The sequence below is a fragment of the Symphalangus syndactylus genome, chromosome 23 (genome assembly GCF_028878055.3).
Source record: "Symphalangus syndactylus isolate Jambi chromosome 23, NHGRI_mSymSyn1-v2.1_pri, whole genome shotgun sequence".
NCBI lineage: Eukaryota > Metazoa > Chordata > Mammalia > Primates > Hylobatidae > Symphalangus > Symphalangus syndactylus.
In genome coordinates, this window is record NC_072445.2 from 37515864 (window position 1) to 37798179 (window position 282316).

Genomic DNA, 282316 nt, shown 5'->3' on the forward strand with positions numbered 1-282316 from the left:
GCCTGGCTATCATGGTGAAACCCCATCTCTATTAAAAATACAAAAGTGTAATCCCAACACTTTGGGAGGCCAAGACAGGCGGATCACCTGAGGTCGGGAGTTCAAGACCAGCCTGGTCAACAGGGCAAAACCCCATCTCTACTAAAAATACAAAAATTAGCAAGGTGTGGCAGCATGAACCTGTAGTCCCAGCTACTTGGGAGGCTAAGGCAGGAGAATCACTTGAACCTAGGAGGTGGTGGTTGCAGGGGACCAAGATTACACCACTGCCCTGCAGCCTGGGCTACAGAGAGAGATTCTGTCTAAAATAAATAAATAAATAAATAAATAAATAAATAAATAAATAAAAATTTAGCTGGGCATGGTGGCATGCACTTGTAGTCCCAGCTACTCAGGAGACTGAGGCATGGGAATTGCTTGAACCTGGGAGGCAGAGGTTGCTGTGAGCCTAGATCACCCCACTGCACTCCATCTTGGGTGACAGAATGAGACTCTGTCTGAAAAAAAAAAAAAAAAAAGGCTGGGCGAGGTGGCTCATGCCTGTAATCCCAGCACTTTGGGAGGCCAAGACGAGTGGATCACTTGAAGTCAGGAGTTCGAGAGCAGTCTGGCCAACATGGTGAAAGCCCTTCTCTACTAAAAATATAAAAATTAACCAGGCGTGGTGGTGCACACCTGTAGTCCCAGCTACTCAGAAGGCTGAGCTGGGAGAATTGCTTCAACCTGGGAGGTGGAGGTTGCAGTGAGCTGAGATTGTGCCATTGCACTCCAGCCTGGGTGATAGAGTAAGACTCTGTCTCAAAAAAAAAAAAAAAAAAAAAAAAAAAAAGAGTAGACCAAATGTTAGGTGACAAAATACAACTTAAAACATTCAAAAAATTTTGAAATAATATCAAGCATCTTCTCTGACTACAAGGGAATAAAACTAGAAATCAATAAGAGGAATTTTGGCAACTATACAAATAAATGGAAATTAAACAATATGCTCCTGAATGACCAGTGGGTCAACGAAGAAATTAAGAAGAAAGTTGAAAAAGTTCTTGAAACAGATGATAATAGAAAACAACATACCAAAACCTATGGGATACAGCAAAAGCAGTACTAAGAAGGAAATTTATAGTTATAAGTGCCTACATCAAAAAATAAGAAAAACTTCAAATAAACAACATAATGATGCATCTTAAAGAACTACAAGATCAGGAACAAACCAAAACCAAAATTAGTAAAAGAAAATAAATAATAAAGAGCAGAGATAAATGAAATTGAAATAAAGAAAATAATACAAAATATCGGTGAAACAAAAAGTTGTTTTATTGAAAAGATAAATAAAATTGGCAAACCTTTAGCCAGACTAACTAGAAAAAAGAGAGAAGGCCCAAATAAATAAAATCAGAGATGGAAAAGGAGATATTATGACCAATATCGCAGAAACTCAAGGGATTGTTATGGCTATTATGGGCAACTATATGCCAATAAATTAGAAAATCTAGAAGAAATGGATAAATTCCTAGACACATACGACCTACCAAGATTGAACCATGAAGAAATCAAAAACCTGAATAAACCAATAACAAGTAATGATATCAAAGCTGTATTAGTCTGTGCTCACATTACAAGAAAGAAATACCTGAGACTGGGTAATCTCTAAAGAAAAGAGGTTAATTGGCTGATGGTTCCGCAAGCTGTACAGGAAGCATAATGCTGGCATCTGCTTGGCTTCTGGGGAGGCCTTTGGAAGCTTGCAGTCATGGCAGAAGGTGAAGGAGGAGCTTGCACATCACATGGCCAGAGCAGGGGCAAGAGAGAGGATGAGGAGGGAGGTGGTACACACTTTTAAACAATCAGATCTCACGAGAACTCATTCACTCTTTTTTTTTTGAGATGGAGTTTTGCTCTTGTTGCCTAGGCTGGAGTGCAATGGTGCGATCTCAGCTTGCCATAACCTCTGCCTCCCGGGTTCAAGCGATTCTCCTGCCTCAGCCTCCTGAGTAGCTGGGATTACAAGCATGCGCCACCACATCCGGCTAATTTTGTATTTTTAGTAGAGACGGAGTTTCTCCATGTTGGTCAGGCTGGTCTCGAACTCCCCACCTCAGGTGATCCACCTGCCTGGGCCTCCCAAAGTGCTGGGATTACAGGCTTGAGCCACCGTGCCCAGCCTAGACTCATTCACCCTCATAAGAACAGCACCAAAGGGATGGTGCTAAACCATTCATGAGAAACACCTCCATGATCCAATCACCTCCCACCAGGCCCCACCTCCAACATTGGGGATTACAATTCCACGTGAAATTTGGTGGAGAGAGAGATCCAAACCATATCAGAAGCCATAATAAAAAGTCTCCAGCAAAGAAAAGCCTGAGACCTGATGGCTTCACTGTTGAATTCTACCAAAGACTTAAAGAAGAACAAATACAAATCCTACTCAAACTAGGCCAAAAAATAGAGGAGGAGAGAATATTTCCAACTCATTCCATAAGGCCACTATTACCCTGATACCAAAACCAGACAAGGACACATTAAAAAAAAACTACAGGCTAATATTGCTGATGAATATTGATGCAAAAATCCTCAACAAAATACTAGCAAACTGAATTCAACAACATATTAAAAAGATCATTCATCATCACCAAGTGAGATTTATCCCAAGAATGATTAAACATACACAAATCAATCCATGTGACACATCATATCAACAGAATGAAAGACAAAAACCAACTGATGCTGAAAAAGCATTTGATAAAATGCAACATCCTTTCGTGATAAAACTGGGTAGAAGGAACATACCTTGGCATAATAAAAGCCATATATATATATATATATATTTTTTTTTTTTTTTTTTTTTTGAGGTGGAGTCTTGCTCTGTCGCCCAGGCTGGAGTGCAGTGGCACAATCTCGGCTCACTGCAAGCTCCGCCTCCCGGGTTCACGCCATTCTCCTGCCTCAGCCTCTCCGAGTAGCTGGGACTACAGGCGCCCGCCACCACGCCCGGCTAATTTTTTTTTGTATTTTTAGTAGAGACGGGGTTTCACCGTGGTCTCGATCTCCTGACCTCGTGATCCGCCCACCTCGGCCTCCCAAAGTGCTGGGATTACAAGTGTGAGCCACCGCGCCTGGCCAATAAAAGCCATATATGACAGATCCATGGCTAGTATCAAACTGAATGAGGATAAACTGAAAGTCTTTCCTCTAAGGTCTGGAACATGAAAAGGATGCCCACTTTTACCACTATTGTTCAACATAGCACTGGAAGGCATAGCTAGAACAATCAGACAAGAGAAAGAAATAAAGGGCATCCAACTTGGAAAGAAAGAAGTCAAATTATCCTTGTCTGCAGATGATAGGATCTTACATTTAGAAACACCTAAAGACTCCACCAAAAAACTGTTAGAACTGATAAACAAATTCAGTGGAGTTGCAGGATCCAAAATCAACACATAACGATCAGTAGCATTTATACATGCCAACAGTGAACAATCTGAAAAAGAAATCAAAGAAGTAATCTCATTTGTGATAGCTACAAATAAAATAGAATACCTAGGAATTGACTGAACCAAAGAAGTGAAAGATCGCTACAATCAAAACTATAAAACACACATGCAAGACATTGAAGTGGACACACAAAAAATGGAAAAATATTCCATGTTCATGGATCGGAAGAATCAATATTGTTAAAATGTCCATACTACCCAAAGCAGTGTACAGATTTAATGCAATCTCTATCAAAATACCAATGACATTCTTCACAGAAATAGAAAAAAAACCCTAAGATTTATATGTAATCACAAAAGACCCAGAATAGCCAAAGCTATCCTAAGCAAAATGAACAAAACTGGAGAGATCACATTACCTGACTTCAAATTATACCACAGAGCTATAGGAACCAAAATGGCATGGTACTGGCATAAAAACAGAGACATAGACCAGTGGAACAGAATAGAGAAGGCAGAAATAAATCCTTACATTTACAGTGAACCCGTCTTTGACAAAGGTGCCAAGAACATACACTGGGGAAAGGACAGTCTCTTCAATAAATGATGCTGGGAAAACTGGATATCCATATGCAGAAGAACGAAGCTAGTCCCTTATCTCTCACCATATAGAAACATCAAATCAAAATGGATTAAAGACTTAAATCTAAGACTTCAAGCTATGAAACTACTAAAAGAAAACACTAGGGAACCCCCCCAAGACATTGGAGTGGGCAGAAATTTCGTGACTAATACCCCACAAGCACAGGCAACCAAACAAAAATTGTCAAATGGGATCATATCATGTTAAAAAGCTTCGGCACAGCAGAGGAACCCATCAACAAAGTGAAGAAACAACCCACGAAATGGTAGGAAATATATCAAAACTACCCATCTGACAGGGGATTAATAACCAGAATATATAAGGAGTTCAAATAACTCTATAAGAAATAATCTAATAAAAATCTAATAAAAAGCGGGCAAAAGGTCTGAATAGACATTTCTTAAAAGAAGACATACAAATGGCAAACAGGCATATGAAAATGTGCTCAACGGGCGCAGTGGCTCACGCTTGTAATCCCAGCACTTTGGGAGGCCGAGGCGGGCGGATCATGAGGTCAGGAGATTGAGACCACGGTGAAACCCCGTCTCTACTAAAAATACAAAAAAAAATTAGCCGGGCGTGGTGGCGGGCGCCTGTAGTCACAGCTACTCGGAGAGGCTGAGGCAGGAGAAGGCGTGAACCCAGGAGGCGGAGCTTGCAGTGAGCCGAGATTGTGCCACTGCACTCCAGCCTGGGCGACAGAGCGAGACTCCATCTCAAAAAAAAAAGAAAAAAAAAAAAAAGAAAAGGTGCTCAACATCGTTGATCATCAGATAAATGCAAATCAAAACTACAATGAGACATCATCTCACCCCAGTTGAAATGGCTTTTATCCCAAGACAGGCGATAATGAATGCTGGCGGGGACGTGGAGAAAAGAAAACCCTCAGACACTGTTGGTGAGAATGTAAATTAGTACAGCCACTATGGAGAACAGTTTGGAGGTTCCTCAAAAAACTAAAAATAGAAGTACCATATGATCCCACAATCCCACTGCTAGGTATATACCCAAAGAAAGGAAATCAGTGTGTCGAAGAGATATCTGCACTCCCATGTTTACTGTAGCACTATTCACAGTAGCCAAGATTTGGAAGCAACCTAAGTGTTCATCAGCAGATGAATGGATAAAGAAAATGTGGTACTTATACACAATGGAGCACTATTCAGTGATAAAAAAATAAGATGCTGTCATTTACAGCAACATGGATGGAACTGGAGGTCATTATGTTACGTGAAATAAGCCAGACACAGAAAGACAAACTTTGCATGTTCTCACTTATTTGTGGGAACTAAAAATAAAAACAATTGAACGCATGGAGATAGAGAGTAGAAGGATGGTTACCAGAGGGTTGGGAAGGGTAGCCGGCGGGTGGCGGGGAAGTGGAGATGGTTAATGGATACAAAAAATAGAAAGAATGAATAGACCTAGTATTTGCCAGCACAACAGGGTGACTAGAGTAAAAAATATATTTATTTATTTTTTATTTTTTGAGACAGAGTCTCGCTCTGTTGCCCAGGCTGGAGTGCAGTGATCTCGACTCACTGCATCCTCTACCTCCCGGGTTCAAGTGATTCTCATGCCTTAGCCTCCTGAGTAGCTGGGATTACAGGCATGCACCACCACGCCTGGCTCATTTTGTATTTTTAGTAGAGATGGGGTTTTACCATGTTGGCCAGGCTAGTCTCAAACTCCTGACCTCAAGTGATCAGCCCGCCTTGGCCTCCCAAAGTGCTGGGATTACAGGAATGAGCCACTGCGCCAGGGCTATAGTAAAAAATAATTTAATTGTACATTTAAAAAAACAAATAATATAATTGGATTGTGTGTAACACAAAGGATAAATGCTTCAGGTGATGGATACATTTACCCTGATGTGATTATTACACATTGCATGCGTGCATCAGAATGTCTTATGTAACCCGTAAAACATATACACCTGCTATGTATCCACAAAAATTAAAAATTAATTTAAAAAAAGAAAAAATAGTCCTGGCATGGTGGCTCACGCCTGTAATCGCAGCGGTTTGGGAGGCCGAGGCGGGTGGATTACAAGCTCAGGAGTTCGAGACCAGCCTGGTCAACATGGTGAAACCCCGTCTCTACTAAAAACAGAAAAAATTAGCCAGGCATGGTGGCAGGTGCCTGTAATCCCAGTTACTCAGGAGGCTGAGGCAGGAGAATCATTTGAACCCAGAAGGTGGAGGTTGCGGTGAGCCGAGGTGAGCCGGGATCTGCCACTGCACTCCAGCCTGGGCAACAGAGCAAGACTCCGTCTGAAAAAAGAGAAAGGAAAAGGTCAAAAAGAGAAACGAGGTTGAAAGGATCAAAAGGGGTGTTGGAGTGCCCTCTGCTGGCCAGTGTTGACTCAGGGCAGAGTCAGAACCTGTCAAAGAACCAGGCCGGCTGAGAACGGAGCTGCCCTGTTCTCCTTCCTAAGATCCCTGTCTTCTCGAGAGGAGGAAGCAGCTTCTGTCCCTGTGGGGAGGGGTATCAGTAGCTGCCCAGGCACATCTGCAGGGACACACACTCCCCAAATCTGTTACTCTTGCACTGTGAGGGTCTCCTGGCTGGCAACACTTGCTGCAGATGTGGTTGGAGGGAGGAGGCGCGGAAGGCCCGGGCAGGCTCAGTGCAGGCCTGGAATGCGGTACCGAGTCATCTGCTCTCAAGCTTGTGATCGCCCCCATTGCCCCCACGTCGAGTAGCTGTCCTTCGGGGGAGAGTTCTTCATGGTTGCAAAGTGGGTCACCTTCAGCCTCTCACTGGTTCCTCACACAGTCCATGAGAGATTTTCATTCCTCTCTACAGCTACCTTTCAGAGAGGTTTAGGGACTTGGTCAAGGCCAAGCTTTGTGGTTGTCTCAGACCCGAGGCTCCAAGTCCCACGTTCTTCATGTTCTTCATGTTGCCTCTCAGAGAATCATAGAAATTTGATCTCCTGACCAGGCACGGTGGCTCATGCTTGTAATCCCAGCACTTTGGGAGGCCGAGGTGGGTGGATCACCTGAGGTCAGGAGTTTGAGACCAGCCTGGCCAACATGGTGAAACCCTGTCTGTACTGAAAATATACAAATTAGCTAGGCATGGGCTGGGCGTGGTGGCTCAAGCCTGTAATCCCAGCACTTTGGGAGGCTAAGGTGGGTGGATCACGAGGTCAGGAGTTCAAGACCAGCCTGGCCAAGATGGTGAAACCCTGTCTGTACTATAAATACAAAAAGTAGCCGGGTATGGTGGTTGGCGCCTGTAATCCCAGCTACTCGAGATACTGAGGCAGAGAATTGCTTGAACCCAAGAGGCGGAGGTTGCAGTGAGCTGAGATCGCGCCACTGCACTCCAGCCTGGGTGACAGAGTGAGACTCTGTTTCAAAAACAAAAAACAAATTAGCTGGCCTGGTGGTGTGCACCTGTAATCTCAGCTACTAGGGAGGCTGAGGCAGCAGAATCGCTTGAACCCGGGTGGAGGAAGTTGCGATGAGCTGAGATTGTGCCACTGAACTCCAGGATGGGCAACAGAGCAAGACTCTGTCTCAAAAAAAAAAAAAAAAAAGAAAAGAAAAAGAAAAGAAAAGAAATTTGATCTCCTTGTCTGATGCTTGAGTCACCTGCAGTATCTGTGACACGTGGCCATGCAGTGATGCTGGTCCTCCAGTGCACACCTTGCGGGGCAGGGACCTTCTATTCCCTGGGGCAGCCGTTCCCGCGGCAGCCGACTGCTTCAGCCTCCTGACTTGGATTCGCCATGTGGAAGACCCTTCTTCCTGTCTGGTTTCTCTCTCTGGAAAAGTTCTCCTCCTTGGGCCATGGAATGAGAATATTCAACCTCCTGCCTGGAAATATTTGAAGATATTATTGGGGGATCCCTGAATCTTTCCCTGGCAGACCCCAATTCTGCTTTGTCTGTGTTCCCAACATCAACCAACATTGGCATCATTGGCTCAGCTCTACGCCTCCTAGATGGGTGTCTTCTGAGCCCGCCCCCATGACCCGAGCCAGGCCGACTCTCCTCTCTCGTCTCGCATCTTTTCCTTCTCCACCCCCTGCCACCTGCCTGAGCTCTGTGTGACCCTTAGGATTACCCTAACAGCTTCCTAATGGGCCTCCCTGCCTCCAGCTTTGCCCCCTTGGGGCCATTCTCCAGTCTACATCAAGAGGATTTTCCTAAAAAGTTTCATCACCGGCGCCCATTGCCTTGCAGTAAGTCCCAACTCCTTCCCCTGTCAGAGGGGACCCTGTGCCCACACCCTCCCTGGACCTTGGGCTTGTTGAGTGATACCCCCCAGCTGCTTGGTTTTGGCTTCTGACCTCTTCGCTTTGTACTTGTGGGAGGACTGGGGCTGGGAGGAACAGAGGCCCCTTCCAGCTGCGCGAAGGGGAGCCATGGTCAGAGGTGGGCAGAGACACGGCCAGGTCTCAGGGGGCAAGCTCATTTTCCCTCTTCCTTCTCCATATGTGGGCAGATTTTCCTTCCCTCTCAGGCTGCAGGGTGGTGAGTGTCCCCATTCATGAATGACAGGTGCAGCACACAATTAGAGTCAGTCTGTCTCTCTCTCTCATCGAGGTTCCTGGGAGAAGACACCAGGCCGGTCTGAGCCCACTGCTGTGCAGGACAGGGGAAGGTGAGGCAACCCGGAGTGCCCATCACTCCAAGGGCCCAACCTTGGTGTTTTTCCAGCAGCCTCCCTGCCCTCACCCAGGTCTGAACCTGCTGCTTCTCCTCTGGGCTCTAAGGTTATCCAGGGTTCACCCTGCATAGTGGACAATGTCTGTTCAGAATCCCCCTTCTCCTAGAATCCCCCTTCTCCTAGAATCCCCCACTTCCCCCATAACATGTAAAGCAGCCGCTTTCTTTTCTTTTTTTTTTTTTGAGACGGACTCTTACTCTGTCGCCCAGACTGGAGTGCAGTGGCACAATCTCAGCTCACTGCAACTTCCACCTTCTGGGCTCAAGCAATTCTCCTGCCTCAGTCTCCCGAGTAGCTGAGATTACAGGCGCGCATCACCATACCCAGCTAATTTTTTTTTTTTTTGAGACAGAGTCTTGCTCTGTGGCTCAGGCTGGAGTGCAGTGGCTTGATCTTGGCTCACTGCAACCTCTGCTTCCGGGTTCAAGCCATTCTCCTGTCTCAGAACTCGAGTAGCTGGGATTACAGGTGCCCACCACCATGCCTGGCTAATTTTTGTAGCTTTAGTAGAGATGGGTTTCACCATGTTGGCCAGGCTGGTCTTGAACTCCTGACCTCAGGTGATCCACCCGCCTCGGCCTCCCAAAGTGCTGGGATTACAGGCATGCGACCGTGCCCAGCCCCTACTGTTTTTGTCTGATGCCAGGTGGTATGGTGTGTGTGTGTAATCCCAACTACTCGAGAGGCTGAGGCAGAAGGATTCCTTGCGACTGGGAGTTCAAGTCCAGCCTGGGCAACACAGCGAGATCCCCACTTCTAAATGTATATATGTGTGTGTTTGTGTGTGTGTGGGTGTATAGATATAAATAGATATGTGTATGTGTGTGTATATATGTATATAAATATATATATGTGATGGTTTCCTCATAATTAGATTCACGTTAAAACATTTTTAGCAAGAGGCCAGGCACGGTGGCTCACGCCTGTAATCCCAGCACTTTGGGAGGCCGAGGCGGCGGATCACAAGGTCAGGAGATCAAGACCATCCTGGCTAACACAGTGAAACCCTGTCTCCACTAAAAACACAAAAAATTAGCCAGGCGTGGTGGCAGGTGCCTGTAGTCCCAGCTACTTGGGAGGCTGAGGCAAGAGAATGGAGTGAACCTGGGAGGTGGAGATTGCAGTGAGCCGAGATCGTGCCACTGCACTCCAGCCTGGGTGACTGAGCGAGTCTCCACCTCAAACAAAACAAAACAAAACAAAACAAAACAAAAAACATTTTTAGCAAGAATGCTACCTGGGTGGTATCGTGTACTTTCTGCAGCACATCTGGGGACACACAATGTCAGTGGTGATGCTGAGCTGGATCACCTGCTTAAGGTGGAGTCCACCAGATTTTCCATGGTAAAGGTGCCTTTCTCCTTTCCAGGTTTTTACTAAGATAGAATTCAGAGTCCACTATTCCAGGTCAACTTCTCTAAGTACTTGATGGTACTCTAGAAAGTTTCCTCTTTTTGCCTGGGGAGGGGTTATGCTTTTGTTTGATATTTTTTCTGTTGTTTTGTTTTTCTTCAGGCACTCCAATTACCTGTATGTTGGATTATCTTTGCCTATCTTCTTTAGCCGTGTCTTTCTCTTTCTCTCTGACATTTAAAAAAATACCTTTTTTTTTTTTTTTTTTTTTTTTTTTTTTGCGACATGTCTCCCTCTGTCACCCAGGCTGGAGTGCAGTGGCACAATCCTAGCTCAGTGCAACCTCAACCTCCTGGGCTAAAGTGATCCTCCCACCTTAGCCTCCTGATTAGCTGGGACTACAGACGCGCACCATCATGCCTGGATACTTTTTAATTTTTTTGTAGAGATGAGGTTTCACTTTGTTGCCTAGGCTGGTCTTGAACTCCTGGATGCAAGAAACTCTCCTGTCTCAGCCTCCCAAAGTGCTGAGATTACAGGTATGCGCCACTGTGCCTGGCATAAAAAACTCTTTTTATTGATTTTATTTCTGTTCTCTTGGCTCTTTTCATTTCTTTCATGAATCTCTTATTATATTTTCCATTAAATTTAATTTCCCCTTAGAGTATCTTTCAATTTATTCATTTAAATATTTTATTTTATTTTATTTTTATTTTTTTATTTTTTTGAGATGGTGTCACCCAGGCTGGAGTGCTATGGCCCAATCTTGGCTCACTGCAAACTCCACCTCCTGTGCTCAAGTGATTCTCCTGCCTCAGCTTCATGAGTAGCTGGGATTACAGGCGTGCACCACCACATCAGGCTAATTTTTGTATTTTTAGTAGAGACAGGTTTCACCACATTGGCCAGGCTGGTCTCGAACTCCTGATATCAGGTGATCTGCCTACCTCGGCTTCCCAAAGTGCTGCAATTACAGGCATAAGCCACTGTGCCCGGCCATGTTTTTAATTTTTATTTTTATGGGTGGTACCTTGCAATTTAATCTTCATTTCTGAAATGATTTTAACTTTTCTTTAATTTCTTTTTTTTTTTTTGAGACAGGGTCTCACTACATTGCCCTGGCTGGAGTGCAGTGGCACAATCTCAGCTCACTGCAACCTCTGCCTCACGGGCTCAAGGGATCCTTCCATCTCAGCCTCCCATGTAGCTGGGACTGCAGGCGTGCGCCACCACACCTAGCTAATTTTGTATTTCTCACTGTGTTGCCCAGATCTGTCACTTCTTCTTTAATTTCTTTCCTGATTTTTGTTAACTCTCATTTCCTGCTTTGCCCCTTTTTTGGTCTATTTCTGTTTGGTGTTTTAAAAGTTTTTATTTAAAGGGTTTTTCAGGCTGCAAATGCTTATGTAAGAATACTTAGTTTGGGTTGGAGTATTGTGTTACAGTTTTCTACTTGGTATTTTTCTGGAGGAGAATTTTCATCAGCTAAAATGTTTTGATTCTCACTTTCTATTTTTTTCTTATAGTAGATTCGTATGAATGTTTGCTTTTTTCAGTTCATGTTGAAATATCTGCTATTTCCCTTGACCAGCAATATAGGCACTTGCAGACAGAAGCAGGGAGTTTGGGTGGCTTACTAGGTTTCTTAGCTCAAGGGCAGCCTCTTCTAAAGATGTTTTTTCCCCTAGGCTCTATTGCCCAGGCTGGTGTGCAGTGGCACCATCTCAGCTCACTGCAGCCTCAACCTCCTGGGCTCAAGCGATCCTCCTGCCTCAGGCCTCCCCGATCTTCCCCCAGTAGCTGGGACTACAGGTGCACACCACCACACCCAGCTAATTTTTGTATTTTTTGTAGCGATGAGGTTTTACCATGTTGTCTAGGCTGATCTCGAACTCCTGAACTCAAGTGATCCACCTGCCTCAGCCCCGCAAAGTGCTGGGATTACAGGCGTGAGCCATCACGCCCAGCCTCTAAAGAAGTTTTTTTAAAAATCAATGATACTTTTGTTGTGGGGAGGGGATGATATGTCTTTTGATTTTGTGATTGTTATTGCTTTTGTAAAACCTTTAACTTCCACAGCTTACTCCCTTCTCTGCGTTCACCACCAAGCTTCCAAGGGACACCTTCCCCTTTCAGGTTGCCGCCTCTCCCTTCCACTTCCTCAGCCCTTTCAAGACTGCCGCTCTGGCCCTGCACATTCTCAATTCCCCCAGAAGTCCGTGCTCCGATCCACCCGGCATCAGCCCTTTCTCAGCATTGCCCCACTCAGAGCAGGCCTTGCTCTCTCTGGGGTCATTGTTTGTGTCTACACTCAGGCCTTGGCTGCCCTCTCCTCTTTTGTATGGAGTCTCCACCTGACTGTGTACTCTCTGGGCTCCAGACCTTGTTCTGTCATTTTCAGATGTTTATTTCTGTACTTGGTTGTGGATGGAGTTTGCAGTGCTCCATCTACAGATGATGCTGAGGGCAGGGGGTAGGAATGACTTTCTTTGCTCTCCCTGTTGTTCTGCATGGCTTTGAGGGGCTATGCAGAGAGGCTGGGTTATGGTGGCTGCCATTATCCTAAGGGAGCCTGGAAGGCAGCTCACGTCCTCTCAGTGAACGGCAGTGACCATCAGCAAGTTACACGTGTGTTGTCAAGTCAGTTCCTGTTATTTTCTTTTACAATTTTTACATTTATTGCTTAAATTGGCCAGAGGCATCCTGCTGTTTGCAGCTGAAGAATCCTAGATGTAGCAGCGTGCTTCCTGCCACCTGGATGAGGCTGGATTGCAGGACGAGGCGGAGGTGAGCTGGAGGGAGAGGTGGAGATGCTTGGGGTTCCTGTTTCAAGCCATCCCGAGTGCAGGGGCATTTCTGGGAACTGGACAACTTTGGAATTCCTTTATTTATTTATTTACAGACATGGTCTCACTCTGTCGCCCAGGGTGGAGTGCAGTGGTGCAATCTCAGCTCACTGCAGCCTCAACGTCCTGTGTTCCAGTGATCCTCCCACCTCAGCCTCCTGAGTAGCTGTGACCACAAGCACATGCCACCATACCTGGCTAATTTTTTTTTATTGTTTATTTTTTGTAGAGACAGGGTCTTCTTATGTTTCTCAGGCTGGTCTCAAACTTATGGGCTCAAGTGATCCTTCTGCCTTGGCCTCCAGAAGTGTTGGGATTACAGGCATGAGCCACTGCACCCCACTCCATGTACTTATTGAAACAAAACACACTTTCAGAGTGAACACACCCAGGTCCTCAGCACCCAGGTGAAGGACAGAACATAAGAAGCCCCCAGGGGCCCCTGCATGTCCCTTTTGGTCTCTACCCACTTCAAAGGTAACCAATATTCTGACTTCTGTCACTATAGGCCAGTTTTTATACTTTGTAGAAATGGAATCACATGGCTTTTGTGCATGTCTGCTTGAATCTGGCTTCTTTTGTTCAACATTACCTCTGAGTTCCACCCATGTGGATGTGTAGATGCAGAATATGTTTTGGAGTTGGAAGTGATGGGACTTGGAGATTCATCCAGTGTCCTTGGACAAACCACTTCACCTCTCCCACTCAGTCTCTTTGTTTGTCAAATGGGGCAGGTGGTGACAGTACACAGCTGTTAGTGCTGCAGTTTTCACATCCCGGTTTGTTAAGGGGCCTGGAATAGGGCAGAGGCCCCAGGGCCCTCTCCCTTGCTTTGCCTGGGAGGGTGGGGCCTGGGAGCACTTGAGCTTGAGTTGGCTCCAGTGTGTGAAACTCACACACGTCTCCCTACCCACACACTCCTTGACATTTGCACTTTTACATTTTAAAATAGCTCTTTTCTTTTCTTCCTTTCTTTCCTTTCTCTCTTTCTTTCTCTCTTTCTTTCTTAGATGGAGTCTCGCTCTGTCGCCCAGGCTGGAGTGCAATGGCGCGATCTTGGCTCACTTCAACCACCGTCTCCTGGATTTAGTGATTCTCCTGCCTCAGCCTCCTGAGAAGCTGGGACTACACACCTGGTTAATTTTTGTATTTTTAGCAGAGACGGGGTTTCGCCAAGTTGGCCAGGCTGGTCTCAAACTCCTGACCTCAGATGATCCGCCTGCCTCGGCCTCCCAAAGTGTTGGGATTACAGGCATGAACCACCGCACCCAGCCTAAAATAGCTCTTTTCATGGAGTGCCTGCCTGCCCTGGCTCTCCACTCTGTCCCTCTGTCCTCAGGGCTTGGGCCCCTGGCAGGACATGGCTGTATCATTAGTAAAAATATTAAAATATTGCACAGGTAATGATACATGTTAGTGACAATCTTCTCTCAGCATATGGGGCTTTAGTTTGCCTGGACAGACATGGCACAGGGCTGGGCGTAGGGGGTCGAAGCCCAACTCCTGGCTAAGTTCTCTGAGCTTCTGAAGACAGAGACCGCCCTACGTACCTCTGGGGCTGTGGTGAGAATGAAAGGGGCTACCCCATGCCAGAGCCTGCCGATGCTGTGCCTATAATGCCTGGCAGCGCCTGTAATGCCTGGCATGGAGGTCTCAGGCATGGCTGCACCTGGCATCATCTGGGATAGCTGGAGCCTAGGTCCTCCCGCACACAATCTGGTTTAGGCCGGCGCCGCAGCTCCTGCCTGTAATCCCAGCGCTTTGCTGGAGGATCGCTTGAGCCCAGGAATTCAAGACCAGCCTGGGCAACATGGTGAGACCCTGTCTGTCCCAAAACAAAAAAACAGATTTTAATCGGTTTGGGATGCGGTCTGGACACAGGGAAATTTTAAAGCTCTCTAGGTAACTCCATTGTGCATCGAGGTTGCGAACCGCCGGCCTGTCACACAGAGGGAGCTCAGGAGATGCTGAGAGTGGGAGGATGCCGGCTTGGGAGCCTGGAGTTGCAGCTTCCTGCGACTGGCGCGCCCCTCCTTGCTCCCCTCTACGCCTCTGCATCGCACCCCACCCCTGTACCCCACCTTCCTCCCACCAAGGAAACCTCACCTGCCGCCTCCCGCCCAGGTCCTTTGGATTTTGCCGGTGTGTGTGGGTGCGCACAAGAGGCCCCTCCCTGCCAGGAGAGCAGGTGAGCCTGGCCGCGCACGAATCCGAGGGGGCGGCCGCCCAGCTGGGAAGCAGCCCTGAAATAGACCCCCGCCGCCCCCGCTGCCTCCTTCCGGAATCTGCTCAGGTGAAAGAAAAACAAGCCTCTTAATCCGGGCGTGTCCCCGGGCGTGGGACAAGGAGGCGCCCAGCACTGCGGGAGGCGTAGACTGGGCCTGGGTCCCGCTCGGACCTGCCCCAGGCCCCGCCCCTGGGTGCAGTGAGGGCACTCGGCCACCGGGCGGCGGTGCTGGCCCGCGATGGGGAGCCTGGATGGTGGGGCTCGAGGCCCGCGCTCGGGCGCGCCAGAATCGAGGCTCCTCACGTTCTTCTCAGCGATGTCGCCGCGTTTGTGGGATGGCTGAACTCGCCCTCCATCCTGAGGAGGCCGGCGCAGGGGGCCTGCCCGGGGCAGTGGCACCCCCTTCTGCAGGCACAGACAGAGAGTCGGGCCGGGGTGCCGACTCCCCCAACGTGTCTGTCTCCCTGCCCTCCTGCTGCTACTTTTTGTCCCACATTTCCCACGAGCTTCCTGAGGTCTAAGAGTGTGTGTGTGTGTAGTCAGGACCATCCGTCTATCTAACCTCCCATCTGTCTGTCCATCCGACCACCCACCCATGTCACATTTGTTGCCCAAGGACTGTAAACCAGCTGGACCAAAGAAATGGGGTGGGAAGGACACATTCCTCCCGGTCTGGGAAGGCCGGCCAGTGAGCGGGATGCCTTGGAATTCTGGACTAGGGGTGCTGCTTAAGCTGGGCCTTGAAAGTTGAGGAGAGGGCTTTTGGGTGCCGAAGAGAAGGTAATTTGGCCACAGAGGTGAGAAAGAGAGTTGAGGGCCCAGGGGCTGGGCTGGGCTGGGGTTGGGGAGCAGGACGGCGCTGAGGAGAGGTGTGTGCGGGGAGCCACGCTCACCATCTCACAGGGCCATCGCAGCAGCCTGAGCTGTGGGCTTTACCTTCCTCTCCTTATCAATGAGGAAACCTGGGCTGGAGAGGTCAAGTGAACACGCAGTGGTGAATGTCAAAGCCCAGGCTGAATGAGGCTGAATGTGGCTGTGGAAAGAGCCTAGCCTTTAACACAGAGTGTGACACTTGGGAGAGTGCTGTGCCAGGGTCAGCCTGCACCCACTGATAGTCCCAAACACCCCATGTGGTCCTGGACCTGGCGCTGGCCTCCCAGGAATACAGGGGGTCTTTCCTGGCTTTTACATTTTTTTCTTTTTTTTTTTTTTTTTTGAGACAGAATCTCACTCTGATGTCAGGCTGGAGTGCAGTGGAGTGATCTTGGTTCATTGCAACCTCTGCCTCCTAGGTTCAAGTGATTCTCATGCCTCAGCCTCCCCAGTAGCCGGGATTACAGGCATGTGCCACCACATCTGACTAACTTTTGTATTTTTAGTAGAAACGGGGTTTCACCACTTTGGCCATGCTGGTCTTGAACTCCTGACCTCAAGTGATCCACCCACCTCAGCCTCCCAAAGTGCTAGGATTACAGGTGTGAGCCACCACACCCGGTCCTGGCTTCTACTTTTGTGCCCCCAAGGTTCCTGTGGTTCTGTTCTCCCCGCTCACACCTGCTCACAGGAGAGCGTCAGCCATGACCTCTGCAGTGTCCGGCAAAAGCCTTTGCCCCTGGGAAGGCAATTCAGTTTTGTCAACAGGTGGGGAGCACTTGGTGGGGACAAGCCAAGGCAGTCTTAGGGTCCCCAGCAGTCCTGAGGATGGAGATGCCCGGAGCATTGGGGATGGAGGCTTGGAGCTGGGCTGGCCAGAATCTGGGGCAGGGACTGAGGCCAGAGACTGAGCCGGGCATGAAATCTGTGTGCAGCCCTGGCCTCTCTGGGCCCCGCGTGCGTGTCTGTACCCTGAAGGGGTGATGCAGATCCCGGAGGTAGGGAGGGCTGAGGAGAGGCCCAGGGGTGGGGATATAGGGATGAGCTGGGGGTGTGCGTCGGGGAGCCCTGGGTTTTCTGCCAAGTGCCTTCTTGTCCAGTGTGGAGTCCGTATGTCTCAGCAGATGAGGTCTCCAGGGTTGCAGCGCAGGGGCTCACACCTGGACCCTCCCTCCTCTGTGCCTCTCAGCTTCCCCATTTGTGGAGTGGAATCATTGCACTGGCCGGTCCATCACAGGGCTGTTGTGGAGACTCTGATGAGCACCTGGCATGCAGCAAGGGCTCCAGTGTGCCACCTACTCCACCCCCAGCCTGGGGCTCTGCAGGCCCTGGCCCTCCTGAGATGCCCCACCTTCCCATCCCCAGCCACCTTCCCACCTTGCTCCTGCCTGTCCCCCTTGTCTTCCATTGTGGGGGCCTCATACCCCACTCCAGCTGGTTAGAATTCTATTAATATTTCAGTTTGATGAATTAAAGATTCTTTTCTACCCTCATTCTGATGTCCCAGGAGGGAATTAAAAGCGCATCGGATCCAATCAAACGCCATTAAAATGCAGCCCACAAGGGTAGGAGCTGGCGTGTGGGCTTTTCTTCCCCAGCACTGCTTTGTCCTCTTTGGGGGGTCTGGGTGATGGGTCGGTCGCTGGGAGGTGGGTACAGGAAGAGAGAGAGAAAGCTGAAGAGGAGGAGGACAAGGAGTGTTTGCAGAAATGCTGCTGCCTCCTTCGAGGGGAGCAGAATCCTCCCCACCCCTGTAGCTCATGTTTCCCCGGGAATGAGGAGGACGGAGTTGGGGGCAGTGCAGCTGTGACCTCAGCCCCAGGGCCAGACCACAATACCCCTTCTCCTCTGCCTTGATGGGACTTTTTCCCGGGCAGCGCAGCCTGCCTGGCATCCGTGCTGGAGATACCTCAGCAGCCAGCCTTGGAGGCGGCCTGAGCAGGATGCGGGCTCCTCCAGGCTCCGCTGGTGGGAGGTCTGGGGGCCTGTGTCCAGCTCTCTGTCTTGTCAGCTGTCTGGGTCTTGCTTGGGGAGGAGCAAACATTGTCCATGGAGTTTCCTAAGTAGAACCAAGGCTAGAGTGTGGTAGGGGGACACTGACAGAGGGGCCCACCTGGGATTCCCAACTGCCGATCAGTTAACGAGCCTGTGTGGTCTTTGCCCTGTGCCAAGGGGCCTGGAGCTTGCTTGGAAGACAGGAGCATCAGACACAATCTAAGGCCCCAGTCATGGGGTCCCTGGCCCTTGAAAAGCATTTCTCACTCCATTCTTTCGTCCCCCAAACTGTCCCGAGTGGCCTGCCACACTGGGACTCACATTTGGCAGTGGATGACGCTAAGGCTCAAAGTAGTGGAGCGGCATGGAACACTCACTTGTGAGGACCCTGAGTGCCGTGGACAGTGTCCACACTGGTCTGTTCATGGAGTGTGTGCAACAAGATCCTGGAAGAGTGCGGTGGAGAGCTCGGAAAAAGGATCGGAGGGTCTGAGGAAGATGGGCGGGGTGCGGGGGTGGCGGGGCGGGCAGCGCTCCAGGCTGGGGGCAGTGAAGCAAGGACACTCTCCTCCCAGGGCACCGCCTCCTGCAGGTCTCCTCCCAGGGCCAGGTGGACTGCGCCCGTCCTGTGCCTGTCACCTGGCTGCTCCCCCTGGCGCCTGGAGCCCTGCCACTCTGCTGAAGGAGCAGGCGGCCACGAGGTCTTGGGCGGAAGGGGCTTTTAAATGTTAATTGTATTTTGACATCCCGGCTTGTGACATCCATCCTAATGACATTTGGCTCACGGCTGACAGCCCCCGGACATGTGGAGAGAGAGATGATAAGTCGTTTTAAATTGCAGCGAGGCAAAGAGGCTGGAAAATCGTGAGTCTTAAGAAAAAAGAGACAGGGAGAAGACCGAGAGAGAGAAGCAGGAGGAGAAAGAGTCTTTCTAAGTGGGTCATTCATTCATTCATTTAACAATTTGTTGGACAATAAATTCTTCCTGTAAACTAGGCACAGTGTCAGCCCAGTGGAGGGCCAGGTGCTCAGTCTGGACGTGTATCCCACTCCCCCTTAGCTAGGTCTCTCGGCTCTTCTAAATCCTACTTGTCTTTCAGGGTCTAATTCAAGGGGAGGCCTCCTTTGACCTCCCAGCCTCACCCATCCCTGCCTTTCTGGCCGCTCTTATGCTGGAGGCAGCACCAGGTGCTTAGCCCATGGCAGGGCGTGGGAGGGGCACAGTCAGGACCTGTGCCTGCGTCCTCTGCTTCATACCACCAGGACCTGTGCTTTAGAGGTGACCCACTGAGCACCCAGCCTGCCACTTGCCGCCCTGCTCTGAGAATAAGGCGGAGTCCTGAATCCCACCATCCCTCCCTTCTTTTTGAATAAAGTGCTTCCTTCTCTCTGCCCAGTGGCAGAAGGAATTTCACTCTGACTTCTCTCAACTTCTGCCCCGTGGCTGCTGGAAAGGAAGAAGCAGTTTTCCTGCTTCCTCTGCTTTTCCTTTCTCATATTCCTTCCCTCTTCAGCCCTATAGGTGGGGAAACTGAGGCTGGGGAAGGCAAGTGGAAGCATCGTCTCTCAGGTCAGGGAGCCCTATAGGCGGGGAAACTGAGGCTGGGGAAGGAAAGAGGAAGCATCATCTCTCAGGTCAGGGAACTCCAGAGCAGACAATTGGAAAGGCTCAAGTTGACCTTGGACCACTCGTCTCCTTCACCCACCCCACTCACAGCCCTTCTCCTGCCCACCCCCCAGCCACTTGGTGAGCATCCCTCCTTCCCAGCTGTCTTGACCTCCATGCAAGTGGGAAGAGACAGAGACCCCAGCCTAGCCTCTAACTCTCTGTCCTGCACCCTCACTCTTGTGGGGTGCCCCTGCAGCATGTGTGAAGGCCTCTCTAGCACGCTGGTGCCGAATGTACTCTATCACAAATCCTCACCTACCTACTCCCGCTTAGTCCTGGGTGAATGCATTTAGCAGAGCTGTGTTCAGATCCAGCTCTCTCTGCTCTTATCCTGCTTGGCCCCAGCCAGTCTCTCTCCTCCTTCAGCCTGCCAGGGCAGGTGGAGGTACAGGTACAAATGTGCTGTGTACCCTGGAAAGCCCTTAGTCCAAATGGGATGATTACAGGTGCAAGGCCCTTATCAGACAGCCTTGGGGCCAGGTCTTTTTTTGGAATTTAGAAAGATATTATGGTGCAAATGCCATACAGTATGCAATACCCCAGAAGGCCTGGGGCAGTATCCTGAGAGCAAATTCGGGCTGGCCTTCCTGCAGTGCAACAGACAGTGTTCCCCTACCAAGGCACTAGGCAGGGGCAGCGAATAGCTTTGATGCAAGTTTTGTTGCCAGTTGAGTTGCCGAAAACTTATGGACAAACTTGTGGCTTTCAGAGCATTTCGGATTTTGGAATTGCGGAAAGGGGACTTTAGCCTTAGTCAAGTTATTACTCCAAGCCAAAAGCTGGAGAAAGTCCCAGAGAGGTGGGAGGATTCTTGGAGGCTGGATTCATACTGGCCTGAGGGAACAGCAAATTCCCAGGGCTCTGTCCCCTAGCCATCAAAGGTGTCACTCATACCTGTCCCAGCCTGTTCCGAGCAGGCTGTGGGAATTTCTAAGTGCCCTTGAGGTGAAGGAGCGGGGCTGAGGTGACCTCTGGAGGCAAAACAGAGACAACTTACCCCAGGATTCTTAACCGGGGGCTCTAGCCCCTTTATCTCAGCCCATGGTTCCTCCTCAGTGCCTGCGGGGTGACTTACAGCTCCCTGGAGAGCCTGGGGCCATTGCATTCTCTTTGCAGTCAGCTCTTCATCCTGAAAATGTCCTGCCAGGGGACAGTTATTGTTTAAACAAACTCCCCCATCAGAGACATTTTCATGTGATGGCCTGGTTTAGGGGAAACCAAAATTGAAACCCATCAGACACGGAGGCTGAGGTGATGGCTGGGCCAGCTCAACACGGAAGCATTTATCAGGTGTCCTGGGTCTGCTCAGTTCTCTCAGGGAACCTGCGCCTCCAGGCTCACTTTAATTTATTTCAACAAATCCTAAAGGTCAGGATTTTCAAAGACAATTGCCTTCCTCTATTACGATTCTTTCAAAAGTTTGGGGGGAGTTGTTTTCCCTCACCAGGGAGGCCAGAAAAAGATCAGGAAGAAATCATCTGATGCAGCAGGAGGGAGTTAGGTCAGACCTCAGGAGGAACTTCCAGGTCACACAGGTATGAAACACAGGCTCAGGACTCTGTATTATTATTTTCTCTAGAACTCCCTACCTCTCTCTCTTCCCTTCAGCCTTCCCTCTCCCCTGAAGAGATGGTGTTGCCATTTCCCTGGATGAGGACTGGTGCAGGAACGAGTGGGTCAGCATCATCCCCTGCTTACTCCACCAGTAGCAGGCCAGCCTCCTTTAAAGGTTTAAGAGTGAGACCCAGTTATGAATCCCAGCATCCTTAGGGAGACCTTGGCCCAGCCCCTGGTCTCACTGATGGGAAAACCAATGCTCAGAGAGGCTGGGGGCTCCCCCACGTCACATGGTTCTTAGCGCAGAAGTCTCGGCTTCCTGGTTTCCCGCCTTGTGTCCTCTTCCCCTCATCCCAATTCTTCCCAGTCAGAGCACAACTCATAGCGGAGGCAGGCTTGTTGGAGACATGGTTAGGAATCAGGCCTTGGAGCAGCTGGGCCAGGCCAGGTCCCTTGAAGCATGACTCCTTGAGGTCACTTCTGAATGCTTTTCTCCCACAGCGTGGTCCCATAGCTCCCCCAGGGCAGGGGATGCCACTGGAAGTTCTTTGAGGTGTATGTGTGTGTGTCTCTGTGTGTGTATGTGTGTAAGTCTGTGTTTAGGTCTCTGAGTCTGTCTCCATGGCAAGTCAAGTCAGCCACGACCCAGCAGAGAGAACAAGAGTGAGAAGAGGGTGCCCCAGCTGGGCAAGGGGGGCCCACAGGTGAGGGCTGCTGATGGACCGATTGGCCACTGTGATGGTCTGGAGGCCTAGGGTGGTCAGGATGTTGCCCGGAAGAGCTAGGCCTCAGGCTGGGAACCTGCAAACTGGACGAGTCCACAAACTCAGCCATCTGCCAGCCAACAGTGTTTCTTTTTTTAACCCCTGAAAAATATAGCCTGCCCAGCCTTCTGCGACACAGCTGGTGGGGGGCGGGGGGGTGGGATAATTATGGCCAGAGTGAAAGCAACACTGAGGGGCAGGGGGTGGGGAGAGTGGCTGGGTTTGTTTTATCTCTCAATAAACCATGGCCCATGTTATCTTCACTTTAATTAGTTCATTCATTCATTCATTCAACAAAAGTATATCGAGGATTCTGTTCTGTGTTAAAAATTTCAGTGGCTCCCACTTACAGCCGCCTAAATACAGTACTAGGTGCTGCGCATACATTATTTCATTCCGTTTTTATGAACACCTTGTAAGTAGGGCCCCAGGCACTAGCCCATATGGTATCTCTGAGAGGATCAGAAAAAGGAACCCCATCTTTTGGGCAGACGCAGCCACAAGTCAGGATGTATCACTTGTCAAGACCAAGGCAGGCTGAATTTGAGCTGCCCTGATCCCCCTCAACTGGGTGGCCTCTTGGCAGTGAACGATGCACACCCCATACCTGCAGTTCTGCTTTGAGATTAGTGTCGTAATCCTTGTTCTACAGATAGGAAACTGAGGACCTTGAGCAATGTGACCCAGACATGCACATGTGACACAGTCGGGTTTGAACCCAGGGAGGCTGTTCCCAAGAACACGGCCTCTCCAGGAATAACTTGAGTTCCCTGCAAGCCCAGAGCAGTGCACACTTGGCTGGGCAGAGCTGCTGGGCAGCAGGAACTTTCAAGGCCTTTGCTTACATCTCTGCAAAATGTGTGTTGCTGAGGTCCGAATGGTCACGGGGTGCACTCCTCAAGGGCAGAATTGCGTTCAGTCGTGTGTACACCTAGAGCTGGGAATGGAGCAGGACCTCAGTCAGTGTTGTTTGCATTAAAAAAAAAAAAAGCATGAATGAATGAACAATCTGGGTGCTTCCCTCAGAGACTTCAGACTGATTGGGTAAATGAGACATGTATTTGGGTCATTACATGTGACAGCAAAGAGAGTGCAAGCTTTGCCAACATTTATTCACTCACCAAACATTCCTTGAGCTTACGCTACCATTCAGGCATGATGCCAGGCTCCATGGCCAAATGATGCTGAACGAGATGTGGTTTTGGCCTAGCATAGTCTGGAGATCTGGAGGAGGTGGAGCCTGAGCAGGTCTTCAGGAAAGGGCAGGAGCATTGAAAAGGGGCAAGGAGGGAGAAAGGGCAGTCCAGTTGCAAGGGATGGGGGTCTGTCCCCGTTATTCCCAGACCCTCCCAGACATTCCCCTCACCTAATTTCCCCTGTAGAAATTAGGGTTGGCCGAGTCCTGCCAGGCCTGGGTATCATCAAGCACAAGGTAGCACTTGGCAGGTCAGCAGGGGGTCGAGGTACTGATGGGCAGGGAGGCCTCTGGCCAGCCTCTCCAGCTCTGCTGCCTGCCACCTTCTTCCCCCAGCTTGCTGGCACAGTGTTGTGCGCCCTCCCCAGGACAAGGACAGTCACACATCACGGCTCTGATTGAAGCCACTTCTGCAGTCCGGGGTGAGATGCTCTTGCAATCCTAACAGGGCTGCGTGGCTCCCTCACTTCTGCCGCTGCCTGCCTCTAACCAACCCTCTCCTGAGAGTTTTCAAGCCCCCTCTGGGAAGGGGGCGAGCTGGCTCTATGGTTGACTAAGGGATTCTTCCCGAGTCTCACTGCAGCCTGCCGACCAGGAGGCCACCTGTTACACTTTTGCCATCCAGTGCTGGAGGGAGACCAGCGGGTGGGGTGTTTCCCTAGCCTGGTGGGGTTTTGAGGTGGTAAGGGGGCTTTGTGGAAAGTGTTCCCTGGACAGGCTGTGAGATCTGGGGCAAGTGTAGTCACCTCACTGGGCCTCAGTTTCTCCCCTTGTTATATACTTGAATCAGGAGCAGTGGGGTGAGCAAATGAACATGCCACATGGGGGCATACGCCACGTGCGCGCGGATGTGTGAGGTTCCAGTGACGAACCAGGGTGGGAGTAGCGCGCCCCTCTGCGTCCCTGCGCTTTGCTGTACTTTTCTGGGTGTGTGTTGGGGAGGCTATGTTCCTGACCCCCCCCCTCTGGGGTGAGAAGGGGTCCCCGCCATGTCCTCGGGGTAGGTGAGCTGGCACGCACACGGGGAGGAGGAAGGGGGGGCTTCCGGAAGAGGGCGCCGGTGGGGTGTGGTGGAAGGGGAGCTGCCAGAAGGGCGGGTGTGGAGGGGTGGCAGGGCGCCGCGAGAGCCCTGGCCTTCCGGAGGTGGAGGTGTGGGGTAGGGGGAGGGCTCCAGGTGCTCTCTCTTTAAAAGGCCGGCAGAAGCCCCGTGAGCTTGGCCCGCACTTTCAGCGCAAACTTGCTGGGCTGGTCTCGTGCCTCCTCGGGTGCAGCAGCGGCTGTGGGCGCCGGGGCCAGCGGCTGCGGCCCCCTCGCCCCCTTGCGCTTCGCGGCGCTCCCGCCCTCTCCCGCAGCCTCCCCTCTCAGCGCCTTCCTTGCTCTCTCGTCTCTCGCTCCCTCTCTCGCTGGCTCTCCAGCGCGCTCTCTAGCTCGCTCTCATTTTTTTTTTCTGCTGCTGTTGCCGCTGCCGCGGCGCCGCCAGGCGCCCGTACCTCGGCCGGCTGCGCTCGCTGGTCGCTCCCGCTCCGCTCCCTTCCTAGCCCGGAGCTCTCGGCCAGACCCAGCTCCCCTTGCCGCCTCTCCCGCTCCTTCCGGCTCGGATGCCGGGCTCCGCCGCAGCAGGAGCAGGGGTTGCCGCCGATCCCCCTCTCGCTTGCTCGCTTGCCAGAGCAGCAGCCGAACGCCGCGCGCTTGGCGGCGGCTCCGGCCGGGCGGCCGCCAGCTCATCCCTGCTGCGTCCGGGACTCCGGGCGGCTCCGCGGCGCGCTCGGTCCGCAGCGTCAGCGCCGCCCGCCGCGGCCCGGGCTGTGGGCACCGCGAGAATCGTGCCTCCGGCCGTCGCCTGCCTGCGCCCCCGGGGCAGGCGGGCACGCAGCGGACCCCTCGCCGCGGCTTAAACCTTGCTGGCGCGCGGTGAGTTGTGGCCCGAGGGGGACGGACAGAGGGGACCGTGCCCTCCGGCCTCCTGGGGCGAGGGCTGCGGCGGGGACATCGGGGCTCGGGGAGGTGGCCTCCGGCGAGCTCCCGCGCTTGGAGTGCTCCGAGGAGAGCCGGCGCCCCCGGAGACTTAGGGGCCGGAGGGCGCGGGACCTGAACTAGAAGGTCTCCCCTCGGGGCTAAGGCAGGCTTTCCGGGTGCCCCTGAGGGAGGGAATGGGGCAGAAGCTTTTTTGCGGGCCCGGTGGAAAGTACTGCCTCTGTATACAGGGGCTTCCACCGGATGGAGGGTCGTGCCAGCTTTCAGGTGGGGGCGGCGGCATTAGCGCATCCCCGTCTGCAGAGAAGCAGGACAGGCGGGGGCGCGGGGCATTATTTGCACTTCTTCCCGGCAGTCTCCCGGCGGGAGGGCACCCAGCCTCGCGCGCCTCGGCTCCTTTCCCAGGCACCGCGTCCGGCTCCCATGCCCGCCCCAGCGCCGCCTTCGCCACCGGCCGGAGCCCGGCAACCGCTTGCCCATGGCCTCGGCAGGTTGTGGTGGTCTCTAGGGTCTGGGGTCTCCCTGCAGCCCCAGGACTTCAGGATCAGGCTCTCTCCGGACACTCGGGACCGTCCCTCCCCGGGACCGTGATGAACCTGCGCGTCTACGCGGCCTCCGGGCGAGCGGACCCGCCGTGGTCTCTGTGTGTGCATGTGTGTACGCGCGTGTGTGCTGGGGGTCCCTGCTCAGGGGTCGGTCTTTCCCGGCGCTCGCAGGTGGGAGGCGTCTCCTCCCCGCGCGGGGGCGGGGCCGGGAGGTGGAGGCCTCGACTGCTAGAGGCGCCCCCGCACCAGGGCGGTCTGAGGCTGTTTGTGCTGAGATGGGGCAGCAGCATCGGCGGCCGCAGGGAGTCCTGAGGCCCGAACGTACGAGCGCCCCCTGCCCCTAGGCCCTGAGTGACATCCCGCCCTCAGACTTTCAGTCCCTTTCGGAGGAGGCGCCTTGCTTCTTTCTCCCCTCTCCGCACCATGCCGGCCCCTGGCGCGGGAGAACGCGGCCTTTCCGGACACCGACTGAGCTGGGCTTGCCTAGCTGGATGCCCGAAGCCACGTGTCTCTCAGAGCGGTGGCTGCCCCTGTGTCAATCTGGCAGAAAGCCCGAAGTGACAGGGAGGAAGGGGCATGTGTGTTCCCATTATAGTCCCTCGCCTTGTCCGTTCTGGGGTGAGTGGCGGCCTAGGGCAGGCGGGGAGGGCAGTGCTCCCAGGGTCTCCATACGGAGCACCCCATCCCACACCCTGCCATTTTGCAGCGCTCAGCCTCCTGCCCTGGGGCCAGCCAATGGTGGACGTGAAGAATGCCCTTATTCTCATCTCCCTACACTCCCGGAATGCGTCCTGGGCTAGCCCCACTTTACCCCGGATCCCAATGGGATGCTGGGCCTCAGGCTCTGGGTCTGCATGCTCAGCTCCTCGGAGCCCAGAAGGGCCTCAGGGCCTTCCGGCCTAAGGTAGGGGGAAGCTTTCATGAAGAGGGGAGGTCTAGCAGGAGCCTTTTCGGAGGTGGCAGAACTTCCGCAGAGGCGTCTGGGTACTCTGGGGTGTGATCACCCATAGCGCAGGGGCCTCATCACCTCTTCTTGGCAGGCCCTGGGGACTGGTGAACCGGCCCTCGAAATGGGCCTGGCTGCGGTGGAGAGTGGAGGTTGGAGCCTTGTCCGCTCTCTCACTTCCTGGAGGGCTTCACCAGCTCTTGGTCAGATCCTGTCCTTGGGGTGGGGTGGGTGGGGGGCTTTGAGGATGGTGCCTCCAAGCCTCTGCTCAGCACTGGGCTGGGCATGATGTCCCCTTGTGAATTGGGTGGCCACTGTCTTTATGTTCCTCCAACTTCTGTCCTTTTACACATAAGCTTTTGCCTACCTGCCAATACCTTCATACCTGTCAGAGACAAAAATACCCCAAAAGTTATCCCCCCCCGCATCCCTCACCTCAGCCACTTCAGGGACTACCCTTTCCAGGGGCATCTGCATTTAAGAGAGACGGGAGAGGAAGATGGCAAGGTGTAACCCAAAGGAGTGCTCTACTCCACTCATGGATTCTCAGGCATTTTCAGGAGCGAGATATATTGGTGGGGGGGGCGGCACGTAGCTCGTCACTAAGCACAGGTCCTGAGCAGGCGGAGGGGAGGCGGGAGCATGTCAGGAGTTGAGCTGCTTTCTGGGCCTCAGTGGCCTTGCGTAGGCCGCTCCTCCTCCCCCCCCCATCGTCCTCCCTCTTCCCCCACTCCTCCCTCCTCCCCCGACCTGCGTCTGGGCGGCTTCATTCCGTTGGAGGCGTGACGTCTCTGGGAGGGAGCGCCTTGCACAGCGGCAGGCAGCCCGAGGTAGGTGAGAGAGCAAGCGAGTGAGCGAGCGAGTGAGCCTGGAACTGAACAGTGTGCTAGCCAGAAGGGTCAGGGGGCCGGGCTCAGGCCCAGAAGGGCTCTGCAGCCCCCACCCACTTCCTGAGGGGTCCACAGTCCAGCACCAGGATGTGTGGCCACACCCATACCCGCCCTGCTGCAGGGGGACAGCTGGCAGCAAAAGATGGGAGCAGAACCCGCAGCCTCCTGAGCTGAATAATTACAGCTGATAGATGTGTCCTCTCTCTTAGACAAGTATGGAATCGGCAGCCTCTAATTACCACCCACCCCAAGATATCTGCCCACCCCACTGTCCTCCTCTGCTCGGCCTAGAACCCAACTTTCCAGTGGGCAGGCCACACCGGCAGCCTGGACAGCTGGGCCTACCGGCTGTTGGCTGGCAGGTTATCTCATTTCTGCAGAGTGGCGGCCGCCTTTGCCTCCTGAAGAAGGCATGCGGGGAGCTGGCATTGGAGCTCTGGCCCCACTCACTGGGGCTGCAGGAGAGCTGCTGGCTGTCTTGGCGGGCCTAACGGGGCTTGCACTGGTGGGCATGGGCCTGGAGCAGTGGACACCAGCTCTCTGTCACTCCCACTCAGACTGATGGCTCCTGGAAAGAACGGAGAGGACTCATTTTAAGTGTCACCTCTGCCCTAGTTAGCAGGGGACTATAAAAAATTAAGTTAGAGGGTTTTGCTGCGTTTGGTCCCTGTAGAGTGCAGGCTGCTTTTTCTTGGCCCTGCGAGCTGTCTATGTCTCTCCTCTCTTTGTGTACTGTCTCTGGCCTCCCTCTCCCTGCTGCCTCCCAGATGAATCTGAGGCTGCTAGTTCCTCCTTCACAACCAATTTCTTCTCCCTGCCTGCCCTGGGGGCTTCTGCCTTGGTTTCCCACTTCTCCCCTCCACCTGGCTTGCCTTGCCTGAGCCTGCTCCTGGAAGGGAGGCATGTCAATGGAACTTGCTTAGAAGAGATGAAACCTGCTAGCTAGCAACCAGCCCACCCCGCGGCCCTGCCCACCCCCCCTCCTCGCCTGCAGGCCCGAGAGACTGTTCAGTCTGTCCATGTTTCACTTGGCTCCTTGGAAAAACAAGCACCACAAGGATGGTAAAAATCACCCCTGAAATTAAAGCTGATGACTCCCGTCGAAATGTTTTATTATTAACCTCACCATTTAGCAATCTCGTGGCAGCAGTGAGGCATAAATATATGTGCACACATGTATATTAAATAAATTGGGGAACGCAGTGCATAATGACATTATCTGGACCCCATTCAATTAAGGTAGATATTATCTATGGTAATTGGGAAATGCCAGCCCATAATGCCAGCCCATGCCATTTGGGGCCGAGCCATGCTGACAGGCAGGCTGTGGTGTCTAGTTAAGGCTCTCAGTTCTCCCAAGAAGGCACTGGCCGCCCATTGGCGGTGATGATGGTGAGTCCTAGGAGAGCTTGGGCAGCTGCTCTCCCCGGGCTGGGCCACCAGCATGGGAACCAGGAGGTCTGGGTTCCACCCAGTCCTTCACACTCGGCTCTCCCAGCCACCCCTCTGTTCCTTAGGGTGACACAAGCTAGCCCCTGGATCTATTTCCTGGTTGGGGGCATGACTTCTAGTAAAAACTCTGTCATTGCTACAGGGTTATTTTTAGGTTTAAATATAGAAATAAAGATTGGAGACTCGACCTGATTCCTAAGCTTGTGGAGGGTGATTGCTTCTCAGGTGTCACTCACTGCCCCTTTTCAGTGCCTGACCTCGGTGCAGCCGAGGGATGGAAGTCTCCCCATCAACCACAGTTATATTCATGCGGTGCGGTTTGTATGTTGATTGGGCTAAGCCAGTGGCCCCTGCTTTCCAGGGCAGTGCTGGGTTGTTGAGGGGACAGGAAGAGGGAGGAGAGAGGAAGAAGCAGTATTAGCGGCGAAGCCCACAATAGTAACAGCTGCAAACAAAGACACTTGCCCACTTGGGTCTTGTGCTGGAAAACTAGAGATGGTGGCATGTAGGGATGGGGAGGAGAGGCCTGGGGGTCTGCATGGTTGGGGCCTGCTGGATGGAGGAGATCCAGGCAAGCATGAGCCTGGTGGCTGGTCCCCTGGCTCTGGGAGAGGACGAAGGTCAGGGTGGGGCATTTTCTAGGCTGAGCAGGGAGGCCCAAGGGCTGATGAGATGTGCTTGCCTTGTCGATGGGACTTGCTGCTGTGAGCTGCTGTGGCCTTGGCAGGTGGCTGTCCTTCTAGGTCTCAGGTTTCTCTGGTGATGAGTCCCTGCCTGTGCTGTGCTCAAACCCTTCCGTGGCCCCTCATTTCCCTGTCCACACTGTGGTCGATAAGGTCCTGTTGATCTTGTGCTCCAGGCCCTCTCTGACCTCATCGCATCAACCCTCTCCCCACTGCCCCCTGGTCACGTTGGCCTCCTTGCTCATCCTCGAACATCAAGTGCCAAGCCTGTGCCCACCTCAGGGCCTTTGCACTTGCTGTTCTTTCTCTTTGGAATCCTCTTCTCCCAGATGTTCACATGGCTCATGCCTTTACTGCTTTTACTCTAGGATCAAATGCCACCTCCTCGGAGAAGCCTTCCCTGATTATTCTTTTCTGAAAAAGCCCTTCTGGGTCATTCCCTGTCCCCTTACCTGCCTTATTTTTTTTCATATCGCCTGATCCCCTGAAGTCCCAGCCATCTATGTGTTCATGTATTTGTTGTCTGTCCTGTGCCTATCCCCTTTGGGATGTGGGCTCCACAGGGCAGGCGTTTGTGTCTGTTTCACTCCCACTGTTTCCCCAGTGCCCACCCAGAGCAGGGCCTGGTACACAGTGGGTGCTCAGAGCACCTTTGAATGTCACACTGAGGGACTGAATGGTTGTGACAGAGGGGACTGTCTTCTATGCTTGAGCACACAACAGAGTTGTGAGAATTCAGTGCAAGGTCCAAGTGCCACTCTGGACTGGGTGCACTGCTGCAGATCCCCTGTCCTGGGCTTTGCTCTGGGCAGGGCGCTGGCTTTGCCTGGTCAGTTACTGAGCCTTTCCTATGTTCTGAACCTTGGACTGGGCATGGGGAACATAGAGATGAGGGCAGTGCTGTCCATGCAGGCCTTTAATGTGCTCCCAGCCTTGTCATTGTTAACACGAGAGAGGTTCTGTGTCATTAACTGCGGAGGAAGGAGATAACAAGAACTGTAATAATCAGGGCAGGCTTCCTGGAGGAGGAAGGATCTCAGCTGCTTCTTGAAGGGAGAGCTTCACAGAGAGGAGGCTGGAGGGAATCATAGGTTGGGGGAAGGCAGGGGCAATGGATTTGAAGTTTTCTGCTCCAAGTTTACACTGGCATTAGGCAAAATAATTACTTCCTCTTTCCCTCCCTCCCTGCTCTCCTCTGGGGCATTCCACCCCATGCCCATGACAGAGCCAGTCGCCTCTGAATCAGGGCCCTGTTGTTTTGGCAGAACAGGGAGGGGACAGCTTGTGGATTGGGGTCTGGGATTTCTGACATCAGGAAGCTTCCTGGTCGAGGCTGGTGAGCTGGAGCAGCTCAGGGGGAAAGGAAAGGGAAGAGGGTTGGGGCCAGACCCCCACTGTGCCCTTCTTCTTGCTCTTAGCTCTTAGCCTGCGGCTGTGGCCATTCTGGCTGACTGCCTGGGAGCAGTGCTTCTCTTTAGGCAGAATAAAGCCCCAGCTGGCCTGGGGTGGGTTGAAGGTTCCAAGATGCCTCCTCATAGCTCAATCAATCCTTAGTTTCCCTGCCTGAAACTATGCCTCACATTCCACCATTAGAATCATTCCTGTGGGTTAAAGAATTGCTTATGGAAGGGGCCTTAAACACAGAGATAGATTACTTGAACGAGAGGCCCAGGAATCATTTGGCTCACATCACGTCATTCATTCACTTCCACGAAGCCTGCTGGGGATGCCAGGCTCTGTGCAGGGCTGGGCTGCAGAGGTCAGCACGAGGAGGGCTGTGCTGCTAGGATTTGAAGGGCTAACTGGTCATCCTCCTTCCCCATGGCCTGGGAGTCATACAGTGCAGCTGGCAGGGGTGGCACAGTTCTGACAACCCAATTCCTGTCCTGTCCTACAAACCACACCTCTGCCCAGCCAGTGGGGGCCCGGAGGGATAGCAGAGGGGTCACAGAGGTGAGGGGAGGGGAGAGGCCTTCGGTTCTCCCTCATTTCCCCTTTGGGGCAGTGGCGCTGCCATCCCCCTTCGGGGCAGTGGCGCTGCCATCCCCCTTCGGGGCAGTGGCGCTGCCATCCCCCTTCTGGGAGATGCGGGATGTGGGTGATGAGGCATCTAAACAGCTCAGGAATTGAAACCAGACTCCACACAGCCATACACAATTCTAGAGCACTCCTGAGCACCTGAGCTGGGTGGGCCCTGCAGAGGCAAAGGTGAATGGAGATGAAGGAAGTGCTGGTGGGAACACAGAGAAGGTTGGGAGCTGAGAGGAAGGTGGGAGGGAGCTCTTGGCCTGGCTCTTTTTGCTGAACCCCAAGGGGCTTGGGCCTGAGTCCCCAAGCCCCTTTCCTACGGGAGCTGACCCTCAGAGGGCCAAGAGCAGGAGCCAGGGGCTCTGGCAATGACCCTGACCCTGGGAAACAAAGGACAAGGTTGTTCCCTCTATTTACCCTTTATTCTGGTGTTTGGGTTTTGTTCTATTTTCTTAGTTTTGGAAGAATAAAAAGAAACTCAGTGAAAAGTAATTGGGAATTTGGTAAATCACAGCAGTTCTCTTCGGATCTGGTTGTTGTTTTGTGGTTTGTGGTTCTTTCTGGCTTGGGCCCTGGATGCAGAGGGAAGGACTGAAGTTGGAAAAGCACGAAGGTCCTGCTTGTTAATATTATACTAAGAAGTGGGCCGGGCAAAGTGGCTGACACCTGTATTCCCAGTACTTTGGGAGGCTGAGGCTGGAGGATCGCTTGAGTTCAGGAGTTTGAGATCAGCCTGGGCAAGCAACATAGTGAGATGTCATCTCTGCAAAAAAAAAAAAAAAAAAAAAAAATTACCTGGGCATGGTGGCACATTCCTGTAGTCCCAGCTATTCAGGAGGCTGAGGTAGGAGGATCACTTGAGCCTGAGAGGTTGAGGCTGCAGTGAGGCGTGATTGCACCACTGCACTCCAGCCTAGGCAACAGAGTGAGACCCTGTCTCAAAAAAAAAAAACAAAAAAAAACAAAGGGACTTAGATGTGGCCACAAGGCAGGTTCCTGGAGTCCCTGCACAAAAGCCCTAGATATGAGAGGTCCCAGCTGGGATGTGTGGGGACTCTCCCATCCCCCTTACCCTGACTGTTGGTTGGGGAAAGGAGTAGCCTGCAGCTGTCCCCCACCAGCTCCCCTTACATCCCCATTCACTGGAAAGAATGTTCTGGAAAACACTGTTGGCCTGAGAGCTATTGCTGTGTGGAGGTGACCCAGTGGCCCTCATTCCTGCCCCTCAGGGCTCTCATTCCTCCACGCCTGGCTCTGTCCTCCCCTGGAACCAAGGAACCTAGTGGAGCCAAAGAAGAGGAGAGAGACTGGGGGAGGGTGTTGGGGAAGGGAGAAGGAAAGGAAAGGGGGAAGAGGCCCGTCTGGGGGTGGGGCCCACACTGGCTTGGACTCACAGTCATCCCAGTGATTTTACCTGGGGAAGCATTCCCCTAACTGACCCAGGCTTGAGCTGTCCTGGCTATTTTGGAATTGGCGGGGGAGTGTCTGAAAACTGGGCAAAGGACTTTAAAGAAGGACCCCTTCTATGTGCCCCCAGCTCCTCCCTCTGCAGAAGGAAGCAGACCCTGCGGGGGAAGGGAGCATCCGCCTGGCCCCCACCCCAACCCACCCCACCACACCCGGCCTCTGCTTTCACTCATGGGGTATTTTTACTTTTCCCTTGTTCCTGTTACATGATCAAAGGAAGGAGGGGAAGCTAAAAGAGGCAGTGGCTTGCCCAGCTCTCTGGAGAAGCTCAGAAAAGGCAGGCCTGGTGGGACTGAGGGGTGGATAGGGACCTGTGGGCAGGGGCTGGGACCCAGTCCTGTGGGAGGGAAGTCTCGCAGGGGATCTGACTAGCTTGGGGCTCCAGGCTCTTGATTCTAATCTGCGGGTGTTTGCCTTTCTCCTCTTGGAGGCCTTCTTCCCCCATGGCGTCTGTCCTTCCCCGTGTGTGTGTGTGTGTGTGTGTGTGCACGCGCGCACGCACTGCTCAGCCCAGACGTGCTCCAGCCTCAAGGAGAAACCAGTGTGAGCCCTCACGAAGAATCTGGAAGCCTAAGCAGGGCCTGACTGTCAAAAGCTGCTGCGCATTGGTCTCCCAGCCTGAATCTGCCCTGCTGTAGCCCCGGCACACAGCCTGTCATGATGCCAAAAAGCCCTCTGTTTGAAATTCATGGAAACTGATCATAAACTCACAGGACCTTAGAACTGGCAAGTCCTGAGAGATCCTCTGGGCCAGCACAGAGGAGCAGCCAGGGGCACCGGCAGCCTGCACAAGCTCTGTGCCCCTGGCTAGATGTCACTTAAGCACTTGGTGCCTTGGCTTCCTCATCTGTGAGATAGGGATAAAAATACCATGAAGCTCATAGGGATGTGGGGATTACATGAGAAAATGTAGGTAAAGCACTTAGAACAGTGCTTGGCACATGACAGTGGTTGTCATTTGCTGTGATTTCTCAACAGGGCACTGTCGGCATTTGGACAGGATGGTGTTTAACTGTGCAGGCTCTCCCACCCACAGCTGGCCAGTTAGCATCTCTGCCCCCTGCCTGCACACGGGCTAGTAGCTGACTTTCCTCCATCATTGCAACAACTGAAAATATGTCAGCAGGGGCAGTATGGCCCCCAGATTGGATTTCACTCCAACCCACCCATTTTACAGATTTTCCTGAGAACTAGCAGGGATGCGCCTTATCTCTAGCTACTGCAGCAGGACCATGAAATTAGTCTATGGCTCTTGTGGTTTCTCTCTTCTGAATTACCTGGTACTTGCATTAGCAACTCATACCCCACCTCCTGTCACTATGCATAGCCATCTAGGACAGAGATCTGGTAAATTCATTCACAGGAAGGAATGAGTGATGATGACAGCTCCATACAGGTGCAGCTCCCCGCCTTGTATTTTAATGGCTCTTAAGCCTTCCCCAAAGCACTGGCCTTGGCCCCCAGTCCTAGGTCCCTGGCCCCTGGCTCCAGGGGAGAGGGTGGTATTGTGAAACTTTCTGTCAGCTTCACTGGGGCTTCCCAGTGTGGCTGATGTGGCTTCTAGTCCTGGATGCATCTTGATTTGCTGTGTGACTTTGGGAGAATTATGTGATAACTCTGGGCTACCGGTTCACCTGCAGCATGGGTCCAGGGAGAATTAGTAGCCATATTCTTGGTTTCTGAGGAGGTAATGTGAAGGGAGCATTTTGAGGAAGGGGTGAAATGTGAAATGAGGGTCTAGAAGGCTGGAGAAGCTCAGGAGCTGAGGCTGGACTCTGGGGCACTGCAGCTTCCTTCCCTCCCCTTGTCCCAGAACTGGAGCAGTCAGGGACTCTGTGGGGGGAATGACAGGTGGGGGTGGGATGGCCCTGAGACCACGGCTTGGTCTCGATGGAGGGACCACATCTCTGGGGAAGCCTCGCAATCCCAACACAAGCTCCTCTTCCAACTGCTTGGGGAAACTGAGGCACAGAATGGACAAGTGGCTTGCTGGTCTTCATTTGACAAACCCCTGGGGAAGGGGGCCTTGGGTTCGGCCCCCAGCCAAGCCCTGACTCAGCTTCCATCCCTTCTCCCTGTGGCCTCCTAAGTGGTGGGGAGGGTGGTTGCTGGCTTTGAGTGGGGAGGCTGGGGTGAGGGAAGTAACCCCCGGGGGAAATTAGCCCAAATTAGCAGTGAGAATGAGGAAGGGCTGGTGTTCTCTTCTCTACTCTTGCAGATAAATATTTAATCACAACAACAATAATAATGATGATGATCTTAATAATGTGCAATAGCTCAGGCCGTAACCCGAGCCCTGCTCTCAGGGGGAGAAAGTGGGGGTGGGGAGAAAGAGCAGTGGAGAAACGGAGAGATGAAGAAAGTCAGGAGAGGGAGGGAGGGAGGACATGCAAGCTGAATGGAAGCCTGCTCCTCATGCAGGGGCTGCTGGGTTTCCCCTACTCTGCCTGGGGTAGCTGTGTAGCTGGGGTGGAAGCAGGAGAGTGCAGGGTCCACCTTGAGCTCCCTGATTGAGGATGAAAATCCAGAACCCCCAGAGCCTCAGCTCCTCCCTGGCCTTCCCTTGGCCTTCAGAGTGAGCAGCTCCCAGCCTACACCACTGCATTCCAGGATGATTTCTTGAGGGGGCCTTATTTGCGTTCCTGGGTCTCTGAGCCCCGGAAAAGCCAAAGTATCTCGGGTTCCAGAGCTGACAGCAGGAAAGCTGGGCTGCAGTAGGCATTGTCCAAGCTTTATCTGAGCTTGTAATTAAACTGCACACTCCCTGTGTGACTCAGACAAAATGCTCTCCTGCTCTGGGCCTCAGTTTCCTCATCTCTATAATGGGATTGGGCCCATAGGACCTGTTTCTTGCTCTCCTTCATGTGGGTGTGTTGAGGAAGGCCCCCCTTCCTCCCAATCCAGTTTGAGGCTGTTCCTGGGGAGTGCGCTCTCTGATGCCCGGGCTACTGATAGCAGTGGGTACAGGCCTTAGGAAGCTTCAAACATGACCTAATTTCTGCCGTACACTCTCCCATTTAAGCCAGAGTCGAGCAACGGCGGAGAGGAAACCAAGTTCAGGAGATTTATGGAGTCTTCGGCGATAACCTCTAGCATCTCCTTCTCTCAGGCTTCTGATGAGAGATGAGACTAGCTAATGTCTTCTTTGGGCTTCTGTTTGATATGCTCTCTCTCTCTCTTCCCCTTCTAAGGTTGGTAGGAGAGAATTGGAGCTGTTTTCTCCTTGATGCCAAGATACGCCAAGCTAGGAGCACTCTGCCCTTTCCACAGTCATCCACTGAGAACAGGCCTGCAGGACGGGACAAGGATCAGAGCCTTCCTGCAACCCCGGCCACTGCCTGCTGTCTGTGGGCCTGGACTGTGCGGGCAACTGCGCTTGGCCCGAGTGACGAGGAGGTGGGAGAGGGTAGCAGCATGGGTTACACGGTTGGCTGCCCTCAGTCCCCCTGCTGCTGAAGCTGCCCTGCCCATGCCCACCCAGGCCGTGGGGCCAGGGGCCTGCCAGGGCTAGGAGTGGGCCTGCCGTTCATGGGTCTCTAGGGATTTCTGAGATGCCTGGGAAGAGAGGCTTGAGCTGGTGGTGGGCCCGGCTGCCCCTTTGCCTGCTCCTCAGCCTTTACGGCCCCTGGATGCCTTCCTCCCTGGGGAAGCCCAAAGGCCACCCTCACATGAATTCCATCCGCATAGATGGGGACATCACACTGGGAGGCCTGTTCCCGGTGCACGGCCGGGGCTCAGAGGGCAAGGCCTGTGGAGAACTTAAGAAAGAAAAGGGCATCCACCGACTGGAGGCCATGCTCTTCGCCCTGGATCGCATCAACAACGACCCGGACCTGCTGCCCAACATCACGCTGGGCGCCCGCATTCTGGACACCTGCTCCAGGGACACCCATGCCCTCGAGCAGTCGCTGACCTTTGTGCAGGCGCTCATCGAGAAGGATGGCACGGAGGTCCGTTGTGGCAGTGGCGGCCCACCCATCATCACCAAGCCTGAACGTGTGGTGGGTGTCATCGGTGCTTCAGGGAGCTCGGTCTCCATCATGGTGGCCAACATCCTTCGCCTCTTCAAGGTCAGTGCCTTGGTTGGTCCCCTGATGTGCTCTTCCCCCAGCAAACTCTGCCCGCCACACCCCAGGGTGCCAGGCCTGGCCGACCAGCCCCCTTTTCCTCCTCTTTTCCTCACTCCAAGGGACAGTTTTTTCCTCAGAGCAGTGTCTGGGAATTTGGGGCAGCTCTTCCTGGTTTCAGTATGTTGTCTTGTGGTCTTAGCATAGGCAAAGCAGAGTGAAAGGCATCGGGACCCAGCCTCGTGGCGCTGACCGAGGTGCTGAAACAGCACCTGCCGCTGGAGGCTCGGTGAGCAACTCCACTCCTCTCTGGGGAATTCTGTACCAGGAGGGAAAAGGATGTTCTGGAGAACGACAGAGGGAGGAGGAGATAGGCAGACAGACAGATAAAAAGATAGGCAGGTGGATAGACAGAAAGGCAGACAGACAGATAAGAAGAATGGAAATATGAATGCTGGAGATTGCCAGGGAGAAAAAGCAAGACTTTTGTTTCGACATTGTTTTCATATAATTGCAATTCCCAAGAAAGATGTTTTTCTTCTGGGTAGTTGAGGAAGCTCCCTGTGGCCCTCCTGCCCCACCCGAGATTATGGTTGGAGAATGTGTCTTCATTTTTTGAATGGGGTGTGGGGCTGCTGAGCCTGCAGAGAATGCAGATGAGGACGGGAAAACTGAGGCCTGAGAGAGTAGGCGGTCTCTGTTTCTGGTGCCCTGGGCCCTGAACCAAGCTTCCCTCTGTGATTTCCTTCCTTCTGCCCTTCTTCCCTGCACACCTTTCTCCCTTTCCTTCTGGAATCCCTCCCAGCCCCCTCCTTGCCGCCTCCTTTCCTCTCTTCCTGGGGCAAGAGCTGCTGATTTGCAATTCAATTGGAGCCAAGTGCTTCGCTAAGCTGCTAAAACAACTGAAAGCTACCGGGTAGAGAGAAAAACATTACAAGCATTTTACCAATAATTATGTGCCCGTTTCTCTCTTGGAGCCTGCCTTGTTTGCTCTGTGTGTGTGTGCGTGCGTGTGTGTGTTTGTGCGTGTTTGTGTGTGTAGGGAGGGGAGGAGAGAATGGGGAGAGGGAAGAGGAAGGGACACAGAGGAAGCTGCTTGGTCCCTCCCTCACCCTGGTGTCAGATTCTCGGCCTCTGGAGTTGACCTTTGTCTCCCCAAAGTCTCCAGGGCTAGGAAGTAGACTGAGAGAGGCTGTTTTGCACCAGGCACGGTGGGGAGAGCTGAGCCTGGACCACTCTCACCGGGACTCTTTCTGGAAGCCATTAGCCCACTTCCCATGATGCATCAGGACTTGGGGGCATGTCTGGGGGCCCGGGTAGAAGTGGAGATGAAGGGAGAGGATGGTCCCAGTGTTGGGGTGGGGGTGAGGAAGCTGGTGGGTGGGAGTGGCAAAGGGAGGAGGCCAGAGTTGTGCTGTCACATGTCTGGGTGGGGCAGGACTTTTGCCATTGGCTGCTCTGGGGCTGAAGAGCACATGTGCGCCCACCTGCGTATGCAGTCATGTCTCTGGTATGCTCTGTGGGCCTTTTCCTGGAGTGTTGGTTTTACTTGATGAGTTGGATGAAAACACAATTTTAATTTTGAAACAAATGGATGCATTATGAAGACTGCAAAATTTGTACATGGTTTTGTTTTCTATTTTTTTATGATCAGTGGTTGAACATGGATGTACGTAGTTTGAAGATGAAGCAGGAAACTTGAAAACATTTCTGCCCTCGCGGTAGGCAGCTGGAACAATCCCTGGAGGCTGTGTCACTCTGATCATCTTTCACAGTTCTTTGGCAGGATAGTTCGGGAATGGTAGCCTGGTTCAGTCCTCCCACCGCACCCAGTTTTACAGTGGGGACTGCGGACAAAAGGAGAGGAGGAGCTGGCTGGGCTGTCCCAGGCCAGGGCCTAGTGATGGCTCAGGCCAGATGAGTCATCACTTCAGGCCGCCTGGCCCTAGCCTGGGAGCTGAGGCAGCCTGGGCCATCCAGCAGAGGGGACAAGCCTTGGACTCCTCCTTGTCAGCCTGGCAGAGTGGGGCACAGATCCCCAGCCTCCAGGAAGGCCACCCCACAAGGGAGGCTGCTGTATTCTCTTTATCCAAACTTGTAATTAAACTCCTTTAGTGACTCTGGGTCTTTTAGAAAGATGGTAAAACAGCCTGGTCCAGCCCTTGAACCTGTGACATTGGTGAGGATCCCTTCCCCTGTTTTCCAGAGCGGAGTGAGTGCTTACTTTACAGGGAGGTGGAGAGGCCCAAAGGAGCTGAGAGCGCCCTGTCACTTGGTACATGGCAAAGGCTCAAGGAATGGTCACTCAGAGTTAGGTCTTAAAGTGTGTTCTTGGGAACATAGATATTTTGAGATGAGACTCTCAGTGCCCCAGACAGGGGAGTGGGTTGCAGCTGCTGTGCTAACCTCTCCCAGCAAGGGGAAGGGCCAGGGTGGGGTGAGGGGCCTGGGGTGAAGAGCCTTACCATCCCGGGGGTTCATGGTGTCCCCTGTTTGTCTGGCCACAGAGGAGCATGGTGTGGTCTCAGTTTGGTCTGTGCCTCCTCAGAACACAGGATGGAGTGGTTGGGGCAGGGGTCAGGAGCCCCCCAGGCTGCACAGAGAGCAAGGCAAGACCGGGAGGTAGAGACCTGGGGAGTGGAGAAGAAAGCAGGACAGGGGGGCAGAGCTGGGCAAGGAAAGGGAGGGGCGGTGGGGAGGAAACCAGCCGGCTGTGGCCTGCATTCCCTGGGTCCCTTTTAACGGCCTTAATGTTCCAGGCTGGTGACAAGAGGCCTCCTCAATAATTAAACTGATAGAAATGGGAGGCTGGGTGAGAAACTTAAAAGCCATTTACAGAAGCAAAAAGATTGAACTTTGGGGAGGGAGGTTGGGAGCAGGAGGAGCCTCGGGAAGGAGAGGATGAAGGAGGGATGCCTTGGGGGAGGGGACCTGCGCCCACCGCCGGGTGTCCATTTCAAAGGGCACCACTGCAGCCCCTGCCCTGCTTCCCTAATGATGGGTTAATGTGGCCTGCTGGGAACTTGGCACCAGAGGCTGTGATGATAGCTTTCCTTCCTGCAAGAGGTGGACTTCCGGTGCTTGGCTCAGAGGGGAGCCCTGGGTGTGGGGGCACTCAGGTGATTTCTTGCATGGAGAATGCTAATGGAGTGCAGTCAGGGTCAGGTTGTGAGCAAAACTCACAAGCCTCAGAGCTGGAAGGGGCCAACCTCTTGCTCTACAGATGTGGAGGCTGAACTCTGATAAAATGACAGGGCAGGGCTCAAAGCCAGGTCCCCTCTCCCAGGCCTGACTCCTGGGAGACTGCCTGCTCAAATCAGCTGAGTGGGAAGTGGGACTTGAACAGGTCTCTGTTGGGGACCAGAAGGCCTGACTCAGAATTCATAGGTCTGACAGCTTCTATCCCTAACTTCCCTGCTCCCACCCCTTCCTTCATTTGCAATTTGTCCCACTCTTTCAGGACAGAGGTGCTGATGGGTGTGAAGAATACCTTTTGGTGGGCACCCAAGCCCAGTGGTTGTAGCCTGTACAATGCACTGTTTTGGGCCCAGCCCAGGTTCTGGAGCAAGTCAGGCCTGGGTTTGAATCCCTGATTCCCTAGTTACCTCACCTCCACTTACCACGTCAGTTATTTACACCATACTGTGAATGAGCCCATAAGACCTTTCTGTGGCTGGCTCAGTGGCTCACACCTGTAATCCCAGCACATTGGGAGGCTGAGGCGGGTGGATCACCTGAGGTCAGGAGTTCGAGACCAGCCTGGACAACATGGTGAAACCCCGTCTCTACTAAAAATACAAAAATTAGCCAGGTGTGGTGGCATGTGCCTGTAATCCCAGCCACTCGGGAGGCTGAGGCAGGAGAATCACTTGAACCCGGGAGGCAGAGGTTGCAGTGAGCCGAGATCGCGCCACTGCACTCCAGCCTGGGTGACAGAGTGAGACTCCATCTCAAAAAAAAACTTTTTCCTGAGAAGTCATTGTTCAGGGGAGGAAGAGCAGACTGGAGACACTCCCAGAGGGAAGCAGTTTCCAAATTCTGTACCTGTAAGAGCTCAGGGGGATCCAGAAATAATTTTTTTGAGTCTTTTATTCATTTTGCAGTGGAAGAAGCTAAGGCTTGGAGAAGGGGGCGCTGCACAGCATGGGGGTAGGCATTTGGACTCTGGAGCCAGGCAGCCTGAGGTCTGACCACCCTGGCAAACTGCTTAACCCTTCTCTGCCTCAGTTTCTTCATTTGTAAAATAGGGATGATAATGGTGCAAGCCTCATAGGACAGCATGTGGATTAAGAATTAAGGTCCAGCTAGGTGTGGTGGCTCACGCCTGTAATCCCGGCACTTTGGGAGGCTGAGGTGGGCAGATCACTTGAGGTCAGGAGTTAGAAACCAGCCTGGCCAACATGGTGAAACCCTGTCTCTACTAAAAATACAATAATTACTTGGGCATGGTGGCGGTTACCTGTAATCCCAGCTACTCGGGAGGCTGAGGCAGATGAATTGCTTGAACCTGGGAGGCAGAGGTTGTACTCAGCAAGATCGCACCATTGCATCCCAGCCTGGGCAACAAGAGTGAAACTCAGTCTCAAAAAAAAAAAGAAAAAAAAAAAAAAGAGTTAAGGTCCAAGAAGGCCTAGCATGGTGCCTGGCACACAGTCAGCCCACAGGAAATGTCACAGCACAGCTTGTAGCTGGGCCTTAAGTCAGCATGAGGGACTCCGCCGATGCGGAAGAGGATGGAGCGGGCAGGCAGCGACAGACGGTGACCTTTAAGGCTGATCCCAGAGAGTTCCCCACCATCTGCTGGGCCTCTTGCGTCTTCCTGCCACGAGCGCAGCACTCAGTGTTGAGACCGAGCAGACAACTTAACTTTGGGTAATGAGAATTTCTTGCTATCACGAAGTGGGGCATGGGAAGGGGGAGCAGAGGTGGCCTCTGTATGCCACCCCTAGCCTGGCGGTGTGAGTTCCCTCCCCTCGTCCCATGTCGGGCTGCATGTGCCCCCTAGGCTCTTGGCTGCTTCTGGAGCCGGGGCTATGGGTGTGGCCCTGGGGGAACACTGGCTTAGATCCCACAAGATGTTCTGTGGAGGACGTGGCTTTGTGTCTGTATGTGTTTTCACTACACAGCCAGGAGGAACTCTAGAGAGAGCCCACCTGCCCTACTGCAGCCTGCCCATCTTGACCAGGCCAAGGAACCTGGAGGCATTTTTGACCACCGTCTTTCTGTTAATCAGCTCGCCCTGCAGGCTCCACTTTCAGAACCTGTCCTGGATATGACAACTCCTCATGGCCTCCACCCCCGTAGTCTCTTACCCAGCCCATTACAGAAGCCTGGTCTTTCCTCTCCCTGCCTCCAAATGGCCTCTCCACAGCCAAACCTTCACTCAGCAGCCGGAGAGATCTTTCTAAAACCCAGATGGAATCCACTCAACCCTCTGCTTAAACCTTTTATTGGCTTCCCGTTGCTCTTAGATTAAAATGTGAACTCCTTTCCTGTCTGAGAGGCCCTGTGCTACCTGGTGCCCCTGACGTCCCTTTGTCTCTCTGGGCACTGCCCACACCAGTCATACTGTTTTCTTTATGCTCCTTGAAGACACCATGCTATTTTCCAACTGCAGGGCCTTTGCACCTGCTTGCCTTGCTGTCTGGAGTCTTCTCTTCCCACTCTTTGAAGCTGGATCTTTCTCATTCAGCCTTGAGCTTAAATGGCCTCTCTTCAGAGAAGCTCCCTGGCCCCTGGCTATTCTGTCTGTTTCCCTGTTCTTTTCCTTGATGGTGCTCATCACAGTTGCAGCCATGTACACATTTGTTTTCCTTTTTGCTATTGACTTCCCCTCTAGCCCAGAGGTTAGCAAACAATAGACTAGGAGCCAAATACGGCCCGGTTTTGTACAGTTCATGAGCTAAAAAAGGCCTTTATGTTTTAAAGGGTTGAAAAACAAAAAGAAAAATAATGTCATGATACAGGAAAATTATATGAAACTCAAATTTCTGTGTCCATAAATAAAGCTTTATGGGAACACAGTCATGCCGATTCACTTATGTCTTGTCTAGGGCTGCTGTCAGGCTACAAGCACAGAACTGAGTAGAGGAGACAGAGACAGAGCTGGCCCCCGCTAGGCTCTACGCCCCACCCATAGAACTCCCAGCTGACGTGGGCCCACAGTGGCCCTCAGGAAGCCCTCACCAAATGGACTCATGGAGGGATGGGGAATGGGAGGGAGACCTCTGCAGCCCCCATGTCTGCAGCAACAGCTGGGCTGGTCTTGGGAGCTGAAGTCTTGGGAGCTCCCTGCGAGCTCCTGGCTGTGGGGATGGGTGTGGCTGGAACTACCTTACCATTGGGTCAGGCCAGTGCCCACTAGTGCCCACTACTGGTGGCATCCAGGGTCAGCTGGATATGTTTCTTACCCTCAAAACAACTTCTCCAGGTCCCCACTGACTCAGGGATTTCCTTTCACCTAAGGCTTTGCTCCTTGTTAAGGGGGATCGCCATGTACCATTTTAGGCTGTCGTTATAGATTTGTCCCAACAGGGCTTGCTCTGTAAATGTTGGGGGTGGGGGGTGAATGAGGGACCCTCTCTAAAAGGTGACTGAGGTGAAATAATTAGAACATTTACATAGCACTTACCCTGTGCCAGGCTGGTCCTAACCCTCACAGCAACCCCAGGGGCAGGTACACAGTTGTTATCCCTGTTTTGCAGAACTGAGAACTAAGGCACAGAGAAGCTAAGCAACTTGTTCAAGGTCACACAGCTAGTAAGTGGTGGAGCCTGGATTTGAGCCCAGGCCATCTGGCCCTAAATCTGCCTTTTTTCACCACTCTGCTCTCCTGCTTCTTGACCACCAACTAGGGGTGGGTTTGAGACCTGGCTTGATGCTTGCTTACTGCATGGCCTCTACAAGCCTCAGTTTACTCGCCTGTGAAATGGGTGTGATGATACCCAGCTGGCAGAAGCGATAATGTACCCAAAGCCCTCAGGAGGTGCTCAGGGGAGGCTAGGGATACAGAATAGGATTCGATAGATGCTGGAGTGCTCGTGAGGTGCTGGGGAAGGAGAGAAAGGGTTGTCCGAAGTAGGTCTTGCTGAGGGTGACTGTCAGGGGCAGTTCTCCTGAGGGGAGGGCAGAGAAGCCCCCTGCTGAGATAGTCTCTCTTTCCCCCAAACCCCCACTGTGGTGAGAGCCTGGGAAGGGGAACTTCCAGACCAGAGCCAGGCCTGAGCCTGAATAGAGAGGGGAAGGGACGTGGAAGGAGGGGAACCCTGGCATTGGGCAGCCCCAGGAGCCCTGAGGGGAGGCTCAGAGCCCCCCTAGCTACTGGCAGCCAATCCTCTGTGTGTCCTTGGGCAGACCCTTCCCTGTGGATTGGGGCCAGTAGGGTAGAAGTTGCTTTGCTCTAGTGGCTTTCAAGCCTAGCAGCTTGTCACAATCATGGTGGGGGGTTCAGGGAGCATTGGATTCCTGGATCCCCAGCGGGCCAATAAGACTCTGTGCCCAGGGTCTTTTTCTGGACACCTAGTAGCCTCAGCTGGCCACTGACCCAGAGCCTCGAGTCCTTGGTTTTCTTCTCCAGGGAGAGTCCCACTCACCCTGCAGTCCTCTCAAGCCTGCTTCCTCCGAGGGGAACCCTGAGGTATGGGGGGTTTGGAGTGGAGGCAGGCAGGGGTCACCTTTAGCATGCGGTGACTGGATGAGCAAACAGGCTCATTCCTGCAGAGGTAAAAGGTACGCGTGCTTTGGGAGGCTGAGGCGGGCAGATCACGAGGTCAGGAAATCGAGACCATCCTGGCGAACACGGTGAAACCCCATCTCTACTAAAAATACAAAAAAATTAGCCGGCTGTGGTGGTGGGCACCTGTAGTCCCAGCTACTCGGGAGGCTGAGGCAGGAGAATGGCGTGAACCCGGGAGGTGGTGCTTGCAGTGAGCAGAGATAGCGCCACCGCACTCCAACCTGGGCGACAGAGCGAGACTCTGTCTCAAAAAAAAAAAAAAAAGGGTAAGCGTGGAGGCCTTTGGGGGCCTCTGGGAAGACCTCCTAGAGAGGCTTTGGAGGAAGGCCCCACGGGCTCCTGGAGCCCAGGTAGGAGCTGATGGGGCCTCTGGATGTGATGCGTGGCATTATGGAAGGGCTGAGGTGGAGGCTGAGTCTAGGGGGGGTCCTCAAGTTCATGAATGCTGGCTTCTGGCTTCCTCTCTCCCATCTGGAACTCACTTTGTCCATCTGTAAAGAGTCATGCATTTATTTGTTCATTTACTGAACCTACTGGCCATCTCCTCCATGCCTGGCACTGCTAGAGCAGTGGTCTGTCTCAGCTGCACATTGGAATCACTTGGGGAGTTTAGAGAAGCCTCATACCCTGGCCCACCTCAGGAATTCAGATTTAATTGAGATTGGGCCTGGGCTGCCCGAGTGATGACAGGTGCATTCCAGGTGGAGAACCACCCCTCGAAGTGAACTTTATCATGCAGGAAGCACTCGGGTGAGCCCTGCCCTGGTGGGCTTCCCCACTGGAGGGAGAAGGCAGGCAGTGGGAAGACAAAGCATGTAGTGCGCATCGTCAGGGGAGCAGTGCCCCGCAGAGTCACAAAGCAAGGAGTGGCTGGAGAGCCTCACGGGAGGGAATGTCAGTCTAGGCAGGGTTGGTGGGGAGGCCTTGTTGCAGAGCGGACTTTTGTGCAGAACCTGGACGGAGTGGAGGGGCCGCCCTGTGGCTGTGAGGAAGAGTGTTCTAGGCAGAGGCAGTAACACGTGCAGAGACCCCGTGGGCAGGACTCTGCTTGGCAGTTGATCTGAGCAGGGAGCTTGAGATGTGGGTCCGAGACAGTCTGGGGATCAGGGAGAAGGCCTCCAAACCCCTCCTGATCCTTCTTGCTGCAGAGGGTGTCGTGGGAGGACAAGTCACCAGGTCTCTCGGGACCCCTGTTTCCTCACCTATAAGGTGGGTAGGTGGTCTCTGAGTAGCCCTTGTGAAGCCATGGAGGTGAGAGCTCCGTGTGAGAGGCTCATTCTTCCCCTGGGCTCCCACCCTGATGGCTTTTGCCCACTCGGGCCTTCCTGGGCCTCTTCAGACCCCACCCCATTACTCCCCCCACCCCCCAGCCTGAGGATGGACAGAGTTGGGTGCTGGAGACCAGAGAGAGGAAGGGCCAGCCAGATGGGGATCCCCGAGGGGCAGTAATGTGGTGGCTGCCGCATGGACCCTGGGGCCAGCTGGCCTGGGTTCATACTCCTGCTCTGCCATTTGTTGCCTGGGAAAGCCTCTCTGTGCCCCTGTTTCCTTGTGTGTAAAATGGGGATGCCTGCAGCACCCACTTCATAGGCGCTGTGAGGATGAAATGCGTGCACAGCAAGGGCCAGGGCAGTGCCTGGCGCGTAGACCGTGGAGTGTGGAACAGAGTACCAGCTCTGGAGGCGGCACTTGGTAGTTGGTGCAGATCCTGGCTCCAGAAGTCTGACCCTCCTGGACCTCGCTCATCTCAGCTGGGAAGTGGGCAGAATCACGTGCACCTTTCCGAGTGCAGGTGAAAATTGCAGTGGGAGCTGGTAGTGTGGCGGGCTCACACAGGGCCTGGTCATGTTTGTCCTCATCTCCTGCCGAAGGAGCATCCACGGGGCCTTTGAGGGGTGTGGCCTGAGTCACGAAGGGTGGGGAGCATGGTGATGGGGAGGGGCACATCACCGCATTGAGGCACAGGATGACTCTGGTAGGTGTGCCAGAGCATCCTTACATGGGGACTTATTGACCTGGGGTCCTCTGGCCCTTCACACTGTTGGGTGGCCCTGCTGCGGGCGCTGGGGTGATCTCTGGCTCTCTATGCAAGGTGCCAGTGAAGCAACCTGTGGCCCAGGTCCTGCTTTTGAGGCCTGCCTCTGCTGCCGACTCGCTGTGTGACCTTGGGTAGCGTGGCTGCCCTCTCTGTAAATGAGAGCACAGGATCAGGCAGGCTCTGAGGTGACCCCGCTCCTCCTCACCCAGTCATGCTCTGTGCTTTCCATGACCTGCCTCCTGGCCCTGCTCAGGCCGTGTCCTTCTGGAATGCCCTTCTTGCTGCCTTGTGGGCAGTCAGACTGACTCGAATCCAGCAGGACTTAACTGACCTTCCCAGGGCATGTGGGGGCTCTTGCGGGAATTGTGTCTCTCCCTACAGTTCCTGAGCTCCTTGAGGGCAGGATTGGGCTGAACCGCTCTTGGTCATCCCCCCAATTTCCAGTGCCTGGCCCAGAGACAGACAGACAGACAGACAGACAGACAGACAGACAGAAAAACCGGGGAAGCCGCCAGCCCGGGGCCTGGGTGTGGAACTGAGGGACAGGATGATGCCTGCAGCAGGGGTGGACCCCCCTTAGTCTGCAGGGTTAGCTGCCCCCCCATCCCCCGCCCACCGCTGAATGAACCATGTGCCTTCATTTTTCTCCCAACTTTCTCAACTAGCATTTTTATGACCCAGACATGTTGGAAATGAAAGGAAGGCAAATTCTGCTTTATATTCCAGTTGACCTTTATGCTTGCCACTCACTCGAGGCCTGGGCTGGGGGCAGTGAGGAGAGGCAGGGCCGGCCTATGTGCTTGGTTCCATGTGGAGAGTGGTGGCCCGCAGCTCTGTTGCGGGGAGGGGAGCCGGAACACAGTTTTGTCCCCTCTTTCCCTGTCTGTCTATCCCCAGCTTCCTGCCTCCTTCTGTCTGACTGTGGCTTTCTGTTCCCCTCTCATGTCCTCCACCCCATCTCTTTCTTCCCTCTGGTGCCTGTTGGACTCCTCGTTGTCCCACACCACCCAAGCACAGAGAGAGAGTGTTGGGGCTCCCTCTCTGTTTGGGTGGTGTGGGACAGCCTCAGCCTTGGTGGCCTGTGGTTAAGGGCTGGAGGCAGAATGGCTGTCAAGCCCACCTGTTCCCTGTGGGACACATCCCAGCCTCTCTCCTACTTGGCTGCCCGCCTGCTTGCCCGGCTGCCTCATACCTTGATACGGCCTCAGGCATCTCAGTACTGAGCACTTCCTGGTGGGCACCCACCCCACCAGACCCCTCCCTCCGACTCAGGGTGTCCCTCAATCCCACCACAAGTTTTGGCACTGCTTAGGGCCATGCTCTCCTTGCCTGTGGGTAGGGTGGCTGTGGGTAGGGTGGCTGTGGGTAGGGTGCCTGTGGGTAGGGTGGCTGTGGGTAGGGTGGCTGTGGGTAGGGTGCCTGTGGGTAGGGTGGCTGTGGGTAGGGTGGCTGTGGGTAGGGTGCCTGTGGGTAGGGTGGCTGTGGGTAGGGTGCCTGTGGGTAGGGTGGCTGTGGGTAGGGTGGCTGTGGGTAGGGTGCCTGTGGGTAGGGTGGCTGTGGGTAGGGTGGCTGCTGGAACAGCACAAAGTGATTAGCTCAGTGCCTGGCACATTGTAGGCACTCAGGAAACAGGAGCTGTTGTAAAGTGGGCCTATGTGTGAGGAGAAGGCTGGATTCTCCTTCCTGTCCCTCCTCTCATTCCATTATTCCTGGACCTCATTTGTCTCTAGGCTGCAGTTTCTCCCTGGGGTCTGCTAAGAGGTGGTGCCCCAGGAGGAGGGATGCTGTGCTCAGCCCTGCCCCTGGCCCAGCACAGGTGCCCTGAGCAGGGATCTGCCTCGAAGGCGCTGCCTGGTCCTGGTCTCCAGCCAGCTCCAGGGCGGAAGAGGGATTGAAAACTCATCAGAGTTGAAATCTCCTGGAGGGGGAGCTCTGGCTGGGTAGAGCGGGGCCCTAATGGGAGCGGACAGAGGTAGCACTTGCCTCGTTCTCTGTCCCTGGGGCTGTGGCTGAGGGGAGGATGGGCAGCATTAACCTCCGTCAGGGCCCTGGAGAGGGTGGTGTTTATGTTCAGTGCAGTCTCCTCCCTCCGTCCCAGCTCAGGCTCTGGAAGCTGTCAGGCAGCCCAGTGAGATCCCCACAGCAGAGCAGCTGAAAGAGAACAACCCTTAATCCCAGGGAATGAATTCCAGCTGGGAGACCCTAGCCAGGGAAGGAGTGTGAGGCTTAGGACTGGGGGGCGGTGTGTGAGGGTGCGCGGTTTCCGGGGTCGGGTCTGTTCTGAGAGGAGACTTCAGCAGGAAGTGGAGTGTGCTCAGCTCTCACCACGCCGCCTTTTACTTTACTGAAAATGAGTGGCATGTTCAGTGTGGGTCCGTCATGAAGGGCTTTCTCTCTTTCACCAAGGTGTGCATATATCTTAATAAATGATTTAAAACATATGGAAAATTATAGAGGATAATATAATGAATTACCCTGTACCCAAGACCTGGCCACATATTGATATCTTCCAGTAACAGTTTCAAAATTGTTTAAGAAAGAAAACTTTGCAGGCTGGGTGCAGTGGCTCATGCCTGTAATCCCAGCACTTTGGGAGGCAGAGGTGGGCAGATCATGAGGTCAGGAGATCGAGACCACCCTGGCTAACACAGTGAAACCCTGTCTCTATTAAAAATACAAAAAAATTTGGCCAGGTGTGGTGGCACGCCCTGAGAGAGGGCATGATGTGCTCGTGTGGGGAGGTTGGCTGTCCTGCTCCTGGGAGGCTGCTGGGGCTGAGGGGGTGATGTGGCAGGAGCTGGGGACATGACAAACGTGTCTTCCTGCCCGAATTGGTAGCTCCTGACAGCCGGGTCTCTGGTTGCAGCTGGAAGGAGGTTTTCGAGAAGCCTGAAGTGAGAGGAAATGTTAAGTGCCTTATAAGTACTTTGATTATTTTAAATTCCTTAAGTGGTTTTCTAAGATGGTCCTACGTATCCCAGGGACACAGACACAAAATCAATTAGGAAAGTACAACAAACCCAACAGGGGGAAAGAAGGGGAAGCCAGGAGCCCTCACCTGCCTTCCTTCCCTCCCTCACCCCCACAGGGCCTGGCTGATCAGCCTGGGCCAGGACTCCCTCCCTCACCTCCCAGCCCCGGGCCAGGGAGCCCCAGGCCCTGTGCTGAGGCCTCGTGGAGGGAAAGAGTAGAGGGAAAGAGTGTGCGTGCTGCGAAGGGGTGCCTGAGGGTCTCCTTCAAAGATGGATTTCTCTCTCTCCTGAATGAGCCTCTATTCAGTGGCCTTGGAGGAGTCTGGGTTCCCCAGGCCTGGCTTACCCCCCAACCCCACAGATGCAAAATCTTTGGTCATTCTTTCAAGTTCTGGTATTACTGTCTGAATGCATCATACATTCCAATGGTTCAGTCTTCAAGGTACCAAGAGACACACTCCAACCCCAGCCTGGCCCTGGAGGCAGCCATTATTCCCCGCGCACCCTTCCAGAGAACCTCAGGCCTGCGCACTGGCTGGGGTGCGTGTTGCCTCTAGAGGCTGGGTTCTCTGGACATCCTCACCGCAGGCCTTGGGTAGGAAGGGGATTAAATGCACATATATGGCCCCCGCATTCTGCCCCCTCTACGCCCCCGCAAAGCTGCAGCACCTGCCGGGTCATCTTGCAGCATTCCCAGGGACACGCTTTGTCAGTGCGTAAGGACCTTTTTTTTTTTTTTTTTTTTTTTTGAGACAGAGTCTCGCTGTCGCCCAGGCTGGAGTGCAGTGGCGCGATCTCGGCTCACTGCAGGCTCCGCCCCCCCGGGTTCACGCCATTCTCCTGCCTCAGCCTCCCGAGTAGCTGGGACTACAGGCGCCCGCCATCTTGCCCGGCTAATTTTTTGCATTTTTAGTAGAGACGGGGTTTCACTGTGTTAGCCAGGATGGTTTCGATCTCCTGACCTCGTGATCCCTTTTTCTTTGTGTGGCTGCATAGTGCCCCTGCTTCTGGTCTCCTGATGATGGACATTAGGTGGTTTCCAATCTAGGCTCCGGCAGAGCTGCGGTGGAAGTCTCTGCATGGGCCACTTTGCACATCTCTGCAGGACAGACTTCTTCCCACAGAGGGCTGGGTCAAAGGGCAGGTGTGTTTGCAATTTCCCTGTACGTGGCTGCATTGCCCTTCTGCCAGAGAGGGGCAGGGCTGGTGCCGTGGTGTCCTGTGGCACCTCCACCTCTGCAGGACATGCCCAGAAGGAGGCCCTGTGGCCGATCCCGACCTGGCCTCATGTAGCAGGTCAGGGACTTCATCACTCACTCCCTCCCGCCCTTTCTTTCTTTCTTTCTTTCTTTCTTTCTTTCTTTCTTTCTTTCTTTCTTTCTTTCTTCCCTTCTTCCTTTCTTCCTTTCCTTCTTTCTTTCTTGGAGTCTCTCTCTGTTGCCCAGGCTGGAGTGCAGTGGCATGATCTCAGCTCACTGCAACCTTCGCCTCCTGGTTTCAAACAATCCTCCTGCCTCAGCCTCCCGAGTAACTGGGATTACAGGCGACCGCCACCATGCCTGGCTAATTTTTGTATTTTTAGTAGAGATGGGGTTTTGCCATGTTGACCAGGCTAGTCTTGAACTCCTGACCTCAGGTGATCCACCCGCCTTGGCCTCCTGAAGTGCTGGGATTACAGGCGTGAGCCACTGTGCTCGGCCTCGTTACCTGTTTCTTTTGTGGATCTCCACAGAATCTAGAGGGATGAATCACATATTTTTATTTGTTTTAACAGAGAGGTGTCAATATAGGAAAACAAATCTCTGCTCCTAAAAGAAATGAGGCAGAGAACCCACTGGAAGTTAGCAGCGAGTACCTGATTCAACCATGAACATTTTAATCTTCATGAGAGATTAAGTTAGTGGGTTTGGTTCCAGTTTGTACAGTTGTATTCATTTGGTAAATGTTTACTGAAGATCTGCGACAGGCCCTCAATTTTGCTGTTGAACAAGGAGGTGGGTTTTTCCTTTGCTTTTGTTTGCTTTCCAGTTCAATTAAAAAATGCATATTTTATGTGCACCTTGGGAATTAGCATGTGAGGATGGCCCACAGTTTTCAGGACTCTCAGATGCCTGCTGTAGGCGGCTTCTGGGCATTTCTTAGAAACTCCAATGGGACACAGGGCCTGGTGGAGAACGGTAATAGGGAACTCAGGGATAAATCCCAATAGTTCACAATTTACAGGCTTTCGCAGTCACTTCTTGATCATTCCACACAAGAGTCCTACAACACGGTCAGGACGGCTTTTTTACAGATGAGGAAACTGAGGCCCAGAGAAGTTAATGTGTGGGGGGCCACCTCAGCCAGTTAGAATCAGAGCTGGGCTTCGAATCAGGGTCCCAGCCCCCCAGCACAGTGCCCTGCCCCTGCCCACACCTGGAAGTCATGAGTGTGTCCTCCTAGTCCAGCAGCTCTTAGCGCAGGAGCCTATGGGTGCTTTGCAGGCTGGAATCAGGTCAGCCCTTGCTCTATCCCATTAAGCACGGAACAGGCAGCCTTGGGTCCCAGTGTGAGTGTGGCTCGATGTCCCTTAGCCCCTTCCTGTTGTGGTGGTTATAAAAGCCAGCATGCTTGTCACAGATTTGGAAGAAAACAGAAAAGCAGGAAGAAGCAATTTGAAATTGCTCATTCATTCTGCTATCCAGGATGGCAACCTTGATACATGTGTATATTTCCTTCCAGCCCTTTTTCTGTGTAATTTACCAAATTGAGATCACAACATCTATATGGTTCTGTAGCCAGCTTTTGCCCACTAGACTACCGTGGTGAGCATGTTCCAATATCCTTGATTAGTCTTTGAAGCCTGGCATTCAATGGCTAGGTCATCACCCAAGGGGCCCTCGCATCTTTCGTGTACTGCGTCTCGCTAGTGGCTGGTTGGATGTGAGATCTTGGGGCTGCTTACCTGGCTGCATCTATGCATTTCCAGTGGCCTCTCTCTCCATGAGGAGATGCGACGGTGCAGCCTTGGGTGCTGGGTGGTGAGGAGCAGGAGGTGGGAGGCCCTACCTAATTGGAGCAGTTATCATGGGAAAGACAGGTGCTCAGGTGAGCTCCCCATGGGGGCAGGTGAGGAGGTGGATGTGGCAGGTGGAGTATAGGAGGCAGCCAGGTGTCCCAGGTGATACTCAGGGTCCTGGAGAGACATGCCGGATGAACTGCAGGCATGGGAGCCAAGGACTATGGCTTCACTTCATGCTTGCTCAGGATGAAAGCCCCCTAAACCCCGAAATTCAACTCAGGGATTTAAATCCAGTGTGGCAGCTGAGGTAGTGGGTGGGCAGGGAGCCAGGTTAGCAGGGAGGGATGACCTTCCTTCACCACGGGCAGGTGGGGTTCGTGGCAGGGGGGCCTGGGAGAAGGAGGCAGATACCCCTGAGGCTCCCAGGTTGGCATGGCCTTGGAAGCCCTTTTGGGCTGGCCCAGCCTGTCTCGCCCACCTCATCTTTGTTCCCTCCCTCCGGCCCTGCCATTTTCAGTTCCATTTCCCCCGAGGCCAGTCTCTAAATCTCCCCAGCTTCCCATCTGCTGGGCCTCTGCTTCTGATGGTCCACCTGCCCCGAAGAATGCTCTGTCTGCCTTTTCATTCCTTTACATTTTTCTTTAAATTGGAGGTACAACTTATACACTGTAAGATACACAAATTTCAGGTGTATGACTCTTTGAACTTTTATAAATGCATATGCCGGTATCAGATAGAGAACATTCTCAGTGCCCTGGAAAGCTCCCTTGAGCCCCTCCTAGTTAATATTCTCTCCTCCCCAAGGATAATCAATAGCCTGATTTCTAACTGTGTAGACTGGTGTTGCCTGGTTTTGAGCCTCACGTAACAGAATCGTGCAGCGAAGTTTTTACGTCCAGCTTCTTTTGCTCACATTGTCTGTGAGAACCCCCTGGGGTTGGGTCTGTTGGTGGTCTGCTCGCTTCTATTGCTGTGTACTCTTTCATTGTATCATTGTTTGGGTAATTCATAATTTATTTACCCTTTCTGCTGCCACTGGACATTTGGGCTGAATCCAGTGTTTGGCTATTATGAATAGAGCCGCTCTTAACATTTGTGTACATGTCTTTTAGTGGATGTAAACGCTCGTTTCTCATATACATATTTTAAGTGGAATTGTTGGCTCATAGGTTGCATGAATGATTAGCTTTAGGAGACACTGCCAATCATTTTCCCAAAGAGACTGTACCTTCTTGCCACCTTTCTTTGCTTTGGTAATTCCACATTTGTTTTGAGGCCCATCTCCAATGCCCCCTCTTCCGCTGTCCTGAAGAGAATAACCCTGGTCACTGGGGTGTCAGCTCTACCAGGCACGGTTGTGTTTCTCTTCTTCCCTGCTCTGATCTCCAGTGCCTGGAACATAGTAGGTGCTTAATAAAATGAATGGTTGGATTTATGTGCCTGGCATGTTCTAGGTGTTTTACACAGGTTATCTTGTACGAGTCACCGGCTAGGAAGTCAGTATCACTGGCCCCATTTTACAGGAGAGGAAACTGAGGCTTGCTCAGAAAGCAGTGGAGGGAGGCCTACAGCGCTGCCTGTCCCTGAAGCCGGTGCTCATTCTGCAGTTCTAGGCGGCATGTGTTTGGAATTTCTTGCTCTTTTTCAGCTCGCCCACTTTGATTTCACTCGGCCTCATATTCTAGTCCGGGGGTTGTTGAATTAAATCTTGTGGGTGACCCAGTTAGTTTGTGACCCAGCCAACTCCTGAAGGATCCGTCGGCTCTTTCTTCATTCTGAGTCTGTGCCCCAGAATCAGGGATTTCCAGGTTGGATAGGGGTGGTGAGGCTGCAGAAAACCCACTTGTATATAATTAAAGCCCTCTTCTGCTGCGGCCAACATCGGTACCTCATTTTTACCTTTTCAAAGTCCCTTTCTATTGATTGACCGTCCATGGAGGTCACAGTCTGGCCACTGTCATTTGCATTCTCTGAGTGATAACAAATGGAGCCCAGGGAGGTGTGATGTGTCCGCAGTTCCTCCTGGAGCCTGAAGAGCTGGGGTGAGAACCTTGAACTCCTCCTCCAGCCTCGCACTGTACAGTTATTTAGGGAGGGCTGGGAGCAGACAGAGGATTGGAGTTAGGCCCAAAACCCAGCAAGGCTTGTCCCAGGGCCCCTTTGGGAAGCTAGAAAGGCTCTTTCAGAGCATCGATTTACTAAATGGTCTTTTAGAGGCCTGAAAGGTTTGCCGAGTGTCTTGGGGCAGACTCCTGGAGGCTGCTGTCCAAGGTCCCGAACCAGGACCTCGTGGCTGGGAGCAGGGGAAGGGGCAGCAATTTGGGCTTGGGAGTGGTTATGCTTCCCAGGGGGTGCGCTCCTGCCAGTTTTGGTGGGAGTTGGGCATGTGGCCGGGCAGACGGTGCGGGTGCTGTGATATTTTAATTGAAGCCTGGAGACACGGGTTGCTCTCTCTACTGCGCTAACAATGTAGGGAATAAATAATTCAGCAGTGGCTGTGTTGTGCCTGCTGTCTTCACCCATGGGGGTGGCCACACGCATGCACACACACACACACGCACACAAGCACGCACGCACACATGCAAGCTGTGGAGTGGGCCAGGAGCTGCTGTTCTGGCTGGTGGCTGGCCCAGAGGCAGCGCATTGCCGTTTAGGCAGGGCCCTGACCACCTCTCAACCCTGGTGAATCTCTTTGCACCCAGGCAACCCCTGAGGAGAGGTTAGCAGAATCTGAGGACAACTGCTCCTGGGTGCAGTGATTAGTGGCACTTAAAGGTCCGTTTGTCCTCAGACCAGCCTGAGATGCTGGCGACCTGGAGGAAAGGCTCCTCATAATGGACATGCTTCCTGGGCTGTGTTTTGAATGGATTCCATTTGATTCAGCAAACATGTGTGGAGCTCCAAGTTTGTGCAAGATACTGGAGCAGGTGGTGGGGATGGGCAGGATTGCCAAGTGAATAAATCTGGGTCCTTCCTGGATGGGGAGGTGTGACGGGCATGTGATTTGCCACAGCTCAAATTGGGGTATGGGAGGGCTGTGAGGGGGTACAGGTGAGGGTCTAGGGGCTCAGAGGAGGGCGAGGGCAGTTCTGACAAGGCATGCATGGGGCAGCCCTTGTCAGAGGTGGAGCCGGGCAGTGTCCTCAGGGCAGAGGGTGGGCACAGGTGGGACCTTGGGCCTGTCTGTGACAGGGATGTGGCGTGCAGGAGGGTTGGGCAGGGGTGAGTGGAGAGGGGCTGGAGGAAATTGGGGGGCTTAGGTCAAGAAGGTGGACTTGATCCTGCAGGATGGTTTTGGGAGTTAGAAGTATTCCTTTGGGTGTGGACTGGAGGGTTGGTTGCAGGGCAAGGCCTGAAGCTGAGAGAGTGATGAGGAGACGGATGGAACAGTTCAGCCTGGAGGTGATGGTGGCCTGGATGATGGCCTTATGCATAGTGACATCCATTGGTTCATATATCCACCAAATAGCTGGTGAGCATCTTTTAGGAGCAGATGTTGGGTTGGGCTGAGAATGCAGCAGAGTGAGCCAAACGTATACCGTCCTTGCCCACATGGAGCTGACCTTCTGGAGTGGGGAGAAAAACAGGAGACATGGTGTAATCACTTACATGAGTGGGGACAGGTGCTGTGGAGGGGACCTGCCCAGGGCCAGGGGCTAGAGAGGTGAAGGAGGGCTCTTGTACACAAGGCAGTCAGGGAAGACCTGGGGAGGGGATTTTGGAACACAGACCCAGGTGAGTGAGGAAGGCAGCCAGGTGGCTGGGTGGTGTTTTGGGTGGCAGGCACAGCCAGTGCAAAGGCCCTGAAGCAGGAACGTTTTTGGCCCATCTGAGGAGCAAGGGGGTTGCTCAGAGGGGAGAGGAAGGTGTGGCAGGGTTGGGTCAGCAGGGTCTGTGGGCTCTGAGACAGAGGAGGACTTTTACTCCAGGTGCAGTAGATAGCCTTGGAGAGTTTTAAGCAAGTGACATAGTTAGACTTACGTTTTAAAAAGTGCTCCCTGGCTGCCATGTGAAGACCAGATTTGTAGCACTGTTAGAACCTTCAGCTGCACCCTGCTCCCCCACTCCTCCTTCCTCCCTTCTCCTCTCACTCCTCCCAGAGGGTCATCAGCCTCAGCCCTGCTCCACAGAAAGCCCCTGAGGAGGCTTCCAGAGGGCTGGGCAGTTCTGCAGAGCCCCATCCTCCCTCCGAATCCCACCCCAATCCTCAAACCTCAGCCTAACCAAGCTGGGACCTCCAGCTACTGCTAGATAAACCCTGCCCAAGGACCTGCGTCTGTTTTCCTTGTAAAGTGGGCATTTCGACAGATATCTCCCTACCTGGGTCGACGTTAGGTTTAAATGGGAGAATGTGGCCAGGTGCGGTGGCTGAGGCCTGTAATCCCGAGGCGGGAGACTCACTTGAGCCCAGGAGTTCAAGACAAGCCTGGGCAACATAGTGAGACCCCATCTCTGCCAAAAATTTAAAAATTAGCCAGGTGTGGTGGTGAGCACCTGTGGTCCCAGCTTATCAGGAGGCCGAGGTGGGAGCATCGCTTGAACTCAGGCGTTTGAGGCTGTGAGTGAGCTGTCATTGCACTGTTGCACTCCAGCCTGGGCAACATCTCTAAAATAGAAAGAAATGAAAAGAAAGGAAGGAAGGGAGGGAGGGAAGGGAAGAAAAGGAGGAAGGAAGGAAGGAAAGGAAGGAAGAAAGGGAAGGGAGGGAGGAAGGAAGGAAAACAGAGAATGTATGTAAAAGCTGTAAATGAAGGCCATTATTATTGCAATTTTCAAACCCAGAGGGAATGACCAAAGGGAATGGTTAAGGACAGACCCTGAGAGCAGTTATTTAGCAACCTGTGACTCCAAAAGATGGTCCTGGAGAAAATATAAGTGGATTCAAAGCTGCAGGGAAGAGAAGTTTGGGGAAGCAGATGCCTAGCAAACTGACGGAGGAAGTTAGGGGTATGGGAGCATCCCTGGCCGAGAGGTGCAGTGAGGGCATCTGTGCTGCTCACATTCTTGGTGTTTCATGCCCTGGGCCCCAGGCAAGGGAGGGAGCCAGGCAGGGGATAGGGCGGGGGGCTGAGTCCTGTTTTCACTAGAGGTTTTTCCTGAGCTTCCCCTGCCGCCTCCAACCCCTTCCCACCAAGAAGCTGGGGCGAGGATAGTGTTTCCAGCTGGAACCTGCCATGGGCACTAAAGTGTCCTCATTTGGGGGGAAGCTCACACTCCCCACCTTCCACACTCAGGCCCTTCTCTCCCCCACAGAGAAACTGGCGAGTTCCCCCAGCTGCATCAGATAAGACCCAAAACAGGGACCTCCCTCTCTTCCTCCTCAGGAGGGTGGTTGAGTTAACTGCCTTTCATATTTTTGGCAGAGATCTGGCAGTGAGACCCAAACAGGGAATGCACTAATTGAGGGGCTCCTTCTGGGAAACCCCTCTGATTGGCGTCCAGGAATCTTGGGTCTGCCATGGCCGCCAGCCTGGCATGGCTTATAGAGCTGTAAGCAGGGAGATGCTGCCTCCCTGGGGCGGGGGAAAGGAGGAAAAGAAAGGGCCTGTTTAATTTAATTCCGTGTTTTATCGCTCGTTGGATAAATAACCTTCATTAAGATGGAAGGTGGGGGGATGGACAGGGAGAAGTTTGATTAATTTCAAGCTGGTTTCTCATTTGTTAATTTTCTCCCAGTTCAGCAGGATTATTAAAACAAATTACAGGCACTGCTCTCTCCTCCCTGGGCTGAAGCAGGGCTCTCCAGGAGTGATCATGTCCCCCCTTCCACTACGTTTATTTAGGTGCAACTTGGGGTGAGTGAGGAGGCCTCCCCATTTCAGAATCTCCGGGCAAGTCTCCTTTTCTTATTGAGAAACCTCAGTAAGATCTGGACAATCAGGAAATGGAACAGGTGGGGGTGCGCCTGGTCTGGCCACCCTCCCCCAAGCAGTGCCAATTCCTGGGCAGGCTGGTGACTGAGGAGAGGGGCAGTGCTGCCAACTCCAGCCCATAGTGTCCCGGGGGGCAGCCTCTGGGCATCCCCAAGCTGGTGCCAGTGCACAGCTACCTTAATCCTCCTCCACCCCCACTGCCACCTGGCCGCTGCCCATTCTGACCCCCACCCAGCCCAGCAGCTCTTGCCCACCTTCAGCTCTGCCTCTGCTAGGCTGGTTCTCCCATGGGCAGGATCCAGCCCTGCAGAAAGCTGTACCCTGCCGGGATGTGGATGGGGGACAGCACTTTCCTGCCTACCGTGGGCAGTTAAGAGTTCCAGCTGCTTGATACGCAGCTGGATAGGATGGCAAGATTGGGGTGGGTTATGAACACTCTCTTGTGCTCCCCAAAATGCACTGTTAATGCTGCCTCCACCAGTGCTGACTCTATGTGTGTATGTTTGTGTGTGTGTGTGTGTGTGTGTGTGCATGGTTGATTGTACTTACCACCAAGAGGCCTGTGAGTGTGAGTCCAGGAAACTACAGGTGGGACTCAGGGAGTGGCTCTTCATACTCGTGTGGGCACACCTGTGTGAGCCGCGGCTCCTGAATGTGTGTGGGGTGGGGGTATCTAGGGATGCTCAGTGCACCCGTGTGCCTGAGTGTTCTTGCCTGTCTCACAGCATGGCTCCACTGGCTCCTGGAAGGGTTGGATCCTGGAGTGTGTGTGTGTGTGTGTGTGTGTGTGTGTGTGTGTGTATGTGGTCTGTGTGTGTCTCCTTCTCCCTGGCCCCTGCTGCTGTCAGCTGATACCCAGATGCATGAGACGGATTGTCTGGAGCTGTCCCCAGCCTTGGCAGCCTGAGGGTGCCCATGGGGAGCCCTGTCTCTGCTTGGCTCCTTGCAGTCTGTGGGGCACAGGGTTCCCCTGGAGAGAGGCTATTCCTTGTGGGCTGTTACTGTCCATACTCCCAGCCTGCCCTGGGGGGAACTTCCTGCTATCTCCTCACCTCCAGGCCTGAGCTGGAGGAAGGCTGGGCAGAGGAGAGCTGCCAGGCAAGACAGATGGCCTACAGCCTGGGCCAGGGAGGGACACCACTTTGATCTCTGATGCCCTGGGGACTCACGGGCTGCAGGTGCTACCAGCCCAGCACCCCGGCACAGCGGGGAGGCTGAGGCAGACACATGCTTCTGGAGAGACATGTCATGTAAGGTGGGGATGAGAAGGGGTGTGGTAAGGGGGTAGGGAGCGGGGCTGCTGTGGCTGAGATATTCAGCAACAACCTTTCTGAGAAGATGACATTCGATCAGAGATGTGGATGGTGTGAAGGAGGATATTCTGTGGAAAAGCCCAGTTGGCAGAGGGCACTGCACATGCAAAAGCTGTGAGGCTGGCCGTGCTTAGGGTGCTCCGTGGAGGCCAGTGTGGCCAGGTCGGGTGGGGGAGGGGGCTGGTAAGAGCAGAGGCAAGTGAGGCAGGGGAGCTGACTCAGAGTCAGGGCTTTCCTTCAACGTGGGGAGGGCCTGGGACACCATGTGGGTTTTTTTTTTTTTTTTTTTTTGGTGGTGGTGGTTGTTTTTGAGACAGGGTCTTGCTCTTTCACCCAGGCTGTAGTGCAATAGCGCAATCATGGCTCACTGCAGCCTCAACCTCCCGGGCTCAAGTGATCCTCCTACCTCAGCTTCCTGAGTAGCTGGAACTATAGTGCACCGCCATGCCTGGCCAATTTTAAATTTTTTGTAGAGACAGTCTTGCTGTATTGTCCAGGCCGGTCTTGAACTCCTGGGCTCAAGCAATCTGCCCGCTTCAGCCTCCCAAGGGATACCATGGTTTAAGTGGCGGTTGTGCCTGAACATGTGACCTGTGTCCCCCATGTGTCTGCGTGCACATGTGTGGACCTAGACCACCAAGGGAAGGGGAGCAGGCTGCTGGGGGTGGTGTACATGGAGCAGAGAGTCAAAGAGCCTTGGAGGTCCTTCCAGCCGAGGGCACAGGCAGGGTCTCCATGGCTCCAGAGAACTTGAAACCACATGATAGTGACAGGGAGGCAGACTTCAGCTCAGTATCCTGAAAGCCTGGCAGCCGCAGGTGCTGGAATTGACTGCTGTGTGAAGTGGTGAGCTGCCTGTTGCAGGAGGCAGGCAAGCAGAAGCCAGAGGCCCCTTTCAGGGACACCATAGGGGGTAATCCTGCCCTCCACAGCTGAGAGTCTATGATTAAAGGCCTCCTTCCAGGCGACATGGGTGGGTTTGAACAGAAATTGGCTTTTGAGACTGAGCAGCAGGCATTGTGGAGGTCTTGGAGGACTGGGCAGGGCTTTGGGCCCCCCTTTGAATGTACTCTGCAGATGTCCATTGTCTGCTGGTGCCCAGGAGGCCTGGCCATGCCTGCTGACTGGGGTGGCAGGTCCCTCTGCAGGCTCTGCTCCAGAGGCAGCCCCTGCAGGGACCCACTGAGGCCTGGGTTGGTGGCGGCAGAGCTTTGTCAACCTTCCGCCTTTTATGAAGATGCTGGGGCAGGGGCCTGGGTGGGTGGGACAGGATGGGAGGGGCTAAGATCAACGAGGGGCTTCCCTCTCAGAGCATTGTCAGCTCAGATCACCAGTTGCTGGCAATTGGACACATCGAGCCTGGACAGGGAGAGCCAGTGGGCATCTCCTGCCTGTCCCCTCATTGTCTGGACAGGACCCAGATGTGCTGGTGGCTCTTGCTGGGGGAGCGGAGGGAGGCCAGGCAGCAGCAAGGAGGGGTTTCGGTCTTTGGCATTGATGGGCCTGGGCTTCAGTCAGCCACTGGCAGCTGAGGACGGCAACTTCTCTCTAGTCCCCAGGTCCTCACCCCGAGTGGCGGGTAATAATTCCTACTGGGAAGGGCCGCTATAGGGGTGGCATGAAGGGAGATGACGGTGGAAAGCACTATCACGGGTGGGTCCCCTGGAGTAGACCTGAGTGAGGGTTGCAGGCACTCTACTTGGGAGGGGACCTCGAGGTGCACTGGTACAGGACGGGAGGTGAGAGGGAGGGATGGGGGGCTGTTGCCAGTGCCTTCATGAGCAGGGGACCTCAGTGGGCAGCCAGGAGATGGCGGAAGCAGATCCTCGATACAGGGTGGGGGCTGCCCTGTTCTCTGCCACATCCCAGCACCTGGCACACTGTGGGCACTGAACTGGACATTGGGCGGTCTCTGCAAGTGTGGAGGGAAGTAGAAGGGCTGCGGGAGAGGCCCACCCCAAATCAGGTCTGCCATCCTTTAGGAGAAACTGGGAGGCTGGATTTCTGGGCTGAGGATCATAGGAGGCAGCCATGACAGAGCCAGAGAGTCTCAGGTGATTCCGTCCAATCCTTACTTCTCTGTGGAGGCAGCATAGTGTGACGGCAGGCAGGGCCCAGCTGTGAGGGTTCAAGCCCCGGCTCAGCCACTTACCAGCTGAGTGTCTCTGGGCAAGTCCCCTCAGCAATGCACTGGCCTAGGCGCTAGCAGCTCTGTCTGCAACAGGTTTCTGGTGAGGCCTAAATAACTTAATGCATAGGCAGTGCTGAGAGCAGAGGCTGGCACATCATAAGTGCTTGAGAGCTGTTAACTCTCATTATAGCGGCTGTTAGGATTATTAGATGGGAAACCTGGGGCACAGGAAGGAGGACCGTCTGGTTTGAGGTCATGCGATGAGTTAGAATTCAGGTCTTCCCGTCGTGGCAAGCTCACGGAGCTGCAGAGTGTGGCAGTGGTGGAGGTGGGGCAGGGTGGCCTTCTCCTTCTGCTCTGGGCTGGGTCCCTGCCCGTCCTTGCCCTGCCTATGCTGCAGAGGTAGCTAGAGAACCCGCAGCAGCCTTGTTTTCTTGAAGGAATGGGCTTGGCCCAGAGGGGAACCACGCAGCTGGCCTTGGAGAACTTGTTAGCCTTGTCTCCTGGCTCCAGGCCCTTGTGTTTTTGGTGGGCTCAGTGTCCAGGCAAGGGCTTGTCAACTGTTTGTCACAAGGAGGAGACACCCAGGAGCCAGAGGGTTTGAGGGAGGGTCGTATTTCTCTCCATCTCCATAGGCACCCCGGTCCAGGCTGCTGTCTCCTCTCACCTGGACCATTGCAGTGGCCTCCCGAGGGTATCCAGGGCCCATCCTGCCTGTCATGCTGTGTCTCCCATCCTCTGTTTTGGCCTTTCAGTTTCTTGGACCTGCCATGGGCCCTTGGCCACAGGGCCTTTGTACCTGCTGCCCCTTCAGTCTGGGATGTGCTTCCCTCCCCTCTTCACCTGGGTCTTGCCTACCTATCTTCCAGGTGTCAGCTTAATGCTGCCTTCTAAGGGGAGCGCTCCATTGCTACCCTAGCCAGATCCAGGACCTTATTCTGGGCTCTCATCCCCACCGCCTGTCGGACATCATGATTTTGTGTGTGTTGGTGTGTGAGTCCGGTGAGAGGCCAGCTGTCCTGCTGGACTCAGCTCCAGGAGCACACGGCTTTGTCTGCTTTTGCATCATGTCCATCATGGGGTGGAGCCATATCGCCTTCCCCCTTGCCAGGGGCTAGAGGGAGTGGAAGGTTACCATGAGTACCTGTATGTGGGCCCCTTCCTGCAGACACCACCAGAGATCAGGTCAGAGCAAGGGGCCGCCAGTGTCCAAGGACAGCTGTGGGAGGCAGCCAGGAATCAGGCAAAGATCCCTTGGGGTCCTTCTCACCCCTGGCTTCAGAGATACCCTCTGCAGGCTGAGTGCTCAGCAGCCAGCTCTGCCCTAGGGCCATTGAGGCCGTGCTGGGCGGAGGGAGGGGCCAGCCTCCAGCTGTCTGTGGTCTTGGCTGAATTGCTGCCTCTTGGCCCATCCATTCCTCAGTCTCCTCATCCACATCAGGCCAGGAGTTTCCAAATTCTCTTTGGAAGCAGAAAATTTCCCCCAACAGAATCTTGAAGAAACCCGATGATGAGAAGCAGGTGAAAGCCGACTGTCGCTCAGGCTCACCTGTTTGTAGTTGTCATTAATATTTATTTGCAGAACCTGCAAGATGACAGTGTGGGTGACACTGTCCTAAGTCCTGGGGCTCTAGCAGTGAGCAAAGCAGACAAATCCCCTGCCCTCATGTGACTGACGTGCCAGCGGGAGGCAGACAGTCTTCACCAGACGCGTGAATGAAAGGTGTGGTGTTGCAGGAAGTGGTGTGTGGAAACAGCCAGTGCAAAGGCCCTGAGGTGGGCTCCTACCTGCTCTGTTGGGAGGAACAACATGGACGTTGGAGTGGCTGGACAGGGTGAGTGAGGGGGAGGGTGGTAGGAAGGGAGGCCAGGGGGCTAATGGTGCAGGTCACGTAGAGGCCTTGGGAGCCACTGAAAGACTGTGGGTTTTACTCTATGAGAAGGGAGCCTCTGTTTTTTCTTTCTTTCTTTCTTTTTTTGAGACTGAGCCTTGCTCTGTCTCCCAGGTCGGAGTGCAATGGTGCGATCTCGGCTCACTGCAACCTCCGCCTCCCAGATTCAAGCGATTCTCCTGCCCCAGCCTCCTGAGTAGCTGGGATTACAGGCGCTGGCCACCACCCCTGGCTAATTTTTGTATTTTTGGTAGAGACGGGGTTTCACCATGTTGGCAAGGTTGGTCTCGAACTCCTAACCTCAGGTGATCCACCTGCCTCGGCCTCCCAAAGTGCTGGGATTACAGGCATGAGCCACCATGCCTGGCCGTGATGGGATCCTCTTAAAGAGAGGAGCCCTGTGGTGTCACTCAGGTTTTAATTGGGTTCCTCTAGCTGCCAGGCGGAAGTGCACTGTGCATGTGTGTGGGAGTGGCAAGTGTGGGAGGCAGGAGCCTAGCAGGAGGCTAAGGGCCCTGTTGTGATAGCCCAGCCAGAGATGCTGGAGCTGTGGACCTGGGCGGTCCTGGTGGAGGAGGTGAGTTGTGGTTGGATTTTGGATCCTTTTCAAGTGGAGCCAACAATATTTGCTGATAAATCAGGTTTGGGATGTGTGAGAAAAGGACTCAAGGATTTGCTCAACACTCTGGCCTGCATAGCTGGAAGGCAGAGTAGCAGTTACCTGGCGGTGAAGGACTTTGAACCTGCTGAATTTGCGACACCCATTGGATAGCCCAGGGGAGCAGCAGCTGGATGGGAGCCTGGAGTTCAGGGGTGCATGCTGTGTCTCCTCGCCTGCCATGGTGAGATCTGGTGAACCCTTGAGAGGGCAATCCCAGGCCCCAGGGAGTGAGTGGAGAGGCGGACAGAGGGAAGGGAGCGCTGAGCCCTGGGGGCCGCCAGGGTCGGATCAGGGAGAGGGAGGCAAGACCAGCAAAGGAAGCTGAGAGGAAGGAGGGGACAAGGAGCGCCAGGAGCAGGGCCACCAAGCGAGGAAGGGACTACTGGGTCAAATACTGCAGTGGGGCCAAGTGCAATGAGGACTGGCATCGGGGAGAGGGGACTGAGCACCCCCAGCCGCAGCTCAGCACCCCCAGCCTGGCCGGTCACCTAGCCTTGCCTGCATCTTCCTTCCAACCTGGTTTTTGACTCCCCTCCCAGGGGTCAGGCCCCCTTTCCCCAGTGGAAGCCCCCAGAGCCCCAGGGGGGCCTCCTCTCTGCCAGCCTGGGGCTGCCAGCCTGGCCCTGGCCTGGCTGTGATATAAATTATGTGGAAAGATGGTGATGTGACTTTTATCGGCTCATGTGTTCAATAACAGTAATACATCCCATTATATCATATTATATTAATATAGCGCAATATATTACACACAGCGCTGCACATTAACTTGAAAGTGCACTGGGCAGACACCATGGTTAATTTTCTCGGCCTGGCCACGCCCCATTGCCGGCACTCAGTGCTCCTGGTGATGCGGTCATCAGGACATGGGGTGCAGTTACCGACACCCCAAGCGCCACACTGCCCAGCCCCGCCCCTGCCTCCCACAGCCTGTGTGAGGATTGTTAGCTTTTGCAGAACGGGCTTTTGGATGTTGTTACTCCCACCTTGTGGAGGCCTCCCTGTCCTTACCCGTGAGTGCAGCAGGGGTCATGTAATTAAGCCCCCATTGAACAGATGCAGAAACTGAGGCTCAGAGACGTGAAGTGGCACCCAAGGGATGTGGTGGGGAAAGACCTGGAACAGGGACTCTCGGCTCCCCATCCTGGCTGCTTCCTGGGTGCGGGGATGGTGTAGGCAAAGGGCAGGAGGCTGGGAATGGACACGCAGTGTGTGCCAGGTGGGGAGCAGGGGGTGAGAGCACTCAGGGGCTGGGGCCAGACAGACCTGGGTTCAAATCTCACTTTGCCACTTGCTGTGTCATCCTGTTTCCATATATTCTTGGGCCTCCGTTTCCTCATCTGAAAAATGAAGGTAATAAGTAGTGTTCACTTCATGGGATTATTGTGTGAAGGAGAAGTGAATAATCCACATGAAGTGCTTGGCACAGAGTAGGTGCTCGTTAGCCAACAGCCACCAGTCCTGTTATGATGACACGAACACTCCAGTAGCCTTGTGCTGCTGCCGCCTCCTGCCCACTGGCAAGGATGCCTGGCCCTGGCCTAGCCCGCTCCATGTCCCCAGGCCCGGGGAAGCCCACCCTGCTCCACCCTCAGCTTGGCCCCTTTGGGTCCCGCAGCCTCCTTGGGCTGCCCCCAGCTCTCCCTGCCCCTTGGCCATTTGGGTGTGACCTAGGGTCAGCACTGCCTGTGTCCTGGCCCACAGACAGCACTGTGGCACAGAGGAAGCCCGGCTTGCCATTGGGTGGGCCTGGGTGTGAGCCCGGGCATGTTCCTCAGCTTCAGAGGGGCAGCTTCTCTTCTGAGGATCAGGCTCCGGCTTCCTACCTCGGGGCTGTGGTGAGAGTTAACAAGGGAGGCTGTGCACGAGCCCCTGTCGCACCTCCTGTGTGTGAGAGAGGTGCATGGCTGGCTCCAAACATCTGGGCCAATTCCTCCCCTCTCCCCAGGCTTCTGTAACACTCATTCTCCCTCGGGACCCTCGCAGTGCCTGACACGTCCCAGTCTTTCACCATGGTGCCTGCGGACAGATGAGGAGACTGAGGCTCACAAAGGAGGTGACTTGCCCAAGACCACACAGCGAGGCAGCTTCTCACCTCTGGGAGTTGGACTTTGAGCCCTCCTTGGAAAAGGGGGCGTGGCTGTGCCCCTTGGGGCTCCTCGCTGGGCCTCTGCCCTGCCCGCCTGGGCTCCTCCCAGCCTCCCCCACGGATCACTGTTGACAAGGTTACCGAGTCAGCATGTAAAACCTGCAAAAGTGAGTGTAATTTATTGATCTACATTTCGCCTATGAAATAGGACAAGTGCTGATTCGAGGATCGCGTTTGCTCTCCCTCGCCCGCCGCCCCCACCTGCTCTCTGGGGCGCTCTTATCTGCGGCCCTGCCTCTGAGCCTGCATCGAGCCACCCCCTTTGCCAGCCCTGCCGAGGCTCTCCACTCCACGCCCGCTATTCTTCTCCAGCTTCTGTGCCTTATCGGGCCCCTCTTTTTTCCTGGGCTCCTAAGAAAACATATAATGTTTAAAAGGGTGAGACAAGGGACTGAATAAAGCGCTTTCTGGGGAAATATTTGTTCAAAGGCCTGTTGCCTGCGTCTGTCTGGTTCTCTCCTGGAAAACATAATTCAGAACGGGCCTGGAAATTAATCCAAGTGTCCGCTTGTTCTCCTGATAAGAGGCTGGGCAGGACCCGGGGATGGGGAGACAGAGGTGGCATGGAGCAGCTAGCTTCCCAGCATTTGCTTCCTGGGGTGTCAGTGGGGGACAGGGTGTGACAGGCCCCAGGAGGTGAGGGATGCCAGAGGGAGGGTCCTGCCTGAACCCAGGAGGGAGGAAGGAGACCTCAGAGCACCTTCTATGTGCTGGGCACTGCCGTGGGTGGCCCACTTACTGCAGAGTGACGCCACTGGCTTGCCCAGGTGCAGCGTCAGACCATGTGAGAATTGGAGCTGCTGACCAGCTCTGCAACCTTGGCAAGGCCCTGAGGCTTTGGGCCTCAGCTTCCTCACCGGCTGAAGGTGCTTCAGCACTGTGGTGCTTGTCTCATGGGCTGGCTGTGCAGAAGGAATGAGGTGTCCCCTTTGTTCAATGAATGCCTGTCCTGTGGCAGGTGTCTGAAGACACAGTGGGGGAATAACATGAAGCCCCAGGCTGATGTTTTAGAGGGAGATGGATACTAAATGAAATAAGTAAGGAAATATAGTGTGTTAGTAGGCAATCATTGTGCAGAAAATCAAAGCAGAGGAGGTGAAGGTGGGGTGCAGGGGAGGGAGGTGGGATTGGTCAGGGAAGGCCTGCCTGAGAAGAAGATATTTGAGCAAAGTCTTGAAGTGAGGGATGAGAGGGAGCAAGCCACATGCATATCTAGGGGCAGAGCATTCAGGCAGCGGAACAGCCAGTGCAAAGGCCCTGAGGAGGAGTGTGCCTGGAGAGTTCGAGGCACAGTAAGGAGGCTGGCGTGACTGGAGCCGAGTCAGTGAGGCCAAGCTGGGAGTGGTTGGAGATGAGATCAGAGGTGTTGAGCATGAAAATGCTTTGTTAAAATGCCAAGTGTTGCAGGTAATTCTGACAGACTCCTCTGAGCTGAGCCGTAAAGGGCATTTTATTAGCACCTGGCGGGGGCTCCCAAAGGAAGGCTGGTGTGTGAATTTTGCAGGAAGCGGGCAGACCTGTTATTGCTCCTGTCCCCTGCACACCTTAAATGCCCCAGTCCTTCCAGCTGGCTGCAAGATGGTGCAAACTCTTCCCAAGCTATTTCCCCATGATGGTGCCAAGAGAAAAAAGAGGACCCTTAGGACTTCAGGGCCATGCTGTGGGGGTGGAGGACAGGTAAGGATCCTGGTGAGAGGCCCTGACCTGGCCACTAGGGCACAGGTGGCAGTGGAGGTCCACACGTCTTGGCCATACCCCTGGCCTCCGGGAGAGAAGTCAGGGGCCATGAGATCACTCTCTGGCAGCCTCGTGTGGGGTTGGTGATCCTAATTGAAAGTTCAGATGCAAAAGGCTTGATGATGGAATTTCTAATTAAATCAATTTCATCTCGTCTGGGAGACAGGTTTACATATAATAAGCATGAAATTAATAATTATGTATAAAAACTAGCTATTTCTCAAAGCAGAGCCATTTTACACAAGCTTCCAGGGCTCCTGCCCGATCTTTTGTGTTGGAGACGAGTGGGCCACTTCAGCCCTTAGTTTGACAGCCAGGAGTGGAGGCAGGGGCTCAGCAAGGAGAGGAAGCAGGGCTGCCCTGAGGATCCTACCCCACAGGATGGGGGCGGCCTTCTCACTAGAGGCTGCGGCGTCACCCTCAGATTCTCAGTGTATGTGTGTAGATGTTGCACGTGTGTGTGTAAATGCATATGCATGTGTAGGCCCACCGTGTACAGAGGAGACAGGTTTTACCTGACAGCAGCATGGGCTCTGCAGCTAGTCCTAGTTCAAATCCTGGCTCAGCCACTCACTAGCTGTGTGAGCTTGGGCAAGTGACCTAACATCTCTGTACCTCAGTTTCAAAAAAATGGGGAGAATAAGAGGGCCCACCTCATAGGGCTATGGTAAGATTGAAGGTGTTAAGGTGCATGAAGCTACTTAGGACAGTTCTTGGCACATAGTAGGCACCCGATAAGTGTTAGCTCTCATGATGATGAAGATTGCATGTGTGTGTGAATTTAATTCAATACAATTCCGCCCAAACCAGCCTGTGATGAGTGTGAAATTGACACATCCATGCCCTTGAGGTGGAAATAAATGAGTCATTCCTGGCTCTCCCAGAGCTGGAGCCTAATGTTTACTGCTCCCTGTGTCTGTCAGCATAGGTGAGGTGATGCTGCCATAACAAACAACCCTCGGCCGGGCACGGTGGCTCAAGCCTGTAATCCCAGCACTTTGGGAGGCCGAGGCGGGCGGATCACGAGGTCAGGAGATCGAGACCATCCTGGCTAACATGGTGAAACCCCGTCTCTACTAAAAATACAAAAAATTAGCTGGGCGTGGTGGTGGGCGCCTGTAATCCCAGCTACTCGGGAGGCTGAGGCAGGAGAATGGTGTGAACCCGGGAGGCGGAGCTTGCAGTGAGCCGAGATCGTGCCAGTGCACTCCAGCCTGGGGGACAGAGAAAGACTCTGTCTCAAAAAAAAAAAAAAAAAAAAAACAACCCTCAAAGCTCTGTGGCTTACAATAGCATCAGCTTAACTCTTGCTGTGTGAGATGTCTATGGAGGTTGGCTAGGCACTCTACTCAGGGACCCAGGCTGGGCTGGAACATTGCTCAGGGACCCATTGCTTACAGTAGCAGAGGAAATGTGTACCTTGTAGGTCTCACCACTGCAATTCAGTGCTGTGGGACAGAAGCGATAGGCATGTTCTGCTCTCAGCTCATTGTCCAGAACTTTTCAAGTGGCCCCAAGGAGGCAGAGATCTTGAAATGTTTGGCTGATGGCCCTTGCCCAGCACCCAGCATTAGCTCTGTGTGTATTCATTCACTATTGATTGTCTCTCCCACTCGGATGTCAGCTCCAGGAAGGCAGGGATCATGCAGAGCACTCAGTGGGTGCTCAGTAAACCCTGGTCAAGTGAGTGAATTAATGAATGGCCTGACAGAGCTTTGGAGGAGCATGAGTGGATGCTGGGAGGGTGTATGGGGGGAGGCTGGTGGCCACAGGAGCAGCTGAGGCAAAGGGACCCCATGGGCCTCGTGGGCAGTTCTACTGTCTTTGATGATTGTGCCTGCAGCCTGGGACACTCTGACATGCACTCTCCATCACAGAGGGGAAACTGCAGATCACGGTGTGATAGGAAGGGGGCTGTGTCATGGGGGCCATAGGTTATAGGAGCAGAGGAGGGCCAGAGCAACCCTGGAACTGGGCAGAAGGGAGGTCCATCTCCAGACCGGGGGGAGGAGCAGAGCAAGGGAGGCCAAGGGCCCTGGGGTGGCAACTGCGCTTTCTCAGCCACCGGGAAGAAGGCTGACTCTGGGCTGGCTCAGGGTGGGCCCTCGCAGACTGATCAATTGCACTGGGGCACAGGCTGGCCGGCCAGGGCCAGACAGGGGCACATGGTCAGGCCCCAGAGTGACTGGATGCTTAGGGCAGGAGTTGGCAGCTGGTCTGCGTCCATGGACCAGAGGAATAGATCTGATTAATGAGGGCGCCAAGTCCTGAGGTGAGTGCCCAGGCAGGCCTGATTCAAATTCCCAGAGGGTCTGTGGTGAAGGGGCTCGTGTTCCCCAGATGGCTCTGGTGGGTGTGGGGGAAGGGGGCATTGAAGGGGAAGGGCCCCAGTGTGTGGCCCTGGAGGAGGCGCTGGGGCAAGGACAGACAGTCTCCCGATCTGGGGCCTATCCTGCTCCTCCCAAAGGCCACCCAGTTTTTCCCACTCAGTCCCCTGCCCAGGTGCCCCCCCGCCATTTCCCCTAGGCCTTGTTATTTGGTCACTGGGGACAGGGCAGCTCCATGGAGGGTGTGGGTGTGTGAGGCCTCCATGGGGCTGTCCCAAGCTGTCTGGGTCACTCTAACCTTTTGCTCCTGAACCCAGCGGTGCGCATCAGGGATGGTCCTGGTCAGGGCTGAAGGCCGGGGACTGTTGGCGTCCTCTCCATGTGCTGGCCCCACCCTGCTCCCTCTGCTGCCTCCCCGCACCCCCCTGCTGGTCCCCACTCTCTCTGTGATCACATATAATTGATCCCCAATGCTGTGAGTCTCCCACTAAGTGCCTGCCGCCCACCTCCCCTCCACCCCGAAGCCCCTGTCCTGGTTCAGGCAACATCAGCTACTGTTTGCAGTGCACTCACCACCTTCTCCTAGACTGCCAGGCCTGCCTCTCCAGACTCTTCCCCTGCAGGCTGAGGGCCATTCTGACCATCTGTACCCCTGCTCAGGCTCCCTCCACAGCTCCCCTGGCTCCCAGGAAAGTCCCGCCCTCCTTGGCGGGGCCTGGGAAGCCCCTGTGGCTGGACCTCTGTGCGCAGACAGCCTGGTCCCCAGGCGCTGCCATTGTTCCCCTCACCCTGTGGCTCTTCCCTTGCCCATGGGAGATTGGGGGGAATCTTTGTTCTCCCATCCACAAGTCTGACTCCCCAACTAGGCTGGTTCTCCGAGTGTTATTTAAATCTGTTTCCCCAGCACCTGGCCAGAGGGGTGCTCAGGTGCTCTGTGAGGGGGAGCCCTACTGGGGGCGCAGGTGAGACTGGCTCCCAGCCTGCAGAGGGAGGGAGGAAGGGAAGGGCAGCTGGCAATCCCACCTCTTACGCCTCTGGGCGCCCCCGCCAGCCCCCACCCTATCTCCGCAGCTAAGGCCCTGTGGGGGAGCCTGCACTGCTCAGGCCCCTGAGGGGTCAGGGTGGGGGATGTTGCAGGCAAGGCCTTTGGAAGCCGGCACTCTCCCCCTCTTTCTCTGAACCACACATTCCTGTCCGCCACAGCTTTCATGTATCTAAAAGCATCACTGGCTTTTATCTGTGAAGCAAACAGCTGATGCTGAGAGCCGGGCAGTGGAGGGCCTGAAGCAGCCAGGATCAGAAGGGCAAGGAGCAGGCAGCCAAGCCTGGGGCTTGTGCCGGCCCCGTGCAGGGTCCCCTGCTCCCCGGGTGATAGGGGCTGCGCTGGGCAGGTGGGGATCTTAAGGTTTGCCTGGGTCCTGGCTGGGCCTAGGCTGGTGGCCAGAGGTGGCTGCAAGATCCCAGCCGCAATCTGTGGTGGCCTGGCCTGGCCTGTGGGTGGAACAGAAAGAGCAGAGTCAGCAAGGAGGGTGGGGCAGAGCTGGAGGCCTGGAGGGCATGCCCAGGAGGGTGGGAACACAGGCCGAGCAGCTCAGCCAGCACCTTGTTTCTGACATCTCCTGGTGAGGATACTCAGAGGACATTATCATCTCTCCAAGCCTCAGCTTACTCATCTACAAAATGGGCACAGTGATCTTAGCCCTGCCTTTCTCTCTAATAAGAATATCTAGCATTTGCCCAGGGCCCCCATGCTCCTGGCTTGTTCTAAGCACTTTTTGTATATTTGCTGACGCAGTCCTCTCTGTTGTGATGGTGATGACTTTACAGGGAAGAAACTGAGGCCCAGAGAGTTCACTTGATTGCCTAAGGTTGCACAGTTGGATAGCGAAGCTGGGTCGCACAGCCCTGGGCAGGGTGGCTCTGATGGGTGCTGGACACTTACGTGCTGTGCCAAGCATTAGGGCAGAGGAGGAAAGGCAAGGCACTTTTAACAGAAAAGGTCACAGGAAGAGGAGTGTGGGTTTTATCAGGAAGCCCCTGGGGTGTCTGTGGTGATGGCCCTGGACGTCTGGTCACTTGACTTGAGGCCATTTGACTTGTGGGGGTCGTGGTGGGGATTTGAACCCCGACTGAGCTGAACAGTCTTGAACAAAACTCCAGCCTTCAGAGACCCTAAGGACTGTGCTCTGGGTGGGCACTGAGATGCTGGACACATTCCCTGCCCTCCAGCATCCCCGTTCCACCTTTGGATGGTGTGGGATGTGGACCAGCTGCCCTCAGCGGGTTTTCAGATTCTGCAGTTCTGGGAACCAGTTACCTAGAGCTAGAGCTGTGGGCGTTCTGGGTCACTGCCTGTGTGCTAGCCGGTATCAGCATGCGTGGGCTGGTTGTGTGAGGCTGCTGGCTGGGCCTGGGGCAGCCCGAGGGCAGATCCAGGCACTAAGCACATGTGTGTGCCTGGATATACACATGCACACACACACACACAGGCATGCACACATGCTCACACACACACAGGCATGCACCATGCTCACACACACACACACATAGGCATGCATACATGTTCACACACACACAGGCATGCACCATGCTCACACACACACACACACACACACACAGGCATGCACACATGGCCTTTGCACTGGCTGCTCCCTCGGCCTGGAACACCTTGGCATCGAATACCCCTCCCTGCTGGGATCTTGACACAGACTGTAAAAGAGGTCTCTCTGGCCACTCTGCAACACTCCCCTGTTCCTTTCCTTTCTTTTTCCTCCTGGCTCCTCATCCCCATCTAACAGACTCAGAAGCTTATGATGCACCTCTGCATGACCTGCCTCCATCTAGATTGGAGCCCGCTGAGGGCAGTTGTCCACAGTCCGTCCCCAGCCCTCAGAACTATGCCTGGAGGCCGTGGGTGCTCCATGCCTCATTGTAGGAGGAATAAATGAATGAATGTGCGGGGCACCCATGTGCTCAGGACACATGCTCTAGCCCATGTGCCCACGTGCATGCACACACTCACACACACACACACACTCTCAGATATACTTGGAATCCATCTTCATTGTTGCTTAAGTCCGGAAGCAGCTTTTTTCTTTCCCCATGTGGCATGGATCTCCTTGTCACTCTAGAAGCCAGAGACAGAGGGAGAGGGAGAGAGGTTTATTCATGCGTCCTCCCACCCCTCAGTCACTCACCCCTTACCTCAGCCGAGGCTCTCCTGGGTGGCGGCTGCAGGCACACTGTGTGTCACTCCAGGGGGCCATACAACCTACCCTTCTTCAGGGGGCCCAGACAGTGGAGCACTTTTTGCACACTTTCTGCCGTCTCTGCTGGTATCTTCTAGAACGCAGTGGGTATTGACCAGTGTTTAGGGGTGGGATCAGTCTAGTTCACCTCTGCATCTCTCCATGTGGCCTTGCCTGCACAAGGTGGGGTGCTTAGAAGGCCTGCTGAATGGATGAGTAGGCAGAGAATAGTAACACCGGGAGGACGTGCCTGGTGCCCTTGGGGCAGCCGCATTCAGTGCTGTGGGAAGCTAGGCCCCCTCTGGAGGATGAGGGCTCAGGGAGGGCTGCCTGGAGGAGGTGATATTTGAGTTGGGCCTTGATGAGCAGGGGGATTTGGATGTGGGAGATGAGGTCATGGACTCTGGGGACAGAGGAAAATAGACAAAGAGGAAGGAGAAAGGGACAGACAGAGGGATCTAGAGCAGGACGCCTGTGCTTGGTCAGGGGCTGCTGGAATCTGAGTTCTGACTCTTGCCCCATGAGGGTGTGACACAAGGTGCTGCGTCCCCAGCACCTGGAACAGTGTCCAGTGTACAGTAGGTGCTCAATGTGTTGGGTGAGGGAAGCAAAGGAGGCAGAGGGATGGAGCAGCTGGCACCAGGGCGGGCACCGCTGCCTCCCTCCCCTCCTGCCGCTGCTGTTGGGAGAGGAGAGGAGCGTTCTCTGAGGAGAATGTAAATTGCACGTCCCCCTCCTGCTCGGGCTGGGCTGCGGAGACAGTGGGAGTTGAAGAGACGTCAGAGCCCCACATGGGCCAGGTTGTCACAGTCACCTGCTTAGACGCAGACGTGGCTCCCTGCCCTCCCAGCCCCTGACACCTCCTGCCCCCTCATCCCTCCGCTCCAGGGTGGGGAAAAAGAGCCTTGGAGAACCCGATAGCATTCCCAAGATGTCTCTGTGACAATGACAATGACAACATTAGACTATGGAGAGAGCGTGTGATGGGAGGGGCCGGCAGAGAGGGAGAGTCCTAGGAGGTAAAGTCAGAGAGAGGCAAGAGAAGGCGATTGCTGCCAGAGGAAGTTTAGCGGGAGGCATGGCAGCTCCCCTAAGAGCTGACCCTTAGTGCTCACTGCCTGCCAGGCGCTGTTCTGAGTGCTTTGCTTGAATTCCCTCATGTGACCCTCACAGCCTTAGGAGACAGCTATTGTAATTATTCCCATTGTGCAGCTGAAGAAACTGAGGCCAGGGGAGGTGAAGTAACTTGCCCAAGTTTTTTTTCAGCTGGTGAGAGGTGGAGCTGGGATTTGAACTTAAGCAGTGTAGCTCCCCAAATTCTGCTTGAAACTGTCTCCCTAGGAAGTATGGGAGGGGCTGGAGCTGAGGAGGGAGGCTGCAGGGAGAGCAGACAGGAGAGGCTGGCAGGTGGACACATCGCAGGAGGCTGGCTTATCCCCGGGGTCCTGTTCAGGAGCCTGTGATTCCCTCACCCGAATCTCAGAGTTGGGTCCTTGTTCCAGTGTCTCAGGAATTACTGGGGGAAGGTCAGGGGCCCCTCCTGGGCTCTTGAAATCAGGGGCCTGGGGCTCTCCTGCAGGCTGACGCGCGTATCCTGCAGGAGCGCACGTTTGGACCCCCACCCTCTGGGGGAATGGAGTGTGTGCCGTGGGCCGGGTCCAGTGTGCCAGGGCCCCACTCTGGATGTGGGCCAGGGTCTGAAGGCTTCTAATGCGACTGGCCCCACAGGTGATGCCCGGACATCCATCTGTCCATCCACTGCTCACCACCTGTGCTGAGCACCACCTGGGCCTGGAAGGGAGCTTGGAAGGGGGAATAGGGGTGAGTGAGAAGGAGCCACCTCATCTGGGGGGGTGTCTGTTTCCATTTGCCGCCGGCTGTGAGGCCTGGGTTGATCAAGTCCAGAAACCTGAGTGGGCCTCCTTCCCTCTCCCGGGAACCAAGGCCTGGTGGGAGGAAACACCAGAAGTAGGGACAAGCTTCTGATCAGGAGGGGCGTGGAGGCAGGCAGGTGATGATTGCTCCTGGCTAGGGCCCAGCAGAGGCCAGTGAGAGAGGTAAACAAAACACTTGTCTCTCACGGACCTCCCCCTAACAAAGAACTAACCTCCCCTGCACAGCGTGAAGAGTGCGAAGGCTGAGAAACTGCTCTAAAACACAAGACTTCTTAAAAACAAACCAGCCATGACTCTAATACCATTTTCAGACCTTAAAAATAACAACCTTAAAGTGAATTAATAAATCTCCAATCAGAGCTCACATTTTAGAGGGTGCTGTTTTTATGCCAAGTGTTCTCCAAGGCAGAGAGGACTGGGCTAATTTTCAGTCACTGCTGACAGAGCAGGCGAGGGGACACATAGATTCAGGTATATTCGAGTGTGGTTTGCTTTCCAAATGGGTGGAAGATGTGCATGGTTCTACATTGGAAACCTACAAAAGGTGGAAGGTGAAAGGTCCCTGCCAGATCCTGTCTGGGCCACTTGCTTTCCTCCCCTGAGGCAATACACGTGTTGTGTTTCAGAGCAGCAAGTATGCACCTCCCCTTTCACACAGTAAACAGCTTCCACCTGCATGTTGCCTCCTTATTTCTGTTGTTTTTACCCCACAATATCTTGGAGACCCACCCAGATCAGTGCCTGGAAATCAGCCTCATTCCTTTTCACAGCTGTGTAATATTCCTCATCTGGCTGGAACGTCTTTAAACAATCCCTTCTTGATGGACATGTAGGTTGTTTCCAAAGTTTTACTGTGGCCAGTGGATAATGTAGTACTTGCCATTTTATAAAGACCACAAGAGCTACAGTGAGGGGGTTTGGGAGTTAATCCTTGGTTGCTCAGAAAATCCAGAAAACCAGTTAACTGTTTCCCCTACCCACATCCTCACCCATTAAGGTCTCAGTGGTTTGGGCTTTTCCCACAGGGGAGGCGGAGAGTGGGCCAGCTGGGTGGCCGAGCTGGGCCATATGCTTTTGGCAGTGGGCATTCTCAGGGGAAGGTGGACCCTCACTGTCCCCAGTTAACTTCCTTATTGTCATTTGTCCCTTTATTAAGAGGCTGTGAGACCTACTATGCGTTGACTCTCCCCATCCCGCTCTGCTCCAGCCACACAGGCCCCTTGCTCGGCCACCCATACACCACCTGCCACCCTGATGTCCCACCCCCTTATGCCACTCTGTGAGACCTCATCGCTATGGAGAATGGTCCCGGTCACTTGTTAGCTTGCTTGCTCCTCTCCTCCCACCAGAAGGAAGCTCCGTGAGTGTTTTATTCACTGCCGTCCTCAGCACTTAGGACATCATAGGTGCTCAATAAAGTCTTTGTTGAAGTGAATAGAGTTGCATGTCGGGATATTGAGGTGGGGCTTCTAGGTCGGCAGATCCTCTGCTCTGTCCTCAGGAAGGGGAGCTGACTGGTCTAGGAGGTGGTCCCAGGGATAGGGACACATTAGGCTTTGGCCAAGTGGGCAACCACTTGCCAGGGGCATCCCCAACCCTCCTGTCCCAGGAACATTTCCCCACCCACAGTTGCCACTGGGCCTGAAGTCCTGGCCACAGGTTTCTTGGCCAGGATTGAATCTGAGTGATTCCTTAGGGGCATAAAATCTTAGTTTTGACACCAATATGCATTCCCCACCCCTGTCTTCCTGGACAACTGAGCGGGCAGAGGGCACACAGGAAAGAGGAGTGTCCCTGTGGGCCAAGCGGGGAGTGGAGCCCACAGGCCCTGAGCAGCCGGGAGAGCAGAGCAGTGGGTGGGGCCCTGGAGGGGAGGGGCGGAGAGGAGGCACCATATCCCTTCCCTGTCCTGGGGATGGTTGGGTGTATCTACAGGAGGCAGGGGGTCTGAGTCTCATCCCTGCCTGGGGAGGGTCCAGGTGGGGCCTGTGGAGGCAGTAAGATGCCCTGTGACTGGAAAGCCCCGGGGCTAGGGCAGGGCCCTGGGTCGGCTCTGCCTTGGAGAGACTGTGGGACCCGGCAGGCTGGTGACTCTCTAGGCTCAGTGTCCCCAGCTGCAGAGAGAAGGGACTTCTTGAAGCCCACCCCACTAGCTTCCTGGGCTTCCATCCTTGGGGTTGGAGTGGGGGACAGGGGAGCTGGAATCGAGGCTCCATCTCCTCTGAGCAGGGCACGAGGAAGGAGGCTGAGCTGGCAGAGAGCTGTGGGGACAGGGTCTGCTGGGTCCTGACCAGAGGGGCTGCCTGGGGACATGCGATGGGCCACATGACCCCTCAGGGCCCCTCCCAACACTCAAATCCCACCCCATCCCCAGGCTGAATCATCTCAGGTATGTGGGGATTTTCCCTGGGCTGGGATCTTTGAGCTCTTTGTGTAAATTGAGGCAGCCAGAGGCTCCCAGGGTGTATGTGTGTGTGGTGTATGTACGTGTGTGTGTGTGTGTGTGTGTGCGTGTGCGTGTGTGTGTACCTGTGTGTGGTTGGGGTGTCTTTGGGGACCCCAGGGAGGCCGGTTGGGAGACTTTCTGGAGGAGGAAGCAGCGCCCATGGGGAGGGGTGGGCTGTGGTGGTCCCAAGGCTGGGGAGACTAGAGGGAGGTTGGTGTGTAGGGGAATGGGGCTGGCTAGGCAGGGTGGGGAGCCAGCCGCCACCCTCAGCAGCCCCTCTCGCCCCTCAGATACCCCAGATCAGCTACGCCTCCACAGCGCCAGACCTGAGTGACAACAGCCGCTACGACTTCTTCTCCCGTGTGGTGCCCTCGGACACGTACCAGGCCCAGGCCATGGTGGACATCGTCCGTGCCCTCAAGTGGAACTACGTGTCCACGGTGGCCTCGGAGGGCAGCTATGGCGAGAGCGGTGTGGAGGCCTTCATCCAGAAGTCCCGTGAGGACGGTGAGTCAAATGCCTGGCCGCAGGGTCATGCCGGGCTTGGGGGTGTCCCGGCACAGTGACTGACCCACCAAGAGCTCCCAGCTGGGGCCTGATACGGGCTCTGACTGCCTGGCTGTTGCCAGGTGGGCCTTGGCCTCTTCTTTGAGCACTGTGGTTTGGTCCATGGCCTCACTGGGCTCTGGGTGACTCCAGTCAACGGCGAGTGTGAGGCCTTTGCAGACGTGGGTGTGCAGATGAGGGGACTGTTGACCTCCCTGGTGCGGGAGCCTGCCGGGCAGCCGCTCTCCTCACAGCAGAGGAAGGGATGGGGTGGGGACGAGGGGCCTTGTTTAGAGGGCTGTCAGGGACTCAGGTGATGGGCGGACAGCCAGGCAGGCTCTCAGAGGAATGAGGAATTTGGAGCCCCTAAAATTGATCTGTCTGTGGTGGGGGTGAGGGTGGAGGGCCGCGGATGGCTTGTGCTGGTTTGGGCATCAGTGAAGAAGGTGTCCCTGTGGGTGGGGTTTGAGGAACTGCGGCAAGTATTTATTCTCCTCGAGGTCTCCCCCTCGTACCCTGATGCCACCTTCCCCCTTTAAGCTCGCTGAATTGCCTTAAATTGCTGTCCTCAGATGCTCTGTGATAAAGCTTTCAGGTGTCCCCAGCGATAAGCAGCTGAGCGATAACAAGGGTCAACCTCTTGGCAGGTGACTCCCACCTAGCAGGGCCTGGGAGCGGGCCCCTGGCTGGGTCTGTGCTGCTGCTGGTGCCCTGGGAGGGCTGGCTGCATGGGCTGCAGCTGTGGGCATCTGGGAGCAGCAGGCAGCCCTGGGCTGGGGGCCTCCACCTGGGCTGGGGTAAGCCAAGAGGGGACGGCTCCTGGGGGGCTGTGGGGCTGAAGGATGATGCCTGTGACTTCCTCGGGGCCCTGTTGTGGTGTGTGGAAGTGGGGAGGCCTTTCTTCCTCCTGGCAGATCCACCTCCTGCAGAGAGGACCCGTCTGCCCTGCCCCTGGTCTCTCCCAAGTTCCTGCCTCTACACAGCTCGCGAGCGCCCGAGACCTTGGGTGATGGCATCTGTATATTTATACCCTCATGGCCTTAGGACTCTAATTGCTTTTCCTAAGGACTACAGAGTGTCCAGAGGCTGCCATTGGTAACACCCCGTGGGCATAATCCTGCTATAAATCTCGGATAAGCCCCTTTAATTGTACAGCTGAAGCTGCTTGGGTGCCTCCACCTGGTGGAGGGGGCAGCGGAGCGTCGGGAAGTGGGGCAGCACTGACTGATGGCTGAGGCTCCAGGACACTCCCCACTCCGGCAGCCTGGCAGGGGAAAAGGAAGCAGAGGTGAACAGGACTCCACTCTCAGCTCCAGGTGGGCTGGCAATAGCACCTGGGAACCCTGGCAGACAGTGTCAGAGCCTCCGAGCTCCAGAGCCCAGCCCCTCCCTCGGACCACCCACATGTCCTTTCCTCCTTTGCTCAGATCCAAGACCTGGGCACCTCCCTCTGGATGGCACTTCCCACTCTGCTCTGCTGGCTCCTTTCCTCCTCTGTGGCTTCAACTCTTCCCTAAACCAATATCCTGCCTTTTCTGTTTAAGGCATGACCTCTACAGGATTTAGGGACAAAGGTATAGGATGGGGGAAGGGATCGAGGGCCCTGAGTCTCCATGTTCAGTTGTGTTCAGTCCCTGCCCTGAGGGACCTCAAAGCCACCCCCAGTGCTCATGCAGGCCTCCCTCTGTGCCCAGCACCTGCTGTCCTGGGCAGTCCTTCCTGCCCTACGAGGTAGATGCTGCCTCATCCCCATTTTGCAGGAGAGGAAGTGCAGGCACAGAGAGGCTGAATAATAGCTAGCACCAGACCACACAGCAAGTAAGAGGTGGAGGAGGGATTTGAACCCAGGATGGCTGGCTCTGGAACTAGAGTTCTCACCTGTTTCTGTACTCTTGTCTTCTCTGTCTTCTGTCATTTGCGTGCTCACTGAGACCCACATGGGCCAGCCCCTGTGCAAGTGCTAGGGTATGACAGAGACACACAGGCACACCCATGTACACACAGCCTGGAGGGACAGGAGAGGCACGGGATGGGGGTGGGGTCTGGGCATTGTGTTTTGGCTGAAGGTAAGCCTATTGTTTAATTTTTTTTTTTATCAACATCTAATCAAGTATTGGGCGGTTAGAAAAAATAAAGTCTACTCAAGATTTTTTAAAAGGACTTCATGATCTAGAAAAATAAAATTTGCCATTATGGGAGGGCCTCCAGCTCGGGGCACTCCTGTCCTGGCAGAGGCGCCCCTCACAATGCCTGCTACACCCCATGCACCATCTGTACGTCCCTGAGGGCCTGGCTTCCTGCTTGGCTGGGCCTCCCATGCCCCCATACTTCCAAGGCCACCCCATGCCAGTGTGCAACAGCCTATGGGGGCCTGGCCAGGGCAGTTTAGGCAGCTAGGTCTCCTCGTGCAACCCAATAAATGAAATTTGATTTGGAGGAACATCTTTTAGCAGGTGAAAAGAAAGGAAGAGAGAGAGAGAGAGAGAGAGAGCTGCACTCCAGCTGGCCAAATTGAAATCAGAATTGAGCGGCTGGTAGAAAGAGGCCGCTGTACCTTGTAGCCTAATCCCTGTGAAAGATTAAAGATGTCTTTGGCCGTATATTGTATTGATTCGTCCTCTGAAGTATAAATCATCTGTGAGTTGCTCAGAGGAGTGCCAGGGAGGGGAGTGGCGGGGAGGGCATGCTGGCCAGGCTGGGATGCATGTTGGAATTGTGGTGAGCGAGTCCTGGGTGCCAACTGTGTGCTGGTCTCTGGGTCCTTCAGAGGAGCACGACTATGCCCATTTTATAGATGGGGAAATGGAGGCCAGAGGGGGCGGGTCACTTTCTCAAGGCCACAGAGCTAGAACATGGAGGAGCTGGGATGGGAACCTGGCTCTGTCCTGCAGGTGGGGAGCCCGTAGGTGGCACCTGGGGTGGCCCAATACTGACTGGGCCACTGGCACCAGGCCTAAAGGAAGCCCTGGTACTGGCATTCCCCACTCCCACCCTTGTCTACACATGCTCTGGGCAATCCTGTGGCCCTTGACTGAGCCCTGACTGGGCCAGACACCTCCTATGACTATTGCAGATCCTGGTAATAACCATGTGGCTAGGTGAAACACCCGTGGGCTAGGTGTTTTTTCCCCATTTGCAGATGGGAGAACTAAGCCTCAGAGAAGTGATGTGGCTTGCCTAGGGTCACACAGCCAGGTGTCAGAGCAGGACTTGGAGCTAGGGCTGTCAGACCAGGCACTCTACCTGTACACCCTGTCTCCTCCAGCTTGCATTGCAGAAGCGGTGGCAGGTGCTTAAGAGGTCAGGCTCCTTCTGGCAGACCTGTGCCCTGGCTCAGACGCTGACTGGCTGTGCGGTCTTGGGAAAATCATTTCGTCTTTCTGGGCTCAGTTTCTTATCTGTGAAATGGGAATAAAGCAGGGTATAAGAGTAAAATGTGCGGCCGGGTACGGTGGCTCACACCTGTAATCCCAGCACTTTGGGAGGCCGAGGCGGGTGGATCACGAGGTCAGGAGTTCGAGACCAGCTTGGCCAACATGGTGAAATGCCGTCTCTACTAAAAATACAAAAATTAGCTGGGCGTGGTGGCACGAGCCTGTAATCCCAAGCTACTTGGGAGGCTGAGGCAGGAGAATCACTTGAACCTGGGAGGTGGAGGTTGCAGTGAGCCGAGATTGCACCATTGCACTCCAACCTGGGCGACAGAGCAAGAATCTGTCTTAAAAAAAAAAAAAAAAGGAGTGAAACGTGCTCCTGGCACATGCAGGCGGGAGCTCAGGAATGCGCACTGGAGGGTTTGTCAGGGTCTGGCTGCCTGGATCCCAGCCCTACCTGGGGCCTGGCTAGTCCTGGGGAGGCCTGGGAAGTGCTGGGCCCCGTGCTGTGCTGTAAATGGAGATACAGGTGTGTCCAGGGATGGGGCTAGAGACAAAACTACAGGAGCCCAGCTAGCCTGGTTCTTAGGGGATGGCTGGTCTGGTGGGGAGAGGGCAGCAAGGTGAACTCCAAAGGCAGCTAGGCCAGGACGTGTGTGTGTGTGTGTGTGTGTGTGTGTCTGTGTAGGGGTGCATGTCTGGGAAGTTCTGGTCATGTGACTGGCAGGCCTGCCTTGGTGGGGATATCTGTAGACTGGGCCTGTGTGTGTGGGGGGGGGATGGGGGTGTTGTGTGTGTGTGCGGGCACGTGTGGACCTTCTGGCTGCAGCCAGGACTCCTTCCTCCCTGTCAAGGCTGAGGCTGCACCAGGGAAAGGCAAGGAGGCTGCCCTTCCCTCCCGGGCTCCTCTGCAGCATCACCAGGGCTGGATTAGACATGCAGAGCAGGCCTCGCCTGGGCTCTGGAGATACTGCCAGTGAGTCACTGAGGAGGGAGAAAGGCAGGCGGTGGCAAGCGGGTGGCACAGACATGGGCACAGATGTGGTAGGCTGGTTTTTTTTTTTTTTTTTGAGATGGATTCTCGCTCTGTCACCCAGGCTGGAGTGCAGTGGCATGATCTCAGCTCACTGCAACCTCCACCTCTCGGATTCAAACAATTCTCCTGCCTCAGCCTCCCAAGTAGCTGGGACTACAGGCACGTACCACCATGCCTGGCTAATTTTTGTATTTTTAGTAGAGACGGGGTTTCACAATGTTGGCCCGGTTGGTCTCGAATCCCTGACTTCAGGTGATCCACCCACCGTGGCCTCCCAAAGTGCTGGGATTACAGGCGTGAGCCACTGTGCCTGGCCTTTTTTTTTTTTGGAGATCGGGTCTCACTCTCTTGCCCAGGCTGGAGTGCAGTAGTACAATCACAGCTCATTGGAGCCTCAACCTCTCAGGCTCAAGCAATCCTCCTGCCTCAGCCTCCCGAGTAGCTGGAACCACAGGCATATACCACCATGCTCGGCTAATTTTTTTTTCATTTTTTGTAAGGATGAGGTCTCACCACGTTGCCTGGGCTGGCCTCAAACTTCTGGGCTCAAGTGATGCTCCCACTTTGGTCTCCCAAAGTGCTGGGATTATAGGCATGAACCACTGCACCTGGCCCAGGCCTGTTTTAAGTGCTTTGTACATATTACCTCATTTAGCTCTCAAGACAGCTCCATTATACCAATGGCTAAACAGAGGCTCAGAGAGGTTAAGTAACTCCCATGAGGCCACACAGCTAGGAAGTGGCAGGGGCAGGATTTGAATCCTGCAGATACTCTCCCCAGCCACTGAACTTACCCTCTGTGGTGCATGGGGCAGGAAGTCCTATTCACGGGGTCACCCGGGAGTTTGTCTCTAGTCCTCTCAGGTAAGTGCATCTAGCATGTCTGGGCATGTCTGTGCCTCAAGGGTGGAAACAAGATGGCCTCTCTGGGTGTGGCAGGAAGGAGTGTGGGGGGCTTGGCCTGCTCCTTGGAGGATGTCTCGTTCCTTGAACAGCAGGAAATTCTGAGGCCCTACCTCTTGGCTGTGTCGCTGTGCCCTCCATTGATATTCCAGAGATGTTGCTGGATCTGACCTCCAGCTCCGACTCCCAGGGCTGAGCATCAGACTTGCATGTAGATGGCCTCTGTCAGCACAGTGGCATGGCGTGGCTGGCAGCCCGCTGAGGAGACAGTGCTTGGGCAGCAGGAGGCCCAGGCTGGGCAGCTCCTGATCCAGTGGGCTGTGAGACTCTTGGCATGTGGCGTCCCTGGCTGTAAATGGAGCACCCCATCTACGGAGGCTCCACGGGGATGAGGTGAAGATCTGTGCAGCCAGAGCCAAGGGGGCTGGCCCCACTCACATTAAGGGTGCCTGTTCCGCTGCCTCTCCTCACTCTCTGGCCTTGCCTCCTTCCGTGCCTCTCCCTCGCTCTTGCCACACCAGCTATCTTGCAGCTCCTCAAATGTTCCAGGCACCAGCTCGCCTCTGGGCCTTTGCACGGGCTGCTCCTCCTGCGGGAAAGCTTCTCCTGCATGTCCACGCAGCCCGCATTCTTGGTGTCTTCAGGTGTCTTCTCGGATGTCTCCCTTCAGAGAGGCCTCTGACCAGCCTATCTGAAACAGCCGCTGCCTCAGTCCTACTCTCCAGTCACCGTACCCTGCTCTGTTTTTCTTTATAGCACCAGACTGATACATTTTTATTTGTTTGTATATGGTCCACCAAGGCAGAGATTTTAATCTGTTTTGTTCTCTGCTGCATCTCCAGCATCTAGCACAGCCCTGGCACATGGTAGTTCCTCAATAAATGTTTGGTGAATGAATGGTTAATTGCAAAATCCAGCCCCCAACTACTCACTTCTTCTTTAGCTCTCTTCCCACCCCTAGACCTGAGAGGTTGCTCTCTCAGCCTACAGAGGGGCAAACTGAGGCTAACGGGGTGTAGGCATTGGGGGTGAGGCCAGGCTACCCTGGGACCTCCACCTCCTGCCCCACTGAGCTCCTTGGCTGTTCCCCTTCCTCTCTCTACTGACTCACTGAGGACAGAAATCCATTCCTGGAGGCATAAGGTAGGGAGCAGGAACTCGGGGCCTGTCAGCAGCTGCATCGGGTGAACTGTGGGGTGCGCCTCCTGCCATTCCTCACTGCTGGCCTTGGGTGCTTCATCCTGCAGTGCTGCTGCCCTGGGGGACAGGAAGGGGAAGAGGCTCAGTCCTCCACCAGCTTGAGTCTCCAGTTGGCTGGGGCTTCCTAGATTTATTTCGCCCCTGCGCTGTGCCCCCTGCCCTCCTTGCACATAGAAGGCCTCAGCATAGCATACAACTCTGTAGAGTGAAGTGTGAGTGAACAGACGACCAGCCCTGTTCCCTGGGCATGTTCCCAGCCCCAGTGTGAGACAGAGACAGGCTGCGGGCCCTGCTCTCAGGCCCTTTTGGTGGGCATGAGAGGAGCCACCCATAGCCAGCCCTAGCACCTGCCCTGCACACAGTAGGTGCTCAGCAGAGCCCGCCTGAATAGGTAAAAAAAGGGATGTGGTAATGTGTCCACTGAAGTGAAGACACAAATCCCAGGACTGCGGGGGCTCCAGCCTAGCCAGGCTGGGCAGGCAAGCAGGGCTTGGAGGAGGTGTATTTGGACAAGAGGAGGAAGGAAAGGGCATGCCAGGTGGGAGAACAGTAGGAATAAAGCCTGGAGGTGTGAATGAACAGGCAGATGGAAGCGATGAGAGGCCTGGGTTGGAGCTCCTGTGGCTGTGGGGTGGGCAGGGGGTGGGGAGCCATGTGAGGTGGGGCCGAGGAGAGTTTCTTTTAGGCCAGTGCCGCATGTTGAAATGTTTTGGCACTTGGGGTCATGCTGGGGTCGTGCTGGCTTGGCTGACCATCTTCACTTGTCGTGCCCAACTTGCTCAGGGCCCTGAGGGGTCCCCTTGCCATCAAGGCTTAGAGCCAAGGCCCCTCCTCCCTGCAGGCGCCCCTCACCTGCCCTGTCCCAAACAGAGCTGTGCTCCTTGGTGGAGCATGCGGGGGTGGAGTTTTTCCCCCCAGGCTCCCTGGGAAGCCCTTCAGGTGGGCCACAGTGCCTGCTGACCCTTCCCTCTGCCCCTGCCCCACTGATGGCTCCTGAGGCCAGGGAGGGACAGGACCCCACCTAGCTCTGTGCCCCCTGCCCTCCCTCGCACATAGCAGGGCCTCAGCACACGCTGCAGAGTGAAGAGTGAGTGACCAGATGACCAGCCCTGTTCCCTGGGCCTCCTCCTCTCACCTGTGACGGGAGTGGGTACGACAGCCCGCCTCTGAGGTCCAGCTGGCACGGACAGGCTGCGTCCTCGCCCTCCATGGCCTTGGCTCTAGGCATCCTTCATGAGAGCAAAGACCTGTTCCCCACAATTTGGGCCCATCCTGAAGACACCCTCAGACACCCACTGAAAACTACTTGTTTAGAATGTGTCTCTCAGAGGAGTGCTGGAAAGGAAGCGTCCCGCGAGGCCTAAAGGAGTGGATGTCACGCGTGACCCCTCAGGGCTTGGCGTTTCGGTTCTGGAATGATTGGGGCCAATTGCATGGTGGCAGTGCCTGGAGCATGCAACCTTCCCACCTCATCAGATGAACCATGGTTGAAATGAGCAGGGAGCGGGGATTTGAAGTGGGTAGAAGCAGGCAGGGGTGCTGCCGCTGGCTTTAGCTTGTATCCAAGTATCAGATGACTTTTAGCAGCTTCAAAGGGGGAGGCTTCTGGACTGTTCCACCAGCTGCCTCCTGGGACCCAGGGACCCTGCAGCCCAAGGCTGAGCACTCTGCCCTCTGATGTTGTGTTTTTCCAGGACGCAGGGGAGTGGGCCCCACCCTGCAGCCAGAACCTCCCATTCTAACCTATCAACCAGGCCATTCTAGACCCGAGACCCATCTTGCCTTCCGCTGCCCTTGTAGGCCACCTGTCAGTCTGCTGCGGGTGGAAATTAAGTGGACCTGGCATATGCGCCCCCTGCCAAGCCACGAGACCCACCACACGCCAGCTGGGTCTCCTTGCCAGGGCTTGGAGATTGGCAAGGTGTTGGTGTTAATGTGACTGCTCGTGATTGCCAGGTCAGTCTCTGTTCTGTTGTGAAGATGAACCACGCACTTGTTTGGTGCGCCTCCAGGACTGCGCCTGTTTGCTCGGATTCCTCTGCCATTCTGACCTGTGCAGGGCCTGACACCTCTGCATTTTGTAAGTCCCCAGGTTGGTGTCGCCGGGCCTGCTGCTTTTCTTTCAGTGCGGCCACTTTTCCTAGCTCCCTCTGCCTGATGCGCTTGTCCAGACGGGGACATGCTCCCGTCTGCATTCGCCTCTAAGCTTGATGGGAACGACAGGAGGAAAACGTCAGATGCTGAGCCCTTTTTGCTCTGAATTTGCATCTCTTCCCTCCTGACAGGAAGCAACGTTTTCTTTCACAGCCTCCTTTGTGGAATGTGTTTGAAGATTCCTTTGGGGTTTGAAAAAATTCCCTTTGCTAGTGGCAGCCCCTTTGTGGCTTTGGCCTTCTGAATCTGGTCCTTTTCCCCAGTGATGCAGGAGAATAGAGTGGCCAAGAGCCCAGACGCTGGGGCAGACAGCCTGGCTTCAAATCTGGCTCTGCCATCATGAATTGTGCTATCCTGAACAGTTCCCGAGGGGCCCTGTGCCTCAGTTTCCACCTCTGTCAAACAGGGATACTAATAGTCCTTCCCTTACAGCTTGTTGTGAGGTTAAATGTGTGAATACCTATAGGCGCTTGCTTACAGGGTGGGCGGGGCACTGCACTGAGCACTGGTACCCCCAAAGGCATTAGTTGTTTTCCGTCTTAACCAGAGAACAGGAGCAGGGCAGGGGGCCCTGGGCTGGGAGGCGGGCTGAGTTCTGGTCCTGGCTTTTGTCCCTGGGCGGCCGTGTGACTTCAGGCTGGTAACCTTCCCTCTCTGAGCCTCAGCTTTATCAACAGCATGCAGCCAACACATCAGGGGACCTCCGAGTCCCCCACAACACAGGTCTTCACATCCCTCACTGACTTCTCGTGGCTCTCCTATTTCACTTTGCCACATGGAGGGTCAAGCACCACAGTTGGTCTCTGGCTTCCTGTGTGTCTTGTTCTTGGGCCCAGTGGGGAGCCCACAGAGTAGCTACTTCCACAGTGGCCTGCTCCCTAACTCCTCTGGCCTCTGTTTTTTTTTTTTTTTTTTTTGGTGTTTTTGACAAATCTCTAAACTGGAACCCAATTTCTTCAAGCTCATTTTCTTCTGTTGTTTCTTTCTCCTCCTTACTGAGCCTCTTTACTCAGAGCACACTGGGATCTGTCCCGCAGGCTCCCATTGGACAGGAACCCTTCCAGTTTCTTCCCTTGGCTAAAGGGCAAGTGGTGAAGGGTGCTGCCCTGCTCACCCCAGCTCGGGTTTGGGCCTTGACCTTCAGGAAAGCGTCTTCACCTGTTTGCTGACCCTGGACTTCTGCCTGCTTTCCTGGCTAGGGTGGGGTTCCTGGCACTCCAAGTCCCCCACTCTGAGCTCCTTGGAGATGTGGCTGAGATAAGCCCCAGCTGCCTTTTTCTCTGAATCTCTGGAGGGACCCTGTGAACCCACCGTCTCCTTCCTTGTCTCATATTCACCATCCAGTGCTTCCCACTTCAGGCCTACATGGGCCCACCGAGTGCCCTGGGGCGGGGATGTCCAGCAGCCTGACTCCCAGTCTCAGCTCCACCCTCTATCATTATGTGACCGTACATGATTCACTTCTCCCTGAGCCTCCAGTTTTTCATTTGTAAGACCAAAAAGGGACTGTGTGCCTTCCTCAGTGAGCTCATGTATGTGAGCATGCGGACATTTCTGCCTTGATACTCCATGTTCCCCAACCTGGTCCCTCTTCCTTCTTCCCAGAGCCCTTGAGCCTGAACAGACTCGGCCTCCCATGCCAGCCACACAGCCAGCCTGACCTGGCCTGTGTACAGACCCCTGAGACTCCTTGTGTGTAATACACACATTTTGAGGCCATGTTCATGAACTGTCATGACAGATGCTGCTCCCCGGCCCCAGCCTCAGCCCCTGCACAGAAGTCCTGAGCATTGTCCCCACTTTAGATGTGGTGACTGCAGCCCAGGGTGCCCAGGAGCTTGCCTGGGCTCTCCCAGCTTGTCAGGGCAGAGCTGGGCTTTGTAGCCAGCTCTGCATGACTCCAAAACTGGCTCTTGCTCTGGAGCTTGAAGGTGGGAAGACTGAGTCCTCTTTTTAAGTGGGGAATTTGGTTCCCTTCATCTGGCCTTCCCCAGGGAAGCATTGGTGGGCTTGTCAGATGGGCAGGCCTCAGAAGGCCCTGCCCCACAGAGGCCAGCAGTTCTAGGGCTAGGGAGGAAAGAGGTAGGGATGGGGGCAGGGTAATCTCAAAGGGTCCCTGGTTTCACCACCTGGTCTGAGGCTTGGAAGACCTTGGCATGGTAAGGGGTGTGTGTGTGTGTGTATGTGTGTGTGTGTATGTGTATGTATGTGTGTGTGTGTGTGTGTGTGTGAGAGAGAGAGAGAGAGAGAGAAGAGAGAAGTGGATCAGGAGCCCTCAAGTCACGTGTGACTCCTGCGTGACCTTGTATGAGCTGTGAGGGTCCCTTTCTGAAAGTGGTCTGGGAGGGCTGAATCCCCTGGCAGCCACTCCTCTGGTGCTGGCTCCCCTCATGCTTCTGGGACTTTCAGGTACTCAGAAGGTGGGACCCAGGCCTCCCAATCCCACAGACTTGCCCCAGGGGTATGGCTGGTGAGGAGGGGCGTGGCCATTTTTTTGCTTCTGCCCTCCAGCCTTTGCATCCCTTTCCTCCACAGTAATTCATTCATCTGCAGAATGAATATTTATTGAGCATTGACTGTGTGCCAGGCATTGGACCAGGACACTGGGGTACGACTGTGGACTAAGCAGATGAAGCTCCTGTCCTTGTGGGGCTCACACTTGGGGAGAGGGCAGGAGGAGCTTCCAGTGAATAAGCAAACACATCACTGTATAATTATAATTTGAGATACCAGCTGTGAAAGATGCTGCTCTGAAGAGGAACAAAGCAGTGTAAGTGGACAGAGAGGGGCAGGTAGGGGAGACTCTTCCCTGCAAGGTTGACGGCCTTTCGGTCCTCACCCTGGCTTTCTGCAGGGGTGACTTTTGGCAGATCCCCAGCTGCAGCGAGGGCATTAGCCAGGTGGAGATCCGTGGGAAGAGGGCCCCAGGCAGGGGAACTGGCATGTGCAAAGGCCCTGAGGTGGTGCCTGCCCAGCATTTGGAGAATAACCAGGAGGCAGGGGCAAAATGAGTGAGGCAGGGAGACATACAGCCAGAGGAGGCCAAATTGCATGGGGCCCTGGGGGGCCTGTGAGGACTTTGGCTTTTGTTCTGGGTGAGCTGGGAGCTGTTGGAGGGTCAGGAGCAGAGGAGGGTCTTGATCCCTCTGGCTGTTGTGCAGGGAATAGAGTGGGGCCCTGGGCCAGTGTGGAGGCCACTGTAGTCCAGGCAAGAGGTGACAATGGCCTGGACCAAGGGTGGGGGTGGTGAGAAGGGACAGATTTGGGGTGTATTTGGAGTCTGGGCCCACCGGCCTTGCTTCTGGGTTGCCTGTGGCCAGAGGGCTGGAGGGTGAGGGGTCGCCGGGCCAGGCACGGCACTCCTGGCTTCAGTACCGTGGACGGTGAGTCTGCGCCAAGGTCAGCTGCTCTGGGAAGTCCTGGTTGGCTCCAGCCCAACTAAGGTCCCCTTTTTGGGCCAGTCTTATGGATGCTGAGCGGGGCCTCATCTGTGAAGTGCAGTCTCTTCCCCTTGGTTTTGTTACCAGTTTCTTTTTTAGCTATATACATGTTTATTTCTGGGCACTGCTGCAAATTCTTTTTGGGACAAGGCAGGTCTGAATGCAACGATGAAGCTGGGACAAGAGGTTTGAAGCATTTGTCTCCAAAAATCTCTTGTGTCTCTGGCTAAACCATTGTTACAGGGATGGGAAGGCCAGGCAGGAGTGGGGGAAGGGAGGCTGCCTGGAGGAGCAGTGATGGGAGAGACCTCCAGGGGAGGTGGTCCTATCCCAGGAGGGTGGGAGGGTATCCTGGCTGTGTGCCTCTCTTCTGAGAGGAAGGAGGGGCAGCCTTCCCGAAAGAACAGCAGGTGACGTGAGGTGGGTGGGCTGGCCCTGGCAGAGAGTGCTTTCCCCGGCCTGCCGGACTTGCGTTGTGTCCACAGACGAGCCACTGTTCCTCACTGGCTCTTGGTTTCTCCACCTGTAATATGGGGACAACTGTATTCCGACTTTGCTGGTTATTGTAAGAATTACAGAGATAGGAATTAGCCAACAGAAAGGCCTAGTCAAAGCTGGAGGGAGTGAGGGGCTGCCTCTGAGGCCTCAGACCCGGGGGTGCGCCTGGGCCTCTCCCAGCCCCCCATTGTGACGGTCCTTTCCTCTCTCCCTCACTTACATGCTGCATTATATCTGTGCCCCATTTTGCGGTAGACAGAATGATCATATGGATATTCTATGCAAATTCTGCTTTTTAATGAGCCAGAAGGAAAGCTAACGACTCTTGCAGACGTCTTGGGGCCCCAGGGAGGCCTTGGGATGTGGGGAGGAGAGGAAGCAGGACAAAGTGACAAGTAAGAGGAGAGGAGGGAGGGAGGGCGGAGAGTGAACAGAGGGCCACACAGTAGGGGCTGCGGAGGGGTGCGGGACAGGGGACAGTGGAGGCCCTGTGACCATTTCCCCGAGCCTCCATGCCCACCCCATTTCACAGGTAGGAAATAAGCTGAGAGAGCAGAGGCCACTTCTCAGGTCAACCCAGAAGGCAGGAAGCAGAGAGGAGGGTGAGATAGAAAGGTGGAGGCAGGGAAGAAGATGGGGTGGAGGAAGGGAAGTTGCAGACTGCAGCACTGGGCTCTGGCTGCTGGGGCTCGGTTTCCTTATCTGTAAAATGGTCATGATACCTAGGACCTGGGTGGACTGGAAGGAGCTCAGGAGACAACATGTAGAAACGTTACTCTACTGGGAGTGCTGCGTGAACATGAGGGGCTGTGCAATGATCGAAGACAGTGTGTATTTGCGGGGAGACAGAGAAGAAGCAGAAGGTGGGCAGGAGAGAGTGGGGGAAGACAGGAAGCACAGAGGAACAGGAGCTGGAGATGGGTCCAGGAGCCTTCCGGACAATAGGTCAAGTGTTAATTAATTAACCACCTAGCGTGTTCATTCATTTGTCCATTCTTTCATCCCTATTGTTGGCTTCATAGATGGATGTCAGCTCCACGAGGGCAGGCTTATCTGTCCTATTCCTGGCTGTACCCACAGAATCTAGGACAGCTCCTGGCACTGGAGGTTGCTGAGTCAGTGACAGTGACTGCTCTGTGCCTGGCAGTGTGTCGATCCAGGGCCCAGCAGTGGCCACTGCTGGAGTCAGAGGCTGGTGGGCACAGAGGCATCTAGTCCAGTAACTTTCATTCACTGTGCTAAGTGCAGTGATTGAGGCATTGAGATTGTTATAGGCGCCCAGGGGAGGAGGAGTTTGGGGATACCCATAAAGCCTTCCTGGAGGAGGAGGCCCGAGCTGAATCCTTAAGAACAGATAGAGCTGACTTGAAGAAAAGAGTCTGGGAAGGTGAATCAGACATCAAAGGCAGAGCAAAGAGTCTGACTAAAGGCTCTGATGTATGTTGGAAACTGCAGGTGCTGTTAGAGTTGGGGGTGGGAGAGGAGGCTGGGGGTGGATGAAGTCAGTCCTGCAGGGCCTCAGGACAGGGCTGAGGATTGGACTTGGCCCTGAGGGAGGTGAGAGCCACTGAAGGTGTGAGGGATGGGAGTGACCAGGTGGGACTGGAGTTTTGGTGGAAAGTTGTAAGGGCCAGGCTGGGCAGGCTGAGGTTTGTGTGGCAGGTGTGGGGCTGTGGTCTGGAAAGATGGTGTCGACAGGAGTGGAAGTGCACTGTGAATTAGGGCCTGAGGGGTCAGCTGGCTGCTACCAGGTGCAGCTGGACCTGCCCCAGGGATGCTGAGCTGTCTGGGGCTCCCGAGCCAGCCTGAGAGGGGCCTGGGTGGAATGTGTGAGAGCAGCACATGCTGGTCAGCCTCGGGCAAATCCTGGCCTCTCTCTGGTTTAGATCAGAAAGGAGCTTTCAACTCTGGGCAGCTGTACCCTACCTCTGGGGACATGTGGGACGTGTGGGGAAATATGTGGGGCACTTTGGATTATCACAATGACTTGAGTGTCTAGTCCCTTGTACTGTAACGTGGGGCAGTCCCACACTGTGAAAAGTTTTCCCACTCCAAATGTCTGTTGAGAAAAACTTGTAGACGTTATCCACCCCTCCCCCAGCTCCAGCTCCAGCTCCAGCATACAGGAAGAGCCCCTGCCCCTTGCCCTTAGCTCCCCAAGGCTCTCCTGACCCTACTCAAGGCTGCTCCCATGATCCAAGCCTGGAATCCCCTTTCCTTCCCTACCTGGTTCCTGTCTCCCACCCCCCATGTCCCCCATCTAGCCAAGCAAGCCCCCAAGCTTTGAGGCTCCAAACCTTTTCCCAACAGTGCTGAGAGCCTGGGGAAGATTTTTGGGGTGGGGTGGGGACTTCTTCAGCTCAAGGCTCACATCTGGGCCCCAGACCCCAGCATCTGTCCATCAGCTTCGCCAGCCTGAGTCCCCACAGCCCAGTGTCTCAAGAAGGCCTCTCCTGCTGCCCTGGGTGAGGCTGGTCCCTGCTGCTGTGCTCACTTCGGGAAGGTATCCTGTCACCACCCCCTCCACCAAGGCCAGCTGACGGAGCTCTCACATCCACCTTCTTGGTCCCCCCTCCCCGGCGTGGGCCAGCAGCCCCATTTCCCAGCTGAGGAAGCTTGGTGGAGTGAAGGGATCATCCGGTTATATCCAGTGCTGGGGCTTGACCCAGTCCCCCGGTTTTCTGTATTTCTTGCTGTTCTGCCACCAAAAGGAGTGGCCTGCAGGAGCCAGAGCTGGGCTCTTTGCCACCCCTTCCTCCTGGCCTGGCCTGAAGAGGAGGGGCAAGGGCTAGCTCAGGAGAAGGGTCCAGGGGGACTTCATTACCCAATGCCTACTTGTGGCGGTGGGGTGGGTGGGAGGGGGTGCCGAGCCTGCCGCTGGCAGGGAGACATGCTTGGCCTGCCTGGGTAATTACATCTCAGCATTTCATTTTGCTTGTCAGTTCCCAATTCCAAGGGTGTGGGCTCCTAAATATTTCATCCCAGCCTGCACTGTCTGTTCTTCTCTGGCCAAGCCACATGCCCAGCTGCTGGCCTCTAACCCTGGCCAGGCCCAACTGCTGGCCTGACTGTGCCTCGGCTCCTGCCATGGAGTGGAGCTGACGAGGTCATCTTCCCCATGCCTCTCTCTGCCCCAACACAGGGTCCCTGCCACCAGCCCAGCGCTGGCTCCCATTCCCAGGGTATCTGGGGTAAATAGGCTGGGGATACAACATTGTTGGAAACCAGGTTCATTTCAGCTATCGTCGGTTGAGCATGGAAACAGGGTGGTTAGAAATGGGAAAGACACAGTCTGCCCTTGAAGGGGCTCATGGGCTCATGGAGGAAACCAACAATAATAGTATAATAATAATAAACACTTCCTGAGCACTAATGTGCCAGGAACTGTTCTAAGCACCTTATGTATATTAACTTGCTTATTCTTCACACTTTGTTATGTAGAGACAAGAGAGATTAAGGAACTTGTCCAAAGTCACACAGCTAAGAAGTGGCAGAGCTGGGATTTGAACCTGAAGCAGGCCAGTTCCAAAACTGACCACAGCACAAAGTGGAGGATGGCAAGTGCCAGTGGAGAGGAGCAGACGGGCGCAATGAGCTCCCACTGCAGGAAAGGGCTGGGATATTTCATGGGGGAAGAGTCAGAGAAGTGGGGCCCTAGGGCTGGATGGGGTTGGGCAGATAGAGACGTAGGAAGGGCATTTCTGGCAGAGGGACCAGCACTGGGAAAGGCTCTAGGGGGGAACGTTCTGGCTGAGTTGGAGAAAGTGGTCCTGCTGTGGTAGGTGAAGTGAGGCGGAGGAGAGGACTGGAAGGCGATATGTGACCTCCTCCACCAGGGTGTCACTGGAGTTGGGGAAGGTGGGAAGAAACTTGGGGGCCTTGTCCTGTGACTGGCTCCTCCAGTATCCTCAGCCACACTCCACGGTGTCCTGGCCTTGACCGTGGCCTGAGGTGGGGACAGAGCCATGCAGTCAGTCTGAGGGCCCTGTTCGCCACAGCCCCACCGCACTGCCCTCGAGTCGGACCAGGGCATGACCTTGGTAGGGACCCTGACCCACACTCAGCAGTCTTGGGTCTGATTCCCGGTTGGCCTCTGACTGCTGTGCAAGCCTTGAGCAGACTCCCTTCCCTTCATGAACTGAACCCAAGAAATGGGTAGGATTCCCTCATCAGTGAATGCTGGGCACAGCCACTGAGGGTGGGGGACAGTAGGGCCTGGGTGGGTTGACCTGGGGTAGGGACCTCTGGGGGGCTTTTGGTGGGGGCCAGGAACCAGCCATCTCTTTGTGTCCTGCCCCATCCAGGCCCCTCCTGCCACCATCTGCCTCCAAACACCATGGCTTCCCTTTTCTATTATTTTTCTGCCTTTCTCTCTTCAAAGGTGTTTTACCTAAGTGGGTTTGTGTTGAGATATTAAGTCGATCACTCAGCAAATTTCCCTCTGCTCAGAGCGTAGCGCCATGAATAATGCAGCTCTGAGCCACACTACCTGCGCTGCCCAGCGGCCTCCTGGCGGGGGGCGGCAGGGCTCAGCTCTGAGAAGTTGAGCCCCACAGCTGCCCTGGCAGGTCCTCCAAGGCCTGCATCCTCCTCCACACCCCAAAATATCCCCTAAGGGCTGACCCTGTCCACAGGCAATCTGCTCTAATCCTCACCGCAACCCTGCTGTGTCTCGGGGACGGGGTTCATACCATCCCATTTCACAGATGGGGAAATGGAGGGTTGGAGAGTGGGCAACATGGCTTCCATCACAAAGCAGTAGGTGGTTGAGATGGGACATGGCCCTGTCTGTGCCCAGACTCTGCTTCCTCATGTCACACCAGTCTGGCTCTCCTATGTCTGTGTCCCCCACTTTTGTCCCATCAGTGCCCCTGCACCCCGAGATCCAGCCCCGTTCTCCTGGCAGGGGCAGGGATGGGCAGGAATGGAGAGCCTGGTGGCAGAGGGTGGGGTTTCAGAGTCAAGAGGAGGGCTTTGCCTCAATGTGCCAGCCACAGGCTGCCCATGAATAGCCGTGCCTTCCCCTCCGTCCAGTTGCTGGACCATAGGCCCCTCCTTGGTTACCCCAGCCAATGAGGACCAGGCCAAGGGAGGAGGTGCTAATGGTGCTGAGGTGTGGCTGGGCCCCCAAGCAGCATGAGGGGTGTGAGCTTCTGCCAGCTCCTGGTGCATGCTAGGGCCTCGCAGGGCCTCCCTGGGAAAGGATTCAGGCTAATTGGGGCATTCACTAGGGAGACTCAGCAAGGAGGTGTTTCTCAGTTAAGAAGAGATGGGCTGGAGGGGTGCTTTGTGCACGTGCGGTGACTGAGAGCCGCCAGGCAGTGTGAGGTAGGGGGTGCGGACACTTCATGGTGGGCACTGCCTGCTTGTGCTTGATGGAGCAGGGTTGGCCATGGTCAGGCAGGGTGGTTATATGTGACTGTCCAGGGTTACCTGTGTCTGTGTGTGGTGTATCTGTGACTCTGTGTGGGGTTATGTGTATTTGTGTGTGGTGGGTATCTGACTATGTATGGTGATGTGTGGATGCATTTCTGTGTGTGGTATGATGGTGTGTGTGTGGTGTGTATGTGACTGTGTGTGTATCTGTGTGTAGTGATTTGTGGGTGTGTCTGTGTGGTGTGTATGTGTGGTGTGTATCTGTGTAGTGATGTGTGGGGGTGTGAATCTGGTGAAGTGTGGGTGTCTGTGTGTGGTGTGTGTCTGTGTGGTGATGTGTGTGTGTGGTATCTGTGTGTGACGTGTGTGTGGTGTGTGTCTGATGATGTGTGTGTGTGTCTGTGTGGTGATGTGTGGGGGTGTGTGTGTTGTGTATCTGTGTGGTGATGTGTGGTGGTGTGTGTGTGGTATGTAGCTGTGGTGATGTGGGTGTATGTCTGTGTGGCGATGTGTGTGTGTGTGTGGTGTGTATCTGTGTGGTGGTGTGTGTGTGTGGTATCTGTGTGGTGACGTGTGTGTGGTGTGTGTCTGATGATGTGTGGGTGTGTGTCTGTGTGGAGATGTGTGGGGGTGTGTGTGTTGTGTATCTGTGGGGTGATGTGTGGTGGTGTGTGTGTGTGTGGTATGTAGCTGTGTGGTGATGTGGGTGTGTGCCTGTGTGGCAATGTGTGTGTGTGGTGTGTGTGTGGTGATGTGTGTGTGTCTGTGTGGGGTGTGTATCTGTGTGGTGATTTGTATCTGTGTGGTGGTGTGTGGTGATTGTGTGGTGTGTGTCTGATGATGTGTGTCTGTGTGTCTGTGTGGTGATGTGTGGGGGTGTGTGTGGTGTTTATCTGTGTGGTGATGTATGGGTGTGTGTGTGGTATGCGTGTGCGTGTGGTGTGTATCTGTATGGTGATGTGTGTGTCTTTGTGGTGTGTGGTGATTGTGTGTCTGTGGTGTGTATCTGTGTGGTGATGTGTGGGTGTGTGTGGGTGGTGTATATTTGTATGGTAATGTGTGGAGATGTGTGTGTGGTGTGTATCTGTATGGTTGTGTGTGGTGTGTATCTGTGTGGTGATATGTGTGTGTGTGTGGTCTGTATCTGTGTGATGTGGGTGTGTTGTGTATCTGTGTGGTGATGTGTGAGTGTGTGTGTGTGGTATCTGTGTGGTGATGTGTGTGTGTGTGGCATGTATTTAGTGATGTGTGTGTGTGATGTGTGGGTGTGTAATGTGTATTTGTGTGGTGGTCTGTGAGTGTGTGTGTGGTGATGTGTGGGGGTGTGTGTGTGGTGTGTATCTGTGTGGTGATGTGTGCGTGGTGTGTATCTGTGTGGTGATGTGTGTGTGTGGTATGTATCTGTGTGGTGTGTGTGTGGTGTATATCTGTGTGGTGATTGTGTGTGTGTGTATCTGTGTGGTGATGTGTGTGTGGTGTGTATCTGTGTGATGATGTGTGGGTGTGTATCTGTGTGGTGGTGTGTGGTGATTGTTGTGTGTGTAGTGTGTATCTGTGGTGATGTGTGGGTGTGTGTGGTGTGTATATGTGTGGTGATGTGTTTGTGTCTGTGTGTGGTGTGTATCTGTGTGGTGTGTGGCGATTGTGTGTTTGTGGTGTGTATATCTGTGGTGATATGTGTGTGTGGTGCGTATCTGTATGGTGATTGTGTGTGTGATATCTGTGTGGTGATTGTGTGTGGCATGTATTTGGTGATGGGTGTGTGTGTGGTTTGTATCTGTGTGATGTGTGTGTGTATCTGGTGATATGTGTGTGGTGTGTGCTGAGTGTGTGTGTGCTATGTATCTGTGTGGTGATGTAAGGGTATGTGTATGCTGTGTATCTGTGTAGTGATGTATGGTTGTGTGTGTGGTTTGTATCTGTGTGGTGATGTGTGTGTGTGGTGTGTATCTCTGTGGTGTGTGGTGATCGTGTGTCTGTGTGTGGTGTGCATCTGTGTGGTGAGGAATGGGTGTGTGTATCTGTGTGGTGATATGTGTGTGTCTGTGTGTAGTGTGTATCTGTGTGGTGGGTGGTGATTGTGTGTCTGTGTGTGCTGTGTATCTGCGTGGTGATTGTGTGTCTGTGTGTGCTGTGTATCTGTGTAGTGATGTGTGTGTGTGTGTTATCTGTGTGGTGATGTGTGTGTGGTGTGTATCTGTGTGGTGTGTGGTGATTGTGTATCTGTGTGTTGATGTAAGGGCGTGTGTGTGGTATGTATCTGTGGTGATGTGTCTGTGTGTGATGTGTAGTGTAGTGTAGTGATGTATAGGGGTGTGTGTGGTGTGTATTTGGTGACTGTGTAGTGTGTATCTGTGTGGTTGTGTGTGGCATGTATCTGTGTGGTGATCATGTGTGTGTGTGGTGTGTATCTGTGTGGTGATGTGTGTTTGTGTGGTGTGTGTGGTCTGTGTGATGTGTGTGTGGTGTGTATTTGTGTGGTAATGTGTGTGTATGGTGTGTATCTGTGGTGATATGTGTATGTGGCATGTATCTGTGTGGTGATATGTGTGTGTCTGTGTGTGGTGTGTATTTGTGTGGTGATGTTTGGGGGTGTGCCTTCAGTGTGTATCTGTGTGATGTGTGGTGTGTATCTGTGTGGTGATATGTGTGTGGTGTGTATCTGTGTGGTGTGTGGGGGTGTGGTGTGTATCTGTGGTGATGTGTGTGTGGTATGTATCTGTGTGGTGATATGTGTGTGTGTGTGGTGTTTATCTGTGTGGTGATGTGTGGGGGTGTGTTTGTGGTGTGTATCTCTGTGGTGTGTGTGTGGTGTGTATCTGTGTGGTGTGTGTGTGTGGTGTGTATCTCTGTGGTGTGTTATGTGGTGATGTGTGTGTGTGTGGTGTATATCTGGCGATGTGTGTGTGTGCTTGTGGTGTGTATCTCTGTGGTGATGTGTGTTTGTGTGGTCTGTGTGTGGTGATGTGTGTGTGTGGTGTTTATCTGTGTGATGTGTGTGTGGTGTGTATCGGTGTGGTGATGTGTGTGTGTGTGGTGTGTATCGGTGTGGTGATGTGTGTGTGTGGTGTGTATCTGTGTGGTGATGTGTGTGTCTGTATGGTGTTTATCCATGTGATGTGTGTGGTGTGTATCTGTGTGATGTGTGTGTGTGTGGTGTGGTGTTTATCTGTGTGATGTGTTTGTGTGGTGTGTATCTCTGTGGTGATGTGTGTGTATGTGTGTGGTGATGTGTGGGTATGTGTGGTGTGTATCTGTGTGGTGATGTGTGTGTGGTGTATATCTGTGTGGTGATGTATAGGTGTGTGTCTGCGTGTGGCTAGGGGTTGTCTGAAGTTATAATTGGATGCAAATGTGTGTCAGGTTGGGGATTTACATGACTTGCATGCCCGGGTTTGTGGGTGTGTATGTGGAGGATGTGATGGGATTGGGTGTGGTGTGCGTGTTTGTGCGAGGCTATATGGTGACTGGGTGAGCCTGTGTGGCTGTGGGACTATGGGATCTGTGACTGTGTCAGTGTGTGCATGTGGCCCTGTGCCCTTCTTTGTGGCTATGAGGCTGTATGAGGTTTTTACTGGGTCCATAAGTGTGATGGGAGCTGTGTCCTGGTGAGCGTGTGTGACCGTGAGACTTTGTGAGCTTGTGGTGGTGTGTAGTATGTGATTTTGTGAGGGTATGCATTGCCGTGTGTGTGTGTGTGTGTGTGTGTGTGTGTGTGGCTGGGGGTGTGGTGGGGGTGCTGAGAGCCTTCAGGAGGGAAAGGATGTGTGTGCTGCCTCGGATAATCCTGGTGCCCTGGTCCCCCCGCCCGGCTGTGGACCTCCCCAGTTCTGGGTCCTGGGTCCTGGCCTGGCTGAGTGATAAGGCCCGTGTCCTCTGAGCTCCTGCCCTCTTGCCTCAGCAGCCCCACCCCACTAGGCCTTGCCCCCTCCCCAGAGGCGTTGGCTCCAGGGGGCAGACCTGCACAAACACCACTACACTGGGCCCTCACACTAGCCCTATCAGGTGGAGTTTAAACAATCAACTGAGTCACCTGCCTTCAGGCAGGGCCTTTGTGACCCGGTCCCTTTGCACAGCCAGCATGCACCTTTCTTCACTTGCTCATCCTTTGCAGGCCGATTTCCTGAGCACTCATGGTAAAGAATTGATGTCTTGGTGGAGAAAGTAAAATCCCAGCAGAAGGCAGGACGGAGGGAGATGCCCGGGTGCACGTGGGTACCCACCCCACGCGTGTGGACGCTGAGCACGGAGTATCACTGCGGACCAGAGCAAAGCAGATGCCAGGCTCAAATGGGGTGTCCAGTGGCTGTGCATATAAAGAGGTGGCAGCTCAGAGGGGAGGTCACCGAGGGGATGGGAGCGTGTGAGCAGGTGCGGGTGTTCACCTCCAACTCCTGCAGAGCCTCTGCCCTCATGCCCATGCTGGCAGCTCCTGCCAAGCTGTCCCCTCAAAACCCTGTCAGTCAGGAACTCAGTTCTCCATTCGTCCAGCAAGTGTGGATTACCGCCGTCCTGGGCAGGCCCCGCACCCGTCCTGGGCTCCGTAAGGCCCCAGGCAGAAAGACAGACCCCAGGGAGATAAATGCAGCCCAGCCAGGGAAGAACTGGGTGGGGAGCCAGAGGGTGGCTGAGCAGCTGAGGTGGGGGTGCTCCTGGCTAAGGGAGCAGCATGTGCAGAGGCCTGTTGGGGGCACAGACATGGCCAGATGGGTGGATCCTGGTGGGGACTGGGGCGGTCCTGGATGTTGCAGTAAACCCAAATTCACTGGGTGCATCAGGGAGACCCTCCTGGGAGAAGAGGCAGATGCTTAGGGTCATACACACACACACACACACACACACACACACACTGGGGGCTGCCAAGGGTTGTAAAGCCGGGAGTGTGTTGGGGGGCTGGAGACTGATGAGCTGGGGAGCGGGGTCACAAGCAGGAGCAGACAGGGCAGGGGTGACAGGTGACGGGAACCAGGCCTGGCCCTCTGTGCAGTCCCAGACCCAGCTGGAGCCAGCCCAGCCCTCGTGTGTCCCGCACCCAGCTCACTCTGGAGCAGCCGCATGGGGAGGGCCTTTGCTGGGGTCTGGTGTCCTTCTTACCTTGAAACCCCCTCTGGCCACAGCACTGATGCCTGGGCTCCATTATTTACATTCAGGCTTCACTCCCGGCTGAAAATAAAAGTAGCAGTCACCAGTCATCAAGCCCTCTGAGCAGCTATTTCTGGTCCCCTTCCTGAGAGCTGTTTTGGGGAAGGGCCTGGCTTTGGGAGTCAGAAGGAAGGAGCTGTGTGTGTGTGTGTGTGTGTGTGTGTGTATACACCCATGAGAGTCCAGGGGTAGCTTCCAGCCTCTGTCCTCCCCTACAGGAGCCGGGAGGACCTGCTGTCCTGCCCCTGTCCCTGTGTGTAACTCCCCACCCCCTACCCCACTGGAAATTGCTGCCTTCACATTTTGCCATAAGGTAGATTTTTCCACTTGAATTCCTAGGGTTTGTCTTTTCATTATTTTCCTCTCTTTTTAAATTAAAAAAAAATTTTTTTTAAAGGAAAGGAGAAAGCGAGGATGTGCCTGTGTCTCTGCTGGCCTCAGGACTGGCTGGCTGGGCCCCGAGAGGCCGGACCTGGAGACCAGAGGGAGCTGACTGGGGGGTCTGGAGGAGGATTTTTCTCCTTCCTTGTCTGGAGCCCAGTGTCCAAGGTGACAGCTTGGGGGACCCCTGACTGTCTCCCCACAGCAGGGAGTGGGTGAGGTAGGGCACAAGCCAGCTCCTCTCACGGGAGGCCTTTTCTTTCAGCTTGCCCAGGCTGACTGCACAAGATGGGTACATCCCACAAGTGGTGGGGCGGGGGGGTGGGTCCTTGAAGGCAGGTGATCTGGAGGCTGCTGGAGGGCTGGCCTTGCAGGATGGCGGGAGGACTTTTTGAGACAGGTGTGGTGGGGAGAGCCATGCTAGGGAGGATGAGGAAGTGCTGCAAGGAGAGCATCCCAGGCACAGTGGGGGCTCAGAGGGTCCTGCCACGGTCAGACCTCCTATAAACCTAAGCTCACCTCAGGCTCGGACAACCCCAGGTCGTGCAGGACAGAAATGTGAATTCATTTAGCAGCATATCCCATCTCACTTGAAGGTAAGTGGGATTTACAAGTTCCAAAGTGTTCTCAATTCCTGGGGTCTCAGGCAAGGTAGCAGCTCCTAGAGAACAGTCAGACCTGAGTTCAGATCCAGCCTCTGCCTCTCCAGCTGCGTGGCCCAGCCCAAGCCTCCCTGTTCTCCAGGGTGAATCCAGGTGGGCTGAGGGGATGCAGCCCCCTGTCTCCCTCCAGCACGTCATGCTGCTGCTGTCCTCCTCTGCACCGATTCCAGGATGTTAATGGTTCTTTCCCATCCTGGAACTCAGGCTGCATGGCGCCGGGGCTCTGTCCTCTGCATGGCTGCATCCCAGTGTCTCATGCCATGCCTGGCACATAGGAGACACTCAGTACACGTCTGTGGGCTCCATGAAGGGAAAGTGGTGGCAGCAGGCAGGCAGGTGATGTGAGAGGGGCCTGTACTTCCCTGAAGATGTGCCTGCAGATGCTCAATAAATGTGGGCTGCTGAAGAATGGTGCTTAGGGGTTGTGCAGTGGGGGGTGTGGCTCCAGGGGGCCCTTCCTCTGCCACCTGCATGCTCAGGCTGACCCGGAGCACTGTGCCCTTGTGCTTCTGCTCAGGGTGATGGCTCTTCCTTCTGGTCTTGCTTCCCCAGCTAGACTGAGAGCTCCTGAGGAAGGAGTCTTACTCAATATCGTTTCTTAGGGACTGACTGTGCCAGGAACTGAGCAGGGCAGTGGAAGGAAGGAGGAAGGGAGGGAGGAAGGGAGGGAGGAAGGGATGAAGGGAGGAAGAAAGGGAGGGAGGAAAGGAGGGAGAGAGGAAGGAAGGGAGGAAGGGATAGGGAGGAAGGGACAGGGAGGGAGGAAGAAAGGGAAGGAGGAAGGAAGGAAAGGAAGGAAGGAAGGAAAGAAGGAAGAAAGGAAGGAAGAGAGGGAGGGAGGGAGCGAAAGAAGGAGGAAGGGAGGAAGGAAGATGGGAAAGAAGGAAGGAAGAGAGGAAGAAAGGAAGAAAGGACACAGACTTGGCCCTGACCTTGGGAAGTACAGCTGAAGGTGGACATTGACACAGTTATGTCAGCTGGGCCTGGAGACCACCAGGAAAGGTCACCACACCACAGATGGAAAGGATGGAGAGACTGAAAAATACGACAGGAAACTGATATCAAGTTTCATCCACGAAGTCTCTATGTCATGTTCATGTGGGGATGCCTGAAGCCTGGGGTGGTGACGGTTCCAGATCACACCAGCAGAGGGCTGGCCAGGTGAGAGCCTGCTCTCACGGGACGATGGGATTTCAGGAACCACATGGCTGGGAGGAGAGGGGCAGCCCCAGGCAGGTGGGCATGGAGGAAGGTGGAGGAAGGTGGAGGAAGGCAGGCAACCTCCCTATGGAAGCCCTTGGGCCAGCTGCGGCTATGCAGCCCATTTCACAGATGAACACAGGGAGGCTCTGGTGTGCCCTGCTGTGTTATTTGTCAGGTGGCACCACATGAGGACCGCGGCGCCCTTGCTGTCACCCATATCTAAAAGTTTTGTCCAGCTGGGGTTCTGTGGCCCAGATTTGCTGAGTAGTCACATGTTGCCACATCTGCTTGATTCTGATTATTTTTTAAAGAAATAAAATGTGGATTGAGTCGGAACCTTCTTCAGTCCTGTTCCTCTCTTCTCCCTCGAGGTAACCATGATTCTGAAAGGTGGCAAGTTCCTTTCCTGTCCTTGTTTAGTCACTCAGCAAACATTTTAGAGCACCTACTATGTGCCAGGCAGTGTTCTAGGCACTGGGGAAGAGTGTGATGAAAACAATGGACAAAGTCTCCTGCCCTCATGCAGCCTTTACTCATATATGTATAGTACATATATATGCGTCTTCATAAATATTGTATGTGGTCTTTAGATTTTACATAAATGGGGCAGATCCTGCTGCAACTTGCTTTTTGTCCATCAATTTTACGATTTCAGGATTTGTCAGGTTGACATATGAGAACTGTTATTCATCTTAACTCCATAATATCCCATTGGACAAACACATCACAGTTTATTCATTCTTCTGTTGTAAAACATTTAGGTTGTTTCCATTTTTTTGCAGTTTCAGACAGTGCTGTGTTGAGCGACTCTGTGTGGGTCTCCTGTGCCCACGTGCCGGGGTTTCCCTGGGGACGAGTGTGGACAGGGAAGCACTGGCTTGGAGGCAGCCGGCACGTTCAGCTTTACTAGACGCTGCCGTGTGGTTCTGCAGAGGGTTCCAATGGACACGCCTTCATCAGGTGTCCAGCTGTCTTGTAGTAAAGGCGGGCCCCGAGGGATGGGGCCAAGTATAAGTTGTTTTTGATGGGTGGGGCAGCCCAGGGAGGAGGGGAGGTGTGGAGCCTGGGCGGGCTGGGGAGGAGGTGCAGAGCTGGAAGAGATAGCATTTCCTGCTGGAAAGCAGTCAGGGGCTGGCCTGGATCCCAAACTTCCCAGTGCAATGGTGACAGCCTCGTCTGAAGATGGCTTTGCCCCTGCTACTGTGTGCCCCTGGGCAAGGCCTCTCTGGCCTCTGTCTCCTCACTCTCCATCCAACTTGGGCCAGGAGGTCTCCAATGTCCCTACGGATTTGATATGCTCAGATTTTCTTGGCAAGGGGCTGTGGCTTCCTGCCCCTGGCCGGCGAGCAGAGGCACCAGCTTGGCCGGGATGGCAGAGCTTGCAGCTGGCAAGTGGCATTTGGGTGTTTGTCAGGAGCCTGGGCGGCTGGGGTCCTGGCAGGAGGCTGGGCAGGGGCTTGCCAAGGAAGACCCAGGAGAGCCAAGGAGGCCATGGGGACCCCCAAACTTCTTCATGTGTGTCCCCCTCCCCGTATGGTCCTGTGCCTGGAGCCTGGGGAGTGGAGGGCTCCAGCCTCTGCCCTGAGATATGGAGTGGGCTTGTTCCCTGAGGGCTTTGTGGGCTTTAATTTGATTATATCTACTCTCAGTATGGACCCATGGATTCTTATTTTATTCAGTGAGAGAGACTCGGGGCACAGGGTGAGGAGGCGTGCCCCTCCCTAGGGGAGAGGTTTGAAGCAGGCGTCTGCGGAGTGTTAGCCATGTGGCCCAGGGGCTGGGCACAGGGATGGCTGGTGGGCTTGGTGTGACTTCAGGTCTGTAGCAGTGTGGCCTGGAATGCACAGGGTGGGCTGTGGTGATGGTGGATGTTGATCTGTGCCAGTGCGTGCATTCTGTGACTGTGTGTGGACACGTGTGTGCACACATGTACATGAACCCACCTAAACAACAGAGGCTGCAGAAGAGGCTGCGGCACATGAAACACGGCCCCTTTATTCTCAGTGGCTGCTGCGGAGTCATTGCTTTGCAAGGAAAGGGAACTGTCCAGGAGCGGGAGTGGCTGCAGGAAATGGAGGCCTCTCCGCCCGAGAGAGGCTGTGGACACAGACCAGGATTGCAGTCCCACTGACTGGCTGTGTGACCTTGGCTAGGCTATTTAGCAACCTGAGCCTCAGTATCCTCATCTGTGAGATGGGGATATTAGCACCAGCTAATGTGTGAGGATTCATCTAGACTGGGCCTCACACGGTGCCAGGCATGCAGTGGGTGCTCAGTGGCCTCTCGGGCCGGTCTGGTCTTCTCTGGCTGCAGCGGGCACCAAGAGAGCAGTTGAGGCAGAGATTGTGCCACTGTCAGGAGCTTGTGTCATCCCAAGAGAGGGCCTGGCTTGTGAGCTAGTTCCTTTACCCACTCCCCTGAGCGGACATGCTGACAATAGGGCTGTGAAACAAAGGGACCCCACGGACACTTGGTTTCTCATCCTGGGGGCAGCAACACCAGTGGGCACTCACCCCAGCATGGGCGCCATGTCCCATCATGCCCATGGGCCCACAAGCCCCCTCAACTCCACAATCCTATCCCTTCACTACATGACTGGCTGAAAGGTGGCCGCTGGAGCCAGATGGCCCAAGTTCAAACCCCACCTCTGCCCCTATCTTCATGATCCTGGGGAAGCTACTTAACCTCTCTGTGCCTCAATTTCTTCATTTATAAATTAGAGATATGGTGATTACACTGGCCTCAGATGAGTGACTCCATGTAAAATTTGCAGAATAACATTTCCCATGCATTGGACACTCCATAAATGTTCATTAGTATTATGCAGCTCTGCACAGCCCCACCCCCCGCACTCCCTTCCGGTCTGAATCTCTTGCAGTTGCAAGAATATCAAACCCTTCTCAGACTGCACTTGCATCTCAAGTACCTTGTGGCTCACTCACACTCCCGCTGACTGAGCCGTGGTCACCTAATCCTTCCTTCACCAGCAAAACGAAGCTTGCAAGATATGCCCTGAGGTGCCAGGCAAGACCATCACACGGATCCTCTTAGAAGAGCATCACTCAGAAATATGACTTAACCTAACAGTTTCTCCCTGTTTGAGAGCAATTAACTCCCTTCCCCTGCCTTCCTTCCCGCTCCTGGAGCCAGGTGGCTCATCCTTCCCTTCCCTCTCCTCCCAGTCCAGCCTCTTCCTCTGTCCATCTGTCTCCCCAGATGGGGGGAGGAATGTCACAATTGGCCCACTTTCTAAGTGGAAAGAAACCATATGGAGGGTTTAGCTGGGAGCTGAGAGCCGGCCCGGCCAGCGGTGCAGCCAGTGGCTGCCTCCCTTGGCTCCCTCTGTGACCCCAGACTGACAGGGGCCCCAGTCCTGCCCGAGCACCCTTGCTGCTTCTCCCTACTCCCCATGAGCTCCTAGTAAACATGCTCTTCTCTAGCACTTGGGACTTCTTGATGTCTTAGGAGAGACCTGAGGAGCTGTGTGTGTGTGTGTGTGTGTGTATGTGTGCACATGTGCATGTGTGTGCATGCATGTGTGTGTTGTGTCCTGTGGCCCCAGGCCAGCAGGGTGCCTGGCACAGAGCAGCCACTCCTTCCAGAGCATACCCTGTCCTCTCCAGAATGCCTGCCGCCTGGCCACTTGCATCCTCTAAGGACTCAGCCCAGTGTCACTGCCTTTGGGCAGCCTTCTCTGGCAGCCATCTCCCTGCTCACAGGTAGGGACCCCTCCGTGGGTGGAGCTGGGTACTGGCACTGCCCTGTGGGGCTGGTGGTAGTCGTGTCCCCTGCACTCTGAGTCCCTGGCAGCTCCACCCAGAGTTTTCTGATGTATTGGGGCAAGTCTGTGTAGAAGGCTCAGGTGGCCCCAGCCTGGACCTCCAGGTCATTTGGAAGCCCAGCGGTGCCCAGCCAAGGTGTTTGGTTTGAGGCATTGTGTTGAGTTGAGTGGGACCCAGAGGAGGGCAGCCGTTAGATACCAGGACCGGCTTCAAGATTAATCCCTCATGCTTTTCCATCGACTGCCACCAGGGGCTTCTGGGGTCTTATTCTCTGGGGGTCTCCAGCTCCTGGACTCCAGTAGGGCAGGTAACTGTGTGGCTTTGGGTAAGCCACTTCTCTTCTCTGAGCTTCAGTTTCCTCATCCGTCAAAGGCAGTGGCTGACACAAGCATGGCCCACAGATGCTCTGTACCACGAGGTCGGGTGAGATTTAAATACATGAATGACATCTGTCCCCTGCCAGCACTTGAGAGGCACATCTGGGGCTGGGGACTGGCTGGGACAAAGTGCTCCCAGGTTCCCTGATGCCACCCAGCCTGGTCGTGAATCCCAGCAACATCAAGTATTGACCCTCTCCTGATGGTTCCAGCCAGTGGCCATGCATGCTGCTCCTACCGAGGGCCTGGTGATGGGCATGGGGCCCAGGGACAGGAGCCCTGAGAAGCACGTGGATATGGGTGTAGCAGGGACTGATGCCTCAGGGTGGGCTCTATTCCCAGCTTTAACCCTCCAGGAAATATTATGAGGGGGTTACAATAAAAACAATCAACATTTACTAAACACTAGGTACCGGATGTTGTCTTTATATGCATTACCTCACTTATTTTATAACAATTCTATGAAATAGGTAATACCATTATTTCCACTTTATAGGTGATGTATGTGCATCACAGAGAGGTCCAGTAACTGACCTAAGGTCACACAGCAGTAAGTGGCAGAGCTGAGATTTGAACCCAGGCAGTCTAGCTCCTAAGCATGATGCCATGCTGCTTCTAGCTGCTATATGGGGAAACTGAGGCTCAGAGTACTTAAGTGACATATCCAGGGTCACCAGCTGGTAAGTGGAGCCAAGACTGGTACTGAAGCTGTTCTGACTGCACAGCCCATATCCAGAGGCTGGGATCCCAGGGCTGGGAGTCAGGCTGGGGAGCCTGGGCAGCACCCAGCCCCCATCTCCTGGAGTGTGTGTTGGGAGAGTGGTGGGAAGACTCAGGTTCCCTTGCCCACCCCAACTAACTGGTGCCCCTCCTGCAGGGGGCGTGTGCATCGCCCAGTCGGTGAAGATACCACGGGAGCCCAAGGCAGGCGAGTTCGACAAGATCATCCGCCGCCTCCTGGAGACTTCGAACGCCCGGGCAGTCATCATCTTCGCCAATGAGGATGACATCAGGTGAGGGCAGGTGGCAGCAGGGTGGGCACCGGGAGCCATGCAGGTGTGGGCAGAGCCACGGGGCCTGTCCTGCTGGAGACCTTCCCAGGCAAGCCTGACCCCACCCTGGGGTCCAGAGAGGTGGGTGCAGGTGAGTGGGTATGTGGGCAGGGAGACCCACAGGCTGGCGCACAGGCTACTGCTATGGGGCACCCCTTCCCTCCCCCCTCCATTTCCTGCATCCATTCCACCTGCTAGGGATGGCTACCTGGGTGCTTTAATAGAGGGCTGAGGCCGTGAGCTTGGGGCCAGACCACTTAGGTTCTAATGCTCTTCTCCCACCTACTAGCTGTGTGACCTCAGGTGAATTTCTTAACCTCTCTGGGCCTCTGCTGCTAAAAAACAAATGAGTTAATGATATCTGCCTGACAGCGTTTGAGAATTCAATGCAGGAATGTGCATAAAAGGCTTAGAGTAAGGTCTGGCATGAAATAGGCGCCCAGTAAATGTGGGCCACCTCTCAGCCCCTCCCTCCTTTCTGTGGTGAGCTCAGAGTACAGAGAGGAGCTCTGGGCTGTGTGTTTGGTTCTAGTCTTGGCTTAGGCTCAGAGGGCCCAAGCTGAGGGGAGACACAGCCCTGTCCTCAGGGAGCCCCAGGATGAGGGGAGATACAGCCCCGCCTAGAATCTGGTAGGGCCCTCTAGTCCCTGCTGGTCACTTCTTCAGAGAGGAGGGTGAGAGCAGATGTGGCCCCTGCCAGGTCTCCTCAGATATCTGGCCCGGGCTGGCAGAGCCTGCTGTGCCCTCAGACTCCCCCTCACTGGACCAGCCAAGGCTGCACTGTGTGCCCAGTCCTTCCCAGGCAGCTTCCTCCTATTCCTCACCAGCGCTCCCAAGCCACTTCTCACTTTCTAATCTGGACTCCAGTGTTGCTGCAAAACAGACACCCTCCCAGGCCATTGGTGGGTCCCTGGAGGGATGGAGGAGGGCTTCTGGAAGATCCTCATGGCCTCAAAAGCCAAAAGGACAAACTGCAATGGTTGGTGTCTCAGGCAGCGAAAGGCCAGGGAAGGGAGGCCCTCAAGCCCCATCCTGACACCCTCAGAGCTGCACAGAGGCGGCACCCAGTCCCTTGAGGCGTGCAGGTCCCCTGAGTTCTGGCTCTGAACGTTTATGATGGCCACCACTCAGCCAGCTCCTGGGGAAGCTTCTGAGCCGCCGGGCCCCACTCCCCGACTTCCTGCCCCCTTCCCATCCCAAAGCCTGGTAAGACTTGGCTCCCACACCCCACCCAGCTATGTGCCTCACTCCAGGCCTGCTGTTTTTGAGGACACCTTCAGCTCAGATGGACCCACATTCTGGGAAGGGGACTGAAAGCACCTGGCCTTTTGTCCCTGTGAAGAAGCCCCTAGGGGAGGGCTGGAAGGGAGCTGGACTGACTTCCGGAGCAGGCTGCGGGAAGTGGGGTAGGAGGCGGGGGTCGTTTCTGGAAATCCACATGCATTTTCAGAAGCAAACAGAAGTAAAAATAAACCCAGGTGACTCTGCAGGGCTGGATGGTCGGGAGCTCTGGCTATCTCAGGCTGGCCGGATGCAGATGGGTATTAATAGGGTGTGGGTGTGGGTTCTGAGAGCAGCCTTACCTGCCATTCGTTGTGACCTAGGGTGCGGGGGAGCTACACCAGTGAGCGGGGCTGGAAAGCCTCAGGAGTTGGGAGATGATGGAGGAGGGTGGGGTGGGATGAGATGGACAAGGCCAGCGCAGGTGAAAGCTCTGGGGCCTGGAAACATTTGTTTCTCCCTGGAAGCCCAGGCCCTCCAGCCCCAGCTGGCCGCCTCCTGCATACGCCCAGCAGCCACCCCCAAGCCCTGGAGTCTGTGCCCTGGTCCTCACCGACGGAAGGGCCTGGACAGTTTGTAGTATCACAGCCTCTCACTTGCTATGTGACTGTGAGCAAGTTCCTTGCCTCCTCCCTACCTCATTCTCTCTTTGTGGGAGCTGGGTTATGGGAATTCTGCCCATTCCTCCTTGTTTTTCCCCTCTGAGATGTCTTTGAGGGGCCACTTAATTCATGCCTCCATGAAGCCCTGGCTGAGCACTTGCTGTGGGCTCCTCGGCCCCGGGCTGGGCTCTCGGGTCCCTGGTTTGATTTATATTACCATCACAGGCAGACTGGGCTGTGTGTGAGCACTGGGCGGCTGGCTCCACACCCATCTCCCTCCATCACCCACTCCCACTCAGGGTGTGGGGAGCAGCTCTCTGAAGGACCTGGAATTTTGGCACAGAGGGCAGTGAATGAAGAGGGAGCTGCGGGCAGAAGGCAGCATGTGCAGAGGGGTGAGGGCGGCGGTTGTGTTATGGTGGATGCGTGTGAGAATGGGCAAGGAATGTGGGGATGGATGAGCTAGGAAGGCATGCGTCTCAGGGGACCGGGGCTAGGCAGAGGTGGTTGTGGGGCCTGAGTCAGATGTGGGGTGGGTATGGATCTGGGGGCACAGGTGTGGTCTTTGCAGGCACAGATGTGGGCCTGGAGAATCACACAGGCGTGGGCCCAGGGGCAGGCAGGTTGGATGAGGCGGTAGCCATGGGTCTATGGGCAGGTGAGGGCAGGGGGTAGGGGGAATCCACGGGTTGGGGTGAAAGCATGGGTGCTGGGATGGTTGTGAACCCTGGGCTTCTGGGGGTCAGGGACGTGGGCCCAAAGCAAGTGTGGCCAGGAGTGGGGGCAGTTTCGTGGACAGACACGGCTGGGCTGGGCTGGTATGTGTTCCTACAGGCGTGTGCTGGAGGCAGCACGAAGAGCCAACCAGACAGGCCATTTCTTCTGGATGGGCTCTGACAGCTGGGGCTCCAAGATTGCACCTGTGCTGCACCTGGAGGAGGTGGCTGAGGGTGCTGTCACGATCCTCCCCAAGAGGATGTCTGTACGAGGTAAGGCCGGGCAGGTGCAGGTGGTCGGCACCATCCTGGACTGCTCCTCCTGCCGTCCCTCCTCGGCTTCCTTCCGCTTCTGCTCCTCCTCTTTCCATATCCTTCCTTTTCTCTTCCTTGGCCCACAACCTCTTATGTTCTGAGGTTCTGGGCTGGGAGTTCTTTTAGGCCACATGCAACACAGCAGAATTTGAATCCAGATTCAAGACCTTCCCTCCTGTCTTCTCAGACATTTTTGGGGTGGAAGGTGTGTGGAGAGTCCGCTGCTGGAAGAGGCTGGGAGCCGCCCTGCCGGGGCTACAGGACAGGCCTTTCCTGCAGGGTCTGCCTGGGGTTGGCAGGCCCCGGGATGGCGCTGAGGTTGGGCCTGCCTCACCCTGAATCCCCCACTCTCGGGGCAGAACCCACAGTCACCTGGGCAGGAATGAACTTCTCTGGCCAGAACCTCACAGAGAGTGAGGTGTGATGTTCCCATTAATTTAGCAGGGGCCTGGTAGTCTTCACCATGGGGAGAAGGCTCCCTGGGCCCTCTCCTTCCCTGCCCTCCCTCCCTTCAATAGAATCCAGCATTAATGGAGCTGGGAGGGACTGCAGACATCTGCCTCTCTAACGTACTTCCCAAGACATGGAGGCCTGAGGAGGGGAGGGACTTGCTCAAAGTCACACAGCAGTGTCCTCTCTTCATCCTGAGGCAGAGGGAGCTCCCTGGCCCATGGTGCCTTCTAGCCCTGGCCCATACCTGTCCATAGGCCCATGGCTACCCTGTCATCCAAACCTGTCCCCCTGGGCCTACGCCTGCCTACAGGCCCAGTATGATCCCCCAGGCCCATGTCTGTCCCTGCAAAGACCACATCTGTCCCCCCACATCCACACCTGTCCCATGTCTGACTCAGGCTCCAGAACCACCTCTGCCCAGCCCCGGTCCTCTCAGACTCATGCCTTCCTGGCTCATCCATCCCCACAGCCCTTACCCCATTACACATCCAACACCCCCCCACCCACCCAACACACACACATAGCGAGAGTTTCCATACCACCCCCAGCCATAATAAACACAACATAACAATAACTGCTATGGTGCTTACCAATGCCAGGCCCCTTATGGATGTCTCCTTTAGCCTCCCCAGCATCCCTGTGATGCACTCTTCCCCACATTTAGTAGATGGATACGCAGGGCTCAGAGAGCTTGAGACACACACAGTTCAGCGAATGGCAGAGTTAGGATTGGAATCCAGGACTTGCCTGACAAGTACCTTTTCTCTCAGGAACATTAGAGAAGCTTTTAGAACAATGGTCCTCATCTGGGGGTGATTTTGCCCCCCAAGGGGACATTTGGCAATTTCTGGAGCCATTTTTGGTTGTCACAATTGGGGGATGCTGCTGCTGGCCTCCAGCAGGTAGAGGTCGGGGTGCTGCTCAGTATCCTACAGTGCACAGGACGGTCTCCCACAGGAGTTATCCCGCCCAGAGTGTCCACAGTGCCGAGGCTGAGAAATCCTACTGCAGGCCAAACCTCCTGCTCATGCCAGTGCGTCTCCTGCCACGTGGCCAGTCATTTTGCTTCCACTTGGACACTTCCATGGGCAGGAAGCTCCACGTGGCCCCGCTGAGCTTTCAGGCCTCTGGTCCATACAGAGCAGCTCAGTCCACAGTGCCAGGAACAGTCAGTATGGCAGGAGGGGCATCTGGGAGGAGGAGAGGGTGTTGTTCACCGCCAGCCTGCCCACCCTAGGACAGGCTTTCCGAGGCTGAGAGCGGAACTGTGAGCCATGCAGAGCATGTGGAGGAGGGAGGCAGCCTCTGTCAGTGACGGTGATGTCCTGGATGTGAAGGGAGAAGGTCCAGGTCCTGGTCTTGCTGTGTGACCTGGGTGGTCCCCTCCCTCCTTGTCTGGCCTGGTCTCCTCTTCAGGTGCTCCCAGGGTTGGGCAGCCCCACCAGCCTCTGTGCTGTAATCTCAGGACTCCCAGGCGGCTCCTTTTCAAAGCCCGCTGTTAGCATTGCAGCGGTTAAAGGCCGTGGAAACATCCTCATCGGTGTGCTTCTCTTCCATAAAGGCAGCAGTTGTAGATTACACACGATCCCCCTGGGACATAATACAGCTCTTTTCATTTTGAATGAAATGAAATGCTCCACATTTTGTTTTCTCCTGGATCAGAGGATGTGCTCCTCCTGGTCTCTCTCCCTCCACCTGGACCATCTCTTATCCTGGGGGAGGCGGGGAGGGCTGGGGCTGGTGGGAAGGAGGCCAGTGAGGCCCTGACATCCCGGTTCCCTGCCAGGCTTCGACCGCTACTTCTCCAGCCGCACGCTGGACAACAACCGGCGCAACATCTGGTTTGCCGAGTTCTGGGAGGACAACTTCCACTGCAAGCTGAGCCGCCACGCCCTCAAGAAGGGCAGCCACGTCAAGAAGTGCACCAGTGAGCACGCAGGCCGGGCAGGGCCGGGCGGGCTCTAGGAGGAGACCGGGAGGGCAGAGCCTGGGGGCCTGAGGCTGAGAGTCTCCGATCCATCGTCTGTCGGCGGTGGCAGAACGTGGAGTTGGGCCTGCACCTGGGCCTGCACCTGGGGTGGAGTTGGGAGGCCTGGGGCGGGGCCTGGAGGGGCGGGGCCACAGTAGATTTGGGGTGTGGCCTTGAGATCCTTGGGAGTGGCAAGGCCTCTGGCTGCCTCGGGGTTGATGTGGACGGCCCTAGGGCCAGCTCACAGCACTGAACTGACCCCTCCTGCCCTGTATCCAGTCTTGATGCACACCAGGCTGGGCACTTTCCAGAAACCGCCTCTAACCTCCAGGGTTCCCTCAGTCACTCAGCAAGCACCTGTTTGGCTCCTAGGCCGTGCCTTGCCCTGTTCTAAGCATGGCAGGTATATAGTAGTGAAGAAAGAGTCCAACGGCGCTTGGAGTTTTTATTCTAATAGGAAGACAGACGATCAACAAGATGAGTGAATGATAGAATATGTCAGAACAGAAATGTGCAGAAGAAACAAAACAGAAAATAAAAATAATGGAAAGTGTGAGGGGAAGGGAAACTGCAACTGTGAAGTGGCCAGGGACGGCCTGCTTGCGCAGGTGACATCTGAGCCCTCACATGAGAGGGATAAGCCGCGCAGGGGAGGGGCAGTGATCGGTCCATTTTACAGATGGGAGAACGGAGGCTCAGAGGAGGCGAGTAGAGGGACTTGAATTCCCATAGATAGAGGGCGGTAGAGCATGACTTGCTCCTGGGTCTGAGCCCTAGGCCCCCCGCCCCCTAGGTAGCCATCATGGCGTGTCCACTTCAGATACATCCGGACAGGGGTCTTTGCGCGCCCTGGGTCTGGGTGGCTCTGTGGCAGGACCCAGCCTCAATAACATTGGGGTGCTCTGGTGCCTGTCAGCCTGAGAGGTGCCTAATCGAGGATGATGAGTTATCTCCTGTATTCTCCCAGACTTGATCGTGCAGTTTGGGCAAAGGGCGGGGGACGCGCTGCATGGAGTCTTAGACAGCTCTTCCAGGGCCAGGGGAGAAGGGAGTGTGATGAGGATGGGTGGGGAGCATGCTGCCCTCTGGTGGCCAGGGCCCACAGGGACTTGCAGCCACTGGACCACTGGGGACCCAGAGAAGCTCACAGCCAAACCCACCTGATCTGCAGAGTGAGTGCAGGTATGCGAGTGTGCCCAGTGTGGCAGTGTGTGTGTATACACCTGTGGCACGTGACTTCGCATGTGTGTGAGCTGGTGTTTCTGAGAGAGAAGGGGTTTGTATGCCTGTGTCTTATGTGGGGCTTATGTATTCCTGGGTGAGCTAAACACAAACATTGCTGTTTACTATGTGTCTACTGTGTTCAGACACTTTAAAGATATCATCTTTAAAATGTGAAAGACATTTCACTCTCACAGCAACTCTAGGAACTCTTAAGATTCCTGCAGTCTAGACGAGGATATGGAGAGTCAGAGAGACCAAGTGACTTGCCCGAGGCTGCTCAGCAAATGCCTGCATCAGGCAGTAATCACAACAGACGTGTGAGAAGTGCAAAGATGCCTGGGTGTGGAGGCTGAGCCCTCATGGGTGGGGTGACCGTGCATCCTGTCTCCCGTGTTCTGGTGTAATTATTGAGAGCATCACCTTCGGTTCTTGGAAGTGCCCAGGCGGGATGGAAAATTGTATGGGCACCCTGATTTAGATCAGCAGACCTAGATCAGGGGTGAGGATGGGGATGGATGGGGTGGGGATAGGGTGGGAAGACTGGAAGTGGTGGCAAGATGGACAGCTGGGGCCTCCTGGGACCCAGTGTCTAGGCTGTCGAGGGGTCTGGGCTGTCAAGGGGAAGGGCTTTCTGGAATCTTCTCTTTGTCTGGGAGGGGCAGGAGGGGAGAAGGCTTTGGTCAGTTCCTGTAGGCTCTGTCCAGACTCCTAGTCCTTGGGGCAGGATTTATGAACCTCTCCAGCAGTCCTAAGGGAGGCATTTGGTCTGATTGTCAGCTCAGGTGGGGACGGAGGACTAGAGCAGGGTTCAGAAGAACGCAGAGCTTGGCTGGGCATGGTGGCTCACGCCTGTAATCCCAGCACTTTGGGGGGCCGAGGCGGGCAGATCATCTGAGGTCGGGAGTTCAAGACCAGGCTGGTCAACATGGCGAAACCCTGTCTCTACTAAGAATACAAAAATTAGCCGGGTGTGGTGGTGGGCACCTGTGATGCCAGCTACTCAGGAGGCTGAGGTAGGAGAATCGCTTGAGCCTGGGAGGTGGAGGTTGCAATGAGCCGAGATTGTGCCACTGCACTCCAGCCTGGGTGACAGAGTGAGATTCTGTCTCAAAAAAAAAAAAAAAAAAAAAAAAAGGCACAGAGCTTTGCCGTGAGCCTGAGGCAAGCTCTGCAACCTTTTTGGGCCTTTGCTTTCTCATCTGAGCAACGGGATAGATGAGCCGGCCCAGAGGGTATCTCCAGAAGGAAGTGAAGTGTTAATGGAGGCACTTCCTGATCTGTAAGCAGCAGCTGTAAAGTCTGGAGGTGCATTAGAGTCACCTGGGAGCTTTTAACACCATACCAGGGCACCACCCCCAAACCAACTAGAGCAGAACCTTAGGGGTGGGGCCTAGGCTGTGGATTTTTACAAAGCTCCCTAGGTGATTTTCTTGTGTATTTAGGGCTGGAGCAGTGGTTTCCAAGCTTTGTTCACATTGAATCACCTGGGGATCTTTTAAAAATACAGTTACCCTAGACATTCTGGTTTAATTTGCACCGGATGCAACCTGAGCATCAGGATTTTTTGAAGTGCCCCAGGTGGTTCTACTATGCAGCAAAGTTTGGGAGCCTCTGGCTTGGAGGGAGGGGTGGGTTACAGAGGGAGGACGGCGTGTGCCCTAAACAGGTGAGGAGGCATGAGCAAAGGGGCAGAGGCTCTAGTGGATGTGGTACGTCTCAGCTGACCTGAATCCTTCCTGCTGCATTGGGAGCCCCAGCAGAGACAGGTCAGAGTCCCTGTGTGGCCCCAGGCCAGGCGTGGTGAGCCTCTCAGTCTATCTCTGGGTGAGGTGAGGGGTGGGTGAGGGGGCTGCTGGGAATGTTTGTGGGACCTGAGACCCTGGGGGAGGGGCAGGCAGCTCTGGTTTCCCCATCATCCTGCCCCTGAGCTAAGCCTGTCCCACAGGAGAAGGCCTTAGGCCAGGAGGTCTGGAGTGACACCCACAGAAAGCTGAGAGCAGGGACAGGGGAAGGACCCACGCCTGGGTCTGAGTCTGGCTCTGCCTCCTCCCTGCTGTGTGACCTTGGACAAGTTATCTAACTTCTCTGAGTCTCAGCTGCTATCAGTAGAACAGGGAAGGCAACAGCTATCTCAGTGAGCTGTGAGGTTTAGAGATAAAGCGTGTGAGGAGGCTGGCTGAGAATGATGTGTATGATAGGTGCTGATAAAATGATTGTTATTGCTGATACAGAGAGGAAGTGGGAGAGTTGGGATTTAGACAGGCAACTGGGTAATCTAATAGTCCAAGTCTGTTCTGTTGCAGGATCCCAGAGGAAAGAATGTGCCATCCTGAAGGTGGGTAGTATAGATGGTCACAGATGCAACTCTCATTTTACAGAAGAGGAAACTGAGGCAACTTGTGACTATCACAGAGCTAGAGAGTTGTCAGAGCTGATTCGCACCCAGGCAGCCTGGCTGTCAAGCCAGTGCCCGCCCCTGCCCTTCCCCTCCTTCCCTCCCACTCCTCCGGGGCCCCTCTCTCTTGCCCTCAGCCAGCCCAGGCATGCTCTGTGGTCTCCGAGAACTATTCTCCACCTGCCCCCACTCTGTCTCCAGAGACTAGCTTCCCCCTCACCTCTTCAGATCAGCTCACTCTGCTTTCTCGGGTGCTGACATTCCATAGTTGGCCTCTGTCTGTTTCAGTCCCACAGGCCTGCCCTGCTCAAGGTCTCACAGAGAACAAGTGCCACTCCTGTGTCCTTTGCTTTGCCAAATCCATTCCTTCCCACCCCAGGTGATGGATGGGCCTGGTGACCATCCAAGAGGGTGGGAAGGACCCTCTCATCCTGGGATCTTACACTTGGGAAGATTTGATTCATCCTTCAAGGCTGTCTGAAGTGGAGTTCCCCCAAGATGAGGATTTGACAGCAAGTAGCTGATTTAGGAGGGGATTCCAGGAAAGAGGAGAGAAAGCAGAGATGAAGGGTGTGAGATCAAGCTGGTTGCCACCGTGAACAATTTGAGCTTAATCCTCTTGGGACAGAGGAACAGGCCTCTCAGTCATCCCACAGAGAGTGAGAGGGAGCCAGGGTATGTGTGTGCCCCATCAGTCATTGGTGGAGGGATGCTCCTAGAGGCCATTAATTCCTTGGCACCTCCAGCCTGCCAAATGGAGAGGGCTCCTGTGCCCAAGAAAGCCTCAGAAGGCTGGCACATGCTGGCAGCTGGAGGCTGGACTGGTGTGTGCTGAAGGGGTCAGGGTTGGGTGTATGGTAGAGCACTCATTCTTTCTCAAACATACGGCTATTAGAGTCCTGCAGACCTGGGTGTGAATGCTGGTGCTGCCACTTCTAGCCATGTGGCCTTGGGCAGGTTACCTCACCTCTGGGGGCCTCAATTTCCTCATCTGTGCAATGGGAATTATATTATCCCCTCCCATTCTCCCAAGAGCTCCATCCCCAGCAGAGTGCTACCTCCCTCATGGCTTCCAAGGAAGTGATGGGAGCTTATCTGCAGGAAGCACTTGCAGATGGCCCATGGATCCCCCCAACCTCAGCGAGCTGGGGTCGCTGAGGGGGGCATCTCTGCAGCTGTCAAGCCTACGGGAAGATAGCGCCCGCCTCCTCCTTTCCTCCCAGGCTCTCCCTGGGAGCCCAAAGAACAGGGTTTGGGAATTAAAGTCATAAACAAGGCACATGTGGCATCCGTCTTTTTGACAGCGCTGCCAGCCAGGTGACGGCTGAGCGGAGGAAGGCCCGGTTTATGAGGAGATAGGAAAAATTTACTGCCTGCTGCACAGAGGGGCTGGGAGCTCAGAGAGAGAGGGCAGCTGCATGGTGGCTGGGGGTGTGTGGGGAGATGCCAGTCACCCAGCCTGTGCTACCAGCAGTAACAACAATAATAGTGGAAACATAATCACAGCTAATATTTATATAGTATTGATTAATTGTCAAGCTCTGTTCCAGTATTTTGCATTTAATTTTTGGAGCAACCCACGTTACAGATGAGGCAACTGAGGCACAGAGAGGTTAGGGACTTGCCCAGAGTCACACAGAGTTGGGGTTTGAATCCGACCATTTGGCTCTAGAGACATTTTGCTTAGACCAGATGCTATCCCATCCCCAGGCCCCTCCTGGCTTCTCCAGCCTGCCTGTGAAAGGTCTTCCCACCTCTGCATCCCGAAGAGAACCTGAGGAAGCCTCCCTCCTTGGGCAAGTAAGAAAGGCCAACATTTGGAAGCACCCTTTATGTGCCAGGCCGTGCCCCCATTAGAGGAACTCACAGTTGTTCAAACCATTGGCCCTTCACTCAGTGCTGCTTCCCACTCATCAATTGAGAAACTAACAGCATAGACGAAGAGCCTGACTGTGTGCCCAGCCAGCCCTGTGTTGGGCTCAGTGAGGGGGACAGACCTGCCCTGGGGAGCCATCTTGTGAGTGGCATTGCAGACAAGGTTCAGCGGATGGTGGCGTGGCCTGGCAGTCAGTGCCGTGGCTCCAGAAAAGGCCTAACTATGAGGCTGGAGAAGGCAGAGCCTGGAGGCCTCTTGGAGGAAACTGGGAGTGCTGGGAGGACAGGAATGCTGCACTTTTAAGTCAGAAGTTCTCAGTGAGAAAGTGTGTGCTAGTCTGTTTGCATTGCTATAAAGGAATACCTGAGGCTGGGTAATTCATAAAGAAAAGAAGCTTATTTGGCTCACGTTTCTGCAGATTGTGCGAGAAGCACGGCACCCGCATCTGCCTCTGGTGAGGGCTTCAGGAGGCTTCCCGTTATGGTGGGAGGGAGACAGGGGAAAGAGCAGGAGGAGGAGCCAGGCTCTTTTTAACAATCAAATCTTGTAACTAATAGAGGGAGAACTCACTCATTACCATGAGGAGGGCGTCCAGCCACTCATGAGGAATCCGCCCCCATGACTCAAACACATCCCACCAGGCCCCACCTTCAACACTGGGGATCACATTTCGACATGAGATTTGGAGGGGACAAACATCTGAACTATTTCAGGATGATCCTGGAGCGAACACCTGAAGACTGTGAGAGAGAGAGTCATGTGGAGACCTAGGAGAGGGCGTGCCAGGCACAGCGCTCAGCACGTGCAAAGGCCCTGGGGTGGGCTCATGCCTGGCAAGCCTGGGGAGCAACGAGGAGGCCAGTGTGGCTGAAGCAGAGAGAGCAACAGGCAGGAGACAGGGTCGTGGGGGAGTGATGGGCAGGTGGTGCAGATCATGTGAGCCTTGTGGGCAGTTCGTAAGGATTTAGTTTTTTACGCAAAAGGGGACAAGCCATTGCAGGGTTTTAAAGAGGATGGACGTTACCTGATTTATGTCCTAATGAGATCACTGGGCTGCTACCTGCTCACTCCTCTCTGGGAGCGAGGGCAGAGTGGGAGACCAGTTAGGAGGATGGTGCTATAATCCAGGTGGGAATGTTGGGCCTGGGGCAGGTGGTGGTCATGGAGGTGGTGAGAAGGGGTCAGATTCTTTGTAAACTTTGCAGTGTGGCCGTGGTGTTTATGGAAGGATTTAAGGTGAGAGAAAGATGACAGAAAGTCAAGGATGGCTTCAGCATTCTCTGCTGGAACAAGGAGATGGATGAAATTGCCACGCACTACGATGGGGTGGGTGGGAGGAGGAGCAGGCTGAGAAGGAAGGCAGGGCTTTTGTGGAGGCCATGTGGAGAGTGGGATGCCTGCTGGGACCCACGTGGCCTTGTAGAATAGGCGCTGGAGTCAGGGAGAGGCTAGAGTGGCCATGTGACTGGGGAGGTGGCAGAATACAGATGGGGCTGGCTGGGAGCACCAAGGAGTGTGTGTGGCTAGAGAAGAGGTCCCAGTGAGCCCTGGATGCTGGAGCGTTGGGGGCAGAGAGAGGGGGGCCAGCACGGAAGCTGAGGAGGGGCAGCCCGGGAGGCAGCAGGGCCCAGAGCGTGGTGTCCCGGCGGCGATAAAGAGAGCACTGGAGGAGGGAGTGACTGTCTCCATCACATGCTGTCCAGGGGCCAAGTGAGACAAGGGCTGGACCGGGCAATTGGACTTAGCCACCTGGGGGGCGATTGTGACCTCCGCAAGAGCAGTCTCCTTGGAGAGGTGGGTGCAAAAGCCAGACTGGAGTTGGTCAGGAGACAGAGGAGAGAAACTGATGACAGTGAGCAGAGGCACCTCTTTCGAGGAGCTACATTGTAAGCAGGAACAGAGAAAGGGGATGCTAGCTGGGGAGGGGCGGGTCAAGAGAGGGGATTTGTTTGTTTGCTTAAATCGGAGAAATGACCTCATATTTCTACCTTAAAGAGAAAGACCTAGTGTGTTAGTTGTTCTCACGCTGCTATAAAGAACTACCTTAGACTGGGTAATTTATGAAGACAAGAGGTTTAATGGACTCACAGTTCTGCAGGCTGTACAGGAAGCGTGACTGGGAGGCCTCAGGAAACTTACAATCATGGTGGAAGGTGAAGAGGAAGCAAGCACGGCTTACTATGGTGGAACAGGAGAGAGGGGTGAGAGGGGAAGTGCCACACTTTTAAACCATCAGATCTCTTGAGAACTCACTATCATGAAAACAGCATGGGGGAAATCCGCCCCCATGATCCAGTCACCTCCCACCAAGTCCCTCCCCTCACATGTGGGGATTATAATTTGAGGTAAGATTTGGGGTGGGGACACAGAGCCAAACTTTGTCACCTAGTAAGGGGGAAAGCTAGATGCCGCTTGAAGGGAGGCTGCTGAATAATGGGGGAGAGGGATGTCTGTGTTGGGAGTTGTTAGCAGGGGCAGCTCATCCACATCTGCCTGAGAGTCAGTCCCCAGAGTTCCCTCACCCCCAGCCCCAGCCCCTCCTATGTGGGAGAGCTGAGCCCCAGCTTCTCAGCTGAGGTGTGTTGGCCTCAGAACCAGGGAGGAGTCGAGAGCTGGTCCTTCTTGGGCACTGGGCTGTGCAGGCGCCAGATGTGACTCTCCTTGCCTAGTCCCAGGTGCCAGCTTTACTTCACAGACGAGGGGCCTGGAGCTCAGAGATGCTAAGTGACTTGCCAGGCCTAGCAAGGGGCTGAGTGGGGGTTTCCAGCTGGCCCCACCAGACCCTGGGGCTCGAATCCTGTTTCTCAAAGTGAGGTCTGTGGATATCTGAGGACACGTTCTTGAGGCCAGATTCGCAGGGACCCAGGAGTGCCATGACGATTCTTAAAGTCTGCATTCTCATGTTGATGGCCATCCCGAAGTGAGCTCTCCCAGACTCAGAGACACGGCTTCTCTGCTGCTGTGATCATTTGCAGCTGGGCTTCACTGTCATAGCCAAGCTCTCAGCTTCTCTCCTTAGTGTTTTCTTGCTGGGGTCATATTCTTGAGGGTCTGCAAGAATCGTTTCCTTCAAAAGGAGCCTGTGGCTGGCTCAAGGTTGAAGAGCCCCGGGCGATGCTACCACAGAGCTCTTGGAGCTTGTAAAAGACCACTTGAGAGGGAGTCAAGAGGCGACTCCCACTGGGTAAGCTGCTTCACCTCCTCGGGCCTCGGTTTCCTTATCACTGAGATGGGGATCCCTTTTGATCCAACCACTAAGCCCTCAAAACACCTGGGTGCATCATTCACTGGGACTGGAAGGAGTTGGTGTTGGGCCAAGGCTGAGTTGTGGGGGACAGAGCTAGGGGTGGAGGAGACCCAGCCAAGTGGGTTAGAAATTCCCAGACTGGAAAGCAGGCGACTTGATGAGGATGAAAATTTGAGAGGAGGGGACCGGCAGAATCGCGGTATAGGGCCGAAGAGCAAGCGTGTGACTCTGGGCCAGGGAGATCCTGGCTGGTGACTTCTGGGAATTTGGGGGCTTGTGGGATGGTGAGCCTGGACTTGGGAACAGGACTTGAGGGACAGAAAGAACTGAATGTCTGAGGCAGCACAGAGTGGCAGCTGTCTCCACCCCATCCATATGTTGAGCTAGGCTGAGCTGACCTGGGTCTGCCTATGCGGTGGGCATCCCTCGCCCATCGCATGTTGGTGGGGAAGGATTGGGGAGAATCAGCACTAGAGCCAGCGCCAGCCAGGCTGCAGACAGGGAGGCCTCCAGGGGTGGGACGTCATCCAGCGGGGGCGTGTCAGGGAGAAAAGGAGAGCTGAGGCTGAGAGAGGACTTCTGTGCACAAGACATGGTGTTGCATCTCCCTCAGTCCTCCCAGCGGCCCTTCGAAGTAAGTCTTACTATCCGGAATTCACACTTGGGAGACTGAGGCGCTAGGACACTCCTATACTTGGCCTAGAGTGTATAGCTGGGCCATGGCCCAGCCGAGAGTCAGAGCCATGTGTGTTTGTTTGGTCCGTGACACCAGACAGCCCTCTCTGGAGGGGTTCTGGGACCCCGTTGTTTTACTCCCTACTCCCTGGAAGTTTGCTTAAGAGATGAAAATGGGTATTGGTGTATATTTGTGGCTCATGCCCACCCAGAGCCATCGTGTGCCTGGCACCTCACCTTCCCATAGCTCTGGGAGACAGGCTGTGTAAATGTGGGTTTATATCTGTGTAGGTGTGTGGTGTAGACATGGATCGTGCTTGACTGCACATGTGAATGACATGTTTAGCAGATGCTATCAGTGCCCCAGCCATACCCCTCAGCACTCACCATCCCTGTGTGCACCAATGGGGCTCATGCCTCTGGGAGCAGCCCTCAGCCCAGGACCGGCGGAGCTGCAGCATTTATCCCCGTGGATGGGACAACGCCGAGGTGTAGTTTGCAGGGTCTTCTGGAGGTCCCCAGCAGGACGAAGCCCCACACGCTGGCATTAGTTGACTTTCCTCCCCCACCTCACCTCCCTGTCCCCTCCTTATGCTTCCTGGCGTCACCCCCCAATAAAACCCTTGCTCTCAAGTCCTCCTCAGCATCTGCTTGGGGACTTCTCAGCCTAAGCCAGTGGGTGAATCTGAATGCCCATGTGTTTATATTAGTGTCGTGTTAAATGTGTAGCTGTAGCTATATTGGAAGCATTTATATGTACACCTGTGTTAGAGCATGCATGTGTGTGTAGACATGTGTAAATGCATGAAGGTTTGTGTATTTGCTACTCTGTGCATGCAGATGTGAATACCTGTGAGTGTCTGTGTGGTGGATTTTGTCTACCCTGGTGTGAGGGAGCTGCTTCAGCAATGTGTATGCATGCACGTGTGTACCAGTGCTAGAACTGGAGGATTGTGGCTGGGCAGGTGAGTTGTGGAGAAGCAAGGGGGGGAGATGAGAAGGACTCTGATTATTTCAACCTTGAAAACTCATTTCAATTACAATTTACAACCTGCAGACAAAGGCTGCAGTCGCTGTAGTAACCACACTTCGGGGTTTTGATGGAGAAAATCCTCCCTGGATGGTTCCCCAGCTGACTGTCACCTGTGGCAGAGCCAAATGCATCTCTGCCTCATTGTGCCCCGGGACACAATTAGGACATCTTCAAACTGTTGCTGCTGTCACTGCTGCCATGTGTCTGGAATTCGTCTCCTCCGACAGCTCTCAGAAATGCATGTCTTGCTTCCTCTCAGAACTGCGGTGCCCCTGCCTGGTCCTGGGGTTCCTGCCCACCCACGAGAGGGGATTTTCCCACCCCTTTCTCTCCACTGCCACCTTCCTCTTCTAGACCTGCAGACAGGGAGTCCTTAATCCCTGGTTAGGCCTGGCCAGACAATGGGGGCAGGGCCTGGGTCCCAGGACAGGGGGAAGGAGGCAGGTCAGCGGCTAAATGGAGGAGGGGCAGTTCAGGGTACTGAAGACTCTTTTGGACAACCAAAGAGATCTTGGTTCAAGTCCCAGCTCCACCACTTCCCAGCTAGCTCCATCTACAGGTATGTGTCAAACACTTACTTGGTGCCAGGATTCCTCTGAGGCTCTGGGATGCCACCCACCCAACTGCAAACCTTGCTACCTCCCCTGTGAGGGGGCCAGTGAAGCCTGTCTCCTAGAGCTGTGGAAAGGCGATGTGCCAGGCACACGATGGCTCTGGGTAAGCATGAGCCACAGCTGCAGAGTCACTTGCTGAGGAGCCGGGTTGAGTGAGCCCAAAGCTGCTGCCGTCACAGGCACAGTTGTAGCTGCTCATTTAGGCCAGAGCGTCCTGTCTTGTTTAGTGAGGGTTTGTGGTTCCTGCAGTATCCCCACCCCTCCCCTACATGCCCTGCTACCCCTCCAGGGGAGTCACCTAGGTCCTGTCGTTGTTTCCTGTGGGGCACAAGGGGAGAGCCTGAGGCATCTGAGGTCAGAGTTGAGGAGTATGTGTGGTGTGGTGGGTGTGTGTGTGTTTCAGTGTGTGTGTGTGTGTGTGTGTGTTTCAGTGTGTGTGTGTGTGTGTGTTTCAGTGTGTGTGTGTGTGTGTTTCTGGTGTGTGTGTGTGTTTATTTCAGTGTATGTCTGTGTGTGTGTGTATCTGTGTGTGTGTGTCTGTGTGTATATGTGTATGTATGTATGTCTCTGTGTGTGTGTGTGTCTGTGTGTATATGTGTATGTATGTATGTCTCTGTGTGTGTGTGTCTGTGTGTATATGTGTATGTATGTATGTCTCTGTGTGTGTGTCTGTGTGTATATGTGTATGTATGTATGTATGTCTCTGTGTGTGTGTGTGTCTGTGTGTATATGTGTATCTATGTATGTCTCTGTGTGTGTGTGTGTCTGTGTGTATATGTGTATCTATGTATGTCTCTGTGTGTGTGTGTCTGTGTGTATATGTGTATCTATGTATGTCTCTGTGTGTGTGTCTGTGTGTATATGCGTATGTATGTATGTCTCTCTGTGTGTGTGTCTGTGTGTATATGCGTATGTATGTATGTCTCTCTGTGTGTGTGTCTGTGTGTATATGTGTATGTATGTATGTCTCTCTGTGTGTGTGTCTGTGTGTATATGTGTATGTATGTATGTCTCTCTGTGTGTGTGTCTGTGTGTATATGTGTATGTATGTATGTCTGTGTGTGTGTCTGTGTGTATATGTGTATGTATGTATGTCTCTCTGTGTGTGTGTCTGTGTGTATATGTGTATGTATGTATGTCTCTGTGTGTGTGTCTGTGTGTATATGCGTATGTATGTATGTCTCTCTGTGTGTGTGTCTGTGTGTATATGTGTATGTATGTATGTCTCTCTGTGTGTGTGTCTGTGTGTATATGTGTATGTATGTATGTCTCTCTGTGTGTGTGTGTATGTGTGTGGTGGACATCCTCATGGCCTAGTCACTTCACTGCACCCCAGTCTTCCCATATGTTACTGGGGCTAGACTTGAGACAAAGTCCAGGAGGCCACAGGGAGCTGAGAAGTTGCTAGAAGTCCACGCTGCTGTGACAGCGCTGGGATGGATGCTCTGTAGGGGCAGCACCCCAGGCCTAGCACTCCGGAGCTCTTCCCCCAGAGCTGCCCTGGGTGGAGGCAGGTTACCCTGGCCAGGGGGCTTCTGTGGGATATCCACACCGATGGCTTCGTGACCCCAGAGAGAGCACTTGGCCCCGAGCCCAAGTGGCCCAGGAGTGGTTGCTTCCGTGGGACCCTCTGAGGAGAGGCTGAGGCCAGCCTCGTGGGGGAGGTATGTTTCCCCAGAGATCCAGCTAGCCTGGATCTTGAGAGAGAGCTGCCTTCTCTCTGCAGCAGCCGCAGCCTCCCACTGCATCCCTGGTTAATAATTTAGTCTCTCATCCATATGAGATGAGGGTGTGATGGGAGCTGTGGGGGAGTCAAGTAGTGTTTTATGCTTCTTCAGGCTGGAGAGGGCAGGGCCTAGGGGCCTGCAGGGAGCAAGTGTGGGTCCAGGGAGGGCCTTTGCAGGCAACACTGTCCCAGCCTTCTCTGTGTCCTTTGGGGATGGGATCGTCCATTCCATTTCTCCCTAGGCCCTTGTGACCTTGTGATCAGAGGCCTCGGACAAGGCAGGATGGTGAAGCTGTCTTTCGTGTTCATCCTGTCTGTTTGTGCCTTGGCCTGGAAAAAGTGTTGCTGGTTAGCAAAGCTAGCAGACAGGACCCAAGTCAAGTGCAGCCTGGGATGGAGCAGGGGTGGGGTCTGGAAGCTGGGAGTGCCCATCCTGTCGCCCCTGGTTGTGTGACCTGGGCTTCCCCACCAGCCTCAGTTTTCTTGTCTTTAAAATGGCAGTGGGGGTAGATGACCCCTGTGGTCCTGGTGTCCCAGGCATTGTGGTTCTATGGTTTCTATTGTCCACTCAGCAATATGTGAGTACCTACCCTGAGCAAGGCTGAAAATGGGATGTGGTTCTGGCTGGCAGGGTTAATGAGTGACCAGGCCAGCTATCCCCCATCCTCACATCCTTGTGTGGGTGCGGCCACTGGTGTGGCCGGGATTAGAGGGTGTGAAGGGATTAGAAGGTGCAGCAGACCTCAAGGAGAGGCAGTGAGATCCCCTGCACCCTGGGTCTGCCTTCAGGGTGTCCAAGGCAGGGGGCTGGACACAGTGACCTCTGGAGTCCCTGGGGAATCACTGCCTCGTGTGGACAGAGCTTAACCCTGGCCTATAGGGGCAGGATGCAGGTGCAGCCGCGCACCCTGCTGCCCTCTGGGGAATTTCTTCTGTGCGGTGTGGCATGTGCCCTCTAGCTGAGAGGCAAGGGCTAGGAGTAGAGTGATAGGAGGAGTAATTTCCTCGTCCTGGCCTCGAGGAAGGAGGCCATGCTGTATGCAAGGGCTGTGGTCTTGGGAGGGGAAGCCAGGCTTTCCTATCTCTGCCCATCCTCCCCCTTCCTTCTCCCAGCCATCCTCCTGCCCCCATGTCCTCACTTCAGATCCCTGGTCCCCTCCCCATGTTGCTGCCCGCCCGCATCCTTGTGTGGCAGAGTGTGGTGCTCAGGGTTGGAGTTGGAGTACCTGGGTTCACATCAGCTCTTCATGGTCCTGGAATGTTACTGAGCTGTCCTGTGCTCAGGGCTTCAGTTTCTTTTTGAGATGGAGTCTCACTCTGTTGCTCAGGCTGGAGTGCAATGGTGCAATCTCAGCTCACTGCAACCTCCGCCTCCCGGGTTCATGTGATCCTCGTGCCTCAGCCCCCTGGAGTAGCAGGGATTACAGCTACCTCCCATCAGGCCTCTCCTGATGTTCCCAGCTAATTTTGGTATTTTGAGTAGAGATGGGGTTTCACCGTGTTGGCCGGGCTGGTCTTGAACTCCTGACCTCAAGTGATCCACCCGCCTCAGTCTCCCAAAGTGCTGGGATTACAGGCGTGAGCCACCATGCCCAGCTAGTTTCTTCGTCTCTACAATGGAGGTGATTACACCAGAGCATTGTTGTGAGAAATCAATGAGTGAATATACATCAAGAGTTCCGTACAATGCCTGACCCATAGCAGGTACTGGTGGAAGTTACTTACTTAATGTTATTGTTGTTATTCAATATGTTATCTAATATTATGATTACCCAGGGCCCAGGCCAAGAACCACCTCCCCCTCCACAAAGTTGTCCCACCTGCTCCAGCCCAGGGACCTCCATAGCCCTCTTGGAAGCCCCTGTTCTGCCCACTTAGCACATAGGGTACCGTGGACGAGCCACCTGCTAGCTGCCAAGTGTTTTTGCTACCTAATCTCATGGAAGCCTCACGGCAGCTCTGTGAGGTGGGATCATGATCCCCTTTTTGCTGACGTGGACAACGAAGGAGGCTGCACAGGGCCCCAGAGCAGAGGTCAGTGGACACAGAGGGGAGGGGAGGAAGATGGGAGGTCAGACCCCGGTCACGGTGCCTTGGGGAGCCATTGCAGTTAGCAGTGAGAAGCCCATGGGGATGGGTTTCTCGGTTTGCAAAGTTCACTTATCCTGGCCACTGGGGGACAAGAGGGTTGTCCCTGAGGTAGAAGAGGGATGGATGGGGGCGATGGTGACTTCTGGTATTTAGGGTGACTAGAAACCATTGAGGGCAGTCTTTCAGCCTCTCTGGGCCTCAGTTTCCCTACCCATACCCTGGGGTGAGGGCAACATCCTCTGGCTGGAGCAACTGCCCATGGGTGAGTGGCTTTAAGGGCACTCCCCTCATTGATGGGCATAGCCCCTGTCCTGGCTGTTTCCTAGACTTCGAGAGGGGTAGCTGTTCCCAAGATTATCCCAGGCCAGGCTTGGGGGAAGGCAACAAGGGCCACAGCCACAGGGAGACCTCTGGGACACTGCCTTCCAGGGTGAAAGGTGACAAGGGAGTCTGCCCTGGATATTCTGGTACCTTGGGTGGCACAGGCATTAGTGGTACGGTGTCCAGGCCGGTGGACTCTCCCATTACACCCATGGGCCTGTCTCCAGGCACCTGCACAGGGCCATCTCCTGGGTGATAGAGCACTGGGCTGGGAGTCAGGAGGCCTGGCCATGCACAGATGGGCTGTGCCACCTCTCCAGGTGTCAGAAGGTGGTCTGGCTCCCATGACACCACTGTAAGGACAGTGGGCCTCACGAGTGTCCCTGTTCCTGGTGTTTCATTGCAGACCGTGAGCGAATTGGGCAGGATTCAGCTTATGAGCAGGAGGGGAAGGTGCAGTTTGTGATCGATGCCGTGTATGCCATGGGCCACGCGCTGCACGCCATGCACCGTGACCTATGTCCCGGCCGCGTGGGGCTCTGCCCGCGCATGGACCCTGTAGATGGCACCCAGCTGCTTAAGTACATCCGAAACGTCAACTTCTCAGGTGGGGGCGTGGTGCGGACTGTGCCTGACCCTGGGTATCCTGGGCCATGCCCGAGGGGAGGGACCCTTAGGCTCTGTGGGGTGGGAATGGGGGGCCTCTCCTCATGTTTCCAAGAGGTGAAATCTCCCAGGATGTTCCATGAAGGGGTGTGTCAGAGAGGTCTCTGCCCCAGGCTCATCATCCGCCCTGCCTCTGGGTAAAGGCTCTGTAAAGACACCCGCCCACCCTTACAGGCATCGCAGGGAACCCTGTGACCTTCAATGAGAATGGAGATGCACCTGGGCGCTATGACATCTACCAATACCAGCTGCGCAACGACTCTGCCGAGTACAAGGTCATTGGCTCCTGGACTGATCACCTGCACCTTAGAGTAAGTGGGAGGGCAGGGAGTGGGTGGAGAATGCAGTTCCAGCCCCTGGGAGGGGCGCCCAAGGGGAGGCTGCCGCTGATTAGCCCTGACCTCCAGGACTGCTGCTGCCAGGCTGGGGCTTCCTTCCCAGTGCCCCTCCCAGACCTCAGCAGCTCTGAGGCCCCCACCCTGAAATGGAAGACAGGGCAGTCGGAGTTCTGCTGCCATTCTGGTCCCTGTCCCCTCCCTTAGCCTGGGGCCTTCTTGCCTGCTACCCACTGAGGAGGGGATGGGGGGACTCTGGATAGAAGAATTCACACCAGAGTGAAATGGCTCAAAGGCTTTTTGGGTGGGCAGGTGGGGGTTGATGGGGGAGCATGGGGGAATAAGGTGAGGAGGGGGAGGGCTGCATTTGGACAGACGAGGAAGTCTTAAGTCAAAGGACCCAGGTCGAACGGTGGGATTTGTGCCACTGACTGGTGGGTAGTGAGCCAGTTGCCAGTTCCCCAGCCCCGTCAAAGCATGATAGAAGGCAGCCATTTTTCTGGGTCCTCCTAGCCACGCTTTCCTAGCTCATGGAATGTCCCACGGATGTGGTGACTTTCCCTCTCTGGCCCTCAGTATCTCAGCTGTGAAACAGAGCAGTGTTTTTGGAGAGAAAGGACCTTTGGTTTATTCCTCAACAAAGTGCTTGTGGACTTGATCTCTGCCTTGCAAGGGGAAGGGGTGAGCCATAACCGGGGTGGGCCCACTGTGACCCCGTGGATAGACTGGAGAGACTTAGAGACAGGTCCTCATCTGGCTTCCACTCTCCTTGTCCTGGGATCCTGTGGGTGCTGCATCGAGGCCCCGCCGTCTCCTCTTGTCATACTCTCTTCCAGTGAGGAACCCCTCGTGCTCTGCTCTTCAAAGCACTCTTGGCCTGCAGTCTCATTTAGCCCAACCATCTTCTAAGTCAGAGGAAATCTCCCAGGAAACCCAGCCCTGGGGAGGCAGAAGGACTCTCCTAAAGGCCACACCGTGTGGCAGGAACAGCCTGTTCCTAAATGAGGCTCCTTGGATTGCTGAGTGGAGAGAGATGGGCACAACGGGGTGTGAGGAGCACTTGGCAAAGTGGGACAACACCAAGTCGATGTGCCCGTTTTGTTTTGGTGCAGTGGGCAGAGCACGGGGGCCGGGGACTGGAACTCACTAGTGGCAGCAGCTAGCACTTACTGAGTACCTGCTGTGTCCGAGCTGCTACTCTAAGCATGTCCCCTTGCTGTGAGGATGACAGCTCTGTGAGGCAGGCAGTTATCTCCATTTTCTAGATGTCCTAACTGAAGGTGGCAGGGACTGGGCATGTGTGGGTGGCAGTGGGCCCTTCCCCTGAAAGTCCCCTCCCCAGGAATACAAGGCCCCTCCACCGGCCAGACCGTCTTCATGGCCCATTCTGATGCGGCTCACAATGCCCTCTTAGTCCTCCTCACCTGTAAGGCCCGGACAGAGCTGGGGTGGTGGGAGGAGGTGAGATGGGGCTGGACTTTAACCATCAACCTTCCCCACTTTCTCTGTGAGTGGCTCAGTTTGGGCTGTGCTGTGAGGGCCACAGAGCAAGCAAGGTACCTGTAACCACCTGCCTGGCCACTGTCCTCCTCCAGGGTCTGAGAGTGTGGCGGCATTGCATCACTGGTACCCTGGACCTTCTTGCCTGTGCAGTTTTTCTTTCTTTTTTTTTTTTTTTTTTTTGAGACAGAGTCTCGCTCTGTTGCCCAGGCTGGAGTGCAGTGGCGCAATCTTGGCTCACTGCAAGCTCCGCCTCCCGGGTTCACGCCATTCTCCTGCCTCAGCCTCTCCGAGTAGCTGGGATTACAGGCGCCCGCCACCACGCCCGGCTAATTTTTTGTATTTTTAGTAGAGATGGGGTTTCACCGTGGTCTCGATCTCCTGACCTTGTGATCCGCCCGCCTCGGCCTCCCAAAGTGCTGGGATTACAAGCGTGAGTCACCACGCCCGGCCGCAGTTATTCTTTCATAGATTCCACAGAGACCTACTGGGCCTCTACTATGTGCCAGCCTGTGCTGAGGGCTGAAGACACAGCAGGGAAGTTAACACAATGCCCCTGCCCTCATGGAGCTGATGTTCTAGTGAAATATTAGAAAGTATATCCATTATGACTTCTAAACGGAGGTCACTCCAAGTAACAAAGGGCAAAGTGGCTTCATATCTGCTTTCATTGGATCAGATGAGAAAACAAAGGCTGAGAGGAGAAGCCATTTGCTCAAGGACACACAGCCAGGTAGCAACAGAACTGTGATCCCAGGACTTGACCTCAGTCACTACTGTTTCCATCAGAACCACAGAGTTTTCCGGGACACTCACCATCACCCCGTGTCCTCTGGGGAAGGGTCTTTCCCCTGCAGTTGCACAGCTGCAGTCCACAGGGACCGTCCCGCTTCCACATTCCTGCAGGACAGGTTGCACTTGTCCTTGCTCTGTGCCTTTTGGCTTCTGAGTTAATCCACATCCTGCCATGCCCAGAGCCACAGGACAACCTTCTCCCTTGAGGTTTTCTTCCTACCTTGCCACGAGGCATCCCTACCCACCCCACCTTACCCCTTTCCTTTATTTTTATTTTTATTTTTTTGAGACAGAATCTTGCTCTGTCACCAGGCTGGAGTGCAGTGGCATGATCTTGGCTCACTGAAACCTCCACCTCCCGGGTTCAAGCGATTCTCTTGCCTCAGCCTCCTGAGTAGCTGGGATTACAGGTACACGCCACCACACCCAGCTAATTTTCGTATTTTCAGTAGAGACGGGATTTCACCATGTTGGCCAGGCTGGTCTCGATCTCTTGACCTCATGATCCTCCTGCCTTGCCCTCCCAAAGTGCTGGGATTACAGGCCTGAGCTACCATGCCTGGCCCCTTTTCCTTTATTCTAAAGCCCTCCCCACACCCCCCAACCAGCTGGTTACACTTTATCAGGAGGTAGCACCCAGTGCAAATGCACCAGTCTAGCCAGGCTTGCTGTGCTCTGAGAGTGAGCTCTTCCTAAGAGACACTTTATTTAGAACAGTCGCTTTGAATACAGCTCCCAGGTGTAGTCAAGTCCCTTTGCCAGATGCCTGAGACTCTTTTGGGACTCTCACTTTCCAGAATATTGTAACATATTCAGTAGGGTGTGACAACACTCGTGTGGCTCTATTGCTCATAGCCATTGTGTCTTCAGGGACATGTAACTGTGGGTAGCACTAATTTAGAGCAAGATGTAAAGAAATGCTAACCCCTGAGCACACATTAAGCATCCTCTGATTAAACCTTTGTTCGTTGCTCTCTGCTGAATCCAACTCCCTGCTGTTTGGCAGAGGTGCCTTGGGCCGGGCCGTAGGGCAGCACATCTTCCACTCCAGTGTGCACAGGAATCATCTGGCGGTCTTCTTGAAACTCAGATTCTGAGTTAGTAGGTCTGGGATGGAGCTGGAATTTGCCTTTCCAACAAGCTCCTGGGTAAGGCTGCTGCTGCCGCCCTGGGGACCACTGTGAATAGCAAGGCCTTAGGGGCTAAGAGTCAGGACTCCTGAGTTCTCTTTGCTAAGCCACTGTTGTTTCCTGTGACTCTAGGTTGCCACTACTGCTTTCTGGGCTCAGTTTCTTCATATGAGTCTTGAGAGTTTCGGGTTCAATCAGGATTCCCTGTAGGTCAATTATGTCTGAGTTATGCTGGAGACCTTGTTTAACTCCAGCTGTTAGATTCAGTATGTCCCCGTGGGGTCCGGGCAGCTGGACTTTTAGCCAACTAGCTGGTGATCTGAGTGTGGGGCTACAAGGTGCCACCACCCAGTGGGATGGTCCGGGGCACCCAGTGGCATATTCTGAGGCCTGCTCTACGGTGCTGTCATTGCCAGATAGAGCGGATGCACTGGCCGGGGAGCGGGCAGCAGCTGCCCCGCTCCATCTGCAGCCTGCCCTGCCAGCCGGGTGAGCGGAAGAAGACAGTGAAGGGCATGCCTTGCTGCTGGCACTGCGAGCCTTGCACAGGGTACCAGTACCAGGTGGACCGCTACACCTGTAAGACATGTCCCTACGACATGCGGCCAACGGAGAACCGCACGGGCTGCCGGCCCATCCCCATCATCAAGCTGGAGTGGGACTCGCCCTGGGCCGTGCTGCCCCTCTTCCTGGCCGTGGTGGGCATTGCTGCCACGTTGTTCGTGGTGATCACCTTTGTGCGCTACAACGACACGCCCATCGTCAAGGCCTCGGGCCGTGAACTGAGCTATGTGCTGCTGGCAGGCATCTTCCTGTGCTACGCCACCACCTTCCTCATGATCGCTGAGCCCGACCTTGGCACCTGCTCGCTGCGCCGAATCTTCCTGGGACTAGGGATGAGCATCAGCTACGCGGCCCTGCTCACGAAGACCAACCGCATCTACCGCATCTTTGAGCAGGGCAAGCGCTCGGTCAGTGCCCCACGCTTCATCAGCCCCGCCTCGCAGCTGGCCATCACCTTCAGCCTCATCTCGCTGCAGCTGCTGGGCATCTGTGTGTGGTTTGTGGTGGACCCCTCCCACTCGGTGGTGGACTTCCAGGACCAGCGGACGCTCGACCCCCGCTTCGCCAGGGGTGTGCTCAAGTGTGACATCTCGGACCTGTCGCTCATCTGCCTGCTGGGCTACAGCATGCTACTCATGGTCACGTGCACCGTGTATGCCATCAAGACACGCGGCGTGCCCGAGACCTTCAACGAGGCCAAGCCCATTGGCTTCACCATGTACACTACCTGCATCGTCTGGCTGGCCTTCATCCCCATCTTCTTTGGCACCTCGCAGTCGGCTGACAAGGTGAATGGTGGGGGCCGGGGGTGGACGGTGGGTAGGTGAGGGCAGTGAGCAGGGGGCAGCCTCCTGAGGTTGTCTGGTCTCCCCCATGCTCCAGAAATGCCTTTTTCATGCCTCATTCTGCCTTCTTTCATGCCTCATTTTGCCTTCTCTCCCAGCTGCAAGTTTTCTCTCTGGGTTCTGGGTTTTCGCTCCTCTTTCTCTGTTCTTGCCCCTCTCCCTCTTCTCTCTCCCCCTTTCTCTCTGTCTCATCTCTCCTTTTTTCTGTCCTCCTTTTGTCTCCTTCAGCCCCACTTTACTCCCTCTTTCCATCCTCCCCCGTTCTCCTCCCCCCTCCCCCTCTCCCTGTCTCTCCATGCCTGCTGCCCCTACCCCATCTCCTTCCCTTCTTTCCTCCCCCTCTTCTCTCACCCCTTCCCCTCCTCTCTCTGTAAGCCTGGGGTGCCGTACCCTCCTTCACTCTTCATTCTTTTCTATACTCCTTTCTCTTACCTCTCTCCCCACTCAACCCTGTCTTCCTTTTGGTTCATTCCTCTCTTCTCCCTCCTCCATCTACCCCTCACAAGATCCCCATGGGACCCTCCCTCTCTCCCCAGCCCCAAGCTGCCCTGGAAGCCCAAAGGCTAGGGGCTGGCAGAGGGCCTTTCCTTCCCTTGGCTGGAGTTGCAGAGTGGCTACCTCTGCCTCCTGTTGGCCTGGCCTGAGGACCTGGGCACACCCCAAGAGACCTGTATGCTCGGCCCACATCCCAGTCCTGGTGCTGGCTAGGTGACTTGGGGGTTTTATCTTGAAGGACTGGGAGTCACTGAAGGCAGGGTATCAAGGTGAACCAAGGACCCCAGGTCTTGGTCTGAGCTCCATGTAGAAGTGTGGGATCTGGGCAAGCCAGGTGGCCTCCCTAGCCTCAGTTTCTTCATCAGTAAACTGGGGCCATGTCCCTTTCCCTGCAGTCTTTCCAGGTATTGTCACAATCACATGACACAATGGGTACACAAACAGTTAATACACTGTAAGGAGTGTGGAGCTGAGGAAGCCGGAGGAGTGGGGAACGATATCAAAGAGGTGACAGGCCAGATGGTGGCAATGACATTGGCTTTTACCATGAGTGAGAAGAGAGGCCGCTGCAGGCTTCTGAGCAGGTGAGGGTGCTATCTGATATAGGTTGAAAGGGACCCCCTGGCTGCCAAGAGCAGCTGTGAGAAGGTCACTGTCATTCTCTGCAGGAGAGGGTGTCCCCAGCAGATGCAGTGGGGAGTGGGGGAGTCTGGGCCTGTCTGGAGACTGGCTGGCCAGGTTTCCAATGGATGGCACATTGGGTGGGAGACCAGGAGAGAGTCAAGTCAAGGAGGACACCATGCTTCGAGGCCTGAGCAATCAGGAAGGAAGGAGTTTCCCATGCTAAGGAAGAGAAGACAATGAGAGGAGCCTGTGAGGGGGCAGGAGAAGGGGTCCTTTGGACATGCCAAGTTTGGGATGTTCGTTAGACGTCCAAATGTAGCTGCCAAGTCAGTGGTTGAATATAGGAGTCTGGAGTTCACAGGCAAGTTCTGGGCTGGAGACATATCTGAGGAGTCGTCAGCCTGAGCCTGGCATCGAAAGCTGTGAGCCCATGACTGGGTGTGGTGGCTCATGCCTGTAATCCCAGCACTTTGGGAGGCTGAGGCGGGTGGATCACTTGAGGTCAGGAGTTCAAGACCAGCCTGACCAACATGGTGAAACCCTGTCTCTAGCAAAAATACAAAAAAGTAGCCAGGCATGGTGGCTTATGCTTGTAGTCCAAGCTATTCAGGAGGCTGAGGCAGGAGAAATGCTTGAACTTGGGAGACGGAGGTTGTAGTGAGCTGAGGTTGTGACACTGCACTCCAACCAGGGTGACAGAGTGAGAATCTATCTCATGAAAAAAAAAAAGAAAAGAAAGAAGGAGGGAGAGAGAGAGAGGGAGAGAGAGAGAAAGAGAGAAAGAAAGAAAGAAAAAGAAAGGAAGAAAGGAAGGAAAGGAAAGAAAGAAACAGAGAGAGAAAGAGCGAGCTGTGAGCGCCAGTCTGAGCTCCCAGGGATGCCTAGTTTTCAGTGAGGCAGCCATGGGATGGGGTTCTTGTCATGTGGAGACAGTTTACCTAATGGCCGTTAGGCCCCATGGCAGCTGGTGAGGTCTCATCATCCCCTGCTTACAGATGAGGACACAGGGGCACAGAGAGGGGGAGTTACTTGCCTTGGTGGCACAGCTGGACTTGACCCCACTTTGTCTAACTTAGGAGCACCCCCCAATCCCCAGCACACCCTTCCCCCCCTGCAGCTCTGGGATACCTCATGCCCCGGGACTTCCTTGGTAGGTGCCCACCTCTTTTCCACCAGCTCCTCAAGGATCATCTTCCAATGGCGGCCTGGTGGGGGTCCCTAAGAGGTAGACCTTGGGGCTGGCAGTGAGTGTCCTAAGATCTGAGATCTGAGACTGGGCCTGCTTCAGCAGGGGGATCCCACCTTGCATGCCTGAGCCAAGCAGCCCCGGTGCAGCCACGGCGCCCGGCCCGTGCTGTGAGCTGGGTCTCTGGCCTCCACCAGGCCTGCTGCGGGAGACCCTCCCTGCTGAGTGCCGATGCAGGCAGAGGCCCTCATGCCTCTCAATGCTCATGGGCCCCATGGAGCCAGCGGGGAGGCCATTCCATACCCCAGGAGGCTGGCAGCTTGAGAAATTACCCTCAATTATACCAGGAGGCCCCTTCCCACACCTCCTCAGGGAGTAAAGGTACCTGGCTGGGAGGCCCACACGTGATGGTTAAGCCCCTCCCTCCACCTTGCCATATTTCCCCCTGGCTGCCTGCCAGCAGCCCACTCCCCAGTGGGGTCCCTGTCATCCCAGGATATCAGGCCCTCCGGTCTCCAGATGTTGCAACCCAGCCCCCCAACTCAGCCTCCCTACCCTTTCAATCTCTCCAGGTGATCTACCAGCCTCTGATTCCTGCCTTTTTAGGAGGCTTCCCCAGCCAGCCCTGATTATGAAGGGAGTCCCTGAGATGATCAGTTCATAGGCCCAGAGATGGACAGGGACTTGTCCCAGGTCATACGACAGGATGGCCTCACACCAGTGTGCTCTCTCCCTGGTGGCCTAGGACATGGGACATACACCTCTCCCACTCTGGGCCTCTGAATGGGAGGGGGTGGAGGAGATGTGCTCTGAAGTTCCTGCAGTTCAGACTACCAGGCTTCTTAGAGACTTAGGCAACCTGGGGCTGTGTCTGGGCCATGTCATGCCAAGCTCAAGATGCCCCAGTGCAAGCTGCAGGTCTGGCTGCTAAGTGTGTGTGTTTGCATGTAGATCAAGCGGGGTGTGGCTGTTGTCAGGAGTTGTGGTGTGCCTACAGAGGTGTGTGTGTATAGACGTGTGTGTGCCTTTTTGTGCATGTACATGCTCAGTGGTACATGTGTGGTGTGTGTGTGCACAGGTGTGTGCCCATGTGCATGCAGATTAAGCGGGGATGGGTTGATGGGTGTGCTGAGGGGTACGTAGCTGCTGGTGTGTGTATGGATGTGTAGGTTGAGTGTATGTGCCCAGAAGTGTTTGTGCACACACGTGTGCAGATGTGTGAGTGTAAATGTTAGTGAGTGTTTGCAGGTGGATGTGTGTAGATGTGTGAGTACATTTGTGTCTATGTATATGTGTGTACCCATGTGTGAAGAGGTGTGTGTGTGTGTGTGTGTGTGTGTGTGTGTGTGAGAGAGCCCAGCTGAGTCAGATGCAAATGTGCAGCTGTGAGGTCAGGTGTATGTGTCAATGCAGGTACGTACATGTATATTGATGTGTGTGTGAGCAGGCATGCATGTATGCACACACGCACTTGCACGTGCTCAGCTGCACCCGTTCCCCCAGGTTTCAGGTGCTGGCACAGAGTGAAGCTGTCTGTGCCGCTCTGGCGAGCAGGCGGCTGGATTTCCCAGCCTTAGCCCGGATTTCCAGGGCTTAACACCACAGCCATTTGGAATTACACTGAACGGGCTTTCTCCACTACGTAGGGTTACTGCTCAGTCATGCTCGGGCAGGACGTGGCTGCAGAGGCAATCGGAGTGTGGGGAAGTTTATTTGTCTGGTTTGTACAGATTCGGAGGATCTCGGTTCCTATCAGGGTCAGCCCGCAGAAGCACAAGGCAGGGAGAGCTCCTTGGTGCCCCCACCGGGGCCCCTCGAACCCTGTACCCATGAGGCCTAGCACGAAAGCAGGAAATTCATCATCCACATCTACAGCTGCTCCTTCCTGTGCCCTTTCCTCACCCCAGGTGTCCTCTGTCCTCCTGCATCAAACTCAGCTCAGACAAGCTCCTTCACTGTGGGGAGCACATGACTAGCGAGGTTGAATGCAGGATTCCTCACGGAGGACGGAGTGCAGCGAGGGCCCATCCACACAGGGGAGCAGGGATGGTGGGAGTTCAGGCACCAGCAGGCTAAGAGGCAGGTGGGTGGGAGAGGAGAGGAGATCATAGCCCGAAGGCCGCCTCTCACTCTGCCTCCCTTTAAGACCTTCCTGGTGCCTGGGTTCAGCCCCTCGGGAGTGCCTGCTGGGGTCTAGAGGACCACTGTTTCTCTGATAAGGGTTAACCTGCTACCACCTCCTGGTGGCCATGTGTGCCTTCACAGAGGGGGCTCCAGAAACAAAGTCTTAGCCAGAGGCAGGCTCTGATGGTGGGGCTCAAATTCCACACCCTGAAGCAAGGAGCAGAACTGGCAGTGGGCAGCCACACTCCTGCTGTGTACAGGGCCTACCTCCCAGCTGGGGATGGCTAGAGGAGCCCCCAGGGCCCATGCTGGGAGGGAGGGTTTTGATCTATTTATATCCCTTGAATTTTGTTTGCAGAAAGGCTCCTAGGCTGAAAAACAAAATAGAACAGAACACCAATGACTGTGCCCATGCCTGTGTTGAGAGTTGGCTATATAATTTTCAGCGCCCAGCACAAAATGAAAACGAAGGGCCCACTGTTCAGAAATTATCCACAATTCAATATGGTGGCAGCAGGACCTTAAACCGAGAGCTAGGCACAGGCCCCTGGGTGACTGCACAGGTTGTACACTCATAGCGCTGGCCCTGCCTGTGTTCATGGAGGGGCGTCTGGTACCCAGAGAGGGGAGGAAACTTGTTAGCATCCCACAGTGGGCTGGGGCAGAGTAGAATCTGGAACCCAGGACACTGGCCCTCAACATAGAACTGTGTCCCCTGCAAGGGTTCCTCTGCCCAGAGAAGGGCCTCTATCCCTGGTCCCACCAATTCCATGTGGGCCCAGTGCAAAGGGTCTAAGATGGGTGTCTCACCTGGGACACAACCCCTATTTCCAAGAACCCCCAGTGTGAGAGGAGAGCCAGCCCTGCCCCCAGGGAACCCTGATGTAATGAGGGAGACACACCTTTTCCTCTGGGAACTCCTAGTCTCATGGTGAAGACCCAGATGACAAGCCTATTCTCCATTAGCCCGAGACTCTACGGTATTCCCCAAGCAACTGTTTTGATGCTCTGGAGCCTCTTCCTGCCTTCTCACTCTGGCCACCAGCCCCAATTCGGGCAGGAGAGACGGCCAGCATGGCCCTGCTGGCTGGTCATCACCTTTCCCTCCAAGAGAGCTCCATGCCCAGGGGTGAGAGCGTAAGTGGTGTCTGAGGATGGAGGCCTGTCTATGTCTGGAGCGGCATGTGCTCACTTGGGGACAGGCTTTCATTTCCCCTGGGCCTGTGACATTTTCCTGAACCAGTGGCCGCCCTCGGCCTCCTTCCCCTCGGAACTCTGCCTGACCTGGGCCACGCCAGCCTGGAGGCTGCACTTTGAGGAGTGTCAGTGCCTTGGCTTGGGCACATCATGGCTGTCTGGTCATGCCCTCATGTTCCCCATGTCTCTTCTCCTCAGTTTCACCTCAGTGCCTGCAGTCACTAAAAGCAAGTTTCACATGGCTTCACAGTCTGTGCTTGGGGTACCCTCATGGTTTGGGTGAGGTAGCTGCTTTCATCCCATTGCACTGAGGGAAAAACTGAGGCCCACAGAAGGGCAAGATTCTCCTTTTAGGCCCTAGGGCGTCTCCAGTCCCTCTCCCAAAGGTAGGAAACCCAGGGCAGGGTGGCTGGAAATGAAGGTCATCCCATCCAGTGTCATGAGGCATTTATGGAGCGGCATGCAAGGGACAGGGAGGAATATAAGAACGGGAAGACCTGGTCCCTACATGGGGGGTACTGCCAGATGAGGCCAGGGCCCCTGTGCCTTCAGGAAACAAGTCCAGACGTGTATCCACACTGCTGGTCTGGGTAGAAGAAATGAAGGGTATCGTGGGTGCCCGTAGAGCTGGGGGTCAGGAAAGGATTCCTGGAGGAAGCACACCAGCCACGTACCAGGGCAGGACCCAGGCTCAGAAAGAGCAGATTTGGGGAAGAGCATTTCCTGCTTCCTTCATGCCCAGACCCAGGAGGCCTAGCCTGGGTCTCCTTTGGTCCCACCTTGGCTGAGGAGGTTCAGAGGGGCGGCTGAGGAGGTTCAGAGGGGCAGCTGAGGAGGTTCAGAGGGGCGGCTGAGGAGGTTCAGAGGGGCGGCTGAGGAGGTTCAGAGGGGCGGCTGAGGAGGTTCAGAGGGGCGGCTGAGGAGGTTCAGAGGGGCGGCTGAGGAGGTTCAGAGGAGCGGCTGAGGAGGTTCAGAGGGGCAGCTGAGGCCTGGAGGACCCGGAGGAAGGGAGAGGCAGGGAGGGGAATCCTAGACGGGGACAGTGGGAATTGCCGGGCCCTGCCTGGAAGGCTCTACTGTTGTAAAATGGATTATCCGACACCAGATTAATGGGCTTTCATTTTGCTAAACATCTGTCACTGTTAGTGCCGGCGAGCGAGCATGAAATGAGCTCTGACTGCTGCCACCACTGTATCGCGATGGATGCCGAGGATCCCATGCTGTGCCCTGGGGGACCGTTGCGGGGGCAGTCATTGAATGGGGGCCTGATCTGAGGGGCTGTGACATGGCCACTGGGTGTTATTCCAAAGCACCAAGGGGTGCTCCTCTCGCCCTCGGCCCTGAGAAGGGCCAGCTGTGGTCTCCTGAGAGCCTCTCCTCAGGCGCACCTCCTCCACATAGCAAATAACAGCGGTAACCTGAAATGGCACTTACCATGTCCCAGATGTTTTCCACACTTTTTAAACACTTATTAAATCACTTAATTCTCACAACAGCCCTAGGAGGTAAGTAGTATCATTATCATGCCCATATTATACGTGAGGAAACTGAGGCACAAGGATGTGACGTGTCCAATATCACACAGCTGGAAGTAGTGAGCCAAGATTTGAATGCAGAAACCCTGGTCTGCAGTCCCAGCTCCAAGCCACGACTTCCTTCTGCCTGAAGGCAGCGGGATGCAGGGTGGGGTCCCCGGGTGCGTCCCTGGATGGGAACTGGCGGGGGTCAGGGCCTGCAGTCGGGGCGCAGCCTGCTCTGACGCCGCCGTGCCCTCCGCCAGCTGTACATTCAGACGACGACGCTGACGGTCTCGGTGAGTCTGAGCGCCTCGGTGTCCCTGGGAATGCTCTACATGCCCAAGGTCTATATCATCCTCTTCCACCCGGAGCAGAACGTGCCCAAGCGCAAGCGCAGCCTCAAAGCCGTCGTTACGGCGGCCACCATGTCCAACAAGTTCACGCAGAAGGGCAACTTCCGGCCCAACGGAGAGGCCAAGTCTGAGCTCTGCGAGAACCTTGAGGCCCCAGGTGAGTGCCTGGCCCCGTTCCGCCCTCGCGGGCCCCAGGCCCCGCTCCTTTCGCAGCAGGTCGGCTGAGATCCTGCCCCTCCCCACCCCGCCCTGCCCCGATGCCCCATCCTGGGGAGGCGGCGGGGGACACTGGGAGAACCCTGAGGCTACAGGTGGGAGCCAGCCTCTCAGGGAGAGCCCTGAGGCACCACATTAGAGCCCGTTCTGTCCTGCCCCTCCTGGTGGCCTGGGGAGAACCTCAAGTTCTCCAGCTGGTGCCCTAGCAGCACCCTTCCAGGGATCTGTGCCCCACCCCGAGGCAGGCCACCAGGGGGCGCCTTGGCCCTGAGGGTGAGCGGGGACCCCGGGATTTCCCTGTGCTGGGGCCTGGGTCTCCGCCTGTGCCCTTTCAGCCCCTCTGGGAGAAGAGGTCGTCCCTGGGGCCCTGCACACTGTCCCTTTGGTAACCCGGTGGGGTGGAAGCGGCCCTGAGCCCAGAGCAGCTGTAACACCCAGCTTGGCTTTGTTCAGCCACCCACTAGCAGGCACCTGAGCTATGGGGACCCGGGACATGGGCCGGCCAGGACCATGACGGCAGGGTGAGGCAGAGGGGCCTACAGAACTGCCTAGCTGCGCTCAGGTAGTTGCCTGTCTGGGGGACTGTCCAAGGAGACCCAGCAGGAGAGGGTCATGCTTTGTGGTGGGGCAGGGCACCAGGCAGGGACCTTGGCGGCTGAGGGGCAGGCCTGCGGTCTGGAGCTGGCCAGGACAGGTCTCTCCAGGGCTGGTTACGGAGCAGTGCCACCATCTTTGCCCAATTTCCCTCTTCCTCGGAGATCCAGCCTGTGCGCCTCTGTTGTGGAGAGTATACTGGCTTCTGACACCCTTCCCTTTCTTATCAACGCCCCTGATGCTTGTGTGTCCCCCTTTTCCTGCCCTGTGACCTCTGGTTCTTTCCAGTCCTCCTCCTCCCCGCAGAACACCAGCTTCCCTCAACCTACGACCCTGGGGTTCCCTTCGGGTGCCATGCTGGCCCCCATGCAGAGCAGGGAAGGGACAGAGGGGCCCATGGGACTCCCACCTTTGGCCTTTCATGTCTACCTGGATGTTCAGAAACCCCAGATGAAACCCTGACCAGGCCTTTCTGCCTGATTGGGGACCCCGTCCCTGTTCCAGTTTTCCTCCTTCCCATGGAGACCTCCCTTCTCAGGTCCCAGGTCCTGTTCCATCCAGACCCCCTCTCTGCTGCGTGCAGGAGCAGGTCTGTCAGATGTGCTTTTCCCCAGTGCTCCTGAGAGCTAGTGGGTATTAGCCCCTCCCGGAGGTGACACCCTGGCCCCAAAGGGTGACACTGCAGGTGCTGTGACAGGGCAGAGGGTCCCATAAAGGGTGGGGCCCTCACAGAGAGCTCTGATGGCTCAGTACTGGCACTGCCCTCTGCCTCTGCTCCAGCCAGTCACCTGGGAACATGGGACAATTACCCACTCCTGCCAGAGGAGGGGTGTGGAGGCCTGGGGAAGGAGACCCCGTATCCCCAGGCCCCTGCTTCCTGCCTAGAGGGGCCTGGGGGCCTCCAGGCTGTGGGGCAACCCCCACGAGCCTCACTTCCAGCTGCCCTGGGGTTAGGAGGGACTGAGGGGTCTGTGGTCACCCAGACCCCCTGCAGGCCTCAGCATCCTCCCCCCTGAAAGTCTTAGGGGCTTCCATGGTAGGGAAGTGGGGAGCCCCTCTCCCCACCTCCTGTGTGAAGGCCAGCAGCCAGCACCCTGTGCCCCCACTGTTTCTCATCTCAGTGACAACAGGGGTCATGGAGGCACCAGGCAGGAGCCAGGTGATTAATTGTGGGGACAGCCGGATGGAGGGGGTGTGAGCAGGAGTGGGAAGGTGTCACTCCTGTGGAACAGGGACATTTTTCACTCTGTCACTGGCAGGCTACGTATCTTTAAACAAACAACAGAATAAATAATTCAGGGGCCTGATTGCAGGCAGATTGGGTGCGGAGACAAGGGGCGACAAATGGGGGCTGTCAGCTGGTGCCTAGCACTGCCTGGCTAATTGTTATCTGCGCCTCCGGCAACTGAAAACCAGCAGCCAGGGCCTATTGTCAGCACCGGGTGGGCTCGGGGCCTCGGCCCACACCCCTTGGCCTTCCCCTCACACTGAGGGTGCTCCGGGAGTGTTGCTGTCCCTATCCGGTCCCCAGTGCTGGAGTAATTCCAGCCCTGTCCTTCTGCCCAGCATTTTGCAGGATTTAAGGAGTGTTTCTGTTCACCTCTTGGCTGACCCCACGTGGTGTTTATTATCACCCCATCTTACAGATGAGAGAATCTCGGTTCTGAGAAGGTCAGTTTGTCAGAAGGGCCACATGGCAGGTGTCGAGATTCCCCCATAGCATTGCGGGCAGGACTGGACCCCAAGTGTCCTGACTTCTGGTGAACCTTTCCCTTGGAGCCTCACTGTTAGCTCGTGGGGGCCCTGGGCAGACTCACAGCACCCACTTTCCAGATGGTGAGACTGAGGCTTGGGTGAAGAGCTCCCCAGCTTCTGGAACCTGTGAGCTGGGTTTTCTAGGGCAGACAGGGCATTAGAGGAGAGCAGAGGCCCTGCGGTCCTTCCTCTCCACACTTCCTCTAGTCTGCAGCTGTCCGTGGTGCCCCTCAGCTGCCCTCAGGCTTGCATCCCCTGCAGTCACTGGAGATTTTGTTGTGGTTGCTGAGAGTTTTTTTCACCTCTGAGCCAGGAGCTGCTGATGGGTTTTACAGGCTTGGAAGCTCAGTTTTATCAGTTCCCCCAGGGGATGACAGAGCTCTGGGGAATTGATTCTCACCAGCTTGGCCTGCTGTGATTCGCATAGCCACTGCTGGTCTTTTTCTGACCATGGGGGATAGAATGGGGTGAAGATGTTGGAGGCAGTTGGAAGCCCCTCGGGAGAAGTAGTCTAGGCAAAAAGGGCCACCTTGCTCAAGTTACAAGCGGGGAAACTGAGGCCCAGCAAAGGAGGGGAAGAGCCACCTGAGGCTCAGAGAGAGTGTGAGGCCTCCCTGCAACTAGAATCTCAGCTCCCGCCCTCAGGGTGCTGATCTGTGCTCATCTCCCTCTCAGCACCTGCCATCCCAGGCCACCTCCTGGATGCTGCCCCATCCAAACTGACCTGTCCTGTGGTCCCTCTGCCCTCTTGGTCATCCAGCACCCTGGAAGGACATGGGTCATTTCAGAGATGAAGGTGGGAATTCTTCATGAGCTGTAAGGTGCCATGCTGTGTTCTTATTCTTTTTTTGGATGTTGTGGCACCATTTTCTTCCATTGGCACCTGTCCAGGTAGCACATAAACCTTGAAACTTGCCCACCACCATCCGGCTAAGTGATTCTTCATCATTTGCTTGAATTTTTCTGTTGACAGGGAGCTCATAGGCCACTGACTCCACCCAACTCTGGCCAAGAGAAAGTTCTTCCTTTAACTGAGCTGGACTCTGACCTTCATGCCCCCCTACTGGTCCCATGGTGGACCCCTCTGCTCACCCCATCCCCAAGCAGTTTACTTCTTCCACATGTGATAGACTGATAGTTGGACACCGAACTTCTGCCTGTGTTAGTGGGCTTCCAGTTACACTGCTGTGACAAAGAGGTCCCAGAACTGAGCAGCTCAAATCAGACAGATGTTTGTTTCTCTCTGCCGTAATAGGACATGGTGGGTGGGTAGGAGTGGGGACCCAGGATCCTTTCATCTTGTTGCTCAATCGGCTCCCTGAAGATTGAGGCTAGATGATCTCAATGGTTGTTCTGCTCATGGAAGGGAAAAGAGAAGACACATGGGGGAAAGACCCATTTTAATTGAATGACATGGGAGCTGCACACAGTCCTTCCATGTGTATTTCATGAGGAAGAACGCAGTCAGGTAAGGCCTCACCTAGCTGCAAGGGAGGCTGGGAAACCTAGTCCTTCAGAGTCATGTGCCCAGTGAAATAGGGGAGAGAGGATTGGGGGGACAATTTGTAGACCACCTCACTTGTCCCCCAGTTTCCTCTTCTCCAGATGCCCCTGGCTGAGTCTGGCAGATGTGCCTCCTTTTTGAGCCAACAGATCCTGACTGAGGGTCAGGGCAGCTTTTAGACAAAGGGCAGCTGGTTTCTCCCACCCACTGCTTCTCTCCACACTCGCAGACCAGCCCCTGCCCCAGGCAGCAATACTGCCCTGATTACCACCACTGAGGCAGCTCCCAGTCCACCGAGGGAGGCCCTAAACCCTGGCTGGACAGGACAAAACCAAGGGTCTGGCCAGGCCCCTCACCCCTCTGGCCTCAGTTCCTCATCTGTCAAGTTGGGTGATGCTTCATTGGCTGCCTCACTAGGCTGCTGTGGGGTCTGCACTCTGGAGGGGTGGGGGATACTCACACTGCTCATGGGAGCTGCTGGCATCACTCAGCTGTGGACAGGAATGGGAGATACCCCGATGTACCACCCCAGTCCTGGTGTGGAGTAAGGGCCAGAGGGACAGGGGCAGATAAGGGGGGGCTCAAGACTGAGGGAGACAGGGGCACCAAGAAGTAGAAAGGGTAGATGCTCAGAGGGCCCTGGGGATCTGGGGGACTTGTGTTTCCTTGGGTGTAGGGCGGAGGGCTGAGTCAATCGCATGCCTCAGTTTCTAGCCATGCACGGCCCTGCTCTGGTTTTCATTATTTATTTCCTCTGTCCCTGTTCCCCACTCTCTTCCCTTAGGCCACCGTTCTAGTTTAACGTATATTCCTTACATGTGCGCATCCAAAATGCGTGTGGTTGAACTTCTGAAAGACTTCCCTTTGATAATATTTTAAGGTTATATGATGTCATAAAAAAAGATTTCTTTTGAAGTGTGGTAGAATTAGGAGGTGGCAGGGGCCCCGTGCTGGGGAGCCCCTCACACAGGAGTGGGGTTTGGGAAGGAGTGCTAGAGGAAGGAGTCATCTCTAGAGTACAAAGGGAAGAGGAAAGGCATTCCAGGCAAGCAGCCCAGCCCAGCAAAGGCGTGGAGGTGCGAAACATGGGCCCAGTCCCTGGATGGGGAGCTGAGAATAGCAGGAGAAGCAACCGGATGGGCCAGGCGGGGCTGGTGCAGTTTGGGGCAATGTTGATTGCTCAGCTCAGGACTGGATGCCATGAGAGGTGGGGAGCTGTGGTAGGTTCTTGTGTAGGACTGTGCCCGTGTGGAAGGACAGTTTGAGAAAAGCAGCCCCTGACTCCTGGGTACCCCTGGTTTCTCTCCTTCCAGCGCTGGCCACCAAACAGACTTACGTCACTTACACCAACCATGCAATCTAGCGAGGCCATGGAGCTGAGCAGCAGGAGGAGGAGCCATGACCCTGTGGATGGTGCGTCGGGTCAGGGCCACACCCAAGGGCCCAGCTGATGTCTTGCCTGCCCGTGGGCACCCACGGACATGGCTTGGTGCTGAGGACAGCAGAGCCTCTGGCCGTCACTGCTGGCAGCCTGGGCAAACCGGGTGAGCGACAGGAGGACGAGGGGCGGGGGCGGTGCCAGGCTACCACAAGAACCTGTGTCTTGGACCACTGCCCCTCCCGGCCCCAAACCACAGGGGCTTAGGTCGTGTGGGCCCCAGTGCTAGATCTCTCCCTCCCTTCGTCTCTGTCTGTGCTGCTGGCGACCCCTCTGTCTGTCTCCAGCCCCGTCTTTCTGTTCTCTTATCTCTTCGTTTCACCTTTTCCCTCTCTGGTGTCCTCGGCTGCTTGTGCTCTTGGCCTTTTCTGTGTCTACTTTCTGGCTCTTGCCTCTGCCTCTCTCCGTCATTCTCTTTGTCCTCAGCTCCTCCTGCTTTCTTGGGTCCCACCTGTGTCACTTTTCTGCCATTTTCTTTCCTGTTCTCCTCTGCTTCATTCTCGTCCAGCCGTTGCTCCCCTCTCCCTGCCACCCTTCCCCAGTTCACCAAACCGTACATGTTGCAAAAGAGAAAAAAGGAAAAAAAAATCAAAACACAAAAAAGCCAAAACAAAAACAAATCTCGAGTGTGTTGCCAAGTGCTGCGTCCTCCTGGTGGCCTCTGTGTGTGTCCCTGTGGCCCGCAGCCTGCCCACCTGCCCCGCCCGTCTGCCGTGTGTCCTGCCCCCCTGCCCGCCTGCCCGCCTGCCCTTCCTGCCGACCACACGGAGTTCAGTGCCTGGGTGTTTGGTGATGGTTATTGATGACAATGTGTAGCGCATGATTGTTTTTATACCAAGAACATTTCTAATAAAAATAAACACATGGTTTTGCACCCGGGCTCCACATCCTCTGAGGGTCCTGCCCTGGGACCACAGGCTCAGCCTGCAGCTGGAGGGCCTGGACCTAGAGGGAAGCGGGAACTGGGCTCTGGACCCAGGGCTTGGGGGCTGTGGAGACTGCTCCCTAGGCTGGGATCTAGTGTGGTGTGGCGAGGCCTTGGGCATGGAGGGGCCAGATTCTCAGGTAAGGGGCAGGGACATTGCAGGAAATTCCAGGAATCAGCACCTAGTAGTCCCCTAATTAGGGGGTATGCTCTGTCCCCTGCCCTGAAGCCCTGGGAGGGTAACATTTCTGCCTTGCCTGTCCTCTGTCTCACACCCCTCACACCTGGGACTGCCCTTCCACCCCTGCCCCCATAACCTGTGCCTCTCTCCTCCCAGCCAGGACGTCCTCTTCTTGAGAAGTTAGCTTCCGGGGCTGCCAGCACTCACAGCCGTCCCCTCCTGCTTGTGTTGTCTCCAGGCTCGGGTGCTAAGACGATGTGTGTCTGTCCTGGAGATCAGTGTGTTGTATGTGTCCACGTGGGCCCACAAGTGCACGGCACAGGCATGGCCGTGTGGCTGTGTTGGCTGCGTGTCTGTGTGCATGTCCAGCGCCCCCATGTGCATGCGTGTCTGTCTTGTTTGAGTGTCTGATCGTCTGTTTGGGCCCCGGTGGCTCTTGCAGATGCCTGTCTCAGGCCCATTGCGAGTGTTCACCGCAGCTGGCTTCCCTGGCAGGTTGGGAGGTGGGAAACCGGAGCACTTAGGGGCTGGGCTCTGGCTGGGGTAAATTATAGAGCCAGAAGCACAATGAGGCCATAGGCAGCAGCTGGAGCCTGGGCTGCCTGTGCCGCCCCCTCCTGCCCTGCCCCTAGGTCCTGCACCTGCCCTGCCCCTAGGTCCTGCACCCCCTCCCACCTCCAGGCTAGCTGACAGCGCTGTGGAGCACAGTGGAAGGGACTGGAGGAACCCTAGGCAGGGGGCCAGGCAGGGACAGAGTATGAGGGTGTGTGTAGAGCTGAGGCTGGGACATTGAATCATGCCAGGTATGCCTTCTCCATCAGCCCACTCTTACTCCTGGCCTGGGCATCTCACACACCTGTGCGTAGGAAATCTCTTCTTCCCTGGGATCTGTGTGCAGCACCTTAGTAGATGCTCAATAAATGTTTGTGCGAGGGAAGGAGACAGGAAAGGAAGTGTCTCACTGATCGTCTTGCAGAATGGTTCCTAAGACCTCTGCCCAGGAAAGATTCCACCCAGTGCTCCAGCCAGGTCAGGCAGAACTAGGTTGCCAGATCAAGGGTATCTGCCAAAAGCTTCCAGGGCAGTGGGGCGGGGGGGGGGGCGGCGGGGGGAGGTAGGGATGGGGAATGCAGAAGGGGGTGCAGCCAGCTCTCCCCCAGGGTGACTCTGGCAGCACCCCCAGCCTGGGCAACCTGCCTGCTCTGTGGCTCACGCCCCTCCTGAAGTGATTGATGCTCTGAGGCCTAAGGCTAGGTCCAGGGCAGGGCCTGCAGGGGTTTGATGCTCAGCCCAGGACTTGCCTAGGTCCCCCTACATCTGTGGGGCCCCCATCTAGGTTCTAACAGGAGAATCACCTCTCCAAGGGGGATGCTGCCCCTCGGCTCCCCTTGGCCCTCAGGAGGGGCCCTCAGGGACAACCAGTCCCCTGCCAGTGGGAAGAAGTAGCCCTGCCCTCAGGAAGCTTCCAGTGTGATGGGGGAGATACAGCAGACTGTGTCCCAAAGTAAAATGACTGTTAGAATGAGGTGGGTGGAAGAGGGAAGCCTTGGGTGGGTGTGACTTTGGGCATCTGAGCCTGGGGTGCAGAGGTGGGCTCTGTGGGCCTGAGGTGGACAGCAGGGAACCAGGCCCTAGCAAGACTTTTGCCAGCTAGACCTGCTGCAGCAGTTGGGAGGGTGGGTGCTGCTAGGGTCCTGGGTCCATCACCTAGAAGGCTCAAGCCAGTGCAGCCAGGGCTGGGGCCCACAGCTGGCCTGGGTGGGACCTGCCCTGATGCCCATGCGGGAGGGACGCCTGGCTCTTCACGGTTGGCTTGGCTGCTCACCTTTGCTCTCATCCTCAATTATTAATGACCGGAGAAAGCTGCTAAGTATCTTCAGAGTGTTAGATTTCAACAAGATGGGGGGTTCAGGGTCCCTGGCACCCTGGATAGGGAGCCAGCGGCCCCCAGAGACCTTTGCTGTGTGCAGGGGGTATGTGCTCACCCCCGTGGCCTCAGCCTCCTCACTATCTGAACGAAGGGATTGGGCTAGCAGACATTCCACCCCACAGCACACTTTCTAACCAGCAGGGGAACTTCTAGACAATACAGACGCTGGGCTCCCTCCAGAACACTGGACCTGAACTTCTGGGGGGAGGGCTGGGCACGGGCATATTTTAAGAGCTCCCCAGCAGATGGGCCGTGCAGTCAAGTGGGCCAGGAGTGGCACCAGACTTTGGGGTTTGTGAAGTCAGGAGGGAGCAACAGTGCCCACTCGAGCTTGCCTGGGGCTCAAGCCCAAGGCTGGGCTGCTGCCAGCCTGAGCAGACACCCAGGAGCTTCCAGGCCAGCTGGATGCACAGGGCACCTTTGTGGAACTCCTAGGACCCTGGGGAGACCCGCCTCAGGAGCAGAGTCTCAGGTCCCTTCCAGCTCTGAGGGGCTGTTCTGAGCTCTAATGTCTTATGGTCTGCCCCTCCCATCCTTACTTCTCAGGCCCTGGAGGCAGAGGCATACAGCCAGGCAGGGCAGAGGTCTCAGTGGGCCACATGCCAGCTGCCCCCCACACTGCCTCAGCCTCCAGGCCTCCAAGGGGTCCTGGGGAACCCTTGAGAAGATGCTGAGCCTGCAGAAGGCTGGGCGGCCCTCCTTCTGACACCCTCACTGGCTCCACGGCTCCCCCTTCCCATCTCAGGTTTCCATCTGCCCACTGAACAGGGAGGGGAAACTGAGGCACTCCCCTGGCACTGAGGGCTCCTTCTGTCCTCCTGCCTGCCCTGGATGGTCCTGGCTGCCCCTCAGGGCTTGGCCCTGGCACTGTGAGCCTCACAGGGCTCAGACCCCCACCCCCAACCCAGCACTAAATGGCACTCGGCACCAGAATCTCACTTCAGTTGGCAAAAGCAGCAATTAGCATCTAATGAGGCTTCTTGCTTTATTTTTAGGTAACCTCCAAGGCCCTGCCTGTGTAATTCAGCCCGCCATTGCTCGGTGGATAATTAAAGCATGTCACCATAATTTGCCTTTTTTTTCTATAAAGCCCCGTAATTATGTTTTTATTGAGAGTGAGGGGGGAGAGGGAGGAGGGAGAAGACAAAGAGAGGTGGAGTTGAGGCAGGAAATGGGGCCTGGCTCCTTCAGCCAGACCTCCTCCCACTCCATCCTCAGAACCAGGACCCCCACCCCCATTCTGGGTGCAGCTACCCCCTGGGACCCACTCAACTTCCAGAGCACCTCTTCCCCCTTTTCTTATAAAACCAGCCCCAGTTCGCTTCAAAGTACACAGGGCAGGGAGCAGCAGAGCTGAAGCCAACGTGGCCAAAAGTGGATGATTCTTGAGCGGGGTATGGGCACATGGGAAGTCTCTGTCCTGCTCTCCTTCCTGTATATTGGAATATTTCCATAATAAGGAGTGAAACAGAGCTCCACCCCCAGGAAAGGGTTTGTTGACTGCAGGGCAACTGGTATCTGCCCTCAAGGCACTTCTTTCTATGAGGTGAAGGGCTTTTTTGCACCAGGAGATGCATTTCCGTCATTATTTTGGTGCTGGTGAGTGGCAGTGGGTGATCCTTCCTTGAGCATCTGAAATCATTCTCCAAGCCTGCAGGCCAGCTGGAACAGGCCGGCCAGCTGCCCACATGGTTTGAGGGAGCCCGCTGCCCCCAAACATCTTCCCAACTCCAGCGTCAGTGCCCAGAATTCTGCAGTTAAAGCCTCAGGCTTCTGAGCCAAGGCATGTTCTCCCAAAACACATCAACCAGCCCGCAACCATACTGGATTCAGCATCGAGACACCAGCTGCCCTGAAGGTGTGGGACAGGGGACAGGTAAGTTTTGAAAGATCTGGTTTTGAAAGAGCTCCCCAGATTACCCCAGCTCAAGAGCAGGCCCTCCTCCACTTTCTGAATGCCCCTTCAGCCCCAGACTTTATCCTATATTCAGAAGGCTTGCTCATAGTGACAGGTGACAAGGTGCTAGCAGCCCTCGCTCGCTCTCAGCACCTCCTCGGCCTCGGCATCCGCTGTGGCCACTCTTGAGGAGCCCTTCAGCCCGCCGCTGCACAGCTTCTGGGCCGGCAGAAGCTAGAGTCGGCTCCGTTTGCTTGAGGGGAGGTGTGGAACGAGAGGCGCGGGCGGAAACTGGGGCTCCGCGCGGCGCTCGCGGGCTTGGCGGGCCCCGCACTGGGAGCGGCCGGCTGGCGCCGCCGGCCCCGGGCAGTGAGGGGCAGCAGCTTCGGAGGGTGTGCCAGGTCCCCTTGCACTGCCGGCCCCCCCGCCCGCGTCGCACTTGAATTCTCGCCGGACCTCAACCGCCTCCTTCCCGGGCAGGGCTCAGGACCTGCAGCCCGCCATGCCCAAGCCCCGCCCCGCCCCGCCCCGCCCCGCCCCGCCCCGCCCCGCCCCGCCCCGCCCCGCCCCGCCCCGCCCCGCCCCGCCCCGCCCGCGGTGGGCTCCCGCGCGGCCAGAGCCTCCGCGACAGACGCCGCCCCGTGCTCCGCAGCGCCCGGTCCCATCGACTGCCCAAGGGTTGAGGAGTGGTGCAGGCAGGCTGCAGGGCACTGGCAGACAGCTCTGCCCTCCGCCGTGACCCAGGATCCACTAGGCAAAGCCAGCTGGGCTCCTGAGTCGGGTGGGGACTTGGAGAACTTTTATGTCTAGCTGGAGGATTGTATATACACCAATCAGCACTCTGTGTGTAGCTCAAGGTTTGTAAACGCACCAATCAGCACCCTGTGTCTAGCTAAACGTTTGTAAACGCACCAATCAGTACTCTGTGTCTAGCTAATCTGGTGAGGACTTGGAGAACTTTTATATCTAGCTGGAGGATAGTAAATGCACCAATCAGCACTCTGTTTAGCTCAGGGATTGTAAATGCACCAATCAGCACCCTGTCAAAACAGACCAATCAGCTCTCTGTAAAATGGACCAATCAGCTCTCTGTAAAATGGGCCAATCAGCAGGATGTGGGTGGGGTCAGATAAGGGAATAAAAGCAGGCTGCGGAAGCCAGAGTGGTGAACAGCTCAGGCTTTTGCAAAAGTGTGGAGGCTTTGTTCTTTCAATGTTTGCAGTAAGTCTTGCTGCTGTTCCATGTTTGAGGCCACACTTCCTTTATGAACTGTAACACTCACCATGAAGGTCTGTAGCTTCACTCTTGAAAGCAGCAAGACCATGAAGCTGCCAGAAGGAACAAACTCTAGACACACAGTCTTTAAGAACTGTGAAGCTCACCAAGAGGGTCTGTGGCTTCACTCTTGAAGTCAGCAAGACCAAGAACACACCAATTATGGACACAATAGTTTTCACTCATTGCCAGACTGTCAGCCTTCAGCAGGTATTTCTTTGCAGCTGGATCTCAGGGCCTAGGACAGTAGCTGGCACATAACAGGCATGCAACAAGTGTTTGCTGAATGAATAATCAGGGAGATGGGGCTGGAATGGATATTTACAGGAGCCTATTTAGCTATATCCTCCCCAGCACTCAGCAATATCTGAGTCTCTGCCCAAAGTTAGTTTCTTCACTTAAGCTTCCCAAGATCTTCCCCGGAGGCCTGGGGAGAGCACGGATGTAGCACGCTTGTCATTGGGGTAGAAAGTGACCGTCATGTCCCTCCTAGGATGACAGGCACGCTGGAGTGGAAATCAGGTGACTTGGATTCTAGGTAAGACTGTGGCCAACTTGCTGTGCGCCCTTGGGCAAGTAGCGTCCCCTCTTTGGGCCTCACTTTTTTCATCCTTAAAATAAGGGATTGAGCTCTTGAGTGCTCAGAGGCTGAGTAAGCAGCCAGCATTCCAGCAATGGAGAAGGGGGAGGCTATGGAAACTGCACACACTAGGGGGTTGGGGAGGGGCTCAAGTATGCAAATCAGGCCCTTCATTTGGCTTCCCCAGTCCAGGTTGTCTGTGACTGGAGAAAGGTTTAACGTTTGGAGCAGTGGAGGAGGGTGGAGAGCCGGTGGGGGTTGGTGGAGGGGATCAGTTAGGATGGGCCCGTCAGCCCTGCACTCTGCCACTTGTTCACTGGCAGGTGAAGAAAGCATAGAATGAGGGGTAAGCTGGGCGAAGCCCCAAGGACCATCCAGTATTCCTCGTCATACACATTAACAGAAGAGGAAACTGAAGCCCAGAGAGTCAGGAGGCTTGTCTAGACGTGAGAGGCCTGGTAAAGTCCCACTTCACATCCTGATCAGCTGCCCTCCTTCAATCTGGAAAGTTAGGGGAGTGCATGGTTTTCAGAGGGCCCTGTAAACACACTTCTTTTGGAGCTTGTATCATGCTCTTGGGGAAGCAGGGAGAGGAGCCTGGAGGTAAGGATCCACCTTCATCCAACCCTCCCCTGCTGGGCATAGGCAGGATCTGGGGCCATGCACAGATAAGGCCAACTGAGGAGTCAGGTTAGAGACCCTGGCTTTAGTCTCTTGCAGATCTCTGTGACTTGGGTACCTGAGCCTCTTAGCTCTCCAAACTTCAGTTTCCCCATCTGTGAAACAAAATAGTATCTACTGAAAATGATTTCATGACTACAAAATCATTGCATGAGCACAGGAGATGGGGAGAGGATGTGAGCCCTACCCTTCACCTTTGGCTGCCTCACCTTCCAGAACAGCATGCTCTCTGCGGTCCTCCCACCTGGATCCTCTCTCCTCTGTGGTTTTGGGCTTTTCTTCCACCCACTCCTCAAATGCTAGGGCTCCCTCTGGGGCTCCAGGCCTGGAACTCTTTTCTTCTTTGATTTCAAAAGTTCTGTGGCCTCTCTCATTTAAATTCATGGCCTCAGAGCTTTCCAAAAATCCCATGTCCTCCTCCTACATTTCCCCGCTTCCCTTGCAGTTGGATTGAGGCCATGTGACTATTCTGGTCAATGACCCATGGGTATAAATAATGCCAGTCACTTCTGGACTGAGGCTTGGGTACCTCCTCCATGTCTCTCTTCTCTTGCTGTGCTGACCTGGGAAGTCACATGTTGAAATGGTGGCACATAAGATGGAGGATACCTGTGTCCCTGAATCACTGGATGGAGAAGCGCCTCTGCCAACCCACGGTGAACTTTCTGTAAACAAGAAATACACTTATTTTATGCTAACATGCTGAGATTTCAGGGTTTGTTACTAACTTACAGCTTTTTCTTTTTCTTTTTTTTTTTGAGATGGAGTCTTGCTCTGTCACCCAGGCTGGAATGCAGTGGTGTGATCTTGGCTCACTGCAACCTCCGCCTCCCAGGTTCAAGCAATTCTCCTGGCTCAGTCTCCCAAGTAGCTGGGATTACAGGTGTCCACCACCATGCCTGGTTAATTTTTGTATTTTTAGTAGAGACAGGGTTTCACCATGTTGGCCAGGCTGGTCTCAAACTCCTGACCTCAAGTGAGCCGCCTGCCTCGGCCTCCCAAAGTGCTGGGATCACAGGCATGAGCCACTGCGCCCACCCAGTTTTATCTCTTTTTTTTTTTTTTTGAGACGGAGTCTCACTCTGTCACCCAGGCTGGAGTGCTGTGGCACGATCTTGGCTCACTGCAAGCTCTGCCTCCTGGGTTCATGCCATTCTCCTGCCTCAGCCTCTGGAGTAGCTGGGACTACAGGCGCCCGCCACCACGCCCGGCTAATTTTTTTTTTTTTTTTTTTTGTATTTTTAGTAGACACGGGGTTTCACCGTGTTAGCCAGGATGGTCTCGATCTCCTGACCTCGTGATCCGCCCGCCTCAGCCTCCCAAAGTGCTGGGATTACAGGCATGAGCCCCCGCGCCCGGCCCAGTTATAGCTTTTTCTATTCTAACTACTACACCATCAAACGAGTGCCAAATTTATATCTCTCTCCCAGCTTCCAAACCTCCTTTTGAGCAACTCCACTGAGTGCTCAGAACTGTCTACAGTGGAACCCATAGTCTGCTCTTAAGTCTTCTTCTTCCTGTCTCCTGTGATCCCTATCTTGGTGACAGCAGCCATGCAAGCCAGAAACCTGTGCCTTATTCTAGGCCCCCTTTCCCACCTCTCATCAGTTGCTAATCCCCAAGATTCCCTCTGCCTGCTTCCATGCCCAGGGCCACCTCCTGGCTTCATGCCTTCATCACCCCTCTGCCCTGGACAGCTGTCACTGTCTCCCAGCTCCTGCTGCAGCTTTCAGCCTGTATTCCTTGTATATGTATAGATAGATAGATGATAGATAGATAGATAGATAGATAAATGGATGAGAGCTTTCTGTGTTGCCCAGGCTGGCCTCAAATGCCTGGCCTCGCCTCCTTATGCACCAGGAGAACAGGCCTGGGCCACCGCGGCTCCGAGCACAGCCTTTATGTCAGTGCTTTAAAGGTGTTGCTCCCTGTCTTCTGAATGGCATTGTTCTCAAGGAGCATCCCAGTATCTGCCATCATCCTTATTGCTGTCCTTTTGTATATAACACGTTTCTTTCCTCTGGCTGCTTTTAAAGTTTTCTCTTTCTCACTGGTTTTAAACAATTTGGTTATGATGTGCCTTGGTGTACTTTTCTTTGTGTTTCTTTCTTTTTTTTTTTTTTTTTGAGACAGTCTTGCTCTGTCGCCAGGCTGGAGTGCAATGGCACGATCTCGGCTCACTACAACCTCCGCCTCCTGGGTTCAAGCGATTCTCCTGCCTCAGCCTCCCGAGTGGCTGGGACTACAGACGCCTGCCACCACACCCAGCTAATTTTCGTATCTTTGGTAGAGACGGGGTTTCACCATGTCGGCCAGGATGGTCTCGATCTCTTGACCTCGTGATCCACCTGCCTTGCCCTCCCAAAGTGCTGGGATTACAGGACTGAGCCGGCCCTCATGTTTCTCTTACTTGGATTTTGGTGAACTTCTTGGATCTGTGGGTTCAAACTTTTCATTATTATTTGAAAAATGTCTGGCCATTATTTCTTCGAGAATGTTTCCGTCTACTGCTTTTATCTGCTCACCTCCAGAGACTTCTATTATACATATATCAGGCCTCGAAGTTGTCTGACAACTGAATAATGCTCTATTCATTTTTTTCCCGGCCTTTTTTCCTTTTATGTTTCATTTTGTGTAGTTTCTATTGCTATGTCTTCGAGTTCACTAACCTTTTCTTCTGTGGTATCCAATATGCTGTTGATTGTATCTGGTGCATCTTTAGAAATATCAGCATTGTAGCTTTCATCACTAGAAGCTCAATGAGATCTTTTCTCTGTCTTCCATATTTCTAGTTAAAAGTTCATTTTTTCCTTTAGCTTCTTGAACATGTGCAATACAATTATAATAACTGTTTGAATATCCTTGCCTGCTAATTCTATAGTGTCATTTCTAGATTGATTTTTTTTCTCATTATGGGCCACGTTTTCCTCCTTGTTTGTATACCCAATATCTTTCAATATCTTTCCTTTTTTTTTTTTTTTTTTTTTGAGATGGAGGCTTGCTCTGTTGCCCAGGCTGGAGTGCAGTGGTGCAGTCTCAGCTCACTGCAATCTCTGTCTCTAAGGTTCAAGTGATTCTCCTGCTTTAGCCTCCTGAGTAGCTGAGACTACAGGCATGCACTACTACATCCGGATAATTTTTGTATTTTTTTTTTTTTTTTTTTTTTTGAGATGGAGTCTCGCTCTGTCACCCAGGCTGGAGTGCAGTGGCGCAATCTCGGCTCACTGCAAGCTCCGCCTCCCGGGTTCACGCCATTCTCCTGCCTCAGCCTCTCCGAGTAGCTGGGACTACAGGCGCCCGCCACCACGCCCGGCTAATTTTTTGTATTTTTAGTAGAGACGGGGTTTCACCGTGGTCTCGATCTCCTGATCTCGTGATCCGCCCGCCTCGGCCTCCCAAAGTGCTGGGATTACAAGCGTGAGCCACCGCGCCTGGCCTAATTTTTGTATTTTTAGTAGAGATGGGGTTTCACCATGTTGGCCAGGTTGGTCTCAAACTCCTGACCTCAAGTGATCACCTGCCTTGACCTCCCCAAAGTGCTGGGGTTACAGGCAAAAGCCACCACACCTGGCCTCAAGTAATTTTTTTTTGGATGCCAGACATTATGAATTTTACTTAATTGGGTGCTGATTATTTTTGTATACAAAGAAATATTCTTGAGATTTGTCTGGAATGTGGTTAAGTTGCTTGGAAATGGTTTGATCCTTTTGGGTCTTGCTTTTAAACTTTGTTACACAGGACCAGAGCAGCATTGAGTCCAGGGCTAATTGTGCCCCACTTCTGAGGCAAATCTTTGTGAGTTCTCTAGCCTGTGCCCTGTGAATTATGAAGTTTTCCACTGTGGCTGGTGGATCATGTGTGAGCTCCAGGGATCATTCCCTCTAATCAGCCTCAGACAGTTTCCTTACTGGAACCTGATGCATGGAGCAGTATTCAGCTGAAGAGTTCCAGGAGGACCTGAGGGCTCACTCTGTGAAGTCTCTCCTCGCTGCACTCTGGCCTGTGATCTCTAGCCCCCTCGGCCTCCCTGAGCTCCAGCTCAGTCTGCTCTGCCTGAATTCCCTCCCACCGTGCACTAAGTGGGACAATGATAGGCTTACCTCATCTGTTTCCCATCTCTTAGGGATCACTGTCATTCACTGCTTAATGTCCAATGTCCTGAGAACCATGGTTCCATGTGTATTTTTTGTCGTCGTTTTTTTTTTTTTTTTTTTCAGTTGTTTCAGACAAGGAGGTAAATCTGGTCCCTTGTTACAGACTGAATCTCTATGTCCTCCCCAAATTCATATATTAAAACATTATCCCCCAAAGTGGTGGTATTAGGAGGTGGGGGCCTTGGGAGGTAATTAGGATTAGATGAGGTCACAAAGGCAGAGGCCTCAGGAATGGGATTCGTGCCCTTGTAAGTGTCCTGAGAGAGCCTGCCTCTCGCTCTGCTCTCTGCCATTGAGGATACAACAAAAAGTGGCTGTCGGCCCTCACCAGAGCCTGGCCATACTGGCACCCTGATCTCAGAATTCTAGCCTCCAAAATTGCAAGCAGTAAATTTCTGTTGTTTATATGCCACCCAGTCTGTGGTCATTTGTCACAGCAGCCCAGACTGACTAAGACATCCCTGTCCCTTCATTTCAGTTGGCACTGGGCGTGTCCTCCTGTCTTTCTGGGACACAGATCCCATTCCACTGCTCGGTTTCACCTGAGCTTTCTCACTGCCCCCAGTTTAATAACAAGAAGGGCTAATGCAGTACCAGGCACTATTTTAAGTTTTACATGTATTGAACTGTTTAATCTTTACAACAAGTGTATGGGGGAAGTACTCTTTTTGTTCTCATTTTACAAATGGAGACACTGGAGCTTAAAAAGGTTATATATCTTGCTCAAGTGCACACAGCAAGAGGAGCTGGAGGTGGAGATGGGATTTGAACCCCGGCAGACTGGCTCCAGTCCTCATCCTTAGCCTCCACTCCATACTGCCTCCGTAAGACACTCTGGTTGGCCTCTGCCTCCACCATTCATTTCTCCATTCAATTGCGTTTCAAGCACTACTGTGAGCCCGGATATACTGCAGTTCTTGGAAACATGGAGCAACTAGCCTGAAGAAACAATTATAAAATATGGGGAAGAGGAGAGTGGCTACACACACCAGCAGCTCAGAAAAGGGTCTCTGAGTCACCTTCCTGAAGGAGTTAACACCTGAGCTGATCCCTAAAGGTCCGTCTGGTGGAATGGAGACAGGGAAGGGTATTTCAGAGATGAGCAAAGGACAGAGATGATCAACAGAGTATTTGGGAAGAGGCCCAGTAGAGATACTGGGAAGACCAAGATGAGCACTCCAGGGGTGACAGATGAGCCTGAAGAGCTGGGCAAAGGCAAGGGGAGGGGGCCTGTGGGCTACACCCAGTGGCCTGGATTTTCTTCTAAGAAGGGAGTGACCTAGTTGGAGCTGTGAATTTGGACAGCCTCTCTGTTGTTGGTGGGTTGGAAGGGTCTGGCCTGGAGGCTGGGAGACCTGTTAGGAGGCCATTGCTGAGGGCCTGGTGAGAGACGAGGGCTTGGGGACGAGGGACTCAGTTGGATGCAGAGGGTAACTGAGCAGATAGAGTGGGGCAATGCTGGCATGGATGACTGGATGGTGGAGCTGCCAGAAGGGGACAGTGAAGACTTGTGCTTCTGGGTTATATCTTTAAAAGGAATGGGCATGTACTCCTTTCAACCCTTTCCTCTCCCCTCCTGCTGGAATGCAGATGTCATGGCGGGAGTGGGAGTAGCCACCTTGAACTCAGAGACTGAAGTCAAGTTTAAGGGATGGCAGAGCCACACTATAGCCTGGAAGTACCAAGCTCTGGACTGTTGTGTGTGGAAGAACTCAACTTCTAACTGGTTTAAGCCATTCTATTTTGGAGTGTCTGTAAGAGCAGCTTAGCATCTACTTGAACTAATGCACCTACATGCCACTGATTCTCCACAAGTGTTGAGCTTTGTGTAGGCTGATCCTACACAAAGGTGCCAGGGATGCCATCCCTTCTGGTACCTCCACCTCTACCTGCTTGGACAATGGGCACCATTAGGTCAAAATTGGTGGCTCAAGACTGTAGTCCTAGCTACTCAGGAGGTCAAGGCAGGAGGATTGCTTGAAGCCAAGAGTCTGGGACCAGCCTGGACAATATAGTGAGACCTTGTCTCTAAAATAACAATAATAATATTTTTTGAAAAAGGATTCTACTTTGGCATTCCCTCTCCCAAGAATGGTCCTTCTGCTGTACCTCCACTACAGTACATTTTATTGTGCTTTCTTGGCTATTTCTGCATCCCAGACCATAAGCTTCTTGGGGGCCATATCTTATTTCTCTTTGTGGGGTCACTGTCTCCCTCTCGTAGGGACTCAATATGTGTTGGTTGAATGGTTCTGAGCAGTGGGTGCAGACAGCGTGTCACAGGGTTGCTGGAAGAATTAAATGAGTGCAGTGTATTTGTCATGTGGTCTGGGTTATGCTGTGTGACAGTCACAAATTCTCAGTGGCTTAAAACCACAAGATTGTTTTTCCTCACTCACACTATCTATCCGGGGAGGGGGCTCTGCTCATTATAGTGACTCGGGGATTGCAGATGACGCAGGCTCCTCCAATCTTCACGCGAGGCTTCCCTGGCAGGGGAAGAGAATATGGAGAACTGCACACTGGCTCTTCGTGCTTCCACCTGAAAGTGGCACATGTCCTTTCTCTCATATTTCATTGTCAAAGCAAGTCCTGCAGCCACACCTCAAAGGGAGTGAGGATATGTAATCCTATTGCCTAGAAGAGGAGAACTGGAGCTATTGGTGAGCAGTGGCGACGGCTACCACAGTTGGGTGTGGAAAAGTTTGGCACGGTATCGAGAACATAGCACACCATCAACCAGCGTTTGTTTCAGTTCCCCAGTCACTCTTCATTCAACAAATACTTCACTGTCACAGTGGTGAAAAACAGTTAATGCTCCTTGTCTCATGAAGCTTATGGTCAAGTGGGGAAGAGGGGACAGACATTTCTCAAATCAACATACTCATATCCAGATAATGACGTTTGTAATAAGTGCTTTAAAAGACATGAACAGGTTCTCTTGAGAGAAAATAATGGTGTGTGTGTGTGTGTGTGTGTGTGCGCGTGTGATTACTTTAGAATGGGGAGTCACAGAAGGCCACCTGAGGAGGCAGCGTTTGAGATGAGACCCACAGAAAAAGGAAGAAGTCAGGGAAAGCACGGGAGAAGGCGTTTGAGGGAAAGGGCATAGCATGTGCTAGGCCCTGGGGTGGGAAGGGGGCTGGTCTGGCAAGTTTAAGAAATTGAAGGCGGCCTGTGAAGCAGCACAGAGGGATTGGGGTGGAGGGCAGAGTGAGATGAGGGTGGAGAGGCCGGGACCTAGGCATCCACTGGAAGGCCGCTGGGAGGCTTTAAGCAGGATGGGGCCTGACACGCACCCTTAGTGACCTGTGAAATGTTTGCGCCTCCGGGCTCAGACCACAGAATTCTTTGCTTCTCCTGCCCTTGCTACCTGGGGGATCTCGTCAGGTCCTGTGGTTCCAGCTCCGAAGTGTGCCTCTCCAGCCCTGTCCTTGCACCTGAACTTGACCCGTATGGCCCACTGCCTATTCTGCCAGGCACCTCCAAGTGACCCTCCACCCCCTTTTCCTGCTCCTCCTGCTCTCAGTGAAAGGCCCCACCACCCTCATGGGCAGAAACCTTGGGGCCAACCTGGGGGCCAACCTTGCCTCCTCCTGCTTCCTCACCCTCCTCACCCATGTGTCTGCAGCTGCCCTTGCCTTGCCTTGCCTTAAGACACCTCCAGAATCCAACAGCTTCCCTCCTCACGGTCCCATCACCGCCATCTTTAGCCTGGGTTCTGAGAGGCCCTCCCAGCAGATCCCTGCTTCAGCTCTTGGCCCTCAGTCAGACCCCCACACAGCAGCCAGAGGGATCCTGTGAAATGTCAATGGATCCTTCCACATCGCTGCTGAAGACCCTCCACGCTTCCCCATCACTCTTTAAATAAACCTTAAACCCAGTCTATGAGACTCTGCAGGGCCCATTCCCCGGGCATTTCTCCAGCCTCATCTCCTTCCCTTTTTCTCTTTCTCACTCCAGCCACTTGGGTCTCCTCACTCTTTCCAAACACTCGGTTGCTGTTCCTTCAACAGGGAATGCACTTCCCCCCAATTCTGGCAGACTCTCCTGAGCTAAGTTGCCTTCACAGAGAGGCGTTTCCTGACTGGCCCACCTTAGACAGCACCCACCCCGCATCCCTGCAGCCACCTATGGCTTCATCTTCCTTCCTAGATTCCATCACTCCCTGACAGTAGTTACTGTGTCGCCCTCCCCCAACAGAACATAAGCACTGCGCAGGTAGGAACTTTGCTCTGTTTTCTTTTCTTTTCTCTCCCCTTCCTTCCTTCCTTCCTTCCTTCCTTCCTTCCTTCCTTCCTTCCTTCCTTCCTTCCTTGAGACGGAGTCTCGCTTTATCACCCAGGTTGGAGTGCAGAGGCGCCATCTTGGCTCACTGCAACCTCCACCTCCTGGGTTCAAGCAATTCTCTTGCCTCAACCTCCCAAGTAGCTGGGATTACAGGCATGTGCCACCACACCCGGCTATTTTTTTTTTGTATTTTTAGTAGAGATGGAGTTTCACCATGTTGGCCAGGCTGGTCTCGAACTCCTGACCTCAGGTGACCTGCCTGCCTCAGCCTCTGAAAGTGCTGGGATTACAGGTGTAAGCCACCACACCCAGCCTGTTTTCTACTGAACTTCCAATTCTGAAACCATGCCTGGCACATGGAAGATGTTTTATAAATATTTATTAAATGAATGAATGAATGAATGAATGGAGTGAATGCCTGAAATTCTAGGCTCCATTAGAAGGACAAGGACTTTGCTTTGTTTTATGGAGAGAGAGGCCAACTGGGGTTACTGAAAGTTTGTGTTTCTGGAGGTGCAGAACGAACTACTTGGAACAGATTCTGTTTGCTTTTTCTTCACTCCAGGTAGGGCCCTTTAGTTACACACAAGCAAGCCAGAGCCCACCCCTATTTGTTTGCAGAGGAAACTGAAAAGTCATCCGCCACAAATTGGAATGCAGATGCTGCAGTTTGCCGCGTCGAGTGTGCTGTTTAGTCATGTAAATTGGGAGCGTCTCTATCCCGGGTGTGCCCTTGAAGCATTAGGGAAATGCTTTTCCCTAAATGCACATTTAGACTGAACTGCGGCTGTCCCAACATGGTGTCACTTTGATGTTGAACAACCAGACTCTGGAAATGTATTTTATAGTTATTAGGACTGCCTTGCCTAGTCCCAGAGCCAGTCCTCATTCATTCATTCATTCGTTCAATCATCCATTTATTCATTCAACAAGTCAGTACTGAGCACCTTGTGTGGCCCAGAGTGAATCAGGCTGACACAGACTCTGCAGGAAGCAATGTGTATTCCGGCTGCAGGCATCGCTTGGGTCTAGAGCCACAAGTAGGGAGGGGGGTGCAGGAGAGGACACCCTGAGGCTGTGAGCCAGGGAGGTGAAGAGACCTGGAGGTCTGGAAAGGCAGGAGGTTGTGGAATCAGGCCTTGGCTTATTGGAATCCAGCAGGGGCCACAAGGAGGGTGGGATTTGTGGGTTTGTGAGCCTCAAGAGCAACTGCTGCTGGCAGGCAGGTCACACACTGTCAGGACCCTGCTGATTGTCTCCCAAACCTTCAGTAGCACATGCTCTGGGCTTCCAGCTGCACACTGGTGCAGAGAGAGGGGGTGAAATCAAAAAGGCAGTTACCAGGCGGAGAGAGGCGAGCTGGAGCAGTAAACATTAGAGAGGAGGATGCAGGCGCGAGGGACAATGGATGCCTTGAGGAATCGCCATCCATAGAACACCCAGAAGTGCTCCATAAAATGAAACAACCATTCTTTTTCAATACATGGCTGGGTTTGTAAAATGAATAAACGAATGAATACAAGGAAAACCTTTAGGGTGTCAAACATAAAGAGGGTGCTGGAAGCCTGAGTGTAGGGGACTCTGAAGCTGTTGGGAGGCCTCAGGTGGTTTGCAGATCATGCTTCTCCAAGAGCCAGATCCAGGTTTCCCAACAGCAGCATGATGGGCACTTTGGGCCTGATTATTCTTTGTTGTGAGGCGCTGTCCTATGCATTGTAGGATGTCTAGCAGCATCCCTGGCCTCACCCACCAGACGCCCATAGCACTTTCCTCCTCTAGTGTGACAACCAGAAATGTTGCCAAACTTTGCCAAATGTCTCCTGGGGGACAAAATTGTCCAGGTGGAGAACCACAGGCCTAGAGGCTTGGTTGTAAAGGGCCCCACGGGAAGAAGGGCTGTGGGCCCAGGGCAGTGGGGAGTTGTAATTGAGAGCTCCACAAAAAAACTAAGACTTTCAAAAGTCTACACTTTTTGTGGAAGGATAGAGAAAAACATCCATTCAGTGGCAAAGAGAAATGATAAGAACATTTGTCTATTTTGGCGTGTGCTTTTTGTAGGGAAAAAAAAAAAAAAAAGCCTTCTTTAAATTTTGTAATCCCAAGCCTGACCACACAGGGGTATAGGTAAATGTTTGTATTATGTGTGTTCCAGGAAATACCAGGTGGTGGAACTAACTCCAAGTGTGTTGGTAGCACCTAGCCACCTGGCTGGCAGAAGCAAAAGCAAATTCTCTTGGGAGGGACACACCTTCAACTTTTGCTGTACAGGATTCCCATGGATAGAGACCAGCTAAGCTCAAGTTCACAATACAGAATTACAAAGCATACAGGGAAACAACTGATCACAAGCAAGTCAGTAAAAACCACAAATGGCAGAAGTAGACCTTCAAGACTTAAGATATTGGAATAATCAGGTCCAGAGTATATAGATATATGTGTGTGTGTGTGTATGTGTGTGTGTGTGCGCGCACGCATATATGTATATATATATATATTTATTTTAGAGACAAGGTCTCCATCTGTCACCCAGGCTGGAATGCAATGATGATGTGATCTTGGCTTACTGCAGCCTCTACCTTTTGGGTTCAAGTGATCCTCTTACCTCAGCTTCCTGAGCAGCTAGGGTGACAGGCTCACATCACCATGGTTGGCTGCTTTTTTTTTTTCTTTTTTTGTAGAGACAAGGTCTCACTACGTCTTACTATGTTGGTGGTCTCAAACTCATGACCTCAAGTGATCCTCACACCTCAGCCTCCCAAAGTGCTGGTATTATAGGCATGAGCCAACTGCATCTGGCCCAGAATATGTCTTTTTTAAATATAATGTTTAAAAAGTTTAAAGAAATAAAGATGCTATCAGGATAACCAAGCAAATTATGAAAATGAACAAATAGACTCAGAAATGAAAATGATAATGTTGAAATTTAAAACCCAACAGATGGGTTAGACAGCATATTAGATACAGCTGAAGAGATAATTGTGAACTGGAAAACAGATTTGACGAAATCATTAGCTATAATGCAGCACAGATAGAAAAATATGAACAACAGGAATAAAAATATGGAATACAGAAAGGGGAGTTTAACAAATGTCATCTAGGAATTCCAGAGGAGATCACTGAGAGAATGGGAGAGGCAATATTTAACAATGTGTTGATTAGAAATTTTTCAGAAATGATAAAAAAGATAAATCCTGGGAAGGAAATATAAAGATCTGAGCAGAGTAAATAAGGAGAAACCCAGACCTACAAACATCATAGTGAAACTGCAGAAACCTAAAAAGATCTTAAAAGCAGGTGGATAGAAAAAGTCAGATTACAATGACCCCAGGATGGATCTGTGGGACATGAACACTGTTCTAGCGTGCCCAGAAATGACCTAGTGAAGGGGACCCTAGGAGAAATTCTGGATTACTGCTAGCATGAGCAGGTGGGGGCTCAGACCATTACTATTAAAATTAAAAATGTATATCATCTTAATGATCCCTCAAGCGGAGCCTGGTGGTTTCACATCCACAGAGGGAACCTCTCACATCCCTTTGGACCACGGGCTGTTGGGGGTTCCTTTTGATTGGAGAGGGTGAGGGCTGCCTTTGCAGCACTGCCTGGCTACAGTCTGGGGAGAGCAGTGGGAGTTGGGGGACCTGGAATTGACCCTAAAGGCAGTGGGAGGTCTGGGGCTGACCCTAGACCTCTGATCTTGCTTGGGACTCTAGTCCCCCCTCAAGGGACTCTGGAGAACACTAAGGGCTGCCTTCCCATCCACAGAGGCTTCATGGAGGAGGTGATGGGCTGTAAGAGGAAGCTGGGAATGGTGGGATGGGAAAAGGTGGGGTGGGGCTAGGGTGTGTGCAACAAATTGGGGACGACAGGAGAGAGGCTGAGAAGGAGAGAGTGCTGAGGGGAAACCCAGGGACTGTCTCTATTTCTGGGTAAAGACAGCACTTCCCCTGGTCCCACACCTTATGCGTACACACCCCCTTGTCCATTCTTTCTATGAATTTCTCACCAAACAAGCTTCATTAATCGTCTAATAACTGGATTAAGGACGCTGAAAGTAAACAGCAAGAAGGTAATTTGCTCTTGATTACTGTGTAATTGTGGGAGGATGCACTCATTTGCATATGCAAAGAAGGCTCCAGACAGAGACGATGATAACAGAAGAAAGTAATTGTGTACCTAAGCGTCAGACCCCAGCTCTTCCTCTTATCTCCCACCTCCTCCAGAGCCCTCCTTAGCCTCAAAAGAGAGGCCAGCCCAACTCCCCAGCCCCAACCATCCCAACTCGGGCCCCAGCTCCCCAAGCCCTGTGGCCCAGGCCGGCTCCTCCAGCTCCTTCCCCTAAGGGAAACTGGGAATTCTGGCCTTGACCCTGCCTGAATGACCTTGGCAACAAGGTCTCCGTTTCCTCAACTGTAAAATGGGCTCCTAATTACCCCACCCCTATCGTCACTAAGAGGACGAAACTTAGAGCGAACCAGGGAATCGTTTATAAATTGCAAAGCTCTGGGCAAAACCTCGCTTGGTCTTATTTTTTACCTGAGTCCAGGATTTGCTGAATGTACCTCTTCAAAGGCCCCTTAGAATCCTACCTCCCTCAGGAAGCCTTCCGGGATTGTGCCCCTCAGGAGACCTGGCTGCAGTTTGCTCAATTCTGCAGAAGAGCTGGCGCACAACTCCAGCTAAATCCACGAACCCTGGGGAGTGGCGAGGCGTAAAGGCCCTGGAGAGAGGCCATCCTCTCTTCGCCTCACCAAGGCTAGGCTCAGGCTTGGTGGGGGGTACCCTGCGCTGGGGCATCCTCTTCCCCCCGAGGGTCTCAGACGTCAAATTGTTTTCTTATGGCGGCTGATGTCTCTCCTGAACTCAATTTGCGTTTTCAAAGCAGCTAATAGACTTATTAAAAAATCCATTTCACTCAGGATTGAGTCTGACTGGAGCTAGATCAATCCGCAGAGGCCTCTCCCAGCGCCCTCGCGTCGCCATGGAGACCGCGGAAGCCAGCCCGCCCCACTCTGGGAGCCCGCTCCCAGACCCTGCAGAAAGGGGTCCCAGTCAGCTCCGGGACCCTTCTAGCTCTCTTCATCCCGTGGTCGTGGCCCTCGTCCACACCCGCGAGGTTTAGTTAGTTTGCCTCTTCCCATCATGCAGCCTCTTCCAAGAGCTTGTAAACTCTTCTTGAACCCTCCCTGGACAAGTGTGCAAACCAGTTGGGGGGTGAGTGGGAGGCGGCTTGATTTATCGATTGAACTGCCCCCCACCTTTGATTTCAAACCACCTCCCTCCTGCCCGGCCAGATGTGGTCATTGCGTGGCCCTGCGGTTTGAAAGGTCCCCATGGTGCCCCGAGTTCAAATCCCCGGTTTGCCTCTCTCCTTGCCATGAGACCTTGAGCAAGTCACTTCTGCTCTCGGTCCTCATTTTGTCCTCTCTAAAAGCAATACCAATACCTCCCTGCAGGATTAGGGTGAGGCTGAGGGGAGAGCCACGCTTGAGACAGCAGAGGAAGGTTCTCAACTCTCCCTCTGTTGCTTGCGGGAAACAAGTTTTGCATGTTTATAGACACAATGTGAGACAAACACGACTTGAGGCAGCCTCTCCCCTACACCCTTCCTAACAGAGGAGTCCCTAGATTGTGATCTTGGTGAAGGCCAAAGATCCTGCGTAAATACTTGTGGAACATTCAGTGATGATAGAGGTTCCCCACATTCTCAAATGACAGAAATCAGAAAGTAGGCCAAGCTGGCTACTTGAGTCTGAATCCTGTCTCCATCACTTACTAGCTGTGTCTTCATGAATGTCGGCTTTTTTTTTTTTTTTTTTTTGACAGAGTCTCTGTTGCTCAGGCTGGAGTGCAGCAATGGCAGGATCACAGCTCACTGCAGTCTTGACCTCCTGGGCTCAAGCGATCCTCCCACCTCAGCCTCCATAGTAGCTGGGACTACAGGTGTATGCCACCATGCCCGGCTAATTTTTGTGTGTATTTTTTGTAGAGATGGGATTTACCATGTTGTCCAGGCTGGTCTTGAACTCTTGGGCTCAAGTGATCCTCCTGCCTTGGCCTCCCAAAGTGCTGGGATTACAGGCCTGAGCTACTGTGCCCAGCCGAATGACCCCTATGTGGTAGTTTTAGGGGAGGGGGAGGGTCTTGTCCCCAGCCTTAGTCTCTCCTTTTTCCTCTATCCTCTGAGAGCAGCCTCAGCCCAGGAGGTCCTGGCCTCTTGCAGCTTCTCCTTCCAATTACTCTTTGGCCAAAAGGACAAGGCAGGCAAAAGTCTCTAGGGGTTTCCTTCTGTGTTTCTCTAGGGGCTTCCTTCTGTGTTCTAGTCTTTGGGGAGCAGGACATGTGTGGGGGCAGGGCTGTGACCTCCTGTTCCTGTCCACAGCTACTCTCTGCCTCCGACTCTCTGCCTCCTGACTGTCACACCCTCAGCCCCCTGTGCTCCCTCAGTTCTACCCTCAAGCCCTCTCACTGCCTCTGAAGTCTCTGGGTTTTGCTCTGGTCTCCAGAGAGCCCCTCAGTGGGCACGTAGGTCCGGGAGAAGTGGGGATAGAAGGAGGGATGATGGGCTTAGCCTGGGTTTTGGAAGAAGCAGTTTCTGGAGCTGGAGAGACATGGAGTGCCCAGGACAGGACCTTGGTGGCAGTCCAGCACCCCAGGCCAGCACCCCTGGTGGCGGCAGCCCCTTCATTAGCAGTCACCATTGATTTTGTGTGCTCAGCCTGGCACAGCAATTGCCCAGTGCCCCTCCTTGAAAAAAGCTGCCTTTGAAGGTTCGGGAAGGTGCTCAGACCTCACGGCCTCCCCAAGCCCACCAGGGCTCCCCAGGCTCTGCCTCAACAGGAGGGTCAGTCCCACTTCTTCTGTCTCCACACACCCAGCTCTTTGAACCAAGAGCAGGGTGAGTCCCCTTCCCTCTTCGCCTCCTCTCGCAGCCCCCTCCCCTTCCTTCCCTCTGGGGCTCACCATGGGACCTCCAGTTTGGCGGGACAAAGATGTTGTGACAGGCAGAAATACTTCACCAAGTATTTACCCAGGACCCACAAGTCTTTGACCTTCACCAAGATCATAGTCTAAGGACTCCTCTGTTAGGAAGGGTTTGGGGGAGAGGCTGTCTTGTGTCTGTAAATATGCAAAACTTATTTTCACCAAGGCAGAGGGAACTCAGCTTCTCTGAGTAGCACCCACTCGGGGGCTGCAGAGTTGCTGACCCTGGTGTGAAATGGACATTGAAACATCTAGAGAAGGTGGTAGAAAGGAAATTGGGGTAAGAGAAGTTAAAGAGATCATGACTTTCATGTAAGTAGAAAACTAATACATGTCAAAGACTTTAGCTTACTATGTAATGAGGGAACCAGTAAGATGTTACAACCAGTTCAAAGGAGAGTCCGAAGAGCAGATCCATTATAGGCCACCAGGAAATGAAGTTGCAAATAGATGAAAAACAGGCCGTATCTACAAGCCAATAGTCAACGGCACTTCTATCAGACAAACTTCAGGGGCATTTCTATGGACAAGAACCATTTACTTTACCCTCAGTTTTGTGCAACTTATCAAGTTATAAAAGAGCTCAGAGGCAATGAAAGGCAGAAGCCCCCCAGAATCAGATAGCCCAGAGCTGTGCACCAGATGGAACACTTGGTAGACTTTCTCCGATTTCAGAGCCGTTCACCATTTCTTGTGAATGGAGGGTGAGTGGGGGACAGGCTAAGGACTCATTAAAGGCACATACCCTCATCTGCTCTCAAGTTTGCCTGGGCTTCCCTGAGCTTTGGAGAAGAGAACCTGAGCCCCGGTAGCCTTAGCATCTATAGCTTCTCTCCTTTCTTTTTAATTATTATTTAAAAAAATCAAATTGTAACGTATCGACCAGGCACAGTGGCTCACACCTGTAATCCCAGCACTGTGGGAGGCTGAGCCAGGCAAATCCATTGAGCTCAGGAGTTTGAGACCAGCCTGAGCAACATGGCAAAACCCCATCTCTACAAAAATACAAAAATTAGTGTCATGATGGTGTACGCCTGCAGTCCCAGCTACTTGGGAGGCTGAAGTCAGGAAGTCAAGGCTGCAGTGAGCCATGATCACACCACTGCACTCCAGCCTGGGTGACAGAGCAAGACACTGTCTCAAAAAAAAAAACAAAAAACAGTTATACACATATTACAGTAAAGTGCACAAATATCAAGTCTACCACCTCATGAATTTTTACACATGTATACACCCATGTAACCATTATTCAAATCACGGTATAGAACATTTCCAGAATTTCAGAAAGTTTCCTCATGTCCCCGCCTAGTCAATAATTAACCTCCCTGGTTGGGTGCAGTGGCTCACATCTGTAACCCTAGCATGTTGGGAGGCTGAGTTAGGAGGATTGTTCGAGCCCAGGAGTTCAAAACCAGCCTGGGCAACATAGTGAAACCTTGTCTCTACAAAAAAATTAAAGCATTAGTGGGGGATCATGGCATGCACCTGAGGCAGGAGAGTAGGGACTGGAGGCAGGAAACCTAAGGCCAATTCATGCTGATATCCTAGAACTAAATCAAAAGGAAAACTCCAACTTTCCACAACCAAGTAACAAAAGGACCAGAGGCTACTCCCCTTTGCAACCCCCCATCCTTTTCTGCATGGCAGATGAAAAATGGAAAGTACCTCTGATTGGTGCCCTCCCACACCCAGTCAGAGTGGTCGTGGGCCTAGTCTTCATATGTATAGGAGTATAATTTTGTAACTTTACTTCAATCAGACTAGTTGTGGGCCACTACTTTATTTAGGTAGGGTGTACACCAAGTAACCAATGGGAAACCTCTAGAGGGTATTTAAACCCCAGAAAATTCTGTAATCAGCACTCTTGAGCTGCCTGCTCAAGCCCAGTCCCACTCTGTGGAGTGTACTTTTGTTTTAGTAAATCTCTGCTTTCCTTGCTTCATTCTTTCCTTGCTTTGTTTGTGCATGTTGTCCAATTATTTGTTCAAAATGCCAAGAACCTGAATGTAACACACCTGTAGTCACAGCTATTCGAGAGGCTGAGGCAGGAGGATCCCTTGAGCCCGGGAGGTAGAGGCTGCAGTGTGAGCTAGAATCGTGCCATTGCACTTTACCCTGGTCAACAGAATGAGATCATCTCAGAAAACAAAAACAATAAGAATGACAAAACCCTAACCTCCTTAAGAGGTAACCACCATTCTGAATTCTATCACCACAGATTATTTTTGTCTGTTTTTGAACTTAACATGAATTAAGCCATACAGTACATGCAGTATGTACAATTTTGTGTCTGGATTGCTTCAGTATAATATTTGTGAGATGCATCCATGTCATTACATAGATGAGTAGTTTGTTTATTTTTATTGCTGAGTAGTACTCCATTGTATGATTATTTCTTCTCCCTTTGATACAGATTTAGGTTCTTTCCAGTTTTGGCCTGTTCTGAGTAAAGTTGCGGTGAACATTCTTTCATATGTCTTTTTGTAAATATATGTTTCAAATTCTCTTGAATAATGTCTAGGAATGGAATTGCTGGGCCATATATTTGACATATGTTTAGGTTTACTAGACAGAGGCAAGTAGCCCAAGTGGTTTCATCAATTTATATTCCCCTAGCAGTGTATAAGAGTTCTACTTGCTCTGCATCATCACCAGTACTTGGTGTTGTCAGTCTTTCTCTTTTTAGTCATTCTAATGGCTGTATTGTGGTCTCTTATTTTGGCCTTAGTTTGCATTTTCCATAATTTGTGATCAATGATGTTGAGCACTTTTTCCTAGCTTATTGAAAATTTGGATACCTTCCTTTATGGTGTGCCTCCTAAAGTCTTTTGGTCATTTTTGAGTGAGTTGTCTTTTCCTTTTTGATTTGTAGGAACTCTTTATATATTCTGGATATGAGTTTTTGTCAGATCCACGTGTAGGTATATATCTTCTCCCACTCTGTGGCTTGTCTTTTTGCTCTCTTCATGGTATCTTTTGATGAACAGATGTTTTACATTTCAATGAACCCCAATTTATCAATTGTTTCCTCTGCAGTTAGTATTTTCTGTGTTTCAAAAATATTTCCCTACCCCAAGTTCATGAAAATATTCTCTTATCATCTTTGTCTAGATGCCTTATTGTTTTACCATTCATATTTAGATCTATGATCTACTTAGAATTTTTATTTATGCTATGAGGTGGTCTCAAGCCTCTTTTTTTTCTCTATGATCCAATTGATCCAGCTGACCCAGCATCATGGATGGAAAAGTTGCATTGGTGTCTTTGTTGCAAATCAATTGACCCACATATACGGGTCTATTTTTGGATTCTCTATAACCTCTCTTATTGGTCCATATGTCTACCCTTAACCCAATATCACAGTGTCTTAATTGCTGTAGCTTTATAGAAAGTTTTAAAATCAGATAATTTAAGTCATTCATCTTTGTTCTTCCTGATTGTCTGGGCTATTTTAGGTTCTTTTCATTTTTACATAAATCTTAGAATAAATAGGCTTGTCAATTTCCACAGAAACCTGCTGGCATTGTGATTGGGATTGTGTTGAATCTACAGATCATTTTGGGGAGAACTGACATCCTATCAATACTGAGTCTTCCAGTCCAGGAACACGGTACATCTCTTCATCTATGAAGTCCGTCCCTAATTTCTCCTGGCATCTTGGCTCATCTTCTAAACCCTACTGCACTCCGGCACTGGGTAGGCATTAACTTCCATTCCTTTGACTGCTGTAGGGAGTTCACTATCCAGCTGCGCACTTCAGGGGGAAACTCAGGCACAAGGCACGAGAGAGGGAGGGGGCAGGTAGAGAGATCTGAGGAGCTAAGAAGGCGAGGGGGCAATGATGCCCCCAGCCACAGTCCTACCCCCAGCGCCCCTCCTGAAGAAAGCCTGCTCGGTGGGAGGAGACCTCTGAGCCAGCAGTTGCGCAGAGCAGTCATCTAACTTCCCTGAGCTTTAGTTTTCCTAGTTGTGCAATGGGAGTGTGGTCTCAACATGAAGAACACATGTGAGGAATGAAGAACGTACATTGCAGGGCACCTATTAGGCGCTCAATAAATAATAGTGGCATTTGTTTTGCCCTGAAGGGAAGACTGATCTCACCAATGTGGACACAGAACCAGAGAGGGCCAGACCTATGAGGCCCTCTGTGCCAGGCACACTTTTGTCCCTTTTAAGGGCAAACTGAAAGTGCGCCTTAGTAACAAAGAGACGAGAAAAGAAAGGTGATGTCTGTCCAAAAAGCTGGACTAGACAAGTGGTTGGTGCCCCAGACCAGAGGAGCTGTGCGGTCCCAGGCTGATCACTCTTCCTATTTGCACAGACTTCTGGATGGGCACTAAGTGCTAAAAGGAACTAATTAAACCCCTGGCGACTCCTGCTTTGTTTCCCAATCACCGATTTTTGCTGACAGAAGCAGTTTCTTGCCAGATTATTCTTAAAGGGGGCAAACCCTTTTCCTACTGAACATTTTAAATACAATTTCATGGGAGAGAGTGATTTTAAAATACACTTTACTAAGCACTTTACTTTTTATTTAAAAAACACTTTTATAGCACTTGTCATGGGCTAAGCACCTTGCACATCTAATCTCATTTAATCCTCACACCAACCTGTTATTATCATCACCATCTTATCACCTACAGGGTAACTCACTTGCTCATGGTGGGCAGTTAGTGGGCGACAGAGCCAGAATTCAACCCAGGCAGCCTGGCTCTGTGGCCTTGTGATTAACCTGGCCCTGGTGGCCTGCTTGGGAAAGGTCTTTCTCAGATGGCTGGCCTCCGAGGGACATCATTTTAGAAGTCCCTGGGGCTTCCCTTCCAGTAGCCCTCTGCAGCGCCTTTGGCCATGCTCCCAGCTTGCTGCAGAGGCCTCATTAACCAGCAGCTCCCAGGGCCTGGGGGCAGAGCACCTAGCTTCAAAGTCCTCTCCTCCCTCCCACATCATATCAGGGGACTTGGCCTGCAAATAAGGCAGTGTTATGGATTCCTGGCAGGCAGCAGCAGTGTGGCTACCAGTTAGCCAGGGGGCGCGGTCAGGACTGGCATAGGAGCTCTGGGGCTGCAGGTTGGGGGGACTCAAAGGGAGGAGGCCCCAGGGCAGCCTGTCTGCCTTGTTTCCCTTGAGGCTGGTTCAACATAGTCCTTCTTTCTAGCTGCTGGAGATTGAGAGAGAGAGACCCCCAGGTCTTGGTTCCAGCCTCAGCATTCAGGATACAAGTAGATTCCCAGCTCAGGGCCTCTGCACTTGCTGTCACTGCTGCCTGGACCACTTTCTCCAGAAACCAACATGGCTCACCCTTTTACTTCCTTCTAATTTCTGTACAAATGTCACCTCCTCAGAGAGGCCTCCCCTGACTATCTCGTCTAAAATAGCACACACTCTCCAGGCCTCTAGCCCCTGACTGCATTTTCTTCATAAGTGATATGAAAACATTCTCTGTGTCTGTTGCTTTTTTGCTTCCTGTCTGGCTCTCCCCCAGGAGGCTATAAGCTGCCTGAGGACAGGGACTTTTGGCCTTGTTCATCGTTGTATTCTCAGTGCCTAGAACATGCCTGACGCAGTATGTGCTTGATAAATACTTGTTGAATGACTGGTGAGTGCTGCGAGGCTGGATGTGCTGCCTTGTGTCTCTACCCCTAAGCCTCCTCGTCTATATAAAACGAGACAGTGGCTGTCCTCCTATCTGACCAAGGATGTCAGGATAGGCTGCGTTATGCTGCGGAAACAAACAACCCCAGAACCTCAGTGCTGAGCTGACTTCCCTGCCTCTTCCCTCTCCTCGTGATGAGAGGTAAGGCCAGTCACATCTATAGGTTGTGAGTCCCTGGATTTGCCCTGCCCCTTCTCCTCGATCTGGTACTTAGAAACGACTCTGGCTTCTTGTCCCACCCATAGGCTTTAGATTCTGGCTTGTGACAGCTGTGTCCTCTTTTGAAAGCATAGGGACATAATGGTTTACCAGCAGGATGCAAACTGGTTTATTGGCTGAATAGTTATCATTGAACTCAGCGCTTAATTAGGAAAGATGGGCCACACAGGAGCAGGGAGAATCCCTCCTTCCTCTGTGAACAAGCTCACGATTATGGGACCCCACGAGTAAACCACACTGCAACAATGACAGGGTGGGTGTGGGGATGGAGCCCATGGCGGGAGGGCCAGGTAGGGCTTCCTGGAGAAGGCGGTGCCTGGGCTGAACCTTGAAGGGTAGAGCTGTAAGGCTGTGAGGGGTGGGGAAGCTGCAGCCTCCAGAGAGGAAGGTGCTGCAGGAGGAAGGCGTGGAAGGGAAGAGGAGGCAGAGGGACTGAGCTTCGGAGCGGTGCCCTTAGCGACCGGAGGATTGAGCGAAGCTTCTCTGCAAACTCGATGAAGGAAAAATCGATACCTGGTTGGGTCTCCAGGCATCACGTCTGAGTGCCGTGTTCAGAAGCTCCGTGAACAAAGCAGGCCTCAGGAACCTCGCTGCAGGGAGGGTGGAGCTACCACAGCCCCCATGGCGGGGGGCGGGTGTGGGGGGGATTTGGCCACACCTTTCAGAATTAAAAATATCTGTTTCTCCTGACTCTGGCATCCAACATGCCTGGGTGCTGAGGAGAGAGGCACCAAGGCCTGGGCCCCTGAGGCCGCCCCAATCCTCTCCAGCCTCACTCTGACACCCCTCCTAATAAGACTGGCTTCCCCCGTGGCCCCCACCCTGCAGACACTGCAGCCACACCAGCCCAGTCACCACTTCCCGAAGGAGGCTGCTCCCTTCCACTTCCCACTCATTCAGCCTGGAACGCAGTGTCCGTCTCCACCTGTGGAGACCCTGCCTATCTTTTAAGACCTCACCAAGCCATCCCCTCCCTGAGGATTCCCTCCCAGACCCAGTCCGAGTCCATGGCTCCCTCCTGTGGAGTGGGTCACCAGGAGGCCCAACTAGAAAGGGTGGCGAGGAAGCCCACGCACCAAGACCTAGAAGAAACCAAGAGGAACAAGAGCCCAGGGGGCGCGCAGGAGGATTCCTCCCACCCATTTATCCTGAGGCAGGGGGAAGGATAAGGGGTTAACAGGAGATGGGTTAACAGCTTTACTGGGAAGGAATCAGCCAGGTTTCATAAGGCCCTCAGGTGGCAGGAAGGTGCTTAGAAGAGGGGGGTTGCTGGGGACGGGGGGCCCAACCTCTATCAAGATACAGAAAATTATCATCGCTTCAGAGAGCTTAGAGCTTCCCTTGGCCCCTTCCTGGAGAATCTCTGCCAAGAGACCATTCGTGGTCCATTTTTTGTAAGATGGCCACCCAGGTAAACACTACATTTCTCTGTTTGCTATGCAGCTGTTTGTGGAGGATGAGGGATTAGATTCAATGGGGCTCAGTGAGCAGGAGGGTGAGGGTCTGGGGCTGATGGGCAGCTGGGAGGTCTATAGAGGGGCTTCCTCCTTTGATTGCCTGGGGCAGCTCAGGGGGCAGCATTTTAATGAGAGGTTTCCTTTTTTTGTTTGTTTTTTGAGAAGGAGCTTCATTCTCGTTGCCCAGGCTGGAGTGCAATGGCGCTACCTTGGCTCACTCTAACCTCCACCTCCTGGGTTCAAGTGATTCTCCTGCCTTGGCCTCCCAAGTAGCTGGGGTTACAGTGTGTACCACCATGCCCAGCTAGTTTTTTGTATTTTTAGTAGAGAAGGGCTTTCACCATGTTGGCCAGGCTCTTCTCGAACTCCTGACCTCAGTTGATCCACTCGCCTTGGCCTCCCAAAGTTCTGGGATTACAGGCGTGAGGCACTGCGCCCGACCCAATTGAGGGGTTTCTCTTAATCAAGGAACAAACAGAGCATGGAACAGTCTGGCGTTTGGATAAGACAAAGACTGTTGTGTGTCCTTTGCCAACTAGACTATTGCCAACGGGACACATGAGAAGCTGGTAGGAGGATTTGGGTGGCTAGAGAATGGGATGGAGGCAGGGTACACATTTTCCACAAACATTTTATTATGAAAATTTCTAAACATAATGGAAAAGTTGAAAGAGTTGAACAAAGAACACATCCATTTGTCCATCACCTCAATTCTACAATGAACAGTTCATGAGATTTACTTTGTTCCATGTACCTTCATCCACCCATCCACCTTATTTTTTGAAGCATTTCAAAGTAAGTTGCAGACATCAGTGCAATTCACCCCTAAACATTCAGCATGTGCACTGTTAACTAGAGCTCAATATTTGTTTCCAGTTCCTTTTTTGTGTTTGGTGTTTGTTTAGAGATATTTGCATGAAGCAGAATGTACCAATCTTAAATGGATCATTCCATGAGCTCTTAAAAATGCACCTGTGTAATCCAATCTCTCCCTCATTTATTTATTTATTTATTTATTTATTTTTTTGAGACAGAGTCTCCATCTTGTCCCCTAGGCTGGAGTGCAGTGGTGCAATCTCGGCTCACTGCAACCTCTGCTTCCCGGATTCAAGCGATTCTCCTGCCTCAGCCTCCAGAGTAGCTGGGATTATAGGCGCCTGCCACCATGCCTGGCTATTTTTGTATTTTTAGTGGAGACAGGGTTTCACCATGTTGGCCAGGCTGGTCTTGAACTCCTGACCTCAAGTGATCTGCCCACCCTGGCCTCCCAAAGTGCTGGAATTACAGGTGTGAGCCACCACATCCAGCCCAACCTCTATCAAGATACAGAACATTATCATCGCTTCAGAGAGCTCCCCTTGGCCCCTTCAATCTCTTCCAAGAGACCATCCTTGGTCCATTTTTTATAAGATGGCTGCCCAGGTAAAGGCTACATTTCCCCATCTGCCATGCAGCTCAGTGTGTTTCTGTGATTAAGTTCTGGTCTATGGAGTGTAAACAGATGCACCAAGTGGCAGCTTCTGAAAACGTTCTTTAAAAGACCTGGTGTGCTCTTGGCCCTTCTTCATCTTCCCTTCTTCCCATTGTCATTAAGAAGGGGACACACCCAGGTATGGTGGAAGAGTGAGCTGGAAGGTCCCTGACTCCTTAAACTCTTCGTGGGTCACTGATCTGTGATATTGGTGCTTGGGGGAGGGGAGTGTGGGTGGACAGTCTGGATTGCTTACTCCAGATTTTCATGTGAGAGAGAAATAAACATCTACCTTGTTTCAGCCTCTGTCAATAATAGTCTGCATTCCAGTCAAACTAGTTTTAATTACAAACTTGCCTACCTTGTAAATGTTGTACTATATGCATGTATTACTATTCAAAAAACTGAATCATAATACAAAATTACATGTAAAATAAATAAAGAGAAGGTCTGCTGTAGAGACTGTGCCTGCTCTTCCCAACCGGTAGTAGAGGGATGGAGTCACAGCTGGTTCTGTGAGTTAGGACATAGGATTGATGTCACATGGCACAGATCCAAATTAGTAGTAGCTTACACAAGATAGAAGTATATTTCTCTGCACGTAAAAGCCAAAGCAGCCAATATCACAGATTAGTGACCCAGCTCCCACCCTCCCATATGTGGTCATCCCATATCTGTTCAATGACCATGGTTTCTGAACACAAAGCCTGAAAATCTCCAGGGGACCCTGGCACCCTCCAGGAGACAAAGGCAGCTCTCTGGTCCACCCTACAATAAACCCTCTGAGACCTGCCTGTAATCTGGGCAGGGGCTTCTCCTGCCCAAGACAGAACCTCCCACACATGGGGGGCTGCCAGCATTGGGCATCACAGGACTGGACCAGCTCCCCAACCTGTGTTTGTGCCCTGGCTCCAAGCTGCCATCTCTGTCTCTAGGTAACCCCCTAGGCCTCCAGGGCCCCCCACTCTGGGCCTGGGGATTTGGAGGCAAGTGTTCCTATCTGGCATTGCAGCAGGCTATCCACCAGCCTCCTGCCCTCTCGCTGATGTCTGGTGATGTTGACACACCAAATCTTAATCTTCTTAGGCCATCCTCACTTGCAGCTGTCAGATTCCACACCTGCCACCCTCTCAGCCTTGTGCCTCAGATCCCAGTTGTCACATTTCCGTGCTCCCAACCAAGTCGCAGGAGTCTGAGCCTTGGCTAATAGCTCTCATTCTGGGGCCCAGGGGCCATCAGAGGGGCTGCTTGTCTGGCAAATCCATTCCCTAAAAACCATCCTTGGATTTGGGGCTGTCAATAGACTGGCAACGATAATAACTTTAGTAGTAGTAGTAGTAGTAATAATAATAGAGCTACTGCTTTCTCAATACCTATCAGATGACAGATGCTCTCATTATATTTGTCTGAGGCAGGGCTTGTTTGTCCCCATTTTACAGATGAAGAAACTGAGGGGGCAGGGAACAGTGGCTCATGCCTGTAATCTCAGTACTTTGGGAGACCAAGGCAGGAGGATCGCCTGAGCCCAGGAGTTTGAGACCAGCCTGGGCAACATAGTGACACCTGTCTCTACAAAAAATACAAAAAATTATCCAGGCATGGTGGTGCACACCTATAATCTCAGCTACTCAGGAGGCTGAGGTGGGAGGATCACTTGAGCTGAGGAGGTAGAGGCTGCAGGTGAGCCTTGACCGGGCCACTGCACTCTAGCCTGGGAAACAGAGCAAAACCCTGCCTCAAAAATAAAACAAAAGAGAGAGAGCGAGCGAGTGAGTGAGAGAGAGAGAGAGAGAGAGAGAGAGAGAGAAACGGATGCCCAGAGGTGTTAGCAGACACTTCCATGGCCACATAGCTCAGACGAGGGTGGAGTCCAGGCCTGGCTCCCTCCAGAGTGTCCCAGGCTCTGCAGCTATGTCTTTCCCAAGGCAATGAAAAAGGTCTGGAGTTCAGTCCGGCTCAGATACTCACTGGCTGTGTCACTGCCGGTCAGGCCCTTAGCCTTGCCAGCCTCGGTTTCCTCACCTGTAAAGTGGGAAGGATGATGTATGGGGCACAGGGACATACTGAGCCCTTCCTCAGCCATGGTGTGACTGCCTTTCTTCCCTGTATTCCTGGGCTCTTAGGGCAGGGTGCCCCCAGGGCCTGGCCCTGTGCTTGGCACCCCCACCCCAGACCTTAGCAAAGCAGAGAGTTGGTCTGAGCTGCTAGTGCTTCTGTTGGTAGACACGCCTCGGAGGGACCCACAGGTGGGAAAAGTGTCACAGGGGACGGGGACTGGAAGGTAAGAACAAGGAGGGTGCGGACACCGGTGGGCAGGGTGGGACAGAGATTGGGGGCTGAGCCAGAACAAGTTTTAGAGCAGGGCAGAGGTGCTCAGGGCAGGCTGAGGGAGGTGACCTCCAGTGACACACTGTGAGAACATGCCGGGATCCAGGGCCGATGGCATGGAGTATGGCTCCTATGTGAGCCACCCTTTGGCAGAGGATCCTCTGGTCCTGGCTGGCTCCAGGTCACATCCGCCCCCCACAGGCCTGCCCCTCAGGCCTGCCAGCTCCTTCTGAGCCTTGGGCCCTGCCCTTCTCAGGCCTCTGGAACCTCTCAGCATGGTTCTGGCCCTAGTGCTCTGGGTAGCTGGTGCAGACACCTTTCCCCCCACCACCCTGATGGCACTCTGGGAGGGGCATGGGGTGGGCAGTGGGCGGCAGGGGAATGGAGGGAAATGAATTCCAGATGAACCTTTAGCCCTCAGCTGCAGCCAGCCTGGGGGCGGGGTGGCAATTAGGAGAGCAAACTCTGGGCTGTTTACCCGCTGGAGCAGCTCGGGTGGTTATTTACTTTTCTGAGATTCTGGGAGGGGAAAAAAATGAGCATGGGGCCTCCAGGGGCCTCAGCAAACAGAAGAGAGGCGTTCGTGTGTTAACCGATTCTGTCAGCTGGCTGCGCTGCTTCCCGGATGCAATTGGCCTGTCAGCAGGTCTCAGGGAGCCTTGAGGACAACACGGGAGGGCCCAGCATGGGCGAGCCAGAGGGAGCGGCGGGGGTCAAAGAAGCTGTGCCACCACCTACCACCCCACTGTCCAGGTGGCCCAGGAAGGGGAGGCCACACAGCCCAACCAGAATGGGACCTGTCCACAGGGCCTGGGTCCCAGGACCAGGAGAAGGAGCTTGGAGGGGAGGGATTACTGGGTGGGGTGGGGCTGGGGTAGCTGGGGCTGTTCAGCCACCAGGTACCCGGGGCCAGAGGGGGCCCTGCTGCCAGGAGGACCAGGCCGTTCTCCAGCTGATCCCGAAGCTCTGGTGTCCAGGACCCTGACAGACCAGAGCTCCAGACCTGGGCAAGCCCTTAACCTCTCGGGGTCCATGTTTCTCTGACCGCAGCCTAGGGATGAGTACAGCTGCTGGCTGTCTCCAGGGGGCACTTGAGAGGTCACGGAGCACGGTCATTTTCCCACCTCATTTCTGGAGGTTGGCATGATTCTCTTTTTAACAGAGTGCGAGGCAGCAGAGTGAGGCGCTGCTTTCTTTGGGCTTCAGTGCCCTCACATGTGAAATGGGTATGATGACAAAAGCGCCTGCCTCCAGAGTGGTCGTGAGGGTGCATGTGCTCAGCAGTGTTTACTCATATTCTATGCCTGTGTATTGGGCATCGCCTCTGCCCCAGGACACAGGACAAGTTTATATGGTCCCTGCCTTCAGTTCTCAAGGTGTAATCAGAGGACTTCTGGAGGTTCCTAAGACCCTCTCAGGGGGAGGCCTTGAGGTCAGAACTGTTTCTTAATTAACACTAAGATGCTATTTGCCATTTTCACTTTGTTCATCTTTGCCACTGACGCTGCAAAAGCTACCTGCTTCAAAGTGCTGTGGCTTAGCAAGGGTTGAGGTGGTGGCACCAGACCCTCCTAGTAGCCATGGTGTTCTTCACCATCACACACCTGCAGGCAAGAAAGAAAAGCCAGTTTTATTACGAATGTCCTTGATGAACCAATCAAAATAATTAACTTTATTAAATCTCTATCCATGAGTATACGGCTTTTTAGTATTATGTGTAGAGAAATGAGAAGTAGATGTGAGGCATTTCTGAAGAATGATGGTTGTCTAAAAGAACAGCATTCATGAGATTGTTTGAGCTGTAAGCTGAAATTGCCATTTTTACCCCCATTGAACACAATTTTTACTTGAGAAAAACAACTGTAGACCAACTATAATTATTCAGTCTTGGTTATTTGGCATACATTTTCTCAAAAATGAATGAAGTGAGCATGTTGCTTCAAGGAAAACAACTGACAGTATTTGTTGCCAATGACAAAAATTTGAGTTTTCAAGCAAAAATTAGAATTTTGGAAAACTTTTATTTGCTACTATGAACTTGACAGCTTCCCAATATTTTAAAGAGTTTTATTTCCAAGTGATCAATGCATGCATGATGTTATAAAGTCATGCTTGGGTAAAGATCCATTCAGAGTATAAGATAGACCAATGGATTTTAATATAGTAGAATATGAAAAGTTTATTGATGAGGCTTTAAATTCCAGACTGCAGGTAACCCTCGAAAATCTACTACTTGATGAGTTTTGGTGTAGTATCAAAGAAAAATGTCCACAACAACTGAAGAGGCCATTAGAATTCTCCTCTGTTCTAATTCCATATCTAAGCAAAGCCAGATTTTCTTTATCTACTTCAACCCAAACAACACATTGCAGGAGATTTAATGTAGAAGCAGATAACAGAGTTTAGCTGTCTTTCATTAAGCCAGACACTTAAGAGATTTGCAAATATGTAAAGCAATATTGCTCTTCTCTCTTTTGTTTTTGAAAACAGTTATCTTCCACAAACATATATTACTTATATTAACATGAACTGAGTTTATTGTTTTTATTTTAAATGAATTAATAAATGAGTATTTAAAAGTTTCTCAGTTTTAATATCAAATATGGCAACTGTCAATAAACCCACATAAACCAACACTCTTTGTGGTCCTCAATAATATTCAAGAGTGTAAAGGGCTCCTGACACCAAAAAGTTCAAGAACTACTGATCTAGTACATGTGGAAACAAGCAAACAGTTTTTTGCAGCTGGGTGAGTGTCAATGTGGGTCTGTACAAGGCAGAAGGAAGGTGAAAGGGCAAGCCAGGGGGGCTCCCAGGAGGAAGTGTCCTTATAACACAGCTAAATGTGGCTGACAGGAGATTTTCAGGTTGCTGGAACTGAGAGAGAGGCTGGCATGAAGAATCCCTGGAATAGCAGAAAGATCCTCAGAAACCCATGAGCAGCTGATACCACAGACATCTGAACAATGATTTGAGCTGTTGCCCCTAGGCCAAGATACCCAGGCATTAATGTACTCATGGACCCAATAAGACTAGGGGTCCCATGTCTACATGTACCCAGTGTGGTCAGATCCAGATGCTAGTGGTAGGGACCCTCCCTCTGACCTCTAGCAAAGAGGCCTGCAGGACACCCTGGCTGAAATCAGGGAAGGGGCCATCCACTGACACTATATCCTCTCCCCTAGTCCTGCCCCCAGGCTCTCACGCCAGGGCCAGCACAGGTCCTGCCTTCCTCCTTCCAAGGCCCCCTTTCCCCAACACTTTGTCCATTTCTAATTTGCAGCTAGCCTGGGCTGGTGTGAACGGGCGGGGCCGGGGGAGGAGAAGAAATTCGAAATTCTCCTCCTGGTGGCAGGAGAGGAGCCAGGCCTTTTCCTCACTCCGAGTCACTGGGGCCTCCATCTTCAGCTGGACCATGAAGGGGCAGACCCTGTGCTCTCCAGGTTGCTCACAGCCCCAGACTCCGCCTCATACAAGCCTGGCACAGTCGCAGGTTTCCTTGCCTCTCATGGTGGGGCCAGCTGAGTTATCTGCCCAAGAGGGAGCAGCAACAGGAAGAAATCCAGTGAGGCCTCAGTGTCAAATATGTGCACTCTCACCTCTCTCTGACCTCCCCTGGCTTTGGGAGCCAGGACTCCACAGTCACAGACTCCACTTCCTCACCTGCCACCCTCCTCGCTTCCTCCACGCGGCCTCCAGCTCCCACTGCTCACTCCAGTGGCTTTAGTGAGTCTCCAGTGACTGCTGACCTCTCGCCCCCAGGGCCTGCCCTTGGACAGGACCCTGCACCTGGCAGTGCTCTGACTTACTTAGACTCCCTCAACTTAGCCGTGCGGTGCTCCCCAGCCTCCACCCACCTGGCCAGACCCCCACCTCTCCCACGATTTTGTGAAAGCCCCACCCTCTTGCTGTCTAAATGCTCCAGGACCACCCTTGACCACAGAATCCGCTAGGAAAGTGAGCAGTTGCAATTCAGGAAGACTTGAGTGACAGTGGCATTTTATTTCTTGCATAACAAGGAGTCTGGAGGTGGGGGTCCTGGGCTGGCTCAGCTGCCCAGGGATGTCACATGGTCGTCTCTGGCTGCAAGGGAGGCTGTGATGGTGAGTTGCGAGTTTGTTTCTTGGGCACATGGTGTGGATGTGGGGCGGTGGGGAAACTAGCCAGGATCTTCTCTTGGAGAACTAATCCTCCCCTGGCCCCCTCGACACGGATGCCTCCTAGCTTGATTTGAACTACCAGCCTCTCTCCTGGGCTCCAGTTCAGCACTTCCAACTGCCTGGTTCAGTTTTACCTTAAAACCACAGCCCGAACCCAACCAACCCAAACGAGCCTCTCTTCCTAGGTCCATAGCCCTGCAGTCCTCCTGGTTGCCCGAGTTGGAAACAGCAGCCCCCGTTCTCTCTGCTCCAAGCCCTGTATACATGCTGCGCTTCTGCCTGGGCAATGTGGTCCCCAGAGGGCCCGCTTCCCCCAGCGCCCCTGGCCTGGCTCAGGCCCAGGACATCTCTCTGCCACTACCATCCCCCGGCTCCAGTCCCTCCTCTTCCCTGGGTCAGATCTGTCGAGGGCACACACCTATCTGACCGGAGTACTTCCTGGAATCTGGCCACAGCAGGCTTTCTGGTCTCTTATCATATTCTATATGCAGGTCCTCCACATCTCTGAACTCCCCAGGGACACAGGTGGGCCTCCACTGCCTCTGGACTTCACTTCATTCTCCTCTCGCCACCAGCCAGCTTCCCACTGACTCATGACCCACAGAATGTGCTGCCTCATGGCTTTGATCCTACATGGATCTGATGCCCCAAGGCCTCCCCGAGTCCTTCCTCTGCCCCTCCTCTGCGGATCCACTAGTGAATGCCCCCTGCACAGCGCTGTGGACAGGTCAAGCTCCTGAGCAGATTCCAGGCCAAGCTATGGAGCAAGGCAGCCTCTTCACTAGTTATTGGCTGTCTTGGGTCAGGTGCCTGCCTTGGTCCCATCAGCCGAAGCCATGGGGATCATGTGGTTCTCACCAGGCTGACCTTCCAAAGGAGCTTGGGCCAGTGCCACAGAGAGGTAGCGGCAATGACAGACAGCAATCCTATACCCAACTCTCCAAGACCTCTGCTCTGCCACTTCAAATGCAGTCTCCTCCCAGAAGCCTCCCTAGACCACCTACCCTACTGCTGAGCCAGGACCCCACAGCTTGGTTCCTCCTGCCCAGGCACTGTGGACACCTTCTCGTAAGAGTATGCACACCAGTGGGGCCATCTCTGAGTTGTTTACCTTCCTAGCTGGTTTCTGAGCCTCCTCACAGCCCACCTATGCAGTGAATACACTAGGTACTCAATAAATGTTGGGGAAGTGACATGAACAGAACGCCTGACTCTGCAGGGACTTGACAGCATTTAGTTGCAAACCCAGGGCTTGTGTGTCAAAACCAGCTCTCAGACTGGTTTTGTTGGGCCCCCATTGAAAATGGGCAGATTTCCCATCCAAATCTGGATTTGCAGTTTCTCTTGCACAAGCTGGCTTGGGTTCCCCCAAAGCAGATCCCAAGGCGAGGATAGACTTGTGTGTTTGGGAGACGAGCCCCAGCAGCAGGAGCGAGGGAGGTGGTGGAGTGAGCAGGAAGGAGGAAGAATGGCGAAGGTGTAGGACAGAGCTGGCACTGCTGTGGGCACCAGGGTTCCATCTGCCGGTGGAACCGGAAGCCACGCCTCAGAACTGACCATGGGAAGGAAGAGACTGGGGCATTTGTCCACCAACTCTGTCTTCCATTGGTTGAGGGCTGTCCAGGGCGTTTACCTTCCTCGAACTTCCTGGATGCCCATCATAGGGGCTGGCTTGGAAAGAAGTCCCGAGGCAGGAAGTGAGAACAGTGCTGGGCTCTCGTGCCTGCTGGGAGAACCTGCAGAAGTGGAAGTGCAGCACCCCCTTTTTTAATTTTTAATTTTTTTTTTGGTAGAGGCAGGGTGTCAATATGTTGCCCAGGCTGGTCTCCAATCCTGGCCTCAAGCAGTCCTCCCACCTCAGCCTCCCAAACTGTTGGGATTACAGGTGTGAACCACCCTGCCTGGCAGCTCCCCTTTGGACACGCACTGCCCTCACCCTGGTCCCATGCCTCATCTTTGTTTCCTTCCATCCTCTGCATGCTGCTGAGTTGGTGAATCTGGTAGGATCCCTCGGACCCTTTTACAGAGGGCCCTGGGGCCCTGAGAGGGAAGACCCAGAGACCTCATCCAAGGTCTTGCAGCCATGCACACCGGGCTGGGCCTGGGACCCCTGACTCCTGGGAGAGTGCCCCCTGCCACCCACTCTGTTTTCCTTCCCACCCCAGGCTTGCTGGGGGCTTGACTTCTCTGCCTCAGGAACGAGGCCCTCAGACAAGGGCTGTGGGCTGTGAACTCTAGCCCAGGCCTTTCCCCTCTCTCCGTAGCTGGCTCGGGACAGGAGCCAGTAAATAACATGCTGCCCATCGATCGAGGTCACTCAGGCCAGGGCCGATCGATGGCCGCAGACAGCTGGGCAGGCGGATAATGAAGTGCCAGCTCCTTGGCGGGGGCGCTGGCAGCCCTGGGATTTAATCCCCTTGCCTCCTCCATGTGGCTCCAGCTTGGGTGACAGGAGGGAAGACAGATGAGGCTCCGAGGCTGGTGGTGGGGGGCCGTGGGAGAGTGGGATCCAGGAATAGGGATGGGCAGTGGGGGTGTGAAGTTGGTAAGGCTCGCTGAAAACGCAGGCCCTGTTTCTCCTGTGGGCCGCCTCCCCAGGCAGGCTTCCCTTGGGATCTTCCCAGAAGGGCCTGCATCCCCCATCCCGCTTCACACACAAAGCACTTTTCACCCTGTGTGCTCGTGCCTGCAGGCATAAAGCTGTCTACCTTTCCAAAATGAGGGCTTTGGAGGGCAGAAAAGGGCACAAGAGACTAAACATTGTTGAACTCGTAAGATGCGCTGACTCAGTGTCTTGGGCTTTGTATCTGTCATCCTATTCGATGTTCACACCGTCTGGCTTGATAAATATTATTATGTTCATTCCAATAGATAAAGAAACAGGCTCAGTGAGGAAGAGATGGTTAACAGCTAGAGCTGTCCAACAATGGACCAGACCAGGTAGCCTCATGAGGTGGTGAGTTCCCTGTCACTCTGGGTATTCAAGCAGAGATTGAAGGGCTAGCTGTCAAAGGGCTATGGAGGAAATCCTGCAGAAGGTGGGCTTTGGACTACACAGCCATGGGGTCGGGTCCTTCCCAACTTTGAGCTTGTGTGAGTCTTTGGGAAAGATGGACGAAGCTGGGTTTCAGGGGCAGGGCCCCAGGCCCCAAGTGGAAGGATGGCTAAGTGAGAGTGGCCACTACACTGGGGGCTTCCAAACCATGGCTGCAGACCCCTGGGGCACTCTGCAGGGACTCCAGAGTCCACAAATGTTTGACTTAAAGTTCACTTTCGGCCGGGTGCGGTGGGTCACGCCTGTAATCCCAGCACTTTGGGAGGCCAAGGTGGGTGGATCACTTGAGGTCAGGAGTTTGAGACCAGCCTGGCCAAGATGGTGAAACCCTGACTCTACTAAAAATACAAAAATTAGAAGGCCTGGTGGCACGTGCCTGTAATCCCAACTACTTGGGAGGCTGAGGCAGGAGAATTTCTTGAACCCGGGAGGCGGAGGTTGCAGTGAGCTGTGATGGCGCCACTGCACTCCAGCCTGGGTGACAGAGCAAGACTCTGTCTCAGGAAAAAAAAAAGTTCATTTTCAATACAGTTTTTATGATGAAATAGTATCTAAAAACACATACAGGCTGGCAATTATGTTATACAATTTTTAACCCACATAAAATCACTAGAAAGGCTGCTTTGGGTGGATCTGGGGCTAAAGATTCTCCTACATCTGCATTTAATTGAGAGCCTTGCAAGGAGGGAAAATATTGAAAAACAAAAGCCCCTCTTTTAACTTGCAATTCCTTATCTGTATGAATAAGTGATGGCGTACAACACAACACACTGCAGAAAGAACTCGGAGGCTGAGCCTGATGCAGCATGGAAACCATCACCAGTAATCCCTTATTTCTGTCTCACAGTCAACAAAACAGCCTTGTTCGCATCTTATCTAATCTTATTATAATGCTGTCTTCTATTATAATAAGAATAAGGCGTGCATGTGAACATATCCGGTGTTCGTATTCATAGAATATGACTTTTATCTGTTTTACACATAGTGATTCCTCTTAGACTTCATTTGAGAAAAGAGTTTTACTGTTGAACATACTGGGACACTCCCATGGTGAAGTGGCCGATGCTGCCACCCCAGGTTCTTTCTAAGCAAGGTGGGGTGGGGGTATGGGACCTGGGCCTGCAGCCCCTGCCTCTCCTTACTCTCAGGCCGCCACCTCATGACAGCACCCATGGTGGACGCCTGTCCCTGGGCCCCAAGCCTGACCCCACTGCTGTGGGTGCCGGGGTGCATGGGGTAGCTGGAGCCCCTGGCTGACTCTTCCCCAGGAGGGCAGTGTGAGGAAGAGGCAGTGGTGGTGATGGAGGATGCTTGGCAGCCTACCCGAAGGCCTATGCGGTGCCGTGCATGGGAGGCCACGTGTAAGCAGGAGTGAGGCGGGAGCAAGGAGCCACAGATAGAGCAAGCATGGGAAGACGTGAGTCCTCGGCCAGGGTTGAAGGTCCGGTGGACAGGAGCTGGTCTCCACCTGGGTGGGAAACACCTCTGCTCCTGTTCCATGGATATGACCAAGAGGCCCAGAAGCTGTGCTGCCCTGGGCACTGCACCATCTCCCTGCTAGAATTTCCTTCAGAGCCCACCTGTCTGCCAGGGCTGTTTATGCAGTCTGATGATGCCTATGGCCTCATTTCTATCACATGTGGCTGCCCCTATTGACTCTCTGACCCTCACACCAGAATAACCCACCTGGCCTGACCAGTGAGACCCAAGGCCTCCTCTCCACACAGGCCCCGGGGATGGCCCTGATGAGCCAAAGTTTGGGGGTCAAAACACCAACCTTATCTCATATAATTTATTCTTCTCCCTACCCTTGAGCAACCCTGGTCTTAAGTCTGCTGCTCCAACCCCCCAAGCCGCCTCCTGCCCCAGGGCCTTTGAACCTACTCAGTCCTCCTGGAGCTTCTTTCCTGTAGAGCTTTGCACAGTGGGCTGCTTCTTAGCCTCAGGTCACACCTCAGGTGTCACCTCCCCAGACAGCCTCCCCTGACCACCTCATCCAGTGTAACCACCCCTACTCTGTCACCATCCACACATCCACTTGGATTATCTTTTTTCCATGGCACGTCGCATTTTCTGCGATTATCTTGTTTACATCTTTTCTAGAGTATTTTGTTTTTCTGCAGCAGAATGTCAGCTCCACAAGGAGCTGTCTTGTTCATTCCTGTGTCTGCTGTCCCTAGCACCATGACTGGCACACAGTAGACACCCAGCCAATGTTTGTGGAGTTAAGGAGCTCAGAGGCTCAAAGCTGTGTGCGCTTTGCAGGAATGATTTCCTGAGAAATGGGTGACTTTATTTTTAAGCACAGAAGTGTGGAGGCTTGAATGAGAAAATAGAGAAAGGGGCTCAGGGAGAGAGGGAAGGTGGCTGGTGGGCCACGGTATTTGGGGGTGGCAGTGTTCTGGGCTGTGTGAAGATCTAATAGATGATTTGACGGAAAGCCAGATGCAAGTGGAAGCATCCATGTCTCAGTGATGTGAGAAGAAACCCGGGGCAGAGGGCACAGAGAGCAGAAGAAGACAGCCCAGGCTCGGGAGCTGCCTGAGCAGGCCATCATCAGGCCCTGCTCCCTCAGGCAGGGAAGCCTGGAGCTTGCCACTCACTTAACTGAAAGAAATGGGAAAGAGAAATGCAGGCACATTTTTAAAGATCTTTAAGATCTCAAAATATGATTCGGCCACGTTATTATCCAGTGGACGTCGCATTCCTCAGAACCCAAAAGGGAACATTGTCTTTCCTTGCTGGTGCCCACCCTGCTGAGGAGGGGGCCACCTGCTCTGCTGGGGCCTGGGAGGGTTTCCTTAAACCCTGGGAGGAGCTGTGGCTCTTGGTGAGGCCTTGAAGGACGAGGAGTTTTAGCTGGTGAAGGGGGAACGGCATCCCAAAGTGACAGACTACTGGGGCATGGGCCCACAGGGGAGCCAAAGGTCTACCAGGTGTGGGGAGGTTTGGGGACTCAGGCCTGGGTTCCCTCCCACCCCAGGCGGTGGGGGAGTTACACGATGCCAGGGTTGAGAGGAGCTGACAGAATTTTGTTTTATCTGCCCCCCTAACCACCACCCCGCCGCCTTCTCAAACATAACCATCCTTTCATCTGGGCTCACCCCGCCCGCCTCCCCACGTCTAATCTCATTTAGAGCGGCAATTAAATTTTAAAGGCCCATCAGCACGGGCCCTCAAATGCCAGGTTCTTTCCAGATAGAATTATTTAATAGACTGGATGGCAACTGTGCGGGCTCCGGCTGGGGCTGCAGACCCACCGAGGCAGAAAATTAATCAACACAGCAGCCTCTCCCCGCCCTCTTGCAGCCAGGCCTGGCCTGCCTCCACTCCCTCTCCCCTGCCTATCTTGGCTGCCACGATCAGTTTCCTGAGCAAGGGGAATCAGGGTTTGTAGGAGGAGGGCAGGAAAGCCTCAGGAACCTGGCAGATGATCTCAGGGGCCTGCCTGAAAGCCCCATTCTGCCACTTATTAGTGAAGCCAGGTGGGACACATTACTTCACCTCTCTGGCCTCAGTCTGCTCATCCGTGTAATGGGGTCACTAGAGGCTCACAGAGGCAATGTATGTACAGCACTCGGCGTGATAGCCAGCTCATTGTAGGAACTCAGTACACAAAAGTTCCTTCCTTCTCCTTCACAAATAACCACAGCTCGTGTGCTGATGTGTGCTGGTGTCATGGACACCTGGATGGGGGACAGGGAGAGGAAGGTGGGAGTGGGCCTGAGTGTTTGTGGGTCTGTGGGCTGCCTGCACCTTGGGCATGTGGCATCAGGAAAACAGGTCTCTGAGGTTTGGTGTCCTGGGTAGAATCTCACTTCCTGTGTGTTCTTGGGCAAGCCTCTTAGCCTCTTTGGCCTCAGTTTCCTCGCCTATAAAACAGGGACAGAGTATCTACCGACTTCAAGGGGTCATTGTAGGGCCTGGTGAGGTGATGTGGCTGAGTCCCTGGCACAGCAGTAGGTGCCATGACAGTTCTGCCTGTGTCACCCACTGGGTGCCAGGCAGCCCTCATGCGGGGCAACCCCAGGGGAGAGGAGCAGCCTGGGTGAGCTGGAGAGAGACCAGGTGAGGGTAAGGCACATACCAAGGAAGTGAGGCTCAAGACCCTGGGGACAAGGGCTGTGTCTAAGGGCAGTGGCTCACCTTGGACTCCCTCCCACCTGCCCTCCAGATCCAACTCCTGCTCCTTGGTGGGGGCTTGAGGATGAAGATGGCGAGAGGGGCTATCTGTGACAAGGGAATCCCGACCTGGGATCTCATATTCATCTAACAAATATGGACTGAGCACCTACCCTGTGTCAGGCACTGCTCTAGGTGCTACAGGTGCTGAGGACACAGCAGTGACCACAACAAAGATCTTGTCCTGGCCAGGTGTGGTGGCTTACGCCTGCAATCCCAGCACTTTGGGAGGCTGAGGCGGGTGGATCACTTGAGTCCAGGAGTTCCAGCCTAGGCAACATAACAAGACCCTGTCTCTACAAAAAATACACACAAAAAATTAGCCAGGCGTAGTGCCATGCATTTGTAGTTCCAGCTACTCAGGAGGCTGAAGTGAGAGGATTGCTTGAGCCCGAGAGAGCAAGGCTACGTTGAGCTTATGAAGCTGGTATTAGACAAATGCTAAGATGACAGTGAGTGCTGTGGACAGGGAAGTGGGGCTGTGAGCAGGGTGGTGGCAGGAAGGGGGTAAACTTTTTAAATGGGGTGGTCAGGAGGGCCTCTGTGAGATGGTGACCTTTGAGCAGAGGCCTGAAGCAGGCAAGGAGCCTGAGGCTATCTGGGGGAAGAGCATCCAGGTAGAGGGAACAGCCAGTGCAGAGGCGCTGAGGCAGGAGTGAGGTTAGCTGTTTGAAGGGCAGCAAAGAGGCTAAGTGGAAGTTCAGTGCTGGAGGGGAGCGGGAGAGGGGGTCAGTGACGCAGGAGGGGCACAGGCCTCATGGACACTGTTTCACTTGCCAGAAGTGGACAGCAGGGCAGGGTTCTGAGCAGGACAGCAACAGTATTGGACATGCTTTCGCCAGGGTTTCTGAGACTTCTGAGGGGAAACTGAGTGCAGAGCACAGGCGAGGAAACCAGGGACCAGTGAGAAGACTACGACTGTCCAGGGGGAGGTGGTGATGGGGTCCTGGGCTAGGGTGGGGACAGTGGAGGTGTGAGAAAGCCTGGGATTCTGGATGTTTTGAAGGTACAAGGGACAGGAAGCAGAGACCCAGGGTTGAGTCTGGGGTGGTCTCCCCAAGACCTGCCACCAGGCTTCTGGCATTCAGCTCCTCCATCCAGCACATCCCCCTCCTTGGCTCTGTTGGACTCCTCCTTGCTGGAACCTTCTGGAAACAGCCCCACGGTGGAGAGGGAATCTTCCCTGCTAGAGGCCCTGGTCGGCTTCTGCCTTTGCAGTCCTGCTGCCCGCCTGGTGCTGAAGGCTGCACTGGGGCTGGGCGGAGGCTGGGCCTCCAGAGCTGGAGAAGGGGGAGCTGCGTGATTTCTGCCAGAGTAGGAGACCCTTAAGGCTGAGGAGGGGTGATGACAGCAAGAATGAGGAAGTGCAGCCTTTCAGGGAGGCGCCCCCTATCCTGACCGCCCACCAGAGACACCCCTCCCAGACTGCAGAAGCGGGGCTCCTAGGGTCCTGTCCCCGTCAAGCCCGGCCGCCTGCACCCAGCCAGCTGGCGGGGCGGGGCGGGGAGGGGAGTGCGGTGCGCCTTCCCAACGTTCCCCCTCCCCAGCCTGCGCGGTTCGGGTTCAGCTCTGAGAACAATCGCGCCGCCGGCCCTGAAATTCAGCAAATTGCCTGGTGTGCTCAAGCCTGCCATTTCCCCTGCACTCCTGAGCCCTGGCGAATTATCTGAAGAGAAATCAGCCCTGTTTTCCCCTCTCCTCACAAAGGAATAAATGAAAAGGTTTTCAAATTGCTTCTAAAGAGAGGGCTCGGCCTCGCGCTCCCCGCGCAGACGCAGGTGCTGTTCCAAGGCGTCCCGCCTGGGCCCCGCGTCTACCCACCCGCCCACCTGAGAGAGGGAAGGGTGGGGCGTGGGAGGGGGAATGGGGACATGGGGCGGTGCCTCCCGACTGGTGGTCCCAATCCGCCTTCCCCTCCCTAGGCCTTTGGTGTCATGTTGAAATACAGATTCCCAGGCGGCCAGGAATTGCCAGGCCGGTTCCTGCTGGAAACTGACACCTGCGTTAGCCAACCCCATTCCTTGTGTGTTCTGAGGTTTACTTTATAATCTAGGTTTTTATTTTATTTTATTTTATTTCATTTTATTTTATTTTGAGACGGAGTCTCACTCTGTAGCCCAGGATGGAGTGCAATGATGCGATCTCAGCTCACTTCAACCTCTGCCTCCAGGTTCAAGCAATTCTCCTGCCTCAGCCTCCCTAGCAGCTGGGATTACAGGCATGCGCCACCAGGCCTGGCTAATTTTTGTATTTTTAGCAGAGATGGGGTTTTGCCATGTTGGCCAGGTTGGTCTCGAACTCTTGACCTCAAGTGATCTGCCCACCTCGGCCTCCCAAAGTGCTGGGATTACAGGCGTAAACCACTGCTTCGAGCCGACTTTATAATCTAGGTTTTTAAAGACCATGGTGGCTGGGTGCGGTGGTTCACACCTGTAATCCCAGCACTTTGGGAGGCTGAGGCAAGCGGATCACCTAAGGTCGGAAGTTCAAGACCACCCTGACCAACATGCAGAAACCCCGTCTCTACCAAAAATACAAAATTAGCTGGGCACGGTGGCGCATGCCCGTAATCCCAGCTACTTGGGAGGCTGAGGCAGGAGAATCGCTTGAACCTGGAAGGTGGAGGTTGTCATGAGCCGAGATTTTTCCATTGCACTCCAGCCTGGGCAACAGGAGCAAAACTCTGTGTAACAGAATAAAATAAAGACCAAAAAGACCATGGCAAGTTCAGGGGCAGTAGGAGCAGGGGAGGGGAGGGCTGAATGAGGTGGGCATGGCAGGCAGTTGCCCACTAGCTCCTGGGGCAAACAGGTCAGAGGACACCTCTCCACACAGTTCTCCCCAAAACTCACAAATGCTGGCTGCAGAGGAGCAGAAGGGAAAGGCTACAGGGAAGGGGACCCAGCATGGGCAAAGACCCAGAGGTGGAGAGAGCAGATCCTTCACAGAGCCAGGAGAAGGCTAATGTTTGGGATGCAGAGTGAAGAGCTGCGGGGGGTGGTGAGGCCAGCAGGTGGGCTGGAGACCCTGCCCATGAAGACTGCCTTTTGTCCAAGACCACTAGGAAGCTAGTAAAGGTTTTCAGCAGCAAAGTGATGTGGTCAAATTTTTTAAAAAAACTGTTTTAAAAAATTAACATAGTAAAATTGGCTTTTTGTAGGGGCTGGCAGTTATGTGAGTTTTAACATACGTATAGATTCATGTAACCACTACCTCAATCAGGATATGGAACAATTCCACTAGCCCCAAAACTCACCCTTTGTAATCCACTCTCTCCAGCCCCTAACCCCTGGCAACCACTCACCTGTTCTCTGTTTCTATGGCTTTACCTTTTCCAGAATGTCATATGAATGGAATCATATAGCACATATCCTGTTGAGACTGGCTTCTGTCACTCAGCATAACGCCTCTGAGATTTGTCCAAGTTGTTGCATGGATCAGTAGTCCCTTTTTATTGGGATTGTTGGGTCATATGATACATGTATATTTAACTTTATGAGAAACTGCCAAACTCTTTTCCGGAGTGGCTGTATCATTTTGCATTCCCACCAGCAATGTATGAGTGTTCCGGTTGCAATGTATCCTCACTCGCATCAGGCATTTTTTTATATGATTTGTTCTATAGTTATGTAGTGGTTTCTCATTGTGGTTTTAATCTGCATTTCCCTAAAATGACACAGAGTAGCTTTTCATGTTTTGTTCTTTTCATGTTCATTTCTCTCTATTCTGTTCCGTTGATTTATATTTGCCATCCATATGTCCTGTTTGGTGAAGTATCTAGTCTTTTGACCATTAAAAAAAATTGGGTTGTTTGTTTGATTATTGAGTTTTGAGAGTTCTTTACATATTGCTGATACAAGTCCTTTGTCAGATATATGATTTGCAAATATTTTCCTTCCAGTCTGTAGCTTGTCTTTTCACTCTCTTCATAGTGCCTTTCATAAAAGTTTTTAATTCTGATGAAATCCACTTTATTAATTTTTTATTATATAAGTTGTGCTTTTTGTGTCATATCTTAAAACTCTTTGCCTAACTCCAGGTTGTGAAGTTTTTTTTCTTTTCTTTTCTTTTCTTTTCTTTTTTTTTGAGACAGAGTCTTGCTGTGTTGACCAGGCTGGAATGCAGAAGCTCGATCTCCACCTTCTGGGTTCAAGCAGTTCTTGTGCCTCAGCCTCCCAAGTAGCTGGGATTACAGGCACGTGCCATCACGCTCTGGTAATTTTTGTATTTTTGGTAGATATGGGATTTCACCTTGTTGGACAGGCTGATCTCGAACTCCTAACCTCAAGTGATCCACCTTGGCCTCTTAAAGTGCTGGGAGTACAGGCATGAGCCACTGTGCCTGGCCGTGAAGATTTTCTTGAGTGTTTTTTTCTAAAAGTTTTATAGTTTTACTTTTTTCTTTTTTTTAAGAGACAAAATCTTGCTTTGTTGCCCAGGTTGTAGTGCAGTGGCATAATCATAACTTACTGCAGCTTTGGCCTCCTAGGCTCAAGCGATCCTCCCACTTCAGCCTCCCGAGTAGCTAGGACTGCAGGCATGCACCACTGCACTGGCTATTTTTTTATTTTTATTTGTTGTAGAGACAGGGTCTTGCTATGTTAACCAGGCTGGTCTCGAACTCTTGGCCTCAACTGATCCTCCCACTTCAGCCTCCTAAAGTGCTCGATTACAGGTGCCAGACACCGCTCCTGGTTCAATTTTTTCTTTTCCAAAAATGTTTTGGCTATTCTAGTTTCATTGTCTTTACATATACATTTTAGAATCAACTTGAGGCGGGAGAATACAGTCTGTAGGCAGGGAACCTAAGGCCGCTTTCGGCTGACTTCCTAGAACTGAATGAAAAGGAAAACCCCACCTCTTCAAGCCCAAGTAACAAAAGGATCAGAGGCTACTCCCTTTGCAACCTGCCCCCACAACCCTGCATCTCAGATGAAAAGTGGAAAGTACCTCTGATTGGTCCCCTCCCAAAACCAGTCGGAGACCGGCATAGGGTGTAACTTTGTAACTTCACTTCAGCCTCTAATTGGTTGCCTGTCACAACCAATCAGACTGATCATGGGCCACTCCTCTATTTACATAGGATGCAACCAAGTAACCAACGGGAAACCTCTGGAGGGTATTTAAACCTCAGAAAATTCTGTAACCAAGGGCTCTTGAGCTGCTTGCTCAAGCCCACTCCCACTCTGTGGCGTGTACTTTTGTTTAAATAAATCTATTTGTTTAAACAAAATCTAAATTTTGTTTAAATAAATGAAAAGAATGCTGCTTCATTCTTTTGTTGCTTTGTTTGTGCATTTTGTCCATTTCTTTGTTCAAAACGCCAAGAACCTGGAGGACTCATAGTCAAGATCCCCCACCAGTCACAAACTTACTTGTATGTGCCAAAAAATTCCACTGGGATTTTGATTGGTATTAGGTTAAATCTGTAGATGAGTTTTGAGAGGACATTGAACTTCATTGAGTCTCTCAATTCATGAACAGATGGGTCTCTCTATTAGGTTTTGGATTTCTTATATCAACATTTGTAGCTCTCCCCATACAAATCTTGTATATGTTTTATTATATTAATACCTATGTATTTCATTTTGGGGAACAATTATAAAAGGTATTGTTTTTTAAAACACTTTGGTTTCCAGATGTTCATTGCTAGTAGGTAGAAATAGGATTGCTTTTGTGTCTTAACCTTATATTCTGTAACCCTGCTAAACTCCTATTCATTCTAGGAGCTATTTGGGTAGATTCCATGTTCTCTACATAGACAATCATGTTGTCTGTGAACAGGGATCATTTTATTTCTTCTTTTCCAGTCTGTGTTGCCTCTTATTTCTTTTTCTTGCCTCATTGCACTGGCTAGGACTTCCTATACCTTGAGACTGTCAATTCCTCAAGACTCTCATTGCGCTGGCTAGGACTTCCTGTACCATGTGTAACAGGAGAGATGAGAGTGGATCTTCTTGTCTTGTTCCTGATTTTAGAGAAATGCATTCAGTCCTTCACTATTAAGTATGATGTTCGTTGTAGCGTTTTTTCTTTTGGTAGGTGCCCTTTATCAATTGAGGAAGTTCCTTTCTATTCTTAATTTACTGAGAGCTTTTATTATAGATGGATGTTGAAGTTTGCCAAGTGTTTTTTTCTGCCTCAATCATATGATCATGTGATTTTTCTTCCTTAGTCTGTTAATATGGTGAGTTACATTGATTGAATTTCAAATATTGAATCAGCCTGTATTCCTGGAATAAACCCCACTCTGTCATGGTATATTATTCATTTTATATATTACTAAATTCTGTCTGCTAATATTTTGCGAGGATTTTTCTGTGTTCATGAAGGATATTGGTCTGCAGTTTTCTTTGACTGTACTCTCTATGTCTGGTTCTGATACCAGAGTAATGATGGCTTTGTAAAACAAATTGGGAAATGTTCCCTCTTACTCTGTACTCTGGAAGAGATTGGTGTTGTTTCTTCTTTAAATATTTGATTAAATGTATTAGTGAATGGTTGGGTGCAGTGGCTCACGCCTGTCATCTCAGTACTTTGGGAGGCCAAGGTAAGAGGATCACTTGAGCCCAGGAGTTCAAGACCAGCCTGGGCAACACAGTGAGACCCTGTCTCTATTAAAAATAAAAAGAATTAGCCTGACATGGTAGCACATGCCTGTAGTTCCAGCTACTAGGGAAATGGGAGAATCACTTGAGTCTGGATAGTTGAGGCTGCAGTGAGCTGTGATTGCACCACTGCAGTCCAGCCTGGGCAACGGAGCAAGACCTTGTCTCAAAAAAAAAAAAAAACCACCACTAATAATAATATATATATTTTTTGTTAGTGAAGCTGTCTGGGCTGGGAGATTTCTTTTTTGGAAGGTTTTAAATTACAAAGTTAATTTATTGAGTAGATACAGGATTCTTCAGGTTATCTGCTTCTTTTTGTGTGAGTTTTGTTAGTTTGTGGCTTTCAAGGAATTGGTCCATTTTATCTAAGTTGTTGAGTTGATGTGTGTAGAGTTGGGAATAGTATTCTGTCATTATCCTTCTAATGTCAGAGTCTGTAGTGATATATCCATTTTCTTCCTAATATTGGCCATTTGTGTCATTTTTCCTTTGTCAATTTGGCTACAGATTTGTCAATTTTATTGCTTTCTGCTCTTTTCTTAATTCCCTCCTTCTCTTTGCTTTGGCTTTATTTTGCTCTTTTTTTTTTTTTTTTTTTTTGATGGAGTCTCACTCTGTCACCCAGGCTGGAGTACAGTGGCATGATCTCGGCTCACTGCAGCCTCCACCTCCTGGGTTCAAGCAATTCTCTTGCCTCGGCTTCCTGAGTAGCTGGGACTACAGGCGTGTGCCACCACGCCGGGCTAATTTTTTGTATTTTTAGTAGAGATGGGATCTTGCCATGTTGCCCAGGCTGGTGTCAAACTCCAGAGCTCAAGCAATCTGCCCACCTTGGCCTCTCAAAGTGCTGGGATTACAGGCGTGAGCCACCGCACCTGGCCCATTTTGCTCTTTTATTTTTTTCTAGCTTTGTAGTTTCTCAAGATGGAACTTGGATTGATAAGACCTTTTTTTTTTTCTAATATACATGTTTTGGTGTTATAAAATGCTCTCTAAACACTGCATTAGCTGCATCTCACAAATTTCAGTTTGTTGTGCTTTTATCTTTGTTCAGTTCAAATATCTTCTAATATTCCTTGAGACTTCCTCTGGACTGTGAATTATTTTTAAGTGTGTTGCTTTATTTCTAGTATTTGGAGATTTTCCAGTTATATTTTTGTTATTGTCTTTTAATTTAATTCTGTCATGGTTAGAGAATATACTTAGTATGACTTCAATTTTTAAAGTTTATTAAAGTTTCTCTTATGACCCAGGAAATGGTCTATATTGGTGAGTGTTCTGTGTGCACTTGAAAAGAATGCGTATTCTGCTGTTGATGTGCGGAGCGTTCTGTAGTGCTAATTAGATCCAGTTTGTTGATAGCATTGTTCAGTTCTTCTACAGGCTTGCTAATCTGAAAACTTCTCCTACCAATTACTGAAAGAAGAGTATTGAAATCTCCAACTATAATTGCAGATTTTGTCTTTTTCTCTATTCAATTCTATCAGTTTCTGCTTCAGCTATTTTGAAGTGCTGTTGTTAAGTGCATTCTCATTTAAGAGTGTTATGTCTTCTTGGTGACTTGACCCTTTTATCATTGTAAAATGCCCCCCTCTTTATCCCTGGTAATTTTTCTTACTCTGAAATCTAACTTGTCTGATATGGAATTGTCATTCTAGCTTCTTTTTTTTTTTTTTGTAAGACGGAATCTCATTCTTGTTGCTCAGGCTGGAGTGCAATGGCACGATCTTGGTTCACTGCAACCTCTGCCTCCCGAGTTCAAGCTATTCATTCTTCTGCCTCAGCCTCCTGAGTAGCTGGGATTGCAGGCGCCCGCCACCACGCCCAGCTAATTTTTTCTAGTTTCAGTAGAGATGGGTTTCACAATGTTGGCCAGGCTGATTTCGAACTCCTGACCTCAGGTGATCTACCTGCCTTGGCCTCCCAAAGTGCTGGGATTACAGGTGTGAGCCACAGCTCCTGGCTCTAGCTTTTTTTTAAAAATTTACATTTGAAAGGCATTTCATTTACTATTATTCTATTTATATCATTATACAGCATATTGTTGGGTCTTGTTTATTTTTTTATTTTGATAATTTCTGATTTGTAATTGATATGTTTAGATCATTTACATTTAGTGTAATTATTGATATTTTTGAATTTAGAGGTTTCATTATTTGATTTTTATTTCTGCCTTCTGTTATTTGTCCCTGTTTTCTCCTTTCTGCTTTCTTTTGGGTCGACTATTTTTTGTATTCTATTTTAATTTACTTATTAAGTTTTTTAAAAACTATATCTTCTTGTATACTTTTTTAAAGTGATGGATCTAGTGATTGCAATATATATACTTAAATTAACTTCATGGTCTACTTAGAAAATTTTGCTTGAACAAGGACATCAGGCTACAATGTGGGGATGCAGAGAGATCAGTTAGGATTAGGAATACCAGATTTAGCAAATAAAAATACAGGATGGTCCTTGAAATAGTTCAAGGATTTCATGGAATTTTAACTAGAAAAAAAAATTAAAAACAGATGTCCAGTTAGATTTAAATTTCAGATAAATCCTGAATAATTGCTTAGTGTGAATATGTTCTGTGCAATAGTTGGGACATACTTATACTTAAAAAAATCATTGTTTATTGGAAATTCAAATTTAACTGGACCTCTTGTACTTTATCTGGTAATCCCAGTTAGGTTGCTATTTTGAGTGAAGATGGCTGAACAAGGTTTGGTGGTGATAAGATAGGGACAAATGGACAGATGCAGGAAAGATTTAGGAAGCAAAATCTAGAGGATTTGATGTAGATGGGACGTTGGGATGAGAAAGAGAAGAGTCCAGGTTGATCCCATGGTGGTGTGTGATTTGTGCCCTCTTTGGATGGAGACTGGTACCCCTGCTGCAATGGGGAACACAGGAGGAGTGGTAAAAGCTGTAGTGGGAGGTTTTGGATGTACTGATTCTGTGGTAGCTTTGAGATACCCAAATGGAGGTGAAAGCCAGGTGGCTGGATATCCAGGTGTTTGCTTGAGGGAGTGGTCTGGGTTGGACACACACAGATGCAGATGTCCTGAAGCTACCAGCAAGGGTAGACTCCTAGGAAGAGAGTACACCACATGAGAATACATAAGGCCCTCCCCAAGGAGCATCAACAAGTAGTAGCAACACCAGGAGAAGGGTCTGGCAGAGAAGGCGGAGAAGAGGCATCCCAAGGGGGAAGAGGGAAACCAGCAGAGTGTTGGGAGGTGGAACGAGTGTAGGGAGTGCACAGTAGTGCCAAATACTCTGGAGAGATAGGGAAGATTAGTTCCAGAAGTTAGAGGGAAATGGAGTTGTTGCCACTATGGGCAACTGGGGCTCAATCCCGCTAGGACCCTCTGAGGCACCTCAGAGTTGTCCCTCAGAAGGACATTTATCTACCCACTCTCTCATCTAAGGAACACAGGAGAGGTGCTGACTCCCACTTGCATCTCTTGTGTCTGCACGGCATGACTCCCGTTCCTGCCCCCTTGCCAGCCAAGAGAGTGGCGGGCCGGAGTGGGATGCTTCAGTCTGGAGGAGGAGAATAGTCTGCACAGCTGCAGTTGAAATCCAAGAAGGGCCGATGAGATGAGGAGCAGGACACACAGATCATCTGTTACAGTCAGGAAGCTGAGGGAGTTCTCTTCTACTGGCTTCTCTGGCTCTGGGTAGAAGGAGGGAGGTGCTCTGCTGAGGATGGGGGAGGTGGTGGAAAGGTCAAGGGGCAGAGGGCAGAAGGTGTGCAGGATGGACCTTGTGTTAGTTTATTCTCACACTGCTGTAAAGACATACCTGAGACTGGGAATTTATAAAGAAAAGAGGTTTAATTGGCTCGTGGTTCTGCAGGCTATACAGGAAGCATGGCTAGGGAGGCCTCAGGAAACTTACAGTCATGGCAGAAGGCACCTTAGGAAACTTACAATCATGGCAGATGGCGAAGGGGAAGCAGACATGTCTTACATGGCCAGAAGAGGAGGAAGAGAGTGAAGGGTGAGGTGCTACACACTTTTAAACAACGAGCACTCATGAGAACTCACTCACTATCAAGAGAACGGCAAGGGGGAAATCCACCCCCATGATCCAGTCATCTCCCACCAGGCCACTTCTCCAACATTGGGGATCATAATTCAACATGAGATTTGGGCTGGGACACAAATCCAAGCCGTTTCAGACCTGTTCATTGCAGAGTGAGAGAGGCTAGATAAAAGCAGGTGGATTTTTGGTCAGGTTGAGGCCAGCTGAGGCTGTTGACCTAGAACCCTGAGTGGTGACAGCTCACCACCTGACTGTGTCTCTGCAGCAGGTGAAGTTTGGAGAAAGAGCTAGGGTCAGCCAGGGCTAGAGTTCCACCAAGCAGCTAGCCTGACCCTCTCCTCCTGATATGGGGGCTGGGCTGTGAAGAGTGGGGGTTCTCAGAGGGCCTCCTATGAGGCTCAGAAGTGAGTGTTCCCTGGCACCCTGTGAATGCAGCGAGTCTGGGCTGGAAGGGAATCTTGGGGCCATATGGTACACCCTGCCTGTCCTTGTGAGCAAATCCTGTCATCCCAACCTTTCACAAATCCTGTCATCCCAACCAGCCAGAGAAAAGGAAAAAAAATACAATTCAATGGGGACCACTTATCAAGGTCAGCTTCCTGGAGGAGGTGAGTTTTTACTTAGTGGGAAGGCACAGATCTTTTCAGAAGAAGTAGGGGAAGGCATATCTAGTTAGAGAATTTGCTTTTTGGCCAAATGTGGTGGCTTATGGCCTGTAATCTCAGCACTTTGGGAGGTTGAGGCAAGAAAATCGCTTGAGGCCAGGAGTTCAAGACTAGCCCAGGGCAACATAGCAAGACCCTGTCTCTACAAAAAATGTTTTAAAAAGTAGCCTGACATGTTGGCGCATGCCTGTAGTCTCAGCTACTTGGGAGGCTGAGGTGGAAGGATCGCTTGATCCCAGGAGTTCAAGGCTACAGTGAGCCATGATTGTGCCACTGCACTCTAGCCTGGATGATGGAGCAAGACCTTGTCTCTGTCTTTTCTTTTTTCAAGACAAGTCTCTTTCTGTCACCCAGGCTGGAGTACAGTGGTGCAATTACAGCTCACTGCTGCCTCAACTTCCTGGGCTCAAGCGATCTTCTCACCTCAGCCTCCCAAGTAGCTGGGACTACATTCATGCACAAACGCACTCACGCTTGGCTAATTTTTTTTTTTTTTTAGTAGAGATGGGGATATTGCTATGTTGCTCAGGCTGTTATCTCTTAAAAAAAAAAAAAGAAAGAAAGACGGTGGCTCACACCTGTAATTCCAGCACTTTGGGAGGCCAAGGTGGGCGGATCACGAGGTCAGGAGTTTGAGACCAGCCTGACCAATATAGTGAAATCCTGTCTCTACTAAAAATACAAAAAATTATCTGGGCGTGGTGGCAGGTGCCTGTAATCCCAGCTACTCGGGAGGCTGAGGCAGGAGAATCGCTTGAAGCCAGGAGGCGGAGGTTGCAGTGAGCTGAGATCACGCCACTGCACTCCAGCCTGGGAGACAGAGTGAGACTCTGTGAAAGAAAGAAAAAGAAAGAAAGAAAGAAAGAAAGAAAGAAAGAAAGAAAGAAAGAAAGAAAGAAAGAAAGAAAGGAGGGAGGGAGGGAGGGAGGGAGGGAGGGAAGGAGGGAAGGAGGGGAGGAAGGAAGGAAGGAAGGAGGGAAGGAGGGGAGGAAGGAAGGAAGGAAGGAAGGAAGGAAGAAAGAAAGAAAGAAAGAAAGAAAGAAAGAAAGAAAGAAAGAAAGAAAGAAAGGGCTCTTCAATGGTTTGGAGGTGAGACTGAGGCATACAGAGTCAAATCTTCCTGCCACCCCTGTGAACCTGAAAGGCCATCCTGTCCAGGCTCAAATCCCCTCTGTAGCAGGCATCTGTTTGGCCCTTTGAGCCAAGACTGTGTGCTGGAATGCAACTGGTAGAGACAAGGGGTGGATGTCCCCTGATCACCCAGCCCCTGCAGACACCAGCTGTCCCCTCCTGGGGCATGTCAGACAGCAGCACATTACGCCATCCTCCTGTAGGCTCCAGGTCCTTCCAGGGTCCTCACATCCACCCAGCCCTGACCCAGGCTCCTCCGTGCCAGCTTTTCAGCCCTGCCTTCTGCTGAAGGTGCTCATTCTTCACCACCTGAGTATCAGCCAGGATGCTTTTGGCTGCAAGTAACAGAAAAGCCACTCAAAATGGCTTAACCAATGGGAGTTTTTTTTATTACTTCTATTTATTTAACACCAGGAGTGGCAGACATCGGTGCAGGCATATTTTTAAGGGTTTTGCAAATAACTCACTTTTATTCTCATAACAGCCCTGTGAGGTAGGTGCTATTGTTATGCATTTTACATACGAAGAAGTTGAAGTAGCTGGTTTAAGGTCACAGCCTTGCTTAACAAGATGTCAGGAGGTTGAATACATCCAGGGCAGGTCCAGCATTTCAGCACATTATCTTGGGCCCTATTTTTGCTCCTCCCTCCACCCTGCTATTCTCAGCATGTCAGCCATGTTTTTCCTAATGGTCACAAAGTGGCTGCCACATCACACGCTTACACCATAATATCCAAAAGCAGGAAGGGAGAGCTCCTTTCCTAGCATATGGCTCTCTTTTTATCAGGGAGTAAAATCTTTCCTAGAATCCTTCCAACTGACTTATTTATATGGTTTATTGGCTGAAATTGGGTCACATGCATACATTTAAGCCAATCACTGGCAAAAGGGAGCAATGGGCTTGCCATGACCGGCTTTGACAATCATGTGTGGCCTCCCTTCTCTGAGCCTCCCCACCAGAAGAAGCGATCTTGTCTGCTGGGTGGGCAACCAGCGGTGTCTGTCACAGACCAACTTCCCAAAGAGCCAAACCCTTCTGTTTCCCAACATTTTGAATCAGTCGGGGAACTCAAACACATGTTTAACAGAGTCAAAAATGGCTTCTCCACCCGCATGGGCAACTAATGGTATATTTGGGAAAAATTTAATTAGAGTGACTTGGCTGTAGCACAGACCTGGCTGCAGAACCAGGCCTCGAGTCCCCTCCCACCTGTTCAACTGCCACCATTCCTCAAGACTCAGCCCACAGTCCCCTCCCAGCCCCTCGCTTCCTCCCACCTGTCCCACAGCATGTTGTATGTATCTTGGGTGTTCACCTCCTGAATTGTGGTAGGTGAGTTATATGTGTCTCTCCTCTACCATCCTCCTCAGTGGGGTTCATACACACAGGAATGTGTCTCATTGATTCTGGTGTCCACGGAATGTGGCGTGGGCACACAGAATAACACCAATGGCTGTGAGGGCTTTACCCGGTGCCAGGTGCTGGGGGTTTATATTTATTGACTCTTTGGATCTTCCTAAGGACCTGAGGGTGTGTGGCAGAAGCTGCTCTTGGTCATTGATGTCCTCTCCCACCCTCTCCCTGGGCACACCACTGGGCCACGTCCCCTGGCCACCCTTGCAGCTAGGAGTTCCTGTATAACCCCCTTGTCACCAAAGGAAGCTGGGTGGGAGGGATGCGAGCCCTGCCAGCCAGGCCTTCAGAAAAGTGTCTGATCTGCCTTTAGCAGGGCCCTGACCGTGGAGACCATGGGGACAACAAGGGCAGGGCCCCTGGGGAAGGTGGAGCAACAGGACAGAAAGAGCCTGGGCCCTTCGGTTGATGCTCCCAGGGGACCCACCTGCTGGCGTAGGCTGCCCTGCGCTGAAACAGGGGTGAGAAAGAAGCTGCGGCCGTGCTTAAGCCAATGCACTCAATGCGCCATGGGCCTGGTATGGCAGCTCAGCCCACCCTGGCTGGTGCAGGTGGAGGCTGCAATCACATCCCACAGGATTATCCCCATTCTAGAAGTAGGGGAACCAAGGCAAGAGGTAGTGGGGGTTGAGTAACTTGCCCTGGGTCACACAGCCAGAAACTGGCCATGCCAGGTGACCCAGGCAGCATGGCTGCGGTGCTCTGTACCCTCAGCAGGCTCTGATAAAGGCAGGAACAAAGACGGGGACAGTCAGCACCTGTGGGCTGCAAATGAGGTGGGGAGGAGACTCAGAGAAGAGCGAGGTCAGAAACCAAAGCTGAAGTCAGACCTGAGCTCGGAAAACACCCACAGGAAGGAGCAGGAAGGAGAAATGAGGCCTGAGGAGGGGGCGCTGGATTAGTCGGTGAGGGCCGGGGAGGTGAGAGAGGTGTCTTGAGTCAGCTGCTCCGAGAGGCTGGGCCCCGTGGAGCCTAGAGGGTCCCTGGGTGTGGCAACCTGAGGGGGTGTCTGTACAGGTATGAATGTCACTTACAGAACCTATGCTTATAGGACTCAAGGAACTGGGGTGGGCATCCGGCCCAGCCCCTGCTGAGGAGGAAACTGACTGGGAAGCGTTAAGAAGCCTGCCAAAATTCCCGGTGTGGTTTTTTCCTTTTAACTCCAGAAGATGCTTTGTGTGGTAAACATTGGCTCCAGAATCACATCTGGAGCCCGGGAAACCCAGGGCATCCCCGCCAGCCCCCCAGCTCGTCGTGGCGTCACTGTGCTATTATTTTAACTATTGCACTCACTGAGAAATACTGCCAGCATGTAAAAGACTGTGTTAATTAATTAACCAGACACTTCATTGAGAGTCAATTGTGTAATTGTTGTTCGTGGTGGATAAATACTAATTGAATATTAAGAACATATTTGTGCAGAAGGAGCTGCTTCAGAGCCGTGCCCTTTGTCAGCCAGATGTCCGGACTCGTTATAGAGGCTGAGTCATTAGCAGGCGATGCCCTGGCATGTGGGCTCTGCTATTCTGTGTCTGAGAAGGAAGGCAGGCCGCCTGAGGAAGGACTGGCTCCTGGGCAGTGAAAGGCGAGGGATTTCCACGGACAGGCCTAGACTGGAAATAGGAGCTGTATTAAGCAGATGACAAGTAAGTGTTAAGCTTTGGCCTGGGCAGTTCCAGGTGTGATTTTTAAAACCTTCATACAGCTGGCTTAGTCCTGGCCAGGGAGGCAGGCAGGGTGGGGCATGTTGACTCCATTTTACAGGTGGGGAAGCAGAGGCTCCGTGAGTGAGGCCGGTGGCTTGCTCAGGATCACAGAGCCAGTCTCCCTGCTCCCACTGCAACAGGAGGTGACACAGGTATACCTAGCCGCAAGGGAGGCCAAGAGATGTGGCCCAGTGGTGTGCCTGGGGAGGGAGTGGGAGAGGACATCAATGGCCAAGAGCAGCCGCTGCCACACACCCTCAGGTTCTTAGGAAGATCCAGTGAGTAAACAAATATAAACCCCCAGCACCTAGCACCAGGTAAAGCCCTCTCAGCCATTGCCGTTATTCTGTTTGCACCGAGTTCCGTGGACACCCGAGGCAGGCAGTTCAGACTTGGGGCCCCAGACCCTGGGTCAGCCAGGGGAGGTGACCCTCTCCCCATGCTTCTCTGGAGTCCCTGTGTCCCAGGCCTGACTGGTGCCCAGGAGTCGGATCCCTCCTGGAGTTTCTAGCTCTCGCGATGGCGCTGCCCTGTCAAGGCAGTGTGAGGCAGTATAGTTAGTAATGCAGGCTCTGCAGTCAAAATTCTTAGATTAAGAGCTCAGCACAACCTCCTACGTGCTGAGAAATCTTGGGCAAATTACTTGAACTCTCTGTGCCTCTACACTAAAATGGAGACAATGATACAGCTCACAAGCAGGGCAGTGGCTGGCTCACACTATGTGGAAAAAACATAGGCTGCCCTCTTGGCCAGGTTCCCTTGTGCAGTGAACAACCAACCTGCCTGACTGTATATGGCAGCCCTGTCTACAGGGCTGTTACGAGAGTAAACAAAATATAATACAGTAAACACCCAATGCACATTAATAATCTTCCACAGTTTTCGGATCCCATTTCCCTAAGAAGTGGGCATGACTTTGCTGCCACCCACCAGCTGCCAGCCCTTTTAGAAGGGCTGATAAGAAGACATGTAGACCAAGAACACAAGAGGAGATGGTTCCTGTCACAGCACCGACAGCAGCCGAATCTGCAGAGCCTGATAACAAAGTGTCTGCCAAAAGTCCTGGCCCCAGAGCCATCAGAGCGGCTGAAGTCAGACTTTGCCACTGCACCCTCCACTCCAGCCTCTTAGTCACTGGGTCCTGCAGGGCCCAGCTCTCAGCTGGGCCTCCCCAGAGGTGGGCCTTGAGGCAAGGATTCAAATCTAATTGGATTCCAGTTTAATTGGTGGATGTGGGGAGGGAGACAGGAGGGAAGGCAGCTGCTGTGGGCAAGTGGAGTGCGATGCTGCTGGGAACGCTGGGAGGCAGCCAGAACCTGCCCCACAGTTACCGCGCCCAGGGCCTCCCAGCTCCCAGCTGCTGGGGCTGCTGCGTAGGAGGGCAGCGCAGACTCCAGACATGGCACTCTGTGAGACTGAGCGCCTGGAAGGCGAGTGGGTGGGCACTGAGTTGAAGAAGGGTGGAGAGGACATGGGCAGCACTGATGGGGTCTGCTCCACCACGAATCACCTTCCCATTCCTGGCTCATCGGCAAGAGGGACTCTTCCAGCAGAGAAGCTGGAAGTGGAGGTGGGGCCTGAGTCATCAGGCCAGTCCTTGCCAGGTGCCAGGGGCTGTTGTCTGATGTCCTGTCATTGCTATGAGTTCAGTCTGAGGGAAGAGAGGTTGGTTCTTTCCCACCGTCACAGAGCTTGCAGGCACAGAGGCGTGTGGACCAGGGCCCGTGCTCTTAACCACTGTCCTGCAAGGGCCACACTGTTAAAAACACACTTGGCTCAAAAGGGTCTACAGGGAGCAGCCGACAGAGGCCCTGCAGCACCCTAGTTCCTTCCTATGGGGACACTGAAGCCCACCTCTGGGGTGAGGGGGTGCCATGTGGGCCCCTCCTAGCTCAACTCAGCCCAGTAGCTGGGGGAGGGAGGCTGTGGCCTCAGGTCAGGGCCCAGTGCCTTTCTCCCACTGCAAGGCACTCCCGAGTTTGCCATACAGCCAGGCAACCTGGTCTAACCTCACCATACCTGTTATTAGTCAGGGACTGGGTGAACCCCCAGCAGTTTCCCTCACAGAATCCTTCAGGGGCATCATCAGCAGGCCAAGTCCCTTCCATGCTGGGAGGGAGGAGGGATGGAACCTGAGGACACTGCAGGAGCTCCAGGCTGAGGAGGGAGGCAGAGCCCTTGAGAATGTCCTGTCTGATGGGCCACCTGGTCCTCAGGGAGCTTCCTTGTGCTGGGGAAGGCACAGCGCCAGCCAGGGGCAGCTCTGCATTCTCCACTTTCCTGACAGGGTAGCACAGTGGGAACAAGCCCACACCCATCCTCAGGAATACCAGACAGGAGCTGGGAACCTGACGTGGGCCATGAGGGAAAGCTCTGTGCTCTCCTCTTGCAGGGGACGAGCCAGGTCTGGGCATCCAGGTAGGGCCAGGCCGAGGAGTGTCCAGGTGACCAGAGCCAGGAGCCATTGTGTCTGTCTCCAGAACCCTCTCTGTGGCTCCTCCCACAGCCCATCTCACAGAGTGGGGAAGCTAAATGAGGCTCCCATCTCCTTATGGTCCCTTGGGGAGCCGCCCCATAGCTCAGACAGCCCCTGGGCCAGTGGAGCAATTTGTGGATGATGTCCAGGAAGGGTCCCCTTCTAGGTGCCTCAGGGGGGCTCAAGCCCAGGCCTGCACAGCCTGGGGAGTGGGCATCTGTGTGTCCCATGGCAAGACGAGTGGGAGAGGCCAGAACTGCCTGGGGGGTGTTGAGACCTCAGACACATCAAGGTAGCCCCCCTCACCCCTTACCCCCACACTTCAGCCTGCATCCCAGGCCCCCACAGGTACCAGCAAAGCTCTCCTGGGAAGCCGATGACATCAGAAGTGCCCCAGGAAGCCACCGCCCCCGGGGCGACAGACGGGGCTATTTATATGGAGGAAGCAGGCCTGTCACCTCAAGCTCCAAGTTGCCTCCTGCTTCCCCGCTCCCTCTCTGCTGCTGCCTATATTAGGAGCTTGGCAGATGGAGGAGCCGGGACCTTCCCCCACGCCCCAGGCTCCCTACACGTGCCAGCGCCACCTTGAGCTAGCAGGGGCCTGGCTCACCCTTCCTGGGCTACCTGTACCTGCCTCCAACCCTAGTAGGTAAGGACCCAGTGCCAGCTGATTCTAGGGGACAAACCAGAGGGATCCACAGAGGAAGCGGGGCAGAGAGGGTGGGATGATGGTTGGAAGACAGGGAAGAAGAAAAGGGTGAAGGAAACAGCATGGAAACCCCAGGGGACCAATAAGCAAGGAGGGGAGGTCAGGTCTGAGACAGAGGAGTGGGGCAGAAGGAAGAGCAGGGGGTCTGGGCACCCCTCCAACAGTGTCTGTGTGCAAATTAGGAAAAGGCGCCCTCTGCAGGCTGATGAATTAGAAGAGCGCATAAGTCAGGGGTGCCTCTGTGTGAGGAAAGATATCCTTCACTGAGGACTTGGCCTCATGCCAGGTCACAGAGCTTGGGGAGAGGGGCATGGGCCTGCCTGTTGCCCCTGCTCCCTGTCATGACCTGCACTGCTGCACCTGGCAGCCCGGCAGCCCTGCTCCCAAGGCCCTAGCAGGAAGAGTGGCTGAGGAAGAAAAGCCTGCCTTGGGGCTTGATCTCTGGGCTGGGGGCCACTGTAAGTCAACCCCAGTGCTCCGCCAGGTTCTGACCCACCAAGAGGCAACTGGTTTAATGATGTTGGCAACCAGACCCCAGGCTCATTAGGAAAGCGCACAGCGTGCTGACCCAGCCAGGCAGAGTGCCCACAGGCGACGACCTATGAAGCTCTAGCCTGGTCCCCCATGGGGTGACAGTCCGGACCTCCTGCTAGAATTTCCTGCATCGGTGGCCACTGCTTATGTCTCCCAGCAGCCCCGGAGGGAGGATAAGCACCTGGCTCAGCATCCCAAGCCCACCTGGGGCCCACCCCCGCTTCCCCATTTCTTCGTACACCCAGCAGATGGGGCCTCTCACCATCCTGGGCGCGGGGTCCTCCGGCTTTGATTCCTGGTTGTGTTCTGTGGCTTTGGCACTCAGGAGGTGTCAGAGACTGAAGTGCAATTTGCATTTTAATAAAGAAAGTTGTATTTCAATCATTTGCATTTAAATAAGGTGCTGTTTCCTCCTCCCTTCCTCCCCTGCTGGTGGTGGCACCTTTGGGAGAAGAAGAATCCCCAGGCCTTCCGTTCCCTGTCCTCCTCCTCATCCAGCCAGCTTCAGTAGGGGGTGATGGGAGAGGTGGGAATCTGCCCTCCCAGTACTCTGTCTCTCCCTGCAGAGCTCTTTTGCACCGGCACACACACACTCACACACACACACACACACTCACACACACACACACTCACACACACACTCACACACGCACACACACTCACACACACACTCACACACACACTCACACACGCACACACACTCACACACACTCACACACATTCACACACACACGCACACACACTCACACACACTCACACACACACACACACACACGTATGCGCAAATGAACATTCACATGCATCATATGCACATGCATACACAATGCACATGTGCACACGCGTGCATAAGCACATACAAACACACAGCCACCAAAGGCAATAAGACGCCCTCTTGCCTGGTGCTTCCCCAGCTACCCAACCCCTGGTAAACAGCCTGAAGAGGCTCAGGCCTGGGCGGTGACACCCCTGGACCAACTGCATCCAATTTTTGCTGAGTCCTTTCTCTGGACTCCAGTGGGGGCTCATGTAAGTCAGGGGCAATTGGGGGGACATGAACCCTGTGTCCCTAGGAGCCCCTTCCTCACCCTGGCTGGGCTCCGAGGTGCAGGTCTGCACACTGAAGCCACCTGAGTTCCAGGCTGCCAGCTTCCTTCTTCCTCTACCAACATTTTTTTAGCCAGCGCTTTGGCTTACTGGTGGTTCCCAAGTGGCTGCCAGCTTGCTTTCCTGGCTAAAGCTCTGTCTCCTGAATCAGCACCCGCCCTCATCTCCCTCCAGCATCCCCAGACTCTCCGCACTTGCGGTTTCTTCAAGACAGCACTCCCTTTCCTTTTTTTTTTGGGATGGAGTCTATGCCTCCTCTTCATCCCTGCTCCCCTTCTCCTGGGTGGTGCTGTGGTGCACAGACCCACATCCTGCACTCCTGGCGCTGGCCCTTAGGCTCAGTTTCTCCATCTCTACATGGGACAACCGTGCCTGCTCCTTGACTTGTGGGGATTAACCAGTCACAGAGTCACACGCGTGGCACATGGTAGAGGCTCAATAAATGAAGGCTGGTATCCCCACAGAGCCCCCAAATTCACACAGCCTGATCATACTGGGCATAGAAATTTGGCCCCAATAGAACCTCAGGACCGCCACGGTTGGTTTAAGCAGACACTGTGTCATATGACTCGATCCAACAGGAAGGAATGCAGCCTGACACACAGTAAGAAGACCTGGGTGCCACGTCACCTCACTTCTCGCAGCCTTGGATTCTCTTGTCTGTAAAACAGGTTGTATAACAGGACAGTGGGAGGGGCCAATGAGCTACAGGGCATTGGTGTGCTTGGGAGGCTGCAAGGCAGGAGGGTAGGCCCCTGGCTGGCTGGAGATCCCACCCCAGAATAGCAGGCAGGAAGCCCAGGCAGAGCTGGGCAGGGCCACCAGCCCTCACAGGGCCCCAGTCTCAGTGTACCTGCATGGACAGAACCCCTGTCCTCACAGCCAGCTCCAGGAAGCCGAGCTACTGTTCTATTTACAGATGAGGAAACAGGCACAAAAGTCATTCCACCACCCCAGCCCCCTGGCGGGACGTGGAGAAGGCTGGAAGTTGTGCCCACATGAGAGGACGTGGCGGCGACAAGCCCTGTGGGCATTTGGATGTAGAGCATTCCCGGCCAGGGCCCAGAGGCAGGAGCATGCTGCCTGTGCTGGGACAATGAGGCTGCCAAGAGGCGCGTCCTTCGACCTGGGGCGCCGGCAAGGCTGGTGGCCTCTGGTGTGGTTGTTCTCTATTTTCTGAGTTGGCTGTGATGGACAAAAGGTTGGAAAGCTGGGTCTGGGGCAAGAGGTGCCCAGGTGAACGGAGAGGCCAACCTAGGACTCCCCACGCAGGAAGGGCAAGGAAGTTACCCCCTGGGATGGGGTCTCGGGGAAGAAACAGGGAAACTCAGGCAGCAGGCCAGAACTTGGCCATTGGAGCCAGGTTTGCCCCAGGCTCTCAGGTCTCTTCCTAACAATTCGTCCCAGAGGCCTTCCTGGCATTGCCAATCCCACAAATGCTTCCAGACTCACAAGGTAAGGTCTTGGAAGCATCTCCTCCCAAGAGCATGATTAGAATCCCACCTCTGCCCCCCAGAAAAGAATGTCCATGCAGGTGTGTCCCCCAGCCCAGCCTGGATGGACAGTGCTTCCCTCCCCATTTGCAGCCCCTGCCTGTGGTCCAGCCCTGGTCGGCCTGCCCAGAGCCAGTGGGGGCCCTGTTACCCTAGCATTCCCAGATGTACGTAGAGGGAGAGCTGTGTGGGGGCGCCTTTGCCTTCCTGGCTGAGGGGCCAGAGCCATGGATAAAAGCCCAGCACTCTGACCAAATCTGTAGAGTTTATTGCGCACTCACTGTGTCCCAGGCCATGAACCAAGCATACTGTTTTATCTTCACAACAACCATATGAAGCAGATGTGATTGTGTCCCATCTTGCAGATGAGGAAACTGAGGCTCTGGGAGGTTATAGAAGGCACCCAAATCTCCACATTGAAGATGTGATGGAGCCAGGTTCAAACTCAAGGCAGATGGGCACAGGCTCTGCCCTCACTGATGAGCTGAGTTAATTCTGTGCCGACTCCCTCCCGCTTCCTTCCCTTTCCCTTCCTTCCACTGCCGTTGATTGAGCTCCTACTTTGCGTTGGACCCTCTCTGCACAGAGTGCACATTGCAGACAGGGAACCCTCCCTCTTGCTCTGCCATGGGCTCTTTCCCTCCAGCATCCGGAATAACATTTTTCAGTCCGCAAAATAAAATAGCTAAGATTCAAAGGAAACCAACTATATTAAAATACAGCTATCAAAATATTCGGAAAAAATTGTACTGGGGCAATATATGTGCTTCTTTATTAATGCACTAAAAGAATGAAATTGAGTAGTAGTGGGGCTATCTAAAACCACATCCTCTCAAAGTAGGGTTGAACCTGAGTGAGACTTCAAGTTTTCTGCTGCAATTATAATATCATTGAAACGATCTGCACTTTCTATGGGTGACAAAGTCCCAGATTCTGGGACCACCTCTGTGGTTTGTTGCCAACGCACACAATGGAAACAGGTGCTACGTTCAAATAAAGAGGAGTGAAAATAATGATGTGATTCTTCCCTGTCCACATTCCCAGGCCCCCGGAATTCTATCCAGGGATCTGTAGGGGATCCACAGACCCCAGGTACTACCACTGCTCCAAGGGGTGTAGATGTGGGGAAGACAGAGGAAGAGGGGTGCAGGGAAGGGGCCAGTCCCTGAACAGAGGGAGGGAGGCCATGGCGCTGGGGGAGGAGTAACCGGTGGAGGGCGGTGAGGAGGCCAGCACAGCAGGCACGCGTGAATGGGGAGAGGGTGGTGGCTGGGAGTTTACAAAATGTCTGGCCATGCTAAAATTTTGGATTCATGCTAGGAATGACAGCCTTGGGACCATGGAGACCAGAGCAGGGATGTGGTCTGATTGATAATCTCAGAGTGTCCCTCCCTAGAGGACAGCCTGTGGGGCAAAGGCAGAGGTAGGGGACCAGTGAGGGGTGATTGCTGTCCTCCAGGCCCCAGCCAGGATGGCAGCAGCGCAGCAAAGTGGTCAGATTTTGGGCACTTTTTTTTTTGAGACAGAGTCTCGCTCTGTCCCCAGGCTGGAGCGCGGTGGCGCGATCTCAGCTCACTGCAACCTCCACCTCCCAGGTTCAAGAGATTCCCCTGCCTCAGCCTCCCAGGTAGCTGGGACTATAGGCACGCGCCACCACGCCTGGCTAATTTTTTTGTGTGTTTTAGCAGAGACAGGGTTTCAACATGTTGGTCAGAATGGTCTCGATTGCCTGACCTCGTGATCCACCCACCTCGGCCTCCTAAATTGCTGGGATTACAGGCGTGAGCCATCGTGCCCAGCCAGATTTGAGGAACTTCTTAAAAAATGGCTTTATCGAGATATAAATCACATAGCCTACAATTCACCCATTTAAAGTATATAATCCAATGGTTTTTAGTATGTTTGCAGAGTGCAAGCATCACCACAATCAAATTTAGAGCATTTTCACCAGAAAGAAACCCCACAACCATCAGCAGTCATTCCCAATTTCTACTCCCCACCCCTACCCTGAAACCTTTCCTCTCCCTCACATCCCCTGGCCGCAGGCAATCACTGATCATTGAATACTTTCTGTCTTTGTACATTTGCCCAATTCTGGACTTTCCCCCCTCTTATCTAACTGTAATTATATATCCTTTGACCAGCCTCCTCCCATTCCCTCTCCCCCAAGTCACCCCAGCCTCTGGTAACCAAACTCCACTCTCTATGTCTATGAGAATGACTTCTTAGATTCCACACGAGTGAGAATCACGTGTCTTTCTGTGCCTGGTTTATTCCACTTAACATAGTGTTCTCCAGGTTCATCCGTGCTGTCACAATGACAAGATTTCCTTCTTTTTTATGGCTGAATAGTACTCCACAGTGTATATGTACCAATTTTCTGTATCAATTCATCTGTGGAAGGACATTTAGGTTGATTCCATGTCTTGGCTATTGTGAATAGTGCTGCAATAAATATTTGAGTGCAGATATTTTTTCAGCATGCTGATTTTATTTCCTCTGGATATGTTCCCAGTAGTGAGATTGCTGGATCATATGGTAGTTCTATTTTTAATATGTTGAGGAACCTCCATACTGCTTTCCATAATGGCTGTTCTAATTTACATTTCCTCCAACAGGGTGCTAGGGTTTCCTTTTCTCCACATCCTTGCCAACACTTATTATCTTTTGTCTTTTTGAGAATAGCCATTCCCACAGGAGTAAGGTGATATCTCATTGTGGTTTTGATGGGCAAAAGACCTGAATAGACATTTCTTAAAAGAAGACATCCAAATGACCAACGGGCATATGAAATAATGCTCAACATCACCAATCATGGGGGGGAAATGCACATCAAAACCACAATGAGACACATTTTAAAGACAGAGCCAGCAGGATTTCTGATGGGTCGAAGGTGCAGGGTGAGGAAAGGAGAGGCACGTGTCCTGCCCCAACCCTGGACCAGCAGCTGGCTCTGGGCAGCTGGTCCCTGCTGTGACAATGGAGCTCTGGTTCCACTACCTGCCCCCAGCCTGAGAGGCGCCCTGTGGAAGCTGAGGCAGGAGGAGGGACAGCTGTGGAGCACCCAACAGGGACCAGATAGCAAGCTCACTTCCTGACTTTTCAAAACCACTGCACTCTTTCACATCCATCGTTACTGTCTTTTACACCAAGGCTTCCAGGAAACCTTCCCGCTGCCTCGAACACAGTATTGGCTTCGCTACATGACTTTCTTTGCAAAAACACAGGCATTCCCTCAAGAAATTTACTTATCTGCTCTGTGGACCTGGGATGTCCTCTAGTTACTCTCACTTCCTGGGTGACTCGAGAATGTCCTTGGCAACCCCAAACACAACCTTTTTCCTCCAGGAGCATTTCCAAGGACATCTGCAAGACCAGGAGGCTTTGTCTCAAACTGAAAAATAAGCCGCCTTTAGCAGATTCTCAAAAAATGTTTGTTGATTGAATGAATGAGGTGAATAGGGGTGAGGAGAGAAAGACAATTTCTGAGCTCCCTCTGAGTCTCTTCTCTTTGATTTGCTTTGAAGTTCCAGAATATCAGACATGTCCATGGTCCCATATAAGAGCGGGAAACTGTCCCAGGTCCAGGTGCTGAGGCTCAGCACCATTTTGGGTGGTAGTCCTTGTCCTGCCCCAATACAAGTGGGTCGTGGGGCAGCCAGTGGTCCCCCCTTGTCTGTCTCTCTGCTCACACCCACCCACACATGCCCCTCAGCCTGGCTCTCTGTCCCTTATGGGCCATGCTTTGTGGCCATTTGGTTCTCTGGTGGAACAGGGTCTGGCACCCCCATTTTTTGAGCTGGACAGAGGGACTTTCAGTTCCTAGTCCTCCCTCCCCTGAGAAGTCATATCCCAAGGAAGTTCCCTTTAGAATGCCCAAGACATCCCAAAGTGCTAAGGCCTACATCAGAGATTGGCAAACTATGGCCCATGGGTCAAATCGGGGCCACTACCTGCTTTTGTATGATCTGAGAGCTAAGAATGGGTTTACATCTTTAAATGGGTGAAAATGAATCAAGATAAGAATAATATTTTGTGACGTGAAATTATATGAATTTCAAATTTTGGCATTCATAAATAAAGTTTTCTTGGGACACAGCCACACATTTGTTACGTATTGTCTCCAGCTGCGTTCGCCCCGCATGGGAGGATTAGGCGGCTGTGATGCAGGCGGTGTGGTTGGCTGAGCTCAGGCACGTGCTATCCGGCCCTTTGTAGCACAAGCTTGGGGGTGCCTGGCCCAGAGCACGTGCGGCCCGTGGCACCTGCAACACCTGCTCCTAAGAGTGACTTGGGTTGTGGAAGTGAGTTCCTTAGACCCTTGAGGCGTGACTGTTTTCCCACCTGTAATCCTGCTTCCTGCTGAGGTCGGTCCGAGGGTTTGAGGATTTCATGAGACTGGCTTGTGCCATGAGTGGCCCCAGTGGTGCAGAGTGGTGCCTTTCGGTAGCTCATGCTGCAACCCCTGAGACTTGCCCTTAACAGGCAATGCTGCCCCCAGGCAGGTGGGCCCCTTTCCTGCATGAGAAGGCAAGTTACAGGGACCACGGCAGGTGAGGAGGGCAACCTGGCAAGGGAAATGTAGTCACATGGCTCATCCTAAGAGGCCAGTGACTGGAGATAGCTCCTTACCTTAGATGGGTGAGAAGACCCATCAGGGTGGGCCACTGCCCGGCCCAAGGGGCATGGAACACATGGTCCAAAAAGCACTATCTTGGTCAGCCCAGGGGCCTTGGGCAAGTTCCTTCCCTCCCCTGGGTGTGTCCTCATTGGTGACTCGGCAGAGGTGGGCTTGCACCCCCTGCCTCCCCCAGTCTGAGGCCAAGTGGCCCTCACCAGCACTCTCCTCCCTGGCATCTTCATACCACCTCTCAGGCATTCATCAGCCCTAACCACCAGCCTCCAGGGCAGGGCCGTCTGGGTGTGGCTGGGCCCAGGGGCCCCAGAACTGCCTGAGCTCCCGGAGGCAGAGGGGTTGAATCCCTCCCTCTCGCCTCCCACTGTGGCTTTATTAATTGTTTATGTTGGAGTCTGTTAATTGGCAATAACCAGCGTGCTAAAGTGTCTTTTAATCACCCCCTCTCAGGGCCCTGAGGCTGTGAAGAATTGGTGGATTCAATAAAGCGAGAAGGAATTAGCACCCCCCATCCTCTTCATTATCACAGTTAGATAAACTGCCAAAACCTGTCATGCAAATGAGCAGGAAAGAAAACCCAGCCCCTCCTCCTGGCCCTGCCAGGAACTTCCCTGGGTGAGGTAAGATGCAGGCCAGGCTATGACAGGCATTGCACACACATACACACACTCACGCGGGTATACAGACCCACAGACTCACCTCCTGTGCCGTCCTGACCACACTCATTCACTCACTCAATAGGTGTTTCTTGAGCGAGCACCTACTATATGCCTGGTGCTAAGGAAACTGCAGCTTATCAGGGGACCCAGAACCTGGAGGACAGTGACAGAGGCCTCTACAGGGTGCTGTGGGGGGCCAGAGGGGCAAGGACTCTCTTTTTGGGATGCAGGCAAGGGAGTGAGAGGAGGTTCTGTTGTCCGTGCAAACCTACGCCCTCGAGAAGAGTCCTAACGTATTGCACAGTGCCCACTCCATCTGCGAAGGCACCTGAAGCTCCCTGGCTCTGTCTGTAGGTGAACAACCACCCCCGGAAGGCTCTGACACACACACACACTCTGGCAGTTACTTGGAGGAGCTATTGCTGGGCTTGGAGACAGGGCAGTCAGGAGAGCTTGCAACAGGCAGGGTTGGAGCTGTGGGTGCGGCCTGGGGTTCGAGGGCTGCGGCGGGAAGCTCTGGCCCACTGGGTGCTGGTATGAGGGCCCCGGCCCCTTGTCCTGAAGAACAGCCAGTGGCTCCCCATCACTAGCATCTCAGACTACATTGAAGTCCCTGCGACAGCTGAGTGGGCTCCGCCTCTCCACCACTCTCCACTGTTCCCAGTGTTCCCATCACCTCCTGTAACACACACCTGCGCTCCAGCCACAGCCGGGCCTTTGCCACCCCGACCCCGGCTGCTCCCGTGCTGCCTCCTGCCCACCCAAATGTTTCCCATTCATCCTGCAAGGCCCTATTTGGTTTTTCTTTGTGGGGAGGGGTCAGCGAAGACAGTGGGTGGGACAGTAGTGGACACAGGGTGGGGTCTGTTTCCTCTTCAGCCCTTAGATTGGGTTTGGACCTGATGAGAGGCGAGGGCCAGATGGTGAAGGGATTGTGAGAAGCTGAGGGACTCCGTGAGCAGGTGAGGGCTTTCAGGTACCGACAGGAGGGTTTACCCGCCAATGTGACTATATATTTGTACCAAGAAATTGCTATGGCCGCCAAGCTCCCTCTGCATCATAATTGTCTGCAGACCTGCCTTGTCCTCCTGGTGGTAAGCTCCCTGGGGGCAGGGACTGAGCTTTATTTATTCCCAAGTCCCAGGCCAAAGTCCTGGGCCGGGTCTAGCACTGTAGAGGAGCTGACAGAGCAGGTTCCACAGCTCACCCACGTTACCCTGGTGCCCAAGCAGGTTGGGAACCAACACTGACCCCTGGGTGAGGCCCTTCCGCAAAATGGGACTGCCCCCAAGAGGCCACCATCCCCCTCCTCGGCTCCAGCTCCTCTGGTGACTTCCTGTAGCCCCAGCAAAGTGGGAACATTACTGCACCCCTGCGTACAGGCTGAGGCAGGCACCTGGGAGGAAGAACAGAGGAGAGGTTGAGGGGCATCTCTCTGACAGGCACCCACCCGGAGAGCAGCGTGGGGCCGGCCGGCTGGTATACTGAGAACCTCTGATAAATGAGGGGCCAGGCCTCATTCTTCCTGTCTTTAGATTCCAGTTTCCTTGTCTGTCAAACTGGGATCCTAAATCTGACCTCGTAGCCTCCCACCTGGAGAATCCCCCAGTGGCCTCCATTGGAAGCCGAACGTCATCTGTAGGCATGCAAGACCCTGGGGGCCTGGCCCTGCTCCCCGTCTTCCTGCACCAGGCCCCCCACACTCCAGTCATGGGGAATTCCTTGCTCTTCCCTGAACATGCTGCTCTCCCATACTCATCTTTGCCCTTCCCCCGTCTAGAACACTCTCCTATCTGGCAAATCCCGCTTGGCCTCCAGGACCCAGCTCTCCGACTTTCCTTCACACCCTGCACACTGCGGCTCTCCCTGCCTCTCATCGTCCTTTCTACATGGAACTTCTGAGGGGTCATGTCTCATTAGCTTCATGTCCCCAAGGCCTGTGTGGAGCAGGTGCACAGTACCTGTTTGCCAAGGGAGCGAGTGATGCTCTCTGGGGTCCCCTCCAGTTACAGAATCCTGATGGAGTGGTCTGTGTACAGGTGTGAGGAGGAGGTAAGAAGGTGGGGGAAGCTGCGTCCCTTAGGGCTGGCCTCAGGCTTTGGAGCTCCAATACCCCCTTTTCAGAAAAGCCCCAGTGCCCCGTTGCCCCCAGACCCTTCTTATTGTGCCCCCACAGAGCTTGAGTTCAATAGGATTAGGCTGGACTGGGAGCAACAGAGGTGTGAACTCTGAATGAATTAAACAAGATGAAACTGGATTTCTTTCTCATGTAAAAGTCCAGTTAAAGTCTCCCAGGGATGGCACCACAGCTCTGCCCTGTGCAGCCCTCAGCAAGCTAGTTCCTTTTTTTCTTAGTGGCCCCACGCATGGCCTCCATCCCAGACCTCACCTCAGGGCACAGCTCCCTGCTTTTGACTGGGGGATCTCCCTACTCTTCTGAGTCCACGTGGATTGAGCAGGGCTGATCTCACTCCTGGCTCCAGGTGGACTCCTGGCCCCAGCCTCACAAATTCATTAATGTCAGGGTTTTGGAGAGGTGCCCTCTTTCTGTGAGAGTTTTCTAGCTAGTAGAGTGAACACCTGGGGCTGCCAGGGGCCATCCCTGCCCTTATATGTGAAGCCAGCCCACAGAGGAGTCGGGACAGTCCTGTTGACAAGGCTTGAGCACCAAGACCCAGCCGTATCTGGAGCTCCAAACTTTGTATTGACTTGGGCCAACAAATCCACCCCCACCTTTTTATTTTTCTTTATTTAATTTGAGTACAGTTCTGTAAAATTTGATTAATACAAGAGCTTAGAATGTCACTCCTCTGCGGATATTTGGATTTAAATAAAAGAAACTCTGAGATGGAGACACATTGAAACCCCAAAGGAAGAAGCTAGTGAAAGGAGTGCGTACAAATGCAGAGAATAGGCCTGCCCTCTCCAGCGAGCCCTGAGCTGTCGGCTCCATTCCCCTTGCTGGTTCCCCGCCCCCCCGGCTCCGGGCCTCTTCTGTCTCTGCCCAGACCTCCCTCTGGACCCTGTAGCTTTGTACTGTGCTCAGCTGACCGCTGTACATGTCTGCTGGGAGAGCCCACACACAATCCACGTGCCACATCCAAAACCAAACTCATCTGCCCCACCCCTGTAGCCCACTGCCCCCTCCTCCCAGCCCAGTCCCCTCAGGGACACCTCTTACAGTCCTGCTTCCTTCACTTCCTGCCACCTTGAGCTGCTGTAATTCAGTGTGAGTGCCCTCACAGTCTCTCCCAACCTGCAGGCCTGCCCTCTCCCCATCCACTCACAGCCCAGCTGCCAGGGCCTCATCCTAAATGCATGCTGGTTTGGGATGGACTCTCTCATCCTGAGGCAGGCAGGGTACTGTGATCTGGAGGAACTGTGCAGAATGCTCCAACAGGGGAGGTTGGGAACACGGGAAAAGCCTGGCGCATGGCTGCCTCTGAGCAGGAGAGGCCGTGAGTCTGGATTGGCAGAGTGATGCCAATCTAGCTGTCATCTTGGGGACCTCCTCAGAGTAGATGGGTCCAGAGAGCTTGCCTCACCCTGCCTCGTTGGGCCCCACTGGGAACGGCTCTGGCCTTCCCAAGAGGCCTCAGCAAACTCAAGGCCCTTGGTCACAAGCTTCAGGCGTAGGCAGAGGTAAAGCTCAGTAAGTCCAGGATGAGGACACCCATCCCTCGTTCAAGGACTTCTACTGATTTCTAAACACCCTGTCCCTAAATGAAAAGCCATTAAATGAAGAAATATTTTCATTAATGTTAGAGAAAAAATTACTGTGGTTTCTAGCTAATGTCAAGGCATCTAATTTCTCACAGAAAAACAGCAACTGAACATGGAAAACAAGTTTATATAAGTAATAAATAGCAATATGAGATTAAGCACCACAGTTTGTAACTAAAATGTAATGTGATGAGGGTTTCTCTTTCTTGGGAAAGGAATGGGCGGTTCCTGATGTCAAGATAGGAGGAGAAAGGGTTCAGTGTCTCTGAGGATCTGCTTCCAGGCAGGAGCTGTTGGGGGTCATGCTTATCTTGTATTGAAAAACAGAGAACAGAGAAGCGTAACTCCAGGGCAAAATCAAGGCTTAACAGAGAGCACTTCCACCAAATAGGTGGTAATGGCCATGCAGGCAGCAGCCTGAGGAGCCCTGGAAGTCGCTGCTCACATCTCCCGCTGGGTGCCTGATAAAGCAAAGCAGTTTGGCTTGTCCAAACTTGGAACGCAATTCAGATGTATTCCGTGTGTTAATCTCTGCTGAGACATTGTAGAGCACACTAAACAAGTGGTAATTATGACTTTTTTCTGGAAGTGTAATGCCAGCCTCTAGGTGAAGCCAGCCTCACTGGGAGCAGTTTAACTTTGTATTTTTAAAAATCATGTGAGCCAATAAATCCTCTCTACTGTTTAAGGCAGTATTTTCTGTTACTTGCAATTGAAATATGCACCTGCAGATTCCTCACCCGCAGACCCTGCATCCATCTGCGGTTTGCCAGTTGCCCATTGAAGGTGCAGTGAGGCTTGGATGCTTGTGTCTGTACTGACCATGTGCAGTCTTTTTTCCCCTGCCATTATTTCCTATGTAACACATATAACAACAATTGTATTAGGTATTATAAGTAATCTAGAGATGAATTAAAGCATACGGGAGGATGTGCATAGGTTATGTGCAAATACTATGCCATTTTATTTTTATTTTTTATTTTTTTGAGACTGAGTCTTGCTCTATTGCCCAGGTTGGAGTGCAATGGCGGGATCTTGGCTTGCTGCAACCTCCGCCTCCCAGATTCAAGGGATTCTTGTGCCTCAACCTCCCAAGTAGCTGGGATTACAGGCGCCTGCCACCACACCCGGCTAATTTTTGTATTTTTGGTAGAGATGGGGTTTCGCCATGCTCCCAGGCTGGTCTTGAACTCCTGACCTCAGGTGATCCACCCACCTTGGCCTCCAAAAGTGCTGGGATTACAGGCGTGAGTCACCTCGCCCTGCCATGTGCCATTTTATATCAGAGACTTGGGTATCCTTGGAGTTTGGAATCCTCAGGGGTCCTGGAACCAATCCCTTGTGGATACCAAGAGATAAATTTATTTAATTAGTGGGTTTTGGGGTGAAAATGTTTTTATAATGAAAAAGAAGGTGGGAGGGGGAATTGTCAGAAAAGTGGTGTAATCTTTCGAAAGCCAATAGGGTGAAAAGTCGTCAACCAGGGAGCCGGGAGGAAGGGTCTATGTTTTCCCAGGACTGGAGGACTCCTTCCCAGCCCTGTTAGGCGGAATAGACGTCTGTCCACCCTGGTGCCCACCAGACCGGGGGTGTGGGTAAGCCGATCCTTAGGGTCGGGAAGGGTATCTGCTCTGGGAATCCAGGAGAAACAGAGCTGGGGGTGAAGCACTTGGGTTTCCCCACTGCCCTGCACGGGCGGGCCACGGCTCCCTTCCCCTCCTCATCCCTAGCAGAGGCCCTCAACAGGGAACAATCCCATGAATGTGGTTGGACTCTGAGCGTTTATAAGATTCAAGCTGAGATATGGGACTATCATTCTGTAATTTTGTGGGGAGGGGCAAACCTGATTCCCCTCAGCGCCCTTTCCCCCTGTGTGAAGCCTGCGGTTCTGGAGGCCCAGCGTCCCGGCCCCCACTTTACGGCAGTGAAGCTCCTCCCCCATTCTTGGTCACACTGTTTGGATAGGATTGGCTCTCCTCAGCCCGGGGGCGGGGTCTGGGTATTTGCAGCCAATCAGGGAAGCTCCTCAGCCACAGGACTTTGTCCAAGTTGGGGACAGGACCCATTCAAGCCAATGAGACACAAGGAAATTGGTGTTGGGAAACTCCGGGGGAAAGGAGTCCCTTTGCTTTTCGGAGCTTTACCGGCAGAGCTGTGCTCACTGCCGCTGGACTGGAAGGAGGGAGCACGTGCCTGTTGCTCCACGAATGCTGACAGCCATCAGCGGGTGGAGGGGGCAATGTTAGGATAACGCTGACGCCGTGGAAGACAGAGAAGATAGACGGGAGTAGGGTCTCCAGTGACACCACTGGGTTGCTGGAGTCAGCCTCACCTGGAGTTTAAGTTTGCATTTTTTTTTTTTTTTAAATCATGCCAGCCAATACATCCTCTCTACTGTTTAAGGCAGTATTTTCTGTTACTTGCAATTGAAATATTCCTTCCTGACAATGCCGGTCTCTGCTCCAGTATTGAGGGTCACACCCATGTGGATCAGAAAGAAGGGGCCCCGACACAGGGCAACAGGCAAGGTTACTGACGGCAGAGGGCTGCTGGGCACTTCCCATGCAGGGCTTCAGATCGATGACGACATCTGATTCATGATGGACATCTCAGGCTGTCGGCTGCTTCGTAACTCAGGGTCAGGCATTCAGTCTCCCTACAGCCCATGGTGAGACCCGTTTCCTCAAAGAAAAGTTACTTATTCAGAAGCTCCAGAGACTCCACTGGGAATTTGCGACTGGGGGCTTGTCTCACAGCATTGTGCCCCGCCCTGGACATTAAACACCACTAGGAAGGGCTGAGGACAAAGGGGCCTGGACCACAGCTGAGACCCCCTGCAGAGCCTACCTTTGCTTGGGGCCCCACTCAAAGCTGGATGTTTTCAGGTTGTTTAGAAACCCCTTTTAAGTTGGTAAAAAGAGTTGATCTTAAGGCTGCCTTCAAAATCCAAAGAGGTCATGAAACATTGTGCCTCCTTTTAAGTTCTTCATTTGAAGAGAACTTTCCAACATGTCTCAGACCACTGCACCTGCAGGATCCTTTCTGAGGTGCCAGGGCCTGAGTCACAGCCCAGTCTCTGTCACATGTGCATCTTACCAAGACATCAAGGACACCTGTGACTTCCTTCCGGTTGGACACTATTAGTGTTGTGCGATCAATACAAAGTACGAGCCTGTTGGCAGGATGATGCCCCTTGGGATGAGGAGTTGGTCCAGGCTGTGGGAAGAACCAGAAAGCCAGAATTTCCTGAGGCACAGCTGTACCATTCTGTTCCTCTCCCTGCCAGGGGCAAGCAAACTGTTTCAAGTGTTTTCTGTTTGTCAGGCGAAGTACATTCCATTTTCCAGATCAGCAACTGAAGGCCAAGCACAGGGCTGAATTAATTTCCTCTACCAAGGAGCCCACATCTGGAACAGCAACTGCAAATGGAGTGGCCACCCAATTAAGTGTAAAACGTGCCACTGTTGTTTGCTAAAACCTGGCTATTTTTCACACTAGCCAAACTGGGATAGAAAGGAGATGTGGTCAGTATTTTCCCAACTACATGTTTCTGGTGTTGGGTGGTGACACTCAGCCTCGCAGTCCCCTGGGGTTGCAGTGTTGCTTTTGGTTTACTGTATTTGTGGGTAGAAGGAGTACAAGTGACTTCCTCCTGGCCTTTCCTATCGCTAAGGCCTTAGTCTTATGATCAGGAAGATGATGTGGGTTTTCTCTCCTATAAAGACCTTTATTTCCTTTCAGGAACTTGAGAAGTCACTGCTGGAGGGGATTGAAGTCCCAGTGACCTACTGTAGGGAGGATTCAGGTGGGAACAGTTATCCCTGAGATCCCAAAGTGCCAGTCTGCCCTACAGACCACAGTGGCATTCCTGTTCCCGGGAGTTAGAGCTAGCTCAGATAATCCCCTAATCATCCATTCCTCCTGTGATCATGTCTTAGTTCATTTGTGTTGCTACAAAGGAATACCTGAGGCTGGGTAATTTATAAAGAAAAGAGGTTTATTTGTCTCATGATTCTACAGGCTATAGAAGAAGCATGATGCCAGCATCTGCTCCTGGTGAGGGCTTCAGGAAGCTTCTGCGTATGACAGAAGGCAAAGGGGAGCCAGCTGCAGAGATCACATGTCAGGAAGCTAGAGAGAGGGAAGGGAGGTGCCAGGCTCTTTTAACAATCAGTTCTCTTGGGAACTAATAGAGTAAGAAAGCACTCATCACCATGAAGACAGCACAAAGACCTTCACGAGGGGTCCACTTCCATGACCCAAACACCTCTCCCCAGATCCTACCTCCAACACTGGGGGTGAAATTTCAACATGAGATTGTGAGAGGACAAATATCCAAACAATGTCAACTTAGTAACCCAGGTAAAGGGCAGCAGCTGTGTTTGGAGGAAGCTCACAGAAGATTTATGATGACTCGTGTGTGCTGCTATAACAGGTTCTAGCTCAAAGGCCCTGTCTGCCCCTGCATTTGAGAAGCTCTGGGTCTGAACCAACCCTGGACTGGAAATTCCATCTCAGTTACAGGTACTCAAGCAAGCCCTTCATTCACCAAACCTGGAAGATTTTGGTTATAGAATCAAGTAAGACCTCAGTGGGCTGCTTGCTCATTTCATCCCTTCACTGATCAAGGGATGTCTTGTTCAATTACCCATACCCAGGGATCACTCTTTCGGAGTGATTCCCTTAGAATCCACTCCCTGCCTCCTTTTTAGGGGATGGCCATGACCACTATTTTCACATAGTTACTTAACCTGGGCTAGGCCACTAAAGCTCCTCCCACTTACTCTAAGATTAGAAATCCCATTGTAACAGCAGCACTTCTGCTATAATTTTTAACTATTGAGAGTGGGTAGCTGAGCCCATTTTACAGATTTGGGAAGGGTTGATATGGAGTTTTATTGGCACTGACCACCAATAAATGGTTATGCATGGCCATGACAATGTGCCTCTCGCATCACCTTTCGCGGTGCATGTAATTGACTGCTGGCCCCAGCGGCTGCACTCTGACTCCTCCACTGTGTTTGTACCAACACCACACTTGCCCAACCTTTACCAGGCCTACCTGTGCCCTACAGGGATGCCAGGCAGGCCCAATCCTGTGAGATGTGGGGCTCCTCTTACAGGTGACTGTGGCTCAAGGACTTCCCATCAGCCTTGCTGAAACTTTCTCAGAGCTGCCCAGCCACCTGAAACTCTCCTGACCCAGCCTTCCTTCCTTCCTTTGGTCCTTCCCAGTAGTCAGACCTGTGGTGCCATGAGAGCTCAGCCTACTGCCTCCGCCTTTCTCCCCATTTTCCATTGCAGGAATTTTCTAATCCCTTCTTGGTGTCTGCATCCTGGAGGACTCAAACTAACACATTTCATACCTTAAGTTGGATAAGAGGTTCATAGATGTTTGTTACATTATTCTTTATACCTTTTGTAAATCTGAAATATGCTATTAATTTTTTGATAATAAAAAGACAATATTATTATCCTTTTTCACCGAGAGCATTCTCAAGGGAAGGAGGAAGGGAGAGGCTCCTGGAATGGATGTGAATTGAGAGATCGATTCAGCATTCCTCTCTCTAGCTATTTGACTTCTGTTCCTCTAATTATGCCAAGGATTTTCTGGGCCCTTTTTGCCAATTAGTGTGGATCATCATATGATCCAGGTTTGCATTAGTGACTTCTGCAAAATGTCAGAACTTCTGCCAACTGCCTGAGAGAACACCCTGAATGCAAAATTTCTGGTGACTGCACCCATACCAATACATGCAGCCAAACCTGCGCTTATATCCCTCCCGCCTTGATAAATGCCCCCTCAAAATCCATTTCTACACATATTCCTCATAACTTAGGAATATAAATTACTGAATTTCTGCACTCCTTTCTGGATATAACTATTTCCCACCCTGATTCTGAATTTCATCATCTGGATCATGTTTAGTCTCGGTCTTGAATATTCTGGGAGAAACAGTGAAGGGTGAGTCATGAGGGAGCTCGAGGGTGGTGCACTGAGGTACTTGGATGCTTAGGGTCTCCTGAGTCCCTATAATCCTCCCAGATATCACTGTTCCAATAGGACATTAATATTTCCTGACCAATTCCCTCCACTTCGCAGAAGTCACCTGGTGAGGTTGTGAATTCACTGACACTGTAGTTCGCAGTAACTTCAGAATCAATCTCTAAGTTCAGTCTTCAGTAATTTCAGCTCCATGGCTACATGCAATAAAAGATTATTTCAGCGTGGTCATATAATGCCTCTGAATTTTATTCTGTGCCTTGAGGCAAACATTTTGACTTAAGCCTGTCATTTTCTTGCTTTAAATTATCCAGTATTAGGAACAACCATCCAGCCTATGGTCCCAGCACTCATCATCCTTTATAAATTGGTCCATGGCAGCTGCTATAGTCTTTCACTTTTGGTTGGCACATGGTCCCAGGTGACCAGAGGGTATAACACGATTAGTTGTTCACCACTGTGTACCATTGGCAACCACTTTCCTATCCAATAATATGAACCAGAGTCCGACTGATTTTCCCCCATGGAGTTATGAAAAACAATTCCAAGTAGCTCACATGTCCCTAAGGGTTTTGCATGAATCCCACTCCCGGCACTAATTTCTGAATCAGGGTTATTCAGCTGCAAGCACCGAAAGTTGACTCTGAAAAAGTGAAACAAGAACAGGGGACTTATTGAGGAGTTAGTGAAGGAGGTCACAGAATAGAAGGAGAAGCTAGACAACAGGTCTCGGGATCAACAGGAACCAGGGCAGCTCTGGAGTCTTGAGTAGCATGGGCAATCTCTCTAGGGTACAGCCACGAGATGCCTCCATGCTTACCACTTTCCATCCTGTGTGTCTGCCCCAGAGATTCAGGTTCTGGAGGGAGGTTCTGATTGGGCTAGACTGGGTCATGGACCTGACCCTACAGTGAGGGACATAGGCCCAGTGATTCACCACCTCACGGAACCAACACAGGGCCAGGGAAACTGTGGTTTCCCCTAATGAAAAGATGTTGAACAGACAAAACTAGTGTGTGAATTCCGTACACCATTTCCTTTCAACTGTGAGCCTTTTCACATTCTGTTCCCTCTCCCTGGAGAGCTCTGCTCCCCTGCAGGCCTTAGCTTAGATGTCACTTCCTCTGGGAAGTTTCCTTGAGCGTCCAAGCCTGGGATGGGTGCCCTCCTACGCAATGCCATAGCACTTGTCTTGCTATATTGTAGTCGTCTGTTGACTTGTCTTTCTCTTTTGTTGGGTGGTGAACTCGATGATCATAGGGGTCATGTCTACCTTGCTCACAGTTATCAGCCCCAAGTGACACCATTCTTGGCACATAGTGGATCCTCAGGAGCTATTCGTTACATGAATAAACATAAAAATCTGGCTCTCTCACTAAACTGATGTGACCTTAGGGAAGGCCCTTCCTCTCTGGGCTTTAGTTTTCTTATTCCTAAAATGCAGGGTAGCAGTATTTACTGTTTGAGGATAGTTTGATGGCAGGAAATAGAAATCCATCTATGCTAGCTCAACAAAACAGGGAGGGTATTGTGAGGAATCAGGGGTGTCTCATGGAACCTGAGGGCTGTGCAAGGGGCTGACTCAGGAACTGGAAAACATTCTAGAATCAGCGTGGACCCTTGTTCATCCTGCTCCTTCTCATGGGGCCATGTGGTCCAGCCTGTCACTCCTCTTGCAGCACTCCAGGTCTCTACCTCTTCTCTGTTCATGGATGGTAGTGACCACTTCAGCCCGCTTGTCTCAGGTCCTTCCAGCTCGTGTGTCCCGGGTTGGATTCCCTGAGGGGCAGACGCTGACATGGAGCTTGTGGAGGATGTTTACTGGGGAGTGTTCCCAGGCTCAACCCCTGTGGGAGGAAAGGGAAGGTGCAGGAGTGGACAGAGGGGGAAGCTGAGGTGTGATGCCATCCCCAAAATGTCCTCTGATCTCGTGGAAAGCCCTGGACCTGGGATAGTGAGGGGACTAAGCCTTTAACCACTCCTCTGCATTCGGATGTGGGCTTCCCAGGAAAGAGAGCACGGCCATGGGCAAAGCAGCTCTCTTTGGCTGAGGCCATCCTTGATGCACTGACAGCTGGTGATGTGGTTTGGATTTGTGTCTCCACTGAAATCTCTTTTGGAATTGTAACCCCCAGTATTGAAGGAGAGGCCTGGTGGGAGGTGATTGGATCATGGGGGTGGATTTCACCCTTGCTGTTCTTGTGATAGTGAGTGAGCTCTTGTTTAAAAGTGTGTAGCACCTCCCCCTTTGCTGTCTTCCTCCTTTCCTGGCCACGTAAGATATGCCTGCTTTCCCTTCACCTTCTGCCATGATTGTAAGTTTTCTGAGGCCTCCCCAGCAATGCTTCCTATATAGCTTGCAGAATTGCGAGCCAATTAAACCTCTTTCCTTTATAAATCACCCAGCCTCAGGTAGTTTTTTATAGCAATGTGAGAATGGACTAATCCAGCTGGGGAGTTTCTTGTTTCCCAGCACTTCCAGCAGCTAGGGGAATATGCCCTTCATTCCTCAGGGAGATCTGGGCAGTGCGTCAAATGTCCTCCACATGAGACTAAGTCCCAGGCTTGGTTCCTCTTCTTGAGGAAGAATCTGATTGGCTTAGCTATTGTTCAGGTGTCCACTCTAAAGCCAAGGCTGTCAAGTTATGTGAGACAGACAGCCCTTCAGTTAGGGATCAGAGGGGACCAAAAAGAGGGGACGTTCAAGGCTGGTGAGGATATGGAGCGACAGGAACTCTCATTCTTGCTAGTGGGAATGCAAAATGGTACAGCCACTTGGGAAGACAGTCTAGAAGTTTCTTACAAAACTAAACATGCTCTTACCACAATATAGCAATTGTGCACCTTGGTATTTACCCAAAGGAATTGAAAACTTATGTCTACACAAAAACTTGTACATGATGTTTATAGCAGCATTATTCATAGTTGCAAAACTTGGATGCAACCAACATATCCTTCAGTAAATGAAGGGTAAATAGCTGTGGTACATCCAGACAATGGAATATTATTCTGTGCTAAAAAGAAATAAGTTATGAAGACATAAAAGGACATGGAGGGACCTTAAATGCATATTACTAAGTGAAAGAAGCCAATCGGAAAGGGCCACATACTGTATGATTCCAACTAGGTGACATCCCTGAAGAGGCAAAACTATGAACGTGATAAAAAGATCAGGGGTTGCCAAGGGTTTGGGGGGTGAAAGGGAGGGAGGAATAGGCAGAGCACAGCAGATTTTTAGGGTAGCAAAAATACTCTATATGATACTACAGTGGTGGATACATGTCATTGTACATTCATCCAAACCCATAGAATGTATATTACCAAGAGTGAATCCTAGTGTAATCTATGACTTTGAGTGATAATGATGTGTCTATGTAGGTTCATCGATTGTAGCACATGTACCCCTCTGGTGCAGGGGGTTGATAATGGGGAGACTGTGAATGTAGGGGCAGGGGTATATAGGAACTCTCTGTGTCTTTTTCTTTTGATGTGATCCTAAAACTACTCTTAAAAAATGTCTTTAAAAATAAGTTATGGCATGAAGAGCCTTCAAATTTGTCTTCTACAAACTCAGTGACAGGGAGGACAAGATTGCTAAGATCAGGGGCTCTGGAGCCAGACTGCTTATGGTTGAATCTCATCAGCTAGGAGCGCATTAGGCAGTAAGTAACAGGAAATGCCTGCAGAGAGACTTAAACAAAGGAGGAGTTTATTTGGCTTGTCCAGTAAGAAGTATGGGAGAAGGCAGTCCTGAGCTGATACAATAGCTCAAAGATGTCCCTGGGGACCTGGGATCTCTGTTTTCTTGCTCTGTCATAGCTATACATGTCCTCCTCATGGTCACATGGTGGCTGCTGCACCTCTGGTCATCACATCTGTTTCCTGTAAATAAGCAGAAGGGAGAAGAAGTGAGAAACAGTAAGGGCAAAGGGTCTTCCCCTAGCTAGGCTTTGTCCTTTTATTTGGAAAGGAATGCCTGTTCCAAGGACTTTCACTTCTTGCCCATTGGCCAAAATTGCATCACAGGGCTACTCCTAGCAGCAGCAAGGGAAGCTGGGAAGGTGAGCATTTTGGCTTTTTAGCCATTGAGTAAAGGAAGGAAAGAAAAAGAGGGCTTGACAATGGCTTTTGGATAGTTCATCCACTATATGTACCACAACTGCTTACTACCTGTGTGACCTTGGACAAGTCACTTAACCTCTCCAGCTTGTACCTCCATTGAAAATTAAGATAATCATAGTGTGTACACCATTAGGTGAGTTCATACAATGCCCGATATATCAGAAACTCAATTGACGTTAGCTATTATTGTTGTTACTCTGGCGATCAGTGATTCCAATGGTGGCATCACAGGCACAGTGGCAGATGTTGGGGTGAGGTGTGTGCTATGCCCCTTTTCCTGCTGGCATCAGCCTTGGAAAGCACAGTTCACAGAGCATGAGTGTCTTGCCTTGGGGAGGCAGGTGGGTGAGAATTTAGTTTCAATTTGAAATGTTTGAGGTCAGGGAGAGGGGCCCTAGGGTTCAGGGGTGTAGTGGATGTGGGTGTGTCCCTATCTTCTGGGGCAGGGCAGCTCAGTCTGGGTGAATAGGGGGTCGCACTGCCCCCCACCCCTGCCTGGAGAGGGATCGTTTGAATGAGTAAAATTTGGGCCTGGGGGCTGGTGCCACATTTCTCTTCCTTACTGTTGGGGAATCAGAACAAATCGATTGTGAGCCACCCTAATAAATTTATTCAATTTGGTGAACAGAAAAGACAAAATGAAGGGGAAATATGTATTGCTCCCAGCCATTGCGCCAGTGGTTAATCTCAGCTTCATAACCCTGCGCTCGTGGTGGCTTAAATAATTAAGTGGAGTGAAGGCTGACTAACTTATTCCTCCTCCCCTGCCCTCTTAGAGGACCAGTGCCCTGTGGAGTCAGCCCACTGTTTCCCAAGCGCGCGGGTGCCCTGAGCCACCCAGGGTGGTATGCGGCTGGGCACCCAGGTGGCTTCAGGCAGTCATGCACTTGTCCCAGGCCTACAGATCTGCACACATATATGCCTGCTCACATGTGCACACCCAACACACCCTGTACACCTGCATATATCACTGCATACCCACACACTTGCATGCAGCCAAGAAGGAGCCCTTCCTTCCTCCAGCACAGAAGAAACGGAAGAGGTGAGGGGATCAAGCTAGGGGGCCAGTGGTGCAGTGGCTGAGGGTGGGGTGCTCTGAGGCCCAGGCGCCCTCTGTTGTTTACCTGCTGCCCTGGCCAGGAGGGCAGATCCCCCCAGCTGCCTCTGTGCAGCAGCTCCTCTCTCCTGGGCCCCGCGCTCCAGCTGGTGCCCGCCTTGTTAATAAAGGCAGATTGCTGCTCAGCTCATCCCCAGCACTCCTGACGGGGCCATTAATATTCCAGGGAAGATTAACTCCCACTCTGCTCCCACCCCTGCAGCCACTGGGCCCTGCCTGACAGATGAGGGCCCCGGGCTCAGACAGAGATCTTGGAACCTAGGCAGGGTGCTGCCTGAGATGACCTCTGGAGGTTAGGTACGTTCCTGCCTCCACCTGGCCCTTCCAGGCTTCACCTGTGAAAGTAGCAAAGCATGAATGAGAGGGAGAGCCAGGCAGGCAGGTGGATCCTGGGATGGCATCTTAAGGGATCTAACTCAGTACTTTTATTTGGCTCAAAGAATGCCAGTGACCTACCTACTGTCACATGGCAGGAATGGAACCCAGGTCCACTCAGATCCAAGTTCCAAAAAGGCGGACGGTGTCCACAGACCTTCTATGGAGACCTTGGTGGGGCACAGGTGCAATGAGAATGGCAGCATGATCCTGCCGGGGAGCTGCCCGTGAGGCTGGGGCTCACCAAGCCCTGCCCGCTTCACTGCAGTGGTGAGGGCCTCCTTGTGGACCTACTGCCCTCAGGGAGTGGGGAGTGGGGCGGGGCTGCCCCTGAATGCTGAGCTTGACTCCTCCTCAGAGGTGGTCTCTGGTAGCTCTTTTCCTGCTTGATAGTGTCTGGCTGGGATCTGAAGGTGGCAGAGGCGCTGAAGGAGGAAAAGTGGGAGGCAGCAAAGAAGGGAACCCAGGCCTCGAGGATTCTAATTTAAAGACACAGCCACTCTGAATCCTACTTCTCTGACAAGCTCCAGCTCCCTCCCATGTGCAGCCACCTTACCACCTCAGGCACACTGCATGTACCACACACACATGCCACCCATGTATACACACACCTGCACATACCACACACACTCAAGTGCACACAAGTGTGCACCAAACTCATCCATTCTTGGAGTTTTGATCAGCACTTACTTATGATAATGAAAACTAAATATTTGGTCTTTGTCCCTGTGTGCTGGCACACAGATCCTAAAACTCTTGGAATCTCCAAAGTGGAAAGTGTCTTTTGTATGCTAATGAGATGAGTGGTGGCCCTAGGTAGCTTCGGGATGGAGCTGATCACCAAAGACCAAGGCATGATTAGAGGGTTGGGACTTTCAGCCCCACCCAATACCTCCGGGGAGGGGAGAGGGCTGGAGGTTGAGTTCAGTCACCAGTGGCCAGTGATTTAAACAATCATGCCTACAGGATGAAACCTCCAGAAAGACTCCTAAGTGATGGGACTTGGGGAGCTTCTGGGTTGCCACACAAAGAGAGGTGCTGGGAGGGGACACAGCCAGAGAGGGCGTGGAAGCACGCACCTCTCCCCTATACCTTGCCTTATGCACCTCTTCTGTGTAGCTGTTCCTGTGTTATATCCTGTATAATAAACCAGTATACTAAGTAAAAGCGCTTTCCTGAGTTCTGTGAGCCATTACAGCAAATTATCACACGGAGGAAGGGGTTATGGGAACCCCTGATTTAGAGCAGGTTGGTCAGACATACAGGTGGTGACCTGCGACTTGCAGATGAGGCCCCCCCGACCCCCAGCTCCGACAACTGAAGTGGGAGAAGTCTTGCAGGACTGAGCTCTTCCCGTAGGGTCTGCACTAACTCCAGGGAGTTCGTGTCAGAATTGAATTGAGTTGAAGGACATGTTACCGGAAAAATCAAACTGTAAAATATTTTAAAGAGGTGTATTCTGAGCCAATATGAGTGACAGAAGTCCAGAGGACACAGTCACAAGGGGTCCTGAAAAAGTGCACCTGGGCGGTCAGGGCACAGATTTGTTTCATACCTGTTAGGGAGGCAAAGACATAAATCAGTACACGGGAGGTACACATTGGTTCAGCCTGAAAAGGACGGATATCTTGATGCAGGGCTGATAGGTTACAGGTAGATTCGGAGATTCCTTAATATACAATTGGTTTAAGGTGTAAGGCTCTGTCTGTCTAAACTTGGAGTAAGCAGAAAGGAATGTTTTTTTCTTTTGTTTGTTTGAGACAGAGTCTCCCTGTGTGGCCCAGGCTGGAGTGCAGCGGTGCCATCTCGGCTCACTGAAGCCTCCGCCTCCCAGGCTCAAGCGATCTTCTCACCTCAGCCTGTAGCTGGGACCACAGGTGTGCACCACCACGCCTGGCTAATGTTTGTATCTTTTGTAGAGACAGGGTCTCCTTATGTTGCCCAGGCTGGTCTCCAACTCCCGAGTTCAAGCAATCTGCCTGCCTCGTCCTCCCAAAGTGCCTGGCCAGAAAGGAATGTTTTCAGTTAAGGATGCCATGTAGTAAGATTGATGGCCTGTGGGTGTGACATAACCCTTGCCTGGCATGGCCTTAGGTCCTGTTTATAATCTTGTATCTTACTGCCACAAAGAGTCTGTTTTGTCAGTCTCGTGATCTCTATCTTAACATCGATGCTGGTCAGTTCTGCCTAAACTCTGAAAGGGAGGGGGTATACTGAGGTGTGTCCAACTGCCCTTCCCATCATGACCAGGAACTCCATTTTTTAAGGTTTCTCTGGGGTCCCCTTGGCCAAGAGGGGGCCCATTCAGTTGGTGTGGAGCTTAGGATTTTTCGTTTACAAACATCTGGTTGGGTGGCTGGAGAATCAGAGAACTGACCTTTGAGGGGAAGAAAAACCCACACATTTGATGTCAGAAGTATTGTGAGTAAAAACAGTCAAAACTCAAAATTTGTGTCTCTGGTCCAGCTGCCCTCCAAGCTACAGTGGCCGCCTATCTTTGTGATGGCAGGGTATCCAGTGAGCCATGCCTCCTGGTATCCATGCCCTGTGTGGTTCCCTACTTTTGAACCTGGATCAGGCGAGCCATGTGTTAGAAGTGATGCTGTGTGACTTTGGAGGCTGGGGAGACCCTAGATTAGAAATGCCTGGGTCAGCCCAGAAAACCCATGCAAAATTGTGTGAAGCCACTTGGTTTTGGGGCAGTTGACAGTAGATCATCAACTACAAGGAGAGCCCAGGTGAGACTTAAGAACAGCTTGGACTTTGGAGAATCCTGGCTGTGACTTTTGTGTGTTGTCTTGTGGGGCCACTGCCAGGGATAGGATGGGTTTCTCCCGAAGTTAGTCAACATTCACTCATCCTGGGTACAGACAGATCTGGACAAAGGAAAGGAGGACTCAGGACCAGGTGTTAGACGAGGGGTACTGGGGTTAGACTGAGCTGCAAATAACAGAAAATCCTCAAAGAGCAGTTGCTCGCAACAAAGTATGATTCTGTCTCAGTTGCATGATGTTCAGAAGCAGGCAGGCAGCGGAGGCTGACGTTTTGCAAGCTTCAGCGGTGCCCTTCACATGGTATTCTGTGACTGGCACCTTCTGGAACACACCACAGAATGCCATGTGAAGGGTGCCCCCTGGAGGTGGTCAGCAAAGGGTACCACCAGGCTTCTATCTTATATCTTGTTGTGCCATTGTGCATGGCTTCCATTCCAAGGGCACACCCCTACTCCATGATCCAAGGTGACTGCTGGAGCTCCAGCCATTCCATCTGCTTTTGGTCAAGAGGGAAGAATGATGAAGGCCACCCCTCATTCTTTTAAAGACAATTGTTGGAAATGACACTTCCATGTATACCTCATTGGTCACATGACCACATCCAACTGCAAGCAAGGTTGGGAAATTTGTTTCTCTGAATAGGTACCTGCCCAGCTTCAAATCATGAGTTCATAGAGGAGAGTGGATACTGGGGGACACCAGAAGAGTCTGTGGGAAGAGGAACCCATACTTTCCAAGTTCAGGGATCAGCCCCAGAAACCACAGTACAGAGAGGTGGGTGTCAGAGGCCCACAGCCATGTGGAAAGACGCGGAGGGCAAGGATGGGGGTAGTGTTGGGAGCTGGTCTCAGAAGAGACCCTTTGGGATGATCACAATATAGTATCATTCCTAAACCTTCAAGTCCTGTTAAAGTCACAGCTAAGACCATACAGGGAGGTGGGGAATCAGGGAAGGGTCTGTCCCATGCTCAGGACAAACAGACGAGAAAAGAGAGGGGCCCCTCCTAAGGTCAGTGGTGGCAAGAAGCCCCAGGGAGCTGTTCCTGAGGACATCTGAGTCTAGCACCCTGGGGCCTCCCACACAGGGCCTTTCTTCTCACAATCTGCCGTGGGGCTAATGGGGTTTCTCCACAGATGCCTCAGACCCAGCATATCCAAATAGAGCACTCACCTCCTTCCCTGCTTCTCCCGACTCCAAACCTGCTGTCCCCAGTCCTCAACCTCTCTGGTGTGGCCAGCCACTCTTGCGGAGCCCCAGACAGACACCTGGAGAAACACTACACTCCATCTCTCACCTGCTCCCCTCCAGCCCTCAAGCTGGCCCCTCCACCCCTTAGCGCTCCTCCCTGTGCTCTGCCCTCTCCTTCTGCTTCCCTGGCCCCTGTAACCTTACCTGGATTACTGCAATCAGGCAGATGACTGGTCTCCTCCTCTGGTCTCCGCTGCTCTACCCACCTGGAGAATGCTGTATGATCAGCGACCTGATGCCCGGTTGTAACTTTCATCCTTGACCATACCCCTGGCTAGCTCAAGAGTCCTCCAGCTGCTTCTCACTGCCTCCAGGGTAAAGTTGCAGCCCCCATGAGCTGCCTGCTGCCCTCCTCAGACCAGCTCGTACCTGCCCTTCACTCCTCACACCAGCTGCCCTGGACTGTGGCATCTGGCCCCTTCAGGCCAGAGTCTTGATATGACATACATATTGCGAGTCCTCAGTTCTTCACCCTCTCATGACAGGGTGAAGTTGGTTCCCATTTTACATCTGAGGAGACTGAGGCTCAGGGAGGTTAAGAATCTTGCCCAACATCCCAGAGGCTGAGCTGGAATTCAAGCGCAGAGCAGCCTCCCTGGGAAGTCGGTGCTGTCTCCTCCAGCTGTGCCCAATGTGGTCAACCTCCCTCCAGGTCACACGCATTCCTAGTCTCTCATGTTCATCAGCACACAGCCCAGTGCTCAGACTGCCCTTCCCTGGGGACCTCATTCTCTTCCACAGACTCATTTTCATATTCTTGCAGGTGGCTCAATATAAAAAGTCTTATAGGGCAGGGCATGGTGACTCATGCCTGTAATCCCAGCACTTTGGGAGGCCGAGGCAGGTGGATCACTTGAGGTCAGGAGTTCAAGACCAGCCTGGCCAACATGGTGAAACCCTGTCTCTACTAAAAATACAAAAAATTAGCTGGGCATGGTGGCAGGTGCCTATAATCCCACCTACTTGGGAGGCTGAGGGAAGAGAATCACTTGAACCCAGGAAGTGGAGGTTGTTGTGAGCCAAGATCTCACCACTGTACTCCGGCCTGGGCACAAGAGTGAAACTCTGTCTCAAAAAAAAAAAAAAAAAAAAAAATCTTACCAATTTCTTCAAAGAGAGTCAGCTCCTCTAGCCAACAAATCTTTCCCCCTTTCCTGGCCTCAGGCTTTCACACGAGCTGTTGCTCCCTGTCTGCCCTGGGAACCTCTCCCCCGTTCACTGCACAACTGGCTCCTTCTCGTCTGTTAGGTCTCAGCTCAAATGTCACTTCCCCAGGGAATATAAAACAGTGAGACTTCGGAGAGTGGCGCAGTCATTTTTACAAAGTTAAACATAAATTCACCATATGAGCCAGCAATTCCACTCCTAGCAATTTATCCAAAGGAAATGAAAACACATATCCACACAAGACTTGCATGTGATGTTCCATTGTGTGGATTACTACATTTTCTTTATCCATTCGTCAGTTACGCATTGGGGTTGTTTCCACCTTTTGGCTATTATGACCAATGTTGCTATAAACATTCACATATAAATTTCTGTGTAGGCACATGTTTCATTTCTCCTCGGTATACACCTATGAGTGGAATTGCTGGGTCATATGGTAACTCTAATCTTTAATCATGTGAGGAACTGTGACTACTTTCCAAGGTGGCAGTGCAGGGGGATTCAGATCCTTCCACATCCTCACCAACACTTGTTATATGACTTTTTGATACCAGCCTTCCTAGCAGGTGTAAAGTGGTGTCTCCTTGTTTGGATTTGCATTTCCCTGATGACTACTGATGTCAAACACCTTTTCATGTGCTTATTGGCCATTTGTATATCTTCATCAGAGAAATGTCTAATCAGACCTTTTGCCCATTTTGGTTTGTTTTTTTTTTTTTGCCTTTTTATTATTGCTTTGTGAGAGTTCTTTAGATACAAGTCTCTTATCAGATATATAATTTGCAAATATTTTTTCTTCTTCTTTTTTTTTTTTTGAGACAAGTCTTGCTCTGTTGCCCAGGGTGGAGTACAGTGGCGCAATCTCAACTCACTGCAATGTATTGCAATTGTTTGAACCACCTCCTGAGTTCAAACAATTCTCCTGCATCAGCCTCCCGAATAGCTGGGATTACAGGTGTGTGCCACCACACCCAGCTACTTTTTGTATTTTTAGTAAAGAAAGGACTTCACCATGTTGGCCAGGCTGGTCTCGAACTCCTGACCTCAAGTGATCCACCCGCCTCGGCCTCCCAAAGCGCTGGGGTTACAGGCATGAGCCACCGCACCTGGCCTATTTTCTCCCATTATGTAGGTGGTATTTTTACTTTCTTGATAATGTCTTTGAAACACACAAGTTTTTAATTTTTATAAATTCAAATTTATTTTTTCTTTTGTTGCTCATTATTTTGGTGTCGTATCTATGGATCTATTGCCAAATCTGAGGTCATGAAAATTCTCCCTATGTTTTCTTTTAAGTTTTATAGTCTTAGTTCTTATATTTAGGGCTTTGATTCATTTTGAGTTAACTTTTGTATATGGTGTGAGGTAAGGGACCAACTTCATTCTTTCGCTTGTAGCTAACCAGCTGTCCCAGCACCATTTGTTAAAGCCTATTCTCCACTGAATGGTCTTAGCACCCTTGTTGAAAATCAGTTGACAGCAGACACATGGTTTTATTTCTAGACTCTCAGTTCTAGTCCATTGATCTCTGTGTCTATCCACTGATCCAGACCACATTGTTTTGATCACTGTTGCTTTTCTTCATCACCACATTGCATGGAACACTGTGGTTCAAATATTTGTTGACTGTTCAAAGCCCAACAACCAAAAACCACCAGGAACACACCCGTAGGATTTATTTAGCTTGCTGTAGCAAGGGAGAATGCACCCTGGAGAACTTCCCAAACATCTCAAAAGGACAGTTATGAAAGGGACCTCTTCCAGGGTTGGGGTTGGTGCTGGGTGACTTTAGGGAGAGGGTGGGGAAGCAGAGGCCAGTCTGGGGTTGGGTGCTTCCAAGAAGTGGGCCAATTTGGTGATAGGGAACTTAATTTTTACATAGGAGGTAGGAGGATTAAAATAGGGCCAGATTGTCACTAGTGGAGAAGCACTGGTCACTCAAAGAGATTGGTCAGTCATTTTTGTGACCCTGGAGCAGTCTTCTCTAATGTGCTGTCTTGAGCACTGTCTTTGTTTCTTTGGTCTGATTATCAGCAAGGCTGTTTTCCACATTCTGGGAGTAAACAGATGGCCTCTGCTGTGACACAACTAGAGATACAGTAGGCCAAGGCAGCCTCCACCCATCCTGTGACATCTAATCCAATGCTTGCTTTAGGGACCAACACATCAGCAAGGGTCAGCTGGGGATAGCAGGAGGTGCCCTCAGTGTGTGATGGCCTGTGCCTAGACCACTAACTCACCGTGTGGCCTGGGCCTGTTTCTGCATCTGGAATATAGGAAGATTGGAGGGGACAGCACCCCAGCCTCCTTCCAGTTCTTCCTCTGTGATCTAACTGTTTTCTTGTGCTATTTCAAAGACAGGGAAATGTCCCACAATGAGTGTCCTTATTTCACCAGCCAATACCACGTGTGTGCACTCACACACACTCCTGAACACACAGGCAGCTGTGACTCACCCGCTTCAAGTCCCTGATTCAGTCTTCTAGCTCAGCAGCTCCAGACATTTGAATTTCATACCCTGGCAAAATTTCCAAAAAATATTTTTGGGACCAACACAGGGTTGCCAATATTTTATTTTGTCAAATAGGACATTAAAAATAGCAAGTACTACCACCTGCTGCAAACATTGAATCATAAAAGGATAATATAATCAAGGATAATACTTTCAAGTTTCCTGTGTTCTCATTTTTTGGACAAGGGCGAAACTCTTGCTGGAATAGACAATTGTTATTGTTCCCTGTGTTTGGGAATAGCTGTTTTATCTTTTGACTTTGGCTCTTTTTTTTTTTATTCTTAATAATATAATTTCTTTTTTTTTTGTTTTGTTTTGTTTTGTTTTTTTATTTTTTTATTTTTTATTATTATACTTTAGGTTTTAGGGTACATGTGCACAATGTGCAGGTTTGTTACATATGTATCCATGTGCCATGTTGTTTTGCTGCACCCATTAACTCATCATTTAGCATTAGGTATATCTCCTAATGCTGTCCCTCCCCCCTCCACCCACCCCACAACAGTCCCCGGAGTGTGATGTTCCCCTTCCTGTGTCCATGAGTTCTCATTGTTCAATTCCCACCTATGAGTGAGAACATGCAGTGTTTGGTTTTTTGTCCTTGTGATAGTTTACTGAGAATGATGGTTTCCAGTTTCAGCTATGTCCCTACAAAGGACATGAACTCGTCATTTTTTATGGCTGTATAGTATTCCATGGTGTATATGTGCCACATTTTCTTAATCCAGTCTCTCGTTGTTGGACATTTGGGTTGGTTCCAAGTCTTTGCTATTGTGAATAGTGCCACAATAAACATACGTGGGCATGTGTCTTTATAGCAGCATGATTTATAGTCCTTTGGGTATATACCCAGTAATGGGATGGCTGGGTCAAATGGTATTTCTAGTTCTAGATCCCTGAGGAATTGCCACACTGACTTCCACAATGGTTGAACTAGTTTACAGTCCCACCAACAGTGTGTAAGTGTTCCTATTTCTCCACATCCTCTCCAGCACCTGTTGTTTCCTGACTTTTTAATGATGGCCATTCTAACTGGTGTGAGATGGTATTTCACTGTGGTTTTGATTTGCATTTCTCTGATGGCCAGTGATGATGAGAATTTTTTCATGTGTTTTTTGGCTGCATAAATGTCTTCTTTTGAGAAGTGTCTGTTCATGTCCTTCGCCCACTTTTTGATGGGGTTGTTTGTTTTTTTCTTGTAAATTTGTTTGAGTTCATTGTAGATTCTGGATATTAGCCCTTTGTCAGATGAGTAGGTTGCAAAAATTTTCTCCCATTCTGTAGGTTGCCTGTTCACTCTGATGGTAGTTTCTTTTGCTGTGCAAAAGCTCTTTAGTTTAATTAGATCCCATTTGTCAATTTTGGCTTTTGTTGCCATTGCTTTTGGTGTTTTAGACATGACGTCCTTGCCCACGCCTATGTCCTGAATGGTATTGCCTAGGTTTTCTTGTAGGATTTTAATGGTTTTAGGTCTAACATTTAAGTCTTTAATCCATCTTGAATTAATTTTTGTATAAGGTGTAAGGAAGGTATCCAGTTTTAGCTTTCTACATATGGCTAGCCAGTTTTCCCAGCACCATTTATTAAATAGGGAATCCTTTCCCCATTTCTTGTTTTTGTCAGGTTTGTCAAAGATCAGATAGTTGTAGATATGTGGCATCATTTCTGAGGGCTCTGTTCTGTTCCATTGATCTATGTCTCTGTTATGGTACCAGTACCATGCTGTTTTGGTTACTGTAGCCTTGTAGTATAGTTTGAAGTCAGGTAGCGTGATGTCTCCAGCTTTGTTCTTTTGGCTTAGGATTTGGCTCTTATTAAAATGCAAATGCTGTCTGAGGGCCAGCCTCAGTTGGCCACAAAGGAGTGACGGGCTCCTGGGGAGGGGGTGTGGCAGGCTGAAGGAGGGGACAGGAAGGGCTCCGAGCTGAGCCCAGGACACCAGGTCTCCAGAAGCTCAACAAGCCAGAGAGGGAAGAACTTGCACCCATGTCCCCAGGCACATCTCAGCAGCCTCTTTAACTGAGAAGTTTGAAACACAGGCCTGGGAGAAAGTGTTGGGTAACTAGTGAAGCTCTAGTCAAAGGAAGGTTGAACTAGAAATCTCCCCTCTGGCCTTGAAGCTGCACCCTCTTAACACCTCCCTAGCTGCCACATTCTACTTGCAGTTGTTTGCACCTGAAATGTTTGCCCAAAGCCTATGAGAAATACTGTGTGTGTGTGTGTGTGTGTGTGAGAGAGAGAGAGAGAGAGAAATCTCTGCAACCACTGTAAGTAGTTTTTGTAGAAGAGAGAAAGAAGCGGAAAGTAAGTTGTCCAGCCCCACAACAATGGTGTGAGTTTATTTTTAACTTTTTTGGGTCACAGGACAACACATAGCATTGGTGATTCACTCTGTCTGGACCGTGCAGAGCCAAATTCAAACAGTAGACCCCTCCTACCCCCCACCCATTCTCCTAGTGCCTTACGCACTGTGCTACTATTCCTTTAAAACGTGCTTCTGTGTCACCAAAGGCGACCAATCAGCACACAGGGGGAGGAGCTACTTGGGGCCCTGACCACCAGTTGTGCCAATAAAATAAGAGTCTATAGGGACTGCTCTAAGAGTGACAGCCTCCTGAGGAAGCTTGGAGCAAACCTGTTTAAAGGGACAGTGTATCAAAAGGGCCACTCAGGTGGTATAAAGCGTTCAGAGCCCCTGAACTGAGCAATGCAGCCCCAAAGTGGCTGCTGTCCTTCTGGAAGATGATAATTTGCTGGAAAAGACAAGCGATTTATCTGTCTAATTGGGCTTTTATTTGCATTTTAAATCACGCTCTTTTGCTAAACTAATGGACCCCCTATTTATAGATGACTCCAACACAAAGTGACTACTAATTACTACAATTAATATCACGTTAAGGGCTTGCCAGCCAACTTCACAGCAACTTGTATCGCCTACTCATTTTCAATTAAGGCACATTGACAGGGAGAATACGTGGTTATTAAGAGAGGGCCCTGGGGTGTAATTACTGTTCACGAAGGTCATTAAGCAACTCCCCTGCAGGGCTGGCACCTTGGCGCCCAGGGGCTGGGGCCCAGATCCACGTCCTACCCGGGGGCCATAAAGGCACAGTGCCCCAGGCTGCCAGGCAGATGGCAAGCCTGGCTCTGACTTGCCTGGAGGTGGAGCAGATGATGCCAGGATGCTGGGGCTGAGACAGCAGAGGCAGGGAGGCTGAGGGGGCCATCCCTCCTCCTCCTGAAGACAGCAGTTGTGGCAGCCACTGGAGAGTTGGCAGGAGCACCACAGCATCCCTGGAGTGGCACGCAGCAAGTGTCTATGAGGCCTCCTCTGGGACAGGCAGGGGGTGGCAGTAGGGGAGCAAGGTTCGGGGGAGCCTGGGAGGCAAATGCTTCAGGGCTGGGAGGGGTCCTGGGCTCCAAATGCTGGGGAATGGCCACTTCTGAGGAGGAGGAGGAGACCTTGGGGTGAAGCGAAGCCATCAGAGAGAGGAAAAAGCCTGGAGGGGTGGGGTAGTGGTTGAAGAAGTTGGAGAATGTGAGCATTTCAAGATTCGGGACCAGGGTGCTTGTGACCAACTGTCCACTGATTCTTCCTGACCTGGCAGCCACAGCCCACCTGCCAGTCAAGGCACGGGCTGTCGTCCCCAGAGCCAAACCCAGGACCCAAGCAGGGGAATGCCAGGAACCTATGAGGCACAGGGCCGAGACCTGCTGGTGGTGGGGTGAGGACCTGGGACAGGAGGTGAGCAGCCCCTGGCTGTGGGGTGCTGGAGCTGGGCCTTGGAGCCGGGCCAGGGCCTTCCTGACTTCAAGGACTCTGTGTTTACAACTCGGAATTGGCCAGGGTGGATGATTTAAATCACGAAACGCTACAAACCTGCAAATGCCACAAACCAGGTGTTCTCCTTCAGAGAGCTGGGTGTTAAACATTTCCCAGCACACCAGTCTTGGGGCAAACTGTCAGGGCACTGTGCCCTGGGGACTGCAGTGTGGGGCCTGGTTTATTTCCTTAGCACCTGAACCCACATCCAGGTAGTGTACTCAGTAGGAGCTCAGTAGGCATTGACTGAACTGAGTTCGATGGGGATGGAGAGGAAGCCCACTTCTAAGAAGCGAGCTGCATAGATAGCGTGGCTTCTCAGGAATCAGGTGGGGCTGTGTTCACCTCCAGACCTGGGGTCTAAATTTGGGACCAACCTACAGGTATGGACAGACACTCCCTCCCCCATGGCCTCAGTCTCCAAGGAGTCCCTCTCTCACCAGACCAGCACCCACACACCACCAGCTGCCTCGTCCGGGAAGGGGGTTGCGCCTCCATGGGGAAGTGGGCTCTGGAGTATTGCTGAGTATGGGGAGGGAGGGCCCTCAGCCCTCTGGGGAGGACTGGGTTGGGGGGCCCCTGGGGTAGTGGGCAGGCCCAAATCATGGCTGTCAGGTTCTGCTGGCCGAGCTCCTGGGAAGGCTCTGCCTGTCAGCCCTGCACTAATGAGTCCTCCCCAGGCTCTCTCCTCACGCCTCTGTCCTAGTCAACTTCATTGTCTTGTTCCCGGGTGTCCTCGTCCTTTTCAAATCACCTCCAGCGGCCTCCGTGTCCCTCCTCTATCCTCTCTGCATAGTAGGTCTTCATCGGCACTGGGAGGGAAGGGAGAGGAGGAGGCAGGGTCGCGGTGCTGTGTGTTAGGATCAGGTTTGCTGCACGAGAATGATGGTGGCTCCTGTAAGACGTTTCTCTCTCTCCTTACCATGGGAAGTCCAGAGCTGGGATTGGTGGTGCCATGGCTATGTGGTTGCTCTGCCATTCTCATAACGTGGCCCCTACCTCATGGTCCAAGGTGGCAGCCATCGCTCCTGTCTGCCTCCGGCCAGTAAAGGAGGAAAGGGCAAGAAGAGGAGCATGCTGGTCCCTTTGAGGCACTTCCTGAAATCCACAGGTGGCAACTATTCTGGCTCTCATGTTCTTGGACCTGAGCTGTGGCCCCCCTGCACTCAGAGAGGAGCTTCCTTTGCCTCCAGGTCCAGCCTTTGTCCCAAGAAGGCTGCACTCCACTGGGAGGGGACCCCAGCAAGCCTTGTCCAGGTGCCAGGGGTACACGGCTATGGGCTCGCCTTCCTGCCTGTGGCCCAGGAAGCACTCCCATGTGACCACAGCCTCTGTGGCAGGATGCCAGGCCCCGAGCAGCACACCAGATGCTGGGATTGCCATGGAGCCCACCTCTCCATGGCGGGGACTTTCACATGTGCAGCCTGCCCAGGGCTGGGGGTGTGGAGGGAGCAGGACACAGTGCCTACCATCCCGCAGGCTGGGTCTTGTGCCCTTAGCAGTCAGCCAGATTGTGCCTGGTAAACCATCTCTACTTCTTTGCTTTCTTCTTTCTAATTTCCTCCAGGAAACTCTCTGAATGTTTGCTGGGCTAAAACCTGAGGAACTGGGGAGGTGATTAGAAGAGTTTCAGGAGCCAGGCACCCAGGGAGGCAGGGCAGATGGTGACCTCCTTACGAGGCCACCAAGACTCTCCCCCACCTTCCAGGGCTGGGACTCAGCATGGTTCTCCCCAGCTCTGCAGATCCCAGGACCATCCATTCACGAGCCGGCCCACCCAGGGTTAGCCCTCCCAGTGGCTCGGCCTCTCGTGTGACTCTTTTTTTTTTTTTTGAGAGAGGGAGTCTTGCTCTGTCACCCAGGCTGGAATAAAGTGGAGCGATCTCGGCTCACTGCAACCTCTGCCTCTTGGGTTCAAGCAATTCTCCTGCCTCAGCCTCACAAGTAGCTGGGATTACAGGCGCCCACCACCACACCCAGCTAATTTTTGTATTTTGGTAGGGATGGGGTTTCACTATGTAGGTCAGGCTGGTCTCAAACTCCTGACCTCAAATGACCTACCCACCTGGGCCTCCCAAAGTGCTGGGATTACAGGCCTGAGCCACCGCGCCCAGCCGAGACTCTTCTTCAGGCCCCATTTCTACCTCCCCCAGCTACCCTTTCTCTTCCCTCCCAAGTAGCCCTTGCCAGCCATCAGGGCTGGTGTCAGGGGCCTCCGTGGATTAGGAATGAGGGCAGCAGCGGGAGCATGTCTCTGGGACCCCCAGATGGGCTCACATAGACTCCCTGGCCTCCTGCTGCATTTTTGCTTCCTCCACCTCCGCTCCCCAGGCTCAGCTCTACCGGGGCTCACTAGGCAGTTCAAGAAGGGATGCCACCAGGACTGCACCTCCACCCCGGGCCCAGTGGGGGTTGTGTCTCTGGGCAGAGAGCTTCCCCAGTGGCTGTCCCCATGGGCTCACCCAGCTGTCTCATTCAGAGAGGCTGAGAACTGGCAAGGAGGAGACAGGCTGTCACTTCCCACCGGTTGGAGAACGCACATAGTAGGCACTAAATAAATGCTATTCTTCCCAGCTTTCTCTTCCCCTGCATAACACGAAGTGCTTCGTGAAAATTTCTGGTTACTCATAAAAATCTTAAATAGCTCTCATTTTATAAGTGTTTAAACAACTTAAAAATGTAACTACCCCATCACCCAGTTTCCTTTTCATGTGCTAGTTGGGGCTGTGTTTATATATATGGTTATGCTGCTGAAAGAAAGGGTCTCGGTGGCCACGATGCTACAAAGCCGGATGCCTGGGGTTTTGGTAATGTCTTAGTGTATTTTGTGTTGCTTATAATACAATACCTGAAACTGGGTAATTTATAAAGAGAAAGAATGTATTTCTTACAGTTATGGCAGCTGAGAAGTCCCAGGTCGAGGGGCCACATCTGCTGAGGGCCTTCCTGGGGCAGGGCCTCTGCAGAGTTCCTAGGCAGGCCGGCTCAGGTCTCTCCCTTTTATCATAAAGCCACCAGTCCCACTCCAGTGAAAACCCATTCATCTACTAACCCATTAATCTGTTAATCCATGAGTGGATCAATCCTTTCATAAGGGCAGAGACCTCATGACTTAATCACCTCTTAAAGTCCCACCTCCCAATACTGCGGCACTGGGGATTCAGTTTCAACAGGAGTTTTGGCGGTGATAAACATTCCAGCTATAGCCGTAAGGGTAGCTGGTGCAGTGATGTGCTTCGTCTCTTCTTGGGCTGGCCTCCATGTCGACCCCCACTGCTGAGGCCACTCCCTGGGGCTCCTCCACTCCCTGATTCTGTCCCACCAGAAAGCGACCCACATCCACCCTTCCTCCTGGGTCCTTCCTCTTTCTCTTGACTGGGGCTCCTGACCTCGCTCTGGTCCTCTGTGCCTCGGGCTGCTGGGCCTGCCTCACCTTCACCCTGCTTGGCCCGTTCCCAGAGCTGCTGGGCACATAACGTATCCTACCTGGAGCAGGCCTGTGGGCACCTAGCTGGCCTCTAGTTAGCCCCTTCTCATCCTCAGAGCCCTCTGCCTCTTGGCAGAAACCACACCTCCTGTTTCACAGAGAAAGAGAAGCTACCGGAGAGGAACCCTGACCTCTCTCCCATTATTGCCCCTCTTCCTCTCCCCCACCTGCCGTTCCCACCAGCATTTAAACACCTGAGGCCTCCCTTCCAAATGGAAGCACCTCTCCCAGCCCTCACAGGGCCTAGACGCCAGGGCTGTACTGAAGTCTAATTCTGCTATCTCCCCCGCCTCCTCAGGGCCCACGCAACCGAGGCAGCGAGGCCTTGGCTGGCCGTGCCTCTGCTCTGCTGGGATTTCCGCCCTTCGTACCCACGCGGCTCCCTCTTCCTCGTGGTCCAGCTCAGCTCTGCCTCCTCCTGCTTCCTTCTGCAGCTCTGTCCAATTTTTCTCTGGTCTAATTTCCTTTGCTGCACGTGCAGCTCTTGGACATAATATTAACTTGTGCGTTTGTTTTGTGTCCCACCCGTTCAGCAGAATATCGGGTCCAGGAGGGCAAGTGCCTGTCTGTCTTGTACACAGATGTATTCCCAAGGCCTTGGGTGCATGATTGTGCATCACAGAAGACATTCCATGAATGAATGCACGAATAAGTGAATGATCATTATTCTGATTCTATAGGTAAGGAAACGAAAACAGCCCCTCCCTGGCCACTCAAGCCTTCCTGCTTCTACCTGGCTCACCCTTCTTCCATCCTGAGCTGCTCTCCTGCCTCTGTCTGCACTCCAGCCCTGGGAAGCCCTGCCCACACTGGGCTTATCTCCTTTCACTGAGCTCTTCATCCATAGGCTAGCTGGGATTCGTCCTCTGCACAGTCCCTGTTACCGGGCATGGTTCATACCAAAGCTTGAGTTGGTGAAAGAGAAAAGGGGATTTATTAAAACAAACCCCAGTAGCTCACCTGCCTCAGAACAGGTCAGGGGTGTCTCAGATGGGCTTGTGAGGTGTCTCAGGACAAGCCATGTGCTGCAGTCACCCAGAAGCAGGGCTTAACCCCGCCCCTCTCCTCTTTTGGTACCTGGGACACACCAGGCTGTACTCCTAAAACTCTTAATGGCCCCTTCCCAATGATTCAAAGGTCCTGCATTTTCTGATGCCTCCACCCAGTTCTGCAGAAGCCCAGTGAGAGAGTTTTCTGGGTTAGCCTTGGGGGTGGCTGAACTCATGTGGGAAATGATCCCTAGAGGGGGATGTGTCTGTGGTGGGTCAGAGCACTGCCCCAAGCTCATTATGGAGGAGAGTCTGAAAGGCTCCAAGATTCCATCATCTCCTTCCCTGCTAGCCTCAAAACCTCCCAACCAGAGTTTGCTCACAATGAAGCCAGGATGGGCTGGGAGTCAGGAAGGCGCAGGGGGTCAAGGAGATGGGATGGGGCCAAGGAGGCGGTTCCTAGGGAAGGGCTCCAGATACCCACCTGCCACTGGATTCTGCCAGGGCCAGAAGGTGTCTCAAAGGAGAGCTGAGACTCATTTTGCATATTCCTTGCCTTTCACCCGTCTTCCTGGTTCCCAGTGGCGGGATGGTTTCCTCCCTGGCAATGGCCCCTGTACAAACAGCATAACTAGGCGGTGGCTGGATCTTCAGGGACCCTTCCATGCTTTTGGGCCAGATACCCACATCTTCCATCTCTCTTCCTCAGGGGCCTCCAGGGTCTTGCACGCAACCTTTCCAAATGGACATGGCCTCCTCTGCCTATAATTTGCCCCCTTCTTCCATCCTCTTCCTCCGCACAAGCTACCACTGTGCACCTGGTTTCCCCAGGCTCGCATTTCCTCTGTCTCTGTCCATCTCTCTCCCTATGTCTGTCTGTCTCTCTTCTCTCACTAGCCACCTCTACCCCTTCACCAGTCTTTAAGCCTTGTGTTTTCCAAGTCTCTGTCTCCATCACAGTTTCCCGAGCTCAGCTTCTGTCATCCCTGCTTTATAACCGAAATGGTCTCCTAAATGGCCCTCTGCCTCCAGCCTGGCCTGTGCCACCTGCAGGCCAAGGCCTTTCTCCAGCCCACACCAGATCCTGCCTCTGGTCACTCCTCTTTGCTGGGCCCACAGAGCCCTGTGTACATTGGCCTACCTGCCCCCCACTTCTTCAGACAACACCCCAGCTAGTTCCTCTCAGCTCCTAATGTCATCCACTGCCCTCCCAGATCCTTTCACTTGGCTTGCTCCTGTCCACGCTTGAGGTCTTAGTTTAGACATCTCTACCTCCCGGAAGCTCCCTCTGCCTGTTGCCGCCTCTAGGCTGGGATTTGCTCCTCTCCTTTGTGCTTTCCAATGCGCTGTGTGGCCCCATCCTGAAACACTGCACCGCAGGGCCCTCTCATCATGGCAGGGACCGTCCTTCTTACCCTCCACCGAATCCGCAGTAACGGCCCAATCGGCAGGAAGACTGGTGAAGCCACGACTCTGCTCTCAACATGAGGGGCCTTTTCAGGGAGGGAGGAGGGGACAAGGAGGCCTGGGGAAAAGCTGATGGCAGAGGCAGCTATGTCAAGACATGGTCAGGATGCTGTGCCCAGGACCCCTACTCCCTGGCCATCAGTAATGACTGCGCTCAGGGAATGTCCAAGGTGGCACTGCTGGAGGAGATGTGAGCAGAAGGTGTGAGGCCTAAACAGGCCCAGTCTGCCTGTTGGCCTCTACCTCTTTCCTCTGGGCATGGGGCCTTGAGGAACATCAGCACTTGTGACCACGAAGATGGAGGTGACACGCTAAGGATAGCAGAAAGATGGATGGGGTTCCGATGGCTTGGGACCCAGCCCTGGACTGCCTACCTCCACGTAGCAGTGGGCATGGCTGCGGTGCCTGGCCCATGGAGCAAGTCCCGGGGGAGATTTTCCACCCTCCTGGGATGTCGTGGCTCCCCACTGTGGACATGAGGCATCTCCTCCCCACCACCCCCCGACCTGTGCCATCATCCCTGCTCTGGAGACCCCACTCCAGGCACAGTCCTAGGCCGGGAGCACAGCCAGAAGGTCCCCAGGCTCTATGAGCATCTGTTATTTTATGGTGTAACCCTCAGTCTGGGTTGAGGCTCCCTTAGTTCTCCCCAGCCCTGGAGGAGGGGGTTAGTGTGTGATCTCTGACTCTTGTCTGTTTGGCCCTACTCCCCTTGGTTGTGGGCTGCCATGGAAACCCACTGACCACAAGGCTCGGCCCCCGACCTTGAGGAGGCAGTCCCCTGGCCCAGCCTCCTGGGATCATCTGGACCCCGAGCTGGGGGGCGTAAGCTGGGGGGTGTGAGCTGGGGGTCGTGAGCCAGGCTCAGCCTCTGAAGTCCAAGCCCAGAAGTGCACATTTGGCTGATCCACCAGACTGTCGGGTCCTGGCCAGTCTGGCAGGACACGGGACTTACAGCCCAAGGCCTGGCTGGGACTGGGTCCCGTTTTTTAACGTCAGCACTTTGCTCCCTGTTTCTCAACACTAAAGATCCTGTCAACACCTTGGAAAAGACCAGGGGATGCTGGCAGCCAAGGAAGCCTCTTGGAGCTTGAAGAGCTACATCCCCTGATAATGATGGTGGGCAATGGGCAGCCAGGTCTGCAACCTTTAACCAACACAACGACTGGGTAAAGAAAATGACATTCCTTTATTTGGTTGACAGCTTTTAAAAAATTGCTCAAATGCCCAGCCTGGTTTAAAGTTCAGTCCCATTTGGAATCAGGAAGAGTCTCCCCAGACCCCAGGTGTGGCTGGCTCCTGTCTGCAGAGAGGGGCTCATTGTCCTCCTGGGTGCAGGTCGTGGCTCCTCCTTCTGGCCGGAACAGCACTCTGGCTGGCGCTCTGAGCTGGTTGTAGTTCCACGCGGTCCAGTCTAGTGTCCACACTGAAGTGACCCCCACCATGCTGGGCACCTCTGTAGCCACACAGCCTTCTGGGTCCTGCTTACAGCACGTGGAATCAGGACAGGAAAACCAAGCCTTAGTGACCTCCTCAGCCTGCCCATGCAAGGTGGCCAAGGGGCAGGTGCATGCCCAGGTGGCCTTAGGGCCACTTGCCCTTCATTGACTTTACTTAGCTTGTGATGGTTCTCCTGCTCTGAAGCAGAAACCTGAAGAAGGGTTTTTCTCTTTATTCTCCTTCCCAGAATCCTTTGGTGCAGGCAGAGCCAGCTTTTCCCTTCTCTTTTCCTACCCAGACCTCACTTAAATAAAAATTCCATACAGAGTCTAACTCACCAAGCCTGGCCCTCAGCAGACTCCTAAAGATGATTCAGGAAGGTAGACCCTCTTCTTTCAGAACCAAAGCCTAGGTTGCTACCTCCTGGGATTGCAGCAAATGCCTTGCTACAGAACCAGGAGCTGATGGTTACCTGCACCACCTCTTTCATTTTTTCTAGAACAAACCAGAATGCTTCCATATCAACTTAGCCATAATGTCAGGCCACCTTTCTCTCCAGTTGTGTTGCGGGAAGTCAGGAACCCCGAATGGAGGGACCAGCTGAAGCCATGGCAGAAGAATTGTGGATTGTGAAGATTTCATGGACATTTATTAGTCCCCTAAATTAATACTTTTATAATTTCTTATGCCTGTCTTTACTGCAATCTCTGAACATAAATTGTGAAGATTTCATGGACACTTATCACTTCCCCAATCAATACCCTTGTGATTTCCTATGCCTGTCTTTACTTTAATCTCTTAACCCCATCATCTTTGTAAGCTGAGGAGGATGTATGTTGCCTCAGGACCCCGTGTTGATTGTGTTAACTGCACAAATTGTTTGTAGAGCATGTGTGTTCGAACAATATGAAATCTGGGCACCTTGAAAAAAGAAGAGGACAACAGCAATGTTCAGGGAACAAGAGAGATAACCTTAAACTCTGGCTGCTGGTGAGCCGGGCAGAACAGAGCCATATTTCTCTTCTTTCAAAAGCAAATGGGAGAAATATCACTAAATTCTTTTTCTCAGAAAGGAACATCCCTGAGAAAGAGAATGCATCCCTGAGGGTAGGCCTCTGAAACGGCCACTTTGGGGGGTGGCCATCTTTTATGGTCGAAGCTGTAGGGATGAAATAAACCCCAGTCTCCCATAGTGCTCCCAGGCTTATTAGGACGAGGAAATTCCTGCCTAATAAATTTTGGTCAGACCGGTTGTCTGCTCTCAAACCCTGTCTCCTGATAAGATGTTATCAATGACAATGCGTGCCCGAAACTTCATTAGCAATTTTAATTTTGCCCCAGTCCTGTGGTCCTGTGATCTCGCCCTGCCTCCATTTGCCTTGTGATACCTTATTACCTTGTGAAGCATGTGATCTCTGTGACCCACACCCTATTCATACACTCCCTCCCCTTTTGAAAATCACTAATAAAAACTTGCTGGTTTTACAGCTCGGGGGGGCATCACGGAACCTGCCGACATGTGATGTCTCCCCGGACACCCAGCTTTAAAATTTCTCTGTTTTGTACTCTGTCCCTTTATTTCTCAGCTGACACTTAGGGAAAATAGAAAAGAACCTATGTGAAATATCAGGGGTGAATTTTGCCCGATATCTGGCTGAATTTCCCCCGATACAGTTGAATTCCTGGATTTGTTCCCTTGCTCTCAGATGGCTTTTTCACATGGAAACTGGCTGGTCCGAGACCTTTGTGTGAATTCTCCTTTGTGGAATTCACCATGGTGGTGAATGTTACCCTAAGTTCATGAAGATATCAAAGCCCTATCCCATCCTGAAACCACTGGTCCTTGCTCTTGTGTATGGATTCAGAGCCCTGCCACCAGCTCCTCTATACCTCCACACTCTTCAGCCAGGGACAGCATTTTAGTCCCCTTCCTGTTCCCAGCCCAGTCTCCTGGGAAGCAATTCTTACCCTCTCTGTTACCCCATTCTGCTAATAGGGTGCCCAAGTCCCCACAGTTACTCCTCTGCCTTCCCCACTGTCAGGGTCCCAAGTGCCTGGGTTTCTGCACTGGTGACTATTTTGAGCTAATTCTTAGTTCCCATCCCCCTCAACTTCACCTGCTCTAACTTCCTAAGCCTATGTATCCCCAGAAACCTGAACATCTTAAGGATGCTTTAACCCCATAACAAGGGTGTTTTGCATCTCAGAAAGCCCAATCCCTGATCCTTACAAAAATGGCATTTCTGAAAACTTTTGAAGTCAGACACCCTAGCTTGGATTCCATTACCCCACCCAGGGGAGCCTGTGAACCAGACCATAAAGAGGCAGGATTGTCCCAAGCATGACCCTCCTTTGAAGGCCTTTTTTGTTGGCATTCCTGCTCAGAAAACTCCCTCCTGCATCACCCACTGAGGTTTGCATAAGGCCCTCCACCAGGTCTTCTCTGACCTATGGGAGTTGAGTCCTGAGGCTGCTGGGGAGTCTGAATGACCAATACACGGATCCTGTCACTGCCTCCACCCATCCCCAGCTCTCCGCCCCAGCTTCCAACTGGGACAGCTGGCCTCACTTTCAATGGGGCCCAGCTGTGCTGCTTGACTTCTCTGATTTTGGCTCCCGTCCAGCCCCACTGACTTCTTGCAGCTTGTGACTCCACATACAATATTCAGGACCAACAAGATTTCAGGTAACCTTCAGGAGACTCCAGAAAATCCAAAGTGAAGACAGAGCCTGAAGACCTATGAAGAATTCAGCTAGAGGAAATGCCCTTCTCACCCATTGATGTTTCTGGTTGGTCAGAAACAAATGTTTTGTGATCACTTTTGAGATTTCTTGAATCTTTTGAATATCCTTATGCTATCCCCTTCTCTGTTCTTAGCTGAGAAGCATTTAAATTGCACAGGGACTCTGCACTTGACTGGGAGATTGTGAAAACGCAGGGAGCCAGAGCGCCCATGAGCAGCCACTGTGGAGGGGCAGGGAGAGGAACCTCAGAAGGTTGAGTAGGCGGTGGCAGCTGTGAACAGGAGAGGAAGCTGTGATGCAAGGGCAGGCAAGCCCCAAAACTGGGGCTTAGCCCGGGGAGGTTCTTGAGTTCGCTCAGGAAATAATTTGAGGGTGAGCCGGTGGTAGAAGAAAACAGCTTCGTTAGGCAGCAGTTTTTCAGCTCTGTGACTGTCCCTGCAGAGCCGGGCTACCCTGTAACAAGCATGTCAAGAGTAGCAGCTCAGGGACAGTTCCACAGTCATTTTGACACCCACTTTTGATCACCTGCCAATTGAGGGGTAGATTATGCAGAAACGTCTGGAAAAGGGGTGAGAACTTCTGGGCATTGCCATAGCAATGGTAAACTGTCATAGCACTGGTGGGCATGTCTTATGGAGAGAGAGGTGCTTTTGGTGCCTCTTCCATGTCAGCCAGTCTTCAATCTGGTCTGAAGTTGAGTCCTGCCTCCTACTTCAACAGGCCTGAGATTCCAAGGCACAAGCAAGAAAGGGATCATGGGGAATGGACCCAAGATCAGAAACGGGGACAGGACCTAACTGGCAAGAGTCCTGTCACTCAGGGGGACAGGGGACAAGGAGTGAGAAGTGACTGCGATGGGGAGCTGGGGTGACATGGGGGCAGATTTGGAGAATGGCTGGTCCATGCAGAGGAAATGTCCTATGGGGCACGTTGCTCCGCTGGAGACGGTAATGTGGGAGATGCTCGCCAATTCCGAGCCTGATGGGCAAGGGTGAAGCATCCAAAGTCATGGCTCATTCTCCATTTCCTGGATCTAGACACCGAGTCCCAGAGGTTCCTTGAGGCTCAGACTTGAATGTTCTTTGGGGATGCTATGGGATGAGGATGGAAATTCCATTAGTGGTGTGGGGCCCAGCTAAGGGGGGGCAGGCAAAGAAGACGCAGAGGTAGGTGAAGGGCAATCTGCCCTCCTCCACCCTTTCTCTCCTTTGTGGAATTTTGCTCAGCATTGCCCAGCAGACACATTTTCAAGGGAAGGACTTCAGCCCCAAATTTTCCCACTCAGACCAGTGACCCTAAAACTTAAAGTATAATAATAATAATAATAATAGTAATAATAAAGAAAAAAAAGAGATTCAAGCTCTCTAGCAAGTATAAAAAAGGGTAGGCACCCCTTAGAAGAAAGACACTGGTGTCATCAGCTAATTCCATGGTGAAGTTCTTAAGATCTTCCCCGAGGATCCCTGCCCCACTCCTGCCTCCATTTACCAATATTTCCTGAACTCTGAGGTGGGGGAACCCTGTGGGCTGGCGGGTAGAGGGGGATCTCAAGGTAGCCTTTCTTCCTTTAACTCCTCATTGTGTTGGGGGCTCTGATGTGGCAGTGATGGTGCAGTTAGCTAGGAGAGAAAATGGGGCTGGGACTCTCGTGCTAAAGCTGGAAAGGGGTCAGGGTGAGCCTCCATCCAAAACCCCCAAAACACTCGGGGGCCGGGGCAGACAGGCGTGACAGCCCTGCCTGTGCCTGGGCACCTAACTAAAGGCCTGTCTGGAAACCCTGCTCTCTCCCTGCTGCCCATTGCTAGACTGGCCACTGTCTAGTAAACCCCATAGGTTCACTGTGCACGGCACCATACTTCCCACTCCATCAGAGGCCGGGGACCACGCCTCTCTCTCCCCCACCCTCAGAGTCCCCTCTGTACTGTCTGGCCCTCGAGGGCAGCAGGCCTGTGCCTGGGTAGGGGAGCAGGACTACACATTTTTGGTTCTTCTCCCTGCCTCTGGGGGTTCAGGCTCAAATGAAACTGGTGTTGCATCCCATTTCACAGATCGCTTAGCATACCATCTGTCAGGGGGCAAGCAGTGGCCGGCCCAGGCCCAGAATGGATTTTCTACCAGGGCCCAACAGGCCCTCTCCCCAGTGAGCAGCTCCCACACAGGACAGCTCTATTCTGTCTTAGATGAGAGACAAGGAGGTTTGCTAGGACCGCACCCCAATCCCACCCCACTTGAGACTTGGTGCCTTCCCATGTGCTGTCATCCACCCACTCATCCATTCAACAAATACTCACTGGCCACTGTCTGTGTGGGCCCTGTTCTAGAAGCTGGGGCATGACATGGTCGAGAATGACCACACCCCTGCATGGAGCTTCCCTTCTAAGGAAGCAAGAAAGATACCCAACAAAGAGAAGAGATGGATGAGATAAATTCAGACAGTGATAAGTGCTGTGAAGAAAATACGGGGACCAGTGTGATGGGGCAGCCTTGGGCGTGGGCCCAGGAGCCACAGGAACTCAGAGAAGACCTTTTCAAGGGGGATGTCTAGGCTGAGCTGGAGGCATGAGGATGAGCCAGTAGTGCATAGGAGAAAAAGTGTTTCAGGAACAGCCGGACAGCTTTTGTTCTGGGAATGGATCTATACCTCCTGTGGCTGTTGTAGCAGAAGCTCTCACAGGGAGAAAGGGAGAGAGGCCCAGGGGAGGAGGAATGGAGGGTGGAGCAGAGCCCCCCTCCCTAAGGAGAAGCAGCTGGCTGTCCTGGCCTCCTGAGAGGCCTCTCTGGACAGTGTCTGCCTGGCTTGTCTCTGATGGGATCCCTGCCCACATCCTCTCACCAGGAGCAGCCCCTGCTGCCCTTGGCTCAAACTAGTATCACAAGAGAAGAAGCACAACAGCTTAAACCAAGCCCTGGCTAAAATCACATCTGAGTTCCTCTCCCCTACTTCCTACTCTGTTCTGTTCCCTCCTTAAACCATTAGACAATTTTAAGAATAATCTATTAATCCCTCATTGTTCAGTTCAATCCCACATGTCTTTACCGACCACCTGGGATGTGCCCTGTTTTCAGGCATGCCAGAGCCTGGCTGTGGGCCCCAGCTCCAGGCCCTGGAGGGGACGTCCTACCTTCTCTCCCTGTACCCTAAACCTGACCACTTCCCTCCTCAGTTCTGTCCTCTGAGCTGAGCTGGCGGGGATAGTGACGGATTCTATGTCCCCATGGTCTCATATGCAAAGCAGTAACTCCAAAGCTCTCAGCTCATCCAATTTAGACAAGAGGTCTGACTTAGGAAGCCTCTTGGATCTATCTCCTACAGTGTCCAAGCCTACACCCTTCCTGAGCGGACTTTCTCTTCCTGGTCCCCTCACCCCTGACCCTGGGTTGCCTGAGGCTTCTCTACATTCCCTTGAGGCCCCTTGAGGGCCCTAAGCACCCAGTCTAACCCCTTCATCACCCCTGGAGAACTCATCGCTTCCACCCAGAGATGCCTGCCATCACCCTGTCACCTGCTGTGAGAGCAAATGTCATTGCTGTCTCCAGCAGGTGCCAGGCTTATTCAGTATCCATTAATATTGAACCTTCAGCCACCATTACATACGCAGGCAGGTAGCATGTAGGCCAGCTTCCCTGATTGCTACCAAAACCCTTCATTTATCCCCCCAGGTCAGGAGGGGGGTGGCGGGGCAGAAGGCCTTGTCCTCAAGAAGTTTATCATCTTGCTAGAAAGAAAAAGAATGCCTAGGGAACTCTTAGAGAGTAAAACAGAGTGACACCTAAACAGCATAATAAAGGCTAAATGAATATGGGCTGCAAAAAGAGTGCTCTGTGTTGTCAATGGACTGGGGAGACTGTGTGGGCTGGAGTGGACAAAAGGGGCTTCGTGAAGGGGAAGGGCTCCAGCCAGGCCTTAAAGCGTGGAAAGAGAACGAGAAGGAAAAGTGGGAAGTCGCAGATTCCTAGATACCAAAGAAAAAAATAAAAAATGTCGCAGCACTCTTGAATGACACCATGGAATCCCTAGCACCGGGCAGAGGACGGTCCTGCGGGAAATGAGGCTCTGCCTCTGTGGCCTTCTGTGTGCCTCCAAAGCATGCGGTGGTTGGCCTGAGAGTCCACACCAGCTGAGAGCTGCTGGGATAAGGAACAGATCGGGAGAGGCTCTGGCTGCAGGAGCTCAGGTCACTGGATTTGGGGACAGGCAGAGGGAGACAGGCAGTGTGTGTCCACCTTAGTTTCCAGGGAAGAGGCGCTTACTGCCTGCCTGGGAATGGGCTGACATGGACTGTGGTTGGTGCAGGCAGGCAGGCAGCAGGTAGGGAGGGGAGGGCAGGAGTTGGAGCCACAGCCAGAGACAAGGCCCCCAGAGTAGGCAGCCTGCAGAGCTACAAAAGAGTGGCCGCAGAAGACAGGTTTCTACTGGATTGCTGATCCTTTGCTCACATGTGGCCCAAAAGTGTGGCCTCATCTCCCAGGCATCCTTCCCCCCTGCCCCCCAGGCCCAATGCCCGTCCCTCAGCCTCCCTGAGCTGGCCTGAACCACCATGGAGGTCTGCATCTTCTCAGGCTGCTTCTCTCGGCCTCCCCGTCGCTATCTCCTCAGCCCTTGATTCACTTGCTCCTGGATTCCAGGATCTCCAGCTCCAAAACAATCCACACTTAACAAGCGTCTGCTGCCGCCCTCTCCACAGGCCTGAGGCTGTTTCAGGTCACACCGCAGTTCCATTCTATCCCTCCCGCCCAATGCCTGGAGATGTGCATTTCAGCCCCAGTGTTTTCATCCTACTCTCCTGTAAGTCCTCAGTTCCATTGCAAGCTGCAAGACACAGTGGGGCTCTGAGACCAAACGCAAAGTCTGGACGAATGGCTCTAAGCTGCTGGGAGTGACGCGTGAATCAGGGCAGTTTTTCAACCAAAATAGGAAAAAAGTACAAATCAGCGTCAAACTGCATGAGATTCTGATGGCCACCAACCCTGCAACAAGCAGTGATCAGGAAGACTTGGAAAGGCATTCAAAAAGAGTGAGGCAACAACAAAATTGATCTGCCTGATCTGACAACTGACAGGCCTGGGGCGTGGCAGAAAAGCCAAGTGTGTAATAGTCTCTCCACAAGTGCCACCAGACTAGAAAAACAAGTGTTGGCGCGGAGTGGTTGGCGCAGAGTCTCGACGAAGGCGGGTGGAAGAGCTCAGGCGATGGCCTTGGTCAGTGGTGAGTGGCCACGATAGAGTAGAAACTCTGCAGCAAGATAGAGACTAGGAGGCGCCCAGGGGTTGGTGAAACACACGGTTCTACTATACATAGATAAGCAAACAGCTGCAGCAAAGCTGTGTCTTCCTTAATCACGATATCCCATCTTATTAATTGCCCTGAAATGTCCCCAAAGCTTCCTAGAAGACTGTCCTTCCAGGGGCATCACTTTTCTGGGTGATTAGTTCAATGCATCCTCCCTGAGCATGGCCACTCCCACCCACCCTCGGGATGAAATGTCCTTCTCTTGGCTCCGACTGCCAACTCTCTCATCTGAATGAGACACCGAGGTGTGGCTCTTTGTTAAGACACCTGGCAGCGTCCTCAAATACAGAGTTTTCAAATCCACAGAGAGAGGAAAGGAAATGGGCTCATTCTCCAAAGTGACAGACCCTGGAGTAGGAGGGCTCTGTGATAGGGCACTGAGGCTCCCAATGCCCACATAATAATATTTAATGCTGTGGCGGCAGAGTGGGCCCCAAATATACCCCTAAAATACCTCATTTCAGGAAAAGGAATGATGATGAAATGTGGTCATTGGTAAGGAAAAAAATCAAAAGGAACTGTTTAAAGAGCAAAAACTCCACAGGAAGCCTTGGAGAATATTTGAAAATGAAAAAAACAAAACAAAACAAGAAGTGTCCTGCAGAACAAAAAGACTAGGCCCACAGCTGGATGTCACAGGCAGCTAAATGCAGAGCCTTAGAGGCCACCGGGAGCAGGGAGCCTGCTGGGAGAGAGGGTTGGAGAGGGGGCCTCAGTCCCCCACCCACACCTGAGGGACTCCTCACAGACCTCAGAAGTAGGAATTAAAGAATGTTCAGGGCTACAGAAGGGTTCCATCAGCCTAGAATGAGCGCAGGACGCACAGAACCCCAGACACACACATTTTGCAAATGAATGACAGATGTCCATCCAGTCTGCCGATGAAACACAGAGGTGAGAGAGAAGGACCATTGACCACCCTGTCCAAATCGGCCCTCTCACATCCAGAGCCTGGCCACCCCGAGTTGGCTTCCAGAAACCTTAGACACTTTAGCCAGGAGTGATGCCTCTACCCTTCTTGACAGAACTTGGGCAAAGTCCTGGTCGCAGATGATGTACACCCAAGTACTTTGAGCACTAGAACCTTCTTTACCCACCATAGGTACTACGACTATTGTTAATGTAACACTAGTATGGAAGCCTCAAAATCCTTTTTCTGGTCCAGACATTGCAAGGCCTCAGGAACATTTGCCCCCAAAACCCACAGCAGGGCTGTTTTGAATCCACTGCACATCTTTGGGTATATTACAAAAAGGTATCCCCCTCTGGGTGGATCCAGGGCATCTGGCACCCTGCTCAGCCTGCTGCGTGGGGCTGGGTCTCTGCCCCTCAGATGAGCCCCCCAGTGCAGGGTGCAACTTGCAGAGCCATGGGTGGAGAGCAGAGGCTTCCAGAGGGGAAATGGCCTTTCGTGTTTATGGTGTGGTTGGCCATCTGAATGGAGGGCAGGGGACCAGGACAGAGGCGGAGGCTCCTTCCCCTGAGCAGAGGACAGGAGGGATTACCACCACTTTGACAGTTGCCATTTCTGGCTGGCCACAGGGTGGACCAACATCTATTACAGGTGACTGCAGAAGTGACTGGCCTCAAAGCCCAGTGGAATTGCTTCATGTTAGTCTTTTTGGTTTTAAGTCAACTTTTGATGCAAGTAGAACAAACACACAGAAAAATGCACACACGTGTCATAAATTTCCAGGCCAGTGCATTTCAACGACTAACCGGACCCATGTGACTAGCATCTAGGTCAGCAATCAGAATAGTACCAGCCTCCCTCCCTGGACCTTCCTGTGACCTCCCTCCCCAAATATAATCATTAACCTGAAATCTAACCCCACAGATTACGTTTGCCTGTTTTTTGAACCTAACACAAATGATTGCTAATAATATTTAGCCCTTTTATGTGTGACAGTTACGTTTGGAAGCTGTATCATGCAGTTGTATTCCATTGTAGAAATACACAATTTATTTATCCATGATCCTGTTGGCCTCCTGTGCTCAGAGGCACCTGGATCCTCCTCCTTTTCTCAGGGCCACACCTTACACTTGGTCCTTCTGCAGCTTCTCTGTGGACTGGTCATTCTGATGACTGGTGGTCATCAGCCAGCAGGGAGATGCCTGGAGAGATGTCTCTCCGACTTCATTCTCCTGGCGCAGCCAGTGCCTCTCCAATGCAAATGCAAGATATCAGGCACAGGGATCTTGCTGGGAACAGGCCCTGGAGAAGAATCTGAGAAAGAGCAGAAACAGGGGGACTGCATCAGCACCATTCAAGACATCCAAGACAGACTGAGGATCGTCATGGACACTGCAGTAGGGACCAGGAAGTAAACTAGAAGGACCCAGTGACCTTCCTGTAGCCTTCGTCCCTTCCCCTTGTCGACCCTCCTTTTGTATTGTCTGGACGAATTGCCAATGAGGCCCTCACTTGAGAGGGTCTGTGTGTTTGTACCACTGCAGGGAAGGCTAAGGGCAAGGCAGGGGTGGGCAGGATCCAGCGAGCCTGCCTTCCTCCCACCTCGATGCCATCCCTAAACTGTCGGAAAAGTGTCACCTGGCTAAGCAAGAAAGCCACTAGAGGCGTGGGGTAAAGATGAAACAGGCAGGTCCCTGGGGGCTGGGTTTTTAAGGAGGAAGAAATTTTATTAACGGGCATTCAGGCAGTTTGACTTTTCAACTTTTTTTTTCTGATTACAAAGATAATCAAATAGTCACTGTAAAAAAAAAAAAAAAAGAAAAGAAAAAAGTTCCCATTTTCCAACCTCATGGAGAGCTCCAGAGTCTCTCTGGGTTCTGAACATCCAGGTTTCCCTTCCTTCCTTCACTTCTTGGAGCTACTCTCACCAGCATCCACATCGCTGGGCCTTTGTCCCTACAGCTCAGCTCAGCCTCCTTGCAATCCCCAACCCAGGCTAGTGCCTGCTCTGCCTTCCCACCCCAGCTCCACAGGCACTCAGGCTGCAGGAAAGCTGCTTCCGCACAGCCACAGCGCCAGGAATCTCTGCCTCCCTCTCCAGCTGGGCCTCGGGGCCTACCCTTCCACTTGCTTTGATCAGCTGCCTCACCTCTTTCAACCTCCTCTGGGCTTTTTGCAACCACTAGCCAGACACTCAGAAAATATCCTCAGCAGCTATTTCACTGAGGAAAGTAGGGCCCAGAGCCCAGCGGCCTTCACCTGCCTCCTGACCTTCCCATGTGCCAGCTGACAGGGCCTCCTCTCTCCCAGGGTCTGGCCCTGGACCCTCCTCCTCCCCAGCCTCTCCAGGATTTGAGCCCTGCAGTCCTCTCCCTCGATCCAGAAATCCTCAGCCCCTCTCCTCTCTAGGGCATCTTCCACTAAGGCTGCTGGTGGGCCACTCCTTCCTTCCCTCCTGGGGGCACCAATGCGCCCTCCACTCACCCCACAGCAGCAGCTTGTGCTGAGCTCACCAGCAGCCTTGCTAAATCCACAGGACACTGCTCAGGCCTCCAGCACATAATATTTAGGTGGCATTTGACATTGTCATCCATGCTCTCTGTTGAGACTCGTCCCTTAACTTCCTGGAGTGCCACTTTTCCTAATTGCTCTCTTTCTACACCCAACCCCACCATTTTTTCACCTTTTTAACCAGTTCCTCCACCTGCCTCTTAATGACAACTTTCTCCAAAATTCTGGGTTAATCTCTTTCTTTCTGGGGCTTCTCTCTTAAGACAGAATGTGGGAAACTCTACACCTCTCCCATCCTTGGTCCCACCCTTCTCCCAGAATTCAGGCCTCCTATCCAGCCATTCTACCTAGAGGTCCCAGAAGGGCCTCAGAATCTCAGGGAGTTCCCTTTTGAATCAAAGCATATTAGAATTTTGCATTTAGGAAATAAGCCAACAAGTGTTTTTGCAATACAAGCTACACAATGTAGAGCTCAGCGAAACCTCGGCAGATGGGCTGCAGAGCAAACAGTCTGTCCTTCCGAGCCTCCAGGGCGCGAGTCATCCTAGGTGAGGTGCGCTTCCCAAAGTGCCTGAAAGGTGCATTAGAACTCCTGGCAGAGCATCACGTTTTTCCATTTACGGAGAGGAAACCTGGATTTAAGAGGCTGAGAAACGACACTGGAGAGAAGGACTGTATCCGCCAGGGAGCCAGCAGGAGCCGAGACCCTACCAAACCAGGTATTTTCGGCAGAGCTCAGTGATCTGACTCTGTATCATGACAAAGTTTGGACCTGCTGCCGTGAGTAGAAGACAACATTAAAGAGCGAGGGTGTGCAAGGTGGGTAAAGAAGGTTCCATATACAATGAACAGACTCAGAGAGGGCAGCCAGGCCAGAGCCATGCCTTCCCCTGACGGATGCAGGCAGACCACGCCAGCCAGCAGGGAGATGCCTGGAGAGATGTCTCTCCGACTTCCTTCTCCTGGCGCAGCCAGTGCCTCTCCAATGCAAATGCAAGATACCGGGCACAGGGATCTTGCTGGGAACAGGCCCTGGAGAAGAATGTGAGAAAGAGCAGAAACAGGGGGACTGCATCAGCACCATTCAAGACATCCAAGACAGACTGAGGATCGTCATGGACACTGCAGTAGGGACCAGGAAGTAAACCAGAAGGACCAAGTGACCTTCCTGGAGCCTTCGTCCCTTCCCCTTATCGACCCTCCTTTTGTATTGTCTGGACGAATTGCCAATAAGGCCCTCACTTGAGAGGGTCTGTGTGTTTGTACCACTGCAGGGAAGGTTAAGGGCAAGGCAGGGGTGGGCAGGATCCAGCGAGCCTGCCTTCCTCCCACCTCAATGCCATCCCTAAACTGTCGGAAAAGTGTCACCTGGCTAAGCAAGAAAGCCACTAGAGGCATGGGGTAAAGATGAAACAGGCAGGTCCCTGGGGGCTGGGTTTTTAAGGAGGAAGAAATCTGAGACGGAACGATGATGTTTCAAAAACTTGTAAGGATAAGAGAAATGGTTTACCAAAAGCAAAACCCCAAGGCAGGGCTGAGCATGTGTGTTTCTGAGTGCAGAACTGTTACCAGTGGGGTGGGTCAGAGGAGGCATGCTGGAACCCGTCTTACTGAATGCTATTTTCAATGCAGAAATGGGATACACAAAAGAGAAATGACAACTGTGGGTGGTTAGATTTTCAACCACAGGGAGAGAAACTGCAGAGAAGCTGCAGAAGGACCAAGTGTAAGATGAGGCCCTGAGAAAAGGAGGAGGATCCAGGTGCCTCTGAGCACAGGAGGCCAACAGGATCACGGGAAGACAAAGTCCAAGCAAAATATAGCCTCATCGGACACTTCACCCAAGCAAGGTGTTTCCGCACAGGAAACCCACTCACTCTGTTGTCGGTGAAGCAAGATATTACAAGGCTTTTTCTAGTCCAGAGAAGGGTGCCAGGCAGCTGGGGATGGGGAGAATGGGGATGTTCTAGAAAGAAGAGGTCTGGCCTGAGCTGCGTGTAGCATCTATCCAGTCTTTTAAGGATATGTTGGCAGGGATCATGAATCAGCCTACGAATACTGCAATATCAGGGCTAAGGCATCCCTTGGGCTGCAAGAACCCATTGAATAAAGCAAGTAAGCTCTTCTGTCTGGAGAGTATTCTATGCTAAAAATAAATTTGAAGTAGGGCTTAGATCCACTCAGGTAGAGCCCTATAAGGATAATGGAGGGAGCAGTGGGACCCCGCTGGGGGCTCAGCAGCAGATGGGCCAACTGCAGACTGGAAGAGTAGATTTTCCTTCCAGCATCCTCTTTTCCCACCATTGTCTCACTCCCATGCCTCACTTCGTGTTCTCCTTCTCTCCCCTTCCCTGCTGGGAGAAGAAAGGGCAACACCCCATCAACTTCTGGCTGGCTGATGGGGACACTACCCAGCCTTGAGGGCATCCCAAAGGCTTTCTAGGACAAAAGGAGAAAAACATTTCCACCAATGACTTTCCACACCCCCACAAATGGCTCCTGCCTCTAGTTATTCCAAAAAGACCATTCCAGACTCAGAGCAGCCCACCTGCCTAAGCAGAGTCTTGTTAGGCGGAGAAGCCAAAGGCTCTAGGTCATCTCCAGCTTCCTTTGGAACCTAAAAAGCAGAACTTTCCTTCCCTCCTTTGTCCCTCCCTCCCTCCCTCCCTCACTCCCTTCCTTCCTTCCTTCCTTCCTTTCCTTCTTTCTTTCTTTCCCTCCCTCTGTGGCCCAGGCTGCAATCTACTCGGCTCGCGGTTGCCCCGCGCCGCGTGCGGCCTGGGACTGGGAAAGCGCGCCACCACCGCTGCCTCCTTTTTCTCCTTTGGCTGGAGGCGCGGTTTCGCCATGTTGGCCACGCTGCTCTCCAGCTCCTGACCCCGACTGCTCCCCCGCCTCGGCCTCCCGAGACGCTGGGTCTGCAAACGGAGTCTCGCTCACTCGCTGCTCGGTGTTGCCCGGGCTGGAGTGGGGTGGCGTGGTCTTGGCTTGCTGCAGCCTCCGCCTCCCAGCCGCCTGCCCTGGCCTCCCAGGGTGCTGGGATTGCAGCCCCTGCCCGGCCTCCGCCCCGTCTCGGAGGTGGGGAGCATCTCAGCTCGGCTGCCCCTCTGCCCGACCGCCCCATCTGGGAAGTGAGGAGCCCCTCTGCCTGGCCACCCATCGTCTGGGCAGTGAGGAGCGCCTCTGCCCGGCCGCCCCGTCTGGGAAGTGAGGAGCCCCTCTGCCCGGCCGCCCCGTCTGGGAAGTGAGGAGCACCTCTGCCCGGCCACCCATCATCTGGGAAGTGAGGAGCGCCTCTGCCCGGCCGCGCCGACTGGGAAGAAGTGAGGAGCGCCTCTGCCCAACCGCCCCGTCTGGGAGGTGAGGAGCGCCTCTGCCCGGCCCCCCCCGTCTGGGAAGAAGTGAGGAGTGCCTCTGCCCGGCCGCCCCGACTGGGAAGAAGTGAGGAGCGCCTCTGCCCAGCCGCCCCAACTGGGAAGTGAGGAGCGCCTCTGCCCGGCCGCCCCGTCTGGGAAGTGAGGAGTGCCTCTGCCCGGCCACCCATCGTCTGGGAAGTGAGGAGCACCTCTGCCCGGCCACCCATCGTCTGGGAAGTGAGGAGCGCCTCTGCCCGGCCACCCATCGTCTGGGAAGTGAGGAGCACCTCTGCCCGGCCACGCATCGTCTGGGAAGTGAGGAGCGCCTCTGCCCGGCCACCCATCGTCTGGGAAGTGAGGAGCACCTCTGCCCGGCCACCCATCGTCTGGGAAGTGAGGAGCACCTCTGCCCGGCCACCCGTCGTCTGGGAAGTGAGGAGCGCCTCTGCCTGGCTGCCCCGTCCGGGAAGAAGTGAGGAGCGCCTCTGCCCCGTCGCTCCGTCTGGGAAGAAGTGAGGAGCACCTCTGCCCGGCCGCCCCGTCCGGGAAGAAGTGAGGAGCGCCTCTGCCCGGCCGCCCCGTCTAGGAAGTGAGGAGTGCCTCTGCCCGGCCTCCCCGTCTGGGAAGTGAGGAGCGCCTCTGCCCGGCCACCCATCGTCTGGGAAGTGAGGAGCACCTCTGCCCGGCCACCCGTTGTCTGGGAAGTGAGAAGCGCCTCTGCCCGGCCACCCGTCGTCTGGGAAGTGAGGAGCGCCTCTGCTCGGCCACCTATCGTCTGGGAAGTGAGGAGCGCCTCTGCCCGGCCACCCCGTCCGGGAAGAAATGAGGAGCGCCTCTGCCCGGCCGCCCCGTCCGGGAAGAAGTGTGCAGCGCCTCTGCCCGGCCACCCATCGTCTGGGAAGTGAGGAGCGCCTCTGCCCGGCTGCCCCGTCCAGGAAGAAGTGAGGAGCGCCTCTGCCCGGTCGCCCCGTCTGGGAAGAAGTGAGCAGCGTCTCTGCCCGGCCACCCATGGTCTGGGAAGTGAGGAGCGCCTCTGCCCGGCCGCCCCGTCCGGGAAGAAGTGAGGAGCGCCTCTGCTCGGCCGCCCCGTCCGGGAAGAAGTGAGGAGCGCCTCTGCCCGGCCGCCCCATCCGGGAAGAAGTGAGGAGCGCCTCTGCCCGGCCGCCCCATCCGGGAAGAAGTGAGGAGCGCCTCTGCCCGGCCGCCCCGTCTGGGAAGTGAGGAGCGCCTCTGCCCAGCCGCCCCGTCTGGGAAGTGAGGAGCGCCTCTGCCCGGCCGCCCCGTCCGGGAAGAAGTGAGGAGCGCCTCTGCCCGGCCGCCCCGTCTAGGAAGTGAGGAGTGCCTCTGCCCGGCCTCCCCGTCTGGGAAGTGAGGAGCGCCTCTGCCCGGCCACCCATCGTCTGGGAAGTGAGGAGCACCTCTGCCCGGCCACCCGTCGTCTGGGAAGTGAGGAGCGCCTCTGCCCGGCCACCCTGTCTGGGAAGAAATGAGGAGCGCCTCTGCCCGGCCGCCTCGTCCGGGAAGAAGTGAGCAGCGCCTCTGCCCGGCCACCCATCGTCTGGGAAGTGAGGAGCGCCTCTGCTCGGCCACCCATCGTCTGGGAAGTGAGGAGCGCCTCTGCCCGGCCACCCATCGTCTGGGAAGTGAGGAGCGCCTCTGCCCGGCCACCCAGCGTCTGGGAAGTAAGGAGCGCCTCTGCCCGGCCGCCCCCTCCGGGAAGAAGTGAGGAGCGCGTCTGCCCGGTCGCCCCGTCTGTGAAGAAGTGAGGAGCGCCTCTGCCCGGCCGCCCCGTCCGAGAAGAAGTGAGCAGCGTCTCTGCCCGGCCACCCATCGTCTGGGAAGTGAGGAGCGCCTCTGCCCGGCCGCCCCGTCTGGGAAGTGAGTAGCGCCTCTGCCTGGTCGCCCCGTCTGGGAAGAAGTGAGGAGTGCCTCTGCCCGGCCGCCCTGACTGGGAAGAAGTGAGGAGAGCCTCTGCCCAGCCGCCCCGTCTGGGAGGTGAGGAGCGCTTCTGCCCGGCCCCCCCGTCTGGGAAGAAGTGAGTAGTGCCTCTGCCCGGCCACCCCGACTGGGAAGAAGTGAGGAGCGCCTCTGCCCAGCCGCCCCATCTGGGAAGTGAGGAGCGCCTCTGCCTGGCCGCCCCGTGTGGGAAGCGAGGAGCGCCTCTGCCCGGACACCCATAATCTGAGAAGTGAGGAGCGCCTCTGACCGGCCGCCCCGTCCGGGAAGAAGTGAGGAGCGCCTCTGCCCGGCCTCCCCGTCTGGGAAGTGAGGAGCGCCTCTGCCCGGCCACCCATCGTCTGGGAAGTGAGGAGCGCCTCTGCCCGGCCACCCCGTCCGGGAAGAAATGAGGAGCGCCTCTGCCCGGCCGCCCCGTCCGGGAAGAAGTGAGCAGCGCCTCTGCCCGGCCACCCATCATCTGGGAAGTGAGGAGCGCCTCTGCCCGGCCACCCATCGTCTGGGAAGTGAGGAGCGCCTCTGCCCGGCCACCCATCGTCTGGGAAGTGAGGAGCGCCTCTGCCCGGCCACCCAGCGTCTGGGAAGTGAGGAGCACCTCTGCCCGGCCGCCCCGTCCGGGAAGAAGTGAGGAGCGCGTCTGCCCGGCCGCCCTGTCCGGGAAGAAGTGAGGAGCGCCTCTGCCCGGCCGCCCAGTCCGGGAAGAAGTGAGCAGCGTCTCTGCCCGTCCACCCATCGTCTGGGAAGTGAGGAGCGCCTCTGCCTGGCCGCCCCGTCTGGGAAGAAGTGAGGAGCGACTCTGCCCGGCCGCCCCGACTGGGAAGAAGTGAGGAGAGCCTCTGCCCAGCCGCCCCGTCTGGGAGGTGAGGAGCACCTCTGCCCGGCCCCCCCATCTGGAAAAAGTGAGTAGTGCCTCTGCCCGGCCGCCCCAACTGGGAAGAAGTGAGGAGCGCCTCTGCCCAGCTGCCCCATCTGGGAAGTGAGGAGCGCCTCTGCCTGGCCGCCCCGTCTGGGAAGTGAGGAGCGCCTCTGCCCGGACACCCATAATCTGAGAAGTGCGGAGCGCCTCTGACCGGCCACCCATCGTCTGGGAAGTGAGGAGCGCCTCTGCCCGGCCACCCATCGTCTGGGAAGCGAGGAGCGCCGCTGCCCGGCCGCCCCGTCCGGGAAGAAATGAGGAGCGCCTCTGCCCGGCCGCCCCATCTGGGAAGTGAGGAGCACCTCTTCCCGGCCACCCATCGTCTGGGAAGTGAGAAGGGCCTCTGCCCGGCCGCCCCGTCTGGGAAGAAGTGAGGAGCACCTCTGCCCGGCCGCCCCATCTGGGAAGTGAGGAGCGCCTCTGCCCGGCCGCCCCATCTGGGAAGTGAGGAGCGCCTCTGCCCGGCCGCCCCATCTGGGAAGTGAGGAGCGCCTCTGCCCGGCCACCCATCGTCTGGGAAGTAAGGAGGGCCTCTGCCCGGCCGCCCCATCCGGGAAGAAGTGAGGAGCGCCTCTGCCCGGCAGCCCCATCTGGGAAGTGAGGAGCACCTCTGCCTGGTCGCCCCGTCCGGGAAGAAGTGAGGAGCGCCTCTGCCCGGCCTCCCCGTCTGGGAAGTGAGGAGCGCCTCTGCCCGGCCACCCATCGTCTGGGAAGTGAGGAGCGCCTCTGCCCGGCCACCCATCGTCTGGGAAGTGAGGAGCACCTCTGCCCGGCCACCCATCGTCTGGGAAGTGAGGAGCGCCTCTGCCCGGCCACCGCGTCCGGGAAGAAATGAGGAGCGCCTCTGCCCGGCCGCCCCGTCTGGGAAGAAGTGAGCAGCGCCTCTACCCGGCCACCCATCGTCTGGGAAGTGAGGAGCGCCTCTGCCCGGCCGCCCCGTCTGGGAAGTGAGGAGCGCCTCTGCCTGGTCGCCCCGTCTGGGAAGAAGTGAGGAGTGCCTCTGCCCGGCCGCCCTGACTGGGAAGAAGTGAGGAGAGCCTCTGCCCAGCCGCCCCGTCTGGGAGGTGAGGAGCGCCTCTGCCCGGTCGCCCCGTCTGGGAAGAAGTGAGGAGTGCCTCTGCCCGGCCGCCCCGACTGGGAAGAAGTGAGGAGAGCCTCTGCCCAGCCGCCCCGTCTGGGAGGTGAGGAGCGCTTCTGCCCGGCCCCCCCGTCTGGGAAGAAGTGAGTAGTGCCTCTGCCCGGCCACCCCGACTGGGAAGAAGTGAGGAGCGCCTCTGCCCAGCCGCCCCATCTGGGAAGTGAGGAGCGCCTCTGCCTGGCCGCCCCGTGTGGGAAGCGAGGAGCGCCTCTGCCCGGACACCCATAATCTGAGAAGTGAGGAGCGCCTCTGACCGGCCGCCCCGTCCGGGAAGAAGTGAGGAGCGCCTCTGCCCGGCCTCCCCGTCTGGGAAGTGAGGAGCGCCTCTGCCCGGCCACCCATCGTCTGGGAAGTGAGGAGCGCCTCTGCCCGGCCACCCCGTCCGGGAAGAAATGAGGAGCGCCTCTGCCCGGCCGCCCCGTCCGGGAAGAAGTGAGCAGCGCCTCTGCCCGGCCACCCATCATCTGGGAAGTGAGGAGCGCCTCTGCCCGGCCACCCATCGTCTGGGAAGTGAGGAGCGCCTCTGCCCGGCCACCCATCGTCTGGGAAGTGAGGAGCGCCTCTGCCCGGCCACCCAGCGTCTGGGAAGTGAGGAGCACCTCTGCCCGGCCGCCCCGTCCGGGAAGAAGTGAGGAGCGCGTCTGCCCGGCCGCCCTGTCCGGGAAGAAGTGAGGAGCGCCTCTGCCCGGCCGCCCAGTCCGGGAAGAAGTGAGCAGCGTCTCTGCCCGTCCACCCATCGTCTGGGAAGTGAGGAGCGCCTCTGCCTGGCCGCCCCGTCTGGGAAGAAGTGAGGAGCGACTCTGCCCGGCCGCCCCGTCTAGGAAGTGAGGAGTGCCTCTGCCCGGCCTCCCCGTCTGGGAAGTGAGGAGCGCCTCTGCCCGGCCACCCATCGTCTGGGAAGTGAGGAGCGCCTCTGCCCGGCCACCCCGTCCGGGAAGAAATGAGGAGCGCCTCTGCCCGGCCGCCCCGTCCGGGAAGAAGTGAGCAGCGCCTCTGCCCGGCCACCCATCATCTGGGAAGTGAGGAGCGCCTCTGCCCGGCCACCCATCGTCTGGGAAGTGCGGAGCGCCTCTGCCCGGCCACCCATCGTCTGGGAAGTGAGGAGCGCCTCTGCCCGGCCACCCAGCGTCTGGGAAGTGAGGAGCACCTCTGCCCGGCCGCCCCGTCCGGGAAGAAGTGAGGAGCGCGTCTGCCCGGCCGCCCTGTCCGGGAAGAAGTGAGGAGCGCCTCTGCCCGGCCGCCCAGTCCGGGAAGAAGTGAGCAGCGTCTCTGCCCGTCCACCCATCGTCTGGGAAGTGAGGAGCGCCTCTGCCTGGCCGCCCCGTCTGGGAAGAAGTGAGGAGCGACTCTGCCCGGCCGCCCCGACTGGGAAGAAGTGAGGAGAGCCTCTGCCCAGCCGCCCCGTCTGGGAGGTGAGGAGCACCTCTGCCCGGCCCCCCCATCTGGAAAAAGTGAGTAGTGCCTCTGCCCGGCCGCCCCAACTGGGAAGAAGTGAGGAGCGCCTCTGCCCAGCTGCCCCATCTGGGAAGTGAGGAGCGCCTCTGCCTGGCCGCCCCGTCTGGGAAGTGAGGAGCGCCTCTGCCCGGACACCCATAATCTGAGAAGTGCGGAGCGCCTCTGCCCGGCCACCCATCGTCTGGGAAGTGAGGAGCGCCTCTGCCCGGCCACCCAGCGTCTGGGAAGTGAGGAGCGCCTCTGCCCGACCGCCCCCTCCGGGAAGAAGTGAGGAGCGCGTCTGCCCGGCCGCCCCGTCTGGGAAGAAGTGAGGAGCGCCTCTGCCCGGCCGCCCTGTCCGGGAAGAAGTGAGCAGCGCCTCTGCCCGGCCACCCATCGTCTGGGAAGTGAGGAGCACCTCTGCCCGGCCACCCATCGTCTGGGAAGTGAGGAGCGCCTCTGCCCGGCCACCCATCGTCTGGGAAGTGAGGAGCGCCTCTGCCCGGCCACCCATCGTCTGGGAAGTGAGGAGCGCCTCTGCCCGGCCACCCATCGTCTGGGAAGTGAGGAGCGCCTCTGCCCGGCCACCCAGCGTCTGGGAAGTGAGGAGCACCTCTGCCCGGCCGCCCCGTCCGGGAAGAAGTGAGGAGCGCGTCTGCCCGGCCGCCCCGTCCGGGAAGAAGTGAGGAGCGCCTCTGCCCGGCCGCCCAGTCCGGGAAGAAGTGAGCAGCGTCTCTGCCCGTCCACCCATCGTCTGGGAAGTGAGGAGCGCCTCTGCCTGGCCGCCCCGTCTGGGAAGAAGTGAGGAGCGACTCTGCCCGGCCGCCCCGACTGGGAAGAAGTGAGGAGAGCCTCTGCCCAGCCGCCCCGTCTGGGAGGTGAGGAGCGCCTCTGCCCGGCCCCCCCATCTGGAAAAAGTGAGTAGTGCCTCTGCCCGGCCGCCCCGACTGGGAAGAAGTGAGGAGCGCCTCTGCCCAGCCGCCCCGTCTGGGAGGTGAGGAGCGCCTCTGCCCGGCCCCCCCGTCTGGGAAGAAGTGAGTAGTGCCTCTGCCCGGCCACCCCGACTCGGAAGAAGTGAGGAGCACCTCTGCCCATCCGCCCCATCTGGGAAGTGAGGAGCGCCTCTGCCCGGACACCCATCATCTGAGAAGTGAGGAGCGCCTCTGCCCGGCCACCCATCGTCTGGGAAGTGAGGAGCGCCTCTGCCCGGACACCCATCGTCTGAGAAGTGAGGAGCGCCTCTGCCCGGCCACCCGTCGTCTGGGAAGTGAGGAGCGCCTCTGCCCGGCCAACCAGCGTCTTGGAAGTGAGGAGCACCTCTGCCCGGCCGCCCCGTCCGGGAAGAAGTGAGGAGAGCCTCTGCCCGGCCGCCCCATCGGGGAAGAAGTGAGGAGCGCCTCTGCCCGGCCACCCGTCGTCTGGGAAGTGAGGAGCGCCTCTGCCCGGCCACCCAGCGTCTGGGAAGTGAAGAGCGCCTCTGCCTGGCCGCCCCGTCTGGGAAGAAGTGAGGAGAGCCTCTGCCCGGCCGCCCCATCTGGGAAGAAGTGAGGAGCGCCTCTGCCCGGCCACCGGTCGTCTGGGAAGTGAGGAGCACCTCTGCCCGGCCACCCATCTTCTGGGAAGTGAGGAGCGCCTCTGCCCGGCCACCCGTCCTCTGGGAAGTGAGGAGCGCCTCTGCCCGGCCACCCATCCTCTGGGAAGTGAGGAGCGCCTCTGCCCGGCCACCCGTCGTCTGGGAAGTGAGGAGCGCCTCTGCCCGGCCACCCGTCGTCTGGGAAGTGAGGAGCGCCTCTGCCCGGCCACCCGTCGTCTGGGAAGTGAGGAGCGCCTCTGCCCGGCCGCCCCGTCCGGGAAGAAGTGAGGAGCGCCTCTGCCCGGCCGCCCCGTCCGGGAAGAAGTGAGGAGCGCCTCTGCCCGGCCGCCCCATCTGGGAAGTGAGGAGCGCCTCTGCCCGGCCACCCATCGTCTGGGAAGTGAGGAGCGCCTCTGCCCGGCCACCCATCGTCTGGGAAGTGAGGAGGGCCTCTGCCCGGCCGCCCCGTCTGGGAAGAAGTGAGGAGCACCTCTGCCCGGCCGCCCCATCTGGGAAGTGAGGAGCGCCTCTGCCCGGCCGCCCCATCTGGGAATTGAGGAGCGCCTCTGCCCGGCCACCCATCGTCTGGGAAGTGAGGAGGGCCTCTGCCCGGCCGCCCCATCCGGGAAGAAGTGAGGAGCGCCTCTGCCCGGCAGCCCCGTCTGGGAAGTGAGGAGCACCTCTGCCTGGTCGCCCCGTCTGGGAAGAAGTGAGGAGCACCTCTGCCCAGCCGCCCCGACTGGGAAGAAGTGAGGAGCGCCTCTTCCCAGCCGCCCCGTCTGGGAAGAAGTGAGTAGTGCCTCTGCCCGGCCACCCCGACTCGGAAGAAGTGAGGAGCGCCTCTGCCCAGCTGCCCCGTCTGGGAGGTGAGGAGCGCCTCTGCCCGGCCCCCCCGTCTGGGAAGAAGTGAGTAGTGCCTCTGCCCGGCCACGCCGACTCAGACGAAGTGAGGAGCGCCTTTGCCCATCCGCCCCCCCATCTGGGAAGTGAGGAGCGCCTCTGCCCGGCCGCCCCGTCTGGGAAGTGAGGAGCGCCTCTGCCCGGACACCCATCATCTGAGAAGTGAGGAGCGCCTCTGCCCGGCCACCCATTGTCTGGGAAGTGAGGAGCGCCTCTGCCTGGACACCCATCGTCTGAGAAGTGAGGAGCGCCTCTGCCCGGCCACCCATCGTCTGGGAAGTGAGGAGCACCTCTGCCCGGCCACCCGTCGTCTGGGAAGTGAGGAGCGCCTCTGCCCGGCCGCCCCATCCGGGAAGAAGTGAGGAGCGCCTCTGCCCGGCCGCCCCATCCGGGAAGAAGTGAGGAGCGCCTCCGCCCGGCCGCCCCGTCTGGGAAGTGAGGAGTGCCTCTGCCCGACCGCCCCGTCTGGGAGGTCTACCACGGAGGCCAGAAGCAATGTGGGGGCTTGACTTGATGGCTCACACCTGTGGTCCCAGCACTCTGGGGGGCCGAGGCGGGTTGATCACTTCAGGCTAGGAGTTCGAGACCAGTCTGGCCAACATGGCGAAACATATGAAAAATACAACAGAAAAACCAACCAACCAACCCAGTGACAACAAAATAGGCCTACCCTGGAATCATGCTCTAATTTTTTCTATTTTCCTCCCTTTCTGATCCTTTATCCCACTTTCTTTTTCTTCCTCTTCCTTCTCCTTCTTCTTTGTCAAATAGAGGATTGAGTTATTATCACTGATCCTTATAAAGTCCCTCTCTCATTTATTTTCTTTAATTCCCACTTCCCATTTCTATTCCCCATCTTCCCATGTGCAACCTTCCTAATATGTTTGATACGCATCTTTTTGTTTGTATGTATTTTTAGAAATTGTTTATTGTTTTGTGTGCAAAAAAAATTAATAAAAAAAAAAAAAGCAGAACTTGATTGCAACTGTCATGCTGATGGACATGAGTGCATAGGGGACCTGCCACACCCACACCTCAAGGGACAGGGAATGAAGACCAGAATAGTCAAGCCAAATGACGAAGACCAGGATACTCCAGTCAAATGACAAGGTTGGTGGTAGAGGGAATGGGACTGGTGAAAAAGCAGGTGACACTAGAAAGTGGAGCCCAATCTGAAAAGTAAAATGTGGGAGAGGACCAGTGTGTCGAGGTGGAAGGAAAGGCAGCCGCCCTGAGAGCCACAGAGTGAACCCAGGCCATCACCACCCACCTCCACCCAGGCTCTTCTGCACCACTGACCCCACCATTGCCCCCTGGACCTCTTGTTTCTCATGCTTCAGAGTGGCCCAACGACAGGAAGAAGCCATCAGAGGGACTGCTGCCATCTAATGGGATCCCCTAAGACTTGGTGGAACCAGATGTGTCTAGTGGTTGCCCTGCAGTAGCCCTGACTTCTTTAGGGGTCACATTTCCCTCTGTGTATGACTGTCTTCCAGCCCTGCCACTGTGTTCATCTACCTCTTCCCTCAGGAATATCCTGGGGCTTCTGCTCCTCTCTGTTCACCATGTCTGGCTCCTCACGGACCCCTGTCTCTTGGCACTGTATCTGCTCCGCCTGTTCCTCTTTAGCCTTCTTGTTTCTCTGTACTTGCATTCAGTGGGCGAGGGCCAAAATCCAGAGCTGGTCACCAAGGAGGGTGCCATAATCCTGGAGATGGAGCCTTGTGATATCTGAGGACAGATGTCCCCTGCTCTTTACCCTGCCCTTCCCCTTGGCCAGGTAGCAGCCTGTGAGCCCAGAGGGGATTGGGAAGGCAGGCCACATTGCACGAGGAAGCTGCAGACACTTGCTTCCTGGCGTCTCTTCCCATTATCCAAAACCTGTCTTTCCCTGAGGGTGGCTCCTCTTCCAAGTCTTCTGAAATTTACAGTAAGGCTCTTCTCTTTTCTATCTTCCCTCAGGCAAGGCCTCCAGGACTGTGCCTTACTGGCTTCTTTCCTCCCCCTCCTGACCATTCTAACCCCTCTTGGTGATGCTTCCTCTTCCTCTTGGAGCCCTCTCATGCCACATGGCCATCTACTTCCCATCTTCATCTATCAACAACCCGGTGTACTTCCACATTTACATCCCCACAGGAGCTTATTAGAAAAATGCCTAGCATGTAGTAGATGCCCAATAAATATTTTTTGAATGAATGAATGGAGAGCTCTGGCCTCAGACTCACCAATTTTATCTCTGCCCCATACGGCTCAGCCTAAACAATTTTATCAACCCCCAAGGGGTCTTGTTGCTCATCTCCACTTCTGCAACCCATCCCCACAGCCAAACCTTGAACCCAGCATTACCTGTGCAGCCCCTACCTTGGCTTCCCACCACTCCCTTCTCTGGAAACACGTTATGGCTGCTCATCCCAACTTGAAGCTCTTCAGTTACATATCATGTTTTTCTCTACCTCATGGTCAATCTGTTTAAAACCCTTGGTTCCCTTTTCTTTATGCTGGGCTTGCCTTGCTGGTCTCCAACCTTGGAACAGTGGGACCTTTCATTTTCTCAAGTCTTATACTTTAGCTCTGCTAAGAGAAAAATTTCTTCCATCACAAATGTATAGTTCACAGCTCAGCAGGGCAGAGCCCCCTCTGCTGCTGCCTACTAGGCAGTTTTGCTAACTCCTGATGGCCCTTTTACCCCAATTCCCAGAGTTTATCATTACCCTCAAACTCTCGTCCCTATCAGTTGACAACATCCACTCTTAGTTCACTGATAAACACCTCGGCCATCAATTGTGAACTGCCCTCTAGCCCTCCAACCTCACGTCGTCTCTCCATGTCTCCCATTACCTCCAATGTGCTCCTTGCCTTTTTGTAGAGTTATGCTTTTGCCTGGGCTTTGGGACACGCCAACCTTTCTGCTCACCCCAGGCTGGCCCTACAGCCAAGCATCCCTCTCCCCAGATTTATGTTAAGTTCCTTCTGCCCTCGCCTCCCTCCCCACAGCTTACCTCCCATTAGATTTAAACCTTCCCTCCACTACCCCCCTTCCTTAAGCTAGCATCCTCTTTCAAAATTGCCATTTATCAGAATTATCCGAAGGATCTTCCCAATCTGTGGAAGGCCCACCCACCCTTCCTGTCCATTTCATCTGGTGTAATCGGCCCCCTCTCCCACCAGCTCATGGGTCTCATCCCCCAGAGACTCAGTCCCCTCTTCGTTGCCACATCCTACAACCTTTCCTTTTCTTTTTTATTACAGAAGAAATCCATGTTTATTTCAACAACACTAAAGAGAGAGTCAAATGTGTGAGTCCCTCTCGCCCTGCCCTGAATGGTGTTAAAGGTAGAGCATGTGTCCTTCCAGAGTTTACTACACGCAAACATAATGTAGTTTTATGCACACAAGTAGAAGTTGGTTTCAAAAACATATATGAGATCCCAGAGTACACATATTATTCTGCAGCTTGCTTCATTTCAAGCCATGTACCAACATGGTTCCACATCAGATCAGTGTACATGCTCAGCCACGCTCTGTGAGACTGCACT

The 282316-nt window shown here is 53.4% G+C and overlaps 2 protein-coding genes across 12 annotated transcripts; one reads left to right on the plus strand and one right to left on the minus strand.

Moving 5' to 3' along the window:
* Positions 1 to 14704: 14704 nt before the first annotated feature.
* Positions 14705 to 153329, plus strand: GRM4 (glutamate metabotropic receptor 4). 11 transcript variants are annotated; one of them, XM_055263504.2, is made up of 11 exons: positions 24147 to 24235; positions 36412 to 37290; positions 78993 to 79209; positions 109654 to 109789; positions 112546 to 112700; positions 114982 to 115122; positions 130773 to 130973; positions 131207 to 131343; positions 135209 to 136144; positions 143608 to 143854; positions 149080 to 150078. In XM_055263504.2, exons 2-11 carry the CDS (start codon positions 36772 to 36774, stop codon positions 149127 to 149129), a joined length of 2739 nt encoding a protein of 912 aa, XP_055119479.1. In that variant the 5' UTR covers positions 24147 to 24235; positions 36412 to 36771; the 3' UTR covers positions 149130 to 150078. The 11 variants fall into 11 exon arrangements, 10 of the variants coding, with proteins under 10 accessions (XP_055119483.1, XP_055119479.1, XP_055119481.1 ...); XM_055263501.2 differs by lacking the exons at positions 24147 to 24235; positions 149080 to 150078 and adding exons at positions 24349 to 25146; positions 146938 to 149073; XM_063632249.1 differs by lacking the exon at positions 24147 to 24235 and adding an exon at positions 24353 to 25146 and having other exon boundaries at positions 143719 to 143854.
* Positions 153330 to 269178: 115849 nt separating this feature from the next.
* Positions 269179 to 277450, minus strand: LOC134735802 (collagen, type I, alpha 1a-like). Its single transcript, XM_063633294.1, has 8 exons — positions 277393 to 277450; positions 274344 to 274420; positions 274117 to 274227; positions 273103 to 273178; positions 272056 to 272242; positions 270960 to 271047; positions 270642 to 270801; positions 269179 to 269216 (listed from the first exon to the last, which is right to left on the minus strand). Exons 1-8 carry the CDS (start codon positions 277448 to 277450, stop codon positions 269179 to 269181), a joined length of 795 nt encoding a protein of 264 aa, XP_063489364.1.
* Between the last annotated feature and the right edge of the window lie 4866 nt (positions 277451 to 282316).

Bases quoted from the DNA above. Each gene is read 5' to 3' on its own strand.
- GRM4 (XM_063632251.1), top strand. From the start codon at position 36,772: ATGCCTGGGAAGAGAGGCTTGAGCTGGTGGTGGGCCCGGCTGCCCCTT. The intron at 79,210-108,240 runs GTGAGTCAAATG...TGTCCTCTCCAG, and splicing joins CCAGAAGTCCCGTGAGGACG to AATGCCTGCCGCCTGGCCAC. The intron at 115,123-130,772 runs GTGAGCACGCAG...GTTTCATTGCAG, and splicing joins CCACGTCAAGAAGTGCACCA to ACCGTGAGCGAATTGGGCAG.
- LOC134735802 (XM_063633294.1), bottom strand. From the start codon at position 277,450: ATGATGGGTGTCCGGGCAGAGGCGCTCCTCACTTCCCAGATGGGGCGG. The intron at 272,243-273,102 runs GCGCTCCTCACT...GGCCGGGCAGAG, and splicing joins GACGGGGAGGCCGGGCAGAG to GCGCTCCTCACTTCCCAGAC. The intron at 270,802-270,959 runs GCGCTCCTCACT...GGCCGGGCAGAG, and splicing joins GTTGGGGCGGCTGGGCAGAG to GCGCTCCTCACTTCCCAGAT.